The sequence below is a fragment of the Piliocolobus tephrosceles genome, chromosome 1 (genome assembly GCF_002776525.5).
Source record: "Piliocolobus tephrosceles isolate RC106 chromosome 1, ASM277652v3, whole genome shotgun sequence".
Taxonomy (NCBI): Eukaryota; Metazoa; Chordata; class Mammalia; order Primates; family Cercopithecidae; genus Piliocolobus; species Piliocolobus tephrosceles.
The window spans coordinates 109400217-109626366 of NC_045434.1; the positions used below are offsets into that span (position 1 = coordinate 109400217).

At 41.5% G+C, this 226150-nt stretch overlaps 4 protein-coding genes, 4 long non-coding RNA genes, 1 other non-coding gene and 1 pseudogene across 18 annotated transcripts in view; 6 read left to right on the plus strand and 4 right to left on the minus strand.

Annotated features, from left to right (window-relative positions):
• KCND3 (potassium voltage-gated channel subfamily D member 3) overlaps positions 1-17907 on the plus strand; it is a 213957-nt gene extending 196050 nt beyond the window's left edge. Inside the window, exons 3-8 of one of the 3 annotated variants that reach the window (XM_023232604.1) lie at positions 6089-6251; positions 12921-13022; positions 13397-13486; positions 15223-15279; positions 16441-16688; positions 17441-17907. In XM_023232604.1, coding sequence (XP_023088372.1) covers positions 6089-6251; positions 12921-13022; positions 13397-13486; positions 15223-15279; positions 16441-16688; positions 17441-17642 — 862 coding nt within the window. In that variant the 3' untranslated portion in view covers positions 17643-17907. Of the gene's footprint in view, positions 1-6088; positions 6252-12920; positions 13027-13396; positions 13487-15222; positions 15280-16440; positions 16689-17440 lie in introns of all 3 variants that reach the window. The other 2 variants (XM_023232605.1, XM_023232606.1) reach the window with 2 other exon arrangements.
• The window catches only part of LOC111556024, a 21899-nt gene extending 1753 nt beyond the window's left edge, over positions 1-20146 (minus strand). Inside the window, exons 1-2 of the long non-coding RNA XR_002735702.1 lie at positions 19074-20146; positions 1533-1581 (exon numbers count right to left, since the gene is read on the minus strand). This is a non-coding gene — a long non-coding RNA (uncharacterized LOC111556024). The remainder of the gene's footprint in view (positions 1-1532; positions 1582-19073) is intronic.
• Positions 20147-26269: 6123 nt separating this feature from the next.
• On the minus strand, positions 26270-37862 carry DDX20 (DEAD-box helicase 20). Its single transcript, XM_023232603.2, has 11 exons — positions 37203-37862; positions 36681-36775; positions 33881-34049; positions 33171-33285; positions 32911-33053; positions 32634-32772; positions 32475-32533; positions 31419-31501; positions 30961-31066; positions 30741-30842; positions 26270-28011 (listed from the first exon to the last, which is right to left on the minus strand). The coding sequence occupies exons 1-11, from the start codon at positions 37501-37503 to the stop codon at positions 26846-26848; spliced, it is 2478 nt and encodes an 825-aa protein (XP_023088371.1). The 5' UTR covers positions 37504-37862; the 3' UTR covers positions 26270-26845.
• Positions 37863-37928: 66 nt separating this feature from the next.
• Positions 37929-47791, plus strand: LOC111556021. Its single transcript, XR_002735701.1, has 3 exons — positions 37929-38135; positions 40132-40288; positions 45392-47791. It is a non-coding gene; the product is annotated as an uncharacterized LOC111556021 (long non-coding RNA).
• On the minus strand, positions 45319-53333 carry LOC111556020. The gene is made up of 3 exons (XR_002735700.1): positions 53097-53333; positions 48652-48806; positions 45319-47035 (listed from the first exon to the last, which is right to left on the minus strand). It is a non-coding gene; the product is annotated as an uncharacterized LOC111556020 (long non-coding RNA).
• A 425-nt stretch (positions 53334-53758) lies between these two features.
• Positions 53759-71087, plus strand: INKA2 (inka box actin regulator 2). Of its 2 annotated transcripts, none has more exons than XM_023232639.1 (2): positions 53759-53991; positions 65404-71087. In XM_023232639.1, exons 1-2 carry the CDS (start codon positions 53935-53937, stop codon positions 66238-66240), a joined length of 894 nt encoding a protein of 297 aa, XP_023088407.1. In that variant the 5' UTR covers positions 53759-53934; the 3' UTR covers positions 66241-71087. The 2 variants fall into 2 exon arrangements, with proteins under 2 accessions (XP_023088407.1, XP_023088408.1); XM_023232640.2 differs by lacking the exon at positions 53759-53991 and adding an exon at positions 61882-62889 and having other exon boundaries at positions 65404-66703.
• RAP1A (RAP1A, member of RAS oncogene family) lies at positions 62538-165874 on the minus strand. 4 transcript variants are annotated; one of them, XM_023232642.1, is made up of 8 exons: positions 165789-165817; positions 101288-101318; positions 96712-96780; positions 94634-94690; positions 89519-89659; positions 88512-88655; positions 83744-83859; positions 62538-62777 (listed from the first exon to the last, which is right to left on the minus strand). In XM_023232642.1, the coding sequence occupies exons 1-7, from the start codon at positions 165800-165802 to the stop codon at positions 83773-83775; spliced, it is 543 nt and encodes a 180-aa protein (XP_023088410.1). In that variant the 5' UTR covers positions 165803-165817; the 3' UTR covers positions 62538-62777; positions 83744-83772. The 4 variants fall into 4 exon arrangements, with proteins under 4 accessions (XP_023088410.1, XP_023088411.1, XP_023088412.1 ...); XM_023232643.2 differs by lacking the exon at positions 62538-62777 and adding an exon at positions 79935-80624 and having other exon boundaries at positions 101235-101318; positions 165789-165874; XM_023232644.2 differs by lacking the exons at positions 62538-62777; positions 165789-165817 and adding exons at positions 79935-80624; positions 129397-129415 and having other exon boundaries at positions 101235-101318.
• Positions 143047-143149, plus strand: LOC111556072. The gene has a single exon (XR_002735712.1). It is a non-coding gene; the product is annotated as a U6 spliceosomal RNA (small nuclear RNA).
• LOC111555999 lies at positions 144021-145552 on the plus strand (annotated as a pseudogene).
• Positions 165875-173333: 7459 nt separating the features above from the next.
• LOC111556042 lies at positions 173334-187882 on the plus strand. Of its 4 annotated transcripts, none has more exons than XR_002735705.2 (4): positions 173334-173434; positions 181287-181404; positions 181519-181671; positions 186396-186762. It is a non-coding gene; the product is annotated as an uncharacterized LOC111556042 (long non-coding RNA). The 4 variants fall into 4 exon arrangements; XR_004229211.1 differs by lacking the exons at positions 173334-173434; positions 186396-186762 and adding exons at positions 174149-174718; positions 187745-187882; XR_002735706.1 differs by lacking the exon at positions 173334-173434 and adding an exon at positions 174149-174718.
• The last annotated feature ends 38268 nt before the right edge of the window (positions 187883-226150 follow it).

Consider the following 226150-nt stretch of genomic DNA (forward strand, 5'->3'; position numbering starts at 1 on the left):
TTTTTTTTTTTTTTTTTTTTTTTTTTTTTTTAGTAGAGACGGGGTTTCACCAGGTTAGCCATGATGGTCTCGATCTCCTGACCTTGTGATCCGCCCGTCTCGGCCTCCCAAAGTGCTGGGATTACAGGCTTGAGCCACCGCGCCCAGCCCTAAGCTCTCTTTTAACTCTCACATTGTTCTTAAGGCCATGGAAGAGGGTGAAGCTGACCAATCCACTCAAGGATTTGGTCATATATATATATATATATATATATAGGGAACAAAAGTAGAAGTGAGAATTAATTCTGGTTAAGAGACTTTTGCAGAAGTCCAGTTTAGAAATTATGATGGTCAACAAAAAAAATTTAAAAAACTAAAAAGAAAAAAAAAAACAGAAATTATGATGGTCTGGGCCCAGGGTTTATTTAATAAACACTTGTAAATAAAGCTGTTCCTATATGCCAAGTTGAGCTTTCACAAAAAAGTAACTCATGCAATCCCTCACAACAACCCTGTGACGTAGGTACTATTCATTGATCAATGCCAGGAAATTGAAGACAGAGGATTTAAGTATCATGGCCAAAGTCACCCAGCTAACAAGTGGCAGAGCCGGGATTGGCCCTGAGTAGTCTGGCACTCAGAGACCACACTTTTAACCACTGTGCTGTGCTGCTGCCACTGAGCAGAGGTGAAGAGAAGGGGCTAAGCTCCTGCTGACTCCTCACAGCCCTCTTCCACAGCCTTCCTCTCCCTAGCCCCACCCTCACTTCCCCTTCCGTCCTTCCCTGACCCTGGGAGGAGTAGGATGTGATGGAAAGAGCAGGGGCAGTGGAAACAACCTGAGCTCTAACCCCAGTAGTTCTGCCTCTTACTACTTGAGTGACCTTGAGCAAGTTCCTGTCCTCTCTGGAGTTTCGCTCCTCATCCCTAAAGTGGGCTAACCTACCTGATAGGGTGGGTTACTGTGAGACCCACTAATGCAGGTAAGTTCCTAGCACAGGCTCCTCTGGTACATTGTTCCTTTCCATTCTTCCATTCCCCAACTCCTCTTCTTTGGGCCAAACGTTTCCATTCCTTTGATTGTTTCCCTTGAGAGGATTTCCAGACAGTTCACCATCCCAGCCTCCCTTCTCTAGACATGATCCAGTTATTCAATGTCCTATAGACTATATAGTGCCTGGAACTCGATACAGCAGCCTAGAAATGGTCTGCATCTAGGAGCAGAGTACGACACCCACTCCCTTTTTCCAGACACTGCACTCCCATCAATCCAGCCAAGGATGGCATTAGGTTTTTAACAGCCTCTTTATACCGGTGGATGATGCTGAAGTTAAATTCCCTGGTGATTTTTAACAGAGACTCTTTTTAAGCCAGGTCTTTCCCATCAGCTATACATCATTGATTATTTGAATCAAAATGCTGGTGTTCTCATTTATCTTTGTTAAAATTAATCTGGTTGGTTTCACCCATGATTACAACCTGTTAAAATCCTTTTGACTCCTGAAGACCTCAATTCGTAGTAGCTCTGTCACTTAGAAATGTGAGGAACTTACTTTCAAAGAATCACCAGTAGCAGCCTCATCACCATCATTACCACAGGATCTAAATGAAAGAAGGTTAAACAAAAATAGTAATTCGTTAGTGAGCAGAGTCAAAGGAAGGATGGAACAGCTAAGCGACAGGAAAGTCAGGGGTACAGCTGGTCCTCGGTAAGAATTAGAACAGGAATTCCAGTTCCATCACCGTCCTTTCCATCACACATCTCCTGCTAGTGCCAGCCTTCTTCCTCCCCAACTGCAATCCCACTTTTCCCCATGGCAGACAGCATGGCTGCCAACAGCTCCAGAGCTTTGCTTGCTGCCGCGTCGGCTTCTTTGAAAGAGACTGATCTGGTCCCTAACGTAAAAGTCCAAGGAAGGGGAAAAGATGTTTAACATCATCAGCCATCAGGAAAATCCAAATCAAAACCACAATGAGATAACACCCACCAGGATAGCTATAAAAAGACAGACAATAACAAGTGTTGTCTCAGAGAAGGAGAAATTGGATCCCTCATTCATTGCTGGTGGGAATGTAAAATGGCACAGCCACTTCGGAAAACGTTTTGGCAGTTCCTCAAACTCTTCAACATAGTTACCGTATGACTCCTAGAGAAATGAAAACGTGTCCACACAAGAAGTTGTACACAAATGTTCATAGCAGCATTATTCAGAATAAATGTGGGAACAACCCAAATGTCATCAACTAATGAATGAATTAACAAAATGTGGTGTATCCAGACAGTGGAATGTTATTCAGCCATAAAGAGGAATGAGTACTGATACATGCTACAACATGGGCAAACCTTGAAAACACATTCAGTGAAAGAAATCAGACACGAAAAGCCACATATATGGTTCCGTTCACATGAATTGTCCAACATAGGGACATCTATAGAGAGAGAAAGTAGATTCGTGGTTGCCTAAGTCTGAGAGGTGGGATGTGGAATGGTCACTGACTGTTAATGGGTACACATTTCTTTTAGGGGTTATGAAGTGCTCTAAAATTAAACTGCGGTGATGTGAGCACAACTCCCTAAATACACTGAAAACCACTGAAATGTACAATTTAAATGGTTGGATTTTATGGTATGTAAATTGTGTCTCAGTAAAGCTTTTAAAAAATAAATCCAGGAAAGGAAGTCATTGACCCAGCTTGGGTGAGATGTCCTATTTTGAACTCACCAGCTGTGGCAAGTGGGCATGGGGGCATGGGAAATATGGCAGCTTATCTGGACTGTTTCCATCATCATGGAAATGAGGGACACAGTTCCTATTAGGGTGTCAGCAGACAAAACTATAGGTACCCACTACACTGGCTAATTCTAGACAACTTACAGTTATTCAAACACTGAATTATTTCTTCCGAATTACCTTATTAATTATCGCAACAACCCTGGGGATATAAAAGCCATTTTATAGTTGATAGAGACTCAGGTTAAATAAATGCCCCAGGATCACTTAGCTAGTTGGTAACTAATGTAAGCTAGGGTTCAAACCCAGGTTGGACTCCAGTGTCCTCTCTTAATTATTAGGCCATGCTGCCTCCTCTGCCTTTATACAAGTTGAAAAATTCTGGAACATATCACTGGAGACCTAACTTGAGATCCATTCTTTATTTCATTTACTTATTTACTTTTTCATTAAAGGAGATGTTTTAACATGAAAACCCTGAACTTCCTTTGCTGGCATAGGACCACAGTTGGTAATCTTTGAGAAGTGCCCGAAGACTGGAGATGGTCGTGCAAACCCTGCTAACCACACTGTTCTCCACACCACACTCCTCCAGCTTGTCAAGGGTATAAAGAACGGGGACAAGAACACATCTTGTTAAAATCATGATGCAGTAGTTCTGGAACAGTCTCCTGATCTACCAACCAGTTAACCTCACTGTCAAAACAAGAAATAAGGTTAATTTGGCAAGATGTGTGCCTAGTGAACCAATACAGCTTATTTTCCAAGTATTCACAAGCTGTCTACTTAATAATCTGCTCTCGAATTCTGCCAGCAATTTGATGGCACAATTTATGGATAACAAGCCTACTGGTCTGTGGTTTCTCAGACCTCCTTTTGCCTTCTTTAAAAATTCAATACAACCGTTTTCCATCTCTAGTCGCTTGGTAATTTTCTGCTGCACCGTGATTTCTCAAAGATCCAGGGCAGTGGTTTTGCAACCCCATCTGCACATTCCTCCTGTCTCCCAGGTGGGATTCATGTGGGCCTGTGATGTAAATCTACTGAATTCAGCTGGACACTTGCCTGCTCTCCCGTCTTCTACTTTAAGCTCTGGATCCTTCTTTTCGGCATTTGTTCCAGCTTCTCCAAGATGCAGCTCCTTCTTCCCGGTGGAGGAGGCAGAGGACGCCTGGGAGTGGATTGTTCAGCTTTCTCCCTGTCATCTGTTACTAGCAGACCATCTGCACCAGCAGGAGGCATCGCTTCCCTTCTCCCTCTTTCTTCATATGGATGAAACAATCTTTCTGTTGTCCTTAGCTTTCCTCACCAGCCGTGGTCACTCTGAAATGCAGCCTTCCTGGCACTGTTCTTCTGTACTCCTGCCATGCTTTATTGTCATCCACAGCCCTGTGCCTGCAGGCCCCCTTTCAGTTGTGTCATCTGCAAATCCCAGCTAAGCTGATATATCTCAAAGGCAGCCCCTTTTTCTTCATTAGTTGGGCTATTTGAACTTGGGACAACTGTCTGTGTTTTTAGAGTTTCCCATCAACAGAGACTGTGGTTTTCAGAATGCCTAGCTAAAAGTAATATTATCTATTGTTTGTGGAGCTGTATATGTCACAATAGGATTTCTAGGTTACAGTTATTATCTTCATTTTACAGACAAGGAAACTGAGGCCCAGAGTAACATTCCCCCAAGATCATACAGTTATTTTATGGAGCAGGGTGAGTCTTGAACCCATGTTATCTAAGTCCAGAATCCATGTTCTCAACCACTTCCCTGGAGGCCTCTCCTGAGTACCATGGCAGAGGAGACAACCCTAGCTGCAAAGATCTAGAAGGCTCTATCACAGGCCCTAATGCTAGTGCACATCCAGGAAATCTTGAGCCAGGGCAAAGGGTATGAACACTGAAGGAGGAGGAAGACAGTCTCAAAACAGGAGCCTACTTCAAAGGGAATTGAGAGGCTTAAGTGAGATCATTCATTCATTCACCGAATACCTGTCTACCTCTGCCATGTCCTCCACCAAGTTCTTGGGTGTTCATACATACTTGTGAAATAGCTTGCCCCATCCCCTTCCACATCCTCTCTGGAAGTCCAAGCCCCATGGTTTCCTCAGGACAGATGACTTTGAGCCTATTTTAGCAGAAGCAATTCCTTGTCATCCTAAGCTTGTTTCTGCTCCAGACACCCAGAGGGCACAGAGGCAGGGGAGATGGTGTTTCTGGCTTTAACCGAAGGAGTAATCACAGCTCTTTGCTTAATAAGGCCTTGCTTAATAAGGCCTTTCAATTATCTCAATAAAGAGGAGACTAAACACTTAACCACTGTGGAGAGTATCTTATTGATTGGAGGACAGAGGCTCTGGCCTGCCTGCCCAGGACTGAGTAGGATCCAGGCCAACCTGGTCCCAGAGGGCAGCTGCTAGGGTGTGAAGTACTTAAAAGAGTTTCTCCAAGCTCTGAGAGGAGCCAGCACTGTTCCAAAGTGGCTTCACAACTTTAAGGGGCTGAGCTTCAGAGCTCATGGTCCCCCTCTGAGATGCTATGGCTACTGGAAAATAGACAAAAGCAAGAAGAGTGGCTTTTAATCCCAGTTGAGCAAATGAGAGCTGTCAATGTAATTAGCCTCAGTTCCTGCATCTGTACAATGGGGATAAGAATACAAAGTTCACAGGGTTCATGAGGCTTATGTGAGGTAAATATGCAGAAGTACTTTGTAAATTATAAATCCACATGAATAGGTGAGTTTGTTATTTGCTGTTATCATCATAAATGAGATTCTGTTACTCTTCTGCTTAAAACTCCTCATGGTGCCTCACTGAATGGGATAAACCCATATTCCTCCCCATGGCCCGTCAGATGCTGCGTGATCTGGCCCCTGCCTGCCTTACCCTCCTCTTGTGGTGTCTAGTCCTGCTGACCCTTGGCAATTCCTAGATCAGACCAAACTCCTTCCTGCTACCTCAAGGCCACTGTACTTGCTGTTTCCTCTACCACACACACTTGTCCCCAGGTGTTTTACATGACTGGATCCTTTACATTCAGCTCTCAGCTTAAATGTTAGCTCCTCAGAGAGGCCTTTCCTGACCACACTCCCACCACCTGATGCAGCACCTCTCTATAGTCTCTTCATAGAACCAACCAAGACACAATATTTTTATGTATTCACTTAATTGTTTATGGTCTTGTTAGGATGTTGGCTCCCTGCACATAAGAATCTTGTCTCTCTTGTTCACCCCCAGGTCCATGTCATGGTACCTGGCACATAGTAAGTACTCTAAACAATTGCTGAATGAGTGAATGAATGAATAGGGGAATGACTGGCAGGGAAGCCTGACTTGTTTCCCAAATGGCCTTCTCTCCCTTACACCCTGTTTCTCTCCCTCTCTCAGATACGGAGACATGGTGCCTAAGACGATTGCAGGGAAGATCTTCGGCTCCATCTGCTCCTTGAGTGGCGTCCTGGTCATTGCCCTGCCAGTCCCTGTGATTGTTTCCAACTTTAGCCGGATTTACCACCAGAATCAGAGAGCTGATAAACGCAGGGCACAAAAGGTAAGCCTCAGACACAGGGATGCGGGGACAGTGTAAAGGATGCAGGGGAGCAGCAGTCAGGGAGCCAGGCCTAGAGCTCCTCAGAGGATCACTGCACAGACGGCCTCTGGCTTTGCAAGGTAAGGTAGCTTCGGTCCCTTCCTGCTCATCAGTCTCCTGAATTCCAGCCCATCAGTTCCAAAATGCAATAAACCCTCAGTTATCTGTAAACCATCCGCGTTTGGACATTCTATGGCAATTTCCTTGGCCCCTGGCTCCACCTACACTCCCTCAGCCACTGCCACTCAACCGTCCCTGCACTCCTCCCTCTCCCAGCCAAGAGCTTACTAGGAAACATAATCTCTTTTTAATATCCTATAAAAGTCTATATAAAACCCAGTGACAAAAATAAATTTGTTGAAAAGAAAAATAAATACTGTGAAATGAGAGCATGCTAAGGTCACTGAGTTCAAGGACAAATGGCACAACAGGCTTTAGGATTCTCCAAGATATCATAGGGCAAAGGCACTGAGGTCAACTGCAGGTGGTGATCAGGAGACTAACCATCGGTCCTGGGGAAAGTTTTAGATTATGTTCAATATACACTGCTGAAAATGGCAGGAGAGGGTAAAATACGGTCATTTGCCCATGCAATGAGGAAAAATGTCTGAAGGCTTTGGTGCTCAGAAAGAAGCCTCTTTTGCCAGCTAGCCCTCAACCTTGTTTCTAGAACAACTCATCGACTCAGCCAACTCTTGTTCACTTGCCTTTTTAAGGCATTTAGCCAGTGAGGTTTCTTGGTAGTGACTTTCCCCAGGTTTCCTCTCAGAAGAGGGATATCTGGGTTGGGGAAGTGGGAAAGCGGTGTTTTTCATTGTCTTCAGATCTGGGCTGAACTGTGGTGTCCCTTCAACAGCATCTCGGCCCCCAGGGATTATGGCCAGAGCCTTTCTGAGGACAATGGAAAGGAGGAGAGCTGTTGAAAGACTGGCTTTTGGAGGCTTGGGGTTTTGTCTCCTTACTTTATTCTTTTATCCATTATTCCACAAACATTTATTGAGCACGTACTATGTGGTCGGCCCTATGCATTGCAGCCAGATTCTTTCCTTGCTACAGAATTCCTGCTACTGGCCTTCTGCTTGCAGGGATAACCTCCAGGTAGCAGGGCTTGCCTTGGGTGTAAAGGTTCAAAGGGAAGTTAATGTCGTTATGGAGGAAGAAATCCAGAATTTCAGAACAGATCTGTGTATGCCGACCATCACAAAGCTATAAAGGTTATGAAAGCTAGCTCCAAAATGTATAATAATGATTATATAACAATGTACATATAATTGTATAGTGAATCCAGTTGGTTCCCACCTCTAGCCTACCACCTTCTTTATGCCTTTATGGTTGGCTCCTTGCCTCCTGTCCCCTCTGCCTCTGCTGAACTATGCTTTTATTTATCCTGACCTGGCCTGTTAAGTTGCCACCTTTAAATTTATCTTCTGGCTCTGTCCGTCATCCTTTCTGTCCCATACACGCGTATCTCTTACCTCTTCACCCAGGGTTTCCCTACCTCCTCTTTCCTGCCAGTCATCCCAGAAACGGAAATCTTACCTCTGTCCCTGTTTAAGTCAGGCAGCAAATTTGAATAGGGTCTAAATTCATTATGCAGAAACTGGGATCTCCTTCCCACAATCAGGAACCAGAGACCCTGAAGGGCCAGGGATCCTCTAGTGGTCCCGCCCCAAAGGGGCTAGGGCTAACACAGGTTTCTGGCAGAGCAGGTGAGGTTCACAGGAATCCTCAGCTCACCCACTAGCCCACGGCTGTGCACACACCAGTGACAGCCCCTTCCAGCTGTGTTCTCAGTCGCTCCTACAGCTACCTTCCCCTCCCGTGGGAATTGATTTATTATTATTATTTTTTTAGAGATAAGGTCTCACTATGTTGCCCAGGATGGAGTCCAACTCCTGGGATCCAGGAATCCTCCCACCTCAGCCTCCAGAGTAGCTGGGATTACAGGTGTGTTCCCAGCTCTCCCCTGGGACATTATAAAGCTCATCCTGTGTGATTAAAATCTAATAGCAACTTAGGCTTCTTCCTTGCTCTAGCTGCTAAAGATGAGTCTCCCTCCCTCCCTGCCCCTTTCCCTCTCCCTATTCTCTCTCCCCTTGAAATCAGAGTAAATATTTACAGTGTTTTCACCTTGCCTGGATACTGTTTCTCCTCAAGGCTGCTCAGCTCTGTCTCTGTCACCTTGGGCTTCCTATAAGACGGAAAAAAAATACTCGCTGCTCCAGCATTGAGTCTGTCACCATGGGTCAAGGCAAGTAGGTGGAAAGTGGAGAGATGGGACAGGAAGGAAGCTAATGATAGTTCTCAGCCCGGACCACATACTTGGGAGCTAAGTAGCTACATTGTCATCCTCTTCCCATGACTGGTTTGACTGGGATTATTACTAAGATTAGTCTGTTACTATTTGCCTTAGATACTGTGTCCTCTGAGCCAAGTGAACTGGAGATAAGGGGAGGTCTAGCAGTGGACAGAGAGAGGGGAACATCTGGAGTGCGGCATTTGGTCCCCATCTCCAGTTCTGGTGCATACCCATATTCTTTTTTTTTTAATTAAATGTTTTATTGAGATAATTATAGATGCTCCTGTAGTCGTAAGAAATAACACAGAGCAATCTCTTGTAAAGTTTGTCCACCAGTTTCCCCTATTGGTAACATTTTACAAAACAATAGCACTATATATCACCACCAGGGTATGGACATTGTACAACCAACCAATCTTATTCAGATCTCTCCAGTTATACTTGGACTGGTGTGTGTGTGTGTGCATGTGTGTGTGTATGATAAGTTCATGCATCCACTGCCATGGTCAAGAGACTGAACAGTTCCAACACCACAAGGATCCCGTGGGTTGCTCTTTTATAACCCCACCTTCTGCCCTAGCCCTGCCGTGTCCCTAACCCCTAACAATGATTACAGTCATTAGGAAGGAGAAGGGCAGCCAGCATGTGTAATGTGTTCAGCTTCTCCCTGTGCACGCAGGAGAGATGAGCTTGAACTGAGACACCATGCAGCCCTCCTGCAGTGGACCTTCTCTGCTGAAGGCTTCCCAGGTTGGAGCTGGGGAGTTTCAGTTGTCCTAGTTAAAACAATTTATTTTTCATCATTTATAAATGTTTTAATTTCAAAAATGTTACATAAATGAATTCATGCAATAGGTAACCTTTGAGTGTTTGCTTTTTCCATTCTATATGATTCCTGGATTTTCATCCAAGTTGCTGTACCAGTAATCCATTCATTTTTATTGCTGAGTAGTATCCATGGTACAGATGTACCAGTTTGTTTATTTGCCTGTTGAGAAACACCTGGGATGATTCCAGTTTTGGGCTATTACAAATAAAGCTACTGTGCACAATCATGTAGAGGTTTTCATGTAAGCATAAGTTTTAATTTCTCTGACATAAATGTCCCAGAATGCAACTGCCCATGTTTTGGCTTTCCATTTCTTTCTCTTTCTCCTCCTACTGCCTCTCCCAGGGCAAGAGACAGAAATACTCATGGTTAAAAGGCACCCATCAGCCAGACAGGAAGAAAGTGCTTAATTGTGAGAGGCCTCTCAAGGATTGATAGAAGTACCAGCTTGAACATAGATGGTGCCTGCAACTGTACCCCTGGTAGCAGCATTCTCCTTCCAAATCCCCTCTCCTCCAACCCTGGAGTCTCCACATTTGTTAAAAATGCAATCTCCTGGGCTTTGCTCGAATTTCGAAACTTGTCTGATGGTGGAAATTCAGGGAAGGAGGAGGAGAAAGAAGGAGGAGAATGTTCTGGAAGCAACATTCGGTCTGAAAGTTGGAGGTCCTGAGCTGAAGTCTTGATCGTCCATTGCCTTTCCCTGGATAAGTCACTTCCCCTCACATCCTCCTTTTTTTTTTTTTTTTTTTTTTTTTTTTTTTCTTTTTTTTCTTTTTTGGTCTTTGAATTTATCTGGATGATCTCTAAGCTCTCTTTTAACTCTCACATTGTTCTTAAGGCCATGGAAGAGGATGAAGCTGACCAGTCCACTCAAGGATTGAGTCCATTACAGTGGCTGTATAAGCATGGCCTTCCAGCCAGCTACATAGGATCTTCTTCCCTCCTCAGGCATCATAAACTTTGCTTGAGCACCTGTTCGGTGTGAAGCCCTGTGTTGGGTGTTAAGAGATAAAAATATGCATAAGCCACATGCCCCAGCCCCCAAGAGCTCAAAACCAGGCTATAGAGCCCCACCAAATTTCATATGCTGGGTATGGTTCTGTAAATCCATTGCAAACCTTTTTATCCTGTGTGGGAAGTGATTAAATGATCTAGTACATTTGATATGACAATCTGTTGCTTTAATAGAGCCCAGGGTAAGATATGATTAAAAGAAGTGCCACAAAGAAGAACAGGAGAATCTTTCATCTCTAGAAACTAATGAAGACGGACCCCAGATACAAGAAAGGTCTGGCTCCAAGTGGTGCAATCAAATTATATAAGACTATAATAAGCTTGACACAATTGGATTTCCATATGAAACTCTCAACACCCAGCACTCACCCAAAGCAAATGCAGCCACATCCTCAAATGATGAGGAACTTGCTTGAACGTAAACATCTAGCCAAGGAGAGGGCTGGAGCAGGTTTCCCATGGAGTAGAACTGTCCTGGCCCCCAATCAATGTTCTCTGCTTGTAGAGAGGAGGAATGATAGCACTGATTTGCCATCATCCTTTCTCTCCCAGGTTCCCCTTTTTATTCTCTCCTTCATCAAGAGGAGCAGTCTTCCTCAGACTTAAGGGAAGATCTTTCAGGCTCAAGTCCTGGCCCCTTCCCCATCTTTAGAAGCCTGGGAAGGGAGTTGAATTGTTTCTGCAAGGAGATACTTCCCACGAAGCAAGAGATATACGGACTTTGTGCTTCTGTTGACCACCTAAACCCCTGAGACAGTGGCCTCCTTTTAGCAGATGAACCAGCCCAGCAGGACACTTGGGGAGAAGGTGACAAGAAGTGGAAAATGCCACAATTTCCTTAGGACTCTTTTCCTGCTTAGAGTCCATGCTGAAGTCGCATGTGGACTTGCTCAGAGCCAGAAGGAGGGACCCTTCTACTCCAGGATGGGTCTGCTATCCTTGTGGGCTGTTCTGCTTCCAGTAGCAAGCGCCTGGGGCTGTAAATAGTTATACAGAGCCCAAACCTCAGGCTGCATTTTTTTTAACCAGCAAGAAACCTCTACCCAGTCCCTTCTCCCTCTCTCAGTCTCATTCCTTAGTCCTCTCTCTTTGGTTGTGCTACTGTCATGGTGACAATGATTACAGTCATTAGGAAGGAGAAGGGCAGCCAGCATGTGTAATATGTTCAGCTTCTCCCTGTGCAAGCAGGAGAGATGAGCTTGAACTGAGATACCATGCAGCCCTCCTGCAGTGGACCTTCTCTGCTGAAGGCTTCCCAGGTTGGAGCTGGGGAGAGTTTCAGTCGTCCTAGTTAAAGCCAAGTAGTGTATGGAAATGTGTCCCATCCTCCCTTCTTAGGCACAGCCAGTCAACTCTCACATGTACCTATACTCATTCCCACTGTCTTGTGCAACAAAACAAACATATGTTAACATATACATGCAGCCGGGCACGGTGGCTCACGCCTGTAATCCCAGCACTTTGGGAGGCCAAGGCAGGCGGATCACCTGAGGTCAGGAGTTTGAGATCAGCCTGGCCAACCTGATGAAACCCCATCTCTGCTAAAAATTCAAAAATTAGTTGGGTGCGTTGGTGGGCGCCTGTAATCCCAGCTACTCGGGATGCTGAGGCAGGAGAATTGTTTGAATCCAGAGGCAGAGGTTGCAGTGAGCCGAGATGGCACCACTGCACTCCAGCCTGGGTGACAGTGGGACTCTGTCTCAAAAAAAAAAAAAAAAAAAAATATATATATATATATATATATACATGCACAAGTCCACTCCTGAAGACAGAAATTGCAAATATGCCTATTAACTTTAAAAATCGAGAACTTACTGTTTACTGGGGGTACATCAGTAAACAAGGCAAAAACTCCTGCCCTCAAGGAGTTTACATTTTAGTGGGAGAGAAAGTATCAAGATAAATATATAAAACATATCTTTCCTTAGTAATAAGTGCTAAGAAAAAAATTGCAGAGGAGTTAAGAAGCATTGAAGAGCACATAGGCACCTTCCTTGCTTTTCTCATAATTAACTCATATTTGGGGACGTACTATATACAGAAAACTGTACTGGACCCTAGAGGAGAATCAGGGCAGCTATCACATACACTCCTCTAAGGAGTTTGCAGTCTAGAGATAAGAAAACTGAGTAGCACAACTGAATAGCACATGGCATTTTGCAATACTGAGTAGATAAAGGTCATGAAACCTTTGGGAGAAGAGAGCTTGGATGAGTGATATTTCTCCTGCCAGGATAATACCCAGGCTGGAGAGATGAGTGGAGACTCCTGGGAATTCTGACCCGACCAAGCTATACAAAGTGGGTACACAACATCTCAGACCCAATCCCTGGGTCTATAACTGGAGATGCATGAGGTTGGAGAGAAACAGCCTCATCCCCTTCATCAGGTGTCACCTGGGAAGCCAGCCTCACAGCGTCACCAGGCTTGCTGTCTTTTTGTATCATGGTCTCCCTCATTCTTTTATTATCTCTGCCAATCACAGAAGGCCCGCCTTGCCAGGATCCGTGTGGCCAAAACAGGCAGTTCGAATGCATACCTGCACAGCAAGCGTAACGGGCTCCTCAACGAGGCACTGGAGCTGACGGTAGGTACCTAGAGGACCTGGACTGGGGAACGTAAAGGGGCAGATGGGCTTGTTTTCTCTTTCCCGGGACAACAGCACTCCCACCCCAGACCCCAGTATGAACCCCAAGGAGGACATGTTTCCAAACTTTCCCCAGCTGGCAGCCCCCCATTCACACACCACTCCTATAGGATTATCACCACTACCTCTAAACCAGGTTTAGACCAAGGGCCTCTGAGCCCAAAGGCTAGCATATTCAATGCTGACCCTGAAATTTGGTCAAATAAAAAACTTTGATTATTCTATTGCCCTTTGACCTTTAGTGGAGAAATGAAGGAGCTGGAGAGGGGAAGAGACACCAGCTTTTTACTCAATCTCTCTTCTTTTTTTACTAGGGCACCCCAGAAGAGGAGCACATGGGCAAGACCACCTCACTGATCGAGAGCCAGCATCATCACCTGCTGCACTGCCTGGAAAAAACCACTGTGAGTCCCAGCCCATTGCCACCTGCTTTTCAGCACTGACCCTGACCCTTTTCTAAGGCTGTACTCACATCTTCACTCTGGGCCAGATGTCAAAGTCTGTCCCCTTCAGATCCAAAAGGTAGTGATGGGATCTATTGGCCCTCAGGTAGAAGACCCTGAGGAGTGGGGCAAGGTCACCAGGGTGGGACGCCAGCTCTGTCCTGCAGGAGCATTGAGGAGGCCACTCCCCCAGCCTCCCACACACTCCTACACTCATCTCCAAAGCCCATTTCTTGATTACTGAGGACTTAGGGGTCTGCCTATCAGTTTCTTAGTTCTGACGGGCATCACCCTTCAAAGCTTGGGCTGAATTTGTATAGGACAGTAGAGAAGAGTGTTGATTTCTGTCCCACCTCTGGGGCTGGGTTGATGCAGCCTGTGGGCCCCTTGGCTCCCTACATCCTCCTGCAGACAGTGTGTGAAGGAGGCAGTGCATGTATTTCTCCAACCAGGATTCAGAAGTACCACACCCTCCCCCAACCTCTGCCCAGTCACCCTGCGGTTCTCAGGGGATCCAGATGCTAACAGGCTGATTGTTAAAACAGAGCCATGGTTTAGGGTGCCACAGCTGGAGTGTGGAATGATGCTTGTGCCTAACCATCAGACTGAAAGGAAGGGCAGTGGGGCCAACCCTGGACCCTTGGCAGATAAGTGCTAGGAATAGCAGACAGGGAAGAGAGGTCAGGGTAGAAAAGCCAAGGAGAAACAAAGTGAAAGCCTTCCTGCTCCTTTCTAGAACCTCCTCCCCAAAGAGTCTATATTCAGGGCTCAGTACACTAAGGAAGGAACTTCCTAATTCTAGATGTTCCATATCCTGGCCTCCCAGATGTAGAGAGAATAAATGTTAGATGACTCCTTTTTTTTTTTTGGCAGGAAGATGGGTGTGGGGCTGCAGGGACAGGATCTTGCTGTGTTGCCCAGGCTGGTCTTAAAACTCCTGGCCTCAAGTGATCCTCCCACCTCAGCCTCCCAAGTAGCTGGAACTACAGGTGCACATCACCATGCCTGGCTTAGATGACTCTATCTGAGCCAAATGTGGACACTGTGGATGGCAGTTGAACCCAACAAGGACTTCCAAAATGGGAAGGTGCTCTGCAAACCCTAGTTTATAGGATTTATCATCAAGAATGTATATTCGTATCTAGACTTTCTCTCAAAGACTCTGAGCTTGCCAAAGGGATAGGCCTGGACCCAACTGCCCTTTCCAAGTTGCATGTGCTGGGTGGAATGTGTAAATTGAAAGGATATGGGTGAAAACATTTGGGTTTGAAGGACTGGAATGTTGGCATTGAAGAAATTGGATTTTAGAATTGAGGGATGGAATGCTGGCATTGAAGGGATGGAATGCTGAATTTGAGGGAGAGAATGTTGGATTGTGGGGGTGAGATATTGGGGTTAAAGCCCTGGAATGCTGGATTTTAGGGGAGGAATGTTGGACTCAAGGGGTGGAATGTTGGGACAGGAGAGCCAGAATGTTGGGATGGAAGGAGTGAATGTTGGGGTTGAGCAGGGTCCTGTTGGGGCTAAAGGGTGGAATGTTGGGACAAAGCGGGCAGAATGCTGGGAATGAGGGATGGAATGTTTGACTCAAAGGGTGGAATGCCGGGATCAAGAGAATGAATGTCGAAACTGGCTTGGGAATGCTGGAATGTACAATCAATGGTGTTTTTATCTTCTGTTGGCATGTTGTCCTGTAGGGGTTGTCCTATCTTGTGGATGATCCCCTGTTATCTGTACGAACCTCCACCATCAAGGTATAACTTTTTAAAAATTCAATTGATGTTTTTCTCCCTGATAATTCTGAGTCTGTGGATTCTCCCCTTTTTACCCCCCGGCCTGGTTCTGTGCATGTGCTGCTGATTCTTCTGGGGCTCCTCCTACCTCTGCTGTCACACCCAGCACCAGCTCAGGCTTCCGGTTTCTTGTGCTGAAACACCCAACTGTCTTTCTAGTTCCCTCTTTGGACCTCCCCAGGGACATGGAAGGGGTGGTGGAACATGGCACCAGTGCTGGTATCCTGTGAGTCTCCATGTGCCACATCTGTCTGTGCCACATCCCAGCTCCGTGGGGACTCCTGGTATTTGCCGCCAGGCTGGTCTTTCCCTGAACTCTGTTCTCATGCCATTTCTCTTCAGACTTTCTCCTCACTCTGGCAGCCTTAGCCAGACCATTAATGCCATAGATTTGCAGTCACCTTGGCCAAACAGCCATTTTTTAGTTATCCTGGGTTCAGCTATACCCCATCCCAGTGGCCTGCAGTCAGGAGATAGTTTAGCAATCCCTTCCCGTGCTTACCCTTGACCTAGGGAATCCTGTGCCTCCAGGTATATTAAGAACTCATATCCCATAATCAGGTGGGGAAAAAAATAATTAAAAGAAACCCTATCCCCAACAGTTTGTCCCACTGGACTTCAGGATCAATGCTCTCCCAATTCTGTGAATGACCCCCATGTTTAAAAGCTTTTGTCACACCCTTACCTATTAAATCCAGGAAAGACAACCTAGCATACCCACTACCCACAGTCAATGACTCATCTGCCACCTCTGGCAGATCTTGTATGAAGCCTGGAAAGTAAAGTCTTTGCTTCTAGCTGTGATGATGCCACTGAATCCCTCTGTGTCCTCTATGTCCCTTCAGCTCAAAGCTGTAGATGGAGTATATGTCACACCGTGATTTCACAACTGCAGTCCCTACCCTTTGAGCTGATGGCCAGGGCTGCCAATATGCTTCTCTTTCTGTCCTCATTGGATGCCCATGGGACATCACCCCTCCTGAATGCTTATCTGTGATCTGGGCAGCTGGGAGCCCTTCCTTCAAGGTCCAGAACAGAGACAGGCAGCCATACAGCGTATAGGGGCTTACCTCTCTCTTCCCTACCTCCTTTTCCTACTTCTTCTCCTTCTACCTCCCACAGAACCACGAGTTTATTGATGAGCAGATGTTTGAGCAGAACTGCATGGAGAGTTCAATGCAGAACTACCCATCCACAAGAAGTCCCTCACTGTCCAGCCACCCAGGCCTCACTACCACCTGCTGCTCCCGTCGTAGTAAGAAGACCACACACCTGCCCAATTCTAACCTGCCAGCTACTCGCCTGCGCAGCATGCAAGAGCTCAGCACGATCCATATCCAGGGCAGTGAGCAGCCCTCCCTCACAACCAGGTGGGTGGCTTCCATCCATCACCCCCAAAGGCTCGAATCATCCCATTTCCAGAATTAGACAATCGCAGCATTAGGAGAACCTTGAGGATCCTCTAGCCGCTCCCCTTATCTAATGCATGAGCCCCTCTACCTTCCTCCTTTCCTTGTAAAGAAACCCAAAGGCCCTTCATATGCTGTTGGAGTAGGTAGTACAGCAGTTTAGGCTAAAAATGGGGTTAGGTAACGGGGGGAAAAAAAACTTTAAAAAGAATTATATATATACATATAAAATAATGTGTCTCTAGATACACAAAAATGATCTGATCTGGTACAAGGAATGGACCAACCATTTTCTCAAGAAACAGTTTTCCTATTTGTGTTACTCATGGCTTATCCTAGGCTGATTTTGAATCCCAGAGACTGACTTTTCCCTCCCTCTCTGCTTATATTTAGGCCACTTCCCACTACCTCCAAATGGGTTGCAGAGAATTCAGGGAAGGCAAATGCCAAATTCCACAAATGATAGGTAAACAATCACTGGTGGGAGTGATGTACACTCTGCAATTCAAAGCCTACTATACACAACTTGGTAATTGCTAGTAGTTTAGGAATAACAATTAGAATGGATTATTACACACTGATTACAAAAGCCAGAGATAGAGGGACAACAAAATATCATTCTGGTTACCATGAGCAAGGAATGTAGGGGGTCAAGGAAGCTTTGGGACGCTGGCCAGCAGGAACCATCATCAACTCACTCTTTTCTATCCCAGTCGCTCCAGCCTTAATTTGAAAGCAGACGACGGACTGAGACCAAACTGCAAAACATCCCAGATCACCACAGCCATCATCAGCATCCCCACTCCCCCAGCGCTAACCCCAGAGGGGGAAAGTCGGCCACCCCCTGCCAGCCCAGGCCCCAACACGAACATTCCTTCCATAGCCAGCAATGTTGTCAAGGTCTCCGCCTTGTAAAACCACTGGACAGAGGGCCAGAAGGGGTAGTGGGGAATGAAGGGGACTGGCATGTTGGTGGGTGGCCACTGGGACCACTCCCTCCCCCCTTTCCCCACTATTTCTGCCTGCCCCATTGTACACCTAGCACTGAGACTTGTGCCTGGAAGGAAAAAGAGGCAGCAAAGGGGCACCTGAGGTTCACGCTGCTAGCGTGGACATAGCCCTGTGATACTGCATCTCACTGGGGCCAGAGGAAGGGAGGGAGGGTGGGTGGGGAGGTCGGGGATGGGCCAGTGGGGGATGTAGGCTATGTGCCAGGACAGGGCCTGGATGGAGGAGCCTCAGACTCAGACCAAATAACAATTGTTTCTGGAGACCCCAGTGAGGAAAATACAAGACCAAGAGCAGCAAAGAGGCCAAGTTGTCACAAGCAAAACAGGAAGAAAATATAACACTGTGTATTTAAGCACCTTTTTCAAGGCTCTTAATGGATAATATTTATTCATGGGAAAAGGTGGAAAACAAAAACACCAACGGATTTTTGTGAAATGTTTTTCTCCATGGACCCAACACCTTTGAACCAAAACAATGCATTTTGTGAGGGATTTTTTTTTCTCCTTTTATAGCAAAAGCTTTTAGGCTAAGAAGTCAGTTATTGCTGAGTTCTCTCTCCATTCCCCCAGGTGGGTGAGGTCAACTGAGCCTGGGCCCCCACTGCCCAGCTGACCTGCGCAGAGCTGCCAAGTGACCACACGGCAATCCTTATCCTTTGTCTGTCCCTGTCTCCCTTGTCTCTGTACCTCTCTGCTTACCCCTGGCTGTTTCTGTGTCCAGTCATCTGTCTCTACCTGGATCCCAATGATCCTGAAACACATCAGTAAAGCCTTCTTCATCACTGCCACGCACAACAGACTTGTGCCTGGGAGTTCTATCTGTGTGAATGCAACTGCAGAGGAGGAAAGAGTGAAGCAAAAATTGGGAGAGTGTAGGGGTAAGGGAAGTCTACCTCACAGAACAGAGGTGCTTCCCTTGGGGTTGGAACCACTGGTGTTTGCAGTTTTGGTTTCTGGGAAAGAAAGGGAATGATCAGATTTATCACACTGGAATCTTGAAAAGGCAAATCGCCAACATCTGAGAAGCGGTCAACTCTGGTATGTGCCAGTGAGGGGAGAACGGAAGGACCCAGGGCTTGCCGCCGCAGCCAGTCATTATGGCACCTTGATATGGACCCTTCCTTCAGGACCCACCATAAAGCCCATCCAGAGCCCTTCCAAGAGGCCCCGGGAGTAGTTTCCTCCAGAGAGGGCAGTGGTATGGGGACCAAGATTCCTCTGACTTATATCACACCTGAGACAACTCCCACACAGAGGCTGTGGAAGGGTAAGCCTGTGTGCCTCACGAAAAATGCTTCAACGCAAAAGCAAGTAAGAGATTCTAGATGATTCTTACCTGCTATGAAAGATGCCTTGACGTCTGAAGAGGCTTCAGCCTGATCTCCCTGAAGAGAGCTGAAATGGGGGAGAAGCCTGATCACCTCTGTGCAAGCAAAGGAGTGAAGATTATTTCTTGAACACCTGGACAACATATCTGTTCAACTAGCTTGCACCCTGGTGGAGCTGGGGGCAGCATTTCTGGAATCCTCCCAACCGTTATTCACTGCTTATAGCAGAGTAGGTGGGCCTCAGAGTTAGTGGTAAGTCCTTTCCTGCCCTTCCCAACACCCAGCCACCTTGCTGCAGTCTCTGCAGCCTGGGCTCTGAAATACATGAGCTCCTCAGGAGCTGCCTATCCATCCTACAACTTAGTGGTTAGCTGTTTAATTGTAGGCCAAGAATTTCTCTGCCCACCACAGCCATCTAAATGAGTTTCACTAGCCAGGAACCTAAAAACACCCTTAGTGGGCTTCCCTATGACCCCAGCTCAATTGACCCTGTAGGCTCAAAAGGTTTCGAGGTGGCACCTAACCAGAATGTGGGCAGAAGGCAGAGGAGAGGGAGCCTTCTTTCTATCTTTATATCCTTATACTTATCCTCATTGACCATGGGCTGAGTTCTTTCTCTGGGTCTGGCCTCAAGGATTTCCCCTAATGTGGGAATGGAGTGGTTCTTGCCCTCTGAGCTTACAGACTAAGAAGGCAGAAAAGCTTTACAACTACAGAGTACATGTGTATACACACAACCAACCTAAACACATCAGAAAATACATACTTAAATCAATTCCCTTCATATACACATCTCATTAGAAGACCAGGCTAACCTCCACTTAGAGGGCAGGCAAAGGACTAGAAAAGAATTTTTCTTTAAAAAAAAAAAAAATGAGTAGTAGAGCAAAATTACAAGTGTCTAAGTATCTTAGTTATACTTCATAAGATCTGACTGGGGTAAGAGATAAAGAGGTAAATAGGGCCGGGTGTGGTGGCCCACGCCTGTAATCCCAGCACTTTGGGAGGCCGAGGTGAACAATCACCTGAAGTCAGGAGTTCGAGACCAGCCTGGCCAACATGGTGAAACCCCATCTCTACTAAAAATACAAAAATTAGCCAGGCCTGGTGGTGGGCCCCTGTAATCACAGCTACTAGGAAGGCTGAGGGGGAGGATTGCTTAAACCTGGGAGGCAGAGGATGCAGTGAGCCGACGGAGCAAGACACAGTCTCAAAAAAAAAAAAAGAAAGAAAGAAGAAAGAAAAGAAAAAAAGAGATAAATTGGAACATGGTTGCATACACATACAAACTTCCTGTGATGAATTTAAGAACAGGTCATTACAGGGTTAGAATAGTGACAGATTCAATAAAGGATCTGTTTGATAGGGCACCAAGGGAACATTTTACTGGTTCCCACAAAAATTAATGTTAAATATCATGTCCCAAGCAATTTACCATGTTTTTTTAATGGTCCTAATCAACAGAATGTCTTGTGTTACTTCCACTTCACGTTCAGATCCCACGTCATGCCACTTCCTAAAAGACCATTAGACCATCCCCTTTTTCTCCATCCTCCACTGTAGCCCTAGCCAGAGATAAAAGATTCAGTTCACTTCTGGTCCAAAAAATGTCAACCTTTGGAAAATGGCTCATCTACACTACAGAACACAGCCAGATGACACTGCTAAAGGGTATGGTAAGAAAACACAAGGTCCAAAGTATGCTGAATCGGTTTCGTAAGTCTAACTCATTGGCCAGTGACTGAAAAACCGGGATATCAGGGTTTTCTGGGGGCCAATAGCTTTCTGGTGCAATGACCCTTGAGCTTTCATAGTTCCTGAACCACCTTGGCATAATAAGATTAGCAAAACCACCTATTCCATTCAATCCCACTCAGCATTAAGAGGGGGAGGGCAAAACAAACAAACAGTTACATTCAAATGTCAAATGAATGGGAACCTAGAAAATACAGTATTAAGAGCATATCAGAACTAGAAAAGATTTAAGAATATCTAATTTATTTTACAGTATAGAAAACTGAGACCCAGAGAAATTAAATGACTTGTTCAAGGTCATGCAGTTATTGAATGACAGAGCTGAGACCAGAACACAAGTCTTTTGGCTATTAGTCTAATGCATTCTCTACCATACCCACTGCCTCTGACAGCAATGATACTTTGGAGAAGATCCATCAAATAATCCATACTGTAATTGCAGACACAGTCTTATATAAATGTCAATACTATTTGGACACAGCCCTTAGAAATCATCTGACTGTACCAACACAAACCATACTTTGGAAACCACCATCCTCTAGGTGGAACCATCTATGGACTATCAATTTTGTCAGAAATCAATGAACAAGTGAAGAGTCAATATTTTTTAGTCAAATATTTTCTCTTCTCAATGAAGAGAAGACTAGGACAATGACATTTTGAAGCATACCTTTTATACTCCTTGTGGTCCTTATGACAGTCTGTGATGGTAGTAGGTAAAGTAGCTAAATCCTTGATTCAGAGAGGGGAAAACGTGGAAAGAAACTGAATGATTTATCCAAGTTCACATGGCAAGTTAGTGGCAGAACCATTATTGCAATCCAGGACTTAAGACATCTTGTCCTAGGACTTTTTCCTCCACATTATATTGCACTGCTCTGAGGCTTGCTTATATTTTTAATACCTGGATTTCCAGGGTGGTGACTTGGGGGAGGGAAGTATTCAATTTAGAACCACCGCAAACCAAGATCTCTGGAAACAAACTCTGTACTATTTCTCCTTCATCTCCTATTTTCATAACTAGTGCCAAGCTCAGGACTAACTGCATAGACTCCCTTTCAAAAGACCAATAGACAGTCTCGGTGACAGTTGAACACATTAGTTTACAATCACACAGAATTTGAACAGAACTTAAAGTGGACAGTTAATGCCAATCTATGATTAACAAAAATGTCAACTTGTGGATATGCTGATGATTTTATCCAGTTTTCAAAATATGATTCCTACAGTTTAGGATATCACTTATTAGATTGTAGACAAGGAAAGTGTACATTGAGACATTATGTACTTAAAAGTTTTTTCCTTAAGTTTTGCGGAGGAAGTGGTTGAAAATTGAGCTAGCACTAGATTTTGAGGTTACTAATGAATTCTAGTTTTCCAGTCTCCCGCAATTCAATTACCAGGTAACTAGAAGGCAAAAATATCCCAGTGCTGTGAACTTAAGGCAATATTCATTTCCTTTCTACACTACTTGGCATGGTAACCATGACAAACTTTTATTTTCTCTTTCTGATTTCCTAATGAAATCTATTTGCAAAGCTTTAAAATGACTAGATGAAGGAAAAACATTGTTATGACCCATGACCCTTGGAGCCCAAACAGCACCATGAAGAGCATTATTAAAACTAAGAGAAAGTGGCTATCAGAAAATGAAACAGCTTTAAAGGGGCTCCTTTTAAGTCTTGTTTTCTATTCAGAATGTTCTATGTTTTTTCTCAAGTGTGGGAATGACATTTATCTTAGCAGGTTATTCAGCTACACTGGATGATGTCACTCTAACCAGTGTAGGGCACTGACCCACGTCCTGGGGGCTCCTTGGACCAATGGACTATTTTACAAACCTGGGAGGTGGGAGGGATGGTATATTTTTGATAATCAGACATTCCAATGTAATGTTTTACTTAGAGGTCACACCCTTCCCCCCATTAATGTCATCGTGAGATACATCAAGTGTGTTCTTTTCTATTTTCATATAATAAATGGGCTTTGCTTATCAACATCACAACGGCAAAGAAGAAATAGACTGTACAAAACTGCAGGAAGATAAAACATGAAAACTTTCTATGAAAAAAAAAAAAAAAAAACTCTTGAGTTTCCTGTCGTCTTCTTTTGAAACTGTAGTGCATATGTTAAAACATGTATATCATTTACAGTATTGAGTCGTGTGCCACTGCTGTACCTGATGTATCCAATCTGGATTAAACAAATTATGTGCCACAAACCCTAAATGACTGTTTCTTTGAATACTGATTCTCCTTTCCTCCCAAAGGTGCTGGTATATACTAGAAAATAAGAAAAATTTGAACAAAGATGGGCTTTCTACCTTGCTAGAGAAAACTCACAGAATCTTAGAAGGGTTATTAAAGGCCTAATCTTCCCACTCCATCCCTCAATGTTAAACATAAACAACTCCTCTATGATATCCCTGATGGTTCTTGCCTGCTTGTATGGTGTTATTTGTGGATGTTCATTGTCTAACAGGTAAAGCATTTGGTTTTATTTATCAAAAGCTCTATTTTGAACACTGACTCCATGTTATTGGAAGAAAATCTGACTTTACGTGTCAGTACTGGTTTTGCTGAGTACCAAATTCTCAAACTAAAAAGAAAACTCAGAATTAAATGCTGTATGGGGTATTGTAGAAAGCTTGGGAATCGGATGGTGGAGATTCAGGTTTAGGTTCTAGCACTTAATTGTGACCTCACATCAGTAACTCCCTCTTGGCATCAGTAAGTTTCCTTCTGTTAAAAATGGAGAATTAGAGCGTAGTGGTATGTGCCTGTAGTTCCAGTTACTTGGGAGGCTAAGGCAGGAGGATCCCTTGAGCCCAGGAGTTCAAGTCCAGTCTAGGGAACATAGTAAGACCCTCATCTCTAAAAACACACACGAAAAAAACAAAAAATGGGGATTGGATTAGTTATCTTGGAAATCTGTTCCAAACTTAACAATTCTGACTTAGGTGATGAGACCAACCGGCAGTCTGTTTCACCATTGGCAATGAGGAGAATCCTTTTAATTTCCCCACAACTAGCTTCTAACTGATGAAAACAGTAATAGAAATGAGAACATTAAAACAAATACATGATGCCCAAAAGCCCTAGAAGTTAGCTGTGAAATTCATTTTAATCATTGATGCTCACATCCTTATCACCCACTAGGTGTCACTGCAGACCCACAGCCCAAATAATCTTTGGGTAGAAATAACTGGAAACCATATGTGCATTGAGCAATTTGTGTTTTTTCATTAAAATGAACTAAATGTCAAGTGAGACACATGAGCTTGTACAGAGGTACAAAATAATAAACATATTCTGCCAAAACAAGTCAATAACCTTGCGATGGAGCTCTACTGTCAGCTATGGTTATCAAAAATACATATTTTTAAAAAACTAACATAGATTTAAGGGAAGGGGAAAAAAACCGTAAAACTTCACACTACTCCCTTGTCTCATACAGAGTGATCCACGAGTACTATATGTTCAATTATTTTTAGTATTCGGGGGCTGAAGTTTGCCTTTAAACCACATTTTTAAAAGTTTAATAAATATTACTGTAATACCTAAGCTACTTTAGAAAATATTACCTTTAATCACCCAAAATAATTCATATTCTATTTCTAAGTCAGAATTATTCAAAGTAGCAGGTTTCTCAAATATCTCACTACATGTTAATATTGCTAGCCTAATTCAAGTTACAGCTTAACATGAATAGCTGCAGTATTGATTTAAAAGTATTCACAAATTCAGATATTCAACCAATTCACACCAGCCTTTGCTCAAATTACTTGAATTTATAAAGGCTTTCTGAATTTTTAAATTTGATTATCCTTTTCCTGAACTAGAAACTATTTTTTTCTTCAGCATATGTCATATAATCATAGAACTAGAAGGGATCCTAAAAATCTTCTAGTCCAACTTTCATTTTATTGATGAGAAAACTGAACCATAAGAGGTTAAATGACTGGTACAAGGTTAAAAAGTAGGAAGTAGCAGTATCAACCAGGACAAGTACCTTCTTCACACCACCACAGAGCCTTCTCAAGTGAATCTACCTTAAACCTCTCTATGGTTCCTAACAGATGATGGAAAGATGCACCTAGACTGACAATTAAAAAAAAAAAAAAAAAAAAAATTCCACACAACGGTTAAGTCACACACAAATAGTAGTATGTGGAAGATTCCTTCCACATCCACAACTATAGCTACCTGTTATTTGAGAAGGTGGCAGCTGCCATTTTCCTGGTAAAAGCTTATGGAAATTGAAGCAATTAGTATTTTTGTATGTTATACATATGCTTACCTCCAGCTTATTTTTCTGTGGGGAAAAAAAAAGCAAACACAAAATAGAGAATCCAATTAATCTGAAGACTAATGGGTAACCTCATCTCTAATTAAGATACAGCAGTACCCTAATTAAAATCCCCTAGCAATGACAAACTGAACTTGGCTGTATTGTGGGGAAAAGGATGGAAAAAGTAAATTCAATTGTATATCAATGACAGGATCTTATTTAAATGTGTAATTAAAATCTCTACTTCTTAATGACATACTGGACCTAATTATGGATTTGCTATCTACATTATTAATTCATATACTGACACATGTAAGAAAAGCCTAATATTGCCCAATCCAAATAACAGGAATCCAAGTTACATAGGAGTTTAGAATTGTTATGTAGGTGTTGGACAATAAATGACAGTGGCTGTGGGTGTTTGCTGACAGCCCTGTGGGTGTTTATACTACCTAGACAAGTATGTACACAGGAAAGAAGAGCTTTCCTTTTAAAAAGTGAATACATATCTCTCTACACAAGTGGTTCTCTCATCAAAAATCCAGTTCACAGAAAGTCTTGGGAACCAAAAGCTTAATCATAAAAGGACTTCCAGAGGAAAAAAGGAAAGAATAGGTAATTTCCAATTACATTTTTCTAAATCATAAAAATTTGTAAATCAAGAAAATTTACAGATGGATCAGCTTAGAAAAACAATAGCTCCTCTTGGATCCTAACATTAGAGGTAAAAACTGGGGAACATTTCCTAGAAGACACAAGATTAGGATGTACTGAGAAGTGTCTGAAGAGAATCAATTCCAGCTTCCACAAAATACTTAAAAACTAAGAGCTAGAATTTCCCCCTAGCCTACCAGCAGAGCAGGTCACTTGTTAATCTGGACTATATAGATGAATTTCAGAGGATCTATGAACCCCTTGAAATTACACTCACAATTCTGTTTATGGAATGAGAAATTTCCTGAAGTCAATCTATAGCTTTCAGCTGATTCATAAAAGGATCCAAGAACCAAAAAAGATTAAGAGCTGCTCCTCTATCTGAGCAACATAAATAAGACAGCCACTGATGACCCTCAGCTATTTCATACACAGTAAAAATGTGGACAGCTTTCACAGCCTCAAGAAAAGACATTCAAAAGATAAACAATAAGCAGTAAATAAAGTTTTTACTAAAAACAAGTATTTTTACTGGAAGCAAACAGATCAAATCAAATACCTTTATGAAAATCTAAAACAATGTTTAAATATTCCCTCCTGCCTAAACCTAAGAGGATTTTCTGATCTACCACGCCACAAATTTCTACAAGAATGCACCTCTACAGAAGGAAATGCGGCCTAAGCCCTTGGTAAAGAACTCCACAGCAAACTAATATTACTGCTCAAATCTACTGTTTTTATTGTGTTTAAGTAAGCAGTGGTATATATGTCATCTCTTTAAATGTTTCTTTTGGGAAGATCTTATAGAAAATGGCACCCTGAAACTTTCAGCTCTAGGTCCCAAAAATTATCTTTCAAGAATCTGATGAAGTTTCTTAAAGAAACTCTTAAAAATGAAGATAATATACCTGGCCTAAATCAAAACAATCTGAAAAATGGATGTGTCCCAGTGGAAAGCCTCAAGTCTTTTCAAGTTTATCAGAAATGCCATTATACACCACTATACTATAAGTCAAAGAGGATGGATATCCAAAGGTATCATTTGTTGACAGTTCCTGATGGTCTCAGGTATATCCTACAATCACTGGTTACCATGCAACATTTCTTGTAGATAAATGGTATTCATGTGATAAGCTGTCATCCAACTTGGATGTCTCTGAGCATTCCAATAATATGAATGAGAAGCGGCAGCATAATATTCTTGCCATGCCCTGTAGTAAGCTCTCCAGTACTCCTCATAATCCTGATAGGTATCAGAAAAACTCAGATGTGTTTCCCTATGACAGTCATACCAACCATCTTCCTGGGCTTCAGTCTGCAATCTAAAGGAAGACCGCCTAGGTAGGTTTCTCCGGCTCTGCTTAGCTCTCCGGCTAGCCCCCTCTTTATGTCTTGTCTTGATCTGGATTCCAGATGATTCTTGATATTCCTCTGGATTGGGGGTGTCACTTCCATTTGGAGGTTGTTCCAAAGAAATATGATCATCCACAGGAGTAGATTCAGAGTCTTTCAGCTGATTATCAGAAGAGCCTTCCAAGTATGACTTATTTCCTTTGCTCTGGGAAGAGGTTCTTGAGCTGTAAGAATCACTGTCACTCTCAGAGTCTCCAGATTGGCTACTACTTGCCAATACGGGGACTCTCTGTTCAGTAACTTTATTTCTCACAAAACCATTTTGAGGATTCATAGTCTGATCCCCAGGACCTGTGTAGTGCCTGATGATTTCCACAGGTTTCTCTAACCCCTCTTTAATATAATGTTCATAATCCTCTACCAATTCAGCAAAAGTCAATGTGTATGGCTGATGGATTTTAAAGGAAGACAGACAAGGAATTTGGGGCAGTGACACAGGTAAAGCTTCTTTGACCTGGTGCTGACTGTTGGTGGAGTTTTCAATGGGGGCCTGAACAGAATTCTTCATTTTTTGCTCTTCAGATTGCCTGTCACAGCCCACTTCTTTTGGTGGCATTGCTTTTTCTATGATTCCACACTCGGAGTGGCTTTTCAGAGGAAGCTTTTGTTTGGTATTATTTTTTGACTTGACTGATAGTCCAGATACAGAAGTATTTCTAGAGGACGCCATGTGGTCACCATGAGCTTTCTGAATTTGAAGGGTTCTCTCTATTTTCTGAATTTGCTTTTTTAGGGGTTGGTTAGGTACACCTGCTATGCCATATGTATGCACAGCAGCTTTAACCTCCACATCCCAATCCACACATTCTTCCATCAGACCAGAAGGAATGGGATCTACATAAAAAAGAAGACAAATGTATTAAAATTCTCAAGCTACTCTAGACCATTGTTTTCTGAATGATTTCATAAAGTTTTCTATGATCAAATACATTTACGAAACAAAATATGCAAATATACTAAGATGTTTAATAGACATATTAATATTTTTAAAGACTGAAGCAATCCCGTAATAAAGAAATCTGCCTAAGAAATACATAAGACCCATCCCATACTCCCAAGCACTATCTCCCCTCACCCTCACTAGAAAAAGAGCTTACTCTAGGAATAATGTACAAGTCTGCTGCAATTCTCCCATCTTTTCTCTCCTCCCTCTCCACAGCCCCTCCCCTTTATCTCAATACTTCTGACAGCAAAACAAGGTATCAGAAAATGGATTGTGCTCCCCAAAGCTTATCGACTACGAAATATTACAACTGCAATGCTGTACACCTAACTAAATCTGTCACCCAATACTCCAACAGGGAGAAATCACTGCCCTTAACAATAGAGAGAAAACCTCTATAGGGGAAAAAAACTAGATGACTATGAAAATCTGGTGACTATGAAAATTAGAAATGTTATTTCTAATTTTTGCTAGCTTCAACCCCCTAAATTTTCTATTCCATCCAGGTGTGACAATTTGCTTCCAGCACTCAGAACTTTCAAAGTGTGATCAATTTTTGTCTTAGGCAGACAAGATATATCAAGCTCCTGCTTTACAAAGATCTTGCCTGTTGTTGCTATTTATGCTCCATGTTATCTATAAATCCAACAGGTCTGGAAACTTCAATGAAGTCTCTTGATCCTTTGCTGAACAGATTCTATGATTAAAACTCTCATTACTACTCAGCTGATATCCCTTGCTTGCCTAGTCCTGTAATACAGGCCAATTTCCCTCCTAGTTCTGCCCCAGGAAACTCATCTGAACATCTGTTTTTACACAAGTTCCCAGTCCAATATAGACCTAACAGCATGAATATCATTTTCTCATGATTTCAGGGCCCTGTTAACATTACATAAAGATCCAAATATATCATTTTCCAGTATCCAAAGGCAATTTTTATCACTAGATGCTATGATACTGAATCCTACAAAAAGTCTTAACCCTCTTCTACCAATTTTCAATTTTTTTCCCATATTAGACTACAAATAGACTTATACACAGAAAGAATGGACAGTTTTAGAACTGACATAGAGCCTAAAGACCATTTACTCTAAAATACTTTGCAAATCAGGACTCTAAGCTCAGAGCAATTACAGAGATTTGTAAAAGATCATAAAATGAGTTATTACTAACCCGATCTACTAGAATACATAGAACTCCCAGATCTGTGCTTAATCTAGCTTTGTAAAATAATTAAACACAAAATCGGTAAAATACTCAATTATATTTATTCAATAATTAAATATCCCATATTTACAAAGTCACGTATATACTATATGTGTATTTTTCCTTTTTTTTTTCTTTTGAGACTGAGTCTCGCACTTTCGCCCAGGCTGGAGTGCAATGGCGGATCTCAGCTCACTGCAAGCTTCGCCTCCCGGGTTCATGCCATTCTTCCACCTCAGCCTTCCAAGTAGCTGGGACTACAGGCACCTGCCACCATGCCCGGCTAATTTTTGTATTTTTAGTAGAGACAGGCTTCACTGTGTTAGCCAGGATGGTCTTGATCTCCAGACCTTGTGATCCACCTGCCTCAGCCTCCCAAAGTGCTGGGATTACAGGCGTGACCTATATGTGTATTTTTCTATACAGACATACATCTATATATGAATATACACTATTTATAATGCACATTTTCTGTATAACATGCACATCAAACATGCCATATTTCCACTCAAGGGTTCTTTAGAATTTTTTTGTTTTTAAGAGATCATTAATAGTTTCAAACATACATTGTTTCCAATATGGCACTTAAAAAGAAGCAGAATGAATGACTGAACTGAAATCAAAAGAAAACATTTCACTCCAACTTTTCAAAATAGTATTCAAATTAAAGATGCTGTTCCTTCCACATGGTGACAAAGGAGAATATGGCAAGAACTACGTTCACAGCAATTTAAAAGAGGTAAAATATCCCCCCTTGTATCAAAGAATAAAATCAAATTGCAAAGCCACTAACTAATAAAGCTAATATGCTAATATAGCTCTCATTTTTCTTTCTTTCTTTTTTTTTTTTTTTTTTGAGACAGAGTTTCACTCTTGTTGCCCAGGCAACAAGATCTCGACTTACTGCAAACTCCACCTCCTGGGTTCAAGCAATTCTCCTGCTCAGCCTCCCAAGTAGCTGGCATTACAGGCATCCGCTACCACGCCCAGCTAATTTTTATATTTTTAATAGAGAAGAGGTTTTGCCATGTTGACCAAGCTGGTCTTGAACTCCTGACCTCAGGTGATCCACCCGTTCTGGCCTCCCAAAGTGCTGGGATTACAGGCATGAGCCACTGCGCCCAGCCAACTCTCATTTTTCATGTGCCAGTGGTTAGCTTGCACTCCCCTCCCTACTACTTACTAGTTGTAACACCTTTACTTACTCTCTCTATGCCTAAATATCCTCATCTACAAAACAATCGCACACACATCACAGGAGTACGGTGAGAAGTAAATGAGTTAACGTACATACAGGACTGGGAACAGTACCCAGCACATCATAAGCACTCTGTGTTAGCTATTATTAATATTTTTATTATGCTTATCACCACTATAATTATTTTGACAGCAAAATGAAACAGATGAAATGTACCTGGTAAAGGGAGAAGGTTGATATTACATTTCTGGGCAATTCTCATCATCACATTTTCTTCCTCTCCCCGGCAACAGTAGGTCACTGTCAGTCCCAATGTACCTATAGCAGAGAGAATGTTAGGTAGTAAATCATTTTCACAAAAATAACATTCAAAGCCCACCTGTCACATTACAGATCCCACCCCTTAAAGTAAGCACGCAAACTTTTTTTTTTTTACCAAAACGGCCAGCTCTCCCAATCCGATGCATGTATGTCTCCCAATCCAATGGTACATCCAGATTTACAACCAGATTCACCTTCTCAGCATCAATCCCACGAGAAGTCTTAAAGAAGACAGCAATTATTTGTTTGCATTAACTGTATGGCATAGCTACCAATGCGTATTATAGTCTTTCAGCATATTATATTCTTCCAGTTTAACCAAGAGCCAAATTAAGAACAGAATATTGAGGAGCAGAGGAAAAGGAAGTTCATTCCTAATGACTAATTCCAAGGACAAAGATCAACATATTAAAGACATTTTTAAGAAAGTATTTTCCTCAGCACCGGAAAGATAATTATCTTCTGGTATTCTTGTTAGATACACCTACATAAAATAATAGATGAAATCTGTACATCTGATAATAGAACATATGTCAAGATGGATTAGTCACCCAAACTGAATAGGAAATTTACCAAATCTGTGGAAATGAGGACTCTGCAATGAAACTGCTTCAGTTTAGCCATAGCATCAAGACGCTGATTCTGATTCATATTGCCTAAAAGGATCCCAAAAGAAAGTCACATAAAAACAACTAAGCTAATACATATTTATCAAATCCACAAAAAGTAAAAAACATAAGACCCAGTCTTAACACTTTTAATACACCAACCACCGTTAATTCTGTCCTTCTGTGCAAATCTAGGTTAAGATCCAAAGTTAAAGTCTTTTAAAATAGGGTTTAGGCAATCAACTTGAAATTCAAACATCCATCTTAAATAGTGATCAGGCCATGCCTGAATATATAACATTCTATTTGCAAAGTTACATATGAAGTATAAGTAGCAATTCTTAGGAAAATACAAATGCTTTAATCAGCTGTTTATAATTTGGTATTAAAGTGTGATCTATAGTTAAAATACTGGTTCATTAGAAAATAGTCTCCCCAGTATCTCATGATATACCATAACTAAACAAGCTCATGCCAACAGGTTAAAAACTAAGCTGACACCAAACAAAATCCTAAAAAGGACCTCACTGATCAAAAAATCCTTTTGACTCTTTCATTCTTATTATGCCAGCAATAATCATTTAACTTTGCGGCAAGAACTCAATCACTTTTGCCTTCCACAAAACCATAAAACAGTCAATTCAGTTAGCAATCTCCAGCATTTTAACAATGATTACTTAAAAAAAAAAAAAAATTCTAAAGAAAAAATATTTTTATATTAACACAGACAAACTTGGTTTTATAGAATTATTTGTGGCTGTGAGAGATTCTAATAAAATTACGTCTCTCTGAACACTAGTTTTCTAACTTTTTACTATATACCAAGTTACTCCTTAAAAACAGAATGATATTGACATATCAAATTCCAATGAAAAATAAGCCTGAAAATTCCTTTACTCTAAAAGATACAAGATAATTTCACACTCTCAAGACAACTCATGAAGTGGTATTTCTTCTTCCTGACTTTGGAGGCTTCAAGTCAGTATATTAAATAAAGATTAAAGTTAAGAGATGAACTTACCTGAAATGCACTCAGCAGGAAAGCCTTTAGAAGAAAGGATATCAGCCAAATGTTGTGCTCTATGAAATGTAACATAAATGGTTACAAATTTACAAATATTGCCCCATGACTATCATTTTATTTCACAAGTTCCCCAGATGACCTTTTAAGTTACATTACCTGCTGTGCAAATTAGAAAAGACTAAAGCTTGATTAAATGGAATTCTGCTGAATAGTTCCTGTAAATGCTGAGTCTTTTCCTCAAAAACCTTATGTGCCAAAGGGTATGAATTGACAATTTTGTAATACTGCTTCAAACCTACAAAGAAGAGCTATCAGTTAAAACAAACATACATGCTAATGGTAACCAATAAACAGCAAGAGACAACTAGGCAAGGGAAAGCTCCAGAATATCACAAACAAACCAATAATGTAAGTACCTAAAAGCTATACATACCTATGAGACTTGGATCACTGGAATTCAGTCTTACAAAAGTGGGATCTCTCATGTACTTTGTCAAAGCATTAGCCAAAAATTCGGGGTAAGTAGCTGATACTGCCAGCATCTGTTTACTGGCAGGCAAGGAAGAATAAATCCAACTACAAAATAAAAACAGACACCATGTAAAGTATTCGGACAATAATCACCACTTGGAAAAGCTATAGATAGATACTTTGGGACACTGTTTTAATAGTCAAGTGAGTTATTTTTCTTACTTTATTTGCTCCTGGAAGCTGCCTTCTTCTAAAAGCTTATCTGCTTCATCAAGAATAAAGAGGCGTATACTGCCTGGGTTCAAGTAGTCAAGTTCTATGAGTTGCTTAATTCTGCCTAATTTTCAAAAAAAAAAAAAAAAAAAAATTGAAATATTTATGATGAACCAAATTTGTGTAAATCTCAGTCAGTGTTACTCTACTTATTCACAGGTTGTTCTGCTGAATTTCCTGATTCAACTCTCATTATGCATGTACACACTAAACCACAAATTAGAAATCTGGAGCTCTGATCTTGCCTAAACTCATTGTTTTCCCCTCACGTTTCATCACCAGTAAATAAGCACCACTTCTATCAAAAGACCTAAAGCACTGAATGCAAGATTCTGATTCTGAGTGATTCACAACCAAATATAATAGGGAAGCCAAAGAATAATCCCAATCCATGGCTTAGAAGGGCCCCCTGAAAGTCATTGCATTTCTCCTCTTCTCAAAAGTCTACCCCATGTCTTCTCAAACATACTTAGGAATGTGGATTTCATAAATTCCACTGGTAAACCAGTCATGTGCCTAAATCTCACTGGTCTAATGCTCTTAATTTCTAATCAAAATAATTATCACAGTTATCAAAGACTCCCATATATCTTTATTGTTATATTAAAAGTGTGTAGTTCCTTAAAAGCCCTAGTTACCAACAGGCATTGTTATCTTACCAGGAGATCCAACAGCAATATGACACTTTTTAAGTCTGGTTTTGTCTTGTGATAATGGGGTCCCTCCAATAAAGACATGACACTCTAAGCCTTCCATTTTGATTCCAATGGCTGTAATAACAGAATGTATCTGTACAGCAATTTCTCTTGTAGGGGCCAAGATCAAAATCTAAAAAAAAACAAAGTATACTTTTGAGTCAGAGAAATAAATACATAGGGGACTGGTATATTCATTACATGACACACTATATTTCATTTAAATGATCATTTCAAACGAGTTTTTATTGATAAGGTAAGATACAGTTATCCCTTGGTATCCACAGGGGATTGGTTCCAGGAAGCCCCCAGACACCAAAACTGGCAGATGCTCAAGTCTGTTATATAAAACTGCATATATCTGTATGTTACCTATGTACATCCTGCCACATATTTTAAACCATCTCTAGATTACTTATAATACCTAATACAATTTAAATGCTATGTAAATGGTTACACTGTATTTTTGTTTATATCTTTTTATTGTTATATTATTTTTTATAGTTCCCCCACCCCGCCCCTGAGTATTTCTGATCCACAGTTGGCTGCATCAGCTGATACAGAACCTGAAGACAGGGAGGGCTGACTGTATTCCATTTATTCATTCATTCAACAAATATTAAGTAAGAACCTACTCTGTGCTAGGCAACATACTAGTTTCTGGGGAATCAACAGTTAACAGTATAAAGTCTTTGCCCTCACAGTACTTTCATTCTTGGATAAGAATATATACAATAAACAAAAATAAGTAATGACAGGTAATGAAAAGTATCAAAAAACATCAAACAGGGAAAGAAGGAGTCATTTTAAATGAGGTGATCATGAACCCTCCTCTAAGGAGCTAACACTTGAGCAGAGACCTATATGTACGGCATAGAGTAGAGCTGGCTATATGACACCTGGGGAAGCGTTTTCACCAATAGGAAACAACAAATGCAAAGGCCATAAGATGGCAGTGTTCTTGGTGTGTTTGAGGAAGAAAAAGAAGGTCTACATGACAGAATTTGGGGGAAAGTAAAGGAGGTCAGAGATCTAGCTCCAGGGACTAATCACAAAAGGCCTTGAGAGCCACGGTAAAAACTCTGCAATGTAACTACTGGAGAAGGAAAAACAAAACTTTGTGCTCTTAACTACAAAAAGAAAAAATTGATTAAAAACAAAAAAGGACTAGGAGAAAATATGCCAAAACTGTTAATAGCAGTTTCTCTCTAGGTAGTGAAATTACAGATTTTGCTTTCTGGTACTTCCTAATTTTCCTGAACTTTCCCTATTTCTAAAAATGAATATGTATTACTTTGATACACACACACAAAATAATGTAACTGTGATAATCCAAAGATCTGAAATTAAAAATATGAATTTGCCAGGCATGGTGGCTCACACCTGTGATCCCAGCATGTTGGGAGGCTGAGGCAGGCAGATTACCTGAGGTCAGGAGTTCGAGACCAGCCTGGCTAACAAGGCAAAACCCCGTCTCTACCAAAATTACAAAAGAAATTAGCCGGGCATGTGGTATGCACAATTTTAATCCCAGCTACTCGGGAGGCTGAGGCAGGAGAATCACTTGAACCTGGGAGGCAGAAGTTGCAGTGAGCCAAGATTGTGCCACTGCACACTCCAGCCTGGGCAACAGAGTGAGACTCAAAAAAAAGAATTTATGAAACTTTTCCAGGATTTTAGCATTTTATCTGTTGCCAAATTATCAGAAGCCAAAACCTCAAATACATCTTCGTCTACAATTAGACTAGCTCAGGTTCTTGGGAAGTAGGAGGATTTCCAATGTGCAACATCACCTAGGATTTGGCAGATATAAGATGGACTCAAAAAGCTTCCCAGGTGATGAACATGGATATCTGGGTTAAAAACCACTGTTGAAGACTCATCATCAGATATACCAATGCCTGAGAACTTGAAATACAGTCTGCCATAACTACTAAACTACAAAGTAAGGTTATGAGAATCACATCTAATTCATCTTTGAATCCCCAATGCCTGACATACTGTTCATACGTAATATGGGCTCGAGAAATCTTTGTTGAAGAAATGATCCCCAAACCCAAATTTCCTGCTAATTAGAAACACTCTAAGACAACCTAGAAGATGGGGGATCAATATGATAATTTACAGAGCTTTAAGAACCACCTGCATACTGGGTGTGGTGGCTCATGCCTATAATCCCAGTACTTTGGGAGGCAAATGTGGGAGGACTGCTTGAACCCAGGAGTTCGAGGCCGGTCTGTGCAACACTGAAGAGACCCCATCTCTACAAAAAATACAAAAAGTAACCAGGTGTAGTGGCACACACCTGTAGTCTCAACTACTTAGGAAGATGAGGTGGGAGGATCACTGGAGCCCAGGAGTTCAAGATTGCAGTGAGCGATGATCCGCCACTGCACTCCAGCCTAGGTGACAGAGCCATACCCTCTCGAAAAACAAAAACAAACCCTGCAGTTATCAGCAATAGCCAGAGCACTACATTACCATGAATCAAGTCAAATGTTAAGTCCCACATTAGTCAGCAAGTAAAAGAAGAATCCCTGTCTGTATTACCAAGTAGTGAGAAAATTGACACATATGGTAGCTTTATTCTATTTAAATAAGGTACGCATAGAAAATTCCAAAGTTCACCACCACCACCACCACCACCACTTAACTCAATCATTCATCAAATTCACTTCCAGCTCTGAGGGGCTACTGGTGTTTCATCTGACCTGTGGTAAAGTCCACGTAACACATCATCCTCTGGTCCTCTGAGCTAACTCACCTGGGTACTTAAGTTTTCAAGAACCAGAGAGTCCAAAGCTATGGTGGAGAACACACAGGTTTTCCCAGTGCCAGATTTAGCTTGAACAATTAAATCTGCGAAAGAAAAAAAAAAAAAAATTATCACTAGCCAGTACTCACGGAAGCAGCTTAGGGGCTCGCATGGAATCAGAGAACTAGAAGGGTTTCCTGAGACTCCCCCAGTTGGCACCTTCATTTTTAGTTGATTCTCAAAAACGTAAGAGAACACGCCTAGTCCCTGACCGTTTACCGTTTATCTTCTCAAACTTAGAACCACCTGTCAGTTCTAAAAAAGGTCTTAACCATCTTCAAGTTCAATAGTGCACCTTAGTTTTACAAATAAGTAAACTGAGCGTACCGCCTAGCCCCAGGCCGGGCCCTGCTCCGGGAGCCGACCGAGGGCTCTTCCCGAGCTGCAGTGAGGACCTGGCCGCCGCCCCTCAGTCCCCCTTCTCCCGCCCCGACCCCCGACCCCCGACCTCTCCCGGGCCCCCGCTCTCACCGAGCCCGCAGCGCCCCAGCGGGATGGCCTTTAGCTGCACGGGCGAGGGCCTCTCGAAGCCGGCCGCCCGCAGCCCCTCCAGCACCGACCGCGAAAGCAGCAGTGACTCGAAGTCGGCCGGCTCCGCCAACAGCACGTCCCCCGTGCGGGTCCGCGGGCTGCCGAGATCCTGAGCGGTCCGCAGGCTCCTCATAGGCCCGGGTGTTGGCTCTGGGGCCGGGACCTCCACGGCCACATGCTCAGCTGGCATAGCAGTGGCCACTGCCGCTACGGCTCCCAGGGCTTCAAACGCCGCCGCCATGGTAGCCGCACAGTCAGATCTCGCGGTACTTGAGGAGAAGTGGGGATCCTGGGAGCAAGAAGAGGAAAAACTTTATTGGCAGTTTTCCCACGAAGACACTAACACGCCTGGCCTGGAAGTGGACGAAATGGACGGGAGTCGGAGGCTGAGAGACTAGGGAACACTACCCAGACACACAAAAAATGTGGCCTGAAAAAAGCAGCATGAGGGAGGAGAGGAAAGATGAGGCAACTGTTAAGTCGCTGCCCAGGGCCTGCAGAGGGCGCCGCGGGCCCGCGGTGGGGGCGCCGCCCCGCCTCTCGGCCCTCTTCTGGGCGGAGCCGCCAAGCCGTGCCCCCGGCGCCACCGCCCTCTCGGCGCTCTTTGTGATGTGCCCGGTGCGTCACGCCCCCGCCCCGTGCTTCCGTTTTCCGTTCTGCCAGCCTGTCTCGCTCCGCGGCCGCCTCTTCCCCAACGCTACCCGCTCTGCACCCTGACTCGCTGCTCCTCTGTGCTGGCAGAGTGCGCCCAGAGCGTAGCCGGACCCAAGGGTTTACTACGTTGGCTGCTGTGCCCGTCTGCTGTGCAACCCAATTTATCTCCGGACCCCCAGCCCCTAGCAAGTCCCTGGCGCACAATGAACTCTGATAAAAGTCCGTTGAATTGGAACCTGGAATCGGACTGACATTTCCCAAGTTCGTATCTCCGCCTCAGATCTCCCTTTAGACTCTAGACGTGTACATCCATCTGCCTCCATACATCCACCCCCGCAGCACCTCCCCTCGGATGCCTAATAGACTCTGAAATGTTACATGCCTTCTGTATTGCTCCTTCCCCCATCATTTCATGCGTAGGCGGCTAGCAGTCTCTGCCACTTTTCTTTGCTGTGGACTTCTGCCCAAATATCACCTTTTCAAAGAGCTCTTCCTTTTAAAAGAAGTCTTGAACACCCTAAGACAGCTCTGTCATCCTGTCTGCTCCCTGGCCTTTCCCAGCACTCTCTTGTTTTGTTTTACTTTATTTTTTCTTTCTGATACTTATAACTACCTGAAATTATATGTCTACTGCCTGTCTCCCACACTCTATGAGGACAAGGACCCATTTTGTCTTGTTCTCCTCTGCATCCCTAGTGGGTAAAGCAATCTGACACATAGGAGATGTTCAATATTTATCAAATGATTGAGCTCCTATAACAAACTCTTAGTCATCATGCCAAATTTAAATATTTCTGGACCTCAGCCGTATTCATTATTTCAAACTTAGCTGTATGGGGTGGCTCGCACCCGTAATCCCAGCTTCTTGGGAGGCTGAGGCGGGAGGATCGCTTGAGGCCAGGAGTTGCCAGCCTGGGCAACATGCAGAGACCCTGTCTCAAATTCTTAAAAAGTAAACAATTTTTTTTAAATACAAAGAATACCAAACTTAAATATATTCTGCAACCAAGCCCAACTTTGTCCACAGATTATAATACTGGTCATTGTCCCTACCCCCTTCACACACACACACAGTGATGGTCCAGATTCCATATGATAGTGGAGGGGCTTTGACATGGTAATCCCATTGGAAGGTGTTCCTGACGGTTTATTTTGCCTGGAAATTTACAAAACATTGAGAAAATGTTAACTATCCATTTGAAGGAATGGAGACTGATGGAGGAGATGGCACTAAAGGTCCCAGCCTTCCTCTTAGTGCCCTCACCTCTTTTATCTGCCTAATCCCCAGACCCCAAACTTGGGAATTATTCTTGATTCCTTCCCCACTTTCTAACAATTTACTGAGCACAAGTAATTTTGCCTCCAAATATTTCATCCATTCTTCTTAAGTCTCCATAGCATCTGCCCTATTTTAGGTCCCTGTATCATCCTAACTTGCAAAAACCTCCTGAATGGTCTCTCTGGCCAGAGTTTCTTCTCTATCCCAGCCATGTACCCCACAGGTGCTGCAGTGATCTTTCTTAAGTGGATATCTTAGGCTCTTTGGGTCCAGCTCCAGATCCTGCTCCTTTTGACACCCTTTTTTATTCCCCACCCCAGGGTCCACAGCACACTATCAATAATTCCAGTCTGGCTCTTATGTTTTATTTGCTTGGTTACTTGTATGTGCCTCACACTAAATAAACTGTGAGCTTCTCAAGGACAGTAATTTTATCATCCTAGGCCCTCCGGCCCAGCACCAAGCACCTGGTGGACCCAATAAACATTGAATGGCTGACACCTTCTTGCTCAAAAATCTCTGCTGGATCTCCATACACATAGCAGTGGTTCTGTAGAACTCACACCAATCCCCGCTGAAGAACCACAGGATTATCCCAAGAAAAGCAAAAAGACTGCATTTCTGGAAAACATTTATAGTTTTATAGGCATTCTGTTACTGCATTTGTTGTTTATGATGTTTTACAGACACAAATATTGCAGTAATTTATTGGGAACCATGGTGAATACACAAAAGTTTTTTTCTCACTAGTCAAAAGTTATAACAGTGTTGTTGAACATAATTTTTAGTACTATAAAGACAAAACACAAAAGCAAGAGATCATTTAATAACTAGGTAAGGCGTGAGGATAACACATACAGAAATGGGCTAGACTGTGTCTGTCTCCCAGCCTCCCCCAGATAAATAACAGTGGGATCTCTGTCTCTTCTCTGGCAGAGCAGCCCACCTACCTCCTCCAACCAGACCAAACTAGCCCAAATGCTTAATTCTCCATGGCTTGTAACACCTCAATACCTTTGTATTTGCTGTTCCATCTACCTGGAGAGCCTTTCTGGGGAGCTAGAGGAGGAAGAGATTCATATGAACTGAAGAGGTGAGAGTGACAGACTCAGAATGGGTGTTAAGATTCAAATAATCTCGTCCAATTATCTTGCACTGGAGGCTTCTGAACCCAGAGGAAAAGAAAATAGCAAAAAGAAGGCATGGTGTAAGGTGGCCCACCCTGGGTGTGAGGATCGGTGGGGGAATGTGGAAAGAAGGGAAGGAAACTTAAGGTTTTAAAGCCCCTTTTTCTCATTTGACCCTCAGAGCAACACAAGGTAGGCAATATTATTATTTGCATTCAATCTACAAAACATCTCTAATCATTCAACAAAAAATTTTCTGAACACCTATAAATCAGCCAAGTTTTAGAGATACAAAAATGGAACAAAGTAAACAGAGCCTCTGCACTCAGGGATACAGATGCACACAAACAGGTGGCTTCATTTGCTGTATAAAGTGCAGGGTGCTACTGAAGTCAAGGAGGTAACCAGATGTGGGGAGCCAAGAAAGACTTAGCAGTCAAGATTAGGTTTGATTGAAAGTAAGACCTCAAAATAGGAGGTTACCTCCCCAGGATAGAAGTTCATTTTGCCCTTGTAGAGAATTCTGGAAGCAGGACTGATAGCCCTAGTCCACAAAGATCCCAAGCACCCAGACTTCTGTCTTGGTCCCCAAACAGTTGCTCTAGTTCCAGTCATCATGTTTGCATTGCAGCCAGCAGGAAGGAGGAAGACTCAAAATAGAAAGTAGAAATGGTAATGGTCATCATGCCAGCAGTCCTTTTAAGAAATGTTCTCAAAAGCTGCCACATTATCTGGCATTTCTTGGAAAGAACTTAGCCATAAAGTTATACCTTCTTGCAAAAAAGAAAAAAGAAAAATCTGGGAAATGTCTTTTTTCCGGACAATCACATGCCCAGCTTATACACTGATTTGAGAGGTGGTCCATTACTATAGAGGAAGGGGGAAAGGACATTGGCGGCAACTAGCAATCTCTGCCACATCTTCCCAGCATTAGTGAGAGCTACGGTAAGATCTGAAAAATGAATCAAAGTTGGCCTTGTGACAGAGGAGGGGAAAACGGAGGTCTGGAGGTGAGGACCACCATAGCACATTCTAAAAGAGCTTAGAATGCAAATGGGACAGTAAGCTTTGATGAGGCAGGAGAATGAAGTGTAGGCCAGGCTAGTGTCTGGACTTTATCCTAAAAGCCTTCTATGTGTCAGATGCCGAAGAAGACGCTGCCCTCAAGTAACTCCTCAGAAGATTACTAATCTGCTCAAAGTCACAGAGCTCATAATTGGGATTGGAACTCAGATCTATTTGACAGCAAAGTCTAGGCCCTTTTTACCCTCTGTCCTAAAAGAGTTGACAGCCCAGCTAGGGAAATGACCAAGCATGAAATATGCAAGTAGCACAAGCTGGTGTAAAATCATATGCAGTACTAACATTTTTTCAGGGCCTTAGTTATTCCAAGTGTGGCTGTCATGTGGGAGAGAGTGAGAACTTCTGAGAAATTGAGGAAAACAGCTTTTGGTATTCAAAGAGCAATAGCTTTCTTCTCTATGTCCTTCTCCTCCACACCCCAAATCAAAGTTGCTTAAAGTATATATGGAAGTATGAGAGAACAACTGCACATACAAGATTATCGTTTACCTAATTCCTGGAGTCCAGCACTTCTGCCAAGGCAGCAGCACCAAGAGACAAAGCTCAAGTCCTGTGAAGCAGTGGGGGCTGTTACCCTGAGCTTATCCTGAAGGATGAATAAGGCGTTCTTCAGGCAGTGGGAGTGGAAAGAGAGCTCACCAGGCAGACAAGTCTCAGAAAGATATTCTAGGCAGAGAACAGTTTGTGTAGAGGCGTGGAAGCATGAAAGCCACAGTCATTTAGGGAAGTTAACTCTTCTACTGTAAGTGGAGGCAGGTATGGCAGAAATGACCCGGACATAAGGATGCAGAGATATACTGGTCCTACAGTAAGGAGCACCTCATTTGCTACCGTAAGGAATATAAAATGAGTGTGTTATGCTCTTCCAAAGGTGGGTAGTGTTATTTAGCAGTAAAGAGAAATGCAATTGGAAATGTAACTTGGGGCTTGGGTAACGGCAAAGCCGAGTAGTGTGGATCCTCACTTGCAGACCTTGGAGCATCACCTAGGTTTGGGATCTAATATGAGACAAGTAATGGAAAGGCCCACAACACACACTGTTTCTTAGACCTAGCAGTTCCTAGGACTTTAGGTGTCGGTACACTGCTTTCCAAGTGCCAGTGCCATCCCTATGTATGTGCTGCTTATCCAGCGAAGCACAACTGAGATTTTGCTTCCTAGTTGCTTTGCCTGGCCACGGATACTTTCATTGTTATATTCTTGAGCCATCTGTTTAGTGAACTGGCACCATCTATAAACTTATGTTGTATCAAGTTTATCAAGAAACAACTTCTGCCCTTCTGGATAGAATGTATTATTTCATGACCCTGCCCAATCCTAGCTGGCTACCTCCCAACATGGAAAATACCCGTGTTTTACATGTGTCCCATGGCTTATGGGGTGACTAGCCTCAGAAATTAGGAAAGAGGGAGAAGTTGCAAAAGCCTGAGCCCATGCCCACTGCACAGTCACCCCCAACCACGGGGATTTGCCTCACTGGCGTTTGGAAGAGAATCCCAGGTGATCCTCCCTCAGGCTTCAGACCAGATTCCTCTCTGCGCAAGGCCCACGTTGATTAATTGTCCCATTTAACACCACTGCCTCAGTCTTTAGGGAGGAAGGTGGCATGTTTGCTCTTCTCCTTTTGAGAAAGGGGCCCAATTTATTCTTGTCCAGGCAGCATAATAAATAACCTGCCCCTTTTGGCAGGGAGTTTATTAGAGACTGATGGGACATTTAACAATAACTGGGGGCCTATGATTTATTAGGGAGGGAGGTTCATGGCATCTCTGAAGACTGGGAATGTGGAATTTAATTGATAAAGCGGCTGTCAGCCCCAATGAGATGCACTCAATAGAATATGCATTTGAGGGATCCTCTTTGGAGCTGTCAGGAAGGGTTTCTGCTAATCATATTCAGCTCCTGTGGATAGTGGTGTCTGCTGGATATCTGGGTGAGAGACAAATGGCAGGGAGGGGGACTCTGAAGGGGGCCCAGGGAGGGGTACACCTGTTAGTTGCCTGCTGACCAATGGAAGAATGTGGCACAAAGCAGCAAAAGGAAAAGAATTTCTATCACCCTAAGTAAGGGTTCCCCTTGGAGAGGCCTTTGTCTCTCCTCTGAGCTGCTTAGGAGAACAAGAGGTGCTGAGCACCCACTTCCTGAAAAGAGAGGGAAATGAAAGGGTTAAATGACAACAAAAGAGATTTGTTCTGGAATTCTGAGCTCTGCACCAGAGACTCCCCTGCCTTGGCGCACACACACACACACACACACACACACGCCAACACCCACAGCATAGTTACCTCACACCCACGCAGCCGCCCCTGAGCCCCTGGCTCAGGTGGCATCTCCTCTTGTCACTGCAGCTTCCACACCAAGAACAGAGCCACAGAAGCTCAGATGGATGGGGCCTCGCCTTCCTGTTGTTGTGGTTGTCTCCCAGCTCCGGAGACCCCAGAATCCAGGCTGAGAACCTGGAAATAAATGCTCATGGTCTGGAGTACATAGAGCATGCAGCTATCTTACTTCTCTACCCACCCTCCACCCCACTTTTCTGACAATAAGGGAGACTGGTTTTATCTCTGTGGGGCCATCAGTAATGGCACAGCTCTGTCCTCAGGCAGCCTTGAGCCTTTGCAAGGCAGCTTTGCTCACATTTTCTATTCCCCCCACCCTTTGGGCTGTTGCTCAGCCTTAAACAAGGCCATGTAAGGCATGGAGAGGGGCTTTCTCAGGCCAGAGCCTGTTTCCCTCCTTTGATCCTCCCGCATCTATTCTTAGGTCCCAGGAGATTGGTCTGCCTCCTTGTTCCCTCCAGGGAGTGAAAGGGAGGGGGGAGGCAATAGCTAGGAAAGAAGAAGTAATGGTCACTGTCTAATCTGAATCTCGGTGGTGACACTGAGGGACCTCTGAGCAGGATGGATACAGCAACTGGTTTGATTAAATCAAACCTCTCCCACAACCTTGTTAAATTAAACTGACAGGCCCAGAGCAGATGAGGGAGAGCAGCAAGATCATCGCATCAGGTCAGGGGGAGGGGAGGCGAGGGTAGGATTGGTAAGAAGATCAAACAGAAGCAGAGCATCAGCCTGCCCTTTTTCTTATTTGCTGACTATAGATAGGAGCTAAGATTTATGGATGTGAGATGCTTAAGTACCTGTCTGAGCACAGACCGTGGAAACTGACACAGAAGCAAACTGCTGCCTCCCAGTAGGCTTGGCAAATTCCTTTGGCAGGCAAGCCTCACATTTAGAACTGTGCTCTCGACATTTCAAAGGGCCTTTGCATACTTTACCTTCACAAGAAGGTAGCAGTGGGATTATCTGTCCCACTTTACAATTAGAGAAACTGAGGCATTAGAGATTACAGGGCCAATCTAGAGCCAGCCCAAGAACCCAGATTTCCTGCCTCCTGGTCCTGGTACATACTGCCTCCAACATTATGCCAGATGGCAGAATTTCCTAGGACTTAGTCCCTGGAGTGCCATCTTTTCTTCCACCCACTAGAAATGTAAACCACACAGCTTGCTTCATGGGCCGTCAGGAAAATGCTAATTCCCAACTGGCCTAGCGCAGCCCACCTGCAAGCACATGGCTCGCTTACAAGGTCACAAGGCCATTGTAACATCTTCATATCACTTTCCCACATGCCCAAGCCCTTCCAAGTCATCTCTACTCTACCTAATTATATTTCATGGAACAGGGAGTGGTGGGAGAGATGTTGTTAGCAACACAGAAACAGCAGTAGTAGAAGGATAACACTGATACCCTGCTGGCTTCCTCACCTGTCACCCAGTTCTTCACTTGCCAAAGCTAATTTTCCACTCACCAGTGGGTGAGAGCTCATTTCAGACTGTCTGAAACACACACACACACACACTCACACACGTATATGGATACACATTGTGACTAGTGCCTCACCCAGGATTTCCTTGTTCTATTTCAGATGCCTTCAATGGTGTGTTTATTGACACATCCACCCCTTTCCCATCTCTTTTTCAATAGGGAGGATACTGGGATGGGGATGCTTGTAATGTGGTGCGCACTGATTACCAGAGCACAGCTGAGATCCTGTTGGGCCCTGTCTCCTCCCAAGGCACACATCACATCCCAGGTGCACACCAGTAAATGATCAGATTCTGAACATAGGGAGCCAAGGACAGGGGAAGGAGGAGAGAGGAGCAGAATTGCAACCACTGTCATCATGAAGGAAGCTGGGTGAGAGAGCTGGCACAAGGTGGCAACATTTGCATGAAGAGGACAAACAACTGGAGATACCACCGGGGGCATGCATAGATGTAACACACCAGTCATGCTCTTTCCCTACGGTTACCAGGCGGGGTTTGATCACTATGCATGACCTGAGAAAGACAGACAAACAGCAGACAGATAGACAGGTTGGAGGTACTTAGATAGACAAATATAACCAGACTCCTGAGCTCATCCTGGTGTTATGATTGGCCACACCAAAACGTAACATCTCCAGTCTATCTGATATCGTCGAACAGGTTTCCTCTAAGGCAAGGAGTTGGATTCCCCTGGAACACCTGCCAAAGTGGAGTGGAAGGGAAGGACGTCTTGCCTGGAGGCAGTGGTCACTGGGCCTGGGTTTCTGTGCTGATTCTGCCCTTAGCAACCTGAGTGACCTAGGGCAAGTCACTTAACATTTCTGTGCTACACTTTTCTGACTTGTAAAAACACATGCTTGGGTGGCAGATGCAGACTGTTAGCAATTTAAAAACTTTAGAGATCACAGAAGAGAAAACTGAGACCCAAAGAAGTTAAATTACTTGTCCAAAGCCACTTGATGAGGGAGTAGAATGACCAAGAGGATGTGGATTCTGGAACCAGGACCAGCTCCACATGATGGTTTCAGCACACCCCTCATGGTGCCCTCTGGTGATCTACTGTGTCCTCATCTCCCTTCCTCCTCTGCAGAATGGAGGAATAGCAGCACCTGCCTCCCAAGGTTTGGGAAGAATAAATGCGTAGCTGACACAAGGAAAGCCTCCAATATATGTTAGGCTATGCCTATTTTCAGTGATGAACCAGAGGCTCATACCCACAAATCTTTTCTTCCAGTCTTTCTATGAGGCCACATGTCCTAATGAAGGTCCTTTTCAGCTCCCAAATTCTATGATTCTAAGTTGAAAAGATTAAGATGCAAGTTATTTCCAAAACCCTCCAGGCAGAAACACAAAAGCCTATTTGAGGGATTCATTATTCACTTCCTATTGCCTCAGTCACTTTCTATGGATGATGATTCATGGAGAATAATCACAGCAGAGAAGATCTGTCCAATGCTTGGAGAGAAGGCAGTAAAGCCCAAACTCCTTCACATGTTCAGCTCCTATTCTCCACTATGAGTCTTCACTTGTTAAGTGGCGGCAGTGTTTCTTGGCCTTGCTGCCTTTCTTCTCTGGGAATTTGAGGCCTTCTCTTGGTATAGACTGTTGCTAGTGCAGTCACTACCCACCCAGCACCGCTCCTCAAAATGCCAAGGAGAGGGTCCTGCCTCTCTGGCCAAGCAAAAGCCCTCACAGAAGCAGCTGTCGCCAATGGCACTGGCTCCTCTCAGGGTGTCCAGGCTGAAATGTTTAGCATGCCCCAGGTTGATGTCTAATCAGAGCTATGTGAATTCTCTGGTTCCTGAAAAACAGCAGAAGAGACTTAAGAGCTAGCCTGGTAGAAGCAAATATGCAGACAGCCAAACTTGAGATGTGACCTCTTTTTCCCCTCACCCCATGGTCTCAGGAGGAAAAGCAGGTGGCTTTTCTTTCCCTCTTGCTAACATGTCTCTCCCTGGCAAGCTGCCAACCACTGGTCCTTGCTTACAGCTAGCTAGTGGAGATGGCCAAGTGGTATGTGATAAAATGAGCCTTTGCTCTGAGTTCCAGGCCATGGTAAGGTTACAGAGCAGCCAGCACTGGGCCTCTGGAGTGTCAGATGTTGCAGAATGTCCCAGGAGAGTCCTGGGAATGAGCCATTTTCCTTCCTGTTGCAGCTTGCATCCACCAGCATTAGTTTGCACAAATACCATATTTCCCTTAGCTGTGCCCTGGCATTCTTCACGTGTTCTTCGTAGTTCAAAAATAGTTGCTTTTCCTGGCCCAGCATGGTGACTCACGCCTGTAATCCCAACACTTCGGGAGGCTGAGGTGAGCAGATTGCTTGAGCTCAGGAGTTCAAGACCAACCTGGGCAACACAGCGAAACCCTGTCTCTACAAAAAAAAAAAAAAGAAAGAAAGAAAGAAAGAAAATTGCTGGCATGGTGGCATGTGCCTGTAGTCCCAGCTACTTTGGCCGCTTAGGTGGGAGGATCACCTAAGCCAGGGGAGGTCAAGCGTGCAGTGAGCCGTGATCACACCACTGCACTCCACGTGGTCGACAGAGTGAGACCCTGTTTCAAAAATATATATATATATATATATATATATATGTGCATATACATATATATAAAATATATGTGTGTATGTGCATATACATATATATATCTGTATGTGCATATACATATATATATATCTGTATGTGCATATACAGATATATATATTTGCTTGCCTTTCCAGTAAATGTTTGCAAAATGGAAATACTTGCTTCCCAAGTAGCAATGAGATCTTTGCTTAGGCATCATAAGCACCAAGCCCATAGCTCCAAATTATTCCATATAGAAGTGAGTATCAGCCCACAGACTACTTGTTCATTATTTGGACAAATCTAATTTTGCACTTGAAAACTGTTCAGAGATAGCCTGGGAGCTATTCATACATGAAATTTACTCAAAATACCATACTGCTATTTCTTCTTCCATCACCTTCCTTCAGTCCCTCTCTAAGAGGTTTCAGCAACTCTATAATTGATAGCCTGATCTTGAAGCCCAGTGACTTTATAAGGAAGTAAAGGTTGTGAGAGTGGTGGTCTGAGTTAGCACTATGGGTAAAAGTATGAGGCGGACGGATCACGAGGTCAGGAGTTTGAGACCAGCCTGGCCAATATGGTAAAACCCTGTCTCTACTAAAAATACAAAAATTAGCCGGGCGTGGTGGCACACACCTGTAGTCCCAGCTACTCAGGAGGCTGAGGCAGGAGAATTGCTTGAACCCAGGAGGCGGAGGTTGCAGTGAGCCGAGATTGCGCCACTTACTCCAGCCTGGGTGACAGAGAGGGACTCTGTCTCAAAAAAAAAAAAAAAAAAAAAAAAAAGAAAGAAAGAAAGAAAAAGAAAAAAATGATGGCAATTCCGTGGATGTGGACCATCAGAACTCACTTCCTCAGTGGCTTTCATCATTTCAATAATCCACTTTAGGGCACCTCCCTCCTGCTTTCTGAAGAGTAGGATAGCTGAATTAGTGCTATGCTGAAAACCGGGAGACCACATTCCATCACCATACAGACGAACCTTTTTGGGTTGAGTCGCTCCATCTGTAAGAGAATGACAACCTTTGTTTGAAGACACCCAAAGTTCATGGAGCTTTTTATGACTACAGTCTTTGATTCCTCCACCCAGTCCAAAGGTTTTTTTTTGTTTTTTTGTTTTTTTGTTTTTTAAATTAGAACCCAAAGTGATTATTTCCTTTGGAACTGAGAAGGTTCCCCAACATACAGGCCACTTCATCCTCTCAGCTGTCCCTCCTGGTATTGGACTTATAAGGGTCAGAGGAGCCCAGTCCTCTGTCTAAGGTAGACAAGGGAAGATGTCATGAAAGCTAGGAGTTGGATTCTTTCAAGAATAGCTGGGCCTCAGTCCAGTTCCTCCCCTACCATCCCAATGTGTTCCCACTCAGACATGTACACAGTCTCTGCTCAGCACCTCTGGGCCAGCCAGTCAGGCAGGGTCCTCTTCCTAGAGAGAAACAGTTCCACAGTGATATCTGAACACATTCCAACAGCATGTATTTATCTCTAGGGTCAGCCTTTCCTGTTGATGATCGGGCAGCATGTGGTGGGTGATGGGATTGGGATATAGTTGTTGGCAGCCACAGTTGGGGGCAAGGAATGAGGGCACTGGGGATAGGGCCCCTGACCTTGGAAGGGTGATGTTATGATGAGGTTTCCAGACTGGTATGTGACCAGGTATCTCTCTCCTTGCACCAGGATGTGCTCTCCAGCTCTCCTGTTGCCAGTAGAGATGAGAAGCTGGACACTGCCTCACTCGGGTATGTCTTCCAGAGCTGGCTAGGTCCTGGTGGATAGGGACCTCCAGGTGGGGGCCACAGATCCTATGGATCTGGAGCCAGGAGAATGGCAGTGTTTCCATTATTTAATGTAGGATCTGAGCTCCCTTGGGACACAACTGGTTCTGTCTCTTCATTTGAGCTCATTGATAGGTGTCAGGAACTTCAGGCTCTGGCAGTGGGACAAAGGGGGCCACCCTCCCTGGCTAGGTTAGGCAGTCAAGTCCCAAGAGTTGACAGCACTGGACACAGTTTCCAGGAGCTGCACCCTCTCCATCAGGTAAAGTGCTGACCAGTGGAGGGCAAATGGCTACGTACCTTCTGAGGGTTCCACCCCAGCTCTGAACAGCTTTAAGAAAGTATGTTCACAACCAATCTAAAGACCTTTGATTTCTTTATTATTTATTTCGAATGAGATAACCTCATCCTCCAGGCTGAGTTTCGGAGAGGGGTGGGTGGGTGGGTGGAAGGGAGGAGGCTGAGCCATCTGATTCCTCTTCAGCAAAAATGAATCATGTCCCCCAGCCCCCATCCTCAGCCCAGAAATATTTATCCATGTTTATATAACCATGGCAACAGGCTTTATTCTCTATCACTTAAATCCTTTTTTAAAAATAAAAAGCAGAAGGCAGCTATTTTTCCTACTTTTTCCACCTGCCTGCTCTGCCCAGATGAGAGTTACCTCTTCAGAAACAAGGCGAGAGAGAGATCCCCCCACCCCACACACACTCCTGGGGTAACACTGGCCTTCTCAGAAGCAAGGGAATAGGTAAGTTGCAATGGCCCAGCACCACGAAAGGACTTCAGAGTTAGACAGTAATTGTCCTCCAAAGTCTTGTGGGAACCACACAGTGATACCACCTCAGACTTGTCTGAAACTTCTCTTTTGAATTCTGCACTGGTATTATGACTATCAATTTGTTTTCTTGCTATCTCTCTCTACCTGAAAATGGATGGAATGTGAGCTGGCTTTGCTAACAATACATTCTTCATCTGCAAGATGGGGTAAATATTCCCCTGCTCCTGACTACTTCACAGTTAGTTTTCAGAAGAGAGTTGCTTTTTTCAGACGGAGTCTCGCTTTGTCACCCAGGCTGGAGTGCAGTGGTGTGATCTTGGCTCACTGAAACCTCCGCCTCAGCCGGGTTCAGGCGATTCTCCTGCCTCAGCCTCCTGAGTAGCTGGGATTACAGGCGCCTGCCACCACGACGGGCTAATTTTTGTATTTTTAGTAAGAGATGGGGTTTCATCATATTAGCCAGGCTGGTCTCAAACTCCTGACCTCGTGATCTGCCCACCTCGGCCTCCCAAAGTCCTGGGATTACAGGCATGAGTCACTGTGCCCAGCCCAGAAGAGAGTTTTGTAAGGAGTATAAAGTGTTACAGACTTACAAAGGTTTAAACCCATAAGCAAGGGAAATTGAGGCCCAGTAAAAGGAAAGCATTTGTGCAAGGTCATACTCTGTTGTCAGCAGCACAGAAGACCTAACCACCCAATCCTAGGTTCTTGCCAAGAGATCAGCCCACTTCTTTTGGATTTTCAACCCTAGTCAGCCTCCCAACTTCCAAGTGGATTCCAGCCCATGAAGTCTCAGAGATGGAGAAAACTGGGGCTTAAGCTGGACCCTAAAGACTATTTCACCAAGCCAGGCATGGTGGCTCATGCCTGTAATCCCAGCACTTTGGGAGGCTGAGGCGGGCGTATCACATGAGGTCAGGAGTTTGAGACCAGCCTGGCCAACATGGTGAAACCCTGTCTCTACTAAAAATAAAAAAATTAGCCAGGCGTGGTGGCAGGCACCTGTAATCCCAGCTACTCAGGAGGCTGAGGCACGAAAGTCGCTTGAACCTGGGAGGCGTCGGTTGCCGTGAGCCAAGATCACACCACTGCACTCCAGCCTGGGAGTGAGACTGTCTCAAAAAACAAAAACAAAAACAAAAACAAAACAAAACAAAACAAAAACACTATTTCAGCCACAGATCCACAAACGTTTGCTCAGAGTTTCTTACATCTGACTACCGTGCTGGAGACTGGAGATGGAGCAAAGCAAGGCCCTTCAACTTGGGGAACCATTTTGTGGTGTTTCTCCACATTAAAGGCCCCCTCTGTGGATTATATGTCAACGCTGGGTCCTTTCTATCCCAGTCCCATAGTATTCAACTACAGAACTTCTTCAGCTGGACTGGAAACCACAACTCTGTCCTTGGGGGCGGCTCTCACTCTGAACATCTGGTGGGTCCCATAGAAAGGGATCTCTTGGAGAATTTCTGCTCACAGCTGCAGAAAAGGCAGGAGGGACAATGCTGCTCAGACTGGTAGGGCCAGAGTTGCCTGAGCTCGGCCAGCAGTCACTGACCAAATTCAGCCCATACTGTGCCTCTTTTTTCTTTTCTGTATGCATTGGCTACAGCTGCCCCAGCTTCGCCCAAAAGGACTCTTGGGGCTAGGCTGAAAGATGTGGGCAGGAGCTATTGTAGAACAGAGGACATGGGGTTGTTAAGTGGAGGCCATTCAACTGGACTCTGCAAACTCTTCTAAAGATTTAATTCTCTCTCTCTCACCCTCCCTCTCTTCAGACCCTCCATCTCTGTCCCTCCTCCCTCCCTGCACCACGTGTCTGTGTCTCTCTGTATCTCTCTCTCCTCCTCCTCTCCCTCGTTTTTTTTTTTTTTTTTTGAGACGGAGTTTCGCTCTTGTTGCCCAGGCTGGCGTGCAATAGCACCATCTCAGCTCACTGCAACCTCCGCCTTCCGCTTTCAAGCGATTCCCCTGCCTCAGCCTCCAGAGTAGCTGGGATTACAGGCATAGGCCATCACCCCCAGCTAACTTTGTGTTTTTAGTGGAGATGGGGTTTTACCATGTTGGTCAGGCTGGTCTCGAACTCCTGACCTCAAGTGATCCAGGCGTGAGCCACCTGCGCATCTTTCAATAGTTACCGTATCTGGCACTCTTGGCGGCCACCGACGGACCTATCGCGGCGCCGGCACCGTTCGTGCCTTCTCTGGTGTTCTTACAGTTGTCCCACTCAGAGACCTCAAATCCTGCCTGGGGCAAACTTTTCCCCGTTAATTACCTTGAAACAACACGTCGCTAATTGCCTAATTACTCTCCGTGCTCTGCGCCACTGTCCCCGGCTGGCCGGCCGGGCGCGGCTTCTCCGCGCTGGGAGGGAGCAGCGCTGGTGGGCGCGGAGCCGGGCGTCCAGGGCTGGGCTGGGAAGAGCAACCCCGCCGGTCTGCCGAGCCCATCGGCCGGTGGAGCCCATCGGCCGCAACTTCATCCTCCAGGGCCTGGCTGGCGCTCGAACGGTTCCTGTTGGGCTCGAATAACATCTGAGCATCCCGGCCTTTGAGCGCTTCGCCAAAGGCCAGAGCGTCAGCTAGGTTGACTGACGCCGAGCCCTGGGGAGAAAAAGGCTTGCTCCCTGCCCACCCCATTGAAGGCCCCAGGGAAAGCAGCCACACCCCCTACCCCGTTTCATATTTTCATAAAAATCATCGTCTGAAATTACCGTGCTTACCGTGTGTGTGTGTTTACCTGTTTATCTCGCCTCCCCTTCTCCCCCATGTAAGTTCTTGAGAGCAGGGACCTCGCCTATCATACTCAGTATCCCCAGCCCTACAGCCTTGCCAGGGGCGCAGCCGACCCTCGGCGGCTTTGTGTGATAGGCGTGAACAGGCCAAGCGGCGGCGTCTCTGCTCCGCCCGAGAGGGCAGGGCTTCGAGGACCTCACTCTAGGAGTGAGGCTGGAGCCACATTCCCAGGGTCCTCTTCGGGGAGAAAAGAGCTTCTGAGGGACTTCTGGGGATGGCAGCGGAGTGGGTGGGGGTGTTTCCTTCCCGATCCGAGTTTGGGAAAAGAGATTGACACTATGGCACTCTGCCTCTTACTGACACCGATACCTACCCAGTCCCTCCCAGTAAAAGTGTGCTCTCCCTTTGTGACCACACGAGGGTCATGTGCTTCGTTGGGGGCCGCTGTACGGCCGGGAGTCACGATGTCCTCCGCCGCGCTGGCCGGGACCAGGTGTGTCCCCGCCAGCCCCAGTAGCTGCGCCCGGGTCCTGTGCAGACACCGCGGTAGGGTCGGCCTCGACCGCCCAGCCCGGCCCCCCGGCCGCCCTGCCCATTGGCTGAAGACAGCCCCCCTGAATTCTCATTGGCTGTCCCACTTTTCCCTCCGCCCCCAGCACCGACCGCGCGCTGCCACCCGCGGGGGAAGCGGCTCTAAGTCCCGGGCTCGCAGCGCAGGCTCAGCTCGGCGCTGCGAGCGCTACGGACGCAGGGGCGGGGAGCCCGCCCGGCGCACAGTTTCCAGTGGGGCCGGGGTCCCACCCGGGCACTCTCTGTTTGAACCGAACCCGACAAATGGGCGCATGACGATGGAGAGCAGGGAAATGGACTGCTATCTGCGTCGCCTCAAACAGGAGCTGGTAAGAGCGAAGCTGGCTCCCGGGCAGGGAGGACTGCTCCGCCCCGACGGGCACCTGGTCCCCCGCCCGGGTACCCGGGGGGCCGGTACGTAAGCAGGGCGGAGGAGGGCCAGGGAAGAGAGGAGAGGACGCGGGCCGGCAGGCAGAGAGCCGGGCTTGTCCTCAGGAAAGGGGGCCACGAAGAAACTTTGAGCAAAGATTTGTGATGAGACAAGAACAAGTGACAGAGACAGAGGGAGCAAGCCAACCAGGCTGAAATGTGACACAGAGAACCCCAGGGAGAAAACAGTGCACGCCCAGAGACGGCCAGGCACTCGGACGCAGTGGGGCCCCCGCACCGCCAACGCGGAAAGAGCGGGAGCGAAGGTCTGGGGAGCGGGACGCCGGCGCCCGGGTGCTGGGCTGCGCAGGCCGGCCTGGAGCGCGCCGGCGGGCGGGGCGCGGGGAGGAGGAGGGTGCTGGGGCCTGATCCCTGCCCAGGCACGAGGTCAGCGAGACTGCTAGCTCGAGGGGAGCTGGTACCACCCTGGGCCCCCAGCTCTGCTGGGCTTGGCAGAGCTGGCGCGGCTGCGGGGGCAGGCTTGGCCGGCTGTCTGCCTGGGCTTGTCTGCCAGCAGGGAGGGGGCTGGCAGCTGGAAAGGCGGGGGAGGGCCCTGCGCTGGAGGAGGGGCTCTGCCTGGCAGATCGCGAGCGGGAGCTGCGGAGGCCCAGCCAGATGTCAGGTCTGGGCTTGGGGAGTGCGCAGGGAGCGTTCGGAGGCCCCGGGGTGCAGGGAGGGGGGGAAGTAACTCAGTCTGGGGAGGGTGGAAATCACCGAAGTCGGGAGAGTGGTGTCCGCTAAAGCTGTGTTAGGGAGAGCCAGGTTGATTCTCCCTGGCTTCATATACCACTGCCCCCGCCCCCACGCCACCTGCCATCTTTCTTATTCCTTCACCCACCGGAATTCAGGCAAATGTTATGCACATACAGCCCCATCTCTGCTTTGCCCATCTCTCCTTCCACCAGGCTCTGTTGTGTCTTTGCCTTCGTCTCTTTTTATCTCTTTTAGTTTGTCTCTCTTGGAGTCCACTCTTCTCAGTCTCACTTTTCTGCTCTCCTCTTTCTTCTTACTTTCCAGAGCCAGGGGCACCCAGGCCACACAACAGCAGACCTGCATCTAGAAAGGGCCAGCTTATGGCTCTCCCGATTCTGTGACAGCCTTTCCCACTCTGCCTGCAAAGGCTACACTCTTCCTGCTTGGGAAGGAAATTGGCAGTGTGTTAGGGGCCAGCTCTGGGGGTGGGGGGCAGAGTTTGAAACTGCAGGTGTTCTCACTGATGCTTCCTGACCAAGTCACCCTGCCACTCTTCCTGTCAGACCTACTCCAGGGTCTGCCTGCTCACATCAACGATCATTTCTCTCTCTAGTCCTTCCTCCTGGAGCCCTTTCTGTGGTGACACTCAGATGCAAAAGTTACTGACTCAGTGAGATACTTCTTGAGAGACAGGAGTATTCATTGCTGTTCTTCTGAACTTACTACACCATGCTCCTTCCCATAGTCGTTTGCACATGCTTCTCATGCCAGATTGGGATGGCTGGCCCCAGCCCACACGTACACATACACAATTCTCATTTTTTCCCATTTATGTGTGCAGTACCAGAAAGCAAGCTCAAGGTCATCACAGATAATGTCTGAGGTCCAAGACCCATGCTGAGAAAAGACTCTAATAGAATCCTCCTTTTTGTGCTTTGAATTGGGGACTACACCACCCACCTCAGGATCTGCCTTAATGGAGGGTTTGTGGGTGTTCCTGGCATGGGCTTGAATTTTTAAATCCTGCTGATTTGCATTTTTTACAGCACTCTAGGTGGGAGGTGGTGAGGGGAGGAAGACAGAGACTACGGATGCCAGGAGAATAAAAAAGGCAACTAGGAATCTGCACTGAGCTGAGCTTCACATCTTGATTTGCACCCTCTCCTGCCAAGGACTTGAGCCCCCAATGCCTGGGAGGAGGAAAGGGAGAGGCTGAAGTCACTGAGCGCCCCATTAGCTTTCATTTGGCCCTTTGTCTGAGCAGCTTCAGCCTTTGACTCTCTTGGAGAGGAAGCCAAATGCCTGGCCTGGATCCCAGAATGACACTCAGATGGGAGAGCTCTGCACTACCCCCCATGGTGCTCCGCCCCCTCCCCAATGCCAGCCTGCTCAGAGATGAGACAGAGCAGAAGGACAGACAGAGCTAGTAGAGTGTCACTCGCTCCCTGACACCTCAGTTCAGTGCTTAGGTAGCTGGGCCAAATCTCAGTGCCTTAGTATCCCCAACAGTAGCAATAGGGAAACTAGAGCTGAATTAGCCCAGGGTCAGCCCTTTGGCTGCCTTGCCCAGGGACAGTAGGGATTGAATTCAATGCATCTTTCTTGTGACTAGGATAGAAGGGTGTTGACTTAATACCCTAGGTCTGCAGTGGGGTGGGAAAGGAATGCAGTTGGTTTCTGTCATGAGCTAGGGAGCTTTTGCACTGCAAATGGCCCATCCCAGGCAGGATCTCCCTTGCTACCCTGGCTCTGCCCGTAGTTCATGTTTACACAGGCATGGCCTCCTGTAATACTGGTCAAGTTCTATGTTCATTTATTTCAGTAAATTTCTCTCAAGAATCACACACTCTGCAGACACTGTGGGATAAACCTGCTGGAAAACAAAACATTAACAGGTTGTGAAATTATCTTTGTCAAGGGTGTTCTATGCTCCCCTCCTGCATCCTACCCCTGTCCTTGGCCCAGAAAATCTAGACAAGAAGAGTGTGTTTCTGAAAACCAAAGTAGTGGAACTTCCCAATTCCCTGAAGCAGAAAATGTCATTGTAACAGGTGAGCACTGGGAGAAGGCTGAGGGTTTGGGGATCCTGGCTCAATGAGTTGATAAGTAGAGAGCAGGCCCTTTCCTTCTGCCTGGAAAGGGAAGGGGATTGGGTTTCAGGGATGAAATGTGGCAGGAGAAGTAGCAGCAGCTGACACACTTCTTCATTAGAATGAGGGCTTGGAGCTGCAACAGCTCAGCAGGGAACACATCTCTTTTCTCCCCCCAGCCGCCAAAGAGGGGCCCTGCCTGAACACAGGCCTTGGGACCAGCTGTTCCGTACACACAGCTCCCTTGTGGGCTGCCAATAAGTGGGGTAGACACAGGCACACAGATGAGGCAGATGTATGATGCTCACAGGGCATCCCTCATGAGTTCAGATCGGTGTAGAACAAATAGAGTGCGTAAAGGCTGAGTGATCAGAGCTCATGAAGTACAGCCAGGCTGGGAAGGCTTCCTGGAGGAGGGAGAGGTTGCAGGAGGCCATCTCTGAGAATGTCTGTCGTAGCTGAGGCATGGGGAAGCAGTTCTCTAGCTTTTAGTGGCCACAAGTTCAGGGGTTTCTGGCAAATGGGTAAGGACTGGGGCCTAAAGGCAAAATAAGGAGAAGAAAAGTAGGAAATGGAGAAGATACAGTAGGAACAGCCTTCAGATCTTGGGGCAAAAAGGCAAATTTCCTAAGGCAGAAAAAAGCTTTTGCAAAGGATCTCATAATGCATCTTCTTTGATGTTTAATGCTGGGGAAAGATGACTATGTGACTAGTTAGGCAGTGTGGTCATTGGGAAGAATGCAGAGTATAAGATTTGGGGTCAGACCAACTTCAACTCAAATCATGGCCCTGTGTGACCTTAACATATTACTTAACCTCTCTGTGCCTTGGTTTTCTCATCTCTAAAATGAGGGTTTAAAATACGTACTTTATACGGCTACTGTGAAGATCAAATGACAATTTAAGTGCCTCACTAACTGTACGTCCTTCACATGTAGCACAGTGTCTGATGTGTCGTAGGCACTTGGTAAACTGTTGATGATGGATTGATCAGAGTGTTTTGCGTAAGAGTCATTCATGCTCAGAACATGTTATTGAGTTCATACTGTGTTTAGGGCATTTACTGGGCACTGGCACTATCATTACAAACAAACAGACACAGATCCTGTCTTCAGGGAACACACAGTTTAATAGAAGATATAATAATAATATTACTTGATGTTAACATTGATATGCCAGACATATAATTTATGATGCCATTTAATTGCCAAAACAACACTAAGAAGTTGTACTTTCATTATTCTCACTTTATGAATGAGTCAAAAAAGACATGGGAAGGTTAAGTCACTTGGTTAAAGTCATAGAGCTGGTAAGCGGAGGAGCCAGGATTCAAATCCCGCCAGTCTGATTGCAGAGCTTATGTTCTCAACCGGTACATGTATGCAGACCTCTGGGGCAGAAATAGAGGAATTGTGTTATATAACAAGCACAGGTTCAGTGCTCTGAGGGAGGGAAGTGAACTCCAAATGGGAGATTAGAGAAAGCTTCATGTCTTGGAAGAGGTAGCATTAAGAACTAGACTTTGAGGGATACATAGGGACACTCACAGGAGGAGAACAGCAATCCAGGCAGATAATGAAACAACATGAGCAAAAGGTACAGAAGCTGAAGCGGTGGGGATGTCTGAAGAGCAGCTGGAGTTTGCCTAGAGCATAGGGTAAAATGCAGAGAAAGAGTGGGCAACAGTGCTGAAAGAGCTGTCGTGGACACACTCTGGATGTCATGCTAAAGAGTCTGGCCTTTTCTATATGCATTGGAGAGCAGCCCTGGGATCCAGAAGGTGATAGGGGTAGAGGTGGAGGTGGAGGGAGGGAGGAAATTGAGGCAGGAGGATGAGTTAGAAGGTTATGACAAGAGTCAGGCAAGAGATACTGAAGGCCTGAACCAGAAAGGAAAAAAAGAAGGTAACTTCCTGAGGTCCCTTGGATGTTCGAGGAAGTTGATTGACTGCAATGGAGAGGAGCTAAAGCTGGTCAGAGGGAAGAGGGCTTGCGGAGACTAAGGCAAGCTCCAGGAGGAGGCAGCATTGGAATCCCCTCTCCATCTGTCTGCCCCTTGCCTGAGCATGTGACCCCCATAGATGGTTCTGTTGGGAAAGTGGGTCCATCCATTTCACAGCCCTCACTTCCTCCTTTCTTTACCCTCCTCCCTCCTACAGCTCTTGGCACAGTTTCCACTTTACCTTCCTGTTGAGAGTTCCAGCCAAGTGTGAGGGGCTGTGAAGGTCCCTATTCACTGAGCTGGAGAATGGGCCACTTGGCACAAGCGGGACTTTTCCCATTTCCGGCCCTCAGCCTCCTCCTAGCTTCCCCAGGGGCTGAAAGGAACTTTGTGGGGATCTTGTGAGTAATGGGGTGGGGGAAGTGAGGCAGGGCACACAGCCAGGCTCATGGGCAAAGCTGGAGCCTGTGTCAAAGGATTCTGGCTGAGCTGGGAGAGGGCGTGAGATGGATGGAAGGACGGCACAGCTGCGGGATCAGTCGGGGCCCAGGGGAGGGACTGGGAAGGGAGCCGAGGATGCTGGCGTCACATTTTCCCGTCCCTGCTCCTCCCTCACCACAAAGGGCCCCAACAGGGCCCCGGGGGAGGGTGCTATCCATGGCCAGCTGACCCCACACAACCTCTGTGGGGCTCAGGGCTGGAAGTCCAGGACGGTGGGATCTGCTTCTGAACCGCATCTTCCCCTCTAACCCCAGGCAGGCAGTTCCTCTTCCCTCTTCAGATGACTCAGTGAAAGGGAGGCCTCGGAGTCCCTCAAAAGGATGACTTCACGTTCTTCCTCCCCACCTGGTGGTAACTGCCCTTTGCGCTTCCTGCTGGCTGCCCTGGTTTCTTCTCACAACAATCCCAGGAGACTAAGAGGTCAGGGGTTATGATGACATGGAAAGCTCGTTGGCCTGGAGTGCGAAAGCCAGCCTTGGGGTCCCAGGTCTCTCACTAATAAGCCTCAAGACCCCAGGAACCACTGGTGGTGCTCAAGATGATGGAGGCGATGCTCCAGGAGAGCTTTCGGTTTAAGATGTGTGTTGATAGGTGCCATCTGTCTATGGCAAGTGTAAACACTTCACACGAGTTCCTTCATAAGTACACTATTTACATAAACAGATAAGAGATGTGTTCATGGAGACGAGGACCTGTGTAGATACGGTGAAAATCATGAAGGAGGTGTGGGGAAGAATGCTGGGAAACGCCGAGGGAGAAGATGGACCTCCCAGCCCCCTGGTTCCCTAATCCATTACGTGGGGATAACTCCACCTGCCTGGCCTCAGAGTTTAGCTGTGGGGATCAGGCAGTGCAGAGAAGAGGGCTAGTGCTGACACCAGGAGTTTTCATCGGAGGTTCAGAACCCCAGGCCCAAAAGGTGGGCGATTTTGCCCAAATGTCATGTGGCCGAGTAAGTCAGGTCTCCAGATGAGTGTGGGGCCCTTCACAAACACCAGGAGGGTGCCTGTCGTGCTACAGCTCTCATACAGTGAGGAACCCAGGGGCTGGTTTCAACTGCAGCCACGGAGACTGAAGTTTGACATGCAGACTTCCGGAGACGCTGAGGGTGGGAGAGGGACTGTGGGGTGGTGTGGAGGCAAGGAGCTGGTGAGAAGACCTTTCCTGGCTTTTCACAGAAGGGATTCCCACAATCTTCATTGGAATATGGTTATTAAGGGTTTTACCTTTGATGGTGGAGCAGGTTGGTTCTCTCTCTCTCTCTCTCTGTGTATGTGTATGTGTGTATGTGTGTGTGTGTGTGAGAGAGAGAGAGAGAGAAAGAGAGAGAGAGACAGGGGTGGGTTAAAAGGAGGTGGCTGTTGGATCCATTCCCACTCAAACTAATCAGGACCAGGTCGACCTTCTTGTGAAGTCTCCCAGCTGCCCCTGAGAGCAAGTTGGGTATGATTTGGTGCCTGTTCTGAGGAAGAACCTGAGGCTCCAAGACATTAAGAGGCTCCAGAGGAACTCCGCACCCTGCAGCCTGGAGATGGATTTAGAGCTACTCATGTTTGCTCGAGATTTTGTCTATCTGAGCTGGCCCCTCTCCTTTCCTCTACCCTCCTTACTACCCCCTTTTTTCCCCCTTTTGGTCCTGGGGCAAGGGAAGCCCGGGGACCTGAGAGGGTCCCAAGCTCTGGAAGAAGAAGGCAGATCCCAAGCTTGGCTTCCGACTCTTCCTCCTTGGGTGACGGCATCCCCTGGGGTCAGTCAGGAAAGGCTGTTCTGCCGGCTCCTCTCTTAGTCAGGACCCAGCTGACACTCCTGCCCCACCACTGCCCTGGTCCTCCCAGGTTCCCCCAACTCCTCCTTCCCTTCTCATTCCTCTCTCAGATGCCTTCTTGCCCTTCAGTGTCGGCACCCTGGATGTGGCTGGGCTGAGCGCGGCTGGGAGTGGGCAGGAGGGTGCCAAGACTTCCCTTCCTTCTCTCCCCAGCCTCTGAAACACAGGACCTTCTCCTTGTGCTTCTCCTTGATTAGACCAGATATAAGGAACGGAATCCTGTCATTACTATGTGCTAAGTTTCACCAAGGAAGAAATGTTGTGGAAGTACATGGGAAGTCTTAAATTAACAGCCAGAATTCACCTAATGCTGTCTTGGTTTCATGCAGAGATACACATTACCTCACCTAATCTGCACAATAGCTTATGAGGCAGAAACTCTTATTCCCATTTTAAAGAATGGAGAAATTTGGCCGGGTGCGGTAACTTACGCCTGTTAGCCGAGCACTTTGAGAGGCTGACGTGGGAGGATGGCTTGAGTCCAGAAGATTGAGACCAGCCTAGGCAACATGATGAAACCCTGTCTCTACAAAAAATACAAAAAAGTTAGCTGGGTATGCTGGCCTGTGCCTGTAGTCCCAGCTACTTGGGAGGCTGAGGTGGGAGGATTGCTTGAACCCAGGAGGCGGAAGTTGTGGTGAGCCGAGATTGTGCCACTGCACTCCAGCCTGGGCAACAGGGCAAGACTCCGTCTCAAAAAAAAAAAGGAGAATGGAGAAACTGAAAAACAGAATGTAAATAACTTGCCCAGGTCACACAGCTACTACATGGCAGAGCTGAGATTTGAACTTTTGTTCCATTGTCTCCAGAACCCAAGTTCTTAACCAATACAGAATATTATTTTGCAGATGGGTGCAGTTTCAGCACTTGCTTACTTACATAGGGCCTCTGTTTTATGGGCAGCTTGAATTCATGCATACCCACACATTCATTCTCACTGGAAAACTGTGCAAAATGTCAGCATTATTTCCTCTGGATTTTTCCACACTGGAAGAGATTGAATGGGGTCAGTTCATTCCTCCCTCTACCTCCGACCTGGGCTGGGTTTAGCCTTCTGGAAGGAAGCCTGCCAGGTCAGACTCCTTGCCTCTGGATGAAACGAAGCCTTGGGAAGCAGCCCTGGCTCTTTCTCCCTGTGTAGTGAGTTACTATCTGAGGGTAGCAAGCAGCCTGGAGGGTGATCTGGGGTGGTCAGTGGTATTCCATATATGTTTTATGGGTATGTAGCAAGTGCCAGGTGCTAGTGAGGTTCTGGGCTGACATACTGATGTATAGATCTCAGCCCCTGTCCTCAAGGAGTAGATACTCAATACATATTTCACAAGGGACTGAGCATTTAAACGCATAGAGGACATGGGGTGAGTACATAAATGGCAGGACTACAGGGAAGAGCATATTAAATATCACAGAAGATTTCTAACAGCATGGGGGGTATGTCTCGGGGAGTAGGGATATGCGTGGAACTGAAAGTTGAAATTCTGTCCTGGAGGATCTTGACTGCAGGACCAAATAGTTTGGATTTGAGTCTGGGCATTGGAGAGCCATGAAGATGACAGAAGATGTGTGCTGGGAAGACTGATCAGGTGCTCGTGTGTCTGGCGGTTCGGAAGCCGTCTAGGAGGCTTCTGCAGCATTCCTGAGGATGGAAGGAAAGATGTGACATTTGTGGGAGGAAAAATCCAACATGAGTAAATTGGACAGCAGCAGGGGTAGTTGAATGCAGAAGCCAAAAATGACTGAGGCTCTAGGTAGGGAAGACAAGGAAAGTGGTATTGGAGGAAGGGAGAGAATAGGGAAGTCAGAAGCAGCAGCTTGCAAGGGAGGAGCTGAGTTTGGTTTGGGGCTTAGAGTCTCCTCTGACTCTGCTCTAGGTCTTAGTAGCTATAGCTGAGTGCTTCCAAAAGGAAGGGGTCAGGAGAGTAGAAGCAAAGAAGCCAGAGAGAGGGGCTGTCAACATGTGTATCTGTCCCACAGGCTCCGTGTTCCTTGCTGCTGCTGCCACCACCGCCACTCAAATGGTGTAAACTCTGGTAAATCCCAGGGCTGTCAGGGCCTGAAACTGCCATTTCTTCTTGCCTGTCTTGGGGAAAGTGCATACAGCATGGGCAATCTCCATGCCCCAGCAAAGGCCTCCTTGCCCTCAAGGGCAGTCAGCCCTCCACTGTTCTTTAGTGTTGCTTCTGCTGGCTTTTTGAGAGCCTGGCTGGAATCTCCCATCCCCACCAGGGCCAGGGTTGGCGGGGGAGGATTTGACCCAGAAGCCTGAGAGGGTCAGCTGCAGCCCAGCCCTGCAAAGCCTCTGTGCCTGCCCTTCCGATCCCTCAACCTTCTGTGTTTAGCACTATGCATTAAGACAAGCTTGGGAGGTAAGATGATCCCGTGGGTCTCTGGGGGGCTTAAGAACAGACGGTCCCTGCACAGGAGGTTTGCTTTTGGTAACTTGATCAGGAGCTGGGGAGGGAGCTGGCAGGACCAAGGCAGCTTGGGCCCAGGAACTGGGAACCTTGTGAATGTTATCAGACACAGTCCCCCCGCCCCCATGCAGCCTCCAAATTCGGCCCTCACCCAAGTCAATCTCTCAGCCCCTTCCAGCTGGCAGCCGGGACTCAGGCCTTAGACACCCACAAAGGGGCTGGGAGAATTGGCCCCCAGCATCCCACTCTGGCTTGGCCAGGGCAGCAGAGCCAACTGGGCTGAGAAGGCAGGAAGAGTGTTGAAGCCAAGTCTGAGAACAGCTGAGAGAGGACAGGTGTTTGGCAGGGAGAGGCAGGCTGAGAAGCACTGGGTTTTCAGCAAACAGGAGTTTCCTGGCCTCCTTGTCTCCCTTCTGACCAGTCAGATGTGAACAGCAATTGCAGGAAACCCCAGGCCTACCCTTTCTCTTGGGGAATCTGAGCTCTTCCTTGTCTCCTAATGCCCTTTTCAGCCCTTCTTCACTGTCCTGTAGAGGACAGAGTAGCCTTAAAGTCCAGCTCTGGGTGCAGGTAGCACACACCTATGGTCCCAGCTACTCAGGAGGCTGAGGCCAGAGGACTACTTGAGGCCAGGAGTTAGAGGCTGCCGTCTACTATGATTGTGTCTGAGAGTAGCCACCACTGTGCTCCAGCCCAGCAAACAGCAAGACACTGTCTCCAAAAAAAAAAAAAAAAAAGGCTAGCTCCACTGCCCAGCCATCTCGAGTCTCGAGGTAGTATAGGTTTGGGTATTCCTTATCTGAAATGCTTAGGGCCAGAAGTGTTTTGGATTTTGGACTTTGGAATATTTGCATATATATAACATCTTAGGGATGTATAAGAAGATACCTTAGGGATGGGACCCAAGTCTAAATATGAAATTTATGTTTCATATACATCTTATACACATAATCCAAAGGTAGTTTTATACAATATTTTAAATAAATATTGTGCATGAAAGAATTTGGACTGTGTTTTGGCTACCACTTACCACATGATGTCAGGGTAGAATTTGCCACTTTCGGTCATGTTGTGTCTCAAAAAGTTTTGGATTTTGGAGCATTTTGGCTTTCAGATTTTTGGAGTAGGGATGCTCAACCTGTATTTGGTAGTTAGGACTACAGCATCTGGAGTGGGACAGTACCGTGTTTGAGTCCCAGCTCTATGAGCTGTGTGACGTTACGTAAGTTACTTCACCCCTTCCAGCTTACTCATTTGTTAAAAAGAGAAAATAGCAACCTTAAAGGATCTATATATAAAGATGAAATGAGATGAAGCACATAGAGTCCTTAGCACAATTCTTGTTACAAAGCAGATTCTCACAAATTGTTTTTTCCACCATCATCACTATCATTTCAGGGAGGCCCAGGGAGGAAGAGGGCTCAGACTCAAAAAAGGATGAGGATGGCCACTACAACTGTGTGCACTTCAGGCTGATCTCAGCCCCACCTCTTACTACCTTATCTTGGGCAAATTACCTGTGAAATGGGAACAGTACTAGTCACTACCTCATAGGGTAGTTGGGGAGATGAAATATGTGTGTGGGGTGTGTGTGTGTGTGTGTGTGTGTCTGTACGGGGTTGGGGTAGCCTTCTCAGGACAGTGCCTGCCTTAGCTAGTTAGCTACCATTATTATTTCCTTTAGCCAGCACTGATCTGCACTGCACTAGGCTATAGAGAGATGGGGCTGGTGGCAGGCTGGATGACGCTGGAAGTGCGTGTTTCGGTGGGGGACCTAGGTTCAGGGCTGGGAGAGGCACTGCTGCCCCCTGTGGCTCATAGGCCCCATGCTTTCTCTCTCCCTCGCAGATGTCCATGAAGGAGGTGGGTGATGGCTTACAGGATCAGATGAACTGCATGATGGGTGCACTGCAAGAACTGAAGCTTCTCCAGGTGCAGACAGCACTGGAACAGCTGGAGATCTCTGGAGGGGGTCCTGCACCAGGCAGCCCTGAAGGTCCCAGGACCCAGCACGAGCACCCTTGTTGGGAGGGTGGCAGGGGTCCTGCCAGGCCCACAGTCTGTTCCCCCTCTGGTCAACCTTCTCTTGGCAGCAGCACCAAATTTCCATCCCATAGGAGTGTCTGTGGAAGGGATTTAGCTCCCCTGCCCAGGACACAGCCACATCAAAGCTGTGCTCAGCAGGGGCCAGAGCAAGTGGAACCGGATGACTGGACCTCCACGTTGATGTCCCGGGGCCGGAATCGACAGCCTCTGGTGTTAGGGGACAACGTTTTTGCTGACCTGGTGGGCAACTGGCTAGACTTGCCAGAACTGGAGAAGGGTGGGGAGAAGGGTGAGACGGGGGGGGCACGTGAACCCAAACGAGAGAAAGGCCAGCCCCAGGAGCTGGGCCGTAGGTTTGCCCTGACAGCAAACATCTTTAAGAAGTTCTTGCGTAGTGTGCGGCCTGACCGTGACCGGCTGCTGAAGGAGAAACCAGGCTGGGTGACACCCATGGTCCCTGAGCCCCGAACCGGCCGCTTACAGAAAGTCAAGAAGCGGAGCCTTTCCAAGGGCTCTGGACATTTCCCCTTCCCAGGTACCGGGGAGCACAGGCGAGGGGAGAATCCCCCCACGAGCTGCCCCAAGGCCCTGGAGCCCTCACCCTCAGGCTTTGATATTAACACAGCTGTTTGGGTCTGAATCCTAGAGGCAGAAAGTTGACTGAACCTGAAAGGGCCAGGTCCCAGTGCTGGGCCCCTGGGGAGGAGGGAGGGTGGGCGGTATGGCTCTCGAAAGCCCAACTCCAAGTTCCTTTCCCTCAGAAAGCAGGGAGAAGCCAGAGCTCTTGGCTCAGGGCTGAAGGGAATGTGCTTGGGAGAGGCTGTCTTGGGGGCTGGCTGGTGGAGCAAGTAAAAGTAGCTGGAGAGCAAGCTGTGTGTGTGTGTGTGTGTGTGTGTGTGTGTGTCTGTGTGTGTGTCTGGCATGCACACACTTTGGGGCTGGAGGTGACAGTAGGTGAGGGCAGGGGAGGAGATCAGAAATCCCTCTGACATCTCCACTGCCCCCAAAGACCTCCGTTGAACATTCTGTATGGAAAAGAGCCCTGAAGCATCAGGTTTCCCAGATAGGCCCCCGAATAAAGACCTGTCTTTGGCTCTCCCAACCTTCTGTTGGCTTCTTTGGCAAGACATTGCTCTAGGCACAGGGACTGAACCCCAGGCCTCCTGGGACTGGAGCAGCAGTGAGGCAAAACCCGACCAGTCATCCCTTCCTGCCTTGGAGGTTTCAGTCCATACCTGGACCCTGAGAAAATGAGCTAAATAAGGAGTACAGTGTGTAAGGAACAGCCGGGGAAGCCCTAGACACTCCCCCATGCACATGGGAGGAAGGATGTAGACATAGCATTGGACCATTTGAATGCCTGTTCATCTCCAATGGCCTCATTTGAAAGTGAGCGAGGCAGGCAGGTGTGATCCCATTTTCCAGATAAGGAAACAAGCCTAGATACGCTACCTGTCCAAGAACAACTGCAGCCAGGAGGCAGAACAGCCTAGGCCTGACTGCAGAGTGGAAGCTGGACCCTGGAGTTACACACTCCTCCCCAACAGTTCGTAGCGCCCTGCAGGCCGGGCGCAGTGGCTCACGCCTGTAATCCCAGCACTTTGGGAGGCCGAGGCAGGCGGATTACCTGAGGTCAGGAGTTCAAGATCAGCCTGGCCAACATGGTGAAACCCCGTCTTTACTTTAAAAAATGTAAAAATTAGCCAGACGTGGTGGCACACGCCTGTAAACCCAGCTACTCGGGAGGCTGAGGCAGGAGAATTGCTTGAGCCCGGGAGAGGGAGGTTGCAATGAGCCGAGATCGTGCCACTGCACTCCAGCCTGGCTAACAGAGCAAAACTGTCTAAAAAACAAAAACAACAACAACAACAAAAAAAACAGTTCTTAGCATCCCGCACCCCACAGCCTGTCTCCTGCACTTAACTCCCACCTGGGTCAGAGAACAGTCAATTCACCAGTGAGGTAAAGGTGAACCCAGAAGAAATAGCCACTTGATTTTAAAATTCCTAGCTCCATTCCGTGGCCTCCTCCTCACTAGATGCAGCAGCCCCAGGCCTCCTGTTCCCTCCTCACCTAGAGGTGGCCAGACGGAGCGGGGAAGGACAAGGCAGCAGCTCAGCTCCAGTTTTTCTAAAGCCGCTCTGGGCACGTGGCCCAGGAGGGCCGCCTAGGACCACCCTGGGAAGCCACTGTCCCTCCCACTCCAGCAGGGAACACTCACTGGCTGGGAAAAGACAATGTGGATCTTCTCTTGGGCTGAGCAAGCCAGGAGGGCATACCCTCCCACTGCCCCTCTCTGCCTCCCACCAATTGTCCCTCCGCCTGATGGGGTGTGACAGCTGCAATTATGGGCAGGATGCCTTCCCACCCTCAAAGCATTAACAGCCAGTTGGAGAGGCAAAACAGTAAGAAAAAGCTCTTCTACTTGCTTCCTGGATCCCTGGGGAGAGTGGAGAGAGGGGCAGAGCTCAAGATGGGGTTATGGGGGTGCAGCCACGGTGGTTAGGGTCACCCTCAAATCCTATGCAAATGGTAAGATGTTTCATTTTTGGTGGGGGAGCTACAGGAGGGAGGAAGGCGCTCATGCTTTTTGGGTTTTGTTGAGCACTCACTATCTGTCAGGTAGTGTGCACATCTTTCAAACTTAGAATGACCCTAGAAGGCATTGTTCTCCAGACACATCTATGGAGGTTATTAGGGGTCATGTAAACTGCCCAGATTAGGCTGCTAGCAAAGGAAAGGACAGAGATCTAAACAGAGGGTTGGGTTATCTGGCTCCAAAACCCCTGTCCTTTTCTTGCTACTTTTCTACCTGGAGTTTGCCAACTGAGCAAGCCCATTCTGGCAGAGCCAGCCCTTGCAAATCCTTTGTGTCTTCCCAGAGAATACTAACATTTCAGTTTTGAGTGAGGGAACGTTTGCTGTGGCTGCCTTTGGAGGTGGAGATGGTGGAGGTGGTGGTAGTGTGTGTGTGTGTGTGTGTGTGTGTGTGTGCCCGTGCACGCGCATACAAAGTGCATGTGAAGATTCCACCTACTGAATCATGAGAGGAGGAGGCCATGGGCTGCTGGCTGGTGGAGAAGCCAACTAGCATATTATTCAAGATGACACCAGCTCCAAGTCTGGAATGAGTCTATGGGAAACCAAGGTACTTCTTGGACATTCGTCTACAATTCACCTGTTTCGTGGACGGGTCACAGTGGTTTGGATAAACGGAACAAAACTTTATGAACACCTCCCAACACCAGGCGTTGTTATAGAAAACTAAGAACAGAGCAATGAAAAGGACCCAACTCCTGCTCTCAAACGGATGCAGTGGAAAATAAGCAGACTTTGAACCATTGGTTAGTCAGAAGAGACTCAGGGGACTGAAAACTTATTTCCACTTGGGCCAGAACAAAAAATTCGGAAGCAACACTTGCTGTCAACTTGATTTACAGGTGCCAGCACCTTCCCCTCTGTTATTTCCTTCTCACTACACACCGAAAGCGGTTGCTCTTGTTTTACATGGACAGGCTCAGAGAAGTTAAGCAACTTGTCCAGGGTCACATAGTGGTGGAACTGGGATTGAATCCGTTCCAACTGACTTGCAATCTTGTGCTTTTCAGACGGTCCCACTAATTGTCCCTATCGGTTCCAAAGCCAAATCAAGAGGAACAAGAGCAAAATGTGTCCTCCCATATTATCCATGGTCCTGCATGGATCATAAATGGCATGCTGACTGTCCACTGGAGGAGACTTACTTTTCCCTTCTCCCTGGACACCTGCCACGGCAATGACAGAGGCTGTATTTTACTGTAGTGGAGGGAAGAGGTGAATGTGAATGCCTAGGGCCTAAGTATACAAGAAGGTGTAGGGAGAGGGAAGCAGTGTGCATGTGGAGGAGATAGTGGAAGCAAGCAGAGAGAAATCAGACAGCTTAATTCTTCCTTGGGGGGGGGCACTTTGTGGTTAATTAGGACATGCAAATAAGCTAGAAGCTCATTTAATACCCTCTCTGACATGTAACCCCACCCTGCACGTGGCCCACTTCCCCGGCAGGTACAAGGGCCAGCTGATTGGCCCAGGTATCTGTGGAGAGTTCCACCTGCTTCTTTGTGGCCCAGGGAACAGAAAAGAGTCCCTGCTGGGCATGGCTAGTGGGGCCTGCCTGGTCTCCCTCCTCCCTTTCTCTTCCCAACCTTTCAGGCCTGGGACCTCTCTTTTCCCTCCCCATCAGACACTTCCCCTGTGCCCCACCCCTTAGGGTGATCTCTGAACCCAAACTTGCCCCAGGGAAGGTTGCTGTGTCCTCTCCACATCCTCACCTCCTCCCCGGGGCCTTGGGACTTTTCCAAGTCACACCATCGTTTCCTACGTGGCCTGGACAAGAGCAAGAGCACAGCCTGTCCCCACCTTCTCCAGAGCAGCCAGAACCCACCTCAGGTGCCTTCCCCATCCAGTGCAGTAAGGCACTTCTGCCAGCACCACGGTATGAGCACTAGACTTGGAGTTAAGATTGGAGAGCCCTCTCTGTCACTGTGGAAGCTTGAGCATGTTGCTTGACCTCTCTGAACCTCACGTTTCTCATCTGTGAAAGGTGATAATGTGGGGCTGCTGTGAGATTTAGAGGACATAATGCACCTATGGTCCAAGCACTGCCTGGAACAAAGTGGAAGCTCAGCAGATACTGGACTACCCATCCCCTTAGTAGAGGCACTAACCATGTGACCCAAGGCAGAAGTGCTTTAAAAAAAAAACGCTTTCTCTGAGCGTTGGTTTCTTCTGTCAAAACATTTATATTGATTTAATCTCTCACAGGATTGTAGCAAGGATCAGAGAAGACAATAGGTGACATGTTTTTGTACACTGTAAAAATACTACCCACCCAGATGGGCTATTTGCTAAATGGCAAATTTACACTGTTCCCCAAACGATGACATGCACTGGGGAGGCGGGGGGTGTGGAGGTGGGGAAGGGCTGAGCTGGAGAAAAGGTGCTTGAGGACCCGACGGCCTAAGGACCTGCTCTAGGAAACATTCCCACCCACTACACCCTAGCTGCCCCTCACAGTCAACCCTTAAGGACCTCAAATTCTTGGCAAGGGGTAAAGAGTCGAAAGTGCCAAGTCCTAGTGGTTTTGAGAAGCCTCTGGTCTGTTCTTTCTGCTCTCTAAAGCCCTAGTTGCCAGAGTCCCCTCCAGCCCCCACATCGCTGCCTTCCTCCTGCCCTCCAGCCACCCTGGAAACTAATGGCCTAAAGGTGCTGTGGCTGTCCTCCTAAAATCCATTCCCTCCTGATGAGATGGAGGAATCTGTGAAGCCCGCCTTCATGAGAGGTCTCAGGGCTCAGGCTGGTGCTGCCAGAGAAAGGGTAACTGAGCCAGAAAGGCCTAGGGGGTAAGAAGCTCAAACTGCAGTCATCCCCTTAGTATGATTATTAGGATGTCCCTTGCCTTCCTTCTGCCTCCTCCACCCAACCCCTAAAATAAACAGTATGATGAAGCCGCTCTTCCAGATTCCCTCGGGATTTGACAGAGGACTTGCTTCCTGGCTCTCTCCCCTTCAGTGAGTCCTGACATATCACTCTGGCCACCCCCTCTAAGCCCCAGATCTACATACCCCAGCTCTGGAGCACACAAGCACATGCATGGGCACCACAATCAAGTCGGCTTTGCCAATGTCCCCGAAACAAAGTCCCTGCATTCTTACACTCTTCTCTCCCACTGGAGTCCTCCTCGTCCCCGCCACCAAACACACACACACTGTCCCCTGAAAGTGCCTCTGTGTTCCTGGTCGGAGAGGACACTGAAGAGCAGCGTGTCCCTGAACACAGTTTGGGGCAATACTCATTTGACAAGGGGACCATGACAATCACCATATGCTTTCCCTTTTCCTTGCATCTTTGTCTGAGGAGAAAGAGCAGAATTCTATGCCTGGCTTCAGGCCACAGCTGCACACAGTCCCTGGCTTCTACTCACAGAACCTGTTCACCTATATGCCCCTCTGGGCATGTCCCTCAAGATGCTGACCCTTTACAGGGACATAACCAGAAACACTGCCAAAAACCAGCTCCTGTGAGCTCTACACCCCCACTCTCTCTGGTTCTACCCACCACGACCTGGCTCTGGGCTGTCTGCCTTGCCCCTTTTTGAGTCTTCTCCACTCTGAATGTGATAACCCCAGCTTCCTTCAACTGGCCAGGGAAGGGTGGCTCAGGAGCCCATCTGAGGCTGCCTGGGGGCTGCTGGTTTGCAGGGGAAGCTGTCCTCATCCAAAGGAAGAATCAAGTTTTGTTTTCCTGTGGTTCCCTTGCTTTCCCCCTGCCTTGCCTTGAGCTTCCACTTGGACCCCTTCCCATGCTTCTACTTGAGCCCCGCCTGCCCCACCGCCGCCTTCTGCTCAGGGTCTGAAGGACAGAGGAGTGAATGCGGGATCTGTCTGCGAGCTCCTGTCACTTCATCCTGTTTCCTGTCTTCCCTGGTGTCTAGCCCAGTCCTGCCCCATTAGATCCCACCCACTTTACCCTCCAAGGTGATGGGCCGAGTGTGCCAAGCTTGGGTTCTTTTCATGCCACTAGGTCTTTGCATATGCTGTTTCCTGAGGAATCCAGTTCCCCCACCGCCGGTACTTATTTTCTAAGTTACTTCTGTGCATGTTTGTCTTCCCCTCTACGTTGTTGTACCTCCTGGGTGGCAAATACTCATTATTCATTTCTGTACCTCTAGTACTGAGCACAGGGTTCCCATGTGACCTCCACTTCTCAAACTGAGCCCTGGGCTGAGCCCATCTCCTGCTTCAGGGAAGACCAGCAGTCAAGGCCTCCTTAGCTGCCTCCTAAAGCCCATTTTTCACTCTTGTCCTCAGCCCATTCTCCAGAAGAAGGGGAGCTGTGGCCAGTCACTTTCAAGAGAGCAGGAAAACTCTCTGTCCCCAGCACCCTCTCCAAGCTGTTGGGCAGTCCCCTTTGTCCCTGGCCTGGTGCTCTGGCTTCTCCACCCTAGTTTCCCAGGCTAATTCTATCTTAATGTAGGCCGTCTGGTGAGCCTTCATCCTCACCCCTCCACTCAGCTCCCTGTCCCCATTGTCATGCTATTATTGGCTATCCAGAACTCAGGCCCTTCAGATGATCACAGCCACTTCCTACCTCTACTCAATCCCAAGTGGGTCCCAATTTCCATTCCAGAGGAAGTCACCTTTACCCTATCCTCCACGTTTTTTCCCTTTCTTCCTCGATCCCTTTCCACTCGTCTTCCTGGCCGGGTTCATCTCCTTGTCCTTTTAGCAACATCATCTGGTCCCAGATTTACCCTACCCAAAGACGTTTTCTAACTTGCTATGCTGGTGGCCCCACTGGGGACACTGAGTCTGCTACATTCTCCTCCCATCATTGTGATTATGGAGGGAGGGTCAGGGCAGGGCAATGGGGAAGGAAGTTGAGAGCTGGGTGTTCAGCGCCTTCCATGCCTCCGGCTCCACTACTGGCCACACTCCAGGCATTGTCTCCCTACCAGGGATTGAGCTGCCAATAAGGCAGCAGGAGTATAGTCATTTGTGTAGAAGAGGTAGGCAAGTGGGGAGTGGGGGATGGGCAGATAGGCATTAAAAAAGAAGCAACAGAGGTTCTTCCAAATGGAGTAACTGCAACTGAAATCCCTGCATAGCCTCAGCTCCCTGAGCAGAGGTGCCAAAGCTAGTATCACCACCCAGATCACCTCCCTGTCCTGGCCCAAGGCCTCCACTTGCACTCCCACACCATACAACTGGCCTAGGGAGCTGAGTTATCATAGTTAAGCAATGGGCCAGAATGACTTAAGCAGATGTTAGAATTCCTGCTCTGAAGTTTCAAGCATCTGTTAATTCATATTCCAGAAGATAAAATTCATATCCCAGTTAGGCTTTATGTCAGTGATTTCAAGGGCCCAAATAATTCCAAAGCTTCTGACCTAGGCTTCAGGACCCTGCTGGGAGTATAAGGATCAAATATCTTCTTTAAATTTCTCCATGTATATGTATCCCCTCTCCAAGGAAGACAGGTAGGTCCCAGTGCCTAGTACACTATTCCAAGTCCTACTTTCCATTGAGAAGGCTGCATGCTTAGAGTTCCCTTGATCCTGGTGGCTGCGTCAAACTCCCCAACCTGTGCAACTAGAGACATTAGTGATGCTAAGGGCAAGGATGACAGGGGCTACAGAAGTGTGGCCTGTGCCCTTCCTCTCACCCACAAGAGGTCTGATGATGGGATCCTGGTGGGAACACTGGCAGCTAACAGATGGGGGTGGATTAAGGAAGAGTCCCCACTAAGCCTTCTCAATACGATATGGTAGATCACTAGGATGGGATAGCGGGGCTGCTGTTTCATGCTGTTCCTGAAGAGTAGAGAGGAAAACAGGGAGGATACCAACAGTCTGCCTGCCCAGTAGGAGCCAGGTCCTCTGCTAAAGAGTCTGAGAAGAGCAGAATCATGTCAGGTGAAGCAGAGGAATACAGGGGCAAGAAAAAGAGATTTTTCTCTTCAATTTTCTTTAACATCTTTGAGGGCCAAACAATTAATGCTGGTTCCCTTCTAAATGGAACATTTGTCTGGGAGTCATGGCCTTAGAGGTCCTCTTCATTAGAGAGAGGGGAAATGAAGTGAGAAATGAAGAGTGAGAGAACCATCAGAATTTATAAGACAGTAACCCTTACAACTGTGATTTTCATCCTACTCAGGTCTGAAATTTCTCCATCCCTGCCCTCACCAAGCTTCACTGAGGTGGTTCCTATGCCCCAGATATTTAATTCAACCTACTAGTTAACTTCTTGTTTCAAGGCCAGCCATGACATGGCCCCAATGTATTCTTCCAGCCTAATTCCTTCCACATTTCCCAACACCAGATGAACTAGATAACTTCTTGTTCATTTCGTTTTCTGCACTTGCTTTTTTCCTGAAATCTGCCTATAATATTCTTCCTTACTCTCACCTGTTGAAAATCCCACCCTTTCTTCAAACGCCCCTCTGAGGAATGTCTCCCAGAACAGAAAACATCTGTCCCATCTCATACTACTTTCCTTGAGACCTTCTCTATACCTATATACCATTTTCCCTCCTGCAACTATGCCCACCTACACTCCTGAGTCAGCGTCTTTACTTTGATACTAGACTCCACCCATTTAGCTTACTGTTTTCCTTCTCAATGGGTCATTCCCCTTAGCACAGAAATATGCACTGTTTCACCCATCTTAATAGGGCAATCCATGGTTGATGTCTCCAATGTTTTTCTTCCCTTTTCCTGTCTACTCCAGACACTATCCCCAACCATTCCACTGACAGTCCATCAAAGTCACCAGTGCCCTCCATGTTTTTCTCTGCTAATTCCTCTCCATCCTCAACCTCTTGATAGAATTCCTCAGGGACCTCTTTTCTATCCACACACAACCGTAGCGATCCTATATAGCTTCATGTTTTAAAATACTGAATGTTCTCTCCAGACTGCTTCTGCTCAATTCGATTCGTATTCAACTGTCTACTATGAATCTCTAGAACATGACACACTTCTTACACATAGTAGATTCAAAATGGAACTCCTGCCCATTCCTCATTCTCCTTCCAATCTGCTCCTGTCATAATCTTCACTTGATTATTGGCCCAAATCTTGGATTCTTCCTTGTCTCCTATTGTACTCTTATGTGTCAGTAAATCCTGTTGGCTCCACTTGCAAAATACACCTAGAATATAGCCACTCCACTGCTACCACTATGGTCCAAATCACTGTTCCTCACATGATTCCGTCTTCTAAGTGGTATCAGGCTTCATGTTTGTCCTCATACGGGTTATTCTCAGCTCAACAGAGCACTCCTGATGGCGTATTATGGTTGATCACATTATACCCTTTGCTGAAATCCTTTCCATGGACTCAACAGAGTAAATGCTGTGGGAAATTTCCCCCTACTCAATCCCATTACCTCTCTTTTACTACTCTTCTCCCACTTGCTCACTCTGCTCCATCCATACTGACCTCCTTGCTAGTCTTCAACACACCAGGCACATGTCCACCTCATGGCACTGGCACAGATCCTTTCCCCAAGGAATGGAAAATCCTTCTTTCCCCCAGGCAGTTGCATGGGCTGCTCACTTTGAACACTTAAATATCAGCCTCAGTGAGATTTTAAACTACTACCACCACATTCCCTCTGTCCAGTACTCTTGCCCCTTTACACCACTTAATTCTTCAAAGCACTTATCATTACACAACAGTTGTCTTTGACCCTTTTCTAAAGATAAAAACTCCATGAGGAAAGGGATCCGAGTCTGTACTGTTCACTGTTGTTTCCCCAGCATGCAGATCAGCACTTGCCATACAGCAGAAGTGCAATGAATATTTGTTGGTAGGGCCCATAAGATCATGTCCTGTTCTGATTTGCATGTCCTACAACATTTAGCACAAAAATCTGAACATGGTTAAGCTTTAAAAAAATTCATTGAAAACAACAGCTCAAAATAAGAGTCACACCACTGTTTAAAATGGGAAGGTTTATTAAGGTTTTTCCTCAAGAGGAACAGCCAATCTCTTGCTTCTTGAGAGAAGCAATTAGTGGGAAATGTATGTCACACCTTGGGCCCAGAACCACAGGAGGCTGCTTCTCAGCGTGCCCAAAGAACATACATCCCCCAATTCCCGTTTAAAGCTCATTAATGTCTACAAAACAGAACCCATGTTGCCTTCCCAGAAAACAGAACTAGGAACCCAGTCAAAGCCTCCAGCTGTTCTCAACAAGAATATTTAAGCAAGACAGGGCAATAAATGGACTGCACATTCAACAAACCCAAGATGAAACTGCAGTAAAATCCATGATCGAAGTAATGTCTGGACTACATTTTCAAGAATAACTTACAGTTTTTACATTTTGGGGAACATGAATACTAAAAGCTGGGTGGTTAGACTGCCTCAAAGCTCACATTCATTTCCCTCTCGGCAAGATGAGCTCTTTCCAGACCCTGGACAAGAATCTAAACCACTCTGCCCTTTTAAGCCTGGAGCTGATTCAAGAGGGGATATTTTAACACATATTTAGCACCTTAAATAAGTACAAAATCCAAATTCTTAAAAAGCTTATTTACAAATTATTTTCCTCCTCCAAATACCTGACAATTTCTTTACACTTTGGTTTCAACACACATACAATTTATAAGAGTATATTTTATGTTTTCTAGCATTCTGCTGTGATTGCTTACAAAGGAAAATACCAAGGTGTTCCTTATTTCTCTTTCTGTCCCGCAGTCCCTAAGACAAAGCTGAGGCACATAAACTGACAAATACATGTGTATCTACGAGGGTAACGGGGCAAAATATTTTAAACTGGCCATGTCCAGGAAATGTAGAATGCCTTATTACTATTCTTCTATGGAGAAAAATGTTCCAAGCCTGTTTTAATAAAGTTGGTAATAAAGATCAGTATTTTCTCTAAGTATTAACTTTCCAAGTACATTATAACCTCAAAGAAGAGGATTACTTCAGTGAGGAGTAAATGGTGGCCATTTATGATGGCAAATCAAGGTGCCAAACACAGATTAGTTCATAATTGTAGGGAGAAGAGAGTAACGTGGCCGGGCGCAGTGGCTCAAGCCTGTAATCCCAGCACTTTGGGAGGCCGAGACGGGTGGATCACGAGATCAGGAGATCGAGACCATCCTGGCTAACACGGTGAAACCCCGTCTCTACTAAAAAATACAAAAAAAAAAAAACTAGCAGGGCGAGGTGGCGGGCGCCTGTAATCCCAGCTACTCGGGAGGCTGAGGCAGGAGAATGGGGTGAACCTGGGAGGCAGAGTTTGCAGTGAGCTGAGATCCGGCCACTGCGCTCCAGCCTGGGCAACAGAGCGAGACTCCGTCTCAAAAAAAAGAGAGTAACACACACATCCATATTTCACCAAAAGTTCTTAAGATAATGACCCATGTAGCCACAGTTCAGAAAACTATGGTGTTACTCATATCTTTGATGAACTGCAGTATCTTCCCTGCCCATATAGATTGTAAACTCTTGAGAGAGTGTCTCTATGCCTCTTTGTGAACCACGCAGTGTTTATGTACTAGGACTTAGTTACTTCAATGCTTATGAAAATATTAACTGGGCCAGGCACGGTGGCTCACGCCTGTCATCCCAACACTTTGGGAGGCTGAGGGGGGGGCGGATCACGAAGTCAGGAGTTCAAGACCAGGCTGGCCAATATGATGAAACCCTGTCTCTACCAAAAACACAAAAATTAGCTGGGCGTGGTGGCGGGTGCCTGTAATCCCAGCTACTTGGAAGACTGAGGCTGGAGAATAGTTTGAACCCAGGAGGCAGAGGTTGCAGTGAGCAGAGACTGAGCCATTGCACGCTAGCCTGGGCGACAAGGCAAGACACTGTCTCAAAAAAAAAAAAAAAAAGTATTAACCGATGTTGATGCTCCCCCTGGTGGAGGGTAAGATTACAGCTGGATTGTGTATTTACTGTTAATTTCTAAAAGTAGACAGTTCAGGGATACCAAGCAAACGATGAACTATGGCATCAAGCCTCCTTAATTCTGTGTCACTCATATAACCAAAGTCATTATACTTTAAATAGTCACACATACTAATATGAAATCAGTTTCTAGATATTTATCATTTGACATTCATACAATATCCTAGAAACTCTTTTTTCAGCTATAAAAATACATTTATTTTCAGGTACCCTTCCCTTTGGAACCAAGACTAAGGAGTGCACATTAGGACAATAAAAAAACACACCTATTTCACTTTCTATCAGGATACCTTTTCATCTTGCTCAGCAACCACAGACTTCCTTGCATATCTGACTTCAGCTGGTTCTGCTCTGAATACCACTGTGTGCTAGAAAGGCATTTTTCTTGAAAGTTCCACCTTTAACCCAAGTAGACTGTATGAGATGTGACAAAGGAATCTAATTATCATCTTTCTCCACCACATTCTAAAATAGAAGATACTGAGTTTATGCTACTAGTCAAGCAGACTGAGACTTGGAGTCTTATTAAATGACTTCTATTTAATCTGTTAAATACACAATAGATATGACAAGGTAGCATTTAGAAAGTTTTACTGGTTGATGAGATGTCTGTCTATGATCTTAAGTTTAAAGAAATGTTTGAGGGATGTTTTAAAGCAGAATGACTTTAGAGGACTTTAAAATAAAAGATGCCACCCTGACCTGACAACTGGCCCTAATGCTTCATTAAAGTTCACTATAGTTTTGGCCCCTCAATCCCAGACATACGCATAATTGGATGAGTAGAAGGGAAATGTTAGGTAACTAAGTGTATTCAAAACTAAAAACAAAAACAAAAACAAATTTTCATTTTTTAAAAAACAATACTTTAACATTTTCTCAGGTTGGTCAGAGCTTAACATTTGAAACCTGATTTTAAAATTTCAATTCAGTAAGTGACAGGCTGACCACATGCCTGGAAAATCTCAGCAAGGCATGAACACTTCTTCATACCTAGTTGCAAAGAGACAGTATCTAGAGATCCCTGAGCAATTACTTAGACTTTCTAGGACTGGTCTCCTCCTTAATATTCGAGGACAAGGCACAGGGTTTCCTAAGCTTGTGTCTCCTTCCTTTTCCAGAACTTAATAGGCTAACAAGCTTTTTGTTCTACACCTCTTTATAGAGATTACAAGCAGTATCACCCTGGGTCCATGTCTTACTTAAGCCCTATCTTTTGTAAAGAGAAAAATAACTGGGAAGGAAAAGAAAAAGCACCACTATACAGGAAGCTAAAATTTTAACTTAGCAATTTCTTCCATATTACTACTACCATACTATTTCGTAAGTAGTTTAAGCAAAAGTAACACATTCCTTTTATGTGTTTTAACTTTCCCTCATTTCTCTCAAATTATTCAATCTATTATAAAGCAAGTTTGAAATTTTTCACATAACACTTCATTGGTGGACTCACACCCAACACATTAACAATGCAAAAGGATTCCCTTGATGAAATTACAAGCTGTGGAAGATCTGAAATAGTAAAAGTTAAACCCTGATACAGTATTAAACTTAATCTTTTTACATATAAAAATAATATACAGTGGGATTTTTATTCAATAAGATACAATCTTTAAGATCAAGAGAGAATATACAAAACTATTCTATGTTATCTGATGTATTTTACTGTATAGTAGGAATAAATATATTTAGAACAGAAAGTGCGAGGTCTGTTCCTAGAGAAATCACCAGTTACTTAGTATAGTTTAAAGCCAGTGTTCTGCAGATACTAGGCAGCAAGGCGCTACTGTCGCATTTAAAACAATGTGGTCATTATAAAATAAAGGCCTTAAATCTATAAACAATAACAAAAACACACAAACCAAATGAAAATGTACTAAAATTTAATCATCCATAAAAGCTGTAATTTAATCTGACAGTAAAACACAAGAAGCAATATTAGAGTTGGTTTAGTATATTATATATTTTAGCTTTGAAAGCCATAGAAATCAGTTATCCCAGTTTTTTTCCTATAAAAGACCCATTTTTTCCAAAGCATTATGCACAATTTTAATTAGAATATAATGACAGATGATATTCCATAATTTTTTAAATATAAAATGAAGTCAATGACTCAAAAAAGTTATCTGCTGCAATGAGTTTGAGGGGACATTTCATAATCAATATCATTACAGATATAAAGTATAATGGTTCAACTTTTTAGTGCTTGATAGGGAGGAATCATGATAAAAAGGTCAATATGAAATCATTTGATTATAGTAGCAATATCTAACATTTGAAATGCATCCATGCTCTTTTGTATAATCATATTAGAGTCAAGTATATTTTCACATCTGTTATAACTGCTATTGCAAAGGAGAAATACTATTGTCTTATTTTCCAAGAGATATACACAGAGCAATTTTTCTCTCCAGGGAACTTGTGCAAACCAATATAAGATCTAAATTCTTCACATAATATATAAAACAGGAGAAGCCTCTTCAGATTTTTTTTTTTTTTTTTTTTGAAGTCTGGAATGCTGGCACTTTCCAATTAGGCAACAGTTCTTCATTCCTGTAATCTAAGACATGGGATATACAGATATACATACATGTATGGTTAATCTCTTGATGTCAGAAAATGGTACTAAACAAGCAGGTATCCAATAAAATAAAGTGATTTCAGCGATTTTACCTTGAGAACTAAATTATGCTAAACAGCTACAGTAACAGTGTTATTGTAAATTCCCTTTAAAAATGTTTTAAGAAATCAAAAATAGAAGTTCACAAGAGAGGAGTCCATAACTGATCAACTTGAATTATCCTCAGTTATACTTAGTTACACTCAATTATATTTAGTGTTTCCCATTACATCTGACAATCCTGTCTGTGCAGAGGAAAACAATGATATTTTTCTATCTATTACCGTCTTATTTTTAGTTTCCTTTTTTACTAAAGGACACCTGCCTCCATAAACTTTCCATAAGACATTCTTTATTCAAGCATTTTATGATTATATATTAGAATTACCATTTTTAATACAGGTTAAGGCAAGGGATGATACAGAAAGAGCTAATCCCCATAGTCAAGGGCAGAAGAATCAAAGTTAGTCTTATTGTCAACAGACAAGAATTAGGTAAAAGGAAGAATCCGGATGATGAATTTCTCTCAGATGTCTTTAAAACTGGGACATATAAAAAAAGAGATTAACATGATTCAATACAATTTTGCCTAAAGGCTATGGACTAGATAAGCTGCCCTCAGGGTTCAAGTACTCTTACTAAAAACGTTTATAATTTCTATTTAAATCTATCCTGTATCTCAGTACTTTTAAAAGGAAAGGAACAAAATGGCACTTCAAGTCTATAATCACAGTAAAATGGATGTAAAGTAGTCTGATTGCTAAGTCACCTATTATTTGGTATTATCAAACATCCACAGAGATCTTGGATGACTTATTAAGTCAACTTTATTACACATCACAGTCTAAGAATTTATGCAAGCAGGACTAAAGTCTTATTCTAGATCTAGGTCAATATTTATCTTCTCTAAGGTAAAACTCACAAGGGACTGTCACATTGTTGGGTATGTATAAATGAATTTTAAAAATCATAATAGGCCAGGAGATGGCACCTTTTCCTTTAACAAAAGCTAAAAGGATATTTTGTGAGAACTGGAAATTAAACTAGGGCCAGCCATAGTAACGAGCTGTCAATGAGTCAGTCAACTATAAGAGAGTTAAGTAACATAGTATTTAAGAACTGGAACTGGAGTCTTCATTTTCTCTATTGTTGCACCCTTACCTAAACAAACACATACACCAGTAATCTTAATAATCACTTTCAGAGAACTGATAATTTAAAGTTACTGAATCAAGGCCAGGCACTGTGGATCGGATCACCTGAGGTCAGGAGTTTGAGACCAGCCTGGCCAATGTGGTAAAACCCCATCTCTACTAAAACTACAAAAATTAGCTGGGCATGGTGAAGTCCCAGCTACTCAGGAGTTTGAGGCAGGAGAATCGCTTGAACCCAGGAGGCGGAGGTTGCAGTGAGCAGAGATTGCGCCACTGCACTCCAGCCTGGGTGACAGGGCGAGACTCTGTCTCAAAAAAAAGAAAAAAAGTTATTGAACTAAGATTTCACTAAAAGCCTAAAGCAAACATTAGCCAGATGCTGTCTTTCCTAAATCTGACTACTGGAGATAATCCCCAGGTCCTTTTCTCCTTTCTGCCCATTTTTCCTATGTACCTTCATTTAAAAATGGAGCTATAATTACTCAGGTGTTTCCCTTAAGAGAAAGATTCATATCTCTAAGGAAGCACATATTAGTTAATAGGGAGCTCTTAATGGATAATCTACTAAATGGACCCAAGGGACTTACAAGAGTTAGTGTAACCAACTCTCCAGTGGGACCAGTTTACTCTGACTGGAGACCAAGTTTAGTAATAATCATGTAATAAGCATCAAATTACGTAATACATCCATTCCATGAAAATAATATTTTATGGTATTATTTATAGAACTGATGAAGTAGAAACATTCAGGGGATTTAAATACAAATACAAATTAAAGAAAAAAGTCCCCACAGATCCTGGTCTCTCACTTGATAGTCAGCTTAAATGCTGTCATAAATTTCTTTCCAATGGGGTCATTTAGTGGAAACTACAATGGTAAAGTCAACTAATACTTAGAAGCCTAAATAGAAAACCTTTATTTGAAAGAAGCTGACGCATACCAGAGAGGGAAATGACTACCAAAATTACACTGATATACCCCCACACATCCCCTGGAATGGGTCAAGTTTAAAAGACTGACAATATCAATTTTGGGGATGATGTAGAACTCAAAAACTGTTGGAGGGTGTGTAAACTGGTACAACCACTTTGAAAAACTTTTTAGCAGTATCTACTATAGCTGTCCATATGTATAGCATATGATCTGGCCATTCCATTCCTAGATATATACCCAACAGAAATGCATGTACATGTGCACAAAGACATATAGGAATGTGCACAGAATTATTCATACTAATTCCCTCAAAGAAAGAACTTAAATGAACAACAACAGCAGAATACAGAAACACACTTCCAGTACTGTCATGCAATAAAAATAAACTATTGCTACATTTAACATAAATAATTCTCAAAAACATATTTTGGAGTGTAAGAAGCCAGACACAGAAAAATACACTACGTTTTTGTTTACGTAAAGTTCAAAGAGAAGCAAAACTAATCCATGGAGTTAGAAATCAGGGCAGAGTTTTAATTTAATTTGGGGAAGGGAGTCTCCTGTTGTTATATATGGGTGTGTTCACTTTGGGATAATTCACCAAATGTGCACTTACATCTTTTTATTTCAGAGCCACTACTGTTTCACTTCAATTCAGAATGAATTTGGGAGTCATCTAGGAAGGCGTTCTATTCATTCAACCACTATTTTTTAATACCCAACTCTGTATCAGGCACTGGGGACACAGTGGCAAGGAAAAACAGACATGGTCCTTGCTGTCAGAGAGCTTAGAATCTCAAGGGGACAGGGCAAGTTATCCAAAAGATGATTGTACCTACAAGTTATATATTACATTTGTAAGTTACAGACGCTTAGGAATACCATAACAGATGAATGGGAAGTAGCTAAAGTCTGGAAAACGCCAAAATAAGAAGATGAGAAAGGCACTTGTTCTGCTTTTAGCATCTTACCTGGCTCAGAGCTGCTGCTGACTATGGGCCTAGAGCAGCAGACACGATTTCTTTTTAGGCTTCTTCTTTTCCACTGGTGTTTTCCTATTTATCTGTCTGACCAGGTCATAAAATATCTAAGTAAAAACAAGAAAAAAAGTACTTACTCGACCAACTTTTGAGACTTTGTTCCACAAAACAATTCTGGTAGGTACTATTCTGGTCTTAGATATGTATTCTGCTTCTTTCTTTGAAAGTCAGATTTGTTAGAAGGCTCTGACTTTCAATCAGGGTAAAAAGCAGGACTTACCTATTTATAATGAAGGAAATGCCCTTGCTCCTAGATATTCGACATCAAATCAAGAAAAAGAACTGGTAGTAAAAAATAGTGAAAACTCCAAACCTACAGAAAAGTTGCAAAAATAGTACCAACAACTTCGTATATTCTTCCCAGATTCACCAATTAGTAACATTTTGCCACTTTTACTTCACACACACACACAGACACACACATACTCTTTCTGAATCATCTGAGAGTAGACCTTAACTATTAAGTCCTTAATAGTTAAATTGTTCCTAAGAACAAGGATATTCTCTTACATAAACACATTATAGTTATTGCACTTAAGACATTTAAGGATTGACATATTATTTTGTATAACTACAGAGCAAATTCCAATTTTGTGTCAATTGTCCCAATAATGTACTTTATAGTAACTTTCCCCTCCAAGGACAAGATCCATTCAGGATCACACATTGCATTTTATTTCCTCTCACTTTAGTTTTTAAAAATCTGGAACAGTTCTTTGGCCTTTGCCTTTCAAGACATTGTAATTTCTGAAAAATAAAGGCTAGTAACTTCCCTCAATTTGCGCTTATCTGAGGTTTTCTCGTGATTAGATTCAGGTTATACACTTTTGTCTAAAATAGGACAGAAGAGATACTGTCCCCCTTTCAAGGTATCACATGCAGAGACACATGATTTTTGTCTTTTTTAATGTTAATTTTGGTTAAAGCAAAAAATATTCAGAAAAAGTCTGCTAATCCTTGATTTGAAGTAACAAATATTTGTGGGTTTTAGTTTGTTTTGTTTTGAGACACAGTCTCACTCTGTCACCCAGGCTGGAGTGCTGTGGCACAATCTCGGCTCACTGCAACCTCCACCTCCCAGGCTCAAGCAATCCTTCCATCTCAGCCTCCCAAACAGCTGGGAACTACAGGCGTGCGCCACCACACCTAGCTAATTTTTGTATTTTTTGTAGAGACAAGGGTTTTGCAATGTTGCCCAGGCTGGTCTCAAACATCTGAGGTCAAGTGATCTGGCTGTCTCGGCCTCCCAAAGTGCCAGGATTTTAGGTGTGAGCCACTGCGCCCAGCCCAAATAATATTTGTTAATAAATCCTGTGGATTCATTTTTGGATGAAAAGTGCAGTGTCAAAGACAAAAATACAATGCTACTTATCTCATAAAAGCAGATTATTTTAATTCTGATGCCAAAGTATTAAAACATGAAATAGATAAGCTTTGCTATGAAATACAACATTTACTAATGATTTGGAATAAAAACAAATATCACAGAAGTCCCTTATTGGTACTAACCTGGAATAAATAGTTCTTTGCAGAAATATATTAAAAAATGGACTGGCTTTAAGGAGCATCACAGGGACAACAGGTAAAATCTGAATATATACCAAACGCAGACTGTGTCATCAATTTTTAGGATTCTAATCATAGTGCTGTGGTTGTGTAAGACAATGTCTTTGATCTGAGGATACATACACTAAAATATTTAGGGGTAAAGAAGTGTAATTTCTGTAAACAAGTGGCAAAATTTTAATAATGGGTGAATCTGATGAACGGTGAACAAATTATTTTTTATTGTTCTTATATCTTTTGAGTACATTTTAAGAGTAAAATATTTTTAAATTATCGATCTACATGTATTTTTAGATAGATGGTAAATAATTATATTTCTTTAAAATGATAATTACCTATTTACTTTTTTAAATGGTCCAGACTACAAGACTAAATTAACTGTTAAAAAGAAAAAAAACCTGAATGATTTATCCAAAAGCTATAAAAATGACTCATTTAAATTCTTTCTGCTCCATTCTTCCCACTCCCATCCTCTTTAAATCATTTAACTGTTATCTTATTTCTAAAAGAAGTCTGAAAACAGAATTTATAAACAAAATTGTAGTTTCTGTTTTACAACTCCGAAGTCCAAGTTGTTTCAAAACTCTGAAAACTTCAAGAACTCAATGTGCTTAAGCCACAAATGAGCTTTTATTAGTTCCCTACACTCAATGCATAAGCTATAAGATAAAAAATTAATAAAAGTAAACTAAAACAGTAAGTTAATAAAAATTACAAGTAGTTTCTATTTCAGTTTCTTCACACTAGCCAGTTTCTGGTTTCTGGTACTATACAGAAAGGTAACTCATGTTTGTAGTAGTATTCTAAATTATTTCTTTGGAAAACATTGCCTACCTCACAGCAGCAGATGGTTCAGTGATGAGGGCAAGTTCGAACTATAATATTTGGTTAGAAATGCTGAAAGGCCCCAGCCTAGGTTCTTCCTCATCTCTCTGAACTATAGAAAAATCTAAAGGGAACACAGAATAGAGTTTCTCAATCCCTCTCCCATTCCTAAATTGGGATGTCTTGATTCCAATTACTATTCCAGTCTCAGCAAAGAACAATTAATTCTTGATTAAGACTACTGTGATTCTGGTACAGCCATATATTACTTTAAAAACATTGCAAAGTGGTGTGAATAAGAGTTGATATATATATATATGTGTGTGTGTGAATGAATTAGGGGGCTCTTCAGCCAAGTAGTATGTCCTTGTGTCTGTTTTCAAATTTAAGGCCAAGAGGTAAATTTTTGAAAGTATCTCTCTATAATTCAGGCATTCAAAAATCACAAAAAAATTTACAAGGCAAAAGTTGTGTGAGGAACTATTAACTATCAAAGAAATCCTGTAGCTGGATTATCAGGTTATAAAGAGAAAAATATTAAAAGAAACTAAAATTATCTGCTCCATTCTCCCCACTCAAGAACTGAACATAAAGTTTGTATGTTTTCCAAAAAGTAAAGATTCTTGAGACGGCTAATGCATTTCATTTTATGGTTTTTCTGTTTGTTTTTATAAACCCTCGTTTATAAACTCTCTGCTTTAACAAGACTGCTATGAAAAAGTATCTCTGCTGCACTGGAAACTAATCCAGAGGAAGTTTAATAGCGTGCAGGAAGTTTAACAGCGTGTAGACTCTCACAAACATGTAGTACACTGTCCTCTGGCTCCCAAAGGGAGAAGTCCTATGTACTGGACCCAGGTCCAACCCAGCCCCACCGGAGCCTGGAGCCTGATGAACTTGGTTGGTGGGTCCCACGGAGGTAAGGACAAGGACAGCAAGGAACCACGTCCCTTAAGGCCAATTATCTTGTAGATAGTGACCTCAATCACTGTTCTGCTAGCCAAACACATTCACCACTTCTAATACATTCTTTATCAAAATCACTTTTTTTCTTTAATTATTGCTGAAAGACTCGTTCCCCCAGTAGGATGCAAACTTCTTCAGGGCAGGTATAGTGTCTGTCTGACTATTACCTGGGGACCTGACACAGGGCCAGACACATAATAGTCAATAAATATTTGCCGAGTATTTATAAATTTATAAATTTCCTGTTTTTATGTACTTGTTAAAAATTGTTTCACATAAAAAAGCAAGCTTGGGCATTCTTGGTTATCTGTAAAATACAGAAGCTGAAGTAAGCTTAATTTTTTTTTTACCTGCCAGGTGTTTAAAGTAACCTGGTCATTTTTAAAAGTCAGATAATAGTCTCTAAGCATAATATTAGTCAAGAAAAAGTGGCCAGCAGAACCACAGGTCAGAGAGAACAGCAAGCAAAAACAGAGGATTCATAACTTAACTCACTCTCACCTATGTAGTTAAGTGATCTGAATTCTGACTGATCACCTGTAATGCTACAAATGGCAAACGCAAGGGCAGGAAAGTTACCCACTCTGTTTTGTTTTTATTTCTTTTAAAAGGCTTATGGTAAAGTTAACAAAAAAGCAAGGGAACTTTTTAAGGTTGATTGGTGGGGACAGTTGGAAATTGCACTAAATTTTTAGGGGCCCAGTAAACTAGCAAACTGTTGGCCCTTATTCCCAGGCATGCAGCTTATTTGCTAAGTATTCTTGTCCACAGCTATGTTTTCAAGATAGTGGAGTGCTTAACTCAGTGACTCCACCCCCATGCCCCGCACAACAGCCTTGTGCATCAGCTGTATCAGGCCTAAAGGACTGAGTGAATTCCAGGTACATGTCCATACTCACATAGATTACCCACTTATGAGTCATGCACCAAAGGTGAAGTAAGACTCAGAACATAATTCTGTGATATCCATGAAAACATTTTCCAACTTGACTTTGCAACCTATTTTATGCATTTAGATAAATAATTATTACAATATAAGGGTGATGTAATAATTTTTACACACCACTTTATCGCATATCACTTAGAGGCTTAGCAGGATTTTATGCACATTATTTCATTTTAGCTTCCTCTTTTACAATAAGGTAAATTTAAGTATCCTCATACAGCCATCAAAGTGACCTTATGTAAGCTAAAAAATACAGTTTCTAGGAATTAGTGTTTCCTATAAAATGATAGAATCAAGATTGCTTAAAAGATAAAAAATTTTTCTTAAAAGTTTGGTTGTTAACTTAAAGCAAACTAAAAAGGCACTTGTTTGTGCTGTCCAGCAATTGTAGGTTACCTCATTAACATTGATCTTTGACTTTGCAGAAGATTCTAAAAAGGCACAGTTACACCACTGTCTTGCTAAATTCTGGCCCTGTTCTTTGCCAACTACTCGCTCGTCTTCCAGGTCACATTTATTGCCAACCAAAATCATTGGAACCTGTGGGAAGAAAAAAACATAAAATGAACATTAACATACTTATTACTTAGCCTTTTAAAAAAATAAATAAGCAATTATCTGCCACCAACTGAAATGCATTAGTTGGGACTGCAAGCTTCATCAAGTACTAACAAAAAGTGTATGTTGAGGGGAAGAGCTGAAGGAAGAAGGAAGAGACCAAAAAAAAAAAAAAGAAGAGATCCCACTACATAGATACACTAAATTATTTTAAGAATATAATCCTGTCCAGGCGCAATGGTTCATGCCTGTAATCCCAAGGAGGCTGAGGCAGGAGGATTTCTTAAGCTCAGGAGCCTGAGACAAGCCTGGGTAACATAGTGAGACCTGGTCTCTACTAAAAAATTCAAAAACAATCAGCCAGGCAGGGTGGCACACACCTGTAGTCCCAACTACTCAGGGGGTTGAGGTGGGAAGATCACTTGAGCCCGGGAGGTAGATTGTAACGTGTGAATTATGCCAAAGAAATTTTAGAAATAAAAATATACCACTATGGATCTTAATAATGTTCTTTGAACACTGTTTCTGACACAACTACCATCTTTCAAAGCTCAACTCAGTTCCCACTTCTATGAAGTATTCTTTGGCTCCTCTTTTTCCCCTACTGCACTTTTTAACCTGTAGCACAATGAGTACTTTATTACACATGTCCTCATTTTCTAAACATCTCACCACATAATTTCGAGGTTAATTTTGAAAGTTAAATTTTTTTTTTTTGGTCACAGGGGCTCTTTCAGGCATGTGGCAGATAGCTTCCAAATCCTCTACTGATAGAGAAAACAGGCACTTTTTTATTTGGCCACAGCGAGATGGCATAACACCTCACAGAGAAAAAAAATACTTACATCTTCCGTGTCCTTAACCCGTAAAATCTGTTCCCTCAGGTCCTGTAAGTCATTAAACGTGGACTGAGCTGTAATAGAATATACTAGTGCAAAACCTTGGCCATTCTTCATATACAAATCCCTCATCGCTGTAAATTGCTCCTATGATTAAAAAATATGCAATTATAAATATATGATTTTTTGAATGTATACTGGAACAATTCAAAACAGCATACGTACAAGTCAGCAACTACATTTTTTATTACTTGCTATCCTGACAGAAAACAAGACATAACACATAGTTTCCAGCAACTCTGAGGTGACTAGAAACAATGACAGTAAACTATAGAATTAAAAAGGAATTCTTAACCACTTTAATTTGCTTTTGTGTGATTTAGAACTGTAGATAATTTTTTAGAAACAGATCTTAATTTTGATCCTAAATAATTTTATTTGCAAATTTATGACACAACTACTGCCCAGGTGCTAACAATCTGAGGTATAAGCCCAATACTGAACTATGACTTAATCATTCAGCATCAATATCTCTACTAGCAGATTTTATCATCTTTCTTTTACTATTCCTATGGCATAGCAAGATTTTTATCATCTTGACAGTCAATAAACTCTTTTTATAAGCACTTGTTAATGGTCAGGGGCAATGACTCACATCTGTAATCCCAACACTTTGGAAGGCCAAGGCAGGTGGATCAATCACCCCAGGTCAGAAGTTAGAGACTAGCCTGGCCAACATGGTGAAACCCTGCCTCTAGTAAAAATACAAAATTAGCTGCGCGTAGTGGTGCACGCCTGTAGTCCCAGCTACTCAGTAGGCTGAGGCAGCAGAATAACTTGAACCCAGGAGGCAGAGGTTGCACTGAGCCAAGATCATACCACTGCACTCAAGCCTGGGCAACAAGAGTGAAACTCTGTCTCGGGAAAAAAAAAAAAAAAAAAAAGAGCTTGTTCATGTATTTTCATTTTCCACCCTGTGAGAATAGTGCAATGACATATACCTTTCAGTTAAATTTACTAATTGTTAACATTTAGTCACTGAGCTTTAGTCATGCCAAATTAAAATAATTTGTTTTAATTTTAAACTTCCTTTTATCTGGTGACAATCATTACTGCATTTGTAACTACAGAGGTTAATACAAGACAAAATCTTATTTTAGAAAAGTTTTAGTGTTTTATATATATTATTTTAAAAGCACATACGGTAGAATATTAAAAATGTATATATCTTGGGTCTTTATATTAAGTAATTACACATTTTGGATCTTTTTACCTTTGGATGCATTAAACAGAAAAGACAAATCCACAAGGTTTCTTAAGCTTGTTGCTGCCTTGGCTTCCTTGCTCCCCATGATCATTACACCTCTATTTTGTCTACTACATCTAAAATAGTTCTGGTTGTTCTACCCTGGCTGACGTACTCTTTCTTATATTCCAGGGAGTGAGCTATGCTACCACTCAATCATTTCTCCAGCTTCAAATTCGTCTATGGTCTGCCACAGGAATATGGCTGAGCTTCCTACACTGCTGCCAGTGTATTTTCTGGAAAAGATGTAAAAACTGGGAGTTTCCTGGATTTTTCACTGATAAGGTTTGCAACAGGCAACCTGAGTTCTGAAAATCCAATTTAAGAAAAGTCCTTACAGAACTGCTGTGGTTGGTGTCCCCTCCTATTGAGAATGCCAACCTCCTTCTTAAGGACAGTCTACAAGTTTCATCCATTCACAACAAATATCTACTAACAGAGTTGTTGCCCTACCTTTTAAGGTAAAGCCAATAGGGTTTTCTGAGAGTTTGGATGTACACAGAATATAACAAAAAATACAGTCAAAGATGACTCCATGGTTTCAGGCATAACCAACTAAAAGGGTACTATTTACTGAGATGGGAAAGAACGGAAAGACCCAGGTCAGGGAAAGGCTATCAGGAGTTCAGTTTGGACATGTTATGTTTGAGATGCTTATTAGACATACAAAAAGAGATACTGAAGAGGCAGTTAGATAGAAGAGCTTGAAGTTCAGAAAAGAAATGAGAGATAGGGATATTGTTTGGATGTTTGTCACCTCCAAACCTTATGCTGAAATGTAATCTGCAATGTTGGAGGTGAGGCCTGTGGGAGGTGTTTGGGTCATGGAGGCAAATCCCTCATGAATGGCTTAGTGCTATCCTCACGATTGTGCGTTCTCATGAGATCTGGTTGTTTAAAAGTGTGTGGCATCTCCCGCTCTCTCTTTGCTCTTGCCATGTAAAACACCTACTCCCCTTTGCCTTTCACTATGATTGTAAGATTCCTGAGGTGTTTACCAGAAGCAGATGCTGGAGCTATGCTTGTATAGCCTGCAGAACCATGAGCCAATTAAACCTCTTTTCTTCATAAATTATCTAGCCTCAGGTATTTCTTTACAACAATGCAAATAGCCCAATACAGACAGAGTTATAAAGTTAGTATTTATTAAGATACAGATTGTATTTAAAACCAAGCAACTAAAGATCTCCAAAGCAGTGTTGTTAGAAAAGAGAAGTGCAAGTATTGAACCCTGAGGTCCTCCAACATTAAGAGGTGGGGAAGATAAAGAGGAATTAGGAAAGGAGACATAGGAGTAACCAATGAGACGGAGAAAATCTGAAAAGTATTGTTTCTTGGAAGCCAAACGAATAAAGGTTTTACATTAGAAAGCAGTGATAAACTGAGTCAAAGACTACTGAAAAGTCAAGGGAGTTGAGGATATATTCAAGAGAATTATAAATGATGGACGGACCATGGACCTGAAGCTATATGCAGACGGGGCTGAAGATATAAGGGATAATAAAAAGATGTTAGGATAAACGGATTACAGGTTGTAATGAAGTTGAAGGGCACTAAAGGAAATGAGATGGCTTGGTTGCAGTGGCTCACACCTGTTATCCCAGCACTTTGGGAGGCCAAAGACAGGAGGATCCCTTGAGTCCAGGAGTTCAAGACTAGCTTGGACAACATAGTGAGACCCTGTCTCTACAAAAAACAAACAGACAAATAAACAAAAACACCTAGGTGTGGTGGTGTGCGCCTGCAGTAGCACCAGCTCCTTAGGAGGTGATGGTGGGAAGATTTCTTGACCCTGGGAGATTGAAGCAGAAGTGATCTGTGTTCACACCACTGCACTCCAGCCTGGGTGACAGAGAGAGACCCTGTTTCAAAACAAAAAACAAAACAAAACAAAACAAAAAGAGGAAGTGAGATGGATAAAGAAAAAAGTAGTGAGTAGTGGAGGATAAGAAGCTTGGAAATTAGATTAGGGAGGTATTATATACTGGTAATCACACAGTCTAGGGTAAAACCATGGTATGAATGCCTTAAAGGTAGGATGGGCATCAAGGAACTGACAGGCCAAGCCAGGGTAGTAAATTATCTATGTGTGAGAGAGCAAAAATCTTCAAAGAGTAAGGAGTGATTTTGAGACAAGATTAAGCAGCTGTTTGCAAGGTTTTATGCAAGGCACCGGGGACACAAACAAGCAAATAGGCCTTATAACAGCATGCTGAGTGCTATGATGGGAGACAGACACGATATTGGATAGCACAAAGTAAAGATTTCTGTGATAGAGAACTTCCATCTTACAATTTGAACAGAGAAAAAAGAAAGAATGCCCGTACACTGTAGATGTGATAAAAAAAAAAAAAAAGTATAAAGTATTCTTTTTAGCTATTGGGGTTTCTGGAAACAAAGAGGAATTTTGCTGATTCAGAAGTTAAAAACATTAGGGAGTAGGAGGGTGGGAGAGGGAGAGATAGCTTGATTCAGCTGATATAAGATGTAGTTTCAGAAGGTCTTTACCAGAAGCTTGCTGTGAGGGCAAAGGTCCCTGTTAAAAGTTAAGATCCATTTTCCCAAAAAAGCATGGAAAAATATAGTACAATTAGTACTATATTGTTGTATAATATCACTCCAATTTGCTTACATGCTTTTTTGGACTATCTGAAATGCTTCCATCATTTATAAAAATTATAGTGGAAAACTTTGTGCTGAATTTTAAACAACTTATCACATTTAAGAATGCCAGCCAGGTGCCATGGCTCACACCTATAATCCCAGCACTTTCAGAAGCAGAGCCAGGAAGAACACTTGAGGCCAGGAGTTCGAGATTAGTCTGGGCAACACAGAGAGACTACCTCTAAAAAGATTTTTTTTTTTATTAGCCACAGGTGATGGTACGTGCCTGTAGTTCTAGCTACCCAGGAGGCTGCGGCAGGAAGACTGCTTGAGCCCAGGAGACTGCAGTGAGCTATGATTGCACCACTACACCCTAGCCTAGGCGATAGAGCAAGACCCTGTCTCTTAAGAAAAACAAAAGACGAACCCACCCATTTTAAAGCTAGAATTGCCTAATGTGTCAAGTCTATGTGTATGGAGAAAAATAAACAAATAAAAGCAAAGATTGCTTCATGTATGTATTTTGTGTGGCAGCATAACTGGAAATCATCAGTTATTAATAAAAAATTATAAAGGTGATGGTATTACTGAAGATAAGAAGAATAAAAGGAAATACACAATTCCATACTGTGTAACAGACATTATGCCAAATGATTTATAATTATTATCACATTTGCTTATCACAAACACCTTATGATGTACTAACATCATTATACTCATTTAAAGATTAGAAAAAGGAGGCTCAAAGTAATCCTAAATCTTCTGAGGAAGATTTTTGCCTTCCTCAGAAAACATGTATCTGTCTCCAGCCCCCAGAGATGTCAAAATGCTAGTGAAAAGAAAAAATTATAAAAATTAATGACTATGGTGCCAAAAGACAAGGTCTTATTTAAACCCACAGAAATACAAATATTAGCTAAAATTCTAAATTTAAAATACATTAAAAAAAATCATTGATACCATAATCCTTACCTCAATGTAGGAAGAAACCCAACACACAGATTATTACAGCTGAACTTTGTGATACGTGAGCATTAACTACATCACAGTTGATTTCATATTACTTAAGTTAAGAATCCCTATGTTCAGAGAATTTCTTCTTAATCAGAATGATTACTTTTACTCAGAATTATTTGGATGACAAAACCTACTCAGATGACAAAACCTGCTCACAAATTAAAATCTATCAAAAAAAGAGAAAACATCCTTACTGTCCCTGCAGTATCCAGGATTTCGAGCATACACTGTTGGCAATCGACTTCAACTTGCTGTGGGGGCAAAGAAAGAAAAAGTTAAAAAGTAACATCAAAATCTCATTCTGTTTTCTTCCCCTGTCTTCCATCAAAGTATCTACTAACAAATACAAAGCCTTTCTCCAGCAGTATGCTGTATGGCTGGGGGTAAACTTGGTACCACAAAAAAGAATAGTGGTCTCAAGAACAGGCTAGTCATATTACAGAAGCCAAGATGGTTAATGCTGAGTTTAGATATTTTCTGACCTCTGTAATGATTCTTATTTGTTCTTAGTAAAGGCAAAAGTCGTATTTTGGAATTTAAGGAAAACTTCAATGAACAAGTATAGTTCTAACAGAAAAAAAGTATATATGCCTATTTATATTAGCTCCAAAGAAAACAAAGTACAAAAATATTAAATGGCTCAAAACGCACACAAGATTTTGGGGTAAAAAAAAATCTTGCCAACTTACCATGTTCAAGTTGTTAAAATTTTACTAAAACATGCAGAAAATTAATACATAGTAAAATTTGAGTTTAAGACATAAAAGAAACACAGGAGTACTCAAATAAACGGCAATGAGCTAAAACAGTCCTCAAGACTAAGGCACTTTTCTAGAAAAGCTCTATGTGAAAGGTGAAATTTTATACACTGAGTTCTATTTACCCACTGATCTTATAAAAGAAGAGAAGGTTGGTCTAAAGAAAGTATCAACTACCAACTGCGTGGAAAACTATTTTAATAAAGAAGGGATTAAGAAAAGTTAGTCCTTTAGAATTTTAGGTACAGATCTTGCTTTGCAGTTAAAGCTTTAACTAGCAACTTACTTTAGGGAAATTTCAGTAGAGCAACACTGTCTTCTAAATAAATGTGCTAACCTAAAGACTATTTTAAACTCTGCTTCTGTGTCAGATCAGACATTGATGAGGGGCACCACTGGTCAGACCACAAACTCATCCCCCTCACCACTTATGGGACAAGTGTGATAATCTGCAAAATGTGTAACTGGGAATGCTCAATGAATAATCAATTAGGACTACAGTTTCTCGATGTATCTAGAGCATAATTTTGTTTCCAATTTGAAGACAATGAAACTGCTCTGCTAGTAGTGCTTCATGAACTAACATATTAATTCAACAAAAGTTACAGCACTCTTTAAGGTAAATTCTAAAAACATTTTCAAAAGCAATCCTTTCCTATTAAAGTTTAATCTTTTAAAAAAATATCCTTGGCTACTAGCCTTTTATAACCCCCATCCTGCCCAATATATTTGACAAATAAAATAATGAAAAATTTCCACAACTCTAGCTGGTCTTCTACAGAATATTTTTTGTCAAGACCAAGTACCTATTTTTTTTTCCCTTTTAAATAGTCTTTATTTATTATAGCAGTTTTAGGTTCACAGCAAAACTGAGAGGAAGGTGCAAAGATTTCCCACGTACTCCCTGCCACCACAAATGCATAGCCTCACTCCACTATCAACATCCTGCACCAGAGTGGTACATTTGTTACAACTGATGAACATGTCATTATCACCAAGAGTCCACAGTTTACGTTAGGATTTTCTTTTGGCATTGTACATTCTGTGGGTTTTGACAAATGTATGGCATGTAACCCAATTATAGTATTACACAGACTCTAATTTGTTTGTAGTCTAAAGATGAAATACCTTTAAACTTATAAAACTAAACATAAATAAAAATGTTTAGTCACTGGATAACTTCAAGCATAAAGGTGGTCTTAACTTTTGGTAACAAAAGAGTTAAGTTGAAAACACACCTACTATTTATATGTAATTTTTTCATATGTGACAATATTCCCCACCTGGAAAATGTTCACATTAAGGAACAAGTCACTAATTAGTAACAGAACATAGAGCTCTGAATATCGAAGTAGTATTCTGTAAGAAATATTCTGTCTTGATGAAACTTTTAAAAACATATGCACAACATTTGCATCATTTCTCAAAACTATTTTCAAAAAGCAAATGTACAGATCAAATTTTAACATCATACGGAACTACTTGTAAACGTGTGTACAAGTTTCACATTTTACCTTTCTGTAGGAATCTTCTATCGTTGGGTCATATTTTTCAACAAAAATTCCCTGAACAAACTGAACTGTCTGGGGAAAAAAATAAGAGAAATATTAAAAAATTAAAGGAAAAATTCCTTTGAATGTTACTTAACCTCACAAGTTATAATGATTAATTGAAATTATGTGAAAATTCTGGGTAAACACATAAATGTAAAGTATATCATTATCTTTCAATATAAGGATACAATCATAATTAAGAGTACATTTATTATGAAAGGAGGTAGTCATGTTAAAAGCTGTCATCAATACTGATGATAATACACTGTTAATTACATTGTTTTAAAATACAGGGATACAAATAACATATCTGAACTAATTAAAAAATGAAAAATTATCAGTATTTAACTCCTACTGCCCCTTTGTATATCTATAGTAACTTTTATCCCATGCCCTCTGCCCTTAATGGAGTGACAAAGGTTCTAATTTCTTTTTTTAAACACAGGGTCTTTGCTATGTTGCCTGGGCTGGCCTTGAACTCCTGAACTCAAGAGATCCTCCCGCCTCAGTCTCCCAGGTAGCTGGGACCTCAAGCACCATCTGGCTTAAATTTTTTAAAGCCTTTCTAAATTGTAGTGGAAAAGAGAATGGGAAATTTAAACTTACTGAATGTCTATTATGTTCCAGACATTAAGCTAGTCACTTTTAATTTATAACCACATTGAAATTTCACTTTCGTCCCAGAAATAGTTATTCTTCCTATTTGCCAGCTGAGATTCAAACATACATCTTCCTGATTCTAAAGCCTTACTTTTTCCATTGGAAAATACTGCCCATTCGTCTTTTTCAGATATTACCTACTTTTATCTTAAAGGCATCTAAAAACACATACTAGAAAATACGTATTTATCATTCAGTAAGTGAAAAAAGTACAGAAGATGGTTTTAAGGTATTGCCTAGATAACTTTAAAACAGGGTCTGGTACATTGTTGCCTAAAAAGCAAGGGTAAGAATGTGGACTAAGGTCATCTACACTTAAATTACTCAGAGGAATATTTGATATACTATTTTAGCTTGAGCTAAAGAGATTAACTCAAATATAGTAAACAAACTTCTTTCTCCTACTAAGCTTCTATTATTCAAAGGCAACTCAAGATAAAATCACAACAAAAACTTTAATCATCACTTTTATCAAGGATTTAATCACCTCATCTTCTAAGTACAACATATAATTTAAACATAAAAAGCAGTCTACGCTGGATGCAGTGGCTCATGCTGTACTCCTAGCACTTTAGGAGGCCAAGGCAGGAGGATTGCTTGAGCTCAGGAATTTGAGACCAACCTGGGCAACCTAGTGAGACTTTGTCTCTACAGAAAATTTAAAAATCAGCCAGGGGTGGTGGCAAGCACCTGTAGTCCCAGCTACTTGGGTGGCTAAGGTGGGAGGATTCCTTGAGCCTAGGAGGTTGAAGTTGTAGTGAGCCATGATCATGCCACCGCACTCCAGGGGAAGATGCTGATTCAAAAAAAAAAAAAAAATACTTTGGGAGGCCGAGGTAGGCGGATCACGAGGTCAGGAGATTGAGACTATGGTGAAACCCTGTCTCCACTAAAAAATACAAAAGGCCGGGCGCAGTGGTTCAAGCCTGTAATCCCAGCACTTTGGGAGGCCAAGACGGGCGGATCACGAGGTCAGGAGATCGAGACTACACTGGCTAACAGGGTGAAACCCCGTCTCTACTAAAAAATACAAAAAAAAAAAACTAGCCGGGCGAGGTGGCGGGTGCCTGTAGTCCCAGCTACTCGGGAGGCTGAGGCAGGAGAATGGTGTAAACCCGGGAGGCGGAGCTTGCAGTGAGCTGAGATCCGGCCACTGCACTCCAGCCTGGGAGACAGAGTGAGACTCCGTCTCAAAAAAAAAACAACAAAAATTAGCTGGGCGCAGTGGTGAGCGCCTGCAGTCCCAGCTACTCGGGAGGCTGAGGCAGAAGAATGGCGTGAACCCGGGAGGCGGAGCCTGCAGTGAGCCGAGATCTCGCCACTGTACTCCCGCCTGGGCGGAAAAAAAAAAAAAAAGGCAGTCTAATATGGCTTCCTAATATGCTTTAGGCTAGAGCAGAGGTTCTCAAAATATGGTCCAAGGCAGAGGCTCCCTAAGGCCAAACTATCTTCCTAACAATACTAAGATGTACTCTTCTTCTTCTCTCAGAAGTTTACAGTGGTATCTTCCAAAATAGAACATGTGCTATTCCAAGAGACTGGATACAAAAGCAGGCATAAGAGCCCACGTGCCTTTTATAAGCCAGACATTAATAAGACTTGCACAAATGCAAAGCAATCCAACACTTCTCATTTCTTTCTTACTAAAAGTAATGTTTTACTACTCCTCTGAATCTTATCCTCTGTCTTAATTTTCAGGGACATCTCATTCATTCATTCACATAGATTATAATTTTATTCCTCAGGTTTTTATACTGGATCATCTCCTCTTTTCCTCTCCTGTATCCTCATTTTCCTCTCCAGTGGAGAGGAATTGCCCCAGCATAAAAATATGCTTTACTATCTCCAATTCTAAAACAAAAACAAAAACCTCCCTTAACCCCAATATCTCTCCAGTTTCTGCCCCCATTCTCTGTCCCCTCTTATAATCAAGCTTCTTCAAATGTCTATATTCCATTTCCTCAGCTCTCATTTACTCTTCAACCCACCCCACTATGGTTATGGCAACATGACCTGACTAAAGCTGCTTTCTTTACCATGTCCAACTACCTCTATGCTCTCTGATCATCTCTTTCCTCTTTTTTACTTGACTTTTGAGCAATCAAGTAAAGACATCTTCTTCTATGCTAGATCCTCCAATCCTACGCACTTTCTAAAGGTTGAGAGGTACTCAGAGCTCAGTACTGGGCTCTACTCTTCTCTCTCTAGTATCTCCCTAGACCTCTTTCACTCCTATGGATTTTTTTCCAAAATTATTTCTGAAAAGGTAATTCATGGACATAGCAATAAACTCAAAAGGCATAAAAGGCTATGCAGTGATAACTAAGCTTATCTACCACCCTTGTTCCCAGCTATCCAATCCCACTCCCAAGAAAGTAACTGATGTTATCCATAGCTTATTTAACCTTGCAGAGATACTCTATGATTTTACAGGTATCTGCCCTCAGCCTACATTTTTTAAAATATAAAACACAAATTATAGTCTACACTGTTTAGTACCTTTTTTCTCTCTAATAATATATCTTGGATATCATTACATATTGGTATATATAGAGCTATTGCATTCCTTCTAATGGCTGTATTCTACTCTGGAAATGTATTAAAATTTACTTAACTAGCCCCTTAATGGAACACATTTAGGTTGTTTCCAGACTCTGGTCACTGTAAAGAATGTTGCAATGTTCCCTGATCACGCCATTTTGCAGATGTGAACTTACGTGTGGGCTACATTTTTAGAGATGGAATCTCTGAATTCAAAGTTATATGCCAATAAAAATGACAGATAGTCTCAAACATTCTCGACAGAGGCACTAATTTATACACCTAACAGTAATGTAACTCTCATGAAATTAAATATCACCATATTGATGGCACCCAAAGTCATATCACCGGTCTCTCTCTTTTATTACTTCAACATGTCACAAACATAAAATTTGGCTTGACTCTTTGATTTGGACTCTCACTGCTCATTCTCCACTGTTTCCCTTCTTTTTTTAAATCCATCCATAATACTAGTAGCTCAAACTAGAAACTTGGGAGCCATTCTTGACAGCTCCTTCTCTCCTAGTCCCCATTATCAATCTAGCACCAAGTTATGTCAGTTCTACCACTTACTCAGTCCTCAAACATCTACTTCTCTCTTCTCCACTGCCATGGTCCTAATCCAAGCTTTCATAAACAATGATCTGGTATACTGTATTAACTCTCAATTTGTCTCCCACATCCACTCTGCCTTTCTTCTAAATTAATCTGTATTTTTCTTTCAGAGTATCTCTCTCACAAGTATAACCAAGTAGTTCTTTGTTTGTGTATTTATTACATCTCCTCCACTACAATGCAAGCTCCATGAGAAACTATGACTGTTTTTGTTCACTCCTGTGACCCTAGAATCTGACATTGTAGAAGCTCAGTAACTATTTACTAAATAAAAACAGCATGAACACAAAACTGACCTTCATTCCATGTAAGTCTAGGGTGGAAGCAGGCGAGGAATTATCCCACTAGAATCTGTAATAATCAGTTTCCCCCACTACAATGTAAATTCCTTAAAAATAAGAACAATCTTACTCCTCTCTGAATCATAAACACTGGTGCTTGACATGTAAGATAGTCAATAGATATTTGATAAATGTAAGAATAAATGAGCCAACGTTATAAAAGTATACATCTGTGGTTATTAAACGATTTCCTGTCCTTTGTGGGGCAGATACCAGATATATAATAATGCCACCTTTTCTCTTTGGCGTCTAGAAGTCTGAAAGCAAGGAAATATCAAAATTCTTCTTGTATTATACTAATCAGTTACAGTTAGGTGGCTAACTTACCAGAGCAGACTTCCCAACGCCTCCTGAACCAAGGACCACTAGCTTGTACTCACGCATGATGTGATCTGTTTAAATACTGACGATCTGAAAAACAAACAAATAAAAAAATCAAAGATTAAGAAACATACTAACAGCCTAATAATGTACAACTACTACATCAAATATAGGAGTTTGTTTTGTTTTTTCCTTGTAAGACTATCAAAGGGACACCAGAAGCTACATGGCAAAATCCATATAGATTTTAACATAAGTTTATAGGATTACTTTCATTTTAATTCACTGAAGATCATCTTTGACTAGGCATCAATTATGTTCATATTACTTCTAAGAATCTTTGATTAGAAAACAAGATGATTAAATCCCACAGTTGATAATCTTATGACTACAATGATAAACCCAATTCTTTGCAAAGCTGTCATTTAAACAACTTATGTACTTTTAAAAAATATTCACTCATGAGCTTTAATATAATGTACAGGCTATTTTACTTGCTTAAAATATTCTACAGTAATTCTACACTATTTTGTTCATTATTGTATTATAAATGAACCATTTAAAATGTCATCTTGAAAATAATTAAAGATGTTAACAGATCAGATGAAATTGCTAAACACTATAGGCAGTTATTAGCAATACACGACGTAAGGCCCAAATGGCCAGAGAAAATAAAAGGAACATAAACTTTATTTTTTACCTCCATGGTTATCTTAAAAGGTATAAAGACAGGAAATAATTTTCAATGGCCATGGTGGAATAACTCGAAACAGACTTTTCAACCCACAATAACAGCCAGAACAGTGAACAAAAAAATATAAAACTCTTTTTAGATACTAAATAAAAAGCAGTGTAGGACTGTGATTTCTGAGATGCAAAAGAAATGAAGTGAGACCTAACCTGCCCTGGCTTTCTGCCTAGAGGCACTTTTCAGACTATGGTGAAGGGACAAAAAACTCAAGCAGAGCTTAGAAGTGTGCCAGAGAAGTGGAAGCTAAGCATATAAAATTCCAGAAATCTGCATAAGGATTCACTTGAGTCTGGCTAAGCACTAAGCAGCACACAGACTAACTTCAAAAGGTAAGGCAAAGGATAGAGGTTTACAGGTGGAACAATTCCCAGAGTCATATGGTTCTGACTAGAAGTCTTCCTTGTTGAAAAACCAGGAATTAGGGCCGGGCGCGGTGGCTCAAGCCTGTAATCCCAGCACTTTGGGAGGCCAAGACGGGCGGATCACGAGGTCAGGAGATCGTCTCGAGACCATCCTGGCTAACCCAGTGAAACCCCATCTCTACTAAGAAATACAAAAAACTAGCCAGGCGAGGTGGCAGGCGCCTGTAGTCCCAGCTACTCGGGAGGCTGAGGCAGGAGAATGGTGTAAACCCGGGAGGCGGAGCTTGCAGTGAGCTGAGATCCGGCCACTGCACTCCAGCCCAGGCGACAGAGCGAGACTCCGTCTCAAAAAAAAAAAAAAAGAAAAAAGAAAAACCAGGAATTCACTAGAAACCTCAGAAGACTCTTATCTTAGTAGTCGAGCTAAATAAGCTCTAGAGTAAATGATATTCTAGATGTTTCCTAACAAAGCTTAAAACAAGGCTCAAAAGGATGGAGTTGGTCCATGTGTAACTCAACCACTTATCTAAACAAAGTCCAAAATTCTTTAAAAGAAGCAGAAAAAAAAAATTCCACCACTCAATCATATAAAATTAACAATGTCCAGCATCCAATAAAAAATTAATAGAAATGTGAAGAAAGAAAATGTGACCTGAAACCAGAGTGAAATAAGTCAGCTGAAACCATCCCAGAAACAAGATGATGAAATTAGCCAATGAGGACTCTTATAAAACTATTATAAATATGCTCAAAAATTTAAAGAAAAAAAAATAAGGAAGAAAATGGTACACATAATAAGAACCAAGAAGAACTTAAGAGTATTCAGGCTGGGCACAGTGGCTCATGCCTGTAATCCCAGCACTTTGGGAGGCCGAGGCGGGTGGATCACGAGGTCAGGAGATCAAGACCATCCCAGCTAACACAGTGAAACTCCGTCTCTACTAAAAATACAAAATATTAGCCAGGCGTGATGGCGGGCATCTGCAGTCCCAGCTACTCAGGAGGCTGAGGCAGGAGAATGGCATGAACCCGGGAGGTGGAGCTTGCAGTGAGCCAAGATCGTGCCACTGCACTCCAGCCTGGGCGACAGAGCGAGACTCCATCTCAAAAAAAAAAGAACTTACAGTATTCAAAAACAGTATGTGAAATAGGAGTATCACTGGAGGGTATTAACAATATATTAAATACCACAGAAGGAAAGTTCAGGGGATCTGAAGACACAGTAATAGAAAATACCCAAATTCAAACGTAGGTAAAATGTGATGAGAATAAGGGTAAAGAAGAGAAGGGGAAAGGGAGACAGGAGAGAGGGAACAAAGAATCAAGGGTAGAAGGACTAGGGTGTAATAAGAAAGGAAAGAAAAAGACTAGAACTACAGGACAATATCAAGTCATCAAGCAGTATAATATATATGTAACTGGAATGGCGAGCAGTGGTAGCATTTGAAGAAATAATGACATTTTCAAAATTTGATAAAACTGATACATCTGGCCAGGTACGGTGGCTTATGCCTGTAATCCCAGCACTTTCGGAGGCCAAGATAGGCAGATCACTTGAGGCCAGGAGTTAGAGACCAGCCTGGATAATATGGTGAAACTTCATCTCTACCAAAAATACAAAAAATTAGCTGAGTGTGGTAGCATGTGCCTGTGGTCCCAGCTACTTGGGAGGCTGAGGTAGGAGGACTCCTTGAACTCGGAAGGCAGAGGTTGCAGTGAGCTGCGATTGTCCCACTGCACTCCAGCCTGAGTGACAGAGTGAAACCCTGTCTCAAAAAAAAAAAAAAAAAAAAAAAAGACACATCTACACATCCTACACATCCAAGTAACTCAATGAGCCCGCCTCCTGAAGGAGTATAAACACAAAGAAAACCACAATGAGGCAGAATAATCAAATTCCCTAAAAGCTTTCAAAAACAGAAAATCTTACAAGAAGCCAGAAGAAAAAAATTTACATAGAAACAAAGTTAAAATATACAGACTTCAGCCAGGCACGATGGCTCACGCCTGTAATCCCAGCACTTTGGGAGCCGAGGTGGGCGGATTGCCTAAGCTCAGGAGTTCGCGAACAGCCCAGGCAACATGGTGAAACCCCATCTCTACCAAAATACAAAAAATTAGTTGGGCGTGGTGGCATGAGCCTGTAGTCCCAGCTACTCGGGAGGCGGAGGCAGGAGAATCACTTGAACCCAGGAGGCACTGGTTACAGTGAGCCGAGAGATTGAGCCACAGCACTGCAGCCTGGGCAATAGAGTAAGACTCCATCTCAAAAAAAAAAAAAAAAAATACACACACACACACACACACACAGACTTTTTGTAAAGCTATGCAAGACAAGAAAATGGAACATTTATAAAACAAAGAAAAAACCGGTCAACCTAGAATGATAAATACAATGAATATGTTGAAGAAATGGAAGTAAAAGATTTTTCTCAGACTTTATCCTCCTGGAGGGGGCGGGAAAAAAAAAAAAGCTGGAGGCAAAAAGTTCACCAGCATACATTTAAATCATGAATAATTTTTTTTTTTTTTTTTTTTGAGACAGGGTCTCACTCTGTTGCCCAGCTTGGAGTACAAGGAGTACAGTGGTGCGATTGTAGCTCACTGCAGCCTCAAATTTCTAGGCTCAGGCAATCTTCCTACCTCAGCCTCCTGAGCAGCTGGCACTACAGGAGTGCACCACCACACCTGGCTAACGTTTCTAACTTTTTTTGTAGACACAGGGTCTCACTATGTTACCTAGGCTGGTCTCAAACCCCTAGGCTCAAAGGCTCCTCCCACCTTGGCCTCCCAAAGTGCTGGGATTACAGGTATGAGCCAGCACACCCAGCCACAAGAGTAATTTCACCACTTAGAGCAAAAATGATAATAATCACTGGGTTTACATGTAGAAGTAAAATATATTACAATAGTAGAAGAGAGAGAAATAGAATACTGAAAGTTCTTAGATTGTATCTGAAGTAATACAGCACGTTTTGAAGTAAATTGTCATATGTTAAAGAAGTATATTGTAAGTCCCTGAGCAACCACCAAAAATAAACAAACAAAATTCAACTCAGGCCGGGCGTGGTGGCTCACGCCTATAATCCCAGCACTTTGGGAGGCTGAGATGGGTGGATCACCTGAGGTCAGGAGTCCGAGACCAGCCTGGCCAACACGGCAAAACCCCATCTCTACTAAAAATATAAAAAGTAGCCGGGCATGGTGGCAGGTGCCTGTAATCCCAGCTATGTGGGAGGCTGAGGCAGGAGAACTGCTTGAACCCAGGAGATGGAGGTTGCAGTGAGCTGAGATTATGCCACTGCACTCCAGTCCGGGCAAGATTCCATGTCGATAAAAAAAAAAAATTTCAACTCAATCAAAAAGAATGTATGAAAAATGCAAACAAATAAGCAAAAAATAGCAAAGAAAAAATTGGGACAAATACAAAAGGCAAGATGGCAGAATTGAAAGGAAATCACATCATTACATTAATGCAAATTGTCTAAACATTCCAATTCAAAGGCAATATAAAAAAGTAAGACCTAACTATATGTTGCTTCAAGAAACAATCTTTAAATGCGGATACAGGAAAAAACATCTATTGATAACAAAGTCACAATTGCTGCTAATATTACTGCTGTGTTTTGTTGCCTGCATTCAAAATAGAAAGAAATACTAAATTTCATTCAGAGATTAGTGGAAAAAAAAAAAAGATACATAGATATACAAATATTTTTTCTTTCTATGAGAGTATTGGGAACCCTGGATTAAGAATCCCTACCTACTCTAAACAGTTACCAGTTTAGGTTACTTTAGTCCAGTTCTCAAACTTTTTGGTTTCAAGTCTTTATAAACTCTAACTTTTATTTTTTTCTTGAGACACGGTCTCACTCTTTGCTCAGGCTGGAATGCAGTGGCACAATTACAACTCACTGCAGTCTCCACTTCCCTTGCTCAAGTAAGTGATCCTTCCGCCTCAGCCTCCTGAGTAGCTGGGACTACAGACATGCACCACCACAACTGGGTAATTTTCTTTTTTTCTCTCTCTCTCTTTTGCAGGGACGGGATCTCACTATGTTGCGCAGGCTAGTCTCAAACGATTCAGATTCCCAAAAGTGAGAATCACTTGTGCCCAGGAGTTTGAGACTAGCCTGGGCAACATAATCGAAGAGGCCATCAAGTAAGGCTCAAGACGCTTCGGCCTCCCAAAGTGCTGAAATTATAGGTGTGAACCACCATGCCCAGCCAACACTTTTACATTCCTTTTTTTTTCCCAACAATATCAATAATCACTTTATTTTGTTAAACTTTAAATTCTGGAATACATGTGCAGAAAGTGCAGGTTTGTTACATAGGTATACATGTACCATGGTGGTTTGCTGCACCCATCAACCCATCATCTACATTAGGTATTTCTCCTAATGCCATCCCTCCCCTTGCCCCCCACCCCCCGATAGGTCCTGGCGTGTGACCTTCCCATCCCTGTGTCCATGTGTTCTCACTGTTCAAATCCCACTTATGAGTGAGAACATGCAGTGTTTGGTTTTCTGTTCCTGTGTTAGTTTGCTGAGAATGATGGTTTCCAGCTTCATCCATTGCCCTGCAAAGGACACGAACCCATTCTTTTTCATGGCTGCATAGTATTCCATGGTGTATATATGTCACATTTTCTTTTCCAGTTTATCACTGATGGGCATTTGGCGTTGGTTCCAAGTCTTTTCTATTGTGAATAGTGCTGCAATAAACATACGGGTGCGTGTGTCCTAACAGTAGAATGATTTATAATCCTTTGGGCATATACCCGGTAATGGGATTGCTGGGTTAAATGGTATTTCTGGTTCTAGATCCTCGAGGAATCACCACACTGTCTTCCACAATGGTTGAACTAATTTACACTCCTACCAACAATGTAAAAGTGTTCCTATTTCTCCACATCCTCTCCAACATCTGTTGTTTCCTGACTTTTTAATGATCACTATTCTAACTGGCGTGAGATGGTATTTCATTGTGGTTTTGATTTGCATTTCTCTAACGACCAGTGATGATGAGCTTTTTTTCATGTTTGCTGGCTGCATAAATATCTTCTTTTGAGAAGCGTCTGTTCATATCCTTTGCCCACTTTTTGATGAGGTTGGTTTTTTTTTCTTGTAAATTTGTTTAAGTTCCTTGTAGATTCTGGATATTAGCCCTTTGTCAGATGGATGGGTTGCAAAAATTTTCTCCCATTCTGTAGGTTACCTGTTCACTTTGCTGATAGTTTCTTTTGCTGTGCAGAAGCTCGTTGGTTTCATTAGATCCCATTTATGGGATTTTGGCTTTCGTTGCCATTGCTTTTGGTGTTTTAGTCATGAAGACTGCCCATGCCTATGTCCTGAATAGTATTGCCTAGGTTTTCTTCTCGGGTTTTTATGGTTATAAGTCTCATGTTTAAGTCTTTAATCCATCTTAAATTTTGCATAAGGTGTAAGAAAGGAGTCCATTTTCAGTTTTCTGCATATGACTAGCCAGTTTTCCCAACATCATTTATTAAATAAGGAATCCTTTCTCCATTGTTTGTTTTTGTCAGGTTTGTCAAAGATCAGGTGGTTGTAGATGTGTGGTGTTATTTCTGAGGCCTCTGTTCTGTTCCATTGCTCTATATATCTGTTTTGGTACCAGTACCATGCTGTTTTGGTAGCTGTAGCCCTATAGTATAGTTTGAAGTCAGTGTGATACCTCCAGCTTTGTTCTTTTTGCTTAGCACTGTCTTGGCTATATGGGCTGTTTTTTGGTTCCATATGAAATTTGAAGCAGTTTTTTTCTAATTGTGAAGAAACTCAATGGTAGCTCGATGGGGATAGCGTTGAATCTATAAATTACTTTGGGATATTGATTCTTCCTATCCATGAGCATGGAATGTCTTTCCATTTGTTTGTGTCCTCTCTTATTTCCTTGTGCAGTGGTTTGTAGTTCTCCTTGAAAAGGTCCTTCACATCCCTTCTAAGTTCTATTCCTAGGTATTTTATTCTCTTGGTAGCAACCGTGAATGGGAGTTCACTCATGATTTTGCTGTTTGTCTATTATTGGCATATAGGAATGCTTGTGATTTTTGCACATTGATTTTGTATCCTGAGACTTTGCTGAAGTTGCTTACCAGCTTAAGGAGTTTTTGGGCTGAGACAATGGAGTTTTCTAAATATACAATCATCTCATCTGCAGAGACAATTTGACTTCCTCTCTTCCTATCTGAATACCCTTTATTTCTTTCTCTTGCCTGACTGCCCTGGCCAGAACTTCCAATACTATGTTGAACAGGAGTGGTGAGAGGGCATCCTTGTTTTGTGCCAATTTTCAAAGGGAATGTTTCCAGTTTTTGCCCATTCAGTATGATATTGGCTGTGGGTGTGTCATAAATAGCTCTTATTATTTTGGGATATGTTCCATCAATACTTAGTTTATTGAGTGTTTTTAGCATGAAGGGGTGGATTTTATCAAAGGCCTTTTCTGCATCTATTGAGATAATCATGTGTTTTTTGTTATTGGTTCTGTTTATATGATGGATTACATTTACTGATTTGCATATGTTGAACCAGCCTTGCATCCCAGGGATAAAGCCGACTTGATTGTGGTGAATAAGGTTTTTGATATGCTGCTGGATTTGGTTTGCCAATATTTTACTGAGGATTTTCGCATCAATGTCTGTCAGGGATATTGGCCTGAAATTTTCTTTTTTTGTTGTGTCTCTGCCAGGCTTTGGTATCAGGATGATGCTGGCCTCATAAAATGAATTAGAGAGGAGCTGCTCTTTTTCTGTTGTTTGGAATAGTTTCAGAAGGAAGGGTACCAGCTCCTCTTTGTACCTCTGGTAGAATTCGGCTGTAAATCCACCTGGTCCTGGACTTTTTTTGGTTGGTAACCTATTAATTACTGCCTCAATTTCAGAACTTGTTATTGGTCTATTCAGGGATTTGACTTTTTCCTGGTTTAGTCTTGGGAGGGTGTATGTGTCCAGGAATTTATCCATTTCTTCTAGATTTTCTAGTTTATTTGCATAGAGGTGTTTATATTCTCTGGTGGTAGTTTGTACTACTGCGGGATCAGTGGTGATATCCCCTTTATCACTTTCTGTTGTGTCTATTTGATTCTTCTCTCTTTCCTTCTTTATTAGTCTGGCTAGTAGTCTATTTTGTTAATCTTCAAAAAACCAGCTCCTGGATTCACTGATTTTTTGAAGGGTTTTTTGTGTCTCTATCTCCTTCAGTTCTGCTCTGATCTTAGTTATTTCTTGTCTTCTGCTAGCTTTTGAATTTGTTTGCTCTTGCTTCTCTAGTTCTTTTAATTGTGATGTTAGGGTGTTGATATTAGACCTTTTCTGCTTTCTCCTATGGGCATGTAGTGCTATAAATTTCCCTCTAAACACTGCTTTAGCTGTGTCTCTGTCCCAGAGATTCTGGTACGTTGTGTCTTTGTTCTCATTGATTTTAAAGAACTTATTTATTTCTGCCTTAATTTTGCTATTTACCCAGTAGTCATTCAGGAGTAGGTTGTTCAGTTTCCATGTAGTTGTGCAGTTTTGAGTGAGTTTCTTAATCTTGAGTTCTAATTTGATTGCACTGTGGTCTGAGAGACTGTTATGATTTCCATTCCTTTACATTTGCTGAGGAGTGTTTTGCTTCCAAGTATGTGGTCAATTTTAGAATAAGTGCTATGTGGTGCTGAGAAGAACATACATTCTGTTGGATTTGGGGTGGAGGGTTCTGTAGATATCTATTAGGTCTGCTTGGTCCAGAGCTAGGTTCAAGTTCAGAATATCCTTGTTAATTTTCTGTCTCATTGATCTAATATTGACAGTGGGATGTCAAAGTCTCCCACTATTATTGTGTGGGAGTCTAAGTCTCTTTGTAGGTCTCTAAGAACTTGCTTTATGAATCTGGGTGCTCCTGTATTGGGTCCATATATATATTTAGGATAGTTAGCTCTTCTTGTTGCATAGATCCCTTTACCATTATGTAATGCCATTGTCATTTTTTTTTTTTTTTTATCTTTGTTGGTTTAAAGTATGTTTTATCAGAGACTAGGACTGCAACGCCGTTTTTTTTTTTTTTTTTTCTCGCTTTCCATTTGCTTGGTAAATATTCCTCCACCCCTTTATTTTGGGACTATGTGTGTCTTTGCACGTGAGATGGGTCTCCTGAATACAGCACACTGATGGGTCTTGACTCTTTATCCAATTTGCCAGTCTGTGTTTTTTTAACTGGGGCATTTAGCCCATTTACATTTAAGGTTAATATTGTTATGTGTGAATTTGATCTGGTTATTTTGCACATTAGTTGATGCAGTTTCTTCATGGTGTCATTGGTTTTCTTTATATTTTAGTATGGTTTTTGCAGTGGCTGGTACCAGTTTTTGCTTTCCATATTTAATGCTTCCTTCAGGGCCTCTTGTAAGGCAGGCCTGGTGGTGACAAAATCCCTCAGCATTTGTTTGTCTGTAAAGGATTTTATTTCTCCTTCACTTATGAAGCTTAGTTTGGCTGGATATGAAATTCTGGGTTGAAAATTCTTTTTTAAGAATGCTGACACAAAGTCAGGAGATCGAGACCACGGTGAAACCCTGTCTCTACTAAAAATACAAAAAATTAGCCGGGTGCGGTGGCGGGCGCCTGTAGTCCCAGCTACTCGGCAGGCTGAGGCAGGAGAATGGCATGAACCTGGGAGGCGGAGCTTGTAGTGAACCAAGATCATGCCACTGCACTCCAGCCAGGGGGACAGAGTGAGACTCCATCTCAAAAAAAAAAAAAAAAAAAAAAGAATGCTGAATATAGGCCCCCACTTTCTTCTGGCTTGTAGGGTTTCTGCTGAGAGATCTGCTGTTATTCTGATGGGTTTCCCTTTGTGGGTAACCTGATCTTTCTCTCTGGCTGCCCTTAACGTTTTTTCCTTGGTTTCAACCTTGTTGAATCTGACGATTATGTGTCTTAGGGTTGCTCTTCTCGAGGAGTATCTTTGTGGCATTCTCTGTATTTCCTGAATTTGAATATTGGCCTGCCTTGCTAGGTTGGGGAAGTTCTCCTGGATAATATCCTGAAGAGCGTTTTCCAACTTGGTTCCATTCTTCCCACCACTTTCAGGTACACCAATCAATTGTTGGTTTGGCCTTTTCATATAGTCTCATATTTCTTGGAGGCTTTGTACGTTCCTTTTCATTCTATTTTCTCTAATCTTGTCTTCAGGCTTTATTTCATTAAGTTGATCTTCAATCTCTGACATCCTTTCTTCCACTTGATCGATTCAGCTATTGGTATTTGTGTATGCTATATGAAGTTCTTGTGCTGTGTTTTTCAGCTCCATCAGGTCATTTATGTTCTTCTCTAAACTGATTATTCTGTAACCTTTTATCAAGGTTCTTAGCTTCCCTGCATTGGGTTAGAATATGCACTTTAGCTCGGAAGAGTTTGTTATTACCCACCTTCTGAGACCTACTTCCATGAATTCATCAAACTCATTCTCCATCCAATTTTGTTCCCTTGCTGGGGAGCAGTTGTGATCCTTTGGAGAAGAGGCATGCTGGTTTTTGGAATTTTCAGCATTTTTTTCCCCCCGAGACGAAGTTTCACTCTGTCACCCAGGCTGGAGTGCAATGGTACAATCTCAGCTCACTGCAAGCTCCGCCTCCCTGGATTTCACCAATCAGCGCTCTGTGTCTAGCTAACGGATTATAAATGCACCAATCAGCACTCTAGTAAAAACGCACCAACCAGAGCTCTGTGTCTAAAGGATTGTAAATGCACCAATCAGCACTCTGTAAAATGGACCAATCAGAAGGACATGAGTGGGGACAAATAAAGGAATAAAAGCTGGCCACCCCGGCCAGCAGTCGCAACCTGCTTGGGTCCCCTTCCACGCTGTGGAAGCTTTGTTCTTTGGCTCTTCACAATAAATCTTGCTGCTGCTCACTCTTTGGGTCTGTGTCACCTTTAAGTGCTGTTAACACTCGCTGCGAAGGTCCGTGGCTTCATTCTTGAAGTCAGCGAGACCAAGAACCCACTGGAAGGAACCAACCCTGGACACACTGGGAGGTTTCTCTGGTCAGGAGGCACGGTTATCAGGGATCCACTTAAGGAGGCAGTCTGTCCCTCAGCAGAGCTTGAGTGCTGCGCTGGGAGATCTGCTGCTCTCTTCAGAGCTGGCAGGCAGGAACGTTTAAGTCTGCTGAAGCTGTGCCATTTTAGTCTGCTAAAGCTGTGCCCACAGCTGCCAATTCCCTCAGGTGCTCTGTACTAGGGAGATGGGGGTTTTATCTATAAAGCCACTGACTGGGGCTGCTACCTTCCTTTCAGATGCCCTGCCCAGACAGGAATAATCTAGAGAGGCAGTCTGGCTACAGTGGCTTTGTCATGCTGCAGTCTGACCTTCTGGGAGGTTTTGTTTACACTGAGAGGGGAAAACCGCTTATGGAAGCCTCAGTAATGGCAGACGCCCCACCTCCCACCAAGCTGGAGTGTCCCAGGTCAACTTCAGACTGCTGTGCAGAGAATTTCCAGCCAGTGGATCTTAGCTTGTTGGACTCCATGGGGTTGGGACCCGCTGAACAAAACCACTTGGCTACCTGGCTTCAAGCCCCTTTCCAGAGGCGTGAACAGTTCTGTCTTGCTGGGGTTTCAGGTGCCACTGGGGTACAAAAAAAAAAAAGAAAGAAAAAGAAAAATCTCCTACAGCTAGCTCAGTGTCTGCTCAAATGGCCGCCTAGTTTTGTGCTCAAAACCCAGGACCCTGGTGGTGTAGGGACCCAAGGGAATCTCCTGGTCTGCAGGTTGCAAAAACTGTAGGAAAAGCATAGTATCTGTGCTGAATAGCACCATCCCTCACAGCACAGTCACTCACGGCTTCCTGTGGCTAGGGGAGGGAGTTCGCTGACCCCTTGCACTTCCTGGGTAAGGTGACGCCCCACCCTGCTTCTGCTTGCCCTCCATGGGCTGCACTCCCTGTCTAACCAGTCCCAATGAGATGAACTGGTACCTCAGTTGGAAATGCAGAAATCACCTGCCTTCTGCATTGGTCTTGCTGGGAGCTGCAGACAGGAGCCGTTCCTATTTGGCCATCTTGCCCGGAACCCCCAACTTCTACATTCTTAAGAGCTTTCATTTATATGGGTTCTCAGGAAAAGATGTTGGATTTTTTTTCCCAAAATGTTCTTACTGCACCTACTGATGCTATACGGTTTTTTCTTTTTATTGTATCAATATGTATACTCTTACCACTTCTGTTGACATTGTACTAAGCTAGGTATAGTAACTATGCAAAAGGAAGAAGTAAAACTGTTTTTATGCACAGTTGACAATCCTGTATGCAGGAAATCTTAAGGAATATACAAAAATGCTATCAGACTAACAAGTGAATTTAGTGAAGCTGCAGGATAAAATGTTGATACAAACAAAACAAAACAAAACGTGAACAGTCATGTGCTGCATAATGACATTTGAGTCAACAGACGCTATTACATACAGGTGGTGGTCTTATAGATTATAATAACATATCTTCACTGTACCTTTTCTATGTTTAGACACACAAATACTTATCATTGTGTTACAACTGCCTACAGTATTCTGTACAGTAATATGATGTACAGGTTTGTAGCCTACAAGCAGTAGGCTATACAACACAGCCTAGGTATGTTGTATGCTATATTATACATCCAGATTTGTGTAAGTACACTCTACAGTGTTCACACAATTATTAAATTGACTAACAAGGCATTTCTCCCCATTATGAAGCAACATGTGACTATATTTCTACACACTGGCAAAGAACTGAAAATTGAAATTAAAAAAAAAAAAAAGTCATTTACAAAAACATCCAGTAAGAAACTACTTAGAGATACATTTAGCAAAATATTTGCAAGACTTATATACCAAAACTACAAAACATGGCTGAAATTAAAGACTTAATAGAGAACTATGCCATATATTAAGATTTGCCCATATTATTATTAAGATGTCATTCTCTTCATGTTGATCTGCAGATTCAATGCAAACTCAATCAGCAGTTTTTGTAGAAACTGACAAGATAACTTTAAAACTTATATGAAAATGCAAATAATTCAGAAACGCTAACATGGTTTTAAAAAAGGACAAAGTCTTATATTATCTGATTTCTAGACTTACTATATAACTGTAGTAATACATATTGTGTGATATCAGCATAACGACAAACATACCAATCAGTGAAACCAAATTAAGTCCAGGAGTAGAAACACACCTACATGTTAATTCATTTTTAATAAAGGTATACTGTGACACCCCATCCTGCAAGACGGCTCTCAATCAATGATTCTGGCCTCCTGGTACTCATACCTTGTATCGCTCCCTCTCACTATACATACCCTTGAATAAGTTCCCTCCCATGCTGAATCAAGATTGGCCATGTGATCAATACAATATGGCAGAAGTGAAAATATGTGACTTGCAAGTCTAGATCCTAAAAGGCATTGCAGGTTGTGATGTGGTCTCTTGGATCACTTGCTCCGAGAGAAGCCAGTCACCATGTCGGGTGAACACCAGTCCTTCAGAGAGGCACACCTGAAGAGGAGCTGAGGACTCCTACCAAGAGTCAGCACCAACTTGCCAATTACATTAGTGAGCCACCTTTGAAGCTTATCTTGATTTTAGTCAGCCTTAATACAAATAATTGCAGCCTTGCGAAATATCATGAGCTAGAACCCTCCAACCAAACCACTCTCAAATCCCTGATCCACAGAAACTATGACAGAAAAAAAAAAATTATTATTATTGTTTTAAGCCAATAAAATTTGGGTCAACTGGCTATAGAAAAATAGATCATTAATACAGGGGCAAAAGTAAATTCAATGCGTAAAAGATAGCATTATCAACAAGCCAAGCTGAGAAACAATGTTAACTTCAACTTTTGTCTTTGTAATAGCCAAAAATCTAGAGACAACCCAAGTATCCATCAAGCGGTGAATAAACTGTGACATATCCAACTGCCGGAATACTTCTCAGTAATTAATGTAAGGAATAAACTACTTGCAACATGGATGAATCTCAAAAACAAGTTCAGCAAAATAAGACAGACACAAATAATAATATTCTGTAATTCTACTTATATAAAAATCTAGAAAAGGCTGGGCATGGTGGTTCATGTCTGTAATCCCAGCACTTTGGGAGGCCACGGTGGGCAGATCACCTGAGGTCAGGAGTTCGAGACCAGTCTGGCCAATATAGTGAAACCTCGTCTCTACTAAAAATACAAAAATTAGCTGAGCGTGGTGGCATGCGCCTGTAATCCCAGCTACTCAGGAGGCTGAGGCAGGAGAATTGCTTAAACCTGGGAGGCAGAGGGTACGGTGAGTTGAGATCATACCACTGTACTCCAGTCTGCGCAGCAGAGACTCGGTCTCTTTAAAAAAAAAAAAAATCTAGAAAAGATAAAGTTACAGTGACAGAAAGCTCTTTGGGGCCAGTGGTGGTGGCACAGGGGCAATGGCTACAAAGGAGCATGAGGATACTTTTTGGGGCGATGAGAGTGATCTGTATCTTGATTGTGGTAAAAGTTGCATAGGTATATTTATTTACCAAAACTTACTGAACTGAATATCTAAAATAGATACATTTTATTACATGTAAATCACAGCTTAAAAAGTTAATTTATTTCAATGGGGGAAAGAGAGAAATTTCTCAGAATACCAGTTACATATTGATATGGTTTGGCTCTGTGTCCCCACCCAAATCTCACCTTGAATTATTTATTTAGGAAATTTCTCAGAATATCAGTTACATACCAGTATGCTTGGGCTCTGTGTCCCCACCCAAATCTCACCCTGAATTATTTATGTATTTATTTTCTATTTTTGAGATAGAGTCTCTCTGTCACCCAGACTGGAGTACAGTGGTGCAATCTCGGCTCACTGCAACCTCCACCTCCCAGGTTCAAGTGATTCTCCTGCCTGTCTCCCGAGTAGCTGGGAATACAGGCGCCCACCACCATGCCGGGCTAATTTTTGTACTTTTAGTAGAGATGGGGTTTCACCATGTTGGCCAGGCTGGTCTCGATCTCCTGACCTCATGATCCGCCCGCGTTGGCCTCCCAAAGTGCTGAGACCACAGGCGTGAGTCACCACACCCAGCCTCACCTTAAATTTAATAATCCCCACGTGCCAAGGGCAGGGCTAGGTGGGGATAACTGAATCATGGGGGCAGTTTCTCCTACACTGTTCTCATGGTAGTGAATAAGTCTCACCAGATCTGATGGTTTGATAAGGGGAAACCTGTTTCACTTGATTCTCATTCTCTCTTTGCCTACTGCCATCCATGTAAGATGGGACTTGCTCTTGTCTTCTGCCATGATTGTGAGGCTTCCCCAGCCACATGGAACTCAAAGTCCAATTAAATCTCTTTCTTTGTATATTGCCCAGTCTCAGGTATGTCTTTATCAGCAGCGTGAAAATGAACTAATACACATACACAGTGAGGACATTATAAAGGAGACATAATGGCAAATATTGTTATTCTGAATCAAGCATTTGCAAAGTATTTTCTAGGTACCAGTTCTGTACTAGGTGTCAAGGAAATAAAAATGAAAAGTATGTGTTTTCCATCCTCAAGGAGCTTATAAAGGAGAAAGAAACAAATAACTACAAAACAATGGGAATAAAGCTGGTACCAGACAAAATTAATGGGCTGGGGAAGGATGGACGAACACAGGAGACTCCAGGACAGTTGTTTTAATTTTGACCAGCTCATATGAAGAGCTTAGTAAAAAACTGAATAGGAATATTCCAGCTATAATGCTTAGAAGGACATTCCAAGCAAAGGAAACAGCTTAAACAAATACACTAAAGAATTAAATCACACATCCTCTCCAGCACCTGTTGTTTCCTGACTTGTTAATGATTGCCATTCTAACTGGTGTGAGATGGTATCTCATTGTGGTTTTGATTTGCATTTCTCTGATGGCCAGTGATGACAAGCATTTTTTCATGTGTCTGTTGGCTGTATGCATGTCTTCTTTTGAGAAATGTCTGTTCATATCCTTTGCCCACTTTTTGATGGGTTTTTTCTTCTTGTAAATTTGTTTGAGTTCTCTGAACACTTTTACACTGTTGGTGGGATTGTAAACTAGTTCAACCATTATGGAAAACAGTATGGCAATTCCTCAAGGATCTAGAACTAGAAGTACCATATGACCCAGCCATCCCACTACTGGGTATATACCCAAAGGATTATAAATCATGCTGCTATAAAGACACATGCACACGTATATTCACTGCGGCACTATTCACAATAGCAAAGACTTGGAATCAACCCAAATGTCCATCAGTGACAGACTGGATTAAGAAAATGTGGCACATATACACCATGGAATACTATGCAGCCATAAAAAAGGATGAGTTTGTGTCTTTTCCAGGGACATGGATGCAGCTGGAAACCATCATTCTTAGCAAACTATTGCAAGAATAGAAAACCAAACACTGCATGTTCTCACTCATAGGTGGGAACTGAACAATGAGATCACTTGGACTCGGGAAGGGGAACATCACACACCAGGGCCTATTATGGGGAGGGGGGAAGGGAGAGGGATTGCACTGGGAGTTATACCTGATGTAAATGACGAGTTGATGGGTGCTGATGAGTTGATACGTACAGCACACCAACATGGCACAAGTATACATATGTAACACACCTGCACGTTATGCACATGTACCCTAGAACTTAAATAATTAAAAAAAAAAAAAAAGAATTAAATACAAAAGATCTGGGGATACTACACAGCTCGGCATTTGTCATGTTAAAGAGCTTATATTTTATTTAGTAAGTAATGGGGAGAAGACAAAGTGATTTAAAAAAAATTAATATGATGAGATTTGTATTCTGGAAAAACAACTGGCAGTATGCAAAATGGACTGAAGAAAGGAGACTAGAGGCAGGAAGAATAGCTAGGAAGCTACTGCAATAGCTCCAGTGCGAGATGACATGGGCCTGTACAGGAACACCAGGGCTGAAGAGGGGCAACACTTTTCTGAGGATAAAACTGACAGGACTCCATAACTGATAAGAAGCTACTAAGAGGAATGAAGAAGATTCAGTGATAACTCCTAGGTATCTAGCTTGAGCAAGTAAGTGGTTGATAGCCTACCTCCAATTAAGACAGGAAACACAAAAGGAGGTTTAAAAAGAAAGATACTACTTTCTTCCAAAAATTAACTGTGAGATTCCTATGGGAAGAATAGGTAAGGATATCTGATAGATATTTTAAAACCCAACTCGGGAGGTTCTGTAGAAACCAATGGCCTAGAAGTACAGACCTGGGAGTCAATGCTGGTCAAGATGGTAGCATTGAAGCCATAGCAGTGGATGAGGTCAACTAATGAGAAAGAGAAGGAAGGTAAGAACTGGGTGAGCCTTTAAAAATAACCACATTTTTGAAAATGTAGAGTGAGGAATGTATTATTTGGAATAATACATTTGGAGAATGTATTATTTGGAATAATACATTTGGAGAATGTATTATTTGGAATAATACATTTGGAGAATGTATTATTTGGAGAGGTTTGTGTTGGGCACTAGGCATCTTACACCTCTATCTGGATGAGGTGATTCCATTTCACGGGGGAAAAAAAATGGTTTCATTTCCATGAAAAGAAAAATACTGACAGCTAAACACAAGAGCATATATTTCATGTTAAAGGATGCCCACATCCCTAGCCCCCTTCCAGGCCTCTTAAGTCTGGGGATCGCTGTCATTTTAACAAGATGTGAATTCACCGTCTCTCTAATCCAAAAATGCGTATCTTTCAAGACAGAATCCTAATATAGCAAGGATCATTTATATTCCCCAAATGCCTCCAGCTTTTCTAGGGCAACAGAAACTGGGGAAAGAACTCAGAGATGGTCATATTATTTTGGGTATTCTGCAACAACAAAATATTTGGCCCCTGTTCCTCAACTAAAATGGCAAGACATTCAAGTTCCAAAGCCATTTTTCACACAGTATGCATAGAAAATTTTATTTACACCTAACAAATGCCATGGGTCATGAATGTATACACATAGGCACACTCACAAATATAATAATCAAATAGGTCACACAAGAAAGCATACACACAAATGAATTCCCAATAAGAATGTAAGTTAATTTTTCTTTCTAAGGGGAATTAGTTCTAACTCATTACTGCCAAGTTAGAAAACCTCTATGTTCTTCCAAGCAAAACCCATGCCTTTTTATGGAAATCTCTTGTGCCCTGCACTCCCAACACAGCACCAGAAAATTTCTTACTCTGGTTAAGATTCCCTGACAAATATGGAAGATAGGAATAAACATTACACTATGTTTAAATTTTAAGTCAATTTTGAGTCCCTAACATTATGGTCGAAGTTATAACATAACTCTTCATTTTTCCTTCAGGAAGCCTACTTCTAATATTTACAAAAATAAAATGACTTGATTGTCTTTGTGAAGCAAATTGATCCCAACTTTGCTGTTTCTGCAATTTTTAACATAAATGAATGTATTACAGATAAAAGTTTCTCCTGTAGAAATGAACTTATAAAACAAAATTCATTAAAGGAAATTTAGTGATTAGAAATTTTGGAGAAAATTTTTTTACATTAAGGAACAGTGAAGATAGTTTCTTAAGCAGTATATTGTTGTTTATCTTTAAATATTTACAGGGATCATAAATATTTAAAACTGACAACTCACCACAACATGCTGGTGGGGAGGGCAGCATGTTGTGGTGAGTGAATATGGAAATCATGGTAAGATTTAACTTTCCAAAACAAAGGACAATGCTCTTCAGAGTACATCAAAAGAAAAACTGAACTTTTTGGTAATATGAAATCACATAAATATACCAATAGACAAACCAGAGAGAGCTGAACAAAAGAGCAGAGAGATGGAATGTATGAAAGAAAGAGGTAAAGAGGACAGACCCAGAGGTTTCACCAGCTATCTGATGGGAGTGTAGAAAAAACACCAGACCCAAAGTAATAGTAGAATAACATTTCCAGAGATAAACTTAGAAAAGTTAGGAATCATCAGATTCAAATACCCAATGAATGCCAAACACTGTGGGAAGAGGAAAGAAAAAAGATTCTTGCACCTGAACATATTGTAGTTAAAATTCCAAACTACTAAACATGAAGACAAAATCCTAAAAAGCTTGTAGAAAGAAAAAACATATTCCCCTCCCTTTGAATATAGGCAGGGTTAGCAACGAACAAAATCCAGCCAACATGGTGCTACCTGAATTCTTAAGCTAGGTTACAAAAGGCATCAGAGCTTCCTCCTGAATTTTTTCTCTTTGGGGATACGTATCTATGGAGTCCTAAGTGTTAGGCTGCCATGCTGTCACCACTTTGGAGAGACCACAGAGAAAGACATGGTTGCCGGAGTCCCAGCTGTTTCTGTCTTCCTACATCTGTGACTAATAAAGGCTTCAAGATGATCCCAGACAGCAACCATCTTACTGCAACATCATGAGAGACTTAGATTCACCCAGCTGAGCTACTCCCTAATTTCATACCCAAGACATTTTGAATTTCTTGCAGTGTACTAAAAAACAATCTCAAAGAAACAAAGAACAGATCAACAAACTGAAAATAAAAGGAAAGATGTCAGACAATCCATGTATATAAATACATTAATATTAATTTACATTAACAGCACTCAATAGAAAAATAAAATTTAAATATAAATCAAAGCATACAAAGCAAAACTTGACAGAATGGGAATCGTGAACAGAATTTAACAGAACTTACTCAGTAAATGATAGAAAGGAAAGACAAAACCAGGAAGGATATATAGAAGATTTGAGCAGATAAAGAATCAACTTAACCTAACAGACATATAGAACACCACACCCAACAACTGCAAACTATACATCCTTTTCCAGTGTACATGGATAATTTACTAGAATAGACCATGCTGAGCCATAAATCAATTCTCAAGAAATGTCAATGGACTGAAATCATACAGAGTATAATTTCTAACCAACATGAAATTAAACTAGAAATCAGCATAAAAATATAACCACATTATCCCCAAATGTTTGTAAATTAAACAGAATTCTAAATAACCCATGGGGGAAGAAAGAAATCAAGATGGAAATTAAACAATTTGAATTAAATAATAATTAAAATGTAACATATCAAAAATTACTGGAGCTGGCAGGGCATGGTGGCTCACTCCTGTAATCCCAGCACTTTTGGAGGCCAAGACAGGTGGATCACTTCAGGTCAGGAGTTCAAGACTAGCCTGGCCAACATGGTGAACCCTGTCTCCACTGAAAATACAGAAATTAGCCAGGTGTAGTAGCATGTGCCTGTAATCCCAGCCATCTGGGAGGATGAGACACAAGAATTGCTTGAACCAGGGAGGCGGAGGTTGCAGTGAGCCAAGCCGAGATCGCGCCACCGCACTACAACCCAGGTAACAGAGAGAGAGCGTCTCAAAAAAAAAAAAAAAAAAAGAAAAGAAAAAAAGAAAACAGTATACTTGACTTCTATGAGGCAAATTTTTTATGATAGCTGATTCTGTGTTTTCTTGTTTTAAATGCTGAAGTCAGTATTTAAAAACAACAGAATTCCTGAAATACAGTAACTTTCATTTGTGGCAATCTACTCTAAAAACATATCTAGATATGGACATCTAGCCCTTTGAATTCTATCCTCACACAACAGTATGTTTCAGCTGGGCGTGGTGGCTCTCACCTTTGAGGCTGGAGGGTCGCTTGAGTCCAGGAGTTCTATGGTGCAGGGAACTGTGACTGCACCACTGTACTCCAGCCAGCCTGGGTGACAGAATAAGACCCTGACTCTTAAAAAGAAAAAAAAAAAAACAGACAAATTCATTTCTGGGTAATCTAATTGTTCAGAAACTTCTTTACACGACTGTTTCTTGGTATTGGCTACTTATTGGGTGGTTTTAGCTCTACTCGCCCATGTAAACAAAAGAAAGAGAATTCCTCTTCTATTCTACACTCCTTTAAGTATCTGAAGACAGTTATTTTCCTCACTTCTTTTTCCATAAACAGTCTCCTTTTTCAAATAATAAAGTTTCAAACTCTATTATCATTCTAGTCTCCTCTGCAAAAGCTTTAGTTCTCTCTCTTAAAAGCAATGCATGCTTGATTAGCACAATTAGAAGATATTACTAAAAGACTTATAAGAAAAAAAGAGCAAAAAATAAAAAATAAAAAAATAAAAAATAAATAAAAAAACAAAACCAAAAAAAAAAAAAAAGAAAAAAAGAGCAGTCACAATCTCAATCTACAAGAGCTACTTTAAACTTCTACCTGCCTGTTTCTTTGGGTGTTTCCCTTAGTATTTACAAATAAAATTCATACGGGAATCTCTTCATTTTTGCATTTGGATATTGCTATCATATAGATGAGAATTTTAGCTCTCTTAACACACAGCGAAGTAGTATATTAAGATTACATTTCTTTTATCATATAATTTGTGTTTATTCTGGAACTATCAACATAATTTCCCACCCTGTCAAATCGGCCAGATAATCTATCAATTTCATTCCCATCTCTCCCCACCCTCCAAAAAATTCTTTTTGGATCTTCTATAATCTGTATCAGTTGTTCCCTAGGTCTGTCAACCTAGGACTTTCTTATGTACTAGTTTAGAACTATAATATTTACAAAAGTGCTACCACTATTTGCTACCAGTCCTCCAGAAAACAAGGGGCTTGCCCTGGTACATCCATGTCTTGCCTAAGTACACTATTTAGTTCACTGAACAGTGTGAATATATAATATAAAGCTCATCAGAATTTTAAGAGAAAGAAACACTAAATTATGGATCATTCTCAGTACTGTGCCATCACTTTTTGGTATAAGCACCAAAAACTTACTAGTAATACTTTTTTAAAAAACACTTTTAAAAATACAAGGTTTCCACAATTTCCCAGGTTTACGTATTTCCCCTCTTCTTCCTTATGCATCAAAAGGGAACACATATTCTACTGTTTTAAAGAAATGTATCCATATCTATATCCCCAAATAAATCTTTACCACAATCTTTAGTAAAGTATGACTGATTCATTGCACCTTTGTAATTCTCCAAATATTCAAGTAAAGGATTAAAATATTTAATCCAACCATCTCACATATTCAAGAGTAAAATTTTTGGCAAGTTTGACAAGTGGTCTTGATAGGCTTGATGTACTATTATGACAACAGATACAATAATCTACCATTTGAAATTATTCCCTGAACAAAAATGTGCTAGTGTATGCACTTTTCTCTCTTTTATAAAAATCTGCCACATTTTTAGTTATATCTCCTTTTTCATTCATATTGTTTATCTCTGCCCCTCCTCTTTCACTTTTGGTCAATTTTACCAGGTTGGTTACTTTTACTAGTCTTTTTCAAAAAAACCCAACTTTGGTTGTGTTGATGTTTCATTGTAGACCTCTTTTCTATTTCTTTAATTTCTGCTTTTATGTTTATTATTTATTTCATTTCTTTAGTTTATTCTAATGCTTTTCCAACTTAAGTTGGATACCTGCCTCAATAATTGCAGCCATTTTTGTTTTTGTTTTTGTTTTTGAAAGAGTCTCAACTCTGTCACTTAGGCTGGAGTGCAGTGGCATGATCTTGGCTCACTGTAAACTCTGCCTCCTGAGCTCAAGCAATCCTCCCACTTCAGCCTTTAGAGTAGCTGGGACTACAGGTGTATGCCACCACGTCCGGCTAAATTTTTTGTATTTTTGATAGAGACAGGGTTTTTGCCATCTTGCCCAGGCGGGTCTCGAACTCTTGGGCTCAAGTTATCCACCCACCTCGGCCTCCCAAGATGCTGGGATTACTGGAATGCTTGAATGAGCCTGGGCCCATTTTTCTTTCCTAATTAACATCTCAGATCCTCCATTAGGGGTCACTTTCCTTCTACCTAAAGTATATCTTTTGGAATGTTTCTTAGTGCTGTACAAGTGGTGAGAACAAAAAAAAAACTCCCAGTTTTATTTATCTGAAAACTTTGCTTCACTCTTCAAAGATATTTTAGCTTTAATAGTTATTTACGCTGAGTACACTGTAGTTACTATTCTACCGTCTTTTGATTTCTACTTTCCTTTCAATAAGTCAGCTGCTAGCCTAATTGCAGAGCTTTTGAAAGTGATCTGTCTTGTCCCTTCTGGTTATTTTTGAGATCTCTGATCATCTGCAAATTTAACTATGAAGACTTTAGGTTTAGATTTCTATTTACTCTGATTAGGATTTATTTGACTTCTTGAATTTGTATCTTTTTGCAGTTTTGGAAATTCTCATTGAAATCTCCTTAAATACTGTATCTACTTGGCTTTTCCTCATATCTGAAATTCTGGTTATTAGACCTTTTCATGCTCTTCTTGGAATAGTTAAGACGTAGACAAGGCTGCTGTTAATAAGAGACTCAAAAGTGGCTTAACCAAAATTCAGGGTTATTTTCCTCTCACAGGACAGTCTTGTTTGGCAGCTAGGCAGTCTGAGACAGCCAGGCTCTTATGTCTTATTGCTCTATCATCCTTAAGAGTACTGCCGTCTTCTACATAGGGAAAAATATCTCATCGCCATGTTTACATTCCAGTTCACAGAAAGGAAGAAAGAGAAAGAAAATGGCATATCCCCTTTCCTCTTACAGGCATGACCTAGAAGTTACACATATTTCAATTTGCATCCCAAATTACCAAAGCCTTGTCACATAGTCAAACCTTACTATCAGGAAGGCAATGAAATGGAAGTTTTAGCTAGGCAACAGAGCATCCAACTAATATATCCACTACTTATTAACCACAGAATGGTATCAGGGAAAACTAGCAATTTAGGCTATGGTTGTCCAATTTTCTTTTCTTTTTATGAATTTTCCATTTCTGTCTCTTTTATTTGGTTAACTTTGGTCTCATTCTGTTGCCCAGGCTGGAGTGCAGTGGCACAGTTCACTGCAGCCTTGACCTCCTAGACTCAAGGGATCCTCATACCTCAACCTCCCAAATAGCTGGGACTATAGGCACACACCACTATGCCCAGCTAATTTTTGTATTTTTTTGTAGAGATGGGATTTCACCATGTTGCCCAGGCTGGTCTCGAATTCCTTGGGCTTAAGTGATCCACCTGCCTTGGCCTCCCAAAGTGCTGGGATTACAGATGTGTGTCACTGTGCCCAGTCTACATATTTCATTTCTAAAAGTTCTCCCCCCACCCACAAAAAAGCTATTTGTAACTTCTCATAATCTCATTATCTTTCTCAGTATAGTAAAATGGTTAAAAGCCTGACTTTAGGACCCATACTGCCTGGCTAGAATCCTGGTTCTACCACTTTACTAACCTTGGTCAAGTTATATCCCCATTCTCTGCTTCATTCCTTCACCTGTAAAATGGGGATAATAATAATCCCTACTTTAGAGTTTTGTGAGGGTTAATTAACACATAAAGTACTGGAACAGTTCAAGGTTCCAACTGATAGCTACAAAATGTTAGCTATCATAATCCCACCATTCTTATATTTTTAATCTTTACCTTGCCAAACACACTGATTTTAAATTCTTGTCTAATAATTCCAAAATATGAAGTCAATGGGAGTCCAATTCAGTTGTCTGTTATCTTGGCTAGTTCATATTTTCAGTGTCTTTTTCTTTTAGAGTTCTGTAATCTTTTACTGTGATGTGCATTTGCTTCTGCCAAGTGCCTGGGGTTACTAGTGACCAGAATTACTTTGAACCATAGTCAAATTTTAAGATATTTTTGGGCTAACCCAGAAAGTGCGATTTAGATATGGAAACATAAAGGCTAGGGTGTAACTATAAAATGTCAAAGAATAACAACCCCCAAACTTGCACCCCCACTTCAACTTAGTGCCAACATTTGCGACAGTCTAGTTTCCTTGCAGTTGGCAGGAAGATGCGTGGGGAGGGGTGCACAGACACTCGGTGGGATGTCTCCTCATAGACTGAGCTTCGTCTCCTATCCTCTTATGTCTGTGAAGGCAATGAAACCATAAGCCCAGGTTTAGCTAGTTCAGTAGGTGCCATCAAGACAAAAATAGGCTCTGAGTGCTGGTTCTAGCTTTCACTTACTTTTTAGCCTTTGAACATGTCTCATAAATGTCAGTTCCTTGATATTGTTCCTTTAGGTTTACAGTTGTAAAAGGGACCTTCATTTAAAAAATCTCACATGGCCAATATACACATCTTCACAAGTGAGAAGTCATAAACCTACTTTTTTTTTTTTTTTTTTTTTTTTTGAGACGGAATTTTGCTCTTTTTGCCCAGGCTGGAGTGCGATGGCGCGATCTTGGCTCACTGCAACCTCCGCCTCCCAGGTTCAAGCAATTCTCCCGCCTCAGCCTCCCAAGAACTGGGATTATAGGTGCGGGTCACCATGCCCAGCTAATTTGTATTTTTAGTAGAGACGGAGTTTCACCATGTTAGCCAGGCTGGTCTCGAACTCCTGCGTCAAGTGATCCGGCCGCCTCGGCCTCCCAAAGTGCTGGGATTACAGGAGTGAGCCACTGCGCCCAGCCATGAACCTATATGTGATGAAAACATTTCTTTATAATATTCTCAACATAAAATTATGAATATTAGTTTATTATCAACAATATAATCTATAATAGTGTGATAATTTAATCACAGAATACTACTTTGTATTTTCTATCACCATTTTTTTAAAGAGTAGAGAAACAGGAGAGGAGGGTAGGAGTGTCAGAATCACCTGGGCAAAGAACCACTACCCTCCAGGCAAAGAATCTGTCAGTTCCTTTTCTTTTCCACTATATGACTCTAGTCTAAGCAACCTCCTGGGACTACTGAAATAGCCTCTTAACTGGTCCATTGTTGCTCACTTGGGTTCCTCTACACTGCAGCCAGAATGGTCTTTTCAAAACAGAAAATTCAATGATTTCATTTTGCTCATAGGGTAAAGATTAAACTCCAAGTCCTCAAAGCTCCTAATGATTTGGCCTGTATCCACTTCGTCTTGCTCCATATCCCTATTTACTCTCTATGACAGTCACACTGGCCATCTTTCAGTTTCTTAAACCTGATATGCTCCCTTCTGCCACAGGGCTTTTGCAGAAGCTATTCCCTTTGCCTACAATGACTTCTTCCTTCTTCACTTAGTTAATAATGCCTGCTCTTTTCCTTGGACCTGAGCCCAAGTATTAATTCCATAAGATATCCTTCCCTGACCCCTTTGAGTCAAAACTTTATATACTCTTATAGTATTGGACATTTTTCCTAAGCAATACTGATCACAGATGCAAATCAATGCTTTCTGTAAATCTCTGTGATTTACCTAAATTAGACTGTTGAATATCACACAAATTATTTGCCACATATAATAATCTCAGAATTACTGTTAAAACCTGTAATTAGTAAAAACTAATTTACATTCTATTTTTAGAATATCTGCAATGTGACCTGAGGTCTTACATTCAATGACTACCATGTTGTTATACATAAGGAGTTTTTAATCTAATTCGTTATCAAAAAAAGTCTACGACAGATTGTTTCAATGATTCCAGATTTTACGTATGGAAACTAATAAATACATGCACGTATGGAAACTAATAAACACATGCACATGTTGCATGGCTGTGCATTGCCACACAGAACTGTACAAATAATCCCTAAATGATAGTTTTTGCAGTATTAGTATAAATACTTAATTTGAGAAGAGAGTCATCATTCTGAATTTTTTTCTGAAAGATAACTAAGAAAGTAAACATTTTTGTGAAATTCAAATATAACAGCTTTGTTTACCCTACTGTGAATTTTCATGTCATGAGGCAAACAACACTTGTACTGTTTTGAAGACTTCAACAAAAGATTATACAAAATTACATCTTTCCTGTATGCTTTGTCTCAATGCATTAAAAAAAATATTCTCCCTTTGTTGATTTCAGTTTAAACTGTCAGTCATCAAGGTTACATATGTCATCAGATTGAGCCATCTTCTCTCTTCAGAGAAACAAGTATTTTAGAAACAAATGAAAATACTTTCAAGACAAACCCAAAGGTTACTAAAATTGTTACTTTAAATCATTTTAAATCTCCAAAGTAAAATATATTCTTCATATTAAAATGATTTAAAAGAAAGATGGTCTCCTTTGACTGTAACTTTTCCTCCTAAATGTTTAATACTGGGAATGTTTCTAATTACCAGAATAAGGGGTGAATATCATGGTATCCAAAAATATCCTATACTCTGTGCCTTTAGGAACTACATGTGCTCTTGGATCCATGAGCTGTCAAAAAAAACAGTGAATGCGTATCCTGTTTTAGCAACATAGCAAATGATCAAAAGCACATCACCAGTAAATGTTTGACTAAGAGAAATGGAAATGAAAGACTGCTGTTTACATGTCTTACCATCTACTTAAGTGAATATTCTTCAGTAACTATTAATCATCGCAGACAAAACATTTGTAAACCATGCAGAAAAATTTTAAGGCCATGACTAATACTTTCTAGGTTGACCAAAATACATTATTTTCCTTAAAAGATACATTTGGCCAGGTGTACTAAATTATGCCAAGTATAGTTAAGTATGCCAATTCTGGAATCTTGATAGATACATTTCCATAAATAGAGGTATTCACTCTAACTTTATTCCCTTAACAGCACTGCCACATAAACTATATATGACCAAAACTAAAGCATGCCAAAGCTTCAAAAAGTATGAATTTGGAATAATTGTAAGCAAAAATGCATAATTATAACTAAAGTTTCTGGTATCTTTGTTTCTTAAACTATTACCCAGCTAAAATGTTATAACCTTTTCTTGAAGGGAAAGTAAAAACATGTAACCAACAGCAACTAAATTTTATATATCATTCTGTCACTTTCAAAGCACTTTCGAAACTTTTTATATTTTAGGTAATCAAAACCAAAACTATATGTCATTACCCCCACTATAAAGAAACATACAAGGCTTAACTTGGATTAAATGACTTAAGCATAAAGTAACTGGGAAGCTGTATTCAAACCTACGTCTCTAGATTTTAAATGTTGCTCTCTTTTGAATATATTATGCTGTTATATAACAACAACACAACAATAATAATGGCAAACATTTACTGAGTGCTTACCATGTGCCAGGAAGTGCTGTAAGAAATCCTCACAATAAGCTTACGAGGCAGATACTAGTAATATCCCCAAAGTCACATATCTAGGAAGAAAAGCCACGATTTAAACTCAGGCAACCTGCTTTCAGGGTTCACAATCTAACATGCTAAATGGCCTGTATTCATTCATGTACATAAACTTGTATATGCATAGAATACCTTTGGGAAGGAAGCTGAGGAATGACGGGACATGGAAAGAAAAGACATTTTTCTCTGTGTACTTTGTATGTACTTCTTGAAACCCAGGGAGAGGAAGGGGGTGTAGGTAGACAGAATGTTATAGACATGGAATTCCTGAAAAAAGGCAGAGATTCAAGAAACTCCGTGATCTGTGATGATCTAATGGAAAAACTGTATTTTTAAAAAAGTCTAGGTGGCCTGAGCATTTACTGTGAAAGGCTGAGAGAGGAAAGGACTTAGTACGTGTGTGTGTGTGTGTGTGTGTGTGTGTGTGTGTTTTGGAGACGGAGTCTCACTTTGTCGCCCAGGCTAGAGTGCAGTGGTGCAATCTCAGCTTACGGCAACCTCCGCCTCCTTGGTTCAAGCGATTCTTCGGCACTAGCCTCCCAAGTAGCTGGGACTACAGGCATGTGCCACCACGCCCAGCTAATTTTTTTGTATTTATAGTAGACAGGGTTTTACCATGCTGGTCAGGCTGGTAATGAACTCCTGATCTCAGGTGATCTGCCCTCCCTGGCCTCCCAAAGTGCTGGGATTACAGGCGTGAGCCACTGTGCCTGGCCCATATATGGTTTTAAATAGCAGGCTATAAAAGTTCCTCTATGACATCCTATGAACTTGAAATTTTCCTATCAGATGAGAAAAGCCACCTAAGGCTTTTGAACAAGAGCTTGAAGAGAAACATGAAAGCTCTATGAGTACTCTGTAGATTGCAACAGAAGAATGAAAAACTAGAGAAGGAAGATCAGTTAGGAGGGCAAGGAAGCAAACTTTTTTTCTAAGTGCCTTTTTCTTAGCCTTTAGCAATCTTCAAGGCAGATATTTTCTTCCCTTCAAAATGCAGATAAATTATAGATGCCATTCCTACTGCCCAGAACAATAGTTGGGAAACAGTAGATGCTCAATAAACATTTATTGAATGAAAGAAAAAAAGGGCTGATCTTGGATTCAAAGCTAGGTTTTATCTAACACTAATGCCTAAGACTTTTTCCACTATATTCGGTAATTCAATTAATCCAAGCAATCTTTAAAATCTGGTGAGACCCTTTAGGTAGGGGGCTAATCTTAAAGTAAGGGACATAGTTCAGCAATGTTGCTGTGAACACCAAATTAGATAATGCATATGTAGCACTTAGGAGAGTGCCTGGCAACTGTCCACTTAAAAAAGATACTACTATCACTACTTTATTAACGTAACTAGAGTGTTACTGGTATTTTGAGAAGAATTTTGGAAAGGTAATGTAAGACAAGAATGGAAAGCACTGTCAGATTAGGAACCCCAAATCAGGAGGCAGTATAATCAAATTTATTGATTCTTAACTTTATTGGATTCCTTAATCTAGTAAGTGCAGTTCTTTGAAAAGAATATATACGCTGGGGGAAGTGAGGGATGTTGGAGACCAGGGAACCCAAACTAACAACCTCTGATCAAAAACAAAGAGCCTTGGCCAGGCACAGAGGCTCACGCCTGTAATGCCAGCACTTTGGGAGGCCAAGGAGGGTGGATCATGAGGGTCAGGAGATCGTGACCATCCTGGCCGACATGGTGAAACCCCGTCTCTACTAAATATACAAAAATTAGCTTGGCGTGGTGGCTCTTGCCTGTAATTCCAGCTACTCACGAGGCTGAGGCAGAAGAATCACTAGAACCAGGGAGTCAGAGGTTGCAGTCAGCCGAGATCACGACATTGGCTCCAGCCTGGCAACAGAACGAGACTCCGTCTCAAAACAACAACAACAACAACAACAAAAACCAAAGAGCCTTTTGAAGGAATATCTGGGTCCAAAATCAGGATCTAGAAGTTACATTAGCCTGGACAAGTCATTTGTCCTCATTAATATTCAACTTCTTTATTTATACAACAAAACTGGACTAAGATACCTTACTGGTTTCTGATAAGTAAACAATATATTTAATAACATATTTCAGGTACAGAAGCTTAATGCTTTTTTCCTTCCCAAACTAAAGTGAGAAGAGAGAATCAATGTTTTAGTTTATTATAAACATTGCCACATTAGAAAACTACTATTAGAATCCCTGTTTATTAAATCTGTTTGCTCATATAACAGCTTCAAATCTCTTTAAGGATGGCCAGAGTGTTACGAGTTTCCTATCCTTGTAAGTGCTACTGTGCTACACAAATTTTTGTTCCCAGAGCTATTAGTTTTGTGAAGAGAAATAACACCTATATAGACACCTTTGTCTTGAAAACATCTGATTGAAGAACAATCTTAGTCCTGATCAAGTTAATTTTTTCAGATGAGAGAAGGCTGGGAAAAACAAGGAAATTAGTTAAAGTCTTGCCTTCATGAGAGATGAATTAATTTGAACAGGATCTAGAAATGACTATTAAATAATAATTAGCTTAATTAGGAACCTTTGATTTCGTGCCAAATGCTAAGACATACACAAAAAGAGATACGTAACTATTTGACTAACAGAATTTCTAGAATTTATTCTGAAGAATTACATTGGGAAAGCCATTCTACTTTCTTACCATGGAACCAAAAAGAGATCCTCTAAATTGGAAATTGTTTTCTTTTCCTGAGACGGAGTCTCATTCTTTCGCCCAGGCTGGAGTGCAGTGGTGCAATCTCGGCGCACTGAAAGCTCCACCTCCCGGGTTCAAGTGATTCTCCTGTCTCAGCCTCCTGAGTAGCTGGGATTACAGGCATGTGCCACCACGCCTGGCTAATTTTTTGTATTTTTAGTAGAGACAGGGTTTCACCATGTTGGTCAGGCTGGTCTCGAACTCCTGACCTCACGATCCCCCTCCCTCGGCCTCCCAAAGTGCTGGGATTACAGGCGTCAGCCACTGTGCCCCGCCCCTAAATTGGAAATCTTAACCTGGCAATCAGGAGTTATGAATCGCTGACCACAGATGTATATAAATAGATTTCTTCAGATAATCAGGGAGTTTCAAACATTCTCTTTGTATGTCCATCAACCATAACAGACTAAATAAGCTACCATAAGCTTACACCTGGATCACTACAATAGCCTCTCATCTGATCTCCCTACATCCAATATTTCCCCCTTCCAATATATTCAAAAGGAAGCTAAAATGAACTTTGTGAAATGACAAATTTAATCACTTAGTGACCTCCTCCAAATCCCTTCAGTTCAGGTACTTCAGTGATTTCCCATTTCCCTTAAAGACCAAAGATGTTAACATGGCTTACAAGGGTCTGCACAGCTGGGTCCCTAACTGTTATTTCACAACAGTGCTCCCTCTCATTCTCAACACTCCAGCCAACTGGCTCTCTTACATCTTCTCCAATGCGCCATGCACTCTCCTGCCAGAAACAAGTCAGCTGGTAAAGTGTTCCAGAAAACATAAAGCAATGGGGAGATTGTAATCCATATGGCATGTAGGTTTATAATATAGAAAAGAATGATCTTTGAGCAAACAACTAAAGATGACAGGCAGTTAGAGAACAGAGTTGGGCAGACATCTGAGGGAAGCCGAAAAGCCTTGAGATGCCAGGTGACTTCAATAAGGAACAAATAGGGCACTATAATTGGAGGACAATGAGGAAGTCATCAGGAGAAGAGAAGGTAAGAGATTAAACAGAGAGCTAAATACAGGCTTTTAGGCCATGGTAAGGACTTTAGCTTTTACTTGGTATGCACGGGAAGCCACTGGACAATTTTGAGCAGAGGATGTCAAGTTTCCACTGAAATTTTTAAAAGATCTCTCTGATTATAAAAGAGAAGGTCAAGGGCAGAATCAGGAAGAACTAGAAGGCAACTGAAATAACACAAGAGATAGGAATGCCCACCAAAGGAGTAGCAGTGGAGGTAGTAAGAATTGGTTAACTTCCACATACGTTTTGAAGACAGGGCCAAACAGAGACAAGTTGGGAGAAAAAAAAAAAAGACTGCTAAAAAATAGAGGATAGACACCAAATCACAGACCCAGGAAGTTCAGAGAACACTAACCAAGATAAATGACAAAACATCTACACTTAGGTATTATTTCAGACTGCATAAAATCAAGGCAAAGAGAAAATGCTGAAAGCCAGAGGGTGGAAAAAACATCTTAACTATAGCAGAACAGAGAAGTATTGCATCAGACTTTTCAGAAACCAGGAAAGCAAGAAGAGAGTGAAGTAAAATATTTAAAGTGTTCCCAGAAAAAAACCACCAAGTTACAACTCTGTATCAAGTGACACTATACTCCAAATGACGGAGAAATGCAGACATTCTCAAAACAAAAATTAAGAGAATTTGTCACCAGCAGACATGACTTGCAAGAAATGTGAAAATTTCTTCAAAAAGAAGGAAAACTACTTAGATGGGAAACTTTACTTTTACTTTTCTTATCCTTTATCAATGTAAACAGATACAGTTTGTTCAAAATAATTGCAACAAGTTATTAGGTGACCATAGCTTATGGATAAGTAAAATGAATGACAGCAATGTTATAAGGACTGGTGTAAGTAATTGAGAATACTCTGTTCCAAGGTACTTGCACTACACATGAAGTGCTATGTTATATGAAAGTGGGCTTGGATTAGTTGTAAACGTATACTGCAAATTCAAGGGCAACTAGTAAAAAAAAATAAAAACAAGTATAATCAATACAGTAAGCGAGGAGAAAAAATGAAGTAACATAAAATGTTCAATTGAAACCAAAAGGCAAAAAAAGAAAAAGGGAGGGCAATGAATAGAAAAGAGTAACAGATATGGTAGATACATATTAATCCAACAACAATTAAAGGACTGTCGGGATGGACTAAAAAAACAAGACCCAACTATATGTTGTCTGTAAGAAACTCACTTTAAATATAAATACAGTAGACCCCCATCCATGGTTTTGCTTTTTGCAATTTCAGTGACTCACAGTCAATAGGTATCTGAAAAATATTACAATATTGAGAGAGACTACATTCACATAACTTTTAATAAAGCATATTGTTAGAATTGTTCTATTATTAGGTATTACTGTCAGTCTCTTACTCTAATTTATAAATTAAACTTTATTATAGGTATGTACAGGAAAAAACATAGTACACTTAAGGTTTGGTACTATATCTGCGGTTTCAGGCATCCACAGAGGATACTGAAATGTATCCTCCATGGGTAAGTGGGGACTACTGTACACAGATTAAAAGTAAAGAGATGAAGAAAAATATATCATACTAACACTAATAAAAAGAAAGTTAAGAGTAGCTATATTATTCTGAAACAAAGCAGGCTTAAGAGTAAGAGAAGTTATCAGGTATGAAGAAGAGTATTACATAACGATAAAGGCATCGATTCTCCAAGAAGACATAACAATTCTTAATGTGCATGCATCTAACAACAGTGTCGAAATACATGAGGCAAAAACGGATACCGCAAGGAGAAACAGATGAATCCATTATTATGCCTGGAACCCTCAACACCCCTGTCAGTAACTGACAGATCCAGCAGGCAGAAAATCAGTAAGGCTGTAGGTGAACTAAACAATACCATCAATCAATTGGATCTAATCGACATTTACAGAATACAGCCAGGTACTGCATGACATTGTTTTAGTCCTCATTGTTTAGACCGCATATGTGATGGTGGTGCTGTAGGATTATAATGGAGCTGAAAAATTCCTATTGCCTAGTGACATCTTAATGATCCTGAACCAGTGCAGGCCTTGGTGAATATGTGTGTTTGTGTCTTAGTTTTTAACAAAAATGTTTTAAAAGTTAAAAACAGTAAAACATTTTAAAAATAGAAAAAAAATAAGGATATAAAGAAAGGAAATATTTTTCAACACATGGACAATGTGTTTGTGTTTTAAGCTAAGTGTTATTACTGGAGTCAAAAAGTTTATAAAGTAAGAAAGTTACAGTAAGCTAAGGTTGAATTGAATGATTTACTTTATTTATTTACTTACTTACTTTAGAGACAGGGTCTCACTCTGTTGCCCAGGCTGGACTGCAGTGGTTTGACAATAGCTAGGAGATATGTTGTTAAATGATGTGTGACTGTATTTCTATATATTGGCAAACAAGTGGAAAATAAAATGAAAAAAAAATCACTTGCAAAAGTATCTAAAAAGAAATAAGCTACTTAGAGATTAACAAATCGCCTAATGATATATTTCTCTGAACATATCCCTGTTAAGTGATGTATGACTGTACTTTTTCCAACAATGAAGGAATATACAATATTTTCAAGTGCACACAAAACATTTACCAAGACAGACCATATTCTAAATTATAAAGTAAGTCTCAATAAATTTGAAGAAATTTAAATCATACAAAGTATGTTTTCTGACTACTATGGCATTAAATTAGAAACCAGTAACAGAAAGATCAAGAAAATCCCCAAATATTTAGAAACTAAACAACGTATTTCTAAATAATCCATAGTTCAAAGAAGAAATCAAAAGGGAAATTGGTATTTTGAACAGGATGAAAAAGAAAACATATTAAAATTTATAAAATAACCCAGAAATAAATCCCTCACATGTATGGTCAAATGATTTTGAAAATGAGGCCAAGTCTATTCAATTGGGAAAGGATGGTCTTTTCAATAAATAGTGCTAGGAAAACTGGATACCCACATGTAAAAGAATGAAGAGTTGGGCCCTCTTCACTGGGCCCACCATAAACAAAAATTAACTCAAAATGGATCAAAGACTAAATGAGAGAAAGTAAAACCATAATATTCTTGGAAGAAAACATAGGAGGAAAGATATATGACAATGGATTTGGCAATGATTGCTTGGATAAACACCAAAAGCACAGGTAACCAGAGAAAAAAACAGATAAATTGGACTACAGGTTGAGTATCCCTCTGGGAACAGAAGGGCTTCAGATTTCAAATATTTTCAGATTTTGGAATATCTGTATATACACAATGAGCTCTAATGGGAATGGGACCCAAGTCTAAACACAAAATTCTTCTATGTTTCATAAACACTTCATACACATAGCTTGAAAGTAATTTAATACAGTATGTTTAACAATTGTGTGCATGAAACAAAGTTTTGACTACTATTTTGACTGCAACACACATGGGGAAAGATATCGAATGTTCCACTTCTGGTGTCATATCAGCACTCAAAAGTTATGGATTTTGGATTTTAGGATTAGGGATGCTCAACCTTGATGTGTTCTTTGATGCACAGAAGTTTGCAATTTTGACATATAGGTAGGTATCCCTAATCTATATGAAGTACCTATTGTAGTAAAAAAATTCAGAGGCAGAAAGTAGAATGGTGGTTGTTGGGGGCCGAGAAGGGGGATGGGGAATTACTGTTTAATGGAATCAAGTTTCAGTTACATAAAATGAAGAGTTCTGGAAACGGATGTTGGTGAAGTCTGCACAACAATGTGAATGTACTTAATTTTACTGAATTGTATACTTAAAAATAATTACGTTGGTATAAGTTATGTGTATTTTACCAAAATATAAAAAAATACAACACAATTCTCCATATTGACTAAAAAAAAAAAAAAAAAATCAGGGCAGAGAAGCTATCAAAGCAGGTCAAGAAAGAGCAACTAGTGAGGCGGTGGGGGCAGGGAGGAACCATGTATATAGTTTATTGGGATAAAGAGAAGAAAATATTTCAAAGAGGAGGAAGTGATCAACTGTCAAATGCTGACATGTAAAGGAAGATGAGAGTGAGAACCTGACCACTGGAGGTCACTGGAGCCTTGATAAACCAATTTCAGCGTAATAACCCAGGACAAAAGCACAATTAGGTTCAGGAAAGACTGGGAGGTAAGAAATTGGGAGATGGCATTATAGACAATTTTTTTGAGGAGTTTGCTTGAAGGAGGAATAGAAAAATCGGGAGGTCACTACTACAAAGGGAAGGAGAATGTGGTTTCAAAAGGGGTTTTGCCGTATTTATTTTTATAGTAGGTACTCAGTAAATCAAACATTTAAGAGCAACTCAGTAAGTATTTGTCCAGAATGAACTGTTCTCAAGACTAGGTCTACAGCTTGACATTAGAGGTTAAAGTGTTGCAATTTTGAATCTTGTTTTTTATTACCTCCCTACCCCCACCCCCGCCGGTATTACTGATATTACTTCATCTCTCTCCAAGGTCATTGAAGTTTTTCAAAACTATTTTAACAGATATTGCAATAAATGTACAGTCATTTAACTATCCTTCTTGCTGGGCATGTTCCAAGTATTTTCTATTATTATAGACAATGCTGTAGTGAATCCTTATATAATACACTTTTATCCAGTTGTCATTTTTTTCTTTGGTTTATATTCTCACATGGAACATTAATTAGCCAAAGACTAGGAACATTTTTAAGGTTCTTCATGGAGATTAGTAGTTTTATCAACTGGCATTCCAATCAGGAATGTGTGGGTCCCATTTCACCATATCCCTAATAGCACAGTTTCAACGTAAATGTTCTTATTTTGTAAATTGTATTATCAAAATTTTATCACTCTAAGCTTCTCTGATTAGTGAGGCTAATGTTTTCAAATATTTATCAGTCATGAGCCCTTCTCTTTTGTGAATGCCTATTCTTTTTCATTTATCTTTAAAAAAAGTTTTAAAACAAGTTTTTAAAAAGTTCCTATCAAGCAGTCTGTTCTATAAGAATAGTCACTTTTTTGATTATCTTTTCGCTCAGATGTTGTTTGCTTTTAGCTGTTTATTTTATCACACTCAAGTTAATTTCTGTTAATTTTTTTTATTGTTTTTTGCATTGTTTTGTTTTCTCTTTTTTTCAGTTATTTTGCATTAAATCTATGTTTTCCATTGTCATTTTCCCCTCATAGCTCATAAGTCTGGTGTACAACTGCTAAGGATTGGGCACCAGTGGATTAAAGCAAAAAACTGGGTTTAAGAATGGAAGTTCTGTTGCATGGAATTTAGAAACTCTCTTTTGCTATAACTACTTGGTCTACGGTCTGGCCCGCATTTATTTTTTCAGACAGGGTCTCACTCTGTCACCAATGGAGTGCAGTGGCACAATCACAGCTTAGTGCAGCCTCGAACTCCTGACCTCAAGCAATTCCCTCCTACCTCAGCCTCCAAAGTCCTGGGATTATAGGTGTGAGCCACTGCATTCAGCCGATCCATATTTAAATGAAAGTTTAGAAGGCTAATAATTTTACGTCCAATAAGTAAATAAACATGTAACAAAATATGGTAAAGGCAACTAGATAAATTAGCAAGTAGGACTTAGATTCAGATCACCTATATGTAATCATTGGCTCTAACACTTACAAGCTGGAAGGCTCTGGACTTCTTAACCTTACTCAATTCTCATGATCTATAAACAACAGTAACAGTTAAACACTTACTGAGGACTTACTATGTGCAAGCATGTTTCTAAGAATTTTACTTTTAGTCAACTTATTTAAAACAACTCTATAATATTATTACAATCACCACTTTGGACAAGAGAAAACATATGACCTACAGAAGTTCAATAACTCACAAAAAATTGTTTTGTGAGCAAAACTCGCAAAACTCACAAAACAATTAGTAAATGGCAGAATGAGGATTTGAATATAGGCATTCTGCCTCCAGTGCTCCCATCCTGGCTCCTAAGCACTCTATTATATAGCCTCTTTCATCTTTCAAATGGGAATGATACCACCTACCTCAGGTGTGACAGAAGGATTAAATGAAACCTTCATTTAATGAAATATAGTATACATGAAAGAACAAGAAAGTGTGAAATGGCAAGAATAAGGGACAGTATTAAGAGGTGGGTTTGTTTTAAGTAACAACAAAACCTGATAGATACTTTGTATGACTTAAAATAGGTTTAAAAAAAAAAAAGGATGGCAGCGAATTCCACAAAGCATATGCAATGAACTAAAATCCTTACAGGAACCTGTTAAGAATACTATGGCGGAGAGTACTTAGGCTCTTGCTCTCTGGCTGGAATAAAAACGTCTTGCCTGAGACTAGAAGGATATGCAATTTATACCATGAAAATAATTGCGCAAAGCATTATCCTTAGCAGGCCTGATCAGTTAATATGCCAGTTAAGAAGCCCCACGAAAACAAGAGACTCGCCTTGTCTTTTCTTCCACTTGTATCTTGCCACTCTCTTATGCCAAAATAACACCTTGGTTTATACCCCTTCCTAAGTAATGCCTTAACCACTTCCTTTATCGATCCAAATCCTCTATGCCTTTTGAGGTGCATTTCAAGCCCCAACCTCAGAGTCATATCCATTAATTCATGCCCACAGTCTTCTTTTCTCTCTCTGACCTCTCATTATCTTTTTTACACTACTTAATCTCTGGTTACATTTTCTTTTGTTGAGATATAATTCACATACTGTAAAATCCACCTTTTTTTTTTTTTTTTTTTTTTTTTGACTGAGTTTTTCTCTTTTTGCCTAGGTTGGAGTGCAATGGCACGATCTCAGCTCACTGCAACCTCCGCCTTCCAGGTTCAACCGATTCTCCTGCCTCAGCCTCCTGAGTAGCTGGGATTACAGGCATGCGCCACCACGCTCAGCTAATTTTTTGTATTTTTAGTAGAGCTGGGGTTTCTCCATGTTGGTCAGGCTGATCGCGAACTCCTGACCACAGGTGAGCTGCCTGCCTCAGCCTCCCAAAGTGCTGGGATTACAGGCGTGAGCCACCACACCTGACCCACCATTTTAAAGTACACAATTCAGTGGTTTTAAAAATTATATTCACAAGGCTGTTATAACCACCATCACTATCTAATTCCCATCACCCCCCCCCGCCCCGCCCAAAAAAAAACACATCCATGAACAGTTATTCCCCATTTGCCCTCCCTACAGCCTCTGGCAACCACTAATCTACCTACTATCTCTAAAGATTGCTTTTTCTATACATTTCACACAGATGGAATCATACAACATGTGGCCTTTTGTGTCTGGCTTTTGTGCTTAGCATGTTTCCAAGGTTCATTGATATTGAAGCGTGTGTCAGTATTTCATTCCTTTTTATAGCTGAATGATATTCTATTGTATGACTATATGACATTTTGTTTATTCATCAGTTGATGGAAATTTGGGTTCTTTCCACTTTTTGTTTATTGTAATGAACAGTCTTGTACGAATTCTAGTGTACACGTACGTTTCCAATTCTCTTGGGTATATATCTAGCAGCAAAACTGCTAGGTCGTAAGATAACTCTCTGTTTTTCTTTTATTTATATTAATTTTTTTATTTTTCATTGCATCTCTTTAGCATATGTTTAACTTTCTCAGGAACTGCCAAACTGTTTTCCACAGTGGCTGTACCATTTTACATTCTCATCAGCAATGTATGAAAGTTCCAATCTCTCTACATCCTGGCCAACACTTGTTATTGTCCTTTTTTCCCCTAAATTACAGCCATCCTAGTGTGTATGAAATAGTATCTCATTATGGTTTTGATTTGCATTTTCCTAAGGTCTCTGTTTACATTTTATTTTATATGATATATAGTCTTCTAATTCACAGTCAGCAAACTTTATCTATGAAGAGCTAGACAGTAAATATTTTATGCTTTGTGAGCCACATATGGCCTATGTCACATATTATTCTTTCTTATTTTTTTAAAAAAAACTCTTTAAAAAGTAAAAGCCATTCTTAGCTTGAGGGCCATATAAAACAGGTCTTGGACCAAAGTTTGGTGACCTCTCCTCTGTTTCATAATTAGCCTTGCCTTTGCTATCACCGTCAACTTTGCTGAAAGTAAGGTAAGGATTATTTTGTATTTCCACATACAGATTTGCACAGGGTCTACGAATACAAGAACAGAGGTTCTAAAAATACTTGAACTAGGTCATGCCTGTAATCCCAGCACTTTGGGAGGCTGAGGCAGATGGATCACCCAAGATCAGGAGTTCGAGACCAGGCTGGCCAATATGACGAAACCTGGTCTCTACTAAAAATACAAATATTAGCCGGGTGTGGTGGTACACACCTGTAGTTCCAGCTACTCGGGAGGCTAGGCAGAAGAATCATTTGAACCTGGGAGGCAGAGGTTGCAGTGAGCCAAGATCGCGGCACTACACTTCAGCCTGGGTGACAGAGCGAGACTCCATCTCAAAAAATAAAAATAAAAATACTTGAACTAAACTTTTTGCACAAAAAAAAAGTCAATTAAAAAATATATATACTTGAGGCCAGGCATGGTCGCTCACGCCTATAATCCCAGCACTTTGGGAGGCCAAGGTAGGTGGATCACAATGTCAAGAGATCGAGACCATCCTGGCCAACATGGTGAAACCCTGTCTCTACTAAAAATACAAAAACTTAGCTGGGCCTGGTGGTGCATGCCTATAATCCCAGCACTTTGGGAGGCTGAGGCAGGCAGATCACTTGAGGTCAGGAGTTCCAGACCAGCCTGGCCAACATGGCAAAACCTTATCTCTACTAAAGATAGAAAAAATCAGCTGGGCATGGTGGCACATGCCCGTAATCCCAGCTACTCAGGAGGCTAAGGTACCAGAATTGCTTGAACCTGGGAGACAGAGATGGCAGCGAGCCAAGATCGTGCCACTGAACTACCGTCTGGGCAACAGAGCAAGACTCTGTCTTAAAAAAAATATACATATTAGTATCTCCCCACAAGCATTATGCAATATAAAGGGTACTAGTTTTTAAGTGATTATTAAAAGTACAAAGTAATTTTTCTTTTTTGAAACTGGTCAACTTGAAAGAATTTTGTTAAGAACCACAGAAAAGGCTGGGCGCAGTGGCTCACGCCTGTAATCCCAGCACTTTGGGAGGCCAAGGCGGGCAGATCACCTAAGGTCAGAGTTCGAGACCAGCCTGGCCAACATGGTGCAATCCTGTCTCTACTAAAAATGCAAAATTAGCCGGGCATGGTGGTGCATGCCTGTAATCCCAGCTACTTGGGAGGCTGAGGCAGGAAAATTGCTTGAACCCGGGAGGCAGAGGTTGCAGTGAGCCGAGATCATGCCATTGCATTCCAACCTTGGCAATAAGAGCAAAAACTCTGTCTCAAACAAACAAACAAAAACAAAAAGAATCAGAGAAAGACTCTTTCATAATGCTCTTAGAGTCAAAATTATAATCTATTAACTTAGACATACTTCTGAATTAAGTATTTCTAAATCCCACAACTACAAATAAGATTAAAATTACAGTAATACCATGTGGAAGAACTTGCTATCTGTTCCTCTTTATATATAGCCAAAACAAGCAAACAAAAAAGATAGGAACACGGAAGACTTTTAGGGCAGCAAAACTTTTATCTGTATGAAACTATAAGGTGGACACACATCATTTTACATTTGTCTAAACCCAGAGAATATACAACACCAAAAGTGAACTCTAAGGTAAACTATGGACTCTGCATGATTAAGTACACGTCAATGTACATTCATCAGCTGTAACATATGTACCAATTTGGTAGGGGATTTGTTGATAACTAAGGAGACTACGCATGTGTGTGGGCAGAAGATAGATGAGAAATCTGCTCAATTTTATTGTAAACCTAAAACTGCTCTAAAAAAAATTAAGTCATGCTTGCTTTGGCAGCACATGTACTGAAATTGGAACGATATAGGGAAGATTAACACGGCCCCTGCATAAGAATGACACACAAATTCATGAAGCATTCCATATTTTTTTAATTGTCTATTTTTTAAAATGGCATACTTTTCTGGTAAATGTAGAAAAGTCAGAAATTTCAACAATTTGAATTTTACATTTTAGAAATTATAAGTAAATCATATAGAAGTCTTTCTGCATAGAAACTCTTTGATATAGGAGAATGAAAACTAATGTAAAAGATAGCAGATGTAACTAGCTATTTATCTCAGGGCAAGTCACTGAATTCTTTGAAGCCCAAACTTCTTATCTTTAAAAGTAGGAGTGACACTATCTGTCCTACCTTTTTCACAGAATTGTGAAGATCAAATGAGACAAACTTGGTAAAAGCATATTTAAAACAAAAAGCACTCTACCGCTCTACAAATATTACCCATATATATTGTTAGAAGAAATGTAAACCAAAACCAAGTTTTCACTATTAAAATAAGTATAAACAAGAGTTCTCTCGCTCTTCACAGTTATAACAAACACTTCTCCTAATAGTCATAATGACATCAATGAACAGTGTGGTGATTCTTTTTTAAGCCTAACAGAGGAATGAAAATCAGCCCAAACTGGTCTCACTTTCTGAATGGCATAAAGGTTAACCTAGTGCATAAAAGCATTCAGACCGGTTTTCCAGGTCTTAGAAACCTAAGACAACATTCATTCTTTTGCACCTTTAGCTTATTCTAGCTAAAAGAAATAATGTATTAAATATTCCTTTAAATACTAATCTGTCTGCTAAAAATTCTATGGGAACCAAACCTCAAAAATCAAGTCGGAATCAGTAATAAAGTTTTGATTATCAACAGCAAAAGAAGACAGGGATATTAAGCAATGATATCTAATATTCTGGTCGTCAGCAAAGCCTGAGTCCTATCCTCTCATTCTCCTCCCTAGACAGCATGAGCTTCACCACTCGCTTCACTTTATCCACCAACTACTGGTCCCTGAGCACTGTCAAGGCACCCAGCCATGCCGCCCAGCCAGCGTCTATCCAGGCACTGGGGGCTCTGGTTCCCAGATCTCCGTGTCCTGCTCCACCAACTTCTGGGGCAGCTTGGGGTCTGGCTGCGGGGATGGCCAGGGGTCTGGCAGGAATGGGAGGCATCCAGAATGAGGAGAAAATGAAATGTCTGGATGATAGCCTGGCGTCCTACCTGGACAGAGTGAGGAGCCTGGAAACCGAGAACTGGAAGCTGGAGAGCAAAATCCAGGAGCACCTGGAGAAGAAGGGACCCCAGCTCAGACACTGGGGCCATTACTTCAAGACCATCAGGGACCTGAGGGCTCAGATCTTCTTCAATACTCTGGGAGGCCGAGGCAGGTAGATCACGAGGTCAGGAGATCGAGACCATCCTGGCTAACACGGTGAAATCCCATCTCTACTGAAAATAGAAAAAATTAGCCAGGTGTGGTGGCAGGCACCTGTAGTCCCAGCTACTCGGGAGGCTGAGGCAGGAGAATGGCATGAACCCGGGAGGCAGAGTTTGCAGTGAGCCGAGATCATGCCACTGCAGACCAGCCTGGGGACAGCAAGACTCCATCTCAAAAAAAAAAAGAAAAAACAAAAATACTGTGGACAATGCCCGCATCGTTCTGCAGACTGACAATACCTGTCTTGCTACTGATGACTTTAGAGTCAAGTATGAGACAGAGCTGGCCACGTGCCAGTCTGTGAAGAGTGACATCCATGGACTTCACAAGGTCACTGATGACACCAATGTCACTTGGCTGCAGCTGGAGCCGGAGATTGAGGCTCTCAACGAGGAGCTGTTCTTCATGAAGAAGAACCACAAAGTGGAAGTAAAAGGCCTACAAGCCCAAATTGCCAGCTCTGGGTTGACTATGGAGGCAGATGCCCCCAAATCTCAGGACATCAAGATCACAGCAGACATCCGGGCCCAATACGATAAGCTGGCTCGGAAGAACTGACAGGAGCTAGACAAGTCCTGGTCTCAGCAGACTGAGGAGGGCACCACAGTGGTCACCACGCAGTCTGCTGAGGTTGGAGTTGCTAAGATGACATTCACAGAGCTGAGACATACAGCTCAGTCCTTAAAGATCAATCTGGACTCAATGAGAAATCTGAAGGCCAGCTTGTAGAACAGCCTGAGGGAGGTGAAGGACCTCTATTCCCTGCAGATGGAGCAGCTCAATGGGATCCTGCTGCAACTGGAGTCAGAGCTGGCACAGACCTGGGCAGAGGGGCAACGCCAGGCCCAGGAGTACAAGGCCCTGCTGAAATATCAAGGTCAAACCAGAGGCTGAGACCGCCACCTACCGCCACCTGCTGGAAGATGGCAAGGACTTCAATCTTGGTGATGCCCTGGACAGCAGCAACTCCATGCAAACCATCCAAAAGACCACCACCCACCGGATAGTAGATGGCAAAGTGGTATCTGAGACCAATGACACCAAAGTTCTGAGACATTAAGCCAGTAGAAGCAGGGTAACCCTTTGGGGAGCAGGAGGCCAATAAAAAGTTCAAAGGTCACTGGATGTCAAAAAATATACACACACATACACGCATTGTTTGAACCTGGGAGACAGAGGATCCAGTGAATCAAGATTGTGCCACTGCACTCCAGCCTGGGTGACAGAACAAGACTTTGAAAAATAAATAAATAAATACATAAATAAATAATTAAAAAAATAAAATTTTCTACAAGAGTACAGACAGGTTGTGACCTAGATTTGAACTAAAAAATGTTAAACAGGAAAAGGTATTTATAGTCAAACCAAAAACCACCTGAACACAGACCTTAAAAGTATTACTAAACGCCTTGAAGTTCGGGGTTCAAAGGAAGAAACTACAATTAAATACCTATGACTAAATGTTCTAAAAGCTATGATCTTAACATGTACTAGATCTAGATCCCTGGCCAGGCACACTGGCTCATGTCAGTACTCCTAGCACTTTGAGAGGCTAAGGTGGGAAGGGGTTAGGAGTTTGAGATCAGTCTGGGCAACAGAGGAGACCTCACCTCTTATTTTAAAAGAAGGAAAAAAAAAAAAAAGATCTAGAGCTGTAATTCTAACAAACTTCACAGCGGCAAGAAGCAAACAATTGAAACATTAGCCATATCAATCTGTAAGGCATGTTGAGCTTCATCTAAATATCTAGATTAATACAGAAAAAATGTTGTAAGAGTCCCTGATATAACCACAAATATCTATTATGTTTATCTACATAATTTAAGGCAGCGATCCCCAACCTTTTTGGCACCAGGAACCAGTTTCATGGAAGGCAATTTTTCCACAGACTGGACCAGGTGTGGGAGATGGAGTCAGGATGATCCAAACGCATTATATTTATTGTGCACTTTATTTCTATTACTATTACATTGTAACACAAAATGAAATAATTATACAGCTCACCATAATGTAGAATCAGTGGGAACCCTGAGCTTTTTTTCCTGCAACTAGACAGTCCCATCTGGGGGTGATGGGAGACAGCAACAGATCAGCAGGTATTAGATTCTCATAAGAAGCATGCAACCTAGATTATGTGCATGTGCAATTCACAATAGGGTTCGCACTCCCATGAGAATCTAATGCCACTAGTGACCTGACAAGAGGCGGGGCTCGGGCAGCAATACTCAACGCTGCTTACCTCCCGCTGTGCAGCCTGGTTCCTAACAGGCCATAGACCATTACTCACTAGTCTGTGGCCCAGGGGTTGGAGACCCCTGATCTAAGGGTATGAGACAGTGAGAGACAAAGGAAAATATGACCAGTTACCCAAATTTAACAAGAAAAAAAAATTTTAACTCCTTTTCTCAAAGTGCTAGTTCGACTAATGTTATCTTGGGTAACAAAATACTGGAAAAAGCCAAGCATTAAGAAAAAATTAATCAACCAGTTCTATGTTGAGAAGGTGTTCCACTCGGTCATGCGCGGTGGCTCACGCCTGTAATCCCAACACTTCGGGAGGCCGAGGCGGGTGGATCACAAGGTCGGGAGATGGAGACCACCCTGGCTAACATGGTAAAATCCCATCTCTACTAAAAATACAAAAATTAGCCGGGTGTGGTGGCAGCTACTCAGGAGGCTGAGGCAGGAGAAATGCGTGAAACCCAGGAGGTGGAGCTTACAGTATACGGAAGCTTGCAGGGTAGGGGAGCTTGCAGTGAGCCGAGATCGCACCACTGCACTCCAGTCTGGGGGATAGAGCGAGACTCCGTCTAAAAAAAAAAAGGAGAAGAAAAAGAGAAGGTGTTCTACTCCAATGGATGCATTGATTTTTTATTCCCTTAGTCTGCATTTGCTCAAATTTATTTATAATTTGGGCATCAAGTTTTTTCTTTACAAAAAGGAAAACTGACAGAGAATTTAAAGACAGACACACGTTCTCTCTCCAAATTAGAACAAAACATCACTAGCTCTAACTGGCAGGGATATCCTATTAAATGGGCAGAGGTATACTAGTGGATACAAACACACTAACATTTTTTAAAGCTTGCCAAACCCATGTTATGTTGTGGGAGAGAAAAAAACGTGTAGAAAACAACCTGGTCATTTACTAAGGGTTCTATCAAATTCGCAGTGGTGAGCGGTACAAAAGGAAAAGATGTTTACTTGTACAAGAATTCCTTACTGCCTTAAACTATATAAAAATGAAGCAAAAAGAATTGTGCAGTGCAAATATGACTCATAAAAAATGCTCCTGAAAGATTTCTTGGTAAATATCTAAATTAATCACCTTTTTTTTTCAGCACCTAACCTGATATAAACAAGTGTGCATGTGTGTATAATCTGAGGAAAATCCCACAGCACAGGTTTTCCACCTCACTGAAGCATCAACTTTGAGTCCTGAGCCCTTCATCTTCTCCCAGCTCATTGTTTCCCTTCCTTTTCTCCTAACCCATGACTCCAAGAGTGATCAACAGTGTAGCTTAGTAGTTAAGAACATAGACTTTGGAACCTAGCTTCCTGGGTTTAAAGCCCAGTTCTGCCACTTACTAGCTCTGTAATCCTAGGCAAGTGTCTTAACCTCTCTGTGCCTCAGTTTCATCACGGGAATACCAGTGCCAGGCTCGCAGGATTATCTGAGTAAATGAAATGGTATCTATAAAGCTTATTTATGCACCCAACACAGAATAGGAGCTCTGTAAGTTATACACCACCATCTTTGAGTTAGTCTTTGCTCAGATTCCTCTATTCCACGTATTCCTGTTGTTTCACCCCCAAATCAGCCAGTACACATCAACTGTTAGTGAATCTTAAACTTTCTCTTCATTGCTGGAGAAAATATTAGTATATAACTGATGTCACTACTTCAAATTCCTGGTGTGAAATCTCACCTCGACCCTCAGTACTGCACATCAATCCTTTTACCATCTCTACTCCACTTCCTCTCTCTCATTCCCTCCCTTCTTGATAAACTTAAGTCCAGTTACTATCATCTTTTTTCCTAAAGTCCCATAGGATGAGGCTATCCCTTCTCACGATTAAGGTCAACCTTTCTACCTGCCCTATATATTTCCCCTGTAATTCCTATAAGCTAAAACCCTATAAGCCATACTTGACTCTACTCCCCATACACAATCAACAGTCGAGCTAGTTCTGCATTTTGTTTCCTAAATAATTCTTTCAATTGTAAATTCTTTTTTATCCCTATTTCCACACTGTGTTAATAAGACCCTCATCATCTTTTAACCAAATTCCTCCAAGAGAAATCAAAGAGATTAAGGAGAATTAGCAGTGCAAATATCAGAAGCTGAGAGAGATATAATATTTTTATTGTTTTTCAGATTAAGATACTAGCTCCTCTTTCTACCAACTATGGATGTACTTCAAGAGGTAAAACAAACTCTTGAAATGTTATACAAAACAAAAACAAATCTTTTTTAAAGCATAGGTATAATCTTCTAGGAGAGAAGAGGGCACAATATGTGGCCCCAAAATTTCAAAATTTCAAAGAGATCTATGACTCCCCTCTCAAAAAAAAAAAAAGTTCCATTATTCTAGAGGACAAGGCCCAAGCTTATTATCAGGCCTTGTAATGCTCTACATAATCTGGTTCTCATCCATGTTAGTTTTATCAGCTGATCATCTATGTGAGATATCAAGAGTTGGTGAAGTGGACATCTGCTATTTGTGCATGTCTAGTATTCCTCCTTTTTTTGCTAACAGCATTGTGACACTTTATTGGGAAACAATCCTTATCTTCCTGAATGCAGTTGTGGTGAGAATGTCAATCAAGGTGTCCCCACCTTTCACTGGGCAAGGGAGACATGTGACCTAAACTCAGCCTACACCAATCAGGCTGAGTTTCCCAAGAAGCTGAATCTTAGAGTGATGTGAGGAAGGAAAATGGCTAGAGCTGATTCTTTATGACTGTGGCACACTGAAGACATTGTTCCTTACTACTACCTAGGTCCCTACCCCGGAAACTGCTCTGGTTCTTTTCAGGACTTCTTGAGGCCTAAGTGCTCACTTTTTACTTAAATTCTGTTATTCAACATCCTCCAAATAAACATTTTTCTGCTTAAATTAATCATTTTAGCCATTTGTTCATCCTTTTATTGGACAAACACATATTGAACTGTGTAACGGTTAGTTGGACATGTCAACTTGGCTAGACTATAGTACCCAGTTATTCAAATGGATGGAAGTGTTGCCATGAAGGTATTATCTAAATGTGGTTAACATCCACAATCAGCTGACTTTAAGGAGATTATCCTTAATAATGTGAGTAGGCCTCATCCAATCAGTTGAAAAGCCTTAAGAGCAAAACTCAGGTTTCGCTGAAGAAGAAATTCTACTGCAAGACTGCATTATCAGCTTCACCTAGAGAATCTGCAATGTGTTGGTCTGCCATACAGATTTTGGACTTTCTAGTCCCCACAATCACATAAGCCAACTCCTTGAAATAAATCTCTTGATTTACATAATGTATGCGTGTGTGTATATGGTGTGTAAATGGGTGCATCGTCTTACAGGTTCTGTAGGTATCTGCCCAGTTCTCTGACTGAGAGAACACCTACTACATGCTACTGCTGACGATACACACAGGTTGTCATTTGCTTGCTGCTGTGACTCTGAAATAAAGGACTCAGTTTTATGTACGCCCACAAGGCATTTAAGTTAAATTTTGCACCAAAGAATAAAATCTCCAATGAACCATGATGGTTCTTTTGCTTGCAACCAAAGAACCCTAAATACAGTTATATATGTCATTGTTTGAGGAGGAGAGAGTTCACAAAGTTTCACTGTTTCAAATAGTGCTAATAAACAGCTTAAGCTCAAAGCTGTGAGTAGAATTTTAAAGTTTTAAACTTGATGCCAAAAAATTACCTTCTAGATTCTCCCAAAGTACAGAGAAATTAAAAAATGAAGGCATGCCCAAGAAAGAGAAGATGCCTAAAAGTTACCAGAATGTGCAGGTTCGTTTACCCTACTTCAGGGACCAGCACACTATGAGTCACAGGCCAAATCTGGGCCACTGTCTTTTTTTGTGTGGCTTGTGAATCAATGACTGTTTTTATATTGTTGCATGTTGTTATAAAAAAAAAAGAAGAAGAAGAAAAATATTTTATAACGTGAAAATTACATGAAATTCACTTTCAGTGTCCATAAATAAAGGAGACACAATCACTCTCATTTGCTTATATAAATGGCTGCTTTTACCCTATAACAGCAGAGTTGAATATTTGCAACAGGGACCATATGGCCCCAAAATCCTAAAGTACTTACTATCTGGCCCCTTACAAAAAAAGTTAGCTGGCCGGGCACAGTGGCTCATGCCTATAATCCCAGCACTTTGGGAGACCGAGGAGGGCGGATCACAAGTCCAGGAGTTTGAGACCAGCCTGATCAACGTGGTGAAACCCCATCTCTACCAATAATAACAAAAATTAGCCAGGTGTGGTGGTACACGCCTGCAGTCCCAGCTACTCGGGAGGCTGAGGCAGGAGAATCGCTTGAACCTGGGAGTGAGCCAAGATCACACCACCACACTCCAGCCTGGGTGACAGAGCGAGACTTTGTCCCAAAAAAAAAAAAAAAAGTTAACACCTACCCTAGTTTATCAGAGGAAGCATTAACTTCAGGAGGAATGAGCAAGAAAAGGGTAAGAAATGTTAGAAAACAGAATACAAGAAAAGGAATAAATGAATTAACTGTTATTTATTGTACATTTACCATGCATAAAATGCTGTTTTGAGCACTTTACATTTAGTATTTTTAATCCTCATATTTCCATGGGGTGGGGATTATTGTCCCTTTTTGTTTGTTTGTTTAAGACGGAGTTTTGCTCTTACTGCCCAGGCTGGAGTGCAATGGCTTAATCTCGGCTCACCGCAACCTCCACCTCCCAAGTTCAAGTGATTCTCTTGCCTCAACCTCCCAAGTAGCTGGAATTACAGGCATGTGCCACCACACCCGGCTAATTTTTGTATTTTTAGTAGAGACGGGGTTTCCTCATGTTGGTTAGCCTGGTCTCGAACTCCTAACCTCAGGTGATCCGCCCGCCTTGGCCTCCCAAAGTGCTGGGATTACAGGCATGAGCCATCACTCCCAGTCTACTGTCCCCATTTTATAGATGAGGCAAAAAGGCTAAAACTAACTTGTCCAAGTTCAACATACATAAATTATGGAGCCAGGATTATAACTCAGGCACTGTGGCTCTAGCATCAGTGTGGTTAACTACAATACTATATTGCCTTACCAGTCATCTTGTCTATCTAACCTGTACTGTGCAAATATTGTTTTTCTTTAGAATTAAAGTATACAAACACTATGGATAAACCAATACTAGAATAAATTAGAAATCTGTAGTGATACATTTCTTAGAGAATTTAAAGGATTACTAAGACCTATGCGCATGCACGTGCGCGCGCACGCACACACACACACACACACACCTTCCTTCTAGAAGGCAGAGAAACTGAGGAAGACGGCCACTTGGATTCAACCATTGCTTTCCCACAGACCATATTTGAACTCCAAAGCTGAGGCAAGCTTCTATACGCAGGCTAAGATAAAGAATGTTCTCCTCCCACATCCCCTGCATCATTATGACCAATTAATTAAGAATCAGGAAGGTGGATCCAGAATGTGGTATTTCTCAAAGCTCTCAGTTAAATCTAATGTACAGCCAAGCCAGCATTGCAACCCACCACACTATACACTTCTCTCCTCTCAAGGAGAGGAGTTGTAAGAATATAATAAGAGTGAAGGGAGGAGCAAGCAGGAAGATGAGAGAAACTTGACAAAACTTACCTCTGAAGAGTGGAATTTTTATTTACTAGCATGCTAATATAGAACTAGTCTTCATGTCTCATTGCTACACCTGAAGACTTAAAAACAAAAGGAATTATAAAAAGAAAACTAATTATTTCTATATACGCATATATGCACATATGCATGTTTTTTACAGGAAACTTCTGTAAGGATACACAGCAAACTGAAAACCATTATTTTTGTCTCATTTGCCTTCTTGATCTGTACTTTTCAGGGCATTACCTGTATTCCTTTTAAAATATATTACTGAACAAAAATAGTGGCGTTTTTTGTTTTTTCTGAGACAGGGTCTCACTGTCACCCAGGTTGGAGTGTAGTGGCACAATCATGGCTCACTGCAGCCTCAATCTCCCATGCTCAAGCAATCCTCCCAACTCAGACTTCTGAGTATCTGGGATTACAGGTATGTGCCACCACACCCTGCTAATTTTTTGTTTTAATTTTTGTAGAGACAGGGTCTCACTATGTTGCTCAGGGTGGTCTCAAACTCACGGGCTCAACCTATCCTCCCACCTTGGCCTCCCAAAGTGCTGGGATTACAGGCATGAGCCACCATGCCTGGTCAAAAATAGTGAATTATTAAAAAACCATGTGACTTAAAGGATGCTCAAGGATTACTTTATTATTACTTTGAATAGAAAAATAATTATAAAAAAGGGCTAGTAAAAATTACTTGATACTTTTCTGAAAAACAGCTTGCTTTTAGTCACTACACGAAACATAAAAATCTCTCCACTTTTATGTACTGTGAAGATGTATACTCTAACAAATCTATTAAAGAATCCTTGCTATCAGATGGCTATTATTAATTACAGTCTTATACTAATTTATCACAATATTGAGGAAAAAATGTTTTAAATAATGAGAAATAATAAAATGAAAACATTTTAAGTTTTATAAAACACAAAATATCAGATATTCTAGTTTTTGTAATCGCTTATAATAATCTCACATAATATTTAGTTAAAATCAAATATCGTCCTAAAAATAAATTAAACATCCCTTACATGGACTATTCAGTTAAATGAATTTGAAGTTTTACTATGGTTTCAGTCTTCAAAAAACAAAGAAGTAGGCAATGGTGGTAGGTAAGGCTTTATCTAAGCAATCACAGGCTTGGCCAAAGGTCTAAGTGATAATGAGTTAATGCTCAAGCATGGGTTGTCATTTGTTTGCAGCTGTGATTCTGAGATAAAGGACTCAGTTTCATGTACATACACAAAGCATTTAGGTTAAATTTTGCACCAAAGAATACAATCTCTAACCTAAATGGTATGCAAATCGACACACAAAATCACTGTTGTGATTTAATTTTCATAAACACACCATGCAAAAAGCATACCACTACCATGAAGGGAAGAAGTTGGCTTTTCACTTTGACAGATGCAGACCCACAATCCAACGCAAGGTAAACCTCTTCAATAAGCTTAACCTAGCTGTGGTGACAACTCAACTCCAAGCAAGGCTAGTGTCAGAAAACAGTGCTGTCTGAAATGCCTGGGTACTGACTACCATTTATTATATTTATTTGATTAGTTTTCATCCTAGTGGTGAGTGTAGTACTCTCAGGAGAGATTTTTCATTACAAAGGTAAACTAACTCTTCCAGAACACTAAAACCATTTGAGAATCTCACCTGACAGTATGTCCTAACGAAAAAAAAAAAAAAGGCTCACATTAGTTACTAATAGTATCAGAATCAACATTTAAAATTTTTAACAATGCTGTGAGTGGCTACATTTAAAGAAAAAATAGTCTCAGAAAAAAATTAGTTTTAGAAAGGAAACATATTTCTACTTTAAAAAGCAAAGTGTAATTCTTATGCAATGTTTACTATTTTCTCATAAAGAAACCTACATAAATCCAGCAAAAACACTAGATTCTTAAAAATTCAGACTCTAATTCACAAAAGTGTTACCTACTATAACATCTATTCTGATATTCTGAGCTATATTAGACTAAACCTCAGGAAAATGTATGTATAACTCTGAAGGTAACACATAAGTAGAGAACTACAGAAATAAGCAGAAACAACACAGTATGACGTACCTAAATACATTACCAGAAATGTAAAAAAGATAGAGAGTATTATCTCCTTTAAAAAGAATAAAAGCTTGATAGCAGAAAGAGTGTAAGTCTAAAATACTTCAATCAATAAACCAAAGATTAAAAGGCATATTTGACAGAAATGTTATGGTTCCAAATATTCCCAGAAAGCTCACAGTTCAATAGCTTGTTTGTTCACTATGCAACTCTGATGTGCTTTTAGAGTTCTGAATTACTGCCAGGCCCTAAAAGTCCTCAAAAATCTGTATTATTCTAGACTATTTAAAATACATATACTTGTCTTAAAAAAAAAAAAAAAAAAAAAGATAAAAACCAAAACACTTAGCCAAAATTCAACTGTGACTTATCTGCCTACTTATTAGAACATGTTATATTTCCTGATATAAAAGTAATTAAAATCTGGTCCAATACCAGAGTAGGCAAATAAAGGAAAGAAAAAAATAGAAAACACAGGGTACGGTGGCTCATGCCTATAATCCCAGAACTTTGTGGGGCAAAGGTGGGTGAATGGCTTGAGCCCAAGAGTTCAAGAACATTCTGGGCAACGTAGCAAAACACTGTCTCTACAAAAAATACAAAAAGTTAGCCAGACACGTTGGCATGCATCTGTAGTCCCAGCTACTCAGGAGGCTGAGGTGGGGGAATCACCTGAGTACAACGAGCCACGATCCTGCCACAGCATCACAGCCTAGGGGTAGGAATAAGATCATGTCTCAAAAACAAAAACAGAAAAAAGAAAGAAAAGAAAGAAAGAAAAATAAACACACAAAAAAAGACCTGCACATATACTTTCAATTCTTAAATGACCCAGAATTCCATTACAAATGGGAATTTATGCTAAAAACAAAGACATACACAAAAACAAAACAAAATGGGAAAGAAAAGAACCTTCCATAGAAGATGGACAAATTATTATGTATCATACAGCTTACAAGAATGAGGTAGAATTATACATAGTGATATGAGATGACCAAAATCTCTCAGGCAAAATGCGTTAGGCAAAAAAGCAACTTGCTATAGTTAAGGAACAATCTATTTTTCTTTTTTAAAAGACAGATATAGCTATATAAAATTATTTATATATAGTTTTTATATAAATAATATATATAGCTATTTATGTTAGGATATATACAGGAAAAGGCTAGACAAAGATTCGTTTTAATGGTGGCTGTCCTTGGGGAAAGGGACTTTCACTTTCTAAGTCATACACACCAAAAAATATTAAAATGTACAGAATGAAGTAATTCTACTTTTTGGAATTTATCCTGCAGAAATAATTAAGGATGCATGGAAAAATTCAACTATAATGATATTCATAGAAGAACTTTTACAATAAAATATTGAAAACTACTGAAAAATCATTTTAAAAAATGATGGTAAATTCACATACTATTATACATCTATAGTATCTATCCATTAGAGATAATACTGTTAAAAGATATTCATTTATCATGAAAATTCACAAAATATTAAGAAAAAAGGGTGCATGAAATATGTATCTGATTTCACTTTCATCAAAGAAAAGGCATATATACATTGAACATCACAGAGAAAGATGTATGCCAAAATATTAACAAGTTGTAAGGTAAAATTAAACGTGATTTTTTGTTTTGGCTTCTTGCATGCATTCTCAACAGGGGCAGTATCACCACCAATGGGGTAAAAATTGGCTCTTGAGGGGCAAAAAAAAAAAAAATTCTTATTCTTTTAGTGCATAAAACACAGATACACATACAATACATAAACAAATATACAGTTATATCTGTGGCATTAAAATTTCATGAGGGTGACAATTAGAAAACTATCTAAAAAGGCTGAGAAATAATCTCTAATTGGTACTTTTTTTTCTACAATGAACTTCGTATTACTTGAGTTTGACTTAAGTAATCTACACACATTTAACTAATTGAAAAGGTAAAACAAAACATAACCATGGAAAGCTAAGACATATCATTAATTTTCATTATTAAATATAAAATGTGCTTCTTTATTCCTATGGCTTTAAAAATACAACACAAAGCATTTTTTAAAAATAATAAAATGAAAATACAGAGATAAATAAACTGAAAAAGTATCTCATCAGAATCATCTGGGGATCACCCACAGGAGTAAAATATAGCACCCTAGCCCTATCCCAGACCCATAAAATCAGTATTTCTGCAAGCGGGGTTACAAGGTATACCAGAGCAGCTTTTATTAAATGAAGCACACTTACATCATCACACCACTCCATGGAAATATGAAATCTAGACAGGAAATATATTTTAATTTGGCCTGAGAGATTTAACAAATTACGTACTGAAGTAATAGAAATAATGTAAGAGCCTGGAAATCTAGAAATTCCCAGTAAACTCACTCCTTCCCTTTAATGAATTCAAAGATTTACATTTAATCGGACTTTCTCTGGGCACCATATTCACAAAGAAACAGTTTTTAATCCTACGGTGAAAATTAAGTACAGAACAAAAGTCATGTTACTGTTGGGTAATAAAAACTGGGATACTGTCAGCTATACTCAATTCTCTAGTTAACAGACTTGTTCAGCACATCAGCCTTGAATTCAAAATTCTGCCTATACCAGATTATAAATTTTTCATGCTAAATATCTTAGGTCTAATCTATTAAGTCATGAATGCCAAAGATTCATTGTATACATAAACAATGAAACTACCTAAGTGAGGGGTTAATGGTTCCACTTAATTAATGGGGAATACACAGGGTTGACTAAAACGGGATACACGGCATAATATATTGTTCCAGTCCCTAGGGATCTTTTACCTCAGTTTCATAGAAACATCAATGCCGGCCAGGCACAGTGGCTCACACCTGTAATTCCAACACTTTGGGAGGCTGAGGTAGGGGGATCACCTGAGGTCAGAGGTCAGGAGTTCAAGACCCTCCTGGTCAACATAGTGAAACTCCATCTCTGCTAAAAATAAAAAGATTAGCTGGGTGTGGTGGCACACACCTATAATCCCAGCTACTTGGGAGGTTGAGGCACGAGAATTGCTTGAACCCTGCAGGCAGAGGTTGCAGTGAGCAGAGATTGCAGCCACTGAACTCCACCCTAGGTGACAGAGTGAGACACTGTTTCAGAAACAAAACAAAATACAAAGGAAACAAAGAAACATCAATCCCAACTTTGAGGTAATAACAGCAGCAATAATTTTAAGTGCTTCTTGTACCTCAGGCATGCTTATTTAATCCTCAAACAAGTCTAAGATACAGATACTGTTCTTTTTCCACTGATAGATGAGAAAACTGAGAAAAACTGGTAGGCACTACATGCAAACTTTTGCCAAGTGTTTTGCCTGCTGACCACAAATACAAATGACCAAATATTAAAAGCAAGACTTTGCATACCATTTATATAAATAAGTTTAAATCCTATAATTAAACACTTATCCATAAAATAGCATATGATGTAACTGAAGCAAATCTGAGTTGGAAGAATCAAAAGGTTTCCAAGGCAAGGTACAACAGTACAAAACCCTTCCTATTTCTCTCATCCCCACGCCCAAAAAATAGAAACTTAATTTTGTGTTTGTTTTAGTTTTAAAGGAAAAATGTTTACCATAACATAAAATTCCACTTCAGAAATTCTATTTATTTGTAAAACCTTTAACTCATTTTATCACCTAAGAATCTTTATCTTTAAAACCTTCATTAAGTTTAATTTCATACTCTATAATAAATTCATTTTAGAACTCTTAGTTTGATTATAAAATATACGAACAGGCCAGGCGCGGTGGCTCACGCCTGTAATCCCAGCACTTTGGGAGGCCGAGGCGGGTGGATCACGAAGTCAGCAGACTGAGACCATCCTGGCCAACATGGTGAAACCCCATCTCTACTAAAAATACAAAAATTAGCTGGACGTGGTGGTGCGTGCCTGTAATCCCAGCTACTCAGGAGGCTGAAGCAGGAGAATTGCTTAAACCCAGGAGGTGGGGGTTGCAGTGAGCCAAGATTGCACCACTGCACTCCGGCCTGGCGACAGAGGGAGACTCCATCTCAAAAAAATAAAATAAATAAATAAAAAGAATGTAAAGTTCATAAGGCTTAACAAGGGAAATAAAATATCATATAACCTATAATAATATATATTATATAATATATAAAGTATCTATAACCCACACATCAGAGATAACAATCTAGGTCTTTTGGTGTTTCCTTTTAGCCTATGTTCTACACATGAATAGATATATATTTTAAAAATAAGTACTAAAATCATACTATGTAAACACTGGTATTCTGCATTTACCAATGTAACAATAGAGAACTTTTTAAAAATAGCACAGACAAATGCAATTTTATGACTGATTTTCTATAAAACATTTTGGCCTATATAACTAAAAAATAGTTTATTATATTGTGAAAATTAACCAGGGTGGGAAGAGATAGTTGGTCCTTCATATAAACGGCACTCTCTCAAATATTTGAATGTTTTTAAAAATCACCTTTAAATTGTACTGATTAAATAGCCATTTTCTTTGCACTATTAAAAACTTCACATGTCCATCTTTGGTATGCCAACACACAGAGGACACTGAATGCGTGGTTATGGGAGTGTTGTTATAAACGCAAAAGATCAAAACTGACCACAGGCTCAGCCTAGAACACTAGAACTTAAGCAGAGTCAGTTAAGAAAACCACAAAACAATGATTCTTTATATCCAGTATCTAAGGCCTACTATAGCTTATGTACACATGTAAGCAGATGGCACTGAGTGGTGACACAATCTCAAGCATGTTCTGTTGTGACAGCAGTCCAAGTCTGAAGCATAATGGGAATAACAGGATGAGTATATCAACTAAAACCCTCCAACCCATGGTTTCTACTGCAGATTTTGGTTGGTTCTTGAATTATAATGCTATCATATTCCAATGTAAAAGTTGTAACACTTAGTGAAATACTAGTCAGAAGTTATTAAACAGTAATTTAAAATTCAAAGGGATGTTTTACAACTGAGGTTTGTCCTAGGTGTGAAACTAAGTATTTAAAAAGACACAGAAACTTCTTTTTTTTTTTTGAGATGGAGTCTCGCTCTGTCGCCCAGGCTGGAGTGCAGTGGTCAGATCTTAGCTCACTGCAAGCTCCACCTCCCGGGTTTACGCCATTCTCCTGCCTCAGCCTCCCGAGTAGCTGGGACTACAGGCGCCCGCCACCTCGCCCGGCTAGTTTTTCGTATTTTTTAGTAGAGACGGAGTTTCACCGTGTTAGCCAGGATGGTCTCGATCTCCTGAGCTCGTGATCCGCCCGCCTCAGCCTCCCAAAGTGCTGGGATTACAGGCTTGAGCCACCGCGCCCAGCCGACACAGAAACTTTTTTAAAAGATTACATGCTATTAGACCAATTTCGAGATACTAAACTCCCAGGCTTCTTATCATTTGAATGTAAAAGAAACACTATCAAAATAACCTAATATATGAAAATCTAAACATGCAAATAAAGGTTTGCCTGATTATAATATTCTCCCTCCCAAATGGTTTTTCTTAAGTTAATCTGATATCCTTAAATAATCACACCAGTTTTTACAGATACACATCTACAGAGCAAACTGATACTTGCACTTTGCATGCCAAACAATTTTCTGAAGCATAAAAACTTCATGCTGGGGGTGATGTATGTCATTACTAAATCAATTGTAAGATTAGAATGGAGAACAGCAAGATGCAATAGTAGTGCAGTCTAAAATCTGTCATACAGAAATCCACCAGGGAAAATTAAAAACCAACACTTTGCGGATACCAAGAAGCAAAATATCATATAAAGTTATCTTTCATAGACCTGTCGTAACAAGTCTCAGACAACTAGAAACAAATTTTAAAATATGTTCCTTCTTCACAACAACCCTCTTCATTTGATCTAGGTTTATTGTCCTTGCAACTCAAACCAACAAGACACCATACCTCACGAAGTAGTAATTACACTGCCACAAATGGTGACAGAGTAATCATATACTCTCTGAAGGTCCATGTAGGCTGCAGTATCTTTTTTTTTTTTTTTTTTTTGAGATGAAGTTTCGCTCTTGTTGCCCAGGCTGGAGTGCAATGGTGCCATCTTGGCTCACCACAACCTCTGTCTCCCCGGTTCAAGGGATTATCCTGCCTCACCCTCCCAAGTAGCTGGGATTATAGGCAAGTGCCACCACGCCCAGCTAGTTTTTTCGTATTTTTTTTTTAGGGGAGACGGGGTTTCTCCATGTTGGTCAGGGTGATCTCAAACTCCCAACCTCAGGTGATCCACCCTCCTCGGCCTCCCAAAGTACTGGGATTACAGGCATGAGCCACCGTGCCTGGCCGTAGGCTCCAATATCTAATCCAAAGTATTCTATTCCTTCAACCATAATTTACCTCCTCCTAGCTCTCATTCCATCAATTTCATTTCTCTTTTTTGAGAAAATAAATTCCTTTTCCACAGTCTAGCACGTCAACTTCTGTGTGTTACTCCCCTATGGTAAATTCTGTATCATAATTATGTTCCTTTCTCAAACTTACTCAGATTTCTTTCAATTTCTCAATTACCTACATTTACTTTCATCCTTTAGGTATCCATTCCTAATTTTAAATATTCATTTAAAAGAATACTAAACTTAAAACTTATTAAGATATTAATTAATCTGAAGGATTAGAAACTTTATAAACACAGGGTTGAGAGATTTCATACTCCTATTCTGCCTGGGTATAGACATTAGTTTAAAAAAAAAAAAAAAAAAAAAAAAAGCCCTCATTAATCCTACTAACCATTAAATGACCAAGAATTATCAGTTCATATTTCTAAGCAACAAATCACACACTTTGATATTCTAATAGAAGACAGAAACAAACACATGCCAGCAACCCTGCCCCACTCCCCACAGACTGATAGATATTAGGTAGACAACTAATGCTGGCTACACAAACATCTGGACTACTGTAATTCCATCACTTCATTTCAGAATACTAAATTCTTAAATGGTTACCAAAAAAAAAAATTAAGATACAAACAGAACCAAAAGAGGTTACTGATTATGAACACTATGGTGCAAACCAGACTTTTTTTAAAAGCTGAAAATTCTACAAATTACTCAGTTAACAAAGCCTAAGAGAAAATTATACTTTATAAGTGTTTGGTCTTTATTTCTCTCCTCAGGATTTTTACCATATGATTTATGAAAAAAAAGACAGGTGAAGTCACTTTATTTTTGAAGAAATTTTCTAGACTCATTTAGGAGAAAAATGGTATGACTCACTGAAAACAGTATAGGGGTAGAGGCAGTCTCCTGTCATTTACTCATTCATTCATGTTTACATTTAAGCAAGATACAAGTATGTATTGATCACCTATTTTCTGCTTTGTATTGCAAAAGTTCCTTCTTCTGGAAGTTTACCATCCACATGATCCTCTATAATTGGAGCTGTGTAAATTTTCACAAATTATATAATTGCTTTGAGTTTCATTGGCTGTAAAAAACTGAACAATAACAGTATCTACTTTATAGATTTACTGTGCAAATTAAATAGGATATAAGGGGTCTACACTCAAAAACATGATTCCCTTCTCCCTGTAGGTTCATTACAGATAGGACATTAATCAATGGCTCCCAACCTTTCTACAAAAAACTCTATTCTCTTTCATGGATTTCGTGTCTTTAAAGATTTTTGTCTACCAACTGCATTGACATCTTATTAATCACATAAGTAAAAGTTAATCAAAATTACACAAGTAAAAATTCTCAACTTGCCAAAGACTTAAAAACTAACAAAACCCAATGCTAGGATCTTGAAGGGATAAGTACAATATTTTATTTCCTTAACAATCTGCAAATCGCTACAATGTATGATAATGATTTGAGTCAATACAATCATTGGTCAAAGAAAAGATACATAATATTTTACCTGTATAAATCTATTTAGAGTAAATGCACAATTTTCATTTGGCCTTTTGTAATACTAATCATAATTCCTTCCTATCTCTGCAGATCCCTGGGAAAAACATAATTTATGGACCATAAATCAGTGATTCTGTATGTCTAGAAAAACTACTGGTTACACTACAGATTTAAATGAGTATTATTAGTAACACCATCTTCAAATTCACAAGTTGCATATATTTACCCATAAAGAGAAATAATATCTGGTGAGTTGTTCACTATAAACCTCATCTACCAGGCTTTTCCTAGTCTTGTGATGACAAGGGTCTTCTTGTTCTTCCTCAAACACGATGACCTGCTTCCCACTTTAGGGCCTTTGCACCAACTGGGCCCTCTGCCTGGTTCATTCTTCTTATATACCGCTACGTGTCTGGCATTTTGTAATTCGGTGCCACATTAAATTTCACCATCTCAGTGAGCTTTTCCACAACACTCAATTTAAAACCCTTTCATCATTCTCTATCATTTCATCTTGCTACAGTTTCTTCATGGCATTTAGGACCTCTGAAATTATCTTATTTACTTGTTTTTCTACTGTGTTTCTCTACGATCATCAACCCTTCAGTGGTATAACAATTGCCATGAAAGCACATCTTATTCACTGCTAAATCTCTGGTTCCTAGAAGAGTATCAAGCACTCAATAATCACTCAATAAATACATGTTGGATGAGTAACCAAACTGTTTATTATTACAGTAGGGAATAACTGATTTCTTAGTCAAGAATTTATAGTTAGCATTCAAAATTGCTGATTCAAAAGGAGTATGAAAAAAATCTTCTGATAAAGAAAAATATACATATATTTTATTCAACCAGTAGGCTTCATTTTCTTTTATTTTAATCCTTTGGGATAGAAGGCTATAATACTCTATTCACATTTCAGACACTTCGTATGTCACCTTATATAAAAATTAAATGAACTATAACAGTATACCATAAACTGCTAGCTACTTAATTTAGTAATTTATTTTTTCTGTCAAGATGCAAGCACATTTCTAAAAATGTAAGACAACAGTCCATCATAGTGACAATGCCAGAATGGCCCAAACTAAGGACTATGCTATTCTCTCAGCTATAGTTTAAGGAGTAGGAGTGATGGGGAGAGAATGACTATAGTTCAGATTTCTGCTGGACAAACAGGCAGAAGTATCCTCAAACCTATTCAGAAGAGACTCATAGTCTGTAGACGTTAAATCATCGTTTTGAATATCTGAAGCCCCTTTAGTAAATGAAATTTCATTCAGTTGACCAGATCTGGGCTTTTGCAGATTCGCATAGCAAAAAAAAAAAAAAGTCACACGCACACAATCCCCAACACTATGATGAGCACTATGAGTTACATTTGCTTATTCATTTAAAAATATTTTCAAATACTTTTAAAGGGAAGAGATTTGAGTAAAAATAATAAGGACTTTATTTCTGAATTTAGGCAATATTTAGAAACTAAAAGAAACATTAAGAAAGGTATGACAACTCACTGTTTTAAAATATGCAAACACAAGCCTGTATTTTTTTAAATTGGTGGTTGCTTCTTTTCCCCATTGAAGATAGCGAGCAAACAATTCACAGTTCATGTGAGTGTACTTATTAGTCAAAAAGAAATACCATTAATATCAATCTCCGGCTAACTTGCTTTATATTATTCAGTCAAGTGGAAAATATGAGTAGAGCTCTAGTCAGGTACTAGAATGACTAAAAATGACATCTGCAAACTCTCTTTTTTTAATTAGGAAAATTCAGGGGTGAAGAAGAAAACAGGAATACTAGAAGTAATGTTTTTCTAAAGATCATACACCCAATTTCCCATTTTTTTGCTTCTATATTTTACTTAGAAGCTGCTTAACAAACAAGAAGTCTATATTTCACTTCTCATCACCTCTGCTCACACGACTGCTGTTTTTAAAGTCCTGCGGCAATCACAAATGCTACAAAAACCACATGCAGAAGAATTTCACCTTACAGTGAAGAGTTTTAAGGTAATACCTCCAGAAATACAAAGTCTAAAAGCAAGGATATCCTGTTAATCAGGAACTCAAAATGCTATCTAAATAAAATTACTGCAGGAGATTGTGCATATATATTTTTAAACGCATAAATATATGCTTTTCACTGATGAAATGATAGGAATCTCGGAATGTTTTATCCTTCAATTTTTTAAAAAACAATAGTAACAACCAAAGTATACTGAGTCCCATCTTCTCTCAAAGGCTGCCTAACTGCATATAAGCCTAGACTGTTTCTTTTGAATTTAATCTCCAAATTGATTGCACAGATCTTCACAACCATGAAGCCTAAGCACTTCCCCCAAACCCTCCCTGTTTTCCTTTAAACCCTCAGATCTTACCTTACCTGTGTTACTATTAATCCAGATTCCCTGTCTTCAACCTCTTCCTTCCTCAATTCATTCTGTACTCTACAAGCAAATTCATCTGCTTTTTGATGAATGCTTTTATCAAGTCATTTTCCGCATACCAAAGCTTGCACTCCTGAAAAAGTCTATGCTTACCAACCTAGCATTCAATGACTTAAAAGTCTAGCTTCAATCTCCATATTTCTCCCTTATCTCCATATTTTCTAACTATACAAAAGCCTAGGCTTCTGTCAAATTAATCACCTGTCCTCCAACTTCTCCTGAACTTTCCTTCTATCTTGGCACATGCCATTCCTACCACAAAGAATGTCCACCATTCCCGTCCTGCTGCCACTGCTCACCACAGCCCATTTGCATTTCTGTATTTATTTATGTAAACAAGAACACAAAAATGAGATATTTCTTGCCCTTGAGGAGACTGTCAGAAAAAACAAATTTAATGAAAATAGCTAGTTTTTATTAAATGTGCCAGGTGGTTTTACGCATTATTTCTAATCCTCTCAACAATCCTATGGGGTAGATATTATTATTCTCCTTTTATAAAAATAAGGAAGCCAAGGTTTAGAAAAATAAAATCATACACATATTTAGCAGGTTGCCTCAAATCATATACTTAGAGAGTGGCAAAGCAAGGACACGAACCCAGGCTGCCTAACTCCAGAGCTACTGCTCTAAACACCAACAGATTTTTTGTTTTTAAAGTCAGAACCATGTGACTACCCCCTTCATCTATCTGAAATAATTTAGTTTTACATAATATTTCTACTTATTACATACTATAAAACAAGCTTTCTCATGTTTGTCATTTTAATAAAAGAATATTAAAATTTTAGCTCTCCAAAAAAAAATGCTCAAATTGCAACTTTACGGTAATTTTTTTTTTTGTCACAGATTACTTTTACCTAAAATATTTTTAAAGAAACTCATTTCAGTAAGTTTTATGGAAGATAACTGCAAATTTCTTTCATACGCTATGATGGTTTTACACATTATTAATATGAGGATTTTTGCCATTACCCCCCAAGAATGTAACAGATATCTATCACATTGGCAAAGATTGTAAAAACTGACCTACTCAATGCCATTGAAGGTGCAGTGAGACACATACTCTTATACACAGGGTAATCACCCTCTGATCCAGTTACCCCACTTCTGGGAATCTATCCTACAAGAAGAAAAAAAAAACAGAGATGCAATCAAAGATACATGTACAAAAAATGTCTGTTCCAGTATTATTTAAAATAGTAATATTATAAAGAATCAACCGTAAAGTCTCAAACTAGGAGACCAACATCCCATTCAGGAAAAAAAAAAAAAGCAGGATCAAAACAGTATATATAAAGTTATAATTCTAAGTTTCGTTAAAAAATAAATAAATAAATAAAAAATCTGTACATGCAAGGAACGAACTGGAAAAATGTATATTAAAAGATTAGCAGTAATTTTTTCTGGATGATAGGATCATGGATGTTTTCAATTTATTCTTTACACTTAACATTCTTTTCAAAATTTGCTACAGTATAACATGAATTACTTTAAACAGAAAAATATAATGTTTAAGCAGTTATAACCACTGAAAAACATCCTGAACCTAACAAGGGCATATTACTTGGAATACGAAATACATTTCTTAGTGCAAAGAAAATGTCAGACTTGTTTCCAGCTTCTATTATGCCCAGAAGCTTGTTTCCAGCTTCTATTATGCTCACCTTTACTTTTAGGTTGTATAAAGAATGTCATCCAAAACTCAGTAGCACCTGTATTTATGAAACTGCACAAGGTCCACTATCTAAAAGTCAGCCAATGTTCCAAAAGAATCACAATTAAATGGACTATTTTATTATATATGTCTACTGAGAATAATACATACCCAATTAATCTAAACTCAAAACATGCAAAAATGGAAAAACCAGAACAATTATTCTCATTTTGCAAACTAACTAAATATATTATTGTTGCCTTATAAGCACATCATAATTAGGTTGGGAGAGAAGAGGATCTTGAAAATAAAACTGTCAAGCTAACAACAGTCACTAAAAATGCACATTTATGCATGTTGTCTATTTGCACATTTCTGTCCTAGCAGATAGTTGACTTCAGTGGCAAAGGATGATTCTAATCAGCGTAGAAAAAAATATTAACATGCCATTCTACAAAACAACTTCTGACATTAAACAGAGAATTGAAATTGCTAGCTGAACCAGGAAACAACTTCCCTACAATGTCTGTATATACAGGCATATGTGTATGTGTGTGTATGTATGTATACATATGCAGAAAAGCTATTTACTAAAAATAAGTGTTGGACTGAAGTAAAACAGGCAGTAAAGGAAAAAATTCTTATTTAACTCTATTTTGAACAACTGGGAAACTGATTTGGTCCAATACTAATAAGCTATTAGAAAACAAGACCACCGAAATAGCTGTTCACCAACTAAGAGAATTTGAAATGTTCACAATTTATTTTACTTAAAAAAATGAGTATCATTCTATTTTCACTCTATCATGAAAATACAACAGTGATTTATAAAACACATGACAGGCTGTGGCAAACAAAATAAACTGATAGACTATAAATTCCTTAAAGCAGAAACTACACCTTCACATCTCAGTATTCATCAAAGAGCCTAATTTGAGGTTACTCAAACATCTGTTCAATGACTGAATCTGAAATCTATTAATGAAATTATGAATTAACTCTGGTGGCACACGCCTGTAGTCCCAGCTACTCAGGAGGCTGAAGTGGGAGGATAGCTTGAGCCCAGGAGGTGGAGACCAGCGTGGGTGATATAGCAAGACTCTGTGAAAGAAAAAGGAAGAAAAGGGAAATAGAAAAAGAAAAAGAAAAAGGAAGAGGAAGAGGAAAAGAAGAGAGAAAAAAGAAAAGAAATTATGCAACCTTTTCACAAGCACAGGATGGAATTTAAAGGGTAGTTCCAAAGGTATCAATAGATTTGAGCTAGATTGTTAACTGTGTAAAACTGAAAGATTAGTGTTAAAATTTCAACTGCTACAGTTGTTTAACTTAGTGCCTGTTTGCTTAATGTTTTATAATACAGCCAACGTGTCTAGAACAGAATGATTATACTGATAAAGAAATTTTAAAATATCACTGAAAATACAGTGAGTGAATTTACTCTCTGGATTACACATCTGACATATCTGAAATGTATAGTCAGCAATAAAAGATTTCCACTACTAACTTACAGTCATATAAACTGCATTTGGGATATATCCAAATAGTTGTATTCAGTTCTTTGTGCCTCTTTTTATAGTTTTGTCTTTTCTAAAGACAAGAAACCAAACAAACAAAAAAGAAAACAGTTAAAAAACAAAAGACAGCTAAACCACAGTCCCATCATGAACAAAATTATCTTTTACATCCAGAATAAGTGGGTACAGCACTGCACTGCAAAAAACCATGAATGAGTAGTAACATGTTATAGGTGTATACACCTAGGAGTTCAAGGTAAGGCACTTCAAGTTTTAATTAACCCAATAGTATCTTTTATTAGTTTTTTTTGAGTTTAATATACTGCTATTCTTACGAAATATGGCCTAATTTAAATACATTCAGACACTAAAACATATGAATACATATTTAATTTTAAATTTGGTTAACTTTAACACTTTGAACCACTCTACCAGTATAAACTAAATAGGTTAGAGGTAAGAAACACTGGGAAAATTTGAGTGATTTATAAAGAAATTTTTTTCAGATTTATCTAACCTAAATTTATATAGCCTAAGTAAATAAGTCATTAGTGCTTTTTAAAAAGCCATTGGCCGGGCGCGGTGGCTCAAGCCTGTAATCCCAGCACTTAGGGAGGCCGAGACGGGCGGATCACAAGGTCAGGAGATCGAGACCATCCTGGCTAACACGGTGAAACCCCGTCTCTACTAAAAAATACAAAAAAACTAGCCGGGCGAGGTGGCGGCCGCCTGTAGTCCCGGCTACTCCGGAGGCTGAGGCAGGAGAATGGCGTAAACCCGGGAGGCGGAGCTTGCAGTGAGCTGAGATCTGGCCACTGCACTCCAGCCTGGGTGACAGAGCGAGCCTCCGTCGCAAAAAAAAAAAATAAATACATAAATAAAAATAAAAAGCCATTAACTGGTCTACTGATTGGAGTTTATTTCATAAAACATTTAATTTTCCATGTGGATATCATGTACTTCTGAAAATTTTATTAAAAGAATTATTTTAAATCACTTATAAAAGCACATTATTTCCTGTTTCAACTCTACCTTAATAACCATACACAATTTCCTTTTTTTATTGGTGCATGTGTATATGCATATCTGTACCTTCTACCTCTAAAAGGTTTATTTTCAAGCGGAAATGAGAGCACGGCATGGTTCTCTGTTGAACTGCTTTGTTGATCAGAACCTCACGATAATGAACAAAGCTAAGCTTATAGGTTCAATACTCATCTGGATCATCTAACTTTGAAACAAAGTGCCCTCTTAACCAGTCATCTCACAACTGTGTGTAGGGGACTGAGAGAACGTGAATTATGCAGTGCAAATCTATATCACTGTTACAAAAGTTTCAAAATGTAAATGAGCTAATATTAACATCATCTTTGTATATGAAAAACTGAAAAGCACATAAAAACGACTGCTTGTAATCCCCATACTTCACGCACACAATCAAAGAAAAAATGGACACGTCATCTGTCTCAGTAACATACTAAAGCTTAAATATTTTTGTTTAATGCTAATCTTTTTCACAAGATATGCATCTGGCATTAAGTAATGCAGCACTTACATGACATCAGAATAAGCAAAAAATTCTTGGAAATAGGCTGTAACTCTTCTTACAAATGATTAGGTGTAATCAATTAATTGTTACAACCAATTAATTTGGAAAGGGACATTACAAACAAGTAAACTTACATTTACAATTTCAAATGTATCCCAATATTAAAATATAAATGCTTTACATTAGTTATTTTCATTGATCAACTAAAGAGAATTTTAGAACCACGAGATCAGAAGTTATGTGAGGTTCAATGAACATTTACGGTGTCCCTATCACATGTCAGAAACAGAGCAAGGTGCTTTCAAGTAACTCAAGTGATTCAATGCACTCCCTTGTATAGATGTCAAAGCTCCCCACCTATGCCAAATTAAGCCATCTAGGTTCCAGAACCTGAAATACTGGGCAAAGCCCTCACAATGGTATAGTTTTCTATCAAAACTGACTGTATCATCATCCCCTATAAACTAAATAAAATTTCAATGTTGACCTATTTAACAAAAACAATAGTCTCAGCCACACGAGGCCAGCACTTTGGGAGGCCGAGGCGGGTGGATCATGAGGTCAGGAGTTCAAGACCAGCCTGACCAACATGGTGAAACCCTGTCTCTACTAAAAAAAATACACAAATTAGCCGGGTGTGGTGGCACGCACCTGTAATCCCAGCTACTCAGGAGGCTAAAGCAGGAGAATCCCTTGAACCTGGGAGACGGAGGTTGCAGTGAGCTGAGATCACATCACTACACTCCAGCCTGGGTGACAGATCAAGACTCTGTCTCAAAAAAAAAAAAGTCTCTTTTTTGAACAACTATAAAGAATTACAACAAAAAAATTCAACTGTGAGTCTTCAACTAAGTACCTACACAATTTACTGCAAAGAACAAAACATGGGGCTGTCACAGCTACAAAATTCTAAAAACAGCACACAAAACAGAAATTAAACAAATTACAGATACCATTAAAAATCCCTTTGTTGCCGGCCACAGTGGGTCACACCTGTAATCCCAACACTTTTGGAGGCCAAGGTGGCCGATCACTGGAGGTCAGGAGTTTGAGATCAGCCTGGCCAACATGGTGAAACCTGGTCTCTACTAACAATAAAAAAAAACAGAAAAAATTAGTTGGGCGTGGTGGTGGGTACCTGTTATCCCAGTTACTCGGGAGGCTGAGACAGGAGAATCGCTTGAACCCAGGAGGCAGAGGTTGCAGTGAGCCAAGACTGCACCACTGCACATCAGGCTGGGTGACAGAGCAAGACTCTTTTTTTCATTTTTAAAACTATCCCTTTGTAAGGAAAAAAACAACTACCGACATGAAAATTTGGATGTCTAATCCCTATTTTATATAAAATATCATCAACCATACACTAAAGTTCATAGGCAACACTAAACACTGGCAAGATCTGAAGTAACTTAACTATTACAATACAAATCATGACAGACTGTGAAACCCCGAGGGCAGAGACCCTGTCTAATTCATCTCTGTATCCAACAATTAGCACCCTGTAGTTAAATGTTGAAGAGAGGTAAGCTAACATCCGAACTTTAAATGTGAGCTGTTGAAATATTCAACTTAATCTGAAAGATCTCCTTTTATGACTGACATTGTTTTTCAAATGTTAAACAATAATGTCCAATGCAAGTATACAAGTGACATTACCATGAAACGTTTGTCAACAACTGTGGCTGTCAAAATTAGTATAACCTAGTCTTCAGAGTATAACGTAGGGTAAGGAGATAGAAACAGTGGCAGGGAAGGGTACTAAGGGAAGACTGAGACTGGTGCAGAGACCTGAAGGAAGTGAGGGATATATTACAGGCAGAGAGGACATCAAGTGTAGACACCTGAGTGTATTTTACCTTTTTGGGAACTACGAGGCCAGTGTGGCTGGAGTACAGTAAGCAAGAGGAAAAGTAAAGGGGCTTGAGATTCGAGAAGTAGCTGGACCGCTGTAAGGCTTGTAGGTCATGGTAAGAACTTTGGATTTTACCGCGAATGAGACAGGAAAACACTGGAGGGTTTTGAATAGAAGAAAGACTTGTTCTGAAGTTTGTGAGCATCATTGTAGCTGCTGTGTGGAAATCAACTTGGGGTGGAGGGGGCAAGAGTGGAAGCTGGAAGATCAATTAGGAGATTAATAATCTTCATTTCTAACCTTTTTCAGTGATTGCAAAAGTGTGTGTGTTTCTACTGTTGGGCCAGTAGTTTCCTTTTCTTCCCATCTATTAAAATAACTAAACGAACATGTGCATATACAACATTTTCTTTCTTTTGGAGTATTTTCTTGGGATTCATTTCCAGAAGGACGACAGGATCAACGTATATGAATATACTTGTCGTCTGGGGTATATTAAGTGTAGATACTGTCCTTCCTGAGGCCATACAAAGAGTGAACAAAGGCTTTTGAGTTAATATCTAACTGTGTAACACTGAGGGATTCCATCCAGTTCACTTCTAAGACAGATGTTCATGGTTGGCCTCAGAGGGTCCCTAAAATTAATGCAAAATTTTGTGAATAAATGCCTACTAACTTTATTCTGGGGAGAGAGTTTATATATTTCATCATATTCTCAAAGGTGTCAGTGGCCTAGAAAAGGTTAAGAATTACTATTTTACAAACCGGAAATGGACTGCAATATCTTAATACAGGGTACCTCTCTAAAGGACAGATTTAACACCTGGACTCGTCTTTGTAATCATTCAATTCATTCAACAAATACTGAACATATGATCCTCAATACCTAACAACTAATCTTATCTGAAGTAGACCGTAATTTAAAACACCAAGGAAACTAGACAGGATTCACTGAAATATCACGCTACAAAAGAATATCAAACCACATAATTTCAAAACAAAAATGTTACAGGAAAGCATAATAAAGACAGAAAGTCTGGGGCCTAATTTAATGCTTATTATGTCAAAGTATCACAGAAATAGATTACATTACAAGGAAAGAAAAACTACACAGAGGCATGTCCACCCCCACACATTCTGACAGGAAACCCAAAGAAAGTTTCCAAATCCTGTTTCCAGCAGCATCTCTTCTGACACGGCCCTTCATGCTTTTGACGGTAGGAGCCCCAAGTTAAATCTAAGAGCTGATGCTTTACTCTTACTGTAATAAAAACAGAACCATCATCCGCCACCTAAGGAGAAGAGTGGCCACCTGTAGGGCTGTGGCTCATTCACCTTCTGCTCTATTATTCTATTTCATTTTTTATACCTCCTCCCTTCAAAGAAGTAACAAAACTATTTTCCCTCCCAAAACAGAATGCATTACTCCTCAACGGCAGTTCTTTTTCCAAGAGGTCAAAGGTTCCCTAAACTCTGGTTCTCAGCTCTATGAGGAGATCCCATTTTGTAGGCACAAATGTCTTCCTCTCATCTTCTCCCCGTAGCGTAAATTACACAATTCGGCTGAAGACACTGTCCTTAACTTCCTGAGTAAGGGGGCAAGAGATACTCTCACCAACGCTAGTTTGAAGGATAACAAGAATCACACCGTGACCTCTTCCCTAACAAAATTCAGGGAAGAAGCAGAGACGCATGAAAAGTAACATTGAAAAGGCGAACACATGGTAAGCTACGGAAGACAGGGGGGTAAAGAAGGCGGGAAAGGGGCTGGAAGGTGGAGTGAGATGTAGATGTCAGCCCTATTCACTGGGGGAATAAAGGAAGGAAAGGGAGACCCTGAACCCTGACAAGTGAGCCCGGAGACAGCAACGCTCCAGTCCACCCGCACTTCTACAGCAGAGGACAGAGAATTCACCCAACCCTCCAACCCCCTTCCCCGTGTGTCCCCCCGCCCCTCCCTCCGGCCCAAAAGGGAGAGCTGGGTTTGAAGGAAGCTCTGACCCTAGACAGGGGACATGCAAGAGGAGGAAGGCAGCGATGTCCAATCTTCTACGTCTCTCAGGCAGTGAGGGACGAGGGCACCGTGTCTGGGGAGACGGCGAGGTAAATGGGCTTGTGCTATGACACCTCAGGGAGTTGAAGGGTGGGGGACACAATGTCCTCTTTCTCTCCCACAGCCGGCCGGGGCCCCTCCCGACGGTCTCTCGCAGGCCTACAGTCGACCGGGTCGGTCCGCGGGCGTGGCTGGCCCTGGTCCTGGCTGCGGCCGGGCCTCCCAGATCCCCGGCCCCTCCCGCCGGCCAGGCCCCCGGGCCGCCGCCCCGGACACCGATGGAACGCGGAGGAGGAAGGGGGAGCCAGGCGACTGACCGGCGACATGAGCCGCCTCACCCTCTGCTCGGCCGACCCGCGCCCCCCGCTCCCTCTAGGGCCGTCTGGGGCTCCCCGCCCCTCACTCACCCCCCCGGTCCAGCGCCTCCTCCACCTCCTCCACCTCCTCCTCCTCCTCCTCCCTCCTCTCGGCCGTGGCTCCTGCTCCGGCTCTGCGCGGCGACGGCGGCGGCGGCCTCGGGAGCGGCGGCGGCGCCTCCTCCAGAACGCGCACGCACGCAGCACGCAGGCCCCGCCCCCTGGTTCTGCCCCGCCCCTCCAAGTTGGCGACAGCTGGGCTTCGGCCCCGCCTTCCCCGCAGCGTTCCGGAGTCCGCTTAAAGGAGCCGCGCACACAGGAGCCGGGAAAGCCTGAAACTACCGGGAAGGGGTGGGGAGTTTTAGCTTTGCATAGGGCGGGATGGGAGGTGGGTAAGACCGGAAAAAAAATGAGGAAGGGTCCAAAGATTCAGGAAGAGAATTTGGAGGGAACGCAATCATTCGACAAGCCCTAATTGAGCACCTGTTAGGTTCTAGGCGCTGTTGTCACTAAGCGCAGAGGGATCAAGCCATAGACAGGCAAATACCCTCTTGCAAGCTGCAAGAGGGTAGTGGAGTGGGAGAGGGAAGACAGACAACAAATAAGTGACAAAAATAGCAGGTAATGATAAGTGGTGTGGAGAAAAATAAAGCAGGGGATAGGGTGACTTTACACCTGGTGAGATACTGCCTCTCAAAGAAGACCTTTGAGAGCATACACACGGGATGAAGGAATTAAGTCTTGCAAACACGCGGGCTGGGAGGAGGAATAGCCTTTGCAGGCTGAGAGAAAATCAGCCGTTAACCCAAAGGTGGGGATACGTTTGCCATGTTGCAGAAACAGTGAAAGGCCAGCATGGCTGAGCAGCGTCAGCCAGCCCGAGAGCAGTACCAGCTAGGCTCGGAGAGGCGGGCCAGTGGCCAGATCCAGTGAAACCTGTGGGCCATTATAACAGGAACTGGAAACCATGAGAGAAGGGTGAGCCGAGGAATGACCGCATCTGATTCACATTGTTAAAAGTTAGTCTTGCTGATGTGTGTAAAATACACAATGGGGAAGCACGGATGTCCTTGGAATACCAGTAAAGTAGCTTGGACTAAATAGCCTGGCAGCCACGGACAGGATGAGAAGAAGGCTATTTTATTTTATTTAGATACATTTTGATTGGAATGGATTTGGATTTGGGACATAGCGTGTGAAAGTACAAAAAGAAATCAGAGTTGATTCTTAGGTTCGGGCCTGATGACTGAGTTAATGGCGGTGCCACTTAATGAAATGGAGGAGCAGATCTGGGGTTGAGGAACTCAAGAGTCTTTTCTTACACGTTACGTTTAAGGTGCTTATTATACATCCAAATGGAGATGTTGAATAAACAATTGATATATGAATCTAGAGAGACACATTTAGGATTCATTAGCACATAGATACTTTTTAAGTCTTAAGTCTAGTTAGGATCACATAGGGAGAGGAGATAGCTGAAGGAAAGGACCAAGAGGCACTCCAACACTTGAAGGGTAAGTAGAAAAGGAGGAGCTATCAGTCAGGGCAGGAACACCAGGAGAAGGTGAAGCGTTGGAAAACAAGGGAATTGTTTCAGGAAGGAGGGAGTGAAGAGTCTTATCAGATACTGCTGAAATTAATAAGATAAGGAATGAGAATTTGAACACTGGATGTGGCCTGATGAAGTTGCCGATGACCTTGATGAAAACAGTTTCAGTGGAGTCATAGGGGAGAAAGTCTGATTAGGGTATGTTAATAGGATAGGAGGTGAGGAAGAGAAAGTGTTCTAAACAGCTCTTGAGAGACTTTGCTGTGAAGGAGAAAAGGGCAGTAGCCAGAGAGGTACTTGAGATCAAGGGAGGGTATTTTAAGATGATAAATGCTTTTTCTCATTTCGGTATGCTGGAATGATTTTTTTTTTTTTTTTTTTTTTTTTTTTAGTCTTGCTCTGTTGTCAGGCTGGAGTGCAGTGGTGCAATCTCAGCTCACTGCAACCTCCAACTCCCTGGTTCAAGCGATTCTCCTGTCTCAGCCTCCCAAGCAGCTGGGATTATAGTCATGTGCCACCACACCCGGCTAATTTTATATTTTTAGTAGAGACAGGGTTTCTACCTTTTTGGCCAGGCTGGTCTAGAACTCCCAACCTCAGGTTATCCACCCACCTTGGCCTCCCAAAGTGCTGGGATTACAGGCATGAGCCACCGCGCCCAGCCGGAATGATTCTTTAGAGAGGTAAAATTGATGACACACGAGGCAAGAGGAGACAACTGGAGAGAGTGTCTTCAAGTAGGTGAGAAGCAATTGGATCTAGCACACAAGTGAAAGGGTTGGCCTAGGATAGGAGTAAGGGAATGCATTCACACGCTATTTCTGGAGAGAAGGTAGAGTGTCTGGGTGCAGATGCAGATAGATTAGGCAGTACATTTGGTGGTGGCACACTCAGGCCCCTGCAGAGCAGAGGCGGCAAGTAGGAGCTGAAATCTAGCCCTTGCTTTGCCTGCAAAGCCATGTGCCCTGGTGGGGTCACATCAGCCTGGAGGAAGGGGTACCTTTCTGATTGCTCCACCAGGAGAGGTGGTGCATTTTAGCAGTCCTGCATATGCTTTTACACACACATGCATACCCATGCTCTTACACACACATGCATACCCACACACACATGTATGGACCTTTTCCCAGTTTCCACTGAGTGCCATGTGTACTGGCTGCCTCACTGGGATTGATGAGGTAAGATCTGTTCTTTAAACAATGAGAAGCTGTTTGCTATTAAAGGAGATAGAAGAAGGTGAGAAATAATCACCTTGAAGGGTGGAAAAGTAACTAGAGAAGCGTAGTATGGACAATGCTGAGTGCCCTCTTGAGTTGATGGTCATACATTAAAGTAAGACCACTCAGCAAGGCCATGTGATTCTCCTCCAGCCACATTCCATTGCTTGGGGATTGGAGGAGAATTGTATTTGACCAGGTCTGAGTTTTGCTGGGGAAAGCCGATGAGAGGGTAGGAGTATCATGTAAGGGAGTCATTATAGTGATGGACCTTGGAATTTAAGCTGGGAGGGAAGAGAGGGTAAGTGGTGGAGTCACTGGTTTGGTATGGTCCCTGTGAGAAGTAGTTTGAGAGGAAGTAATCAAACAAGTGAGGGCAAGGGGACTTTCCAAAGGTTGAGCATGGGGAAGGGTGAGTAAGGCGGTTAGGGGAGAGGAAGCACAAAGTATCTGTGAGAAAAAGGTTCAGGCTGGCTCCAAGGAGTTAAGAAAACAGCAAAGCCCTTGGGCTTCTGTCCTCGTCACAGTATATGTGAACCATTGGTTTGGAGAGGTTGAGGAACTGGATTGCCCACTCATGATCTTCAGGGAGCTTCACAAATGGGAGAAACTGAGTGCAGGAGGGGATGAACCAATTAAATCCTCCCAGGGCTGCTTTACAAGCTTTGGGAGAACACAACGGGCACTTTGCTTTGCCTGCCCTTTCCTTTCACCAGGGATATCTGACCATTTGGTAGACACTTTATCTGACCTGGTATTTGACAGAAGCTAAACAACACCTTTCTTCGTAAATCCAGCTCCTCCTCTTCCTGACTTCCTCTTTTCTGTTCATGGCACTACCTTTCTCAGTCACTCAGCTGCCAAACCAAAACCTCCTTTAATCCATCTTCCTCATTCTATGCCCAATTAGTCCCTAAAGCATAGTGAGCTGCACTGTTCAATAAACATTGCACTGTGATGGAAATGTTCTTTATCTGCATAGTCCAATACAAGAGTCACATATGGCTATTGAGCATTTTAAATGCAGCTAATGCAACAGAGGAACTAATTTTTGTGTGTGTGTGTGTGTGTGTGACAGAGTTTTGTTCTGTCACCAGGCTGGAGTACAGTGGCACGGTCTTGGCTCACTACAACCTCCACCTCCCAGGTTCAAGCGATTCTCCTGTCTCAGCCTCCCGAGTAGCTGGAACTTCAGGCAAAGGCCACCAAGGCCAGCTAATTTTTGTATTTTTAGTAGAGGCAGGGTTTCACTGTGTTAGCCAGGATGGTCTCAATCTCCTGACCTCGTGAACTGCCCGCCTCCACCTCCCAAAGTGCTGGGATTACAGGCGTGAGCCATCATGCCCGGCCTAAATTTTAAATCCTATTTAATTTTAATTAAAGTTACATTTAAAGAGCCTTGACTATGAGATACTATATTGGACTGCACAGGTACAAATACTGTACTTTCTACACAGTGACCCTTCCATCTGCCCCCACCTCTCTAGCTCTATTGCCACGACCCTAGGTCAGGTATTGGTTAACCTAGGTTGAGACTTTTGCTGTGCTCTCCTGTCGGGTCTCCTGCTTAGTTGCCTTCCCTTCAGTCCGTCTCATGTTCTTGCCAAAACCGTCTTCCTAAAGCATGGGCCAGATCATGACTCCACCCTATTTTAAAAACTATCAATAGTTCCCCATCAAATTTAGTACAAACTGCTCAGTCTGGCACTTGCCCAATTATGTATCTCCATCCTACTTTTCTAGCCTTACCTTTCAGTATACCCTTACACGTATACCAAACTACTTGCTGTAACTCCTACTAGCTTTTTACAAAGGAGTCAACTTATTAAGTTGCCTCTCTGCCTGCAACAAATGCTTTCCATTCCCTCTATCAAACCTAAAATCTGTTGAAATCCTTGAAGGCCTGTCTCATATTGCAGCTTCTAAGTGGAGCACTCCTCTGAAGTAGTTCCTATTCATTCCTCGCCTATGGCACTTATAGGCTGCCTTATAGTGCATTTTATGTATTCATTTTATTCTCATTACTAAATATTATTCCTTGCAAATCACTGTGTTTTAATTTCGTTAATGTCCCTTGCAATATAAGGCGCACCTTATAAAATAAGGTACTCTTCAAATAGCCACTGAAAGTAGTTATGCACTTTCATGAAGTCTGTAGAGCATCCATACCCCTGTCTAACTCTAACAGTAACATCACTAGCCCTCAAAAAGAAAGTCTTTATACCCTGGAAGCAACTTTTCTAACATAAAGTTCAGACGTTTGAAGAGAAACAGACCAGGTACATTTCTTTTCATGTTATTATTGGCTGAGAATTTCTTCCAAAGGCTCCCCAAACTTAGGGCACTTTTACAATTCAGTTCTAGTTTGTAATTCTAAAGAGCACAGTTATTCTTAGAACTGACAGGACCAGCATAGACACTTCTGGGACCAATTGAAGCCTTTAAGAAGATTGTGATACATATCAATAAAAAGAGGCTTCCATCTAATAAATGTTTAGAAAATACATTTTTAGAGCTTGAACTCTTAGGAATCTATGATGCAAGAGTAGAACTACTTATGTTATGCCCTACAATGCCTTATGTACTTTTCTTATTGGTGCAGTAGCTTTTAAGGATTTGAAGAGCAGGTATAATATTTTAAACAAAAAATGTATTTCACACATACAGGACATTAGGCACATTTATTCAATGAGCCTTAACTGAAGCTTGTTACTTAGCAAGCCCTTATGCTTGCTGCTGAGGATACAAAGACAGGAAAAATACCGTCCCTTCACTCAAGAAGGGCACATGATAAAAATGTAACCTGGCGTTGGTATGTGATTTTACAGTTTTCACAATATCTGATCCTACCAATGATGCCATTAAACTACGTATTATTAGTCTCATATTGTAAAGGGAAAGACTTGCTTCGAAAGATTAAATGAATTTACACAAAAGCAGAGAGCTATTAATTGGCAAAGCCTCAAACTGGTACCCAGATGTTTGGGTATCAAGACATTGATTGAATTAGAATTTTAAGTTCCCTGAAAGCAGGTACTTGATTTTCTTTATTCATTACTATATTCTCTGAGCCTAGAAAAGTAACAAGAATATAGTAGGTTCTCAGTAAGTGTTTCAGGAATAAGTATTCAGGAGTATGTGTCTGTGGGTGTGTAGAGAGAGAGAGAGAGAATATAAGCGAACCATATACTTTACTGGTTATTTGTATACTTGAATTAACTAAACTGATGTTATCCATATTAGTGCCACTCAAAATGTGGTCCATAGATTGTTGGTGCTGGTCCACAAAATGACCAGTTGACCTTGAGATAAGTACAGAAAATGAGAGTAAGCATTTAGAATCCTTTCTAGCAATTTGCCATTGCTATGATATCCAAGCAAGTGATTAGTGGACTTGTCTAGGTGAACCAGGGCATGGACATGTCTAAGTCTTATGGTTGGTTACATGAGGTATATATAACCTATGTACTAGCCACATAGCGTTTCATTTAGTCCTATCATGTTGGCCACTTACTGCCCAACTTCTCCTCTTCCTAGATGTTCTTTACTATTTAACAAAGAGAACACTTCATGCCTTTGAAATGAAAGAGCTGGCAACAGATTTAAAACTTAAAAAAAAAAAAAACCCTACATTTTCACCAAAAAAAAAAAAAAAACGCTATCTACCACTGATCTTATGATGTAAAGGTATCGTTATGCAGTAATTAAGTATGTGATCCCTGGAGTGAGGCTACATAGCTTTAAATGCAGCTTTTGCCACTAGCTTTGCAGCCTTGGACAAGTTACTTAAACTGTTGTAGCCTCAGTGTTCTTGTCTGTTATCTGATACTAAAAAGAGTACAAAATTTCATAGTGCTTTGGTAAAAACTGAGAGAGAGAATGCATGGACAGTACTCTTCATAGAGACTGGCACATAATGACAAAATGTTATTTTATGTTATAATAAGTATACCTATTACTATTATTCTATTCTTGGGTTATAGAAATTCAGGCTGTTTGCCATCCCACTACTGGGTATATACCCAAAGGATTATAAATTATGCTACTACAAAGACACATGCACACGTATGTTTATTGCGGCACTATTCACAATAGCAAAGACTTGGAATCAACCCAAATGTCCATCAGTGACAGACTGGATTAAGAAAATGTGGCACATATACACCATGGAATACTATGCAGCCATAAAAAAGGATGAGTTTGCGTCCTTTGTAGGGACATGGATGCAGCTGGAAACCATCATTCTTAGCAAACTATCACAAGAAGAGAAAACCAAACACCGCATGTTCTCACTCATAGGTGGGAACTGAACAATGAGATCACTTGGACTCGGGAAGGGGAACATCACACACTGGGGCCTATCATGGGGAGGGGGGAGGGGGGAGGGATTGCATTGGGGAGTTATACCTGATATAAATGATGAATTGATGGGTGCTGACGAGTTGATGGGTGCAGCACACCAACATGGCACATGTATACATATGTAACAAACCTGCACGTTATGCACATGTACCCTAGAACTTAAAGTATAATGAAAAAAAAAAAAAAAAGAAATTCAGGCTGTTTGAAATATTTAAAAGATCTTGACTATAGAGGTAACTCTATAAATATCTAGGCTTGTAAATAGACAGTTACTTTTCGGTTATTCACATTGTTAAAAGATGATAAAGATCAGCCAATTCCAAAGGCTTTTATATTTGTTTTTTAATGCATTGTGTGATTTGAGGGGCAATACAGTTGGTTTCTACATGGCCACTGAAAATAATTTCTGTATTTTCAGCTTAGGTGATCCAAGTGGTGAAAGAAGGTATACAGGCAGGTGCATATTGTGCATCGTAAGAGAGCTAAATCAGACTGGAAGATACTCATGGAGAAATAAGAGTTGTTCATTTGGTGGTGTATGTATTGCCTATTTATATGTTTTATTCAATGGACTTTATATATAAAGTTCTTCTAAGTTCCAGCCCACTGATTCTTTTCTGTTTCCTTCTGTGAACACTGTCGTCTGGAAGTAAGCTGCTACTCAGTCATGCACCTCTGCAAATCTTGGAAAGAATCAAGGATTCCTGAGGCAAGAAAGTTGGATAATGATGAGCACCAGGCAAGACACAGCTGGCCACTGGAGAGAGAGCCCAGTGTAGGCAGAAGGCCAGAATGTGCCAACAGTAAGTGAAGTCTTTTCTTATCAGAAGAGAAAAGCTTGCACTTAGCTGCACTATCAGGGAGAAGACAGGCATCAGACCAACCCAGCCTTCAATAAATGGAGACAAGAGAAATCCAGGAGCCTAGCTTCATAGATGTGAATTAACATCGTTTATTCTGTAAAAAACAAAACAGAACAAAAAACTCAAGCATGTGTAAGCTGCAAATTAAACAACCCAAATATATGGATATCTGAATTTACAGAAGGCAGAATAGTGTGGTTAGGGTTGCTAGATTTAGCAAATAAAAATAGAGGATCCCCAGTTGAATTTGAATTTCAGATAAACAAAAAATATGCTTTTAGTAAAAATATGTTCCATACAATATTTAGGATTTGTTTATCCAACAATCAAGTGTAACTACATTTTATCTGGCATCCCTAAGTGTGGTTAAACATGTAGGCTCTGGAGTCACACAGCATGAGTTCAAATTCTGATCTTGCTTCTTACCAGCTGTGTGACCTTGGGCAAATTATTTAACCATTCTGAGCTTCAGTTCCTTTGTGTGTAAAATTAGGATAATATTTACTTCATAGGGTTGTTGTGAAGATTAAATAATACATTTAAAAATTTACAGTGTTAACTGATACATCATAGGTGCTCAAAAACTATTAGCTATTTTTATAGGAAAGACAAACTGTTATTCATTAACCAAATTACTTTTCTTTAATTGACATTATGATTCAAGTACCTTTAAAAAAATCTCTAAGTGGAGCTTTTTTATTCCCTTCTATTTCCATGGTACTGTCTCTTTATTACAACAAACTGAGCTAACACAACTTTTAGACTCACTATTTACGGTATAAAGGAATACACACCAAACATTGTACAATATCATCAGGTCTCCTATTCCTTCCCTTAGTACCTGATACTTGAACCCAATTTTGAAGACATTCTAAGCACAAAATTTCCAGTGAGAAATTTGGATAAACGTTTACAAAATATTCCTTGAATGTTTGCTAGATAAAAGTTAGGAGCCAATGACAGCTCTAGAATGGAGTTTTCTTAGAGAGAGGTTTTGTTACAATGGATTTTTTGTGATAGGATTTCTGCACTCTGTGTAGATCATTTGAGAATAACCAACTTGGCCGGGCGTGGTGGCTCAAGCCTGTAATCCCAGCACTTTGGGAGGCCGAGATGGGTGGATCACGAGGTCAGGAGATCCAGACCATCCTGGCTAACACGGTGAAACCCCATCTCTACTAAAAAATACAAAAAAACTAGCTGGTTGAGGTGGCGGGCGCCTGTAGTCCCAGCTACTCGGGAGGCTGAGGCAGGAGAATCGCCTGAACCCGGGAGGCGGAGCTTGCAGTGAGCTGAGATCTGGCCACTGCACTCCAGCCTGGGCGACAGAGCAAGACTCTGTCTCAAAAAAAAAGAATAACCAACTTATACAGAGAGTTCCAGTTCTTGTAATTGAGCTCTATTATCATGAAGTTAAAAATCAGACAAGAAGAAAGGGCAATGGGCTTGGAATAAAAAAAAAATATGTTTCTCCCATTCAGTGCAAGTCACTTTCTGAATATTTGCTTTCTCATTTATAAAGTGAGAATACTATCTTAAAGAGCAATAATTAAGTTAAATGAGATAATATAAGGGACAATACAGTACTGGTTTTCAAAGTAAGCATTCAATAAATGTTTGTTAGTATGGATCCGTTATATTCAATAGAAGAAAAACTATATACCAGTGCAGCCTTATGGAAAGATTAAAGCCTGAGGCTTATGCTACTTTATATGGCTGAGCTAAAACTCCTTACTCTGTCCACGTCTGCTTTTGGATAAGAACCAATAACTTCCAAACAATGATACAACCTAAGGGGAATTCAAGGAAGAACTCCATCTTCCCCATCTTCAGTGAGTGGTGTTGTGTGTGTGTGTGTGTGTGTGTGTGTGTGTGTGTGTTGGGTGGAGGGAAGTAGTGGGATAGGAGAAAGGCCAGAAAAGGAGCTGGAGAGGTCCTTTTTCTTTCAGTAACTAGTTAAGCCAGATACCCAATTTTGTGTATAAAACTACTAGCTTGAGTCCGAAAAGTAGAAAACACATTTCCAGTAAATTTACAATATTAATTTTGAGCTGAGGGAGCAAATGCCAAATTCAAACCAGATTCAGAAATTATGACCTCAGTTTTTCCAGAGTTTCTACTGATTTGGATTGTTATAGATTGGCCAGGGGTAGACTGTATTAGGGGAAAAATAAGAGAGAGAAATAGAATTCACAAGAATACGTAAACTCAGTGAATGAAGTTTCTTGTGGTAGCATTTGCTGCTAATAAATGAGACTCAAGCAAAATAGTATAGTATTTTGCTAAGGAAGAGTGAGGGGGTGAGTCTTAGGGTTTTGCAAGGGGGATTACCAAGGGAGTCAATCATTTTTGGCTGTAAGGTCATAAGGGGCGTATAGTTTTTCAGGGCAGTACATGAATGATGTTAAACTAAAGTAGTAGAGCTGGTGTTTACAGAATAAACTAGAAGGCGATTTTGAAAGTCAGTCAGGCCAGGTGTGGTGGCTCATGCCTGTGATCCCAGCACTTTGGGAGGCCAAGGCAGGCAGATCACCTGAGGTCAGGATTTTGAGACCAGCCTGGCCAACATGGTGAAACCCATCTCTACTGAAAATACAAAAATTAGCTGGGTATGGTGGTGTGTGCCTGTAATCCCAGCTACTTGGGAGGCTGAGGCAGGAGAATCACTTGAACTCAGGAGGCAGAGGTTGCAGTAAGCCGAGAGCACGCCACTGCACTCCAGCTTGGGTGACAGAGCAAAAATCCATCTCAAAAAAAAAAAAAAAAAAAGCCAATCAATATTTATATATTGAATATCAACTCTGTACTCAATAGCCTCCCAGTGTTCAGGGGATACAATGACACAGAGTAGAGCAGCAGCACCCAGTGTGTCTAGTTTAGGGAGAAATAACCTGTGAGCCTAGACGAAGACAGAAGAAAAAGATGGAAGACTCAGTAAGCAAAGGGTTAAGAAATCTTGAATGACTAACATTTGAGTAAAAAAAAAAGTAAGGGTCGAGTTCTAAAACAAAGAATAGAAATAGAATTTGCTACCAAAGAAAGGGGCTCTTGCTAAAAAAATAATAATAATGAAGTGTCAGGTGTGCCAGGGACCTGATTGAAGGGCTCACTTGGGCTTTGAACTTGGCAAAGGGTAGAGGTGAAGCATTCTCAAATCCTTCCCTTGCCTCCTGCACCCAGGGTTCAAGGTGTGAAGGAAGAAAAGCCAGGGCATGTGCATCCTTGACAGACATCTGAAATAGATTATCATCTTGCTGGGAGTTGGAGGGTTTTTTTCTCACCGCCCCTCTGTTCATCCTCTGAGCTGTAATTGCCAAAATAGACAGATTATCACAAACTCAGCCTATGCAAGTATCTTTTAATGCTCATTTGCTGACTTTAATGAATTCCAGAACCAATTTGTGATCTTACAATCGCTCAGGTTTATCACCAAAAGAAAGCACTGTGAGTCTAGTGCAAGAGGTCAGCTCAGCAGAACTCAGCAGTGAGACATGGATATGAAAATGGATTCAAATGAACTCTTGTGGCCATTGTAAGGCCTCGCTGTTCTCTAATATCATTAAACAGAAAAACATTAGGTGCTGGATGTCCTGATGAACCAGTTCTTGTACAATAACGGTCTTACAAACTACACTCGAGTATCCTTTTGTTCTCTCTTCAAATTTCACAGCTTCCTCTACTCTGCCTAAAAAGGAAAACTCACATCTTTAAACTGTTACAATAAAACTATTGGCAGCCTGTAAAGTGAGAACAGAGCCTTGCCTTAATTTATTGCACTACACAGATTTATTACACATCAGGGTAATAATAACAACACCGTGACTTTGCTGCCTGATAGTCTCCCCTTTTGCTCCCGTAGGAGTGTGGTGGTGGGAGCTTGGAGGGCCCTGTAGACTCCCTGTATGGTGCTAAGCACTGCTGGGCACACTCTTGGCTCAGTGCCATGAAATGATGTGGTACTACTGGGCTGTGCAGTGCCAAGATGTACGCAAAGCTGGTGAGGAGATGAAATATTTGGACAGAAAATACTGGAAGCCATTTGCCAGGTCTATATGAAAATAGTGTTTCCACAGCTGCTATTTGCCAGGAGAATAAGCATTCTCCATCTACCTTCTTCTCATAAAAGGTTCTTCGTGCTCTGAGAATGAAGGCCTTTTTTAAAAAAAAAAAAAAAAAGGTTCCTTATCCTTAAATATGAGGAGAACCCAGTTTTAGAACCATAGAGGTGAGGAATTCCCTTAAGGGGCATTTTCCCTGTCTTTAGGCAACACCACACCTAGAAGAATTCAGGACTATAAAAGTTAAATCGATTCAGAGAGAGTTTCTGGGAAACAGTTAACAAAATTCAGGGTTAAAGATGATCACCCTTCAGGTCAAGTGTCTCCTTCCATGACAGCCTCGCTTCTGGGCTGCTTCTCTGTCTTTTCTTATGGCTCCTGTGTCCTGGGGTGCCTGATCAATCTTGGCTGCTTCCAGGGAAACTGTGCAGAGGCACTTGGGCCCTCAGCTTGCCCCTGGTGACGACAGTGACATCCTCAAAGAAGACAGCATCCATCAGAGGTGCCCTCCTGCTGCTCAGCTTGCTCTGGAAGCCTTTCATTAGAGTTTCTAATTTTTAAGATAATGGGAACTAAATGGGGATTATTTTGATTTCTTCTTACCAGCCAATACTTTTGTAGCTGAAGCCTGCTGCCCCCAGCTGCACTGCCTGAACAAATTGCATCCGAGCAAGCCAAAGCTGCAGCCCAGGAGACTGCTGACATGACTTCAGAAAGGCACAGCCCAATCCTATTGCCTAATTTTCTTTGTTCCGAGGCCAAAACTTTGGCCTGTAATAGTGTTTGGATTTCTGGCCTTTTGGGTGACCACTTTAGTTCTTCCTTTCTTCACCTACCAAGAGAGAAACATCTTTAACAAATCATCAGTAAATTAATCCATGAATTCCAAGCAGTTGAGAAGCTCAGGCTACTGCTGCTTCTTCCATACCATGCTTGATAAAAATGAAAAATTCAATCCGCCCATAGTCCATCACCTGGTTGTACTTAACACAGAGATTGACTCTCTGAATATAGTACAAAGACCAAAATGATTGGAAAATTATGTATGCTTTACCTCTCAGAAGAATCAGATGACCTCAATAAATATTTTTTGAGACCATTAGGCCCTGAGGATCCAAAGACATTGTCCTTGTACTCTCCAAAAGCTTTAGTTTTCTTCCCAATAAACACATGTACGTTTATTTGGTTTTGCATCGGCAAGTGGCAATCGGTCAGGTAAATTTGCCCTTGGGAAATTTTATCCTGCCAAAGTGATTCACAAGCCACAAAAATGTGACAACTACCATCCTTAGAATACCAGTCATGCCCTACACTTCACAGGATAGGCTGGGTTTGGGTCTCCTCTTCCTCTGTTGGCTGTTGCCTCTTACAACTACTAGGCAAATTCTGAATCTTGGAAACCACTTCAGTCCTGTAGTCACTAACTGCTGCCTGGCAAGCAACCATGTCGGTGTCCTGTCTGAGTCCAATGGGGAATTATCACTACTAACTTGAAGCTCTGGCAGTAGATCTTCCTCTCCCAAATGACCTCAAAACAATCTAACAGCAGGGAACCCAGTGAGGCAGAGTGGTGGCTGAAACGTATAAATGGAGATAAACATGGTCCCAGGTGCCATCAGAGAGTCAACAGACCCCAGGCTTCAAAGCACATTGCTGATTACTCTTGATGGAGGGCCCACAACTGTTTTAATCATGCAATTATTTTGAGGATAAATTTATGAGAAAGGAGATTGACCTCCCAGCCATTTTGCAGGGTGGCTATCAATAGATTGGTCCAAAAGGAAGAACAAGGAAAAGGGGACCAAAGAAGATAAATGAAAATACAAGGTAAGAAGTGGGTAGAAGCTGTAGCATTGTAAACAAATCCAAGCCAAAATTGTCAGAGGCGGGGAACTGTTTTTAAAAATTATTTTGAGGATGAAGATGACTTTTTTGTTTTGTTTTTATATTTTAAGGGCATAAGCTGAACTGTGGACATCCTGCCACTGGGAATTAAAGTAGAAAAAAACACAGAATGTAATGGGGCCTCCACTCACAAGAAGAATTTGGATCAAAGCATGGCAGTGAGGGGAAGCATTGAGCAGGTGAAAGTGAAGCAGAGGCTTTAGTCCTGCAAGAAACAGTCGCCTGACTTTAAAGCGTGCCTGTGTCACTGACAGCATTTAGCAGTGCACAGTGTGCAGAAACTTGGCTCGTCAGCCCTCCTGATGCTGACAGATAGGGCAGCTTCACTGTGGAGCACTACACAAGCTCATTTGCTGCCTTCATCAGTCTGTAGGTGCTGACTTTGCTCGTAGAGTCACCACCGCAGCCACAGGGCCTCTTCTCACTTACCCACTTCCTCCCCATTCACGTTGCTCCTCTCATCAGAGACACTAAGGCCCACTGGAGCCTGCTTTGCATCTCTTACATCAGAGGTTTGGGATGGCACATTGCAAATGATCTTTGCAAACTCTTCCGTCTGTACTCTTGAAGTCTAAGCAGAGAGGCAACGAAAAAGTGGCCCAGGAGCAAAATGTCTACGTTTCTAAAATGAGTCTGAAATGAAGTTCATCGGAAAATGTAGCTGGAGCCAAAGACAGCTTTCAGGGTCAAAGTTGGGCAGGATCTCATAGAGTTGCAATCCTGCAAATTTTATTTGTTTTGTTAAAAAGAGAAGGAATTTTTTTAAAAAGCTAGATAGTACCCCCTTAGTTGGCATGGTATGAAAAATAATCTAAAAGATGTTCATCATTTTTTAAACTGCCATTGTGAACATTTTACTGGGAGGAGTGGGTTTTGTATTCCAACACAACTGTTCATGCCCCAAACTTGGGAATGGAGAGAAGAAAACATTTTACAAAGGAGAAAATGAAATATTTGTTACTTAAAATTTTCTACTTTGACAAAAATGAAAGTTCAATTTACAAGCTAAAGAACATTCTGCTGAATCTTCAGTGCACCCCAGAACATCCTACCAGTGGCCTCAGCTCTGCCAAACTTGGCACCTTTCATCTCAGAGTCCCCAGTAAACAGTAATTTCCACAACATTCTAAAGTTGGCCAAGTCATTCAAATTATAGTGATGACAGGTTGGGTGATAGGTGGCAATTTTCCTTTGTTGTCATTACCCTTCCCACATACTGGGCAACTGAGGCATGGAAGAACAGAGGTAAGATGTTGGCTTCAAGGTTCAGGACCAAATTGGTGGCATTCCAGGAACCAAACCTTGAACATTCATGTCATCTCTGGGAAGTGGCTTTTTGATTCAGCACTGGTACTTTCCAGTGTCAGCACTTGTATGTGTCAGTAGCTAAGTCTCTCATCCAAGGGCCCCAGGTCCTCAGCCTCTGCTTCATCTCAGGAAAGCCCTCTGGCAGTTGAAGAGAATGGGATAGGTGGGGAAGTAGGGTGAGGCCTCAGTGAGTTTGATGGTTGGGTGCTTGAATGGAAATCTAAGAGGGGAAGAAGGGCTCTGTGATTGTGATTACTGTAAGGAGAGCCGATTGGATTGGAAAGAGCTAGCACGACTCACACTATGTCCTCCCTTGATAATGATGCATCACAGTGCCATGGCCACACCTGACTACACACTTCACTTGCCCTGCCCCCTTGGGTGTTAGGTATATCCCTTCAACTTTGGAAAGGGGCATAACATGTAGATACTGGGGTAGATTTTCCTGAGGTCTTATTTGTATCCATCTTTAATGGAAATAAACAGGACACTTATTTCCAGGTTGATAAAAATGGTCTTAGAGTAGCTAAATAATTCTGTGTCAGCTGGACTTTGATTGTGTTTTTAAGTGGCAGAAGAGAAGGATGAACAATGTTCACTAGGTAGAAAAGGTTAGAGTGGTAGATGTTTGCTTCCTCCTATATTCTGCATGATCTCTCGCCTCAGAAAAGTGGGAGAAAAATAAACCAACACACCACCTGATGAATGTCCCACCCCACAGAGTAGTCTAACTCTGTGTCTCAGCAGGAAAAGGGGAAAGAGGAAGAGAAACTGACATTTAATGAGTGCCAACTCTGTATTGGTCACTATATATAAATAGTTGAATTTAATCCTCCATTAAAAGCCCCTACTATGTAGATATTATTATCCCCATTTTAAAAGATAACTCTGTTCAGCTCTTGCAATTAGGAAACCATGAGACCAAAATGTAAAAGCCAGAACTTCCTGACTCCAAAATCCTCTTTCTTTCCTGTTATCCTGCTGAAGTGCCCATTTCAAATGAAGACCGACTTGATCCTGAACATAACCTATAAGAAGAAAGGGACCGCAGGTGGGTACTGTCTTCTTACCCAACACAGTTGTTAGAACACCCTCAGTGACAGAAAGGGTCAGGATGCCAAGTGGTTGTTCACAAACGCTGTTTGGCTAAAGGATCTCATTCGCTGAATGAACACATTTCTTTCCAGGGTTGGGGATGCAGGTCATGGACTGTGGAGGAAGAAACCCTATGGCTTGTTTGTTGAACATTCAGTTAAAGTTTACCCTGAATCACTTCTCAATAAACTTACACATACCTTAAACTAGATGGACCTTTGAAATCATGTTACTCTTACCCTTGTAATAAAAATAATAATAGCCACATTTATTGAGGGCTTATTATGTGCAAGGAGCTGTTCTTTAGGCTTTAAATGTGTCATCTAACCCTCCAACAATCCTATGAGGAAGGTATTATTATTTTCTCTTTTTTACAAATGAAAGGCACAAAAAGGTTAAGAAACTTGTCCAAGGCTACACAGGAGAGAAATGGCAGAACTGGGATTTGAACTTTCAAACCTGGGCACCTCTCAACTATACTTTCTGCTACCTGTCATTAGGGAAGATTGTACATAGATAGGAAGGGTGAGTTTTTTCCTGGGTGTTTGTTTCTTTACTTGGAGAGGGAGATATTTTTCTCATTTTCCATTTCTAGAATAATAGCAACCTTCTGTCACGGAAAGCACCAAATCCCTTTACCCACATTCATGTTAACCTGCTAGATAAGTCTATTCAGTACAATCTCTTAGTCCTCCTTAGTCATTACATAGCTTTATTCCTCCCTTTCCTTCTCCTCAGCTGGTCTTTGGCATCTTCCTTTTGTGTTAGGAGTGAGGGGTGATCATAGACAAGGATCTCCTTTTTCAGCAGTGGGTTACCACTCTCTGGTATGGCCATTGTCCTGGACACCCAGGACAACAGGTGTGATTGAAATCAGAGAGTGGTTGAAATTCAACTTCTCAGATACAAAAGATCCCACTGTGATCACAGGCCGCACCAAAGAGAAGCAGGTGGTTTACCCACACTGAACATTGTCATCGAGGTTAATGAACGTGTTCTTACATGGTCTAAATATAAGCATGTGGACCTCACTGAGGAGAGACCAGGCCCTCAAGAAAGGTCTTGGAAATCCCACCCTCTGCTGTTATGGAGAGGGGAGTAAGCCAAATGCAGCAACCTCAGCTTCTGATTTTGACTGCTGAAACTCACATCTGCCTACACTTCATGTGTAAACAGGGTTGCAAAATTACTCACTCCACTCACATGCGTAGAGAACGTATAGTTTCTTTTTTCTCTTAATCACCCTGATCTCCCTTATGAGCCCTCACCTGCTGGGCAGCAAGAGAGAAAAACATAATTTTAGCTCAATAGATTTTAAAACTAGTCTGATGCAATTATGTAAGCAGTTTCTTTAGGCTTAACTTTTTGACTTTAGGATAAAAGAGTGTTTCAGATTCCTTGCTTCTTCTGGTTTCTTCTCTGTAAATGGCAGCAATGGTTCTCAGACCAGATCCCCTGATGCCCTCCCCATACTGCTCTGCCCTCTTAAACATGGTGGTGCAGCGCCATCTACAAAGCAGTGTCCTAACAAGGAATTTCAAAGGGAATGGGGAAAGAGCTCTCCTGTTCTTGATGTTCTCTAATCGATTTCATTCTTCAGGTAGAACACTGGAGAGGGGAGGCTAGGAGAAGACAGCTTGCTGCCTGGCATGTGGCCACTCCCTACCTCTCATAGCACTGGCTGGAAGAGGAGGCTTGCTAGCCTCTATCACAGGCAGAGGAATATCTATTTACACTTAAGGGAAACTCTAAAATCAGAGACTTGGTTCTTGAACTTCTAGAGATTGTAGAATATCTAATTTGTTTTTCAAGCTGTTGTGATTAACAATCCTGACCTGCCAAGGCATTAGGCCAGGCGAGGCCTCTGCAATGTAAGCTGAAAGAAGCGGGGTTTAGAGAGGAATGGCAATACTGTGTGTGACATTGTGAAATACGTATTTGGTCTTTGTGTTAGTCTGTTCTTGTGTTGCTATAAACACCTGAGGCTGAGTAACTTATTTTAAAAAGATGTTTCATTTTGGCTCATGGCTCTGCAGGCTATACACAAAGCATGGTGCCGGCATCTACTTCTGATGAGGGCCTCAGGAAACTTACAATCGTGATGGAAGGAGAAGAGGAAGCCAGTGCATCACATAGCAAGAAAGGGAGCAAGAGAGAAGGGGACAGTGCAACACACTTAAAAAAAATAAGCCTTATCTCACGAGACGAAACTAACTGAGTGAGAGTTCACTAATCACCAAGGGAATGGTGCTAAGTCATTCATGAGGGATCCGCCCCCATGATCCAGTCACCTCCCACCAGACTCCACCTCCAACACTGGGGGTTATATTTCAACATGAGACTTGGAGGGCACAAACATCCAAACCATATCAGTCTTCAACCCCTCTTCCTGACATACAACTCCTAAAACTCTTAGAATTTCCAAAGTGCTGTCTTTTTATGTGTTAATGAAGTGGCTAGTGGCTCACAGCTCCTAGGAAGCTTCAGGATGGGGGCTGGTCACTGGAAAGACCAAGTCATAATTAGAGGGTTGGGATTTTCAGCCCACCCCCAGCCTCTGGGGAAGAGAGAGGGGCCAAAGCTCAACTTGATCACCAGTGGCCAGTGTTTTAATTAATCATGTGGCCGGGTGCGGTGGCTCACGCCTGTAATTCCAGCACTTTGGGAGGCCAAGGCAGGCGGATCACGAGGTCAGGAGATTGAGACCATCCTGGCTAAAACGGTGAAACCCTGTCTCTACTAAAAATACAAAAAATTAGCCAGGTGTGGTGGCAGGCGCCTGTATTCCCAGCTACTTAGGAGGCTGAGGCAGGAGAATCACTTGAACCTGGGAGGCAGAGGTTACAGTGAGCCGAGATCGCACCACTGCACTCCATCCTGGGCAACAGAATGATACTCCGTCTCAAAAAAAAAAAACAAAAATAATAAAATAAATAAAAAAGAATTAATCATGCCTATGTAATTAACCCTCCATAAAAACACAAAAGAATAGGGTTCAGAGAGCCTCTGAATAGCTGAACATCTGGAGACTTCTAGACAGTGGCATGTCCAGAGGGCATGAAAGCTCTGTGCCCCTTTTTTGCCCTATGCATCTCATCATCTGTATGCTTGGTAATATCCTTTATGATATACCAGTTAAACGTAAGTGTTTCTCTGAGTTCCTTGAGCCACTCTAACAAATCAATGGACCCCAAAGACAGGATCATAGGAATCCCAACTTGAAGTCAGTTGGTAAGAAGTTCTGAGGCCCAGACTTGCGAGTGGTAGGAAGTAGGGGCAGCTTTGTGAGACTGAGCCCTCCCTCAACCTGTGGTTTCTGCTGCTATCGCCAGGTAGATAGTGTTGGAACAGAATTAGAGGGAGCCCAGCTGGTATCCACTGCAGAACTGCTTGCTTGATGTGTGAGGAGAAACCCCCACGCATTTGGTCACAGACGACTTCTGTGGTCACACAGACTTCTGTTCATCACAGAAGTCTTCTGTGATGATTGTTGTGGTGTGAAAGCAGAGGAGAAACACAGTTCAAATTTTTCCACTTTCATACTGTGATTTGCTGAACATTGCTCAATGTAGGCTTGGGATGGTTGGTCTGGGGTATGTAATAGAAGGTGCTTGAAAGTGCTCCTCAACAGTTTTAAAGTCTGTGGGACAAAAAAAAAGTGCTCCTCAAAGGGGAGGCAGGGTAGTGTAATGCTTAAATATACGGAATCTGGATCCAGACTGGACTCTGGTATTTCCTTGTGATGTGGACAACTTTACTTATTTGTAAACTCAGTTTCTTCATCCTAAAATGGCATAATAACAGTATCTACCTCCTAGGGTTTTTACAAAGTTTAAATCTGTTAATATATATAAAAAAGACTTTTGCCTGTCTCATAGTAAGCACTCAACAAATGTTAGCTATTTAGATTCCAAACATATATAGCATTCGATTACAAAGCTGGGAAACATCTTAGGTATGGTATAGCAGAAAGAACAGGGATTTTCAAAACAGCCTAAGTTACATAATCTTGAGCAAGTTGTATGGCCACCGTGAGCCTTGTCTGAAAAAGGAGGATAATTACATCATAGGATAGTTGTGAGAATTAAATGAAATAATATATGTGAAACACTTAGCAAAGAGTGGCACCTAACTGAGGTTCACAGTGTTCCTTCCCCTTTTTCCTATGTCAGTAATATGCTGTCTTATGATTATTTACTATTGTGTTCTCAACCAGGAGTCTTAAGCTTTTATAATCTCCAAACCGGCTAGCACATAGTAGAAACTCAATAGCATCATTAACGCTTCAAACGAGCCTCCAAGTCTGAGGCATGAGACCTAGAATGTCTCCCCTGTTGAGTGTTGCTGGTCAGGGGACAGTTCCCACCCCTCTACCACCAACTTCAATTGTTCTAGGTGTATATTTCTCCCCTTTCTTTATGAAAATTGCTCTGTGGTCTGTCGGAGGCATTTATGTCTGCTTTACTCACATTGCTCAACCCACACTTGGAGAGAAAAGTGTTTGCATAAATACTAGCAGATGAATTTTTAAAATATCGCTTTTTCTTTCCTGGCACTCTGTAAGAGAAATGAGCAAATATAAACAGAGGAGTATCACACTAGAAATATAGCAGATGGGCTTCTGCTGGGGATCTGGACTTTCCTGGAGTATACACATTTGGGATATGTAGGATTATGACAAAATCCACTTGTAATGTTCATGCTTTTTATTTCTTGGGCACAATATTAATTGCTTAAAGACTGGGCTTAATGCACACTTTCAGCCCCAATTCTCCCGTTGGGAAAAAAGCAGGATCCTATAAACACTCTGTATAGTAGGGATTGTCTTCCTAAGCCTAACATAAATCCAGTTTGATTGAGGAATCAAGGAGAAGTAAGAAAAATAAAGTTTTTCTTCTCTCCATGCTGTAATGACAGGGGAAAAAAGGAAACTCTTCACTCCTCATTTCAGATAGCTTCATGCTTATGACCAAGGGTTTATTATGGATATTAAAAAATGGAAACTGACAACACATACTCTGACATATCTTGATTTAGGCCACCTCAATTCAGACTACACATCTTGAGGAATACATTTATATGCAGGGCATTGACCGTGAGCTGTCCATAACTCCGGCCTACACCTTTGGCCCAGATAATATTTTCATTTATTTATTCATTCAACAAACTTTGTTAAGCATCTGCGCTATGGACTGAATGTTTATGACCTCCTAACCCCAAATGAATACATTGAAAGCTAATTCTGAATGTGATGATATTTAAAGGTGAGGCCTTTGGAAGGTGATTAGGTTATAAGGGTAGAGCCCTTAAGAGCAGAATTAGTGCTATTTTGAAAAGGACTCCAGTGAGCTTCCTCACCCCTTCTACCATGTGAGTACACAGTGAGAAGACTGCCATCTATGAACCGGGAAGCGGGCCCTCACCAGCCACCACATCTCTCAGCACTGCAGATTTGGGACTTCCCGGTCTGCAGAACTGTGAGTAATAAATTTCTGATGTCCATAAGCTGCTCACTCTATGGCATTCTGTTATAGCAACTCAAATGGACTAAGATCATCTGCTATGGACCAAGCACTGTACAAGGAATGGGACTATGGCAATGAAGAAGACAGACATGGTCCCTGATATCATAAAACTCAAGTCTAGTGGGAAAACAGACTCTATGTTATAATTTGACCATTCCTTTAAAAAATACACCAAGAAGCAATCGTTTCCATTTCCATCAACCATGTCCCAAAGATTGGCCTAGGAAAAACTAGGAGGTGGAAGCTGTCCTGTGGCCTCCTTGTTGTCAGAGCCTCTGTATGGCCTTTCAGAACTCCATGGAAGGGTTTCTCATCCATAGTTGACCTGGTAGTCATTTTTTCTTTTTTTCTAAAGGGCCCCTCAAAATAATGTTGGTAAATGATCCTGCCCACCCATAATGGGGACTCCTGGATCTCAGAGAAAGCCCTGCCTTTAATCAATAAGCATTAACTCTTTTTTTAAACTGCAAGTATGTTTATCCATTAGGTTTAACAAGGGAGGCAGCGTAATGTAGAGCAAAGATCGCAAACTTTGAAGTCAGCCCTATGTTTTAATGTTGGCTCAAACATTTATTAGCAAGTCCCCTTGGCAAGTTATTTTATTTTTCTGCTGTTTAATTGTCCTATGTGCAAACTGGAGAAGAGAGCACTTAACTCTGAATTGTTGAGATTCTTAAATGAAATAATCACTTAGAAGTGCTTAGTACGGAGCACATGCTCCTTTACTATGCTCAGGAACTTATTTTCTATGAAACAGGACTTGCCCTTGAAAAAAAAAAAACAGCATTTACATGAAATACTTAATGATATTTATACAACTTTGGGCTATTTGGCAAATGATAGATTATATCCATCCATAGATTATGCCCATCCTGACAGGTGCCTACTCTCTCTGCTTTTGCTGCCCTAACTGCAGCTCTAAACACACCTCTCCAGCAGGTAACCTAACCAGGGAAGCCCAAAATAAAGATGTCAGAATGCTCCAAAAAGAGCATTATTGGAATGCTCCACTAAGAAATGAGAATAAGAGACAATATGACACTTTATGTTAAAACAAAAAAGATCCTCAGCTTTGCCATGTGTTATCCCTGTCCTTTGTTTTATTGTTTTTTTTTTTCACTCATTGAAAATGTCCTCTCTTTTCTCTGGGATACTTGAAGATGTTGAGCTGGAGATGCAGCTTGTGGGTGACATTAGACAGGGAATACACAACTAGAGGGCTGGTGACCTTCCCTCAGGCAATTTATTTGTCCTTCAAGACCCCTGTACCAGAAACTCCTGTAGCCCAAGGAATCTGTACTATTTCCTGCCTCTGACTGTCCTACAGGTTCCTCCTGCAGCCTTCAGGTTGCTGGTCCAGATATTGGTAAGATTTGACACATGGTTAAGTAGTGGGGCTGATTGAAAAAGCTCTAAATTTTGTACATTAATTAAATCAAGACTTATAGTTTAAAAAGCTGAATACAAATTTAATGTTCAAAACATAGTGGGGGAAGATGGGCTGATAAACTGTATTGGTTATTAGGCAACTATTAATAACGATGGTGGCATAATTGTCTATATGATAACAGTAATATATATTTAGCAAAAAGCAGCATACACAATTCCTTATATACAGAACGAGTGCAACTGTGTTACAAGAATAAGTCTATATGCCTATAAGATAACTGGAAGGAAACACACTGAAGTGTTAACATTTGAGGGTTAGAACTATGGCTAATATTTTTTGTTTCTACTTTTATTTTTATGACAACCATGTATTGTTTATAGTCTTAAACTATAAACTTTATTTTGAAATGAAGACTTCAGAGGCCAAGAATATGCTTCTCTGTGATGATTTTCATGAATCATTTCCAAAGAAGAGTTTCATTTATTCAACAGTGGGCTCAGTTGAGCAGAAGTCAAAATGAGCAGAGGCAGCATTTAAGGAACTTCATGGGTTCAGAAAGTTCACCTTTATCAAGTCTTGGGTCTCAGTCTTTTTTTTTTCTTTTTCTTTTCTCTCTCCCTTCCTTCCTTCCTTTCTCCCTTCCTCCCTTCCTTCCTTTCTTTCTTCAGTCCTTCCTTCTGTTTTTTGTCTATCTCTCTTGCCCAGGCTGGAGCACAGTGGCATGATCACGGCTCACTGCAGCCTTGGCCTCCTGGGCTCAAGCGATTCTCCTGCCTCAGCCTCCCAAGTAGCTGGGACTACAGGCTCACACCATCACACCCGGCTAATTCTTTTATTTTTTATTTTTTCTAGAGATGGGGTCTCACTGTGTTGCCTAGGGTGTGAATCTTTCTTTGCAGGGGCTATAATTGTTTCTTTCTAGCTGCCAAAGCTGTGTTAGTTTTACATTTTCCCACTTCTTCTCAAGATCAAATTTTTGCTCTTTCCAAGTCGTGGCATCTGTTTTTATACTTATGCGGGATAGGGGTGGGAGAACTGCAGAAGATAAAACCAAAGGCTGACACCAGCCCCCACTGCAGGGTCAAGTGAAGCGAAACGTTGCTGGAGGCTTAAAAATCAAAATCAACTTATTTTGTTTTCCTCTGTTTGTAAGCTAGTCCCTGAACTTCCTGGTTTTGACCTAAGAGAAAACCAGACAGCTTGTGATCAAATCCTGTCATCCTCGTGACCTGAGACAACCTGTCTCAGGAGACATTTTATAATTCTTTTTTCAAAAGATTCTCCTGGAGGTCATCTCACATGAACAGTCCTGAATGCATCTTAGGCCTTGTTCTTTGCACACATGGATTTTCCCTCTGGTCTTTTCATGACAGATTAAAAGTCCACTGTGGGCTGACCAGGCAGAGCCTCATGAAATCAGACCATTTGTCTTGTTCCAAGGGCTCAGCCTATTCCACTCCTTTTTTACTTAGAAAGGTAAAAAAAAAAAAAAAAAAAAAAAGAAAAAGTAGAAGTCATATCTTAAGCTAACAGGACAAATTCCCAGTGGCTTCTAAGCAAAGCTGGCCCTATGGGGCAGCATCCCAGGATCTCTCAGCAGAGCCTCATCCTCTTAGGGTGCTCAGCATGGTCAGGATCAATGCTGCCTGGAGCCTTAGCTTTGAGGTGGCGATCCAGCTCCACCACTACACTTCAAGATAAGATTTTGAAAAAAGGATGCATTCTAAACATTCCCAACAAACAAAAAAGTACAAAGAAGAAATTTAAAATCTGCCCTGACTCTTGTCACCCAGATACCATATAACCAGAAAGGGAATGGCCCTAGAGCAGTATCATTGCAGGTTCCTGATTAGCAGCTTTGCAGCAACTTGAAAAAAGAATTCCAAGCCCTACAACTCAGAACTTGTAAACACAAGAGTACAGCAGTTAGGCGACTTGTCTAGCTGATTTTTACTAGACAGCCCAGTGTTAGCAGTTCCCGAGGGGCCTGGGCTAAACTTGAGTCAGCCAGGGTGTGACAAGCCACAGCACTGATCTCACCTTTGCAAGCCAACACAGCCCAGCTCCCCGCCCCCTCCGCCCACTCAGCTGCTATCAGCTACCTCTGCCAACTTGCTCGTTTTGTTTCTATTTTTTCTCTCTCTCCCTCTCTCTGGGCAGCCACCTCCTCTGCTATTTACCCCCCCAACACACCCGTTGATCCTCAGAGCTCTGCTGTGGAAGTGTGGTGACTCATTTGTTACTTAGGTACTTTGGGTTCATTACTCTTCAGCCACTTTACTCAGAAGAGCCACGAAGAGCCAAAACAGAGAAGAGAGGAAATGGGGGCGTGCAGATGGGAGGGGGTGGGGCAGAAATCCAAGAGCTGCTGTGGAAAAGTTCAGCACAGTTGCTGTTGTCAAAAGCTAGGACTCAGAGAACAAGGCCATTCCAAAAGCAACAACAGGAAGGAAACAGTGCTTTGATTAAAACTTCATTGAGAGAGCTGGAAACACACCCCAGAGTTCTCCCACAACAGAGATGGTGTGTTCAGGAATCCAAAAGAATCGTCATTGCTCTTTGGGAATATTTATGAGCAACCACACCCAAGCTATGTTGACTTGGCCAAAGCAAGGTGGAAGGGTGCAGTTACAGGACAGTCAAAGCATGGCCTACAGAACATGATACAAATCATTTACCCTAAACTTCGGGTTTCCTCCTTCCCAATATACACGTGCCTTTGGCTCATATACCTAGATTTGCTCTGTGGACAATATCTGGGATTGAGTGGCTGCTGTCCTGAGTAGACAGACTTGTGCTGTGAACAACAGTGACCCTTTGTGACAGGTCAGCCAGGAGATTTGTGAATATATATGTTTGAGAGGCTTTCAGAATGTTATTGTTTAGACATTAATTTTCCTTAAATTGTTCTCCCCAAGATTGTGCAGTACATGATGCTTCTGCTTGCATTATAAGTCTGCCTTGTTGTAGACTGTGTTCCAATCTCTTTAGAAAGAGTATTGAATTACTATTTGTGACATTTGCCATCCGTTTCTAGTTTGGGGCTAGCAGGATTAGCATGCAGGGAGTATTCATTCTTTTCTACTTATGTATTATTTAATCTAACAAATATTCCCCAAATGCCTAATGTTGGAGCCAGCCCTCCAGGTCCAGAGCTGGGGTGTGGGATACAGTGCAGACCTCTGATGAGCAAATCCAAAATGGGACTCTGAACTTCAAATTCTGAATTCTGAAAGAGAAAAGCTGATGAGACTGATTCATGATAAATCTCGTGATTATTGAGCTTGGGCTGTTAAGTCCTTCTTATGTAGCATGATGTAGGATGTGTGTGACAAGCCACAGCACTGATCTCACCTTTGCAAGCCAACGCAACCCAGCTCCCAGCCCCCTACAGCTGCTATGTGCAAACCATTTTAGCGAAAACAGTGGGAAATACAAAAAAGGTCTGTGACGGAAGCCATGAATTAGGATGACAGAACAGAAAGCTAGAAGGATCCAGGTTTCTGATGACATCATGCCACCGTCTCAGCCCAGACAAGTCAGTATCATATAGATCATGTTATCTGATCAATTTAAAAAACAGCTTTAATAACACCATGTGCTCAGACATTTTAAAACACTTCTAAATAACTTTAGGACTAAATCAATTGTGATTAAGTCCTAAATAAAAGAACAAATTATAACAAAAGTTAGATAATATAGAGAGCTAAATAATGAAATATATTCCAAAACTTACGCAGAGAAATTTACAAAAGCTTTAAAATGTTTGTTTAGTAAAGAAGAAACGCTGGAAATTAATGAACCACATGTCCATCTCAAGACATTAGATAATGGAACAATAGCATACACACAAGGAAGTAAATGGAAGGAAGTATTAACAGAGCAGAAATTAATAAAATTAAAACAAAGTTATGATAGAAAGGATCAGGAAAACAAAAAGCTGGTTCTTTGAAAAGACTAATAAAACTGACAGGAATAAAAAAGGAAAATCGCTACATATATAACATTTTTTAAACAATAGGAGATGATTATAAACTTCATGCAACTACATTTGAAAACTTATGTGAAATGGCCAGTTCCCTAGAAAAATAAAACTTACAAAACGGACTCAAGAAGAAATAGAAAATCTAATTAGAAAACTATAGCTATTTTTAAAAAGTTGAATTGGTAGTTTAAAATCTACCTACAAAAACAAAACAAAACATACCAGGGCTAACGGGGTTTATAAGCAATTCTGCCAAACACCTAAGAACAAGATAATCATAATCTTGTACGATCTATACCAGATAATAGAAAAGAAGGAAATGACTACAACTTATTTTATGGTGCTGGCAGAATTTTGATGCCAAACCAGACAAGGAAAACTATAGACCAATCTCTCATAAATGCAGAAGTAAAAATTCTAAACAAAATAATAGAAAATTAAATCTAGTAATGCATTAAAGTTAATATTTGTGATCCCTTTGGGCTTATCCCAGAATATAATATTAGAACATTGGAGAGGCTGAGCACAGTGGCTCATACCTGTAATCGCAGCACTTTGGGAGGCCAAGGCAGGTGGATTACTTTCAGGAGTTCAAGACCAGCCTGGGCAATATAATGAGACCCCATATCTTAAAAAAAAAAAATTAGAAAATGTATTGTTATAATTTACTACATTTATACATAAAAGGAGAAAAAATTCAAATTATTTTAATGGATACAGAGAAAACATTTTATAAAATTTAATTCACAGTAAACATTCTTAGCTAATCATTACAGAGGGAACTTCCCTAACTTGATAAAGGGTCTTCATCCAAAATTTACAGCAAATAATATGCTTAGTATGCATGCTTAATGGTTAAATGTTTGTTAGAAGCATTCCCTTCAAGTCAAGAATAAGACAAGAATGTCTACCATCACTATCTCTATTAAATTTAGTACTGGGGGTCCTAGCAAGCAGTAATAAGATAAAAAAATTAAATGTATAAGGATTTGAAAGGAAGAAACAAACTACTGTATTCACAATCAATGTGATTATCTACATAGAAAATTCAACACAATCTACAAACTATTAAGAGAGTTCAGCAAAATCCATAGAAACAAGATTAAAATGCAAAAATCAACTGTGTCCCAAATTAAGAAAAAACAAATAATTAGAAACTATAGTAGGCCAGGTGCAGTGACTCATGCCTGTAATACCAAATCTTTGGGAGGCTGAGGTAGAAGGATCCCTTGAGCCCAAGAGTTCATGACCAGCCTGTGCAACATGGCAAAACCTCATCTCTACAAAAAAACAAAAACAAAAGCAAAAATTAACTGGGCATGGTGATGTGTGCCTGTAGTCCCAGTTACTCAGGAGGCTGAGGTGGAAGAATCACTTGAGCCCAGGAGTTCAAGGCTGCAGTGAGCCATGACAGCACCACTGTACTCCAGCCTGGGTGACAAAGCGAGACCCTGTTTCAAAAATAAATTAATAAAAATAAATAAATAAATAAATAAAACTGGACGCGATAAAAGGCACAAAATCTCTCTGAAAGGAATCAGAAAACTGTATCTGCATGGAGTTGGACTTAGTATTTATTTATTTATTTATTTTTATTTTTTTTTGAGATGGAGTCTCGCTCTGTCGCCCAGGCTGGAGTGCAGTGGCCGAATCTCAGCTCATTGCAAGCTCCGCCTCCCGGGTTTACGCCATTCTCCTGCCTTAGCCTCCCAAGTAGCTGGGACTAAGTTAGCTGGGACTACAGACGCCCGCCACCTCGCCCGACTAGTTTTTTGTATTTTTTAGTAGAGACGGGGTTTCACTGTGTTAGCCAGGATGGTTTTGATCTCCTGACCTTGTGATCCGCCCATCTCGGCCTCCCAAAGTGCTGGGATTACAGGCTTGAGCCACCGCGCCCGGCCGGACTTAGTATTTAAACAGGTAGAAATAGAGCAAAGAGATTCTCAGTGGAAGGAATTAAGGCCCATATAGAGGAAATAACACACCAGGAAAATGTGGAGCATTTTCAGGGAGTGTTTAGAAGTTTAATTTAACTTGAATGTAGACTTAGGGCTGAATAATGGTGAAAGGTATATTGGGATAAAATATTGGAAACATTTTATTTTATTATCCTATAGAGTCAGAATCTTGCTATGTTGCCTAGGCTTGACTTGAATTCCTGAGCTCAAATAATCCTCCTGCCTCAGCCTGAGTAGCTGGGACTACAAGCATGTGCCACTATGCCTGGTTTTGGAGAAATTGAAATACCCAGTTAAGGTATTTGGTAAGAAAACCTGAATTGCCTAAGGTGTACTATGGTGTCTAGATTGTGTTTCAAGTACGTTGGCTCCACTTGAATTATTTTGTTAGGAGTTTGAATCCAGATGTTAAAACTAATAAATTAGTTTCTTCACTTAGAATTAAAATATCATTAAGACACCAAAACAATAATAGCTGTGTTAACACATTTAAGGGGATGATAGAATTTAGAGAAAGATATAAATATAGATATCTAATTATAATAAGGCACTTTTTTTTACAGTTCTTTCACTGTTATCACTACTTAATTTTTCTACAAGTTTTACTCTGTTTTGATTATAAAAAACACCTTATTCACTTGACCTTGTTTTTAGACCCAAAAGCTCAGTGGTTTGTTCATTTAGTCATTCATTTTATGCTAATATTTATAATGTCTTCAGCCAAAATCATACAGTCTTTGCTTTCATGGACAGTAAATTCTAGTGCAGATGTATAAACAAATCATTAATGATGATAGAGGTATGCAACAGTTGTTCTTCTAGAAAGGAAGAGAGGCTCCCAATTGGGTTGAAGTAGTTAAGGCTTCCTAGGGAAGAGATGCTTGAGAGGGATGTTCAGCAGTTAGTAAGCTGGGCCAGAGATAAGAAGGTAGAGAGTATCCCCAGAGAAAGCTCAGGGGCATGAAACATCATGTGTATATAGTCAAGTGTGATCAGAAAACAGGAAACCATTAGAGGTACTTGGTGGAATAAGGGGCTAAAGATGTGGGCAGGGGCATATCATGGAGGACCTTGTGTGTTAGGTGTTTTAATTCCATCCTGAAAGCTACTGGGAGAACAATCAAAGTCTTTTTAAGCAGGGAAAAAACATGATCTGATTGATTTTCATCTTAGAAAGATTTTTCTGGTAGTAATGTGATATGTGGCAGCAGTGTAGCAGACAGATTAGAGAAGAAACACCCAGAAGCCCACTATGAGGATCCACGTGACATATGTCAAGGGCTTCAGCTAAAGTAGAAGCAGTGGAAGTGGATTACAGAGATGGTAGCTTACAGGCTCTAGAAGCCTAAGTAACCAATCAGTTGTGTGAGTGAGGAGGGGCACGTCCAAAGGGAAGGACGGATTTCCAGCTTGACACCTATGTACATGGCTTGACACCTGAGGCAGGAAGAGAAGCAGGCTTATGGGGGAAGATGATGAGTTTGAGACCTGTTATCATCAATGCAGAGAGAAGTTTCAGTTGGGCATAGAGACTTGAGGCTATAGTTATTTGCAGAAGCTAACATAGTGTATTTGTGACCACCAAAGAGAGCTCATAAGTACACTGGGGAAAGCAAAAACCTTTTCTTCTGTCTGACCAAAGAATAAAACACAAAAGGACATGAAAAAGGAAGAGAGAGCAGTATCACAATAACCAAAAGGAAGAGATGTCGAGGAGGGAATATTTCACAGCATTAAATACTGTATAGAGGTCAAGTGAGCTAAGGATAGGCCTGTGCAGGTAATTAGTGATTTTAGGGAACAATTTTGTTGGCATGGTGAACATGTTTGCCAGATTGCACTAGACTTGTAAGTGAATGGGAGGTGAAAGTGGAGGCAACAATAATGGGTAGACTTAAAAAAACTTGGCTTTGAAAAAGAGAGAAATGGCTAAGAGCTAGAAGAGAAGAGTGGGCGAGTGGAAGTTGTTTTTAGAGTAGAGATGATAATATTTATATTTTGCCAGGAAAGATCAACTAGAGGGGAAGCTTGGAGTAAAGGAGATAGAGAGGATAACTAATAGAGTAAGAGTTTCCTGAGGCGTAGGCAGAGGCCAGATGGAGGGATTAGTTTTGAACTAGAGAAAATGTCCTGAGAGGAGAGAAATTAGACTAATAGAATTAGACTAAGAGTTTTTAGGTGGTGTTGATGGAGCTCGGGGAGTTCCAACTTGGTAGCTTTAATTTTCTCATAAAGTAGAAAGATGATTTACTAAATTTGCAGGTGATGAAGGTGTTGAGGGTTTAAGGAACAGGTTAGCAGCAGCTTGAGAGTCACCTAAAGTTGGAGCAAATGAATCTATATAATTGCTTGTAGCCACTTGGGTGCAGAAAGCAGGAAGTCGATATGCAGGGATGGGATGTCATAGGATAGTAGATAAACAAAGACAAGGAGGAGGAGGGTTGAGAGCAGCTGCAGGGGAGGATAAGAAGGCACGGCCACTGGTATTGAGGAGTCAAGGAAATGTAAGATCTTGTGTTACATTGAGTCTTCTATGTGGACCTTGGCATTTAGTTTCACAGTCTGATAGAGGCATAAGAGCTTAGCAGGGGTTGGGATGGGAATGTGGATCAGATTCCAAAGTCTTAGGTGAAGGCTGGGGCGCCATGATTTTAGCCAGCCATGGTGACTCAAGACTGCAGTGCAGTTTGCCATAAGAAGCAATCTCAAGGATGGCAGTAAGTCTCCTTCTCAACATTCCCAATTAGCTACTTATTTGTTTGTTCATCCTCTCATCCATACTTTCATTCAATCCTTCAACAACCTGCAAATATTTAGGGAACACTTACTGTATGCCACTCCTCTTTCATTGGAGGTGAAGAAGACATCTCACTCAATTCATCAGTTCTACATCACATATTTTTCTCCTCCCCACTACCTCCCACTTTTTGTTGTTGTTGAGACGTGTTCTCACTCCGTTGCCCAGGGTGGAGTGCAGTGGCATAATCTCAGCTCACTGCAGCCTTGACCTCCTGGGCTCAAGCAATCCTCCCACCTCAGCCTCCTGAGTAGCTGGGATTATAGGTGCCTGCCACCATGCATGGCCAGTTTTTGTGTTTTTTGTGGAGATGGGGCTTCACCATGTTGCCCAGGCTCCCAGTTGTTTTTTAATGTCTCTGAAGTCATTTGGGATGTCAGTTAGACTGTAGTCATGATGTAGCTGTCCTGGTCTGCCCAGGTTCAAAATTAGTCATCACTGTTCATATTGTCACGACTTCCATTTAGTTAAGGACACTGTTGGTAATAATATGTTGAGCTTACTTGTTGTTTAAATTATAAAAAAACTGTACTATGATTCCTGTATTTGCAGAAGGCATGAACATAGTGGGGCATGAATATGATACTAGTGAAGCAAATATTCATCATCAGAGAAATGATTGCAGTTCCATACATTATTCTGAAAAAAACAACAATCAAGAGTTCTATGGGACCTGAGAAAGAAAGATACCTACAAGCAAAATTGTGTTGCTTTATTAGTGAGATACATACAAAAGAACTGTCTAAAATCAACCAAGCAATGCAATGGAGGGTGGTAGGAATTGTCCTTTATTTCAAACCATGAGAGGCTGGTGTGATTAATCCCGGGGTTACAGGGCTATAGTTAGGGTATTGTGTCACAGTTTAGTTGGCAGGATCTTTTTTTTTGTTAGTAGTACATAAAATAATGGCATATCTTATAATTAAATGTGTCTTAGAGTAGATAATATATGATAACTCATGTCCTAGAACTCTCTAAACATCTTTTGGAGAAACACAGAATGTCAGAACTATGAGAACCAATTCCCTCCTTTAGCAAATGAGGAAAGTGAATCCTCAGAGGTGGGTGGCTAGCCCAGGATTACACTCAGAGCATATTTCAGGCAGAGGAAATTTATTTACTACAGGGGAAATAAATTGTCTTGCCTCATGGCAAAAGGAGTAAGAAAAGATAAAAATTACATAATGACGGCCGGGTGCGGTGGCTCAAGCCTGTAATCCCAGCACTTTGGGAGGTCGAGATGGGCGGATCACGAGGTCAGGAGTTCGAGACCATCCTGGCTAACACGGTGAAACCCCGTCTCTACTAAAAAATACAAAAAGCTAGCCGGGCGAGGTGGCGGGCGCCTGTAGTCCCAGCTGCTTGGGAGGCTGAGGCAGGAGAATGGCGTGAACCCGGGAGGCAGAGCTTGCAGTGAGCTGAGATCTGGCCACTGCACTCCAGCCTGGGCGACAGAGCGAGACTCCATCTCAAAAAAAAAAAAAAAATTACATAATGACTTGATGGCTCAGACTGACACTAAAAACCATACGATTGCTTTTTTTTTTCTATTGGAAGGACAATAAACAGCTTTAATAACTACTAATCTTTGACAACATGCTTCTGATTTATATCCATCATCCAGATATACTTAATCTCCTTAATCACTGGCCTTGCTGGCTTTATGGTTTAAATATTTCATTGAGCACACTCTCTCAGTGTACCTTTTTATTTCTCCCATGACATTTTAAAGACACATGAGACAGTTTTAAAATAGATATAGAGAATAATTTATTATTTGATGTGATTTTCTTTCAGTACCTAAAAAAAAAAACAAATTCCCTCCCTGTTAGTGCTCGCCTGGAGCTAAGATAGTTGAGGAATGCAGGTGTCCAGACTTGAAAGAGGAGGATTAAATTGGGAACAGAGGTGACATTCATCCTGTCCAATTGATAAAGCCACAATGGAATAGCTACAGACAGACTTATCTCTTTCTACCCCATTCTGTTTGGTCCATGTTATCATAGAAACAATCTACTGATTTACCATCCACGGCTCCTAATATTATAAGAATATACAGTAAAGGGTGTGAAAATAAAGATGAAAGATACTTAATTTTCTAGTTTTGCAGTGGAAAGTTGTAGACTCTTGTAGTGAGATTTTTATGGCCAGCAGTTGAAGCTCATCCTCCTAGGTTTGGTATTTTAACTGAATAAGCCTCATATTTGTGGGTTTATTGTTTTCCTTAGTTATCAGAGCTGTTACTTTTTCTACTCTTCCTAAATAACGGCATTGTGGTCACCAGCCACATCAGGCATATAAAGTATTCCCTATTTATGTATGAATTGCTCTAGAGACATTAGAAGGATGTAAACAGCACTATGCGAGAGTCTGTTTGTTTCTTCGGCTCCTTCTATCTACAGTATGAATGCAGTGTCCCCCCACATGCATATGTTAGAGCCTAATACTCAGGGCAATAGTATTAAGAGGTGGTACCTTTGGGAAGTGATTAAGTCATGAGGGCTCCACCTGAATGAATGGGATTAGTGCCCTTATACAAGAGGCTTGAGGGTGCTTTCTTGTTCCTTCTGTCTTGTAAGGACACACAGAAGCCACCATCTATGAAGAACTGGCTCTCACTAGAAGCTGAGTCTGCTGGCGCCTTGATCTTGGACTACCCAGTCTCCAGAACTATTAGCAGTAAGTTTCTGTTGTTTATAAATTACCCAGTGTAAGGTATTTTGTTATAGCAGCCCAAGCAAACAGACAGGGAGATTTTGCCTTTTCTGGTGGTAAAATTAATCTGTGGTACATCTTGTCGTACATCTCCAATCATTTCTCTATGCATGATATTCACAGTTGAAATATCAATTGTGTCCAGGTGCAGTGGGTCACACCTGTAATCCCAGCACTTTGAGAGGCCGAGGTGGGTGGATCACCTGAGGTCAGGAGTTTGAGACCAGCCTGGCCAACATGGTGAAACTCCATCTCTACTAAAAATACAAAAACTAGCTGGGCATGGTTTGTATGCCTGTAACAACAGGTTTGGGTGCCTGTAATCCCAGCTTGCTAGGGAGGCTGAGGTAGGAGAATCACTTGAATCCAGGAGGTGGAGGTTGCAGTGAGCTGAGATTGTGCCACTGCACTCCAGCCTGGGCAACAGAGTGAGACTCTGTCTCCAAAAAAAAAGAAAGAAAGAAAGAAAGAAATAACAATTGTACAGACAGTTGTGTATCTTGTTTTGCTTATTCAACATTATTATATAATCATTCTTTGTGTTACTATTACTCTTGTTAAGTGTAACTATTAATAGCTGCAAAATATCTACTGTTAATGTACCATAACTTTCTTTACCCATTCTCTTGTGATTGTAAATTGCATTTAATTTTTTGGCTATTTTTTAGTTCAGTTTTTGTTTTTTTTTTTTTTTGCAATTCAGGTTTTCACTGTAAGCAATGAATTTTGAACAATTTTATGCATTAATCTTTTGTGTGAAATGAGACTCACATAGAAATTGCAAAACTATGACTGGGTATTTTAAAAATATACTGGAGTAGAAATTAGTGAACTCGTGACCTGAAGATGATACATCCTGCCCAAACTGACTGTAATTTTTGTTTTTTTTTTTGAATGGGGTCTTGCTCGGTCGCCTAGGCTGGAGTGGAGTGGCACAATCATAGCTCGCTGCAGCCTTGAACTCCTGTGCTAAAAGTGATCCTCATACCTCAGCTTTCCCAGCCACTGGGATTACAAGCATGAACTATTGCGCCTGGTGAAACTGACTGTATTTTTTTTTTTTTTTTTAAGCATGAGCATTTATATATATCACTATCGGGGTAGACTTCTTGCCCCAGAGAATAATTGGGCATATGTCCAGCAGCCTGGGATATATACTGCTTTTTTGCACTTTTCCAGGATAGGGAAAGACATTGGGGGTGGAGGAGAACAGAAATGTTTAGAGGTTCAGTGGCGATCTGCGCCTATCAGCCTCTGCTCTGTGACCCAGAAATATAGAAATCTCTGCAAGATACTTTGTAAACATTATTTTTCCCACTTTCCAAATAAATGATACTTTCCATGAAGGTGGATTGGCTTCTAGACCTCCATGCACCCTACATCCTCTGCAGTTATCACAGGACTGTATGGTTGTAGGAGCTGGGAACCCAGGATAGCCAGGTTCAGGCCAGGAGGCCAGGCTCTGGCCTAGGTGGGAGTAATCCCCTAGCTTGGCACTCAGGAGCTTCAAAGGACAAGCAGTCTGAAAGCTCTTAGGTCACACTTTCTAACACAGCTGTTAGAATACACACCCTCTAAACAGGAAATGCCTTAGGAAGTACAACTGAGTACTTTTTATTTTTTTAAGAAATGATTAAAAAGCCTGAGCAGAGGGTGACATTTATCTGGCATTACAGTTAACAAGCTAGAGATGCTCCCTGACTGTCCTGGTTTTATGTTATAGGCAATTGTGTGCCCACTGCTGCTTAACCGGAGCTTAAATATTCCCAAGTTAATCCATAACTCATTTTGCTTATAAAATGAGTGTCTCAGTCAAGGGAGTTGTAAGTTACATAGCTCGTTTTTGCTGTCATAGGAAAGAAAAAGATTTACTAAACCCTAAACCAATATTTAGACACCTCTGTACTTGGAATATGAAACATTTAGTACTGGGCAAAATAAAAGCCATGTAAAACAGAGGATAGGGAGGCTCAGTTATTTGAATAGCATCAGGAAAGGCTAAAATTAAGAGCTGCTGACTTCTAGAAAAGACTTAGCTGCATGGCTGCCATGGTACTTCTCCACCCCTTGTGGTCCACCTCTGCCCCTGCCCTGCCCTGTGCCATTTATTTCAGTCACACAGCCTCACCAAATGGCTGTTTCATACCTCAGGGCCTTTGCATGTGCTCCATAATATCTGGAATGCCCAGTCCTCTCTTTGCCTCTCTTTGTTTTACAAATTCCTGCTCATCGTTCAAGGCTGAGATGTCACTTCACTTGGTTATTGTATGAAGACAGCATAGTACAGTGGAAACAACTTAGACTTTAGGGTGAGATTTAACTGGGTTCAACTCTTGGTTCCATTTCTCACTAGATGAGTGATCTTGGACAAGTTAACTTGACCTCTGTGACTCTGTTTCCTCCCTAGTTAATGGACCCAATATCTCACTCACCAGAGTGTGGTGTATATTAAGTCACACAACTAAATAAAGTGCTTGAATAAAAGCGTATTTGAAGTGCTTATATAAAGTAGACACTCAGTGAAAGTCAGTTTTATTTCCCTACTCCCATCTTGCAAGGCTTCCCTGAATTCTCTAGGCAGCAGCATTTTATTCAAAACTTAGAGTATGAGCTTGTGTCTTATCTTTGAGTCTGTAGTACCATAGTATTCAAATTTTTCATGCCATGCTTAAGTTGTAGGGCTTCCAAAGATGAAAGGAAACAGGATGGAATCTATTTATGGAATTTTAAATTCATTAATTTATTTAACAAATATGTATTGAGTTATATCGAGTGGAAGCTAATCCTATCACTTGCATTCTTGGTCTGTTTTTTCTTCCTTTAGATTAGGGTTTCTTGACCTCCACCTTGTTGGCATTGGCCAGATAATTCTTTGTCATGAGGAGCTGTGCTGTACATTAAAGGATATTTAGCAACATCCCTGGACTCTGTCTAGTAGATGCTGGTGACAGTTCCTCTACCTCAGTTGTGACAACCAAAAATGTTTCCAAATATTGAATGTCCCTGGTTGAGAAAAACTGATGTAGAATTTTGCACCCTTGGTTATTCCCTCTCTCTAGTCTTCATGTTCAGCCACTATTGGCTCCTTTCCATCGTAAAAATATGCTGTTTTCTCCAGTCTTTAGAAGCAAAACAAATCAATCAACCACAAAACCTTCTCCCATCATAGTCAATCTCTCTAAAAGTACAGACTGCATTTACTGTCACTTTCCATCCATTCTTCCACCTGCTGCAGTGAGGCTCCCTGCATCCCACTTCATAAAGGGCCCTGGCAAAGCTCCTACTGAGAAATGGCAAAACCCTGTGTCCTCTTTGTACTGTTCACTTCGATTGGCCTGTGTGACATTTGAAAGTTGGTGAATTCCAGGATCTTTTTTTCATGGTTCTTCTTTGACCCTCCTTCACAGGCCCTGGTGGTATCTCCTTTGCTCTGCCTCTTAAATTCTGGCATTCCCTAGGGGTCTATTCTGTTGTTTTTTTGTTTGTTGGTTTGTTTGTTTTTGTTTTTTTTGTTTTTTTTTGTTTTTAGACGGAGTCTTGCTCTGTCGCCCAGGTTAGAGTGCAATGGCGTGATCTCGGCTCACTGCAACCTCTGCCTCCTGGGTTCAAGTGTTTCTCCTGCCTCAGCCTCCCGAGTAGCTGAGATTACAGGCACCTGCCACTGCACCTGGCTAATTTTTGTATTTTTGGTAGATACGGGGTTTCACCTTCTTGGCCAGGCTGGTCTTGAACTCCTGACCTCGTGATCTACCCGCCTTGGCCTCCCAAAGTGCTGGGATTACAGGCATGAGCCACTGCGCCCGGCAACTAGGGCTGTAGTCTTGATCTTCTCTCTTCTGTCTTTCTGGGGGCACATTCACTTATTCTCATGGCTTTAAATCTAATGTAAATGCCAATTCCAAAGGTTTTACTTCCAGCCCCGATTTCTCTTTTAAGTACTAAACCTATACATCCACGTGTGTGCCTTACAACCATCTCAAAGAGAACTTATTATCCTCATCTCATCTTCCCAAAGTTGCTTCTCCTCCCACCTTCCCTTCCTCCTCTTGTCTACCCGTGGAGCACAGTAAGATCATTAGGCCCTGGCGATACAAATATTTGGCACTTTTGTAAAGATGTTCTCCTTAGTTTAGCTAATACAAACAGTCCCTAACTTACCATTTTTCGACTTTGCGAATGGTGTAAAAGCAATACACATTCAGTACAAACCATACTTTGAGTACCCATACAACTATTCTGTTTTTCACCTTTAGTTCAGTATTCAATAAATTACAGGCAGCTGGGTGCAGTGCCTCACACCTGCAATCCCAGCAATTGGGGAGGCCGAGGCGGGTGGATCACCTGAGGTCAGGAGTTCGAGACCAGCCTGGTCAACGTGGTGAAACCCCGACTCTAGTGAAAATACAAAAATATTAGCTGGGCATGGTGGTGTGCACCTGTAATCCCAGTAACTCGGGAGGCTGAGGCAAGAGAACCTCTTGCAGTGAGCCGAGATCACACCATTGCACTCCAGCCTGGGCGACAGAGCAGGACTCTGTCTAAATAAATAAATAAATAAATAAATAAATAAATAAATGGAGATATTCAGCACTTTATTATAAAATAGGCTTTGTGTTAGATGATTTTACTCAATGGCAAACTAACATACGTGTTATGAGTATGTCTAAGGTAGGCTAGGCTAAGCTATGATGTTCGGTAGGTTAGGTGTATTAAATACATTTTTGACTTAGATGATATTTTCATCTTACAACAATGTGACCCCATCATAAGTTGAGGAGCCTCTGTAATGCAAGACTGAGTTTATTCTTCCCCTTCTGTAGAGCCTCTTCAAAACCCTCTGGCTGTGGACGCACATGGAGCAGCAAACCTTAGTGTTACATTAAATGAGATAAACTTCATAAAATACCTGCCACATAATAGGTGCTCAGTACATGTTGGCCCCCCTTCCCCTTGTGATATAATGTAAAATATCTTTGGTTTTTTTTTTTTTTTTTTCCTGGTTCCTGTCATAGCTTCTAAAATCCCTAGAATTTCCTTGGTGATGGGAACATCTTTGTTATTCATAATGAGCTCCTTTAATAACTCCAGCATTTATGCCAGTAAGGTGACTTAGTGTGGGGGCAGAAAGACCAAGTGATTAGAGAATTGGAACTTTCAACCCTACCCTCCAACCTCCAAGAAGGGGAGGGAGGGTGTTGCTGAACATCAAGCTCTATAAACACTCAAACAAGAGTTGATGAGCTTCGGGACTGCTAAACACTAGGAAACGCCAGGGGGGTGGCTCACCTAGACACGGCATGGAAGCTCTGCAACCCCTCTGCCATAGCTTGCCCCATGCATCTCTTCATCTGGCGGTTTATCTGTATCCTTTGTAATATCGTTTGTAATAAACTGGTAAAACAGTTAATAAGCTGGTTAATGTTTCCCTGAATTCTGTGAGCCATCCCAGCAAATTAATCAAACCCAAGCAGAAAGTTGAGGGAATCCCAGTTTATAGCCAGTTGGTGAAAAATAAAGGTGGCCCAGACTTGCAATTGGCCTCTGAAGTGAGAGCAGTTTTGTGGGACTGAGCCCACAACCACTGGGATCTGATGCTATATCCAGGTAGATAGAATCGGAATTGGATTTTAGGATACCCAGTGAGGGTCTGCTGGAGAATTGCTTGGTGTGTGGGGAAAAACACACATTGGTCTAAGAAGTGTTCTGTATTGAGTAAATAGGGAGCAGGGAGAGTAGGAAAAAAACTTTTTTTCCTTTTACACTCTGTTATTCTCTCTGGAAAACTCACTCCAGTACATTACAAGTTGGGTATTGGTAGTGAGTTCGTATGTAGTTTTTTTCTTGTGTTTTTCCCCCCGTTGAAAATAAACTATTTTTGCAACTAGAGAAAAATTTTTCCTTGTAACACTTACCCATATGTCTGACCAAACCACTCCCCTCTTATTGGCTTTCATTACCCTCATGGTCAAGCCCAGACTCCTAAGTATGGCTTACGACATCCTCTGTGAGTTGACCTTGATCTAGCTGTGTAACCTTATCTCTTGCTCTACCACCTCCCCCACACATCCCACACTCTGGCAACTTCAAACCTCTTCCAGGTCCCTGACAAGTCATGCTGTTGCTTGTTTCTTGGTGACCCATGCCCACCAATCCTCCCCTTCCACTGAGTGCCCACACACAAAACACACACTCTGGAATATCTGGCCAATTCTCATTTCTCAAAACTCAGTTCAAACACATCCACTTTTAATCCTTTTCTTATTTAAGTCTCCAAACTAGAAGTAAACATGCTCTGCTTCATCACTCCTTGTCCATTTAGACATTTGCCAGAGCACTTAAGATACTTGATTCTATTTATTTGCTGACTCATCTTGTCTCCTTCTAAGCGACTGTGGACTCCTTTAAGTGCAAAGACTGTCTTTTAGTTGGCATACAGGAGATGCTCAATTAAATATTCTCTAATGGAGAAGCAGTGTAGTAGACTTCAGGATGAGTGGAGAAAAGGGAAATAGGCCCACAGCCCCAGCTGCCTTTATAGAGCCTGACATTACTTCATGGGAAGAACATAATTAAGTGGGATAAGAAGAGAAAAAATTATAATAAAAGCCAATCACTTTGTATGCTGTATGTCTCATTTAATCCATGATATAAATATTATTTTTTAAATTTGGGAAATTGAGACTTCAGAGAGGTTAAGGATCTTGCCCAGATGAAACAGTTAGCAAACCTCCAAAATCCAAGCTCCTAATCTAAACCCAATAATATATGATCCTATAGTTTGAATAAAGCCCTAAAAAAATCTGTTTATGGAGAAATTACCATCAGGGATCATCTTGACCACTTAACACAGAAGAAACTCACTTTTCTACAAAAGAATACCCGTATGTCAGTTGATTAATCCGAGTTTTCAGGGTCTGGAGTTTCTGCTACTTTTTTTCTTTCTTTCCTTTTTTTTTCTTTTTTTTTTTGAGACAGAGTCTTGCTCTGTTGCCCAGGCTGGAGTGCAGTGGCGCGCTCTCAGCTCACTGCAAACTCTGCCTCCTGGGTTCAAGAGATTCTCCTGCCTCAGCCTCCCGAGTAGCTGGGATTACAGGCGCATGCCACCACACTCCGCTAATTTTGTATTTTTAGTAGAGACAGGGTTTTGCCATGTTGACCAGGCTGGTCTCAAACTCCTAACCTCTTGTCATCCGCCTGCCTCAACTTCCCAAAGTCCTGGAATTACAGGTGTGAGCCACTGCACCCCGCCGAATTTCTGCTATTCTATCATGATTCAGCCTCCGACTCTAGAAAAACCACTAAAAACATAAACATCCCCAAGTGTTTGGATCCACATCTAATGGCCCCATGGAACATCCTGGGTCTCAGGGGACAAGGAAAGTCTGATCTGTGTGTGGTCAGGTACCTGGAAGGGACCACATCTTGGAGCATAGTAAGAGCCTTGGTGATGCAGATTCTGGAGCTCTAGTAAAGATGTTCATCTTAGGTAACCCAAGGTTGAGTTTGTTTTCCCTCTCCATGTTCCCTCTTCCTAAAGCTCTGGCTGCAGGCCACATGGAGGCCTACCTCCTAGTAGCTTCGTTAATGACTTCAGAGTCTGATTGAGATCAGGTGGCCTCCAAGCTGGCACCAACACCCATTACACTCTCCAAAGATAAGGAAACCAAACATTAGCTAGCTGGAGCAAACAGTGCCATAAGCACACCCACACATTCCTCCCTCCCCTCACCCTTCCAGAGGAGCAGCAAAATGCCGCCCGTGTACTTATTAGGGTAGGGAAGTAAGGAACTAAATACAACTCAACTTGAACTATTTAAGGTCGCTTTAACCCACAGGGGTTCTCCTGCAGAGAATGTTTTCTTTATTTTCCCCTGCTGAATGAAGTGTCTTCCTTTCTTCCTTCAGGAATTCTCCAGATGACTTTAACTCCATGGTCCTGAATTATATATATACTTAAGTGGCACTGCCATCTCTAGTCATGATATATGCAAATATAGTATTCAATTTACTGAGTAGTTTTCTAGCCCTTTGATGTATTTGGTTTTGTGTCTTATGTATCCAGTGGTTTATAACTCTCCTTAGGACTCAGAAACCTATTTCTTCAGTGTTGCCTGGTGTGGTCCTGTAACCAGCAGCATCAGAATTACCTGGGAGCTTGTTTCAACTGCAGACCCTAGACCCACTGAATCAGAATTTGCATTTTAACAAGTTCCCCAGGTGATCCATATGCACTTTAAGGTTTGCGATGTCCTGGACTAGAATGTCGTTTGTGGATACACTCTTTCATGATCCCAGTGCAGAGAATAGTATGCAGGGCAGGTTCAGTTTTCTCTGTCCCCCAAGGTCCTCAGGTGTAGACAAATAATTCTACTGATTCCCTTTTGTATGTTTTTGTGTATATTACATATTTTCAGTGCCCTGCTCAGATATTTTTATTATTAGAAACATTTACTGAGCATTCATGTGCTAGGTGATTTACGGGCATTATTTCTTCTATTGTATGAGTTCGATAAGGCTGCCATAACAAAATACACTAGGCTGAGTGGCTTAAACAACAGCAATTTATTTTTCCACAGTTCTGGAGGCTAGAAGTCCAAGATGAAGGTGTCAGCAGGTTTGGTGTCTCCTAAGGCCTCTCTCTGTGGCTTGCAGGTGGCCACTTTCTCACTGTGTCCTCACATGGTCTTTTCTCTGTGTGCACTTGTGCTGGTGTCTCTGTGTCAATATTTCCAATTCCTATAAGGACACTTGGAGGTATTGGGGGTTGACTTCAACATATAAACTTGAGCAGGGGGACACAATTCATTTAGCCCATAATGACTATGAAGTGGCTAATTATTATCATCCCCACTTTACAGATGAAGAAACAGAAGCTTAAAGATGTTTAGTACCTTCAGGCTGGGTGTGGTGGCTCATGCCTGTAATCTCGGCAGTTTGGGAGGCTGAGGTGGGCATATCACTTGAGGCCAGGAGTTTGAGACCAGCCTGGCCAACATGGTGAAACTCGTCTCTACTAAACATACAAAAATTAGCTGAGTGTGGTGATGCACGCCTGTAATCCCAGCTACTCGGTTTTAGACACAAGAATCACTTGAACCCTTGCACTCTGGAGGCAGAAGTTGCAGTGAGCTGTGATCGTGCCACTGCACTCCAGCCTGGGCAACAGACTGAGACTCTATCTCAAAAAAAAAAAAGAAAGACATTCGGTAACTTAGGTAATGACATACATGTAGTAATGATAGAGCCAGACAGAGCTGGAATTCATGTATTCATTTACTTCACAAATATTTATTAGAATATTTACTATGTGGCTTGCATTGTAGTAAGTGATAGAAATATAGAAATAATTATTCCTTCTCTAATAAAACATATATTTTTGTGGATTTTTATTTTGGAGTCTATATGCTTACACTATTTACTGATATAGCGATTCATTTTTTTGTGCAGCCACAGATCACATAATTATTTCTTGCCAAATTCAAAAGAACAGTATAGTAGAGACACTACCTTCCAAACAAAACCAAGCTCTAAATTTGGCTTCCCAAAAACCTGTCTGGGACTATACTTGTTTCAGGTCTGTTCCAACTATTTCCTACAGTTACTGACTCATCTTAGTTTGTCTGGGACTTTACTAGTTTTAGCATGAAATTTCTGTGTCTCAGGAGAAGTGAAAGATCTCTATAGTGAGAATTACAAAACACTGCTCAAAGAAATCAGAGATAACACAAACAAATGGAAAAACATTCCATGTTCATGGATCAGAAGAATCAATATCATTAAAATGGCCATACTGCTCAAAGCAATTTACAGATCGGTGCTCTTTGTATCAAACTACCAATGACATTGTTCACAGAACTAAAGAAAACTATTTTGAAATTCATATAGAAGTAAAACAGAGCCTGAATAGCCAAGGCAAGGCAATCCTAAGCAAAAAGGATAAAGCTGGAGAAATCATGCTTCCCAACATCAAGCTATACTGCAGGGCTAGAGTAACCAAAACAGCACAGCACTGGTACAAAAACAGACACATAGACCAATGGAACAGAATAGAGAACCCAGAAAAAAGGCTGCACACCTGCAGCCATCTGATCTTTGACAAAGCTGACAAAAACAAGCAATGAGGAAAGGACTCTTTATTCAATTCATGGTGCTAGGAGAACTGGCTAGCCATATGCAGAAGATTGAAACTGGACCCCTTCTTTACACTATATACAAAAATCAACTGAAGATAGATTAAAGACTTAAATGTAAAACTCAAAACTATAAAAACCCTGGAAGACAACCTAGGCAATACCATTTTGGACATAGGAACAGTCACATATTTCATGACGAAGATGCTGAAAGCAATTGCAACAAAAGCAAAAACTGACAAATGGTATTTTATTAAACTAAAGAGCTTCTGCACAGCAAAAGATACTACCAACAGAGTAAACAGACAAAGTATAGAATGGGAGAAAATATTTGCAATCTATGCATCTGGCAAAGGTCTAATTTCCAGCATCTATAAGGGACTTAAACAAATTTACAAGAAAAAAACAACCCCATTAAAAAATGGGCAAAGGACATGAAAAGACACTTTTCAAAAAAATACATACATGTGGCCAACAAGCATATGAAAAAAAGTTTAGTATCACTGATCATTAGAGAAATGCAAATCAAAACCACATGAGATACCATTTCACACCAGTCAGAGTGGTTATTACTTAAAAAGTCAAGGCTGGGTGCAGTGGCTCATGCCTGTAATCCCAGCATTTTGGGAGGCCAAGGTGGGCAGATTGCCTGAGGTCAGGAGTTCGAGACCAGCCTGGCTAACATGGTGAAACTCTGTCTCTACTAAAAATACAAAAATTAGCCGGGCATTGTGGCTCATGCCTGTAGTCCCAGCTACTCTGGAGGCTGAGGCAGGAGAATTGCTTCAACCCAGGAGGCCAAAAAAAAAAAAAAAAGTCAAAAAATAACAGATGCTGGTGAGGTTACACAGAAAAGGGAATCCTTACACACTGTTGGTGGGAGTGCAAATTAGTTTAGCCATTGTGGAAAGCAGTGTGGCAGTTCCTCAAAGAGCTAAAAACAGAACTACCATTTGTCCCATTACTCAGTATATACCCAAAGGAATATGAATTGTTCCACCATAAGAACACATGCATACATACGTTCATTGGAGTACTATTCACAATAGCAAACACATGGAATCAACTAAATGCCCATCAGTGATAGACTGGATAAAGAAAATGTGGTACACATTCACCATGGAATACTATGCAGCCATAAAAAAGAATGAGATCATGTCCTTTGCAGGAACATGGATGGAGCTGGAGGCCATTATCCTTAGCAAACTAACACAGGAACAGAAAACCAAATGCTGCACATTTTTTCTTATAAGTGGGAACTAAATGATGAGAACACGTGGACACAAATAGACACTGGGTCCTCCCTAAGAGTTGAGGGTGGGAGGAGGGAGAGGAGCAGAAAAAAATAATTGTTGGGTACTAAGCTTAGTACCAGGGTGATAAAATAATTTGTACAGCAAACCTCTGTGACACGAGTTTACCTATATAGCAAACCTGCACATGTACCCCGAACCTAAAATAAAAGTTGAAAAAAGAGACAGTTCTGTTTCCCAGTAACCTCTATAGTCCTGAGAAAACCATGACAGTTGATCACCTTCCTGTTTCCCAGTCTGGGCCTTGAAAACATAGAGGATGAGGAAAGATCAAGCATCACATAAATAGGTCTAACTTCAGAATCAGAGCAGATTGATGGGGTGGTGAAACTTCAGCTTCACCCAGGCCTGTCTCTACTGCTGAAGTAGAAATAATCTAGTCCAGTCTACTGCCTCCAAAGATGGGAAGTGAATCAGGGGATAAATGGAACATCTCAAGCATTGTCCATTCTCAATGTAGGCATGAACACTGTAAATGAACAAGATGATCTTTTGAGGTATTTTAGGCTGAGGATTCCTGAGTTGCAAATCTCCAAGCATCTTTCTTTAATCTCAGCTTCAATTCACAACATGTAAGAAACTGTAATGACAGGAAGCTGTGGGGTGGCCCAGGCAATCCTCTCTGAGTTTGCCATCTTGAGGAGAACAGAGCGCTGCATGCTTTTTAATGCAAGAGCCTTTGGAATGTGGTGAAAGGAGCTTCTGAAAGGCAGCCAAATCCTACTACATAATTGATTGCCACGGCATATCCTGGCTGACCTGCTCTGATACCTCCCTGGTGCCGGTGCATCTTTCTGCTGCCAGTTGTCTCTTCACAGCTTGCTCAGAGGCAGCTCTGGCAAGCTTGTGCATATGGAAATAGCAGGTTTCTCAGCTGCAGAGGTGCCAAGGGCACTGTGCTGCAACCCCTGCTTTCTGTCATTCTGTTAGCTCACAAGGATTCAATAAACAGGGTCAGAGAATAAGGAGTAATCAGAGAGCCTCATAATTAACTAAATCTGGGAAAACTCCCAAATAAGAAATTTAGCCTTTTTAAATTACAAAAATAGCCAAAAATGTATGCCATTTTATCTATCCTCTCACCAAATTCAAGGTTATGTATGGAGTTGGGGCTATATGTTCTTCTAGCAGAATGACCTGTCCCAAAATAAAGGGTTTCCCATAATCTTTCTGATTTCAGAGATAAGGAATTTCTTAGTCATTTTTAGTTCCTCATCATGCTTCTTGTGTTCCAAGCTAGTCAGTGAATTAACTGATATGTGCTTAATTAAGAACCTGTGTGCAATTGTGGTACAATAAAAAATATATTTGGTTTTAGTCTCTTGTTCAAGTCAAGAAGTTCCTAAAACCCTTGGAACTTCCCAACTGACAGGAGTGCCTTTTGTCATTCATAAGGAACCCTTTTAACCACATCTGGATTTATGCTAATGAGGTGACTCAGGTTGGAGTGCCTAGGTATGTCCAGGATGGAGGCTGGCCACCAGAAAGCCTGAACTTTCAGTCTCATCCCCTGAACTCCAGAAAGGGTGGGAAGCAGGGCTCTTGAAATTGATTATAAAAAGTCTTGAACAACGGGACCCAAGAAGCTTCTGGGTTGGTGAACACAGGGATGGGCTGGGACAGGGTGCACCTGGGCAGAACGTGGAAACTCTGCGTGCCCTGCCCCATACTGTGCCCCAGACATCTCTTCTATTTGGCTATTCCTAAGTTGTATCTTTTAAAATAAGCCAGTAAACATGCTTCCCTGAATTCTGTGAGTCATTCTAGCCAATTAAACCTGAGGGGGAGTCATGGCAACCCTTGAATTTGTAGTCAGGCAGAAGTGCAGGTAGCCTGGGCACCTGAAGTGGGGGTAGTCTTGTGAGACCGAGCCCTTACCCTGTGGGGTCTGTGCTGGCTCCAGTAGTTAGTGTCAGAATTGAATTGAATTGTTGGACATTGCTGTGGTTTGTTTGTCTTCACCAAAACTCGTGTTGAAATTTGGTCCCCGTGTGGCTGAATTGGGAAGTGGGGCTTGGTGGGAGTTGTTTGAGTCATGGGGGTGGCTCCCTCATGAATGACTTAGTGCTGCTCTTGTGGTAGTGAGTGACTTCTTGCTCTGGCCAGACTGGGTTAGTTCCTGCGGGAGTGATTTGTTATAAAGCCAGATGCCCCTCAGGCTTTTCTCTCTTCATACACATTTGCTTCACCTTTGACCTTCTCTGTCATGTTATGACACAGCACAAAAACCCTCACCAGAAGCCAGGACCACATCCTTGAATTCTTAGCCTGCAGAACCATGAGCTAAATAAACCTCTTTATAAATTACCCAGTCTCAGGTATTCTTTTATAGCAGCACAAAATGGACTAAGACGGACACCAAGTTGGTGTTGGAGAATTGAAGAATCAGTGTGGAATCTCCCCACTGCCTGCTCCCCCACATTGGGCATCAGAAAATACAATGAACATACTAAGTACAAAGGAGGAGACACAAAAATAATAGATGGTTACTTACAGAGTTTACAATCAGTTGCGGGTTCAAATGCACATGAAAAAAGGTACAATTCAAAGCCATTTTGATAGGTGCCCAACCTTCAACCTTGGTTTGACCTTGAAGTCCCTTTCAACTTTAGCGTGTTTTCACGCTGTGATTCTCAGGCACACAGACAATAGGACTGTGAAATGGCTCCTTGCCTCTTAAGTGGCCTCTGAGGCTTGGTTTTGAAGCCTGTTTCCAGGAGGATCTGCCACACTCACCAATCACGACACTGGCATGGCCGTGAGAGCAGGATGCTGGCTGTTTGCTCACTGGGCATTTGAGATCCCATCCCAAAATGCAAGTTAGGTTGGCACAACTTTGCCTGTCCCCTGGGACATTAAGAAGGTTCCCCACTCTACACAGTCAGGACATAGCACTCAAGCAGTTTCCTCCCTGACATTTTACACTTTGCTTTTAGTTTTTCCCTGTCCACATGGAAGGAATACTACAGAGACTCCTCTTCTCAGTGGGAAAAGACTTTGTAATATTTCTCGTTAATCAGAACCTTCCATTGAGACCTTTGAGACCCCAAACATTTTGTGAATCCCAAAGTGCTAAAAAGTGGGAGATTCTAATACTTCTGAGCAGGTAGTGCAGCTACCTGTACACCAAACACGATTTGAAGACTTCTGGGAAGACCTCCTGGCCAAAGGTACCTCCCCATCTTAGATAATGATTCCTTGATGTAGGCCTTGGAGACATTCATGAAGTCTTTGGAGGCTCTTAAAAGTGAACCCCAGAAAGATAACAGTTTAGAACCCTGGACTTATTCAGGTAGAAGACAGCCTAGGAATAATCTAGCTCATTCCTTAATTTTCCAGTACAGAGACAGAACTTGACTTGCCTGGGACCTTGCACCCAGTACAGCAGCTGAGCTGGGCTATTTCCAAGTACAGTTGACCCCTGAATAATGAAGGGGTTAGGTTAGAGCTGCTGACCCCTGGCACAGTCGGAAATCCAAGTGTAACTTTTTTTTTTTGGAGATGGAGTCTCACTCTGGAGTGCAATGGTGTGATCTCGGCTCACTGCAACCTCCACCTGCTGGGCTCAAAATTCCCCTGCCTCAGGCTCCTGAGTAGCTGGGACTACAGGTGCGTGCCACCATTCCTGGTTAATTTTTGTATTTTTAGTAGAGACAGGGTTTCACTATGTTGCTCAGGCTGGTCTCAAACTCTTGACCTTGTGATCCGCCCACCTTGGCCTCCCAAAGTGCTGGGATTACAGGCGTGAGCCACCGTGCCCGGCCTCTAAGTGTAACTTTTGACTTTCCCAAAACTTAACTACTAACGGCCTGCAGTTAAGAAGCCTTACTGATAACACAGTCAACATAAACAGTCGATAATATGCAGAATAAAATTTTGTATATTATATGTATTATATATTGTATTTCTATAATACAGTAAGCTAGAGAAAAGAAAAGTGATTAAAAATCATAAGGAAGAGAAATAGTATTTACTATTAATTAAGTGGAAGTGAATCATCACAAAGATCTTTATCCTCATCAACTTCATGTTAAGTAGGCTGAGGAAAAGAAGGTGGAAGAGGAGAGGTTGGTCTTACTGTCTCAGGAGTGGCAGGAGCGGAAGAGATGGAGGAAGTGGAAGGGAGGCAGGAGAGGCAGGCATACTCAGTATAACTTTTATTTAAAAAATCCATATGTGAGTGGACCTGTAAAGTTTGAACCTGTGTTGTTTAGGGGTCAAATGTATTACCAGAACTCTTTCAGCATTATTAGGCTACCTCCCTAATGAATGAACAAAGAATCATTAGCTAGCTGTGACTGATATGGTTTGGATGTTCATTTCCTCCAAATCTCATGTTGAAAAATGTGAATCCCAGTGTTGGAGGTGGGGCCTGGTGGGAAGTGATTGAGTCATGGGGGTGGATCCCTCATGAATGGTTTAGCACCATCCCCTTGGTGATGAGTGAATTCTTGCTCAGTTAGTTCACTTGAGATCTGGGTGTTTAAAAGAGCCTGCCCTCCTCCCCACCCCTTGGGGTTCCTCACTGGCCATGTGACTGCTCCTGCTTTGCCTTGCACCATGAACGAAAGCTCCCTGAGGCCTCACTAGAAGCTGAGTAGATGCCAGAGTCAACTTCCTGTACAGCCTGCAGAACCATGAGCCAATTAAGCCTCTTTTCTTTATAAATTACCCAGCCTCAGGTATTCCTTTATAGCAATGCAAGAACAGACTAACACAGTGACTATGACCCTTGGGGCATGACTCTAAGAGTGATCTAGAGGTACTAAGGTGTGAGAAGGAAGGAATAAAGCCCAAGGTGGTAAGAGGACACTAAACATCATTCTTGGATTTCCCCTGGAAATGTGGACAAGGAGGCACAGTAATAGCCCACTGTTCCTGGATGTTCTGCTCAGGGGCCAGGCATAGGGATAAATGGACCATATTTGTCTAAAGATCTGTATTAGTCTGCTCAGGCTGCCATAACAAGGTACCACAGACTGGGTGGCTTAAACAACAGAAATTAATTTTTTCATAGTTCTAGAGGCTAGATGTCCAAGATTGAGGTGACAGAAAATTTGGTTTCTGGTGAGGACTCTCTTCCTGGCTTACAGAGAGTCACTTTCTCAGTATGTTCTGGCAAGGCCTTTCCTCTGTGCCCTGCAGAGGGTTGGTGGGGGGTGGTGGTGGGGAAGATAGAGAAAGAGTAAGAGTGACAGAGAGACACATATATGTCTCTGGTGTCTCTTCCTCTTCTTATAAGGACACCCATCCTATCAGCTCAGGGTCCTACCTTGATGACTTCATTTAACCTCAGTTACCTCCTTAAAGACCTTATCTCCAAATACAGTTACATTTGGGGCTAGGGCTTCAATAGATGAATTTTGGGGGGGACACAATTCAGTCCACAATAGGATTGTCATTTTATTCTGGGGAGAATCTCCAGCTAGTAGTACAGAGTTAATCTTGGCAGTGATGAGACTTTTAGCAAGAACTGGGTTTGCCATTTAAGGCCCTTCTACTTTTAGCTGACAAAGTTTCCAGCTTCATAGGGCACAAAATATTATCCAAAAGCTGTTTTCTACATAGTGTTTAAGTAATTCACGTATCTTACACATCCCGCTGGTGGCACATCCCTCAGGAAGATACCCAAGCACCTTTCACCTCAGGTGAGTTGAGTGCCCCTCCTCTCTGCATCCACTACACTCTGTGGATAGAGCTCGTATACCTGCATTCATAATGTAGTTCTACAATGACCTATTTATGTATCTCCTACTTTAAATGGTGGATTTCTTGAGGACAGGGCCTATGTCTGTTCTCATTCATGTTTATATCCCTATGTACTGCTCAGTGCCCATAACCCATCAGCTGATACATGTTTAATGGATTAAAAAAAATGACCTTCTAAAACTATCGATATACCATGATGCTAATGAAGCTTAAGGGTCAGGGCCCCTCATTTGCATGAGAACCTACCTAGTGATTTTAAATTCATAATTGGGTATTATTTTCCTTGAAGAGACCCTTCCTCCTCCCCCGTCCATTAAAAAAAAAAAAACTCAACCAACAGCTATATAAATTTTAGGCTCCACAAAACCTGGGCATACCCCTGGGTTGCTGAGATGGGGTGTGGCTCTATTGAATATATGTTCCCTGTTTGCCATTTGAGGAGAGGGAAGCACCTCAAATATATTTCTCCTTTCCTGAGATTATTTTTGAGGTGCTTCCCTCTCCTCAAATGGCAAACAGGGAACATATATT

Bases quoted from the DNA above. Each gene is read 5' to 3' on its own strand.
- DDX20 (XM_023232603.2), bottom strand. From the start codon at position 37,503: ATGGCGGCGGCGTTTGAAGCCCTGGGAGCCGTAGCGGCAGTGGCCACT. The intron at 36,776-37,202 runs GTGAGAGCGGGG...TTTCTTTCGCAG, and splicing joins GCTGGGGCGCTGCGGGCTCG to ATTTAATTGTTCAAGCTAAA. The intron at 34,050-36,680 runs GTGAGTTAGCTC...GTTTTTTTTTAG, and splicing joins TTGAAAACTTAAGTACCCAG to ATTTTGATCTTGGCCCCTAC.
- RAP1A (XM_023232643.2), bottom strand. From the start codon at position 101,291: ATGCGTGAGTACAAGCTAGTGGTCCTTGGTTCAGGAGGCGTTGGGAAG. The intron at 89,660-94,633 runs GTAAGGATGTTT...TTTTAATCATAG, and splicing joins TCCTGGATACTGCAGGGACA to GAGCAATTTACAGCGATGAG. The intron at 88,656-89,518 runs GTAAGTATTTTT...TTCTTCCCACAG, and splicing joins GGGTTAAGGACACGGAAGAT to GTTCCAATGATTTTGGTTGG.
- INKA2 (XM_023232639.1), top strand. From the start codon at position 53,935: ATGACGATGGAGAGCAGGGAAATGGACTGCTATCTGCGTCGCCTCAAA. The intron at 53,992-65,403 runs GTAAGAGCGAAG...TCTCCCTCGCAG, and splicing joins GTCGCCTCAAACAGGAGCTG to ATGTCCATGAAGGAGGTGGG.